Below are 243,182 nucleotides of genomic sequence, written 5' to 3' on the forward strand. Positions count from 1 at the left end.
AATCGAACCTGGGACCCATCCATCCCCAGGCCGGTCTGGGAAGAGCCCACGGGGATGTCCTGAGCTTAAAGGTTCACAGGAGTCAACGCCAGGAGCACCCTGGGGTGTGGGTCGTGTTCCTGACCCGGCATTGACAGCCAATCCAGAGAGAGAGACACAGGTATCAGGTAGATAGGGATTTAAAAAAAAAAAAAATTAAAAATGCAGCGTTGTTAGTCATTCACGCTGGGCGTCCAGGGTGTGGTTCCGTTCTCGCCGGAGACACACCCCAGGAGGGGGCACGCCGGCTCAGGCACCGACAGCACCGGCCGCCACGGCCCTCCGGGCTCACAGGCCCGCCCTAACTGGCCTGGCCCACAAACGACACAGAGGGAGCCGGGTGGCCTGGCTCAGGGGCCGAGCATCCATGTCCGAACCGGGAGGTCCCAGTTCGATTCCCGGTCAGGGCGCGTGCCCGGATTGCGGGCTGGATCCCAGAAGGGGGGGCAGGGGTGGGGGGGGCGGGCGTGCAGGAGGCAGCGGTAGAATATTCTCTCTCATCGTGGATGCTCTGTCTCTCTCCCTTCCTCTCTGAAATCAATTAAGAAAAAAAAAAAAAAGGGAAGGTAATCATTAAAAAACAAAAAAAAGGAACGAGAACGCAGGAAGATTTAAGGCACCCTGTGCAATCTTGAGCACGCAGGTCTGCCTCCCTACAATTACCCAACTTGAAAGGCCCCGAGGAAAAGGGCCGGGCGAGACAGACGCCGTTTTGATCCTCGCACCTGGCGCGCAATGACAGGGCAGGCCTGGTCTCGGAGCCGTGAGTACCAGCCGGGCCTGGGACTCCCACGGAGCTGGCTGACGGCTTTATGGGAGCAGCCAGCTCTGTCATTAGGAGAACGCTCCCGTGTGATTCCCGGGGGGCCTCTCGGGCGGAGGGGCGGCTGTCCGCGAGGAGCTGACGGCGCAGGAAACGAGGTTTCACGGCCGGCCGGCCGGCTGCACGGCTCCCGTGTCGGAGCTCGGGCCTTGGACATGCGGGGACTTGAACTCGGACCCTGTATGTGGTGACAGAGCAGCGTCTAGGAAAGGCCAGGCCTCATGGGTATTCTCTTGGACGTTGCTCCAGAAGTTCCCCCCGAGGTATAGAGTCGCGCCTGCTATTTGAACGCAGTGGGAAGCATTATGTACAGAGCTTTTGATCTGATTTAAATATTTAAATGGAGCCCGGCCAGGGAGGCACAGTGGTTGAGTGTCAACCTAGGAACCAGGAGGTGCTGGTTGCATTCCTGGTTGCGAGCTCCATCCCCAGTGAGGGGCGCACAGGAGCCAGCCCATCCATGGTTCTCTCTCATCATGGATGTTTCTCTCTCTCTCTCCTCCTCTCTCTCTTCCCATCTCTCTTTCTCCCCCTTTCTCTAGTCCTCTCTGAAATCAATTTAAAAAAAAAAAAAATTTTTAAAGAAGAAAGACAGTAAAAACATCTACGCTAATAAAAGAGTAAGAAGCCAAAGCTGGTGTGGCTCAGTGGTAGAGTGTCTGTCTGCGGACTGAAGGGTCCCGGGTTCGATTCCGGTCAAGGGCATGTACCTTGGTTACGGGCGAATCCCCAGTAGGGGGTGTGCAAGAGGCAGCTGGTAGATGTTTCTCTCTCATCGACGTTTCTAGTTCTCTATCTCTCTCCCTTTCTCTGTTAAAAATCAATAAAATATTAAAAAAAAAAAAAAGAGTAAGAAGCAAACTGACTGTACCTTCACAACACCTACCAGCCAATCAGGCATGAGTATGCAAATTAGCCCAACAAAGATGGCGGGTTTATTTGCATACGCAGGTGCTCTGAGCCTCTGGGCAGCTGGGAAGGCAGGGGAAGGAAGGCCGGTTCTTGCACGGATCTCCGGGCCCCGGGCCTCCGGTGTGGCTGTCGGACGGCATTCCTTTTCCGCTGCGGACTCACCCTCTGCCCTTGGTGTTGCCAGGGTGGAGAACATGTCCATGCGGCTGGAGGAGATGAACGAGCGGGAGGGCTTCATGAAGACGGCGCTGCAGACGGTGGACCTGCGGCTCTCGCAGCTGGAGGAGCTGTCGGGCCGCGTGGCCGGCGCCCTGGAGGCCCTGGCGGGCATCGACCGGTCCGAGCTCGCACCCGCGCGCTCCCGGGCCGCCTCCGAGTGCGAGGCCACCTTCCTGCTGCGGCAGAGCAGCGTGCACAGCGCCGACAGCGCGGGCGGTGGTGGGCCCCGCTTCCCCCTGCCCGCCGAGGAGCCGGGCTCGGGGCTCGGCACCAAGAGGGCCTGCTCCTTCCGAGGGAAGGGAGAGAAGGACCCCGGGGTGGGCCTGGCCCCGGGCAGGAGCGCCCCGGCCACGCCCGGGGGCAGCCGGCTGGCCTCAGACCTCGGCCAGGACCCCCCGGGCCGGGCGAGGGGCAGGGAGGAAACGGAGGCCCTGCCGGCGGAGCAGACGTCGGATTTGCAGGACGTGCAGCTCAGGGTCAGAGCGGCAGCAGAGACGGAGGCGGCCGCTCCGGGGCCTCCAGGAGACTCGGACAGGCCCCGCCCAGGCCCCGAGGAGGCGTTCGGTGCCTGTCACACCCTGGAGTCCACGAGCGTCCTGTACTCCCACGGCAGGAGGCTGGTCGGCGAGCCGGGGGCGTGGGGGCCGGGCGGGGGCCAGGCGTGGACCGCGGAGTGGACGTACCAGGTGCACAGGATCACGCGGTCCCGCAGCACCGACCTGCCCCCGTACGCGGTGCCGGAAGCCGCGAGGCTGGAGGAGGAGGCGGCTCGGGGTGCGGCTGCCCGAGGGGTCCCCTGGACGCCCCGCCCGTCCCTGGCCGTTGCCGAGCCCGCGGAGACGGGGAACCTGCTGACGGTGGGCGCGGGCCGGGCCCCGGGGTTCCCGTCGCTGAGGTCCAAGAGCTTGCACGGCCGCCCCGGGAGGGCTCCCGGCGCGCGGGCCCGGCTAGACCCCCCCGGGCACGCCGGCAGCGTGGGCAGCCTCCTGGCTGCGTCGAAGACGGAGGCCACACCTGCAGAAACGGAATGCTGAGGGCCCGGCTCCTCCGGCTTCTGGCGTCAGAGCCGCCGAGGACCAGCACCCTCCGGCCGGCCGTCTGATGGCCATCGGGCTCCGAAGACGCCAGCCGGCCTGGCAGGCACTCGGCGGTGTGGACGCCGGACGGACATTTCAGGCCCAGCACTGAGGGCTCCCGTGTGTGCTCCCCGAATCCCTCCGTGGGAACCCCGACCCCAGGGTGGCTGTCTCCGGAGACACGGCCGGTAGGAGGTCATCACGGACAGATGAGGCCGTACAGGGATGTGTGCCCCGAGGAGAAGAAGACGCAGAGTTCTTCTGAAGAAGAAGACCAGGGGGTGGGCATTGACCTAGGAACCAGGAGGTCCCGGGTTCGATTCCCGGACGGGGCACAGGCCTGGGTGGAGGAGGCGTGTGGGAGGCAGCCGGTCCGTGATTCTCTCTCACCATGGATGTTTCTCTCCCGCCCCCTCCCCCCTCTCCTTTCCTGTCTGAAATCGATAAACATGTATATAGAAGTGAAAATAAAGAACCACGCCCGTACGGACTGAAGCGTGTGTGTGGACAGCCATCCATCGCTTCCCAGCGTTCGGGAGCGGTCACCGCATGAGCTGAGGGCGGGTGGCGTTACGCTGACACTGGGATGGAGACGCGGGGACCCCAACAGGGGCAGTTCACACCCATCATCACGTGGACACAACGAGAGGAAGCCAAAATGGTTTTCTCCCTTGTGGCGAGAGCTCTTTGGATTTACTCTTTTAACAGCCAGCGTCCGTGTACACGGAGTGGCCCAATTATTATGATCTCTGAATGCACAATCATCTGGCCACTCAGTGTGTGTGTGTGTAGTATACAGTATATATAGTATATACCGTGTTTCCCCGAAAATAAGACATCCTCCCAAAGTAAGACCTAGCACCTGGAAAGATAAGACATCCCCTGAAAAGAAGACCTAGCGCAACTTTGGGAGAAAAAATTAATATAAGATACTGTCTTATTTTCGGGGAAACAGGGTAGTATATATTGTATATATAGTGCATAGTACAATATATATAGTATATATAGCACATATATATGGCATATAGTATATGTGTGTATAGTTTTTATACTATATATGTATATAGTATATATGTATATAGTATATAGCATATGTGTATATATTGTTTTAATTACTACTCCATAATTTTGCTACTGCTATGAATATCTAATATTACTCAATCTGGATATCCAATTAAGATCAATCTCAATATCCACTCAGCGGCCACTCCCACCTGACAGGGGCCAAGAGCGAGAAAAGAAAGGAGGCGCTGAGTCACATCTTTTCCCGCGGTATCGTTTAATACAGGAAGGGGGGGGGAGTCACAGACAGGATGGAGGGGTCTGCGTGGCCGGCCTAAGCCATCCGTCCGTGGTCCCCGAGTCCCGGGGAGTGGGGCCTCTGAGGGGCCTCCACCTGCACTGCGGCCCGGCCGCGCTGTGCTTTGGAGACGGGTCTCCTGTCCCGGGCTCACCGGTCCCCTCTCTGGGCTCACCTGTCCCCTCTCCCAGGCTGCACCTGTCCCCTCTCTGGGCTCACCTGTCCCCCCTCCCGGGCTCACCTGTCCCCTCTCCCGGGCTCACCTGTCCCCTCTCCCGGCCTCACCTGTCCCCTCTCCCAGGCTCACCTGTCCCCTCTCCCGGGCTCACCTGTCCCCCCTCCCGGACTCACCTGTCCCCTTTCCCAGAGCCCGCCCCTCCCACACTGGGCTCCACTCCCCGGCTTCCCCCACAGTGATCGCGCGAGCCGGGCGACTGCCGAGCAGCGCCCCAGGTAAGAGGGTCCCAGGAGCGGAGGGACGGACGCGACCCGACCGAGGAGGCTCCGAGCCACGGCCGTTCCCGGGCCCGCTCCCGCGGTCGCCGTAGAGTTCCCAGGGGGCCGGCAGGACCTCCGCGGGCGGCCTTTGACCCCCGCGGGCCACCGTAGCTCCCTGGGGGCCGCCGTGACCCCCGCGGGCCACCGTAGGCGCGCCCTCCCCGCGGCTGCGCGCCCAAGATGGCCGTCGCGCGCCGCTCCCCCCTGCGCCCTCGCTGAGGAGGTCCCGGCGGCGGCGGCGGCGGCGGGTGCGCGGCGACGCGGCGACAGCCCTGCGTGACGGCGGCGCGGGCGAGGCCCGGAGGCCCTGAGCGCCCGGCCGCCAGCCCCGCGCGCGCGCCGCCGCCGTCTCTCGGGGCAGGGCCACTTCCGGGGATGGGCTCGGGCGGCCGCCGTCGGCCCCGTCCCGACTCTGCCCCCCGCCCCCCGGCTCCTCCCCGCCCGTCCGCGCGCCGGGCCCGGCTGGCCACACGGGGAGCGCTCAGCCCGCGGCGGGTCCGGCTGGCGAGCGGGCCGGGGCGGGACCATGTTCTCCCTCAAGCCGCCCAGACCCACCTTCCGGTCCTACCTGCTGCCGCCGCCCCAGGTACGCGCCCCCCTCCCCGCGCGTCCCTCTCCTCCCTCCGCGCTCCGGGAGCCGCCGGCCGGCCGGCCCGTGAGCTGGGGACCCGGAGGCCACCTGTCGCCATGGCCCCTGGTCCTCGGTGCCCCCGTCCCCCCCTGTCCCCAGCCAGAGCCCCCACTCACTCGGGGAAAAGTTGTCAAACTCCGCCGGCCGCTGCCATGCTGCGCCCGGAGCTGCGAGCCCAGCGACCATATGTCTGTCCCGTCCGTCCCGTTGCCCCCAGGGCGTCCGCCCACGTGACCGGCCGGGGGATGGGGACTAGGGATGGGGTTAGGGCACCTGCCCGGCCCTTGATGTCTTAGTGTCCAGCTTCCGAGTCGCTCTTTAAGAAAACTTGGTTTAAAAAAAAAAAAAATGGGAAAGGATTGAAGGGGGACGACGGACCGGACGGGTGCAGATTGGGGTCCCCTAGGGCCACCAGGTAGAAAGCAGAACGTGGGGTTCGGTGTGTGTCTCCTGGGGGCAGCGGAGGTGTTGAATTGTGCCGTTTGCGCCCGTGTTTCAGGCGGAGGACAAGTTCGATTCGGAGCCGAAGATTAAAAAGCTGGAGCCGGTGCTGCTGCCAGGTGAGCTGCTGCCAGGGGTGCTGGCAGGTCCTTGCGGGCGGAGGAGGGACGGGTGTGGGTCTCGGCTGATGCTCTGTCCACTGAACCGAACCAGCCAGGGCCCATTGATGTTTTTTATTTCACTTTATTTTATATGTATATAATTTTTAATTGATTTTTCACAGAGAGGAAGGGAGAGGGATAGAGATCTAGAAACATCCATGAGAGAGAATCATCATCGATCAGCTGCCTCTTGCACCCCCCCCACTGGGGATGTTCCCTCAACCAAGGTCCATGCCCTTGATCGGAATCGAACCCAGGACCTTTCAGTCCGCAGGTTGACGTTCTATCCACTGAGCCACACCGGTTTCAGCTGGTATTTTTTTAGAGAGAGCACGAGGGAGGTGGACAGTTAGAGAGATAGAGAAGGAGAAACATCCCTGGGTTGCTACCCAAATTCATCCCTACAGGGCTGGCCGGGGATGGGACCTGCTGCCCAGACGCCCGCCCTCAGCTGGGAATGGAACCTGAGACCCTTCCAGGTCCGCAAGCCGGCGCTCTAACCACTGAGCCGCCAGCCGGGGCCGAGCCCGCTCTTTCCCCCAAGCGGCCTCTGATGACCGAGGCAGTGGCGTACTCTGTGTCCTGCCTGCCTGCCTGCCTGCCTGGCCGTCGCCCTAACAGCACGAAAAGCAGCGTTTATGGCAGCGTTATGGCGGCTGGGTCTCTGGAAACCAGTGACACGGCTCAGTGAACTTTGAATTCCTGACTCGGCGAGGGTTGTGTTTTGTGTTTTTCCCGGAGGTGTCAGCTGTTTCTGCGGGTGCACCTTCCCCACAGAGGCCCTTTTGCTTGACGTTTTGGGGCCCATTGTCTTGTGGGAGGGGCTGTTCTGTGCTGGGCAGGGTGTTTATCCACTGGGGGGTCCCCCTCTTCCACCGCCTCATCCAGACCACCAGCGAGTCTCCAGCGTCCCCCAAGCTGCCCCCGGCCCCACCCCCGGGGCACAGTGTCCTTCCCGGAGACTCCCGGGGTCAGAACAGAACTGCCCCTGAGGCCCCTCGTCCCCCTGGCCGGGCTTCGATCCCGCTTCCGTGTTACGATCTGACGCCCGTACGCGGTCTCGGCTGCAGATGCTGGGCTGGGCTTTTAAACGTCGCTCTCACCTCTGAGATAGGCTGATGGGGATGTTAACGTCCATAGGCTTGAAGGACTGTCCCTCGGGGGTCATCTGTTCTGTAGAATCAGCCCCAGAACGTCCCTTTCTGCCTAAAAGGCGCAGGTTTCTGGGGCGGCCGGGAGCCTCTCTGACCGTGCGAGGTCTGCTTGTCCGGGAGCCGCGGCTCAGCCCGGCCCTCCTGACCCGTGTTGGTGTTTGCGGTGGCTCTGAGCTCGCACCCGTGGTGGCCCCAGCGTTCTGTTTGCACTCAGCCTAGCCCTTCCCGAACCTCTCGCCAACCCCAAATTAGCGTGTCTGCCGCCTGCCCTCTCGTCTGTCCTTCCCACGCGCTTCCCGGTCTCTGTCCGTCTGGCCGCCCCGTCGTGGTCTCTGCTTCCTGCCTCGCCTGTCACGCCCCCTCTCCGGACACACACACACACACCCGGCACCTCGCCGCCCCTCCTCTGCTCTCAGCCTCCCCGCGATCGAGGGGACCGGTGAAGTGAGTGAGGCAGCGAGGGCCCGGCCCTCGGCCGTCAGAAGCCACGCGGAGCCGTGGCGGGTCACCCGTGGCTTCACGCGGCCCCGGGGACAAGGAGCCATTGTTCCCCGTGCGGCCTCACGTGTTCTGCTTTGGCCCGGCGCCTGGGGTTCAAGGATATCCCTGCCCCCAGCTGCCCAGAGCCTGAACCCGTAACCCAGTAAGCAGATGAGAATCAGAACACAAAATCATTGTTTGTGTACGGTTACCGGCGGCTCAGGAGGAACGTGAGCCTGAATTTAAAACGAGCCTCGTTTTATGGAGCAGAGAGAGAGAGAGAGAGAGAGACTGAGACATGGTGCGGTCAGGCTGTGGTGTGTGCTGGCGGTCTCAGCTCGCCTGCTTCGTGAAGTAAGCCGGAGACTGGGCCTCGGTCACCTTGCGGCCCGAGGGCTCGCCGCTCTGCAGGCCCCGATCCCCCGGTCCTCACTGCAGGCCCAGGAGTCGGGAGCTGGAGGAGACAGGGTCCCGCCCTGGTCAGTGCCAGCGCGCTGGGGATGTGCTCCCCTGGAGGGCGGCAGGGCACCGAGGAGGGTCCCCTGGGCCAGACCGGGGCGGGAGGCCGATCCGGGAAGGGCTCCCGCCAGGCTCGGCCCTGCTCAGGCTGCGTGTGGGCTCCGCCCTGTCCCTGGCCCCCTCGGCGGCGTTTTCGCAGTGAGCCACGCGTCCAGTGACAGTGAGCGCCCTGATTGTCAGGCTTTGTAATCGGATCCGGGGGAGCACACGGCCATGGCCGCCGTCTGGAAATGAAGGCAGCCTGGTTGGGGAGGCCTCGTGTGTCTGTACATCCCCGTGACACGCTCGCCCGTGTGTGCTGTTCTGTGTTCTGCTCGCGGCGAGCTGCTTCATGTTGAGGAAAGACCCTCTCGGAGGCGCTGTGTGCCCACGGTCCTCACTGTCGCCTGCTGATGCGTTACGGCGGGGAGGTGGCGCACACAACGATGGCTTTCCTTCTTTCTTGACAGGAGAAATCGTTGTGAACGAGGTCAGCTTCGTGAGAAAGTGCATTGCAACCGACACGAGTCAGTACGACCTGTGGGGGAAGCTGATTTGCAGCAACTTCAAAATCTCCTTCGTCACGGACGACCCGATGCCCCTGCAGGTAGGTCCTGTCCGTGCGGCCGTGCCGAGGCCCCTGACGCCGGGAGCGCCGCGGGGCTGTGGTCCCCAGGGCGCGGGCCACGGGAAGAGAGCTGACGTGAACGTGGCTTTGTGTTTCAGAAGTTCCATTACAGGAACCTTCTTCTCGGCGAGCACGATGTCCCCTTGACGTGTGTCGAGCAAATCGTCGCAGGTGCGTGCTCTTCTTTTCATACGTGTGCTGGTGGCCGAGGGCGCAGGTCCATGCACACTGGAAGGAAGCTAATTAGGAGAATTGGGGCTTCCTCCTCTCTGCTCCCGAGTCACCACAGCTTGGCAGCTCCTGCTCTGAGCATCTGCTCCCTGGTGGTCAGCGTGTGTCACGTGTGCCGGACAGCCGGACGGTCACTTAGCCTTTTATATGTAAATACATACATACTTCTATATATTTATTGATTTCAGAGAGAAAGGGAGAGGGAGAGAGAGATAGAAACATCAGTGGTGAGAGAGGATCATGGCTCGGCTGCCTCCTGCACGCCCCCTACTGTGGATGGAGCCCACAACCCAGGCGTGTGCCCTGACCGGGAATCAAACCACTGAGCTACACTGGCTGGGCCATATTATTCTCTACTCAGGCCCTTAAAGCTGATTCTACTCTGGAAGAATTGCTTGAAGATAATCAGATACTTGGGTTGGAAGTTTATTTTTGTAGGTTTTTCTCCTTTTTTTTTTGAGTCCCAGGAACATTCATTAAAGACAGAGGTAAAAAAATTAATTTAAAATGGAGGTATAAAAATGAATCGCTTTTTATAATTCCTAGTATTTGTCCTCTTTTAAATTAAAATTTTAATCATAAAATGTATCTAGATGGTGGTGGTTGGCGTGCAAACAATCATTTAAAATACATACCTTCAAAGGCAAAGTTGAAATCGATCCCCCAGCCAAGTGGATAGAGCGTCAGCCTGCGGACTGAAGGGTCCCGGGTTCGATTCCGGCCAAGGGCATGAACCTTCGTTGCGGGCACATCCCCAGTAGGAGGTGTGCAGGAGGCAGCTGATGGATGTTTCTCTCTCACGAATGTTTCTAACTATCCCTCTCCCTTCCTTTCTTAAAAAATCAATTAAGATATATTAAAAATAAGTCATTAAAGTCAATCCCCCGAAGTGCGAAGACGCACAGATAAGTGCTGGGAGGGTCCGGGAGGCGGTGCTCAGGGGTGGGTGTCCTTCCAGTCGCCATCGCTCGCGTGCGTCCGGGAGCCGCAGAGAGAGAAACAAGAACTCACTCACGTTCTCATGCTGTGCTGTCCCCCCTCTCAGTGAACGACCACAAGAGGAAGCAGAAAGTCCTGGGCCCCAACCAGAAGCTGAAGTTCAACCCAACCGAGTTAATCATTTACTGCAAAGACTTCAGGATCGTCCGCTTTCGCTTCGATGAATCCGGGCCCGAAAGTGCCAAAAAGGTAATATGGCTGGTTTTGTTCTGGTTCAGCTCATTCCGGTCCCGGATTGTGCCCGGTCCGTTTCAGTTCTCTGGGGGGAACTTTGCATTTCTCAGCGGCCCACATCCCCCCCACCCCCACCCCTTTTGTAGAGGAATTGTCGAGGCAGGAAGCGTTCTGTGGGAAGCTTTTTCATTCCGTCTTAAGCCCGAAGCTGACACACACCCACCAGTTAATAGGATTTGATCAGCCCGCCCCCACCTTCCCTGCTCGCTCACTGTCCGCGTACGTCACATGTGTCAAACACAAGGCCCGCGGGCCAAATCCAGCCCGCCAGGCCTTGCCATGTGGCCCGCACCGCGCTGTCATCACTGCACTCCGCTGTCAGTTTATGACATTGTCAGTTTATGACTGTTCAGTAAACCATTCGGCCCGCGATTTAGGCTGGATTTTAGATTTTGGCCCCTTCTCTGATTGAGTTTGACACCCCTAGCGTACGTCGTGCGGCCTTGTGCTTTTCCTGCCTCTTTCTCGGGAAGGGCTCTGCTGTCCTCTGCGTGCACTGTCTTCAGCTTCCTCCCCCTCGCTCACCCAGAGGGCTTCCTCCACCGGCCAGCCCGGGGCTCGGTCAGCGGCAGAATGAGCGGCACATTCCTGTCGGGCGCTCCCCGGAGGCCACGGGGCATCAGGGCGGGCCATTCCCGCCCGGCTGCGGCTCCGTCTCCATTTTTCAGACGCACAAGCTGAGGCTTTCTCTCTCCTAGGCGTCGGTGTGTTGCTCACCGCCTTTTGGGAGAATGCTTCTCTGGTTTTCAAGGGTCGTTTGTTTGAATGAAATTACTTTCCTGTTAAAATTCAACTCGGCAGGCCCTTGCTGCGTGCCACCTGCTCACTGAAGGCTAACAGTGTCTTGGGGGCCGTGAGTGAGCGCCTGGCCCCTGGGGGCTCGTCCACGTTCCCGGTCCAAGCGCGGCGTGGACATCAGTCCCCGCGGCCCCTGCCCCCGGCCGTGCCCACAGCCAGGCCTCCGCGTGCATCTCCCTGACCTCTGTGTTACCGTGGAATTCTAAACGCAGACTCTCTCCTAGGTGTGCCTTGCCATCGCTCACTACTCCCAGCCCACAGACCTCCAGCTCCTCTTCGCCTTTGAGTACGTCGGGAAGAAGTACCACAGCTCAGGTAAACAGAGAACGTTCCCTGTTATGACTGCCCCTTCGCGTGGTGCTCCTCAGGAGCCGCTGTGACTGCGCCGGGGGCTGGGGGGGCCGGCTCCCGCCCGAGAGAGGAGGCGCTGCCTGCAGACGGGGCTGTCTGGTCCCCGAAGGCGCGGCGGGCAGCGCGGCGAGCGGCCGGAACAGGAAGTGGCACCGTCTGCCCCGGGTCGGCCTGTGCCTGTGCCGGGGACGGTGCATTCGCCTCTCCTAACTGGAGCCGGAGTGAATCCCGTCTTCTGAGAAGCCTGGCAGGAGCCCTGGCCGGTGTGGCTCAGTGGGTAAAGCATCAGTCTGCGGACCGAAGGGTCCCAGGTTCGATTCTGGTCAGGGGCACGTGCCTGGGTTGCAGGCCAGGGCCACCATGTAGGAGGCAGCCAGTCAATGATGCCCTCTCCTCATTGATGTTTCTCTCTCCCTTCCTCTCTGAAATCAATAAAAATATATATTTTTTTAATGTATTAAAGAAAAAAAGAAACGTGGCAGGAAATGAAGAGATGTTTGAAACGCACCATCTTTCTGGCGAGGTGTGAGTTCAGAAGCTGAGGTGGTGACGCTTTTTAGTGGACTTCACAACAGAAGGAGATTGAGGGGAGGAAGAGGCTGGGCTTGTTTATTGATTCCATAGAGGAAGAGGGGGGAGAGAAACACCGATGATGAGAGAGACATACTGATTGATTGCCTCCTGCATGCACCCAGCCAGGGCCAGGGGTCGAGCCTGCAACTGAGGCACTCACCCTTGACCGGAATCGAACCCGGGACCCTTCATTCTGCAGGCCGATGCTCTATCCACTGAGCCACACAGGCTAGGGCGGGGCAGTTTTTATAAATATGCAATAGTTCTGTCCACATATCTGTGTCGGCAATGACATCACCACGGAGAACTCCAGATGGTCATGTGATTCTGTACGTTAGTTCTATATACCAACGTCATTTTAACCAACCATTTCTTAAAACCTCATAAAAGAATGGGGAGGAAACGAAGAGGTCACGTCTTACACTGGCCCCTTGTGGGCGCGTGACCGCACGACCGCCTGCCTCCCGAGGCACGTGGGCGCCCCCTCCTCGCGGGAGAAAAGTGAATCAGTTACACATTCACAGTGGAAGGTCCCTCGCCCGGCTCGGCCTGGAGGGGTCTTATAACTTATTGACCGCACCGGTCCTGACATGCTGCTGCCTCGGAACATGTGGTAGTGACCTGGGTAGTCTGCGGAGTGGGGTGACCGCAGTGTCACTAGGCTGCACCGGCATTGCGGTGGGAACGGGACCCGCATTGCGGGAGGCATGAGGCAGGCTCACTGCTCTGGAAGACACCTGGCAGGGACCTTCCCTGGAGGACACGAGGTCATGCGTGTCAGACGGCGCTTTGTCCTGGCGGCACAGTGTTGATGGAGTGTGACCGTTTTTCTCACCAAAACGTAACTCGTTGTAATCTAGACTTGAACAGCGCAGTTGACGTAAATTCACTTCTGAACGTAAAGGAACTCCTGAGTGTGCGAAAGCAGCGTAGGTCCTGACTGTCGGGCTGCCTTTGGGTCAGCCCCGAGCTGTCAGTGTGATCATCAGGGTCACGGTCAAGGGCCACGGTCAAGGACAGCAGCTAGGAGGGATGTTTCGGGGGTACGGGAGTGGCAGGACGGTCACCGGCTCCCGCTTACATTGCTTGAGGATCCGGGCCAGTTCTTGCTGATGCTGCTTATCCGGTAGAAAGGGCAGAGCCCAGCGTACGGGGCCTCAGCCTCAGGCTCAGGAGCTTCGTTCTGCGTTGGCTTGACCTGCTGCTGCTTCACTTCCTTTCGGTGTTCCTCCTCCGGTCCTGGGGGCCTCTCCGGGTTAATGAGACCTCAAGTGCTTTATTTAGCCCAGAGCCTTCCCCTGAACTCCTTGTGCGCATCAGTCAGTTCTCTGTGACTCCTTACGTGTAGCTTGTGGATAACATGACACATACTTAAAGCTCCTCTTCCTCAAGCAAGTACTTCCTAAGCGTGACCCTGGCAGTGTGCTGTGAAGGCTCCACAGCCTTTGGCGCCCTCCACGCTCTTGCAGAAGCATCAGCGGCTTCGTTAGGGTCTGACGGAGCCTGAGACCCCCACTGAGACCCCCCACTCCGCAGTCAGAGGCCGGGCCTGTGAGTGAGGGCGGCCCAGTGCCACCGGAGCCTCTGGATGGCATCTGGGCTCCGGCGGGTTAGAGTCCTTTCTGCAGGCAGGCGGGGGCAGGGCTATTGGCACAGGAAGGCCTGCGGGCGAGGTGTCCCTGCGGTGCTCTGAGGGGGGGGTTAGATGCCTGGGCTCCCCCCACGGCGGCAGTGACGGAGGAGGGGATGAGCGCAGGCGCTGGTCACCGCGGCCGGGGAACAAGGGGCCTTTGAGGGAAAGAAGCCACGAGGCTGTTCCCCGGTCAGCTGGTCCGTGGGCAGACGCTGTCCGAGAGCACAAGCTCATCCTTGTAAAGCGGTAGTGTCAGACTGTGCTCCTGAAGGAGTGCGAGCCTCAGGCGCGACCTTCGGCCTCGGCGAGCAGCGCTGGTCTGCGTGTGACGTCCTGAGACACTGGCCTCCCGCCGGACGGGCGCTTTCAGCGAGGCTCCTCTTGCTGACACGGTCTCAGGGTCACTGCCCTCGGACGCTGGGAGGAAACCTCGCACGTCTCAGGGAGGAGCCCTGAGGGTGTGGACAGGAGAGGACGGGAGCTGGAGGCGGGTGCGAGGACACCGGTGACGCTGCTCTTCCTCGCAGCCAGCACGCCCAACGGGCTCCCCGCGGGCGGCGGGGCGGGCGGCGGCCAGAAGACGCCGCTCTTCGAGACCTACTCCGACTGGGACCGCGAGGTCAAGCGGACGGGCGCCTCGGGCTGGAGAGTGAGCTCCGTGAACGAGGGCTACATGATCTCCACGTGGTGAGTCCGGGAGCCGCCGCCCGCCTCCCGCCGGGGGCGATCCGGTCCGTGTGTGTGTGTGTGTGTGTGTGTGTGTGTGTGTGCATGTGTGTGCACGCGTGTGTGTGCGTGCGTGTGTCTGCATCTTGTAAATGTCTCACGGTCCGTTGGCCGCGGGGAGGAAAGAAGGGGGTGTCTTACATGGCATGGGGCTGCCCCCGAGGAACTGCTGTCGGATGGGGCCCGGAGTTGGCCTGTCTCTGGATGGGGGGGGAGTGGGGAGGGCCCTGCAGCTTCTCGGGAGTGTGTGGGTGTGCTGGGTTTCAGGGGTCTTCGCCGGCAGGAGAACATGGTGGGCGTGCTTTTCAGTCCTGCTGGCCTGACAGTCATTGTGGACAACATGCCCACACCTCCTGTGGCTTTTCCCTGCTCCCCTAGGAGGTCTGTCCGTGGCCGCACCAGACATGCGATGTCTGGACGGTCAGTGTCCTCAGGGTCCACGGGATGGCTGCGCAATGGGGTGCACATTCGGGGGAGGAACGGGTTTGATGACCCCTGGGGTCACGGCACCCTGCCCTGCCCACAGCACGACGGGCCTGATGGCGTGGTTTGCTTTCTCCCCTCAGCCTTCCGGAATACTTCGTGGTGCCCAGCTCCCTGGCTGACCAGGACCTGAAGACCTTCTCCCACTCTTTCGTCGGAAGAAGGATGCCGGTGAGTGACAGCTGCTGGGTTTCAGAGCATGGGGGGCTCTGTCTCCCGGTCACCGAGGCCCCATCATGCCTGGTCACGCGGGGCCCCGTCATGCCTGGTCACACGGGGCCCCGTCTCCCTCCTGCTCACACGAGGCTCTCTCCGTTGCAGCTGTGGAGCTGGAGCCACCCGAACGGCAGTGCCCTGGTGCGGACGGCCCTCGTCAAGGACCTGCTGCAGCAGCGGAAGATCGACCAGAGGTGCTGACACCGGGGGGACTGCGGGCCGGCTGACACCGGGGGACTGGCTGGTCGTGTTAGTTCACCCAGAGGCCCAGGGAACACACTCAGGCCCCCTCAGCTCATCGTGTCCAAGACCGGCTCAGACACGGCCCCCGCCTCTCCCCACTGCTCTCAGAACCTGGGTCCCTCCCGATGCTTCCTCTTTCTCTCCTCCCTGTGTCCGAGCGTCGCCGCCTCCTGGCCCTGCACACACGTCCTCTCCGCTGGTCCTGCCCAGGCCCTTGGCACCAGCTGTCGTCTGCCCAGAACCCTTTCCCCAGGTCGGCGACGGCTCCTGGTCTTCTCGGGTTTGGCCACACATCAGCTCCCTGGGGCTTCTCTGACCGTGGGGCCGGACTCGCCGCGCTCCCCTGAACACACCCTCACTCGGGGCTCACCGCGGCCGCTGGTGCCTCATTCCCCCCACGCCCCCCAGAGGGAGCCCATGCAGGTGGAGGCCGGGCCTGCCCTGTTCCTCTCCGTCCCCAGCTCTCAGGGCAGCGATTGGCTCACAGGAGGTGGTCGGGAAATGTGTGTGGAATACATGGGTGACTAGTGACTGAGGGTTCTGTCTTCCTTAGGATCTGTAACGCAATAACCAAGAGCCACCCGCAGAGGAGCGACGTTCATAAGTCAGATTTGGATAAGACCCTGCCCAACATCCAAGAAATACAAGCGGCTTTTGTAAAGCTGAAACAGCTCTGTGTCAACGGTAACGTCTTTTTTTATATAAACATATATACATATATATATATCTATATATATAATATATGTATATTTATGTTTGTGTGCGCAGTGAATGGGGGAATACAGCATTGTATGAGGCATGTCAGGAAAAGTGATATTCCTTAAAATTGTAGAAACAGACTTATTTAAGTAGAGGGTTATTGAGATGTTTGTACAAATTATTACTGTATGAGAAGGTCAGGAGAATAAACTGCAAACAAATGCTTTCCATTAGGGAGGGAAAATGAGCCCAATAAATCCCCTTGAAATCATGACAGGTAGGGTGGGGTGCTTTTATGAGAAAACAACTTACACACTGAGATTTAAGCCACTTTTTAATATTAAAAATGACATACCACTTAACTCTGGTATTAATCATGTAAAAATTAAGCTTAAACCGCCTGAAAGCGTGCGTGTGTGTGTGTGTGTGTGTGTGTGTGAATATAACTGCATGCCCATATAATGATGTTATTGCAGAGCCTTTTGAAGAAACTGAAGAGAGATGGCTATCGTCGCTGGAAAGCACTCGGTGGCTAGAATACGTGAGGTTTGTACAACTACTTTCCTCTTTTTCTTTGATTTATATTTTGAAGCTAGGGGCCCAGTGCACAAATTCATGCACCTTGAAAGGAACTAGTGGTTCGGTTGTCCTGTCATTCGATCCGTTCCCTCACGGCCCCCCAGTGCTGTCTGCCGGCAGACCACTCCTGCCCCCGCCGCTCCCACACGCGGACAGCGCCAGCCCCACTGGCACCCAGTGACGGCGCCACCAGCAGGTGGGAGCGGCGGCCGGGAGTTTCCCGGGTATAAAAACCGGACTGTTGAAGATTCACATAAATACTGGTGAAACACACAAAGGTCATGGAGAAGACAAATGTGTGCAGTGGAATATTAGGTTTGCTTGATTTTAAGGTCTTTAAAGATACCTTTATCGTGGAAATGGGGTTTTTCACAGTATTTTTCTCTCCGCTCCCCAGGGCGTTCCTGAGACACTCGGCAGAGCTCGTGTACACCCTGGACAGCAGGCGGGTCTCTGTGGTCCTCCAAGGTAACTCCCTCACTGCGGTGGCCATCACAGCCAGCGTGGGCACCACGTCCACGGTCAAGTCCGTGTCTGTAACGTCAGCCGTCCCTTCCTGACAACCCTGCCGCCAGACACCCCGGGCCTTACACGTCAGAACAGAAGGGCACAGAGACTGCGCGTGGGCGGCCAGGAGGGAGGCGCACCCTCCACTCTGAGCTGGGGAGGCACTCCCAGGCCTCATGGAGCCACGCGGGGTCCGTCCTGGCCGGGCGTGCTCTCTCTAACCATGCTGTGTGCCTCGTTCATACTGATAGGGTGTGAATGCTCCTGCTCCATGTGCCTCTAAAGAAACAGGGTGGTGTCAAGAAATTGACCTACTCGGATAGCCAGTAATGTGAATTTTGTCTACTGGTTAGCAGGAATAATTGCAATATAAAAACTTACTTTTTAAAAAAATATATTTTATTTTATTTTTTTTTTTACAGAGAGGAAGGGAGAGGAATAGAGAGTTAGAAACATTGATGAGAAACATCCATCAGCTGCCTCCTGCACACCTCCCACTGGGGAATGTGCCCGCAACCAAGGTACATGCCCTTGACCAGAATCGAACCTGGATGGGACCTTTTAGTCTGCAGACTGACGCTCTGTCCACTGAGCCACACCGGTCAGGGCTGCAGTATAAAATCTTTCTGTTAGCAAAACGTACTTAAGCGTTGACTAACTCCATAGCCAATAGAATTGCTAAGCTTATGAATGCGGTTTGATAAGCCCTGAGCTTCCTGCTGATGCTCTGAAGCCACATTGCACAGGATGTGAGCACACGCGCAGCCGGAGCTCCCCGAGCATCTCTGCCGCTGTCCAGTGCCGCGGCTCCCGTAAAGATCCTCAGACGCCTCGGGGAGCAGTAGCGGTGCACGCTCCCCGGTCGCGGTTGAGCTACAGTCGGAGTGTGAGCCCGGGCATGCTCCCACGTCCTCGTTCTCTCTCCGTTCCGACAGAGGAGGAGGGCAGAGACCTGAGCTGCGTGGTTGCGTCTCTCGTGCAAGTGATGCTGGATCCCCACTTCAGGACGCTCCCTGGGTTCCAGAGCCTGGTTCAGAAGGAGTGGGTGATGGCGGGCTACCAGTTCCTGGACCGCTGCAGCCACCTCAAGCGGTCGGAGAAGGAGGTAACGCAGCAGGTGCCGCCGCCCGTCTGCGGGGCGGGGCGTGCCCCCGGGCGGGACGGGGCTTCCTATCTCTTACTTTTAATAACTTTTACTGAAGTCAGAGGGGACGGGAGAGAGAGAAACATCTATGAGGAGAGGGAATCGTGGATCGGCTGCCTCCTGCACAACCCCCACTGGGGATCGAGCCCACAAACCGGGCCTGTGCCCTGATCGGGAATCGAACCCTGACCTCCTGGTTCACAGGCCGATGCTCAGCCCCTGAGCCGCGCCGGCCGGGTGACGGGGGACTTTTAAATGCCGCACAGAACACAGCGCAGCTCACAGTCCGGGCCTGACCCGTGGATCCGAGCCCACGTGGGGGCCGTGCCGAGTCATGGCACCGCCCAGGTGACGCCTGGCAGGTGGCAGTGGGGTTCCTCCGAGTTGGAAATACTTGAGCTGCGTCCACTCTTCCACAGGGCAGATGGCCAGCACGTTAGGTTGTTGGAACACCCGCTGTGCAATGCCACATTTTTGTACGCAGGCGCCTGTTACGAGTGGGGGCTTGTCGCAGACGCACTGTGCCTGGCCCAGGGCCCAGGCGGGCTTTTCCATCGCCACAGAGCACTCCAGGGCGCCGGGACCACCCTGGCCGGTCACGGGCACTGCTGCTGCCCGGGGACGCGGTTAGAAACTGGGGAACCGGAATGGAAGCGCAGGGGGCCTGCCGGTCACCGTGGGGTCAGTGCCGCCTCGATCCCTAGCGGAGCTGTGGGCTGTTTCAGAGGAGGCACTGCCCGCGGTCTTTAGGGCGAGGCCTGTGGCCTGGGATCCAGTCATTTTCGGAAACTCTGGGACGTTTCTGGAAGCCGAGCCTGCAGGGCCAACCAGAAGCTATTTGCAGAAGCTGGGCGTGGGCGGGTGTCCTGTGGGTTTATGTGCTAACCCGTGTGTCCAGGCGAGGCTCCCGGCTTCCCGTCCCCGTCCCGCGGGCACACGGCCTGTGGGCGGTTCCCCCGCTCCCCACGCCTCCAGGAAGGCGGGCTGCGGTGCTCGTTCGAGGGGGCCCTGAGCTGCTGTGTCGCCCCCAGATCCTCAGCTCCTCTGGGCCGGGCTGCGGGCCAGGGCTCTGTCTCCGTGTCTTCCTCGCGGCAGCGATGAGCTCGAAGTGAGTGTGTGACCGGAAGACGCGGTCGGTAACCCACTTCTGGTCCCGCCCGCAGTCGCCGCTGTTCCTGCTGTTCCTGGACGCCACGTGGCAGCTGCTGGACCAGTTCCCGGCCGCCTTCGAGTTCTCCGAGACCTACCTGGCCGTGCTGGGCGACAGCACCCGCATCTCCCTGTTCGGCACCTTCCTGTTCAACTCGCCGCACCAGCGGGTGAAGCAGAGCACGGTGAGGGCTGCGGGGGCGGCGCGGGGTGGCGCTTCATCGGGAAGCCGTGCACGTCCAGTGCGTCCTTCAACCGCCCCCTCCCTGCCCCGGGCTGGTCCCGGCCCCAGGCTGTCCTGGCCCTGCGGTCCCTGGACCGGCGGCACAGGCTCTCCACTTGGAGAGACGGCAGCCGCCCCAGCCAGAGGCAGCTTTGGTTTCAGTTTTTCTTTTTTTAAAAAGATTGTATTGTTAAAAAAAAAAAAAAAAAATCTGTATTGCTGAAATATTACATAGGTCCCCCTGTTAGCCCTCCAGCCACCCTGCCCCCTGGCCCAGGCCTTCACCACACTGCTGCCTGTGTCCATGGGTGAGGCATACATGCATGTCAGCAAAGACAGTTACATACCTGACAGCTGACCGCACAAACGCATGCTCACGGGCTCACGGGTAAGGTGCTGCAGCTGTGAGACAACATGGGCGTTTGCGGCAGCACACGCGTGAGTCCTGGCTTCCTCCCGTCTCGGGACAGAGCGCTCGCTCACCAGGGCGCGGCGGGCCCTCGGCCGGGGGTGCCGCTCGGAGGGAAGACGTGCCGCCCTCGGGGGCCGCGTGGCTCCGGGCCTGGCGGCCCAACCCCGGACCAGGGGCTCCCGCGAGGAGATCCTCGGCATCTTTTCCAGAGATCCAAACGTCGTGTTTTGCAGGAGTTTGCCATCAGCAGGAACATCCAGCTGGGCGACGAGAAGGGCCTGAAGTTCCCCTCGGTGTGGGACTGGTCCCTGCAGTTCACCGCCAAGGACCGCACGCTCTTCCACAACCCCCTGTACGTCGGCAGGAGCGCGCCCTGCGTGCGCAACAGCTCCGGGAAGGCCTTCAAGCGGACCAAGGTGAGAGGGCACCCCCGAAACTCCCCCCAGAGCACCGGCCTCCCGAGTCAGCCCCTCCCGGGACAAGCCCGTCTGCAGGGCAGGCCTGCGGGATCGGACACTTTTTACCCGACGGGGCTCCCTCCTCACCACCGGAGGCCCCGGAGCCCTGGGCAGTGTCTGAGAGTCAGCAGGTCACAGCTCGGGGCCTGAGAGACCCACCCTCTGCCTGTTGTTCCTTCTAGACTCAGCCAGGCTAGGTTTGTTCCAAGCCAGAAGCTATGGGATCCCTTAACATGACCCGCGTGGTTCAGGGCCCACTCAGGGTCCGGTTTCTGGAGAAGGCCTCACGCTAAAATGGAGAGAGAGCCTGGAAAAGAGTTAATTTGGGAAAATGGAGGCCAGGCGGGAAGTCCACCTCTAGTGGGAAGACTGACCCCTCTCTGGCCTTTTACCATTCCTTTTATTGAGATTCTGAGACAAAGACATCTCTTAGGCGGGAAGTTCCAACAACAGAAAATCAACTTACATTTACATGTGATTAACAAATTAGAGTTGCCTCAACTACCACTGTCTCAACTAGATAATGAGTTAATAGCTCCGACCATTCAGAGCCGTCAAGGTTGGCCAGCTCCCTTTACATTTTATCTCCAGTGACTCAACTTAGAGTCAATGAGTTAACAGCTCTGACCATTCTGAGCCATCAAGCCTGGCTAGCTCTTTTTACGTTTTATTTCCAGTGACATGTGAGGTTTCTGGAATTTGCACTAGGAGCATTGGGAGGGCAGGAGCTCAGTCCTCTAGGCTGAAGCCCCTCCCGGCTCTCGTGGCCCCAGGGTCTGCTTGGCCTGCACCTTGGCTGTCTCTCCGAAGGGAGGCCGGCCAGCCGTGCGTGCTAACCTCTCTCTCCGCCCGCACAGAGAAACTACAGCTCCACCCTGCGGGGCGTGCCGGCCTCCCTCCGGAACGGACTCCTCGGCGACCAGGACTCGCTCCCGCGCAGGAACTCCCTGGTCCTGCAGGCGAGGCCGGAGCCGCCCCCGCACGCCGGGGGCCCGGAGCGCTGCTTCCGGGACTGGCTCTGCAGGCCGGCCGACCTGCACGGCCTGCTGCTGCCCCGCCTGTCGGGCGCGCACATAAAGCTCTGGAAACTGTGCTACTTCCGCTGGGTCCCCGAGGCCCAGATCGACCGCGGGGGCTCCATCACCGCCTTCCACCGGCTCTCGCTGCTGGCGGACGAGGTGGACGTGCTGAGCAGGACACTGCGGCAGCACCGGGCGGGCCCGCTGGAGGCCGCCTACGCCGAGCTGGACCAGAGCCGCATGTACTTCCGGGCCCGCGGCCCCCAGGACGCCTCGGGCACGCCGGCCTTCCTCTCCTCCTCCTTCCCCTTCTCCCCCGTCGGCAACCTCTGCCGGCGCAGCATCTCGGGCACGCCGCTGAGCAAGTTCCTGAGCGGCGCCAAGATCTGGCTGTCCACGGAGACGCTGGCCACCGAGGACTGAGCGGGCGTGGCCTGGGTGTCCTCCTGGGGTTACGCGGCTAGCCTGGGCGCTCGGCGCCCCGATGATCTCATACGTAAGAGTAACCGCCGAGATTTGCACTAACGCTGGGAACGTGCTGAACCGCGCTTCCCTCGCCGTTGCTAGGAGACAGGCGTCCACTCGGGTCTCGGTGTTCCTCTCCGTGTCCAGGTCCGGCTCTGCTGACCCGCAGGCAGGCATCCCCACGTACTACTGTGGCCGCGGGAGTCAGGGTGTGTCCGCAGCCAGAGCCGCAGTCAGGAGAGGACGGGGTAGTGTGTAGTGTAGCCTCTTTTCGGGGAGCGTCGCCGGCCCCCAGCAGCCGGCAGGAGGTATCGGTGTCTGTCCCTGGTGCCTTTCTGTCGTCTGTCTCTCCTTGAACTCCCCGGGGACCAAGGTCGAGCACTGGAATCTACTTCCGTCGCTCGGGACCGGAGATCACTGTGTCTTAAAACCGTGCGTGTGCCCTTACCGTCCTCGAGCCAGCCTTAAATCCATGTGCACTGTGAGCTTTGAGAAGCATTTGCTGCAGATGACGTAACGGAACGTAGAAGTGCCTTTGACGCTGAGATGAAGGTCTGAGTAGCATGGTTAAGGAGAGTTTGTCTTTGCGGTTAGGGGGTTCACATCCCGCTGCGTACTGAGACGGGCCTTTCACACTAAGTTCACGCCAACAGGCAGGAGTCCCCAGAGCAATGTCCCGTCCGTCTGGGAGGCCCCAGGGCCACAGCAGATCTGTGGGGGCCAGGCCTGGGGCGAGGGGCCAGGCCGTCCACACGGAGCCAACCCCCCACTGATGATTGAGCCCAGGCACGTGCCCTTGACTGGAATTGAACCCGGGACCCTTCAGTCCGCAGGCCAGCACTCTGTCCACTGAGCCACATCAGCCGGGGTTCAGACCAAGTTCGTAAAAGACTTAGGAGGAGAGAACAAGAGGAGAAAACAGCCACTCAGAGTCCTGCCACTTTGATAAATAGCAAGAGGCCTCCACACCCCCAGCTTTTGATCGCAGTGTGCAGAGGGGACGGGCGGGGGCGTTGTTGGTCTGAGGCTCCTTGTCTTGAAATTGTGCGTGAGAGCCAAAGCCGAGCGGCGGGCCCAGCTCACGCTGGCGGGACGTCTGCTCCAGGCCCCCAGCGCCCTCATTCCGCTGACAGGGCGAATGTCTCCAGTCTGGCTGTTACTGTGTTAAAACTGTCGTCCTGAGCTTTTATAAACGTTTTATAATACGGCGTCTAGCTCGCTGACTTCCTTTTCTAAAACAGGTTTTTTCAAAAGTATGTCTTACCTTTATACATCACAGATAGCTATTTCTATTGAATTATCTGCCTTTTATAAACTGTTAGATGATGTGTCTGAATCAAAGGGGCCGGCTTGCCTACTGAGTCTTAGGAGACCCAGTGTCCCTGCCAGCCGGCTGCCTGGAGGAAAAGGGCTTTTCTCCCCTGATCGATAGCAGTCAGTCCTTTCCGGGAGCCCGTCCTCCCATCCCCAGCCCCCCCACCCCCTTGGGACACAGCGACCGCCCTGCCACAAAGCTGCCTCCTCACGGTGACAGGGTGAGAGCTGGTGACCTCGGAAGGGTTCCGATCCTCCCTTCCCCCCTTCTTCCTCGGCACACTGCTCTCAGCGCCTTCCGTCACGTTTGATTCGCAACTTAAAAAACTAGGTACTGTCAGTGCTGTTTCAGACAGGAAAAGTGCGTGTTTTTGTATGATAATCAAATGTACAGTGTGGTTTTTCGTTGTCTCTGGCTGGACAGTTGTGTCATGATTATGGTGCCACAGCTCGCTGGGCATGATATGAAGAACAACGGTCACGGCCCAAGTCCTGGCCCCGCCTCCGCCCAGCCCCTCGGGGCACCCCAGGGGCTCCCTGCGCCCTGCCGAAGAGCGCCCCTCGGCCCGCAGCCCCGCGTGCGAGGCCCGGGCCGCACTGTCACAGCCTGGACTCCGGCAGGGACTTATAGATGTACAGTGTCTTCCTGTTGTTTTGTGATGAAACTGATTTTAAAAAAACCAAAAACATCTAAGTTTATTTAAGAGAAGTTTATTGACTGGGCTCACGGGTGGGCACCAAGGACCGCCGGTTGTGTTGTCTGCTTGGCGTCATCCACGGGGGCAGGGCAGCGGCTCCGGAAGCCAGGGCGTCTCCTTCCGGCCGGCTGTGTGCGTGTGCGTGTGGGTGTGGGTGTGGGTGTGTGCGCGCGTGTGAGGAACTGGCTCAGAATCGGTGTTCTGATTGTAAAGAAGCCAGAATGTCCACCGCCATGCCCTTCCTGGGCAGTTATAAAGTGAGGGGGAAACCTTGTGCGGCTGCTTCTATAAAAGCTGGGAGTCGTCTCCTTTGTTGGTGGATCTTTTTTTCCCTTTCGTTTTTTTTTTTGTTGTTGTTGTTGTTTCTCTGGGGGTTTTTTTTGTAACTTTGATGTCGCCAGTCCTTTTCCAAAGTTCACGGCCTGCTGTGTGGCATCCATGCGTGTATTCAAGCCAGGACCACGTTTACCACCGGGTTTATTCGTGACGGCACCAGCATCAAAACTAAACGCGACTGATGACACTCGTGCTCTCGAGGCTCTCAGACCGCGTGCGACCAGACTCCCCCCCGCCCGCAGTTCTCGGCTCAGGCTCTGCTCTTGGCGCCCACGGCCGCCACGTGGCAGACCTCGACGTCGGCCCCCAGCCTCCGCAGCTCGTCCAGCCACACCATCTGCTTGTGCGAGAGCCGGTCGTTGGGGCCCTTGACCTCCACCAGCTGGAAGAGCAGAGTTCAGGGGTTAGTCTCCCCGGAAACGGAGCGGCCGGGCCCGAGTGGTTCGCACCGGGTATTTAAATGGCTCCTCCCACTGACACCGTCTTAAGAAGAGCGTCCTGAGGGAACAAGAAAAAAAACAAGCCACAGCCCGGGGCGAAGTGTACCCGAGAAAGGGCTTGTGTGAACACAGCACACAGGACGGACGGAAGGGGGACCGGTGAGGAGAGACTGTGTGCACACGCTGCCCTGTGCACAGGCCCACGCGAGGAACGCCGGCCTCCACCGCCCGCCCCCGAGGAGCCCGGCCCTCCGCCCGGGGGCCCTCCGCCCGGGGGCCCTCCGCCCCGGGGCCCTCCCGGGATTCAGTCTCGCCAACACCCCGGCCAGAGGAGGCCAGACTGTGGCCTCGGGCGAAGCCGCTATCCGGTTACAGACCCGACCTTCCGTCTGGCCCCGCTGACCTTGACGCGATGGTCCTGGGAGCTCCACACCACCAGGTCCGGGAGGCCACCCCGGCAGTGCCTGAAGTCCTGGGCCAGGCGCCGGCACACCCCGCTGAGGACGGGGCCCCCCAGGCAGGAAGCCAGGTCCTGGACAGGGGCGCAGGGTCAGCAGCACCCCCGGTGCCCCCGGCCCCGGGAGAAGCCCCCGCAGCTCCGCAAAGCCGGCTCTCCTGTCAGTGACCACCCTCTGCCCGCGGGAAGATCCCGGGGCCGTGAGGAGGCCGTTTGGAATAGGACGGCGATGGCCTGCAGAGGCCAGCCGCCACAGGGACAGCGTCCTCACTGCCGGGGCCAAAGGTCAGACAGGGGAGCTGTCAGCCTGGGAGAAGGCGTAACCGGAGCTTGGGTGCCCTGGCACGGTCCCATGGATAGCCGTGGCATCGGGGCTGGGATGCTGTCACATACACACACGCGCACACACATACACATGCATGTGTGTGCACAGATGCATGCATGCAAGCACACATAGACACAACCGTGTGCGCGCGTGTGTGTGTGTGTGGGTGGGTGTGGGGGGGTGGCCTGCAGACCTCACCTGCGCTTGCTGCAGGGAAGCGAAGAGGTCCCAGCTGACGACGGACGCCCGGCCTTCCTGGGCCCGCCACGTGGCCGCCACCCGGCCCCGCAGGTCCTCCGCGGGGGCCTCGTGGATCAGCTGCAGCCGGGCCTCGATGGCCGCCCGCCTGCTGGCGAAGAAGCTGTCGGTGCACAGGTCCAGCGGGAACGCCTGGCGAGGACCGAGCGTCAGAGACCGGCCCAGCCGGCTGAACGGGCGCGTCCGCACAAGGCCGCTCGGCCGCAGCGCCGGGCCGGCCGGCCGGTACCTGGTAGGCGGATCTGAAGGCGTCCGCGATGCCGTCCATGAAGATGATGTCCCACAGCAGCAGGCCGAACAGCGTGACGAAGGTGGAGCCCTCCCCGTGGATGCCTGCGGAAGCCACACACACACACACACACACACACACACACACGGACCGTGTCTGCTCCGGCCAGACACCGCCACCACCCGCCTCCTCGGCTCCGGGGGACCGCAGGGCCATCAGGGGTCAGATGCCATCTCCTGCCGTTCCCAAAGATGTTACTGGTGTCGGAGCCGGAGGCCGGGAGTGCCGGCGCCAGTTACCTTGGTCGAAGCCGCCGCGTCGGTAGTGCTCCAGCGCCAGCTCCTCCACGGAGCACAGGGCCGTGGCGGGCGCGGCCGGCGCCCCGGCCTGCACCACGAACACCGACTTGCCCATGCCGAGCTGCGGGCACAGCCGGCCGGGGATGGTCACGTGCCTCACGTCCTGCACGGCGACCTCGGGCAGCCGCTGCAGGAGGGGCCGGAACCTCCGGGTGCCCGGCGACGCCCGCAGGCGCACGGCCCTCTGGTACAGCGCCAGGCGGTGCCCCGTCCGCACCGCGGGGTCGGCCAGCCCCTCCGCGATGCACTGGATGGCCTGGGAAGGACGGGGTCCCCGGAGCGGGGGAGCGGGGTCAGCGCCTGGGCCTCCGTGATGGCCTCCCTCCCAGGGCCCGCGGGCGGCAGGCAGAGAGAACTGCCGTCACCCCGTCCTGTCCCCACGCCCAGGGCCGACCTTCCTGCCCGATGTCACCCTGACTCACTCCACGTGCTGCCGGGGGAGGCGAGGGCTCCCAGGGGCACAGCCCTCCGTTCGTGGCCACGGCCAGGCTGGCACGGAGGCGGGCGGGCTCGGGCGGCCGCACAGAGGGCCACTGTGGCCACCGGGCAGGGCGCGGCTGCCTCCGCCTCCGGAGGCCCCAGGCTGCTCGGCCCAGAAGGTCCCCACCCCCACGTCCAGGGTCCCCGCCCGAGGACACCGCGCCCCGAAGCGGAGGCGGGCTGCTCAGAGGCGAAGCCCAGGGCCGCCCGGAGGCAGTTACTGACGAGGTGCCTGCATGGACTCCCGGCACCTCGAGGCCCCGTGCAGCGGAGGAACCAGCCCCGATTTCCACTGAGGGCGGAGGCATCCAGCTCTCCCGGCCCCTGGCCCCTGATTAACCCTAAACCCCAGCACAGGTCCCACCGTTGTCCTGCTCGGGTTAGCGGCCTTGTCACTTCTTTTCGGGGTGGGACAATGTGGGCAAAGGTTTAAAAAATGAATGTCTGGTGCTGGGGGCGGGCTAGAGGGGGTCAATGGAAAAGGGGGGACAAATGCAATACTTTCAACAATAAAGATTAAAAGGAAAAAAAGAATGTCCTGCCCGGCCGGTGTGATTATCAACCCATGAACCAGGAGGTCCCGGTTCGATTCCCGGTCAGGGCACAGGCCCAGGTTGTGGGCTCCATCCCCAGTGGGGGACATGCAGGAGGCAGCTGGTCCGTGATTCTCTCTCATCATGGATGTTTCTTTCTGCCCCTCTCCCTTCCTCTCTGAAATCAAAAAAAATGTTTTTAAAAACACTAATGTCCCAGTTGCATTTGGTTTCTAAGGCATTAGTTGTTGGCTACCCCGTCCAGGGACAGTACCGGTTCAAGGCGCTTCAGGTGCTGGTGGAGGTTGAGAGCCAGCCGGTCCCACCACCGGCCCCTGCTGTCGGGACAATAGACGTTCTGGGACAAAAGGCTCTCCAGTTCCTGGACGGCTTCCTGCGGCGACAACAGAGGAAGCGCATCAGACGCACTCGCACCAGAAGTAAACAAGGCCGGGGCGGATGTGCACAGAGCCCAGCTCCGTCCTGCAAGGAGGGCGAGGCCGCCCCGCAGAGGCCCGCGCTCCCCGAGGCTCCCCACTCCCAGCAGGCCCCCGGCCGCCCGTGAGCACTGCACGGCATGGCTGCACACAAGCCACCGGCTCCACACAGGGTCCGGCTCCAGGTGCGGCCCCACCCGATCCCTGGAGCCCAGCAGGTCACGCTGGCCGGACCCACAGACACACACGTGTGGGGTCCACAGACTCCCCGGAGCCCCTCCCACGGATCCGCCTGGGACTCGGGTCAGGAGCCGGCTTCGCATGGCCTCGGAGAAGCGCCTCCTCCAGCCCAGGAGGCCGCAGGCGGCAGTCCCCGTAACGGAGGACCTCCGCGTTCCGGTCAGTGACTCACTATGCCGGACGGTCCCCGACAGCCGTCCGGGAGGCCCGGCAGACGCGGGGCCCTCCGAGCTGGTCGGAGGCCTCCCCGGTGCCACCCGAGCTCGGCGTGACCCTCCGGCCGGACTGGGGCAGCTCGCCCCCTCGCCCAACCCTGGCCGCCCGGCCCCGTTCCCACGCGTCCGTGGGCAGCGCCCCCGCGCCCCCGGGCGGGCCGCGCCCTCACCTCGTACCGGTGCAGCCGCTGCAGCACCTCCACGGCGCGGGACCGGATCCGCGTGTGCACCCAGCCGGCCGTGAAGCAGCGCAGGAAGGCGGGCAGGTCCGCGTGGTGCCTGCGGGGACGCGGGTATTCAGGGGGGCCTGTCCGCGGTGCGGGGCCTGTGCCCGGCGCCCGGCTCCCCGCTCCGTCCCCAGGAGGGGCGGGCAGCGTGCCGCTCTCACATCCACGTTTCTCTCCCCTCCCCCTTCCTCGCTCTCTAAATAAGCTGACAGCACACAACCTGCTCTTGTCCACCGACCCGTCCCGGTGTCCCGGTTAATTAGCGTATTTCTCTATTTCGTATATACATAGATATATAATTATTTATTTTAGAGAAGAAGGGAGAGGGAAAAAGACAGAAACATCAACGATGAGAGAGAATCACAACCGGCTGCCTCCTGCACGCCCCCCACTGGGGATGCAGCCCGAAACCAGGCCTGTGCCCTGATGGGGAATGGAACTGGTTCATAGGTTGGTGCTCTGAGCCAGGCTGGCCCGGCTGGGCCAATCAGTTTTCTTGTTCGGAATAACCTGTTTGAATTTCCTGTGAGAGAACAGGTGTGGCAGGCGGGCTTCCCAGGACATCTGTCCGCTGGGTTCTGCGCACACCGAGTTCAGCTGAGCAGTCGTCGGGCAAGCCGACACCCCGGGACGGCCACCGACAGCCCCCTCCGCCCCCGCGGCAGGAACAGCCAGCCGGTCAGTGCGTCCCTTCAGCGGGCACTCGCGGGCACCCGCCCTCACCTCAGGGAAGGGTGGCCTCTCAGCTCCTGCCAGTCCCTCCTGGCGCCCTCACAGAGCGCGTGGGCCTCCTTCCAGTTCCCGGCGGCCATGGCGGCGGCGACGTCACTCAGCCTGTGGGCGGCGTCGGCGTACCTGCGGGGAAGGGCACGTCCTATAGGATAAAAGGCTGATGTGCACATGGTCCCCCGACCAGGAGTTCGACCAGCAGGCAGGCCGGCCGACCGCCCACGTCCCCGCCCCCTGGCCAGGCTGGCCGGACACCACCCATGCACGAATTCATGCACCGGGCCTCTAATATCGTGTTTTCCCGAAAATAAGACCTAGCGCAACTTTGGGAGAAAAAATTAATATGAGACACTGTCTTATTTTCGGGGAAACGGTATATATATACACACACGCACACACACAGACACACTGAGTGGCCAGATTACTATGTGTTCAGAGATCATAATAATCTGGCCACTCAGTGTGTGTGTGTGTGTGTATTCTATTGATTTCAACGAGGAAAAGAGAGGGAGAGAAGGACACATTGATCGGCTGCCTCCTGCACGCCCCAACCTGGGATCAAGCCCGCAACCCTGACTGGGAACCGATCCGTGACCTCCTGGCTCACAGGCTGAGCACACTGCCACGGTGCCCGCGGCGTTCGTCTCAGGGACGGACGCCCTGGGAGCCAGGCCAGCCCGCGGGGGGCGGGGGGGGGGCACCCGCGTGAGGGCGGGGCGGCCGCTCTGACCTGAGCAGGTCGTGTCTGTCCTGGAAGACGCGGGCGTGCCGGCGGACGGTGTACCGGGGGAAGGCCAGGCGGCCCAGGCTGACCAGCTGCACGGTGGAGAGCTGGCCCTGGCCCCCGCAGGCGGCCTCCTCCTCCTCCGGGCAGTCGGTCGGGGAGAAGAGCAGCAGGGCCCGGGAGAACACGGCCCGAGGGCCCCGGTTCACCCTCAGGGCCGGGCCCGCCAGGTCCTTGGCTCTGAGACAGAGGGCGACACGGCATCAGGTGGTTTTCAGATGCAACAGGGTGTGTGAGTGTGTGTGTGTGTGTGTGTGTGTGTGTGTGTGTGTGGAAGGGGGTCCTGATCGCTGTTCTCAGCCTCCAGCCAACCCACCCTCCTGCTGTGTGACCCCGGAGCCTGCCTCTGCCTCTCTGGGGCCCAGGGCCGCCCCCAGGGCCTCGGGGCGGCCTCAGCCACCCTCCCTTCCCCAGCGGTTCCAGGAGAGAGCAGGACGCGGCTGACGCTGCCGTGAACGTGTAAAACTGGCAGGAAACCGTGTGACGGTACCGCCCGTTCGACATGGGCGGCTCCCGCTTGTGACTCCCAGGACAGTTTAGGTAAGTATTGTGCTTAATGGAGAGTTTCCCCTCAAAAAAAAAAAAAAAAAAAAAAAAATTGACTGAACCGTCTACTCTTAAATCCTGCCAGATTAGTAGTTCGAACCTCATTTTTCTTGAGTAAGAAATAACCGGGCTTTACCAAGGCCTAACGCCTGTATTCCTGCCCTCCAGGCTGCCCGTGGCCTCAGACCGCGGGATGGTGTCCCAGGGATTATGAGGAACCGGCCAGGGAGGAATCCAGGCTTGCGGAATGGATGAGGGCTCCCCCTCCCCTCCCCGATTGCAATGCCAGAGAGATCAGCCACGACGGATGGAAAGCAGGCACTGCCTGTCAGAGGTCAGTGCGCGCGTCAGGGTTTCTAAATGCCGGCCAGACCTTTTCAGCATCACCGCCCCGACGCCGGGCGGGCTGCCGGCCCGGGGGCAGACGGAGGGCTGCCGGGCCAGGCGGAGCAGGGCCTCGGCCAGCGGCCGCTTCTGCCCGCCGGCGGGGCCCAGGTGAAAGGTCTTCGCGAGGGTCCTCAGCTCGGGAGCGGAGAGCAGGTCCAGCACCTCGGGGAGTTCTCGCAACTCGGACTCTGAGGCGGTTTTTCAAGAAGAGAAGTTTTTATTATTAAAGAGTCACAGCATGCTCTGGGGCAGTGGTTCTCCACCTTTCTAAAGCCTCGACTCTTGAATACAGCTCCTCATGTGGTGGTGACCCCCAACCATAAAGTTATTTTCGCTGCTACTTCATGACTGTAATTCTGCTGCTATTAATGAATCGTAATATAAATATCTGTGTTTTCCGATGGTCTTAGGCTCTACAGCAGCGGTTCTCAACCTGTGAGTCGCGAAATGTTGAGAACCGCTAGCAGAGTGTCACCTAAGAGCACAGAAGGGTTTCGGGTTCGATTCCTGGCCAAGGGCACGTCTCTGGGCTGCAGGTTGGATCCCGGGCCCCAGGTCGGGGATGTGCAGGAGGCAACTGATCGATGTGTCTCTCTCTCACGTCAATGTTTCTCTCTCCCCTCACTCCTTCCTCTAATCTCTCTAAAAACCGATGGGAAAAAAAAATATCCTTGTGTGAGGATGAGCAACAACGAGAAAGAAAACAAGGGCAGACGCTCTCTCGTTACCCAAAAGGCAAGCAAACGCAATTCCTCACGTCTGGTGTCCCGTTCCCATCGCGCACTTCCCCGGGGGGGCCTACCCGTCTGCAGAAAGCCGGCTCTCTCCAGCTCTCCCACCACAGGCGCCAGGTCCGCCGCGATCTCCTCGTATTCCAGCTTCTGCCTCTTAATCCAGCCGAACTTACGCTGGAAAAGCCTGACGTACAGCTTCTGAGCGCCGTCTGCAAGCAGGTGACAGAAAAGGGGGGGAACGTTATCTTCCTTCTCCAAAACAACGCACAGGTATCATCTGCCTTTTATTTATTTTTATTTTTTTAAATATATTTCTTTATTGATTTCAGAGAGGAAGGGAGAAGGAGAGAGAGACAGAAACATCAATGATGAGAATCATGGACTGGCTGCCTCCCACACACCCCCCACTGGGGATTGAGTCTGCAACCCAGGCATGTGCCCTGGCCGGAATCGAACCCGGGACCCTGGAGTGAGCAGGCCGACGCTCTATCCACTCTCTCTTAAAAAATAATGGGAAAAACATCCTTGGGTGAGGATTAGCGACAACAAAAGGAATTCCTTAATATTTCCGTTGTGGGACCTTAAAACAGAAACCTCGCACTTGAACGGGAGCAGGAAGGTTCCGGGTTTTAAAGAAGGCAGACCTGGCTCCCCAGCTCCAAGGTCAGCGTGGCCGCTCCCAAGCTGCTCCGCCCGGGAGGGGCCCTGGTCCCCCTCGGCCCTCAGGGTAAACAGGGCGGCCGGCACAAGGGCGGCTTTTGTGGCAGACCTGGCCTCTGGCCCGGAGCCACCGCCGGCGGCCAAGGAGCCGAGGCACAGGCTCCCGTTTGTAAACGGCCCGATTTAGCTCGGACGCGACCATTTCCTCCACGCCCAGACCCCGGGAGGCGGGCGTCCAGGAGCCTGAAATATTGCTTCAGAGTCCCGTGGTCTGCTCCCGCCTTCCGCCTTCACTCCTGAGGACAGGCTGTGCAGACACAACACAGCCTGCCCGGGCCCGAGGGGCCGCCCAGAATGCAAGGGCGCTTTGAGAAGGCGCACTGTCACTGTCACTTTTTATTTCTACTTTATTTATTTACTTTAATATATGTCTTTATTGATTTCAGAGAGTGAGGGAGAGGGAGAGCGTGAAACATCAATGATGAGAGACAATCACTGATTGGCTGCCTCCTGCACGCCCCCTACTGGGGATGTGCCCCCAGCCCACGTACATGCCCTTGACCGAAATCGAGCCTGGGACCCTTGAATCCGCAGGCCGACGCTCTATCCACTGAGCCACACCAGCTAGGGCCACTCTTATTTTTTTATCCAGAAAAGGCTGTCTGCCACCTGTCAATAACATCAGGAAGTTCTGCGACTTTAAGGGAAGAGGGTAACAAAGCCAATTTCACCGTAGAATAACTGATAAATGAGAGTTTAGTTCCTACAGCATCTCATCAGCATTACAATGGGAACACGATGAACAAAAACATTATGGGAGCCGGGCCGGTGTGGCTCAGGGGTTGAACATCATTCTATGAACCATGAGGTCATGGTTCGATCCCCAGTGTGGGGCGGGCAGGAGGCAGCCGATCCCTGATTCTCTCTCATCGTGGATGTTTCTCTCTCTCTCTCTCCCCCCCTCTCCCTTCCTCTCTGAAGTCAATATAAATATATTATTAAAACACCACACTATCGGAGGGAGGGCCTGCTGAATCCACACGAAGGCAGGATACTCCAGGCACAGACCTCACAGGGCACAGCAATCTGGCCTCTTTTCCTTCCCTGGAGGAAGCCATCGGGAGGCTGATTCTCAGAACCACACTGCCTCCTGGTGGCCACACGGGAGGCGGAGCCCAGAGCACAGGATGCCTGGCAGGTACCTGACAGCTGGTGGAACCCGGCCACCATGCCCTGCTCCTGCTGGTCGAAGAGCCTGCTGTCGTCCTCGTTCTGGAAGACGGCGCCCAGCACCAGCAGGAAGCTGCGGAGGTAGTAAGGGTGGCCGGGCGGAGGTGGTAAGGGGGACCCCGGCCCCGAGGGGACCCCGAGGGCCGCTCCATCCTCTGAGCCGCCGCCGGCACCGTCCAGGGGGAGTCTGTGCAAGTCCCTGCCCTCCGAGGTGTCCTGCGCCTCCGGACGGGACAGCTTGGTCCCTCCGACCTCCTCGCCGACACCTGCCGCCCGTGTCCCCGCACCTTCCCCGCCACCTCGTCCCGTCCCCTCCCGCTTCGCCGGGCGGTCCTCGGGCGCGGACGGAGGCCCCGGGGGCGATGACACGGGCGCGTTCTCCGGGAAGGCAGGGGCCAGGGTGGGCCTCCCTGCATCCTGGGGAGGCTTGGGGCCCTTGGCGGTGTCTTCCTCCGTGAGAGACTCCCCGGAGAGCAGGTTCTCCTTCTGGGAGCTGCTCCCCACGCCCCCGGCCTCCCCCTCCTCCGCGGCTCCCCTGGCCTGCAGGGACCGCCGGGATAGCCGGGACGCCAGGCTGCCCAAGGGGACCACCCGGACGTCCCGAGGGGTGGGCTCTGCGGGGACCACCCGGACGTCCCCCGATGTCAGCTCTGCGCCCCGGTCTGCGCCCGCGTCCCCGGCGCCTGGGAAGTAGGGGCTGGTCTGCTTCCGGCCCCGAGTGGCCGCGCCGCCCCGCTCGGGGGCTGAGTGCGCCCGGGCCGGCGGGGGCCTCCCCGGCGTCCCCCCCTCGGCGGCAGCGGCGCCTCCCGCGGGGGCCGCCGGCGGGACGCCGCCGCGGGGGGCGCACAGGTCATCCAGGTGCCGGTTGAGGTCGTAGCGGGCCACCAGCTGCCCACACGCCGGGCAGGCCAGCCTGGCGGGCGGCGCGCGGCGGAAGCACAGCTCGATGGGCCCGGACTCCTGGCTCCCGGCCCCGGTCCTGGTCCTGCCGCCGGACAGGCTGCGGCGCGGCCGCTTCCCGGCGGGCGGCGCCCCGGGCATCGCGGGGACCGGGCGGCCCGGGGAAGGGGCGTGCGGCGGTGCAGCAGCGGGGACCCGGGGGCCGGGGCCGGGGCGGCTGGACCTGCCGGGCTGCTCAGAGGGGAAGGCGGGGGCCGGGCTCCATGTCATTGGCTCCGGCAGCGCCGCTCCTGCAGGACCACGTGCGGCGCAGCGGGCGCCCAGGCTGCACCGGGCATCGCTCCGGGCCGGCCTGGCACCGCGCCTGGCACAGGCCCCCGCGCGGCCCCCGCGCCCCGCCCGGACCCGCTCGGAGCCCCGCGATGGTTCGTCTGTGCCCGAACCCCCGGCGCCGGGCGAACCCGGCGGCCCACACCTCCCAGGGGCTCTGCGCATGCGCCCAGGCACGACCAGCCGATCCCCGCGCCCCGGCGCGCACAGGCTCGCCCAGAGGAGGCCCGAGTGATCGATGATCGCTCCTCCTCCAGGATGATCAATCGCTCCCCTCCTCCAGGATGACCAATCGCTCCCCTCCTCCAGGATGATCGTTCTCTCCCCTCCTCCAGGATGATCAATCGCTCCCCTCCTCCAGGATGATCAATCGCTCCTTCCTCCAGGATGATCGATCGCTCTCCTCCTCCAGGATGATCGATCGCTCCCCTCCTCCAGGATGATCGATCGCTCCGGCCTCCAGAAAGGTGGCCCTCCGTGCAGGCAGCAGAGGGCGGAGGGGCCCGGGGGGAAGCGCCCCTTATTCCCGGGGCCCCTCTCAAGCCCCCAGCGGATGGCCGAGCCCTGCATAGCCTTTCCCACAAATGCACACGGATGGCTGAGTTTAACGTGTAAGACGCTGAGAATCGCTAATAATGAAATAGAACAATGGGCAGAAACCGGTGAATTTGAAAGTGTGGGAGGAGAGGACATCAGTGTAAAGGCAATGACATTTTTTAAAAAGTTTTTTTTTAATTGATCTCGGAGGAAGGGAAAGGGAGAGAGAGACATCAGGGGTGAGAGAGAAGCGCGGACTGGCTGCCTCCTGCACGCCCTGCATGGGGCTTTCCAAAGGCAGCCTGGGATTTCTCTTCACACCGGGAATTCTCAAACTTCTGCCGCCCGGGCCGAGCAAAGTTCTCAAAACGCTTTATTGATAAAACAGAACGATGGCTGCACATAAACTTACATCCCTATGTACACTGGTGTTTCTCTCTCCCCCTCTCCCTTCCCCTCTGAGATCCCTAGCATATTTAAAAAAAAAAATAATAATAATAATAACTTTCTCTGAAACCGGCTTGGCTCAGTGGGTAGAGCGCTGGCCTGCGGACTGAGGGGTCCCGGGTTTGATTCCGGTCAAGGGCATGTACCTTGGTTGCGGGCACATCCCCGGTGGTGGGTGTGCAGGAGGCAGCTGGTTGATGTTTCTCTCTCATCGATGTTCCTAGCTTTCTATCCCTCTCCCTTCTTCCTCTCTGTAAAAAAATCAATGAAATATTTTTTTAAAAATAAACTTTCTTAAAGCCCGGTAAGCATAATGGCAAGTGCACGTATGTGGAAATATATACAATTTTATATGTATGCCATTTTGAATAACAATCTTCAAAACTTCATGTCATATTTTCTGAAGGCGTTAACATCATAGATATTTTAACGCCTATAAGCGTCGAGTTTAATGCCAAAAAAAGGAGCACTATTAGTTCATCATTAATAACGGCATCTTTAGAGGAAAATCCCCGTTATTAGTCCATAAACCCGCTAACACCGCTTTTGGGAGGTTATGTCGCCGCCTTGTGGACACAGCTGGTATTGCATCGTTCAAACTTTTGTGTGCGTTTTTTTTACCCCCCGCAGCCATCCCCAAGCAAAACTCCAGTAAAGCGACAAGTATAGCACAGAGGCCTCTCTTCACGAGAATTCTGAAATTACCCGTGTGATACCCCGTGACCCCGCACACGTTTTAATTTCTTTTTCTCCCAAATAGCAGGGGCGATTTCCTGTAAACCAGGGACTTCTGCACAACCACCCGCTTCTGGGGTTCCCTCTGATGCGTGTCTGCCCTCCAGTCCTCTGACGGGATGGCCATGTGGCCCGTTGTCCCAGGAATGCCCTCGGCAGGCGGCCAGAGACCCCGCCGACACCCCCTTCCCGTGAGAGGCGCCCTTTGCATGGAGTCTTCGCCGCTCCCGGCCCCCCTCCTGGAACCTGTCACAGACTGGAGCGCTTTAGCGCTTTGCTGAAGTGGCGGATGCTAATGTCTGGAATCGGGGACCCTCCAGGCTGCAGAGATGCCCCCCGGGAGGCAATCAGAACAGGGCACGGAGCCGAGGCGCCCCGGACCTCCGAACCCCAAGAGATGGGGAGCTGGGGGGACCCCCCTCCGCAGGGGTGGATCAGACCCATGCAAATGCAGTGTGAGCGCAAAGTTAAGGCGGTGTTAACCCTCAGTTAACAGTTAACAGCCCGCAGCCAAGCAGTCTTTCTCTCCGGGCACAGCGATTGCACCTGGCTGCGCCCCTGCAGTGTGGCTCAGTGGTTGAGCTTCGACCTGGGAAGCGGAAGGCCTCAGAACTGATTCCTGGTTCGATGCCCCGGTTGCGGCCGCCACGCCTGGTGTGGAGGTGCAGGAGGCAGCCGCTTCTCGCCGGGGATGTGGATCCCCGTCGCTGAAACCAATGAAAAGGGGTTGTTTTCTCTCAGAGAGAAACGCGGTGGCGGCTGTGCCAGCTTGCGGGGCTGCGGGCGGGGCGGCCTGTCAGGGAGGTGGCAGCGGCAGGAGGCCGGGAGGAGGCACTCCAGGAGGCAGAGGAGGTGGTGTCTCTCTCGGGAGGACCCTGGGCTGGGGCCGCCTGACCTTGGCTGCAGGGTCGCAGGCTGGGGCTGAGGGTTGGAGAGCAGAGTCCCTCCCGAAGGACCCGCAGCTTCCAGTGCCTGGTAAGTCCGCCTCCGATTCTCAAGCAAATGTTCTTTTTGTCTCTGTTCTTTGGAGCTTTGAGTGCAGAGGAGACCGTTAACACCACGGATGCCCTCCGGCCGGTGTGGCTCAGTGGTTGGGCTACGATCTATGAACCAGGAGGTGGTTCGGTTTCATTCCTGGTCAGGGCACAAGCCAGGTGGTGGGCTCCATCCCCAGAGTGGGGTTTGCATGTAGCAGCCAATGGATGGTTTTCTCTAATCTTTCGTATGTCTCTCTCTCTCCCTCTCCCTTCCCCGCTGAGATAAATAACATATTGAAGAAAAACAATTTTCTCTTAAAGCCCGGTAAGCAAAATGGCATGTGCACATATGTGGGTATATATGCAATTTGGTCTTTATGATATTTAGAATAAACAATCTTCAAAACTTCATGTCACATTTTGAAGGCGTTAACATCATAGATATTTTAATGCCAAAAAACGTCGAGTTTAATGCCAAAAAAAGGAGCATTTGCAGGGAGTTTAGTAATACCTGCATCTATGGGGGGGAAAAATCCCCGTTATTAGTCCATATACCTGCTAACACCGCTTTTGGGATGTTATGTCGCCGTCTTGTGGACACATCTGGTATTGCATCGTTTAAACTTTTGTGTGCTTTTTTTTTTTGCCCAGCCATCCCAAAGCAAAAGGCCTCTCTTCACGAGCAATCTGAAATTACCCGTGTGATACCCCATGACCCCGCAGACGTTTTAATTTCTTTTTCTCCCAAATAGCGGGGGCGATTTCCCGTAAACCAGGGCCTTCTCCTGCACAATCATTAGCATCGGGTGTCCCCTCGGATGCGTGTCTGCCCTCCAGTCCTGTGACGGGATTGCCATGTGGCCCGTTGTCCCAGGAATGCCCTCGGCAGGCGGCCAAAGACCCCGCAGATACCCCCTTCCTGTGAGAGGCGCTCTTTGCATGGAGTCTTCGCCGCTCCCGGCCCCCCTCCTGGAACCTGTCACAGACTGGAGCTCTTTAACATTTTCTTGAACTGGCAGATACCAATGTCTGGAATTTAGGACCCTACAGGCTCCACAGACGCCCCCGAGAATCCAAACAGAATGGGAGAACGTAGCCAAAAAGCCCTGGATCTCCAAACCGCAAGAGAATTGAATCCCGGCTCCTCCTTTGCTCAGGCCTGGACGCCCAGCAGCGGGCTCTTTAAGCTGGCCTCAGCAATAAACGTTGCTTAGCGACAGGCGCAAAGCACGCTGGGAAATGTAGTAGCAGTGGACCAGGTATACGCCCGGAAGTGCGTCACGCCTCAGTCACGATGAACGCCGGGAAGTGTGGCCGCGTGGCCGCGTTGCAGGCCGGGAGGTGCGTCTTACGTTGGTCGCTCTGCATTCTGGGAAGTGCGTCATGCGTCAGATGCCAAGCACGCCGGGAAGTGTGGCAGCGTCGCCGCGTTGCATGCCGGGAGGTGCGTCTTCCGTCTGTCCTGTGGCATGCCGGGAAGTGCGCCTTGCGTCAGTCGAAAGGTACGCCGGGAAGTGTGGCAGTGCCGCTACGTTGCGTGTCAGAAGGTGCGTCTTGCGTCGGTCGCGTGGCATGCTGGGAAGTGCGTCAGGCTTTGGTTGGACCGGAAGTGTGGCTGTTTCGGAGGCGGGACAACAAGGGAGGCGCGTCTGGGTGAGCGCGGGGCACGCCGGGAAGTGTGTCTGGGCCGCAGAGGGGAGTGTGTGGCGGAAGGCCCGGGAGTCGCGGGGCCGGAGGAGGAGGCGACGGGATGGCGGAGCGGGCGGCGGAGCGGATGGAGCGGGCGGCGCGGTGCACAGCGCCGTGCGGGGCCGCGAGCCGGGCCTGCGGGGTGGGCGCGGGCAGCGGGCGGCCTCGGGGGCCCCGCGGTGGGCGGGCTGTGCCGGGCGGGTCTGGCGGGCGGGGCGCCGGGTCTCTGTCTGATCCGCTCGTGCGCTGAGCCCGGAGTCGGGGGCCGTGACCCCAGCACCGAGCGAGCGGCTGGTTCTCAGGAAACACTGTGCGCGACGGCAGCAGAGTGTGGACAGGGCACCTGCTGGTGCTTTGCTTTTTTTAGGGAGAGAGAGGGGAGTGGGGGGACAGGAAGGACGGTAGGAGAGGAACGTCAATGAGAGAGAGACATGGGTTAGTAGTGACCGCAGCAGAGGAGCCAACCCCTGACCGTTTCTTCTGTGGGTCGTCGCTCTAACCACTGAGCAGCACATGCCAAGGCCCGAGAACTTTTATTTTTATGAAATGAAGGTGTTCTTTTTCTTTTTTCTTTGGTTAATCCTCACCCAAGGTTATTGTTTCATTGATTCTTAGGAAGAATGGAAGAGAGAGGGAGAGACAGACTGAGAGAAGCCTGGGTGTGCCAGCGACCTGTGGACTGGTTGCCTCCCATACGGGGACGGAGCCTGCAACTGAGGTCCGTTACTGAGACCAGAATCGAACCCAGGACCATCCATTCTGCAGGCCCATGCTCTAGCCGCTGAGTCAAACCGGCTGGGGCTGAAATTAAGACTCTTAGGGAACGATTCCGTTCAAGGCTAACATCCACTCTCCCGGTCCTGGCCCAGGGAGATGGCCACCGTCTCTCGAGTCTGCAGTGTGGACTTGGGGTGCACCTGACCCTGGGCTGGGCTCCCGTCTTACCTTCCAGCGTCCACGCCATCATCGCCCCCGACTTAGACAAGTCAGGGAGAACCTGGAGGAATTGTTCACCCGGAGGCTCACTGTCGTGTGTGAACCTCTGACCTCCTGTGTGACCCAGGGACCTTGTGTCTGAACCCTTGACCTTCACCTCTGGGTCGCAGCCGGGGCCGTGGGCCCAGGGGAGACCCAGGACAGTATGACCGTGTCCTGACGAGTCCCAGGAAGGCAGAGGGAGCTGCTGTCCCGGCCCCCACAGGCTGGGAGCAAATCCCCTTGTCGGTTCCTGTCCTGCCTGGTGTCTAGCTGCGGCCCTGCTGAGAGCGAGCGGTCGGACACCTTGCAAACAGCCTGACCAATGTCCCCGCCCCCAGTGTCCTGGCCTCCTCGCCGTCACCATGTTCATGGCCACCGCCCTCCCATAAGTGTCATGGCAGCTGGGGCTTGGGTCTCAGTGCTAGTACCTGCAGTGTTTGGCCTGGGTGCTTGGTAAACACTTTTTTTTTTAATTGATTTTGAGACAGACGGAAATCAATGATGAGAGAGAATCATGGATCGGCTGCCTCCTGCCCTCGCCACACTGGGGATGGAGCCCACAACCTGAGCATGTGCCCTGACCAGGAATGGAACCGTGACGTCCTGGTTCCTGGGTCCATGGTCAACCACAGGCCGCACCGGCCGGGCCTAGCTAAACACGTTCTGAATGAACGGCAGCCTGGGGTCAAATGACGGGGGTGTTCTGCTGCTGGGCCTCGGGGCCTTTCAGTCCTGTCATTCCTCCGTGGGCTTTCCTCTGTCACAGGATATAAAATCCCTGTCATCGGGAATCCGGGTGCCACCTTAGACCAGTTCGATGCCATTGGTTTTCCGACAATGAAATCCGGAAGCTGGACGGCTTCCCCCTGCTGAGGAGACCGAAGAGCCTCCTGGTGAACAACAGCAGGACATGGTGAGTGTCTGCCGGGCCGGCGATCTGGTTCCCGGTGTGAACTTCAACAAGAACCCCACAGAGAAAACCGTGCAAATCTCCCCTTCGGGCCCAGTGCCCTGTTGTTCTTTCCCCGATGCTCCCTGTGACCTTGCAGGTGAAGATCGGTGGCTTGTCCGCTGCTCTGTGCTCGGGGGTTTGTGGGAACGCCCTGGAAGGCCCCGCGTGGACTTGTCTCCTTTGAACTTGACCTTGGCTCTTTGCAGTATTCTCAGGAACCCCGTGACCAACAAGAAGCACTACCGCCTGTACGTCATTTACAAGGCCCCCCAAGTGCGCGTGCTGGACTTCCAGAAGGTGAAGCTCAAGGTAAGTGCCTGATCGGGAGTCAGCATCCCCTGGGGGGGTTCAGGTTTGATATTGTTATTGGGGTTTTTAAGTATCTAATGGGTTTTGCTGTCGGCTTGTGATGCTAACGTGGGAAAGAAAACGTTAAGGTTGATGCTTAACCACTGAGCTCGACCGGCAAGGCCCCTGGGGATTGTCTATGGAAACATTGATACAGACAGTATTTCATAGCCATGGGTTGAAACCGAACGCAAGGGGACCCTGTGGACTTGGCCGCTGCGTGTACAGGATGGCATAGTAGTTGGAACACGGGGGCGAGGCCCAGGTCTTAGCCTCCCAGCTCTGCCCTCAGTGAATTTCTGAGTCCCCACTTAGCCTTGAATCCTCCTCCTCCTTAAACCTGAGGCGGTAGCAGTGCCAACCTCAAAGGCCGCTGGTGTCGTTTTGTTGTTAATCTCACCCGAGGATATTTAACCATTGATTTTTAGAGAGAGTGGAAGGGGGAGAGAGAGAGTGAGAAACATTGATGTGAGAGAGACGTGTCAATTGGTTGCCTGACCAGGGCCCGGGGTGGGGATGGGGCCTATAACTAAGATCATGCCCTTGACCGGAATTGACCCCAGGATCCTCCACTCCACAAGCTGATGCTCTAGCCACTGAGCCACACCAACCAGGCCTCCAAGGTCTGTGGGAGGACTCAGCAAGGTGCTTACTTGCAGCACTTGGCACCGGGTCTCCCTCGGCGAGTTCAGGATGAGCACGGGCGGGCTGGGCACGGGGTGTCAAGTGGAAACTCACAGTGGTGCACGCTGCCAGGTTGGCTAGCCCAGCGGTCGGCAAACTCATGAGTCCACAAGAGCCAAATGTCAACAGTACAACCATTGAAATTTCTTTTTTTTTTAATATGTTTTATTGAATTTTCACAGAGAGGAAGGGAGAGATAGTTAGAAATATTGATGAGAGAGAAACATCGACCAGCTGCCTCCTACACACCCCCCACTGGGAATGTGCCCACAACCAAGGTCCATGCCCTTTACCGGAATGGAACCCGGGACCCTTCAGTCCACAGGCTGATGCTCTATCCACTGAGCCAAACCAGTTTTGGCTGAAATTTCTTTTGAGAGCCCATTTCTTTAAAACTTAAACTTCTTCTAATACCACTTTTTAAAAATAGACTCGGCCAGGCCGTGGTATTTTGTGGAAGAGCCACACTCAAGGGGCCAAAGAGCCGCATGTGGCTTGCGAGCCGCAGTTTGCTGACCACGGGGCTAGACTGGCCGGGCCCCTAGCGAGGCTGGCAGCTGGAAGGGCCGCTGGAGCTGAAGGCGAGTGAGCCGTTCAGAGACGGTGGTTCTCACGGGGTGTCCCGGGCCCTGGGGGTCGTGAGGTCTGAACCTGGCGATACTTGCTCACGTCTCACTTAAGGAAGTCCGTCGTGAACCAGACGCCTCTGCCATCTTTTCCTTTGGGACGTGATCATCCCTTTCAGTCCCTGCCCGCGACAGCTGGTCCCTGACTGGAGACGGGGGCTGCTGGGCGGGTGCCCTGTCCTGGGCTGGCTATCCAGGGCCTCAGCCGGGCACTCATCCCGAGCAGCTCCGTCCCTGAAACCCTGCGGCCCCCCCACCCCCGGCTTTGTGTCTCCTCAGGCCCCGGCCACGACGGGGAGGAGGAGGTGGAGGAAGACGCCCACGGCTCCTGAGTGTCCGGGGCCCGGCCGCCGGGGACAAGGTCCTGCCTTGAACGTGGAATGTTGGCGTCAAGCTTCGCCGAAGGCTCCGGCGGCTGCAGTCGTTTCTAATCCACATTCTGAGCTCTCACCGCCTGGTCCTCAGAGGGAACAGACACCCACCGCCTGCCGCCCGGGCTGTGCGCCCAGTGGTGTGTGTGCGCCTTTAAGCTGGACTAGGCGTCCTTCTGTAAAATGTTTGGATGTTTAAACGTTAATAAAACTGGTGTGAACGGCAGCCGCTGTTTGCTCTCAGCTCTTCCTTTCTCCCGCACAGGCTGGGTGAGGCCCAGGCACGGAGGGAATGACGGGTTTCTCAGGTCTGAGCGCACCGTGGACACAATGCCTCTTGCCACTGACCAGAGCAAGCCCCCAGGGCCGCCCCAGATCAGAGGCCCGGAGGTGCACTCCCCCTCCTTGAGCCCACAGCCAGGGTAGGGCTGTAAAGAAGGACAAACTGGCATGGCTCAGTGGGTAGATTGCCAGCCCTTGGACTTGAAGGGGCCTGGGTTGGATTCCAGTCAAGGGCACATCCCTCAGTTGTAGGCCGATCCCAACGGAGAATTGGGGGGGTGCAGGAGGCAAGCAATTGATGTTTTTCTTTGTTTCTCCCCCTCCCTGCCTCTTTAAAATCAGTGGAGCCCTAGCCGGTTTGGCTCACTCGGTGAGACTAAGGGGTGCCCAGTTAGATTCCAGCCAAGGGCACATGCCCGGGTTGCAGGCTCCATCCCCAGTAGGGGGCGTGCAGGAGGCAGCCGGTGGATGATTCTGTCTCCCTCTCTTCCTCTCTGAAATAAAAAAGTTTAAAGAAAAAATTTAAAAACAATGGGAAGATGTCCTCGGGTGAGGATTAAACAAAAAAGAGGGGCGAACCTGGGCCAATCACAGTCTCCCGTGGGCAGTGACAGGGGTCTGGACGCTACCTTTGCCTGTTTTCGCAAACAGCCCCCGAGCAGCGTTGTTGAGCCATCACTCGCTGAAATAACTAAGGTTCTAGGCGAGCGAGGTGACGGCACGCTGGTTAAAGGGACCAGCCAGGCTAGAAAGGTAACCACAGAACTGCAACATGCTAGGAACGAGAAACCACCACCCTACGGTGACCAGACGTCCCGCTTTTGGCGGGACAGTCCCAATTTTTAACAACTTGTCCCGATTTTTGAAAATCGGGACTTTTTAAAAACGCCACAGGATGCGGGGTAAATTGTTAAAAATCGGGACATCTGGTCACCTTACACCACCCATACGCGCTGGTAACGACGTGAGCTGTATAGAGTAGAGTTGAATAAGCCATCTGTCACACTGTGCACACACGTACATGCACTGTACACTGTAGCCCACAATATAGCACTTCCAGTACTTCGTTCTTGCGGGTGTTTAAAAACACCCTGCAGCCCTAACCAGTTTGGCTCGGTGGATAGAGCGTCGGCCTGCGGACTGAAAGGTTCCAGGTTCGATTCAGGTCAAGGGCATGTGCCTTGGTTGCAGGCACATCCCAGTAGGGGTTGTGCAGGAGGGAGCTGATCAATGTTTCTCTCTCATTGATGTTTCTAACTCTCCATCCCTCTCTCTTCCTCTCTGTGAAAAATCAATAAAAATATATTTTAAAAAACACACAAAACACCCTGCAGGCATAAACCAGGGAGTCAGAAGCGCGCCCTCTGGTGGGAGGGAAAGGGTACTGCAGGGTGCGGAACAGGAAGCAGAGCTGTTTGCTGGTGTTTTTATAACCAAACACGACTCGGATGCCCAGGACATAAAAGTGAAACCCTTAGGGGGTTATTTGGGAAAGACGTTAGCCAGGTTTCCCAATGGATGAGTTAAACTTTCCTTGTGATTTTTTTTTCTTCATTATGTGGACTCTATGAATCTCACCCTCCTCAGTAAGCACCAATTTCCCCCCAGTTGCAGCCCTGCAACGATGAGCAGAATATGGGTCCCGAGGCCATAGATCCGACGTGAGGGCTTATGTGGCGCAAATGCTCGTGATTGACGGGAGTGGAAACGGGCCCACACGTGTTCCTCCCATGAGGGACTGTTACAGAGATCCCTGACAGTCAAGGCGGGAGAGTTTGGAGATTCACTTGTTTCACCGCGGTGGGCTTAGAGAAAAATGATTTCAAATTGTAAGCAAAGGTACAAGCAGAGCTTCCCTTTTCATTAAGGAGCTCTGTGCGCTGAGAGGTTATCTCGCTGCGGTCCTTGAAAACTAACACAGCCAAATGTATGGGCATACCTAGTCTTGGCCTGCAAGGTCAGACGGCTAATTTCATGATCCTCGTTTTACAAGCAGGCTAGAAGGCAAACATTTTTTCAGAATAAGAGGCCATCTAAGAAAAGCAGCAGAAAATTCCAAACAGCGGCTGTTTTTTGTTTTGTTTTGTTTTTACAAAACAGGGGTTCTCCTTCTCAGGACTAGTAAGAGCCTCCTCAGACCATCGAACGCTCACACTTCCTTCCAAACCCATTTCTCCGTTCGTTTTATTCTTGCTCCTCCCTGCACTTCCTGTGTGCAGCGTCCAGACTCCTAGGGCCTGGTGCCGGGTGTGCTTTTCCTGAAAACTCTGGAACACACACACAAGAGAAAGTCCTTTTCCACAAGCTCTTGGCCTGTTGTGTGAAGCAGAGGGATCCGGGGCTGGGACCCTGTGACAGTGTCGCCCTCTTGTGGTTCGTAGCTGTTACTGCTACCAGGAGGGCTCTTTTTGGCCCAAAGAGAGTCCCCTCCGGACCCTTTCCTTCCTGGTCCATCACAGCTGGTTTCTAATGACTGTAAGGTTTGAGGCGCAGGAAACTGACCACCAAGGAGCTTTAAAGTAAAGTTTATTCCCCAGTAATGAAGGGGACTCATTACGGAGGTAGAGAAATCAGAATTGAAGGAGTCGGGAGGGGGGATGGACCCAGCCGGGCTGCCGCCTGGACGTGGAGGATCAGCAGCACGCGACTGTCTGGGGGGTCTTTTTAAGGGGAGGAACAGGAGAGGGTTGGACCCAGGGCAGAACGGGAAGGGGTGGGCTCCAGGACACTTTGGCAGGCGCTGATTGATGGCTCAATGTCTTGGAGATGTCTCTGTGACAGGTGCCAGTAAGGTCATAACTCCGCCCACCAGTTGGGAGGAGGGAGAACCTTATAATGACCACCGTTACCAGCATGCCCCAGGGTGACATCACGGTCCCCGAATTTTGGGGACCCCGTTGGAGGCGAGGATTTGAACTGCAAACGGTCAGCTAGGATCTCGAAAGGGAGTGAGCCAGCGGCGAGGCAGGGCTAGAGGCTCGGGGGTAAGCGGCAGTCGGGATGGTCCCGGTGCCCAAATAAGGTCTGAGAGCCGTGGTTCCCGGCTCTCGGGTGGGAAATGGGTCGGTGTCCCCAGCAGACTGCCCGGGAATGTTCGGACCGGAACCCGGATCCTCTGGCCGCCGCGGTGGAAGAAGGAAGCCGCAGGCAGAAGGTGGCCCGGCCACGGTGGCGGTTTATTGAAGAGCAAGCACAGACTCCCCCGTGGGGAGAGGGAAGGGGCCCACGGAGCTCCTTTTCGCTGCGGCTTGTTCATAGCCGTCCCGGCTCACACTGCGGGTTTGGCACATCCCGGTGAACACCGCAGAGCCCGCGGTATGCACGGGCACACCTCGTAAAGGCCGCAGGGCCTTGTGCCTTGGTGTCCCCTCTGATGGGTCACCGTATCCTCCTCCGGTTGGTTACTATGGAAACTCCTGAGCCCAAAGGCCCAACCTCACACTGGACAGGTGAGGTTCTCCCCCCTCCGTCCTTATTGTTTCCCTCTTCCCCCTGGGCTTCCTCCTTCTCCTCCTGGAGGAGGGGCTCCTTCCCCGGATTTAGTAAACTCAGGCCTTTTGCCGGTCCCAGCGGCCTCATTCTATGGAAATGCATCTGTTGCAGCTGTTCAGCTCTCCCATTCTATAGAAATAGACCTTCTGCTGCTCTGCAGCCCTGTGCTTCCTCCTTGGTCCCCGTAATTTCTAAACTTCCCTAAGCCTGCCCTGTGTTTCAAGCGGAACAGCGTCAGGCAGTGTACACGGGCCGTAAGGGTCCCGGGTGCCGGTGGGGAGCATTCTGTCCCCTTGCGACGAATGCTCACGATGCAGGGGCGGCGAGGCCCTCTGCACAGAAGTTGGCGGGCGGGGCGGGGTGGCCCACGTTTTCTCTGCTGCTCTCAAAAGGCTCCCTTTCATCTGTTTGTGCTCATGTGAACTGTGGGTGGCAAGATTGTCCGCGCACATTGTTTGCCTTGCCTGTGTGCCCCCGAGAAAGACCCCAGGGCCCCCACACCTGCCTCAGGGCAAAGGGAAGGGAAGTCCCAAAGGGAACGTGCCTTTATGGCCGCTTGAGTGCACAAGTCCCATCTGGGCCTGGGAGCCAGCTGCTGCCGGACACAACGGGGCCACGGGAGGAGATGATCCCCAACCAGCAGCATCTGTTTCCTTCTCGCCGGCGCCTGGGGTTCGAGGCAGTTTCCGGGAACTGTTTCACCTACTTCAATGAGAAACAGGCATGTTTGCTGAATGGGAAACGGGAACATGGGCCCCTTCCTGTTCCCCCTGCTCCCACCCCATGGGGGTACAGTGAGGCCACCAGTGATGTGTAAGCAGGCTGTGAGGCCGTGGGAGCCTGGCCGGCTGCTTGGACTAAGAAAGGCCACGGAGAAACTGCTTCTGGGCGTGAGCCAGCATGGTCGCCGCTTGCCCCAGGACACAGCTCCTCAGTCCCCCATGGGCCCTGCCGGGCTTGTCTTCTGTCTCCTATAGAGCCTTGCCGTGGGAAGTCTGGGCTGCGGCAAAACAACGGCACTGGCACCGGCAGGCGGTCCCCGGTGCGACCCATCTGCAGGCCTTGTGGGACACGGAGGAAAACGTGGGTGCAAAGGTAAGTCCTGCTATGAACACACATGTCTCGCAGCCGGTGCTCTGGGCTCTTTGCCTGATACGTGCCACGGCCGAGTGCATTTCGTGTCTAGATGTTTAGTGACATGAAAGCAACCGCTGCAGGTAGGAGGGGGTGAGCATTCGGATTAGGTGAGGAGCTCTGGGGTCTTGGGCTGGAGGACAGGTCAGGCCCAAGCCCCCCACCCCACCCCACCCCATTTGAGCCACCTGTGCCCCCAGGGTCCAGCCAGGGGATAGGCCCCTCGACGGGTATATCGACCAGAGAGGATTTTTAACTCAGCCAAGTAAGGTAGGAAAGGGCAAGTGGGGAGAAAGCATAAGGTTGCCAGGCCTGATTGGGTGACATCTAGCTCCCCGCCAAGCACAAATCACCGGGCACCCCTCACCTGTGAACGCTGTCCCCAAGGACGGACAGGGTCACGGCTCGGGCTGCTGGTCTGTGGGCAAGGAGCCCGGCTGTTAGATCCCTAAAGGCAAAGCACAAGAACAAAAACAGGCGGAGAGAAAATGAAGACGATGAGAGCGTGTTTTCCGTGTTAGGACCCGGTTTCAGTTGTAGACTACAACCCGCCCCGGCCATGGCAGTCCCTTGAGGACTTGCAAAGCTTCGGCTTGGCGGTCAGTCCCCGCCCGGGGGCAGCTAAGTCCTCCCGGAGTGCGTGCTCGCGAGTCCCCGGAGTTCCCACGTGCCCCTGGGGCCCCGGGAAGTCCGTGGGGAGTCTGTCCCCCTCCCGGCAGCTTCCTGGAAAAAAAACAATTGCAAATGGGCCTTCTGCGGCCAGGGTCTCTCCATGCCGGCCTGGAGGTCTCTGCTGGTCGCCTTGGGCCTTGCTGGACACTTTCTCCCCGTTCAAGCCAGACACGAGACTCTCTGAGGTGAATGAGATGAATTTGGGGGTCTTAGGGGGCAGCGGTGGTCTCTCGACCCCGCCCCTGCCCCCGCCCTTCAGATGCATCTTTGTTTGACTTTTATCCCATCGGCAGTCGCTACCTTGCGGTCAGTTTTCTATAGCTCCGGAGCAAGGTAAGGGCTAAAATTTGACCTCGATGCCCGAGGCAGAGTTCCAGGAGCCCGGAGGCGATACCAGATTGCCCCCGGTTACTCTCAGTTTTCAAAAAGTGATCCAGTTTTTGGGAGATTGTACCACCAGGTATATAGGTTATGTGTGCCTCAGGGCGATTCCTGGCTGGCTGAGATGTGAGTGCCCTGGGGGACGGGGGCCAGCACCGCCGGGGTCCGCCCCGGGTGCTGCTTATCCCCAGGGCTCCCCCGACCCTGGGAGCGCCAATGGGCCGGTCCGCAGGGAGCCGCAGGAGCCCACCCGGCCGTGGGGGGCCTCCGACCTCGTGGGTCGGCCTGGTCGGTCTGCTCGCTCGTGGAAGCGCCCGAGGGCCCCGTCCAAGGAGCCGCAGAGCCCACAAGGCCGCGGGGGCCGAGTTGGGCGCCGGCCCGCGGGTCTGCCTGCTCGCTCGCTCGTGGAAGCGCCCCGAGGGACGGTCCACCGGAGCCGCAGGGGCCCACACGGCCGCGGGGGCCGAGTTGGGCGCCGGCCCGCGGGTCTGCCTGCTCGCTCGCTCGTGGAAGCGCCCCGAGGGACGGTCCACCGGAGCCGCAGGGCCCACACGGCCGCGGGGGCCGAGTTGGGCGCCGGCCCGCGGGTCTGCCTGCTCGCTCGCTCGTGGAAGCGCCCCGAGGGACGGTCCACCGGAGCCGCAGGGCCCACACGGCCGCGGGGGCCGAGTTGGGCGCCGGCCCGCGGGTCTGCCTGCTCGCTCGCTCGTGGAAGCGCCCGAGGGACGGTCCACCGGAGCCGCAGGGGCCCACACGGCCGCGGGGGCCGAGTTGGGCGCCGGCCCGCGGGTCTGCCTGCTCGCTCGCTCGTGGAAGCGCCCGAGGGACGGTCCACCGCAGCCGCAGGGCCCACAAGGCCGCGGGGGCCGAGTTGGGCGCCGGCCCGCGGGTCTGCCTGCTCGCTCGCTCGTGGAAGCGCCCGAGGGACGGTCCACCGGAGCCGCAGGAGCCCAACCGGCCGTGGGGGGCCTTCGACCTCGTGGTTCGGCCTGCTCGCTCTGCTCGCTCGTGGAAGCGCCCGAGGGCCCCGTCCACTGAGCCGCCGAGCCCTCAAGGACGTGAGGGCCGGGTTTGGCGCCCACCCGAGGGTCTGTAGCGCTATGCCCAGTGCCCTTAAGGAGCGTTTAATGATTCTTAAGGCGGCTTCATTGGTTCATTGAGATTTGGTAGCCTCAGGGCTTGTGGGGTTGTTTCGTCAAATGGAAGTCCAGACTGTTATAGCAGCGCCCCCTCGGGGGGCTCCTTGGAGAACCGGAGGGAAGGGTGCCGTGCTGCTACGAAATGGGGCCGGCGTGGAACCTGCAGGGAAGCGAGTGGAGGGCATTGGCAGGCTTGTCCACGGACACTGGGTGCCGGTCATCTGGTGAGGCTTTTCTGGGGCTTGTTACCGAGGTGGGGGCCGGCCCACGGTATACTCAGAACGCGTGTAGGACGCTGCGGTCCTGCGGAGGCGCGCTCCTCATGCAATTTCCCTGGGATCCGGGGATGGCCCGGAGGTGTAAGGGCCTTGGGGCCCCAGTGCCTGAGAGAGCCCCCGGGGCCATGGCACTATCAGGGGTCGCTGCTGGGTCTCGGTGCTTACGTGTAGTGGAAGCTTGTGCCTTACAGGGAGATGGGCCTTTGCTTTAAGCATTTCCCGACCCAAGCGTGTGTGGCTGGCCCAGGAGGGCAAACCAGGTCTTGTGGACACAGGGGTGCGGTGTGTGGTTCAGCCCTGCCAGCGGCTGCAGAGCGCGGGGTCGGGCTTTTCCGGCCTGAGGGGGAGAAGGGCGAGCTCCCTAGAGTTGATGGCAAACGAATTGGTTGGCGCTCTGGGCGCAGGGCTCGGGCTTGTACTGGTCCACCGCCTGACTGCCTCTGCCCTTGCCCCTGAGACGGCCCACGCGGGGCCTGGCATTCATTCGGGCTCCCGGGGCCCTTGTGTGCAACCTGGTGCGGCTTAGCAAGCCCCACCTGGCGGGCTCCGCTCTGCAGGTGTCTCCAACCTCTTCCCCGGGCTGCCCCCCCCACTCTCGCGAGAGAAAAGCGTTGTGAGGCTCGCGCTCCGATTTCCGCTTGCCGCGTCCCGGAAGGCTATCCGCGCAGAGGGCGGGCGCCTTTGCTGTGCAGTTGACACTCGTTCTCCGTGTTGCAGGCCGTGCGAGACGGGCTCGGAGGCTTGACAGGTTTGGGCTCCCCCTTTGCCGCCGGCTTGTTGTGCGCCCTTGGGGCCCCGTGGAGCAAAGGCGTGGGGCTGCGGCTCGCACGCGGGTGTTAGGCCAGGTGCTTCTGGTGGTCCCTTTGTTTTCCTCCCTGGGGGAGATGGAGGTAAGTGTGGCGGGGCACAGCAAGAAGGGGGCAGCAGCCACAGACGGCCGTGCTGCGAGGGGAATTGGACCCCGGGTGTTCCACGCCCGGGGAGGAGGAGGCCCACCCGGTTAGAGGTGTGTGGAAAGGCAATTTGAGGTTGTATGGGAAAGGCGACCTGGGAAGAGAGGCCGTGGAATGGTGTTTTCTCCACTTTGCTGGGGCTCATTTGTTGGGCATAGGAGACGAGTCCCCGGTGAGGCTCATAGAAGGCAGCCCTGCGGTGCTGGTGGTCGAGGGTCCCTGGCGGTTGGGTGCCAGCTTCCTCGAGGCTATGGGGGCCGGCACAAGCGGTGAAGGGGGAACCCAAGGAGTAGGGGCTGCCTCCCAGAGAGTGTTCGTTTCCACGGCAGGCTCAAATGGACCTTCCCTGGGGCTCGGCTAAGCTCTGGTTTCCGCTATCTTCATGCCCTCGAGGCCTGCCCAAGGTGGCCAGGTTAGTAGGAGAACCCTGCGCTCGGTGGCTGGCTGGCTAGCTTCGGCGTTCTGTGGGTTTGGGCCACGCCTCGGTCAAACGTGCCTCGTTGATCCCACTTTGCTCGCCCCTCCTCGGGGCTGCTTGCGGGCTCTGTTGCCCGAAGGCGGGTGAGTGCGCTGCTCACCCGTGTGAAGCTTTGCGGCTTCGTTGGCTTGGTTTATATAAGGCTGTTTCTCCCCCCTGCAAGCTGTCCCACATTTCCATCTTCCCCCTTCCCCGTTTCTCTTCCTCCGCAGCAGCAGCAGCAGCAGCAGCAGCAGCAGCAGCAGCAGCAGCAGCAGCAGGTGAGGGGAGAACGTGGGGTGGGGTGGGGTAGGGTGGGTGGCTTTCTGGGGTCGACCAGATGGCCCATCCCGAGCTGGGGGTCGACCAGATGGCCCAACGAAAATCGGGTCGACCAGATGGCCCAGTGAAATCCGGCCGGCAGAACGGGGGAAGCGTCCGGGGGTGGTGGGTGACCCAGGGCTCTCCCGAGCCCCGTTCGGGAGGAAAAAGGGCCGGCTCCGACTCGGCGTTAGATATCCCTCCGCCGCACCAGGTCTTCCAGCAGGCCCCAGTGCGGCCAACACGGCCGCTCCCAAGTGACATCTAACCGCGGAGGGATTTTTTTGTTTTGTTCCTTTTTTTCCAGAGATGACAGTCAGTCCAGGCAAAAGCGGCCCGCCAACTGCACGTACACACGCCCGGGGCTCCCCGGGGACGTCCGTCCGTGCCGTGGGCAGGTCGCAGTTGGTCACAAACGGCATTTCTGACCTCCAGGCCCGTTTCTGCATGTACGCACGCCCCAGTGGGAAGAACAGAAACGTGCCTGGAGGTCAGAAATGCCGTTTGTGACAACTGCGACCTGCCCACGGCACGGACGGACGTCCCCGGGGAGCCCCGGGCGTGTGTACGTGCAGTTGGCGGGCCGCTTTTGCCTGGACTGACCGGCATTCCCGGAAAAAGAAAACCCCCTCCGCGACTGTCAGTCACTTTGGGGCGACCGTGTTGGCCGCACTGGGGCCTGCTGGAAGACCTGGTGCGGCGGAGGGATGTCTAACCCCGGAGCCGGCCTTTTTCCCCAAAAAAACGGGGCTCGGGAGAGCTCTGGGTCACCCACCACCCCCAGACGCTTCCCCCGTCCTGGCAGCCACATTTCGCTGGGCCATCTGGTCGACTCGATTTTGTTGGGCCATCCGGTCAACCCCAGCAAGCTAGCTGCACTTTTTACAACTTTTTCCCCCCCTTTTTTCCTTTACTAGGGGCCAAATACACGACCTCGTGTATCTTGAAAGGAATTGGGGGCTGCAAGGTCACCCCAGGCCAGTCTGCTGGCAGCCCCACTCCCACCGGCACAGAGCAGAGCCATTGGGGCCACCAGCAAGCGGTGCGAGTGGCAGCTACTGCCCCAGTTGCCCCGCAGGAGCGAGCAGGAGGAGGTGGAGAAACCCTCAGGAGCACCGGGGCCAGCGGCCGGCACTGGCAGCGGGGGCAAATGACAGAGACCAGCACCCCAACCTGGGCGGGTGCCCCTGCTCGGTCCTAAGCCTTTGAGTACAAAGGTAGGTTTGGGGTGTTTTTTAGTGTGTGTTGCAAGTACTAGGCTTCTCAAACTCGCAGCCAAGGGGCCACAGGCCTTGGACAACCCTGCCTCCAAGTGGGTCAGAGATCCCCTAATGCTCTCCTTGTGCCATTTCCTATGGGGTGGGGGGGGTAAATCCTCTTGGAGGAATGTCTTTTAGTTCTTTTTGCTTTTCCCTACTTCTCTAATGCCTGCCTTCCCCAGTCTGTAAGCCTTGGGGACCCCCTTCCCCCAGCATGATTTCTTTTTAACCTATATGCTTCAAGCAATTAGTCCCAGAAAAGCGCTAGTGCCAACTTGTGGGTTACCGGCACCTGGGCAGCCTCGTTCCGGTTCCAGCCGAGCCGGGTGGAGCCTCTGCGCTGGCAGGAAGAGGCAGGTGAGCCTGCATTTCCTTTGGTCGGGACACACTGGCTCAGGCTCACAGCTCGTCCTCCATCCTCGGTACTTCCTTTCCCCTCCCCTAGGGCCCCCGACAAATCTTTCAAAAGCCGTCTCAGCCCTGGGCGAAACCCAACAGCCTGTCCCTGCTCTCTCCTTCAGTCCCCTAAAGAGACGCCCCAGCAGGCCGGGCCACGTGAGACCCACAGCTTGACATGGAAGGTGTGCTCCGTCAGGACACAGGACAGCCGCCACGCGCACACGGTGGCTGAAATGCTGCCGGGAGAGCCACTCACAAGCAAAAATCCAAGCCCAAGACATTTCTTGAAGCCCCTTCCTGGCTCCCCCATAACAAATCGCACAAGGAGAGCTTGCCCTCAGCTGAAAAGACGCTGCCAAACACCCCTGACTCTGGGACTCGCCCCCGTGCACAGTGTTTCCCCGTTAAACCTCGGACCCTGTGGGTGGCTGAGGAACCCTACCTGTCCTCCTTTCTCCTTGTGCCTTTCTACTTGGGCGTCTAATTCTTCCCGCATCTTGAGGCGTGGGGAGAGAAGAATGGGGAAGGTAAAGCACCCTGCGTGCCTCGGAAACTCTCCAGAGTCCACACGATTCCAAACACGTGGGACACCCCCCCCCCCCCATCTGTTCTGGCCGATTCCGGGGGAGGAGGCTGCCCCACGGCGCCAGAAACTCCCAGAGATGCCCATTTCTGCCACCTGCCCCCCCCCCACTCCCTCCCCAGTTGCGAATTCAGAGACACCTGGAGAGGCCCAGCCCTGACATGCGAGTGCTCTGACGGCACGCTCGGCTGTCAGTCCGCCCGGGGCCCAGGTTGACCAGAATTCCAGAACACAGCCCGGAACGATCACGTCTTCTGACACTTTGTCCTTTCTTGTTGCCCACACAGCCAACAAGCCAAGAGACTGACTGGGCGTGCAGGCCCACGGCCCACGGCCCACGGGGAAGGAGAAGGCTTAAGGAATTTCAGGACATCTGCTCCCCCTCCCCCACCTCAGTAACCATGCTGACTCCGATGCATGACCACGTGTGTTTGACGCTGCTGCTATGGAAACGGTAGCATCAGGTCTGATGGGTGAGAAGGCCACCCTTTCAGAGGCAAGGATTGTGGAAACCAATGAGCGCCTGGTGATGAATCAGAATAGAGGGAGTGGGAAGACCTAACCAACCCACACGCGGGTTTCTCCTCACTCACTCACTCACTCACTCACTCCAGGCCTGAGGTCACTCGGGGCTAATCCTCCTCCGGGAAGCACCTCTGCCCCGGGAAAACCGATCGCATGTTCGTTTGCCCCGTTCCGTTCTGGAAGCCTAAAAGTGGTTCCCGTCCCCTAACCCCCCATAAGCCGATTCCCATCCGACGCTCCTTACTCTCAACCCCAGCCTCCATTTGCCCTCGGTACTGACGATAGGTCCTCCCTTCCTGCAACTGATGGATGGCCTGTGGCGGCCGCTGAGTTTGCATGGCAATTTTTTTTTCTTTTTTCCTTCACACACACTGGTCCCGCCCACTGACCGGTGGCGTGGCTGTGGGTGGTGCTGGCAGGCCCCTCCCTGTGCAGCTCCTCCCAGTGGGCCATTCCTGCCTGAGAATTCTAACCACCCCCGTGGCCCCCGGCAAAGGAATTCCCAGGAAGCTGGCCATTTCCCTTCTCACTCTCTGATGGTTCTCAAATTGAAAACCGCCGAGGCTCTTTCTCTCCGTTCCCTCTTCACCAGCAGCTGCCTCCTCCCCAGTCCCGGAGAGCTCAAATCCGGAGAACCTGAGCTCCAAAGCAGCCTTTCCCATCTAACACGTCCTCAGCTCAGGCCCAAAGACCGCCTTCCTCATCGGCCCCTTCTATTCCCGCGTCCACCCCACCCCTGAGGGAGGCAGCAGGCGCTGAGGGCGCAGTCCGAGTCCACATCCCGTTCTCTATGTCCAGCCTCACAGACTGAGGGGCATCTCGGGTTTCTTTTTCCGCTGAACTAGATGCAGGTCCACAAACCCCTCAAAAAGACCTCGTTAGCCTGACCTCTAAGGTCTTTGATAACAGAGACGAGGAGACCCAGATCCAACAACAAGGCGAGATCAGGCCCGGGCTGAGGCCCAGCAGGAGGCCTCCCAGCTCCTAGCCACCGCTTTCAAACCCCAAAGGAAGTGCCGGTCCTCCAACCGTGGCTAACTCAGGGGCTGAGCCCCCTCTGGGCCCACGCCTCCAATGCAGCCCGGAAGGACAATGGCCAAGTCCTGCTCTGACCCGAGATCCCCGCCTGGACCCTGCCCGAGGCTCGGAAGGGAAGGCCACTGGAAATCAGACTGTCATCTGGCTCCTCCGGGTCAGGCCTCCCCTCAGCCAGTCCAGCATGGCCGCCCTCTGGATCCGGTTTGGAGCTCCCGGACCTCCTGGGACTGGCCGCCCAAGAAGCTGCCCAGGCCCTGACAGGGCCCCACAGACTTCTATCACCAGGACAGAGCCTCGGGGAACGACTGCGGTGGCAGGTAAGCCCATCTCTTTCTTCACGGACACCGGGGCCACTCATTCTGCCCCTCCTAATTTGCTGGGACCCTCGTCCACTCCTCAGTCTCTATTATGGGGGTTGACGGATCAGTCTCACAGCCATTAGCCACCTCAAATTCCCCCATTCACTCTTTTCTCATTCTACCTCGGTGCCCGGCCAGGTCTACCGTGCATCCCCTCATAAAACCCAGTTGTCCCAAACCAAAATCACCTACCTCAGTTTCCCTCTCTCAGCCCACAAGGCCGAGCCATTCCTGGGACTGTAAACGCCTCATCTCTTTATCTCCTCTATCTATAAGAAGAATGTGCCCTTTAAGACCGAAGCGGCTAAAGGAGGCCTGGCTAGCCTGGCAACAGGCTGCGGAGCCTGCTCCCCCACCCCCCTTAGAAGTTACTCTGAGCAAGAAAGTGAGGCTTCAGTCCCCGAGCCTGGCAGGACAAGGTTGCTGGACGCTCCTTAAGCTAAACCAGAATAATCAGTGTCTCTAACCTCTTATCCAACCATCCGTGTGCCTGGCTTTCACTACTCCTTTCCTTCCTTTTCCCTCCCACTTTCACTGCAGTACAATCTCAACCACTCATCTGTCACCTCTTATTGGTGGCGCCATGGTGACTACTCTCTCAGCTTGGAGTGCGGAACTAGAAAAAGGAATCCCATACCCTTTAGCCCACCTCTTCTCCTTACACCTTCCAGCTTGTCTCCGTGCTAGGGATTTTTCTTCCTCTGTCTCCCCCCATCAGCTGGACAGGAACCTGTACTCTCATCTGTCTCTCACCCAATGTAGACGTAGCCCCAATAATCAGTCTCTACCTGTCCCCGTAACCATCATATCTGACACAAAAGAGGAGTTCACATCCCTCACCTCCTAACCCTCAGCATCAAGTGGCAGTTGGAACTGCCTCAGGGAGCCTAACCACTGCTCTACCTACTCTGAAACCCTGCCTCGGGACCTACAGGAAACACGTGGATGCCCAGCAAGGGGAAAAACTGGGAAAACAAGAACCTCACCCCCAGGGTAACCTATTCTACCCTTTCATATCACTAGTGAGGCAACCGACACCCCTACTCTTTTCCCCCTAAAAATAACAGCTAGGTCTCGGTTATATTTCAGCTCCAGAAAAGCAGCAAAGCCAGACAAGTGACGCTGTGGCAGCCTCAGGAACAGCTTTAACCTCCCAAGTGACTCAACAGGACCGCTCTCGAGACGTCACCAGCCAGTCTCTTGGGGAAATCGTGCTGCTGCACCCTTCACCCAGCACGGAAAAGCTACCTGTTTTTGGCTCACTTACTCCATGGCTCCTCCCACTATCAGGCCCACTGGTATTTACACTCTTAATTTTGCTCTTTGGAAACTGCCTCACGCATTCTTTCACTAGTCTACTGCAGAACAGCATGCAGGCGCTCGCCAGCCAGAAGGTGGGAGAGATCTATCTGGCACTGAATTCAGAACCTAACACCGGAATCCTCGACACCCGGGTAGACGCCCCTAAGACGCCCCCTCACACCTGGAAGCAGTTACGGAAGATGGACCTTCGCCCCCTGACCTCGCCCGGACTCTCAATTTTTAAAAAATATTTTATTGATTTTTTTACAGAGAGGAAGAGAGAGGGATAGAGAGTTAGAAACATCTATGAGAGAGAATCATCCATCAGCTGCCTCTTGCACACCCCCTACAGGGGATGTGCCCGCAACCAAGGTACATGCCCTTGACCGGAATCGAACCCGGGACCTTTCAGTCCGCAGGCCGACGCTCTATCCACTGAGCCAAACTGGTTTCGGCCAGACTCTTAATTTTTTTATTTTTTTAAATTTTATTTATTTATTTTTTTATTACCAGAAGCCTGTAATGATAGATCCTCCCTTCCTCCAACTGATGGACGGAGAATGACTTAAACTCCACCTGCAGCCGGACATTCCTGAGCACTGAACCACCCATCAGCACCTGCCAAATACCCTGAGCCCCCCATTCCTAAGTCCCCAGGTCCCGAATCATAGGCCTTCCATGAAACCACCCATCAGCGTGTGCCGAGTGCCCTAAGCCCCATCCCCCTCTCTATCCTCCCCTTAAAGGTGCCTGAACCCCGGCCCTCGCTCTCTTTCTCCGGAAGGCAGCGGGCAGTGGTACTCTTCTCTCCAATAAAGCCTGTGTCCTGGCATCCGGGTCTCGGGCCCCGCGACTCCGTTTCATCTTTCAGGACCAGGTACTAACCGACAGCAGCTGCCGCCGGGTCCGGCCGCCTCTGCCCGGAGGCCCTCAGGCGGGCGGAGAGCTTCTGAACAGCCGCCAACAGGACGATGCAGCCGAGGGGCCAGCCACAGGCGGCCAGCAGGGAGCGCACTGCGAGCAAAACAAAACAAAACAAAACAGTTTGTGAGAAACAGAAGAGACAAACACCGCTTCCTGGGGGACAAAGAGGAGCCGGGCCGCCTCGGGCGGGCAGAGGCCTCCCACTCCCCGGCGCTCGGAGACATGGGGGGACCGTAGGGGGACCCCGAAGGCTGGGAGCCAGGGCGGGCGGGCGGGGAGGGGGCGCAGGGAGGCCTGTTGGCCCGCGCCGTGGCCCAGGGATCCCAGGGATCGCAAGGACAGGACTTGATTTCCAATAAAAAACACACAAAACAATGAATTGAAAATAAACCGCCGCCGCCGCCGCCGCCGCGGGAAGAGCGGCTCCGGGACGCAGAGGCCTCCCGGGCCCCGCCCCTCCCGGCCCGGCAGGCGCCCCGCGGGGGACCACGCACCGGCCGTGGCGGCGGCCCCCGGCTCCCCTGGGCCCCGGGGTTCGCGGGACTCACCGGTGACGCGCAGGAAGCGCAGCCCCTCCGACTCCGGAGCCGGACGCGCCGTCAGCTTCTCCCCGTCCGGCTCCGTGGCGGCCGCGGCTGCTTCCGGGTTTCCGGGGTTCGGCCCGCCCCTACGTATACTACGTGCGCTCGAGGGCGGGGCCTCGGCCTCCCCGGCCAATGGCGCCGCGGCACGGCCGCAGAGTGGCAGGAGCAGCGGGGTTGGGACGCGTGACAGTGTTGACGTTTGTAGGGACGCCGCTCGGCCCGCTCTCTCAGCCCGCGGCACCTTCTAGGCTGAGAAGGGCCCGCCGATCGCCGCGCCTCTCCTCCCGTCCGCGATCCAGTCCTCTTGGGGCGGGACGATCCGAGCGATGGCCCCCGCACGCTCGCTGTCACTGTCGCACAGTCCCAGGCAGGACAGCCCGGCTCTCTGCCCCTCACGTCCTGCACCCACTCAGAGCTGATCCGATGTGACCAATGCCACCCCATAGAGAGGAACAGATCTGCAATTTTCTACAACCCTTCTGAGTGCCCTTCTAGTTTCTGCATTCCGTGCTGCCCTATTCATGACTCCCTTAATAAAGACAATTACATTTTATTTAGAAAAAATATGTATATACTTTATTCTTTTTTTTTTATAGAGAGGAAGAGAGAGTTAGAAACATCCATCAGCTGCCTCCTGCACACGACCGCTGGGGATGTGCCTGCAATCAAAGTACATGCCCTTGACCGGAATCGGACCTGCGACCTCCTATTCATAGGTCGAAGCTCAACCACTGAGCCACACTGGATGGGCGCACCCACGTGTAATCGCTGTTCCAGGGGAAAAAAGAATCCTTGGCTGTGGGCTGTTAACTCTGTTAACTGAGGGTTAACACTGCATTTGCTCTGAGAGTGTCTTGGGTTTGATCCACCCCTGCAGATGGGGGTCGCCCTAGCTTCCCATCTCTTGCGGTTCGTAGGTCCGGGGCGCCTTGGCTCCGTGCCCTGTTCTGGATGCCTTCCGGGGGGCGTCTCTGCAGCCTGGAGGGTCCCCGATTCCAGACATTAGTATCCGCCGCTTCAGCAAAGTGTCAAAGCGCTCCAGTCTGTGACAGGTTCCAGGAGGAGGACCAGGAGGTGAAAACTCCATGCAAAGTGCGCCTCTCATGGGAAGAGGGTCTCAGCGGTGTCTCTGGCCGCCTACCAAGGGCATTCCTGGGACAATGGGGCACATTGCAATCCCGTTAGAGGACTGGAAGGGAGGCACGCATTAGTGTGAACACCCGATGCTAATGGTTGTGCAGGAAAAGGCCCTGGTTTATAGGAAATTGCCCCTGGTATTTGGGAGAAAAGAAATAACATTGGCGGGGTCACAGGCTATCACAGGGGTAGTTTCAGATTGCTCGTGAAGAGAGGCCTCTGTGCTATACTTGTCACTTTACTGTGCTTTTGCTTTGGGATGGCTGGGGGGAAAAAAAAAAAAAAAGTTTAAACGATGCAATACCAGATGTGTCCACAAGACGGCGACATAACATCCCAAAAGCGGTGTTACTACCAGATATATCAATTAATAACGGGGATTTTCCCCCACTTCCGGGAATTGCTCCTTTTTTTGGCATTAAACTCGACATTTTAATTAAAGTATCTATGATTTTAACGCGTCAGAAAATATGACATGAAGTTTTGAAGATTGTTAGTCAAAATAGCAGAGGACCGGGCTGTCCTGCCTGGGACTGTGCGACAGTGACAGCGAGCGTGCGGGGGCCATCGCTCGGATCGTCCCGCCCCAAGAGGACTGGATCGCGGACGGGAGGAGAGGCGCGGCGATCGGCGGGCCCTTCTCAGCCTAGAAGGTGCCGCGGGCTGAGAGAGCGGGCCGAGCGGCGTCCCTACAAACGTCAACACTGTCACGCGTCCCAACCCCGCTGCTCCTGCCACTCTGCGGCCGTGCCGCGGCGCCATTGGCCGGGGAGGCCGAGGCCCCGCCCTCGAGCGCACGTAGTATACGTAGGGGCGGGCCGAACCCCGGAAACCCGGAAGCAGCCGCGGCCGCCACGGAGCCGGACGGGGAGAAGCTGACGGCGCGTCCGGCTCCGGAGTCGGAGGGGCTGCGCTTCCTGCGCGTCACCGGTGAGTCCCGCGAACCCCGGGGCCCAGGGGAGCCGGGGGCCGCCGCCACGGCCGGTGCGTGGTCCCCCGCGGGGCGCCTGCCGGGCCGGGAGGGGCGGGGCCCGGGAGGCCTCTGCGTCCCGGAGCCGCTCTTCCCGCGGCGGCGGCGGCGGCGGCGGTTTATTTTCAATTCATTGTTTTGTGTGTTTTTTATTGGAAATCAAGTCCTGTCCTTGCGATCCCTGGGATCCCTGGGCCACGGCGCGGGCCAACAGGCCTCCCTGCGCCCCCTCCCCGCCCGCCCGCCCTGGCTCCCAGCCTTCGGGGTCCCCCTACGGTCCCCCCATGTCTCCGAGCGCCGGGGAGTGGGAGGCCTCTGCCCGCCCGAGGCGGCCCGGCTCCTCTTTGTCCCCCAGGAAGCGGTGTTTGTCTCTTCTGTTTCTCACAAACTGTTTTGTTTTGTTTTGTTTTGCTCGCAGTGCGCTCCCTGCTGGCCGCCTGTGGCTGGCCCCTCGGCTGCATCGTCCTGTTGGCGGCTGTTCAGAAGCTCTCCGCCCGCCTGAGGGCCTCCGGGCAGAGGCGGCCGGACCCGGCGGCAGCTGCTGTCGGTTAGTACCTGGTCCTGAAAGATGAAACGGAGTCGCGGGGCCCGAGACCCGGATGCCAGGACACAGGCTTTATTGGAGAGAAGAGTACCACTGCCCGCTGCCTTCCGGAGAAAGAGAGCGAGGGCCGGGGTTCAGGCACCTTTAAGGGGAGGATAGAGAGGGGGATGGGGCTTAGGGCACTCGGCACACGCTGATGGGTGGTTTCATGGAAGGCCTATGATTCGGGACCTGGGGACTTAGGAATGGGGGGCTCAGGGTATTTGGCAGGTGCTGATGGGTGGTTCAGTGCTCAGGAATGTCCGGCTGCAGGTGGAGTTTAAGTCATTCTCCGTCCATCAGTTGGAGGAAGGGAGGATCTATCATTACAGGCTTCTGGTAATAAAAAAATAAATAAATAAAATTTAAAAAAATAAAAAAATTAAGAGTCTGGCCGAAACCAGTTTGGCTCAGTGGATAGAGCGTCGGCCTGCGGACTGAAAGGTCCCGGGTTCGATTCCGGTCAAGGGCATGTACCTTGGTTGCGGGCACATCCCCTGTAGGGGGTGTGCAAGAGGCAGCTGATGGATGATTCTCTCTCATAGATGTTTCTAACTCTCTATCCCTCTCTCTTCCTCTCTGTAAAAAAATCAATAAAATATTTTTTAAAAATTGAGAGTCCGGGCGAGGTCAGGGGGCGAAGGTCCATCTTCCGTAACTGCTTCCAGGTGTGAGGGGGCGTCTTAGGGGCGTCTACCCGGGTGTCGAGGATTCCGGTGTTAGGTTCTGAATTCAGTGCCAGATAGATCTCTCCCACCTTCTGGCTGGCGAGCGCCTGCATGCTGTTCTGCAGTAGACTAGTGAAAGAATGCGTGAGGCAGTTTCCAAAGAGCAAAATTAAGAGTGTAAATACCAGTGGGCCTGATAGTGGGAGGAGCCATGGAGTAAGTGAGCCAAAAACAGGTAGCTTTTCCGTGCTGGGTGAAGGGTGCAGCAGCACGATTTCCCCAAGAGACTGGCTGGTGACGTCTCGAGAGCGGTCCTGTTGAGTCACTTGGGAGGTTAAAGCTGTTCCTGAGGCTGCCACAGCGTCACTTGTCTGGCTTTGCTGCTTTTCTGGAGCTGAAATATAACCGAGACCTAGCTGTTATTTTTAGGGGGAAAAGAGTAGGGGTGTCGGTTGCCTCACTAGTGATATGAAAGGGTAGAATAGGTTACCCTGGGGGTGAGGTTCTTGTTTTCCCAGTTTTTCCCCTTGCTGGGCATCCACGTGTTTCCTGTAGGTCCCGAGGCAGGGTTTCAGAGTAGGTAGAGCAGTGGTTAGGCTCCCTGAGGCAGTTCCAACTGCCACTTGATGCTGAGGGTTAGGAGGTGAGGGATGTGAACTCCTCTTTTGTGTCAGATATGATGGTTACGGGGACAGGTAGAGACTGATTATTGGGGCTACGTCTACATTGGGTGAGAGACAGATGAGAGTACAGGTTCCTGTCCAGCTGATGGGGGGAGACAGAGGAAGAAAAATCCCTAGCACGGAGACAAGCTGGAAGGTGTAAGGAGAAGAGGTGGGCTAAAGGGTATGGGATTCCTTTTTCTAGTTCCGCACTCCAAGCTGAGAGAGTAGTCACCATGGCGCCACCAATAAGAGGTGACAGATGAGTGGTTGAGATTGTACTGCAGTGAAAGTGGGAGGGAAAAGGAAGGAAAGGAGTAGTGAAAGCCAGGCACACGGATGGTTGGATAAGAGGTTAGAGACACTGATTATTCTGGTTTAGCTTAAGGAGCGTCCAGCAACCTTGTCCTGCCAGGCTCGGGGACTGAAGCCTCACTTTCTTGCTCAGAGTAACTTCTAAGGGGGGTGGGGGAGCAGGCTCCGCAGCCTGTTGCCAGGCTAGCCAGGCCTCCTTTAGCCGCTTCGGTCTTAAAGGGCACATTCTTCTTATAGATAGAGGAGATAAAGAGATGAGGCGTTTACAGTCCCAGGAATGGCTCGGCCTTGTGGGCTGAGAGAGGGAAACTGAGGTAGGTGATTTTGGTTTGGGACAACTGGGTTTTATGAGGGGATGCACGGTAGACCTGGCCGGGCACCGAGGTAGAATGAGAAAAGAGTGAATGGGGGAATTTGAGGTGGCTAATGGCTGTGAGACTGATCCGTCAACCCCCATAATAGAGACTGAGGAGTGGACGAGGGTCCCAGCAAATTAGGAGGGGCAGAATGAGTGGCCCCGGTGTCCGTGAAGAAAGAGATGGGCTTACCTGCCACCGCAGTCGTTCCCCGAGGCTCTGTCCTGGTGATAGAAGTCTGTGGGGCCCTGTCAGGGCCTGGGCAGCTTCTTGGGCGGCCAGTCCCAGGAGGTCCGGGAGCTCCAAACCGGATCCAGAGGGCGGCCATGCTGGACTGGCTGAGGGGAGGCCTGACCCGGAGGAGCCAGATGACAGTCTGATTTCCAGTGGCCTTCCCTTCCGAGCCTCGGGCAGGGTCCAGGCGGGGATCTCGGGTCAGAGCAGGACTTGGCCATTGTCCTTCCGGGCTGCATTGGAGGCGTGGGCCCAGAGGGGGCTCAGCCCCTGAGTTAGCCACGGTTGGAGGACCGGCACTTCCTTTGGGGTTTGAAAGCGGTGGCTAGGAGCTGGGAGGCCTCCTGCTGGGCCTCAGCCCGGGCCTGATCTCGCCTTGTTGTTGGATCTGGGTCTCCTCGTCTCTGTTATCAAAGACCTTAGAGGTCAGGCTAACGAGGTCTTTTTGAGGGGTTTGTGGACCTGCATCTAGTTCAGCGGAAAAAGAAACCCGAGATGCCCCTCAGTCTGTGAGGCTGGACATAGAGAACGGGATGTGGACTCGGACTGCGCCCTCAGCGCCTGCTGCCTCCCTCAGGGGTGGGGTGGACGCGGGAATAGAAGGGGCCGATGAGGAAGGCGGTCTTTGGGCCTGAGCTGAGGACGTGTTAGATGGGAAAGGCTGCTTTGGAGCTCAGGTTCTCCGGATTTGAGCTCTCCGGGACTGGGGAGGAGGCAGCTGCTGGTGAAGAGGGAACGGAGAGAAAGAGCCTCGGCGGTTTTCAATTTGAGAACCATCAGAGAGTGAGAAGGGAAATGGCCAGCTTCCTGGGAATTCCTTTGCCGGGGGCCACGGGGGTGGTTAGAATTCTCAGGCAGGAATGGCCCACTGGGAGGAGCTGCACAGGGAGGGGCCTGCCAGCACCACCCACAGCCACGCCACCGGTCAGTGGGCGGGACCAGTGTGTGTGAAGGAAAAAAGAAAAAAAAATTGCCATGCAAACTCAGCGGCCGCCACAGGCCATCCATCAGTTGCAGGAAGGGAGGACCTATCGTCAGTACCGAGGGCAAATGGAGGCTGGGGTTGAGAGTAAGGAGCGTCGGATGGGAATCGGCTTATGGGGGGTTAGGGGACGGGAACCACTTTTAGGCTTCCAGAACGGAACGGGGCAAACGAACATGCGATCGGTTTTCCCGGGGCAGAGGTGCTTCCCGGAGGAGGATTAGCCCCGAGTGACCTCAGGCCTGGAGTGAGTGAGTGAGTGAGTGAGTGAGGAGAAACCCGCGTGTGGGTTGGTTAGGTCTTCCCACTCCCTCTATTCTGATTCATCACCAGGCGCTCATTGGTTTCCACAATCCTTGCCTCTGAAAGGGTGGCCTTCTCACCCATCAGACCTGATGCTACCGTTTCCATAGCAGCAGCGTCAAACACACGTGGTCATGCATCGGAGTCAGCATGGTTACTGAGGTGGGGGAGGGGGAGCAGATGTCCTGAAATTCCTTAAGCCTTCTCCTTCCCCGTGGGCCGTGGGCCGTGGGCCTGCACGCCCAGTCAGTCTCTTGGCTTGTTGGCTGTGTGGGCAACAAGAAAGGACAAAGTGTCAGAAGACGTGATCGTTCCGGGCTGTGTTCTGGAATTCTGGTCAACCTGGGCCCCGGGCGGACTGACAGCCGAGCGTGCCGTCAGAGCACTCGCATGTCAGGGCTGGGCCTCTCCAGGTGTCTCTGAATTCGCAACTGGGGAGGGAGTGGGGGGGGGGCAGGTGGCAGAAATGGGCATCTCTGGGAGTTTCTGGCGCCGTGGGGCAGCCTCCTCCCCCGGAATCGGCCAGAACAGATGGGGGGGGGGGGTGTCCCACGTGTTTGGAATCGTGTGGACTCTGGAGAGTTTCCGAGGCACGCAGGGTGCTTTACCTTCCCCATTCTTCTCTCCCCACGCCTCAAGATGCGGGAAGAATTAGACGCCCAAGTAGAAAGGCACAAGGAGAAAGGAGGACAGGTAGGGTTCCTCAGCCACCCACAGGGTCCGAGGTTTAACGGGGAAACACTGTGCACGGGGGCGAGTCCCAGAGTCAGGGGTGTTTGGCAGCGTCTTTTCAGCTGAGGGCAAGCTCTCCTTGTGCGATTTGTTATGGGGGAGCCAGGAAGGGGCTTCAAGAAATGTCTTGGGCTTGGATTTTTGCTTGTGAGTGGCTCTCCCGGCAGCATTTCAGCCACCGTGTGCGCGTGGCGGCTGTCCTGTGTCCTGACGGAGCACACCTTCCATGTCAAGCTGTGGGTCTCACGTGGCCCGGCCTGCTGGGGCGTCTCTTTAGGGGACTGAAGGAGAGAGCAGGGACAGGCTGTTGGGTTTCGCCCAGGGCTGAGACGGCTTTTGAAAGATTTGTCGGGGGCCCTAGGGGAGGGGAAAGGAAGTACCGAGGATGGAGGACGAGCTGTGAGCCTGAGCCAGTGTGTCCCGACCAAAGGAAATGCAGGCTCACCTGCCTCTTCCTGCCAGCGCAGAGGCTCCACCCGGCTCGGCTGGAACCGGAACGAGGCTGCCCAGGTGCCGGTAACCCACAAGTTGGCACTAGCGCTTTTCTGGGACTAATTGCTTGAAGCATATAGGTTAAAAAGAAATCATGCTGGGGGAAGGGGGTCCCCAAGGCTTACAGACTGGGGAAGGCAGGCATTAGAGAAGTAGGGAAAAGCAAAAAGAACTAAAAGACATTCCTCCAAGAGGATTTACCCCCCCCACCCCATAGGAAATGGCACAAGGAGAGCATTAGGGGATCTCTGACCCACTTGGAGGCAGGGTTGTCCAAGGCCTGTGGCCCCTTGGCTGCGAGTTTGAGAAGCCTAGTACTTGCAACACACACTAAAAAACACCCCAAACCTACCTTTGTACTCAAAGGCTTAGGACCGAGCAGGGGCACCCGCCCAGGTTGGGGTGCTGGTCTCTGTCATTTGCCCCCGCTGCCAGTGCCGGCCGCTGGCCCCGGTGCTCCTGAGGGTTTCTCCACCTCCTCCTGCTCGCTCCTGCGGGGCAACTGGGGCAGTAGCTGCCACTCGCACCGCTTGCTGGTGGCCCCAATGGCTCTGCTCTGTGCCGGTGGGAGTGGGGCTGCCAGCAGACTGGCCTGGGGTGACCTTGCAGCCCCCAATTCCTTTCAAGATACACGAGGTCGTGTATTTGGCCCCTAGTAAAGGAAAAAAGGGGGGGAAAAAGTTGTAAAAAGTGCAGCTAGCTTGCTGGGGTTGACCGGATGGCCCAACAAAATCGAGTCGACCAGATGGCCCAGCGAAATGTGGCTGCCAGGACGGGGGAAGCGTCTGGGGGTGGTGGGTGACCCAGAGCTCTCCCGAGCCCCGTTTTTTTGGGGAAAAAGGCCGGCTCCGGGGTTAGACATCCCTCCGCCGCACCAGGTCTTCCAGCAGGCCCCAGTGCGGCCAACACGGTCGCCCCAAAGTGACTGACAGTCGCGGAGGGGGTTTTCTTTTTCCGGGAATGCCGGTCAGTCCAGGCAAAAGCGGCCCGCCAACTGCACGTACACACGCCCGGGGCTCCCCGGGGACGTCCGTCCGTGCCGTGGGCAGGTCGCAGTTGTCACAAACGGCATTTCTGACCTCCAGGCACGTTTCTGTTCTTCCCACTGGGGCGTGCGTACATGCAGAAACGGGCCTGGAGGTCAGAAATGCCGTTTGTGACCAACTGCGACCTGCCCACGGCACGGACGGACGTCCCCGGGGAGCCCCGGGCGTGTGTACGTGCAGTTGGCGGGCCGCTTTTGCCTGGACTGACTGTCATCTCTGGAAAAAAAGGAACAAAACAAAAAAATCCCTCCGCGGTTAGATGTCACTTGGGAGCGGCCGTGTTGGCCGCACTGGGGCCTGCTGGAAGACCTGGTGCGGCGGAGGGATATCTAACGCCGAGTCGGAGCCGGCCCTTTTTCCTCCCGAACGGGGCTCGGGAGAGCCCTGGGTCACCCACCACCCCCGGACGCTTCCCCCGTTCTGCCGGCCGGATTTCACTGGGCCATCTGGTCGACCCGATTTTCGTTGGGCCATCTGGTCGACCCCCAGCTCGGGATGGGCCATCTGGTCGACCCCCAGCTCGGGATGGGCCATCTGGTCGACCCCAGAAAGCCCCCCACCCCACCCCACGTTCTCCCCTCACCTGCTGCTGCTGCTGCTGCTGCTGCTGCTGCTGCTGCTGCTGCTGCGGAGGAAGAGAAACGGGGAAGGGGGAAGATGGAAATGTGGGACAGCTTGCAGGGGGGAGAAACAGCCTTATATAAACCAAGCCAACGAAGCCGCAAAGCTTCACACGGGTGAGCAGCGCACTCACCCGCCTTCGGGCAACAGAGCCCGCAAGCAGCCCCGAGGAGGGGCGAGCAAAGTGGGATCAACGAGGCACGTTTGACCGAGGCGTGGCCCAAACCCACAGAACGCCGAAGCTAGCCAGCCAGCCACCGAGCGCAGGGTTCTCCTACTAACCTGGCCACCTTGGGCAGGCCTCGAGGGCATGAAGATAGCGGAAACCAGAGCTTAGCTGAGCCCCAGGGAAGGTCCATTTGAGCCTGCCGTGGAAACGAACACTCTCTGGGAGGCAGCCCCTACTCCTTGGGTTCCCCCTTCACCGCTTGTGCCGGCCCCCATAGCCTCGAGGAAGCTGGCACCCAACCGCCAGGGACCCTCGACCACCAGCACCGCAGGGCTGCCTTCTATGAGCCTCACCGGGGACTCGTCTCCTATGCCCAACAAATGAGCCCCAGCAAAGTGGAGAAAACACCATTCCACGGCCTCTCTTCCCAGGTCGCCTTTCCCATACAACCTCAAATTGCCTTTCCACACACCTCTAACCGGGTGGGCCTCCTCCTCCCCGGGCGTGGAACACCCGGGGTCCAATTCCCCTCGCAGCACGGCCGTCTGTGGCTGCTGCCCCCTTCTTGCTGTGCCCCGCCACACTTACCTCCATCTCCCCCAGGGAGGAAAACAAAGGGACCACCAGAAGCACCTGGCCTAACACCCGCGTGCGAGCCGCAGCCCCACGCCTTTGCTCCACGGGGCCCCAAGGGCGCACAACAAGCCGGCGGCAAAGGGGGAGCCCAAACCTGTCAAGCCTCCGAGCCCGTCTCGCACGGCCTGCAACACGGAGAACGAGTGTCAACTGCACAGCAAAGGCGCCCGCCCTCTGCGCGGATAGCCTTCCGGGACGCGGCAAGCGGAAATCGGAGCGCGAGCCTCACAACGCTTTTCTCTCGCGAGAGTGGGGGGGGCAGCCCGGGGAAGAGGTTGGAGACACCTGCAGAGCGGAGCCCGCCAGGTGGGGCTTGCTAAGCCGCACCAGGTTGCACACAAGGGCCCCGGGAGCCCGAATGAATGCCAGGCCCCGCGTGGGCCGTCTCAGGGGCAAGGGCAGAGGCAGTCAGGCGGTGGACCAGTACAAGCCCGAGCCCTGCGCCCAGAGCGCCAACCAATTCGTTTGCCATCAACTCTAGGGAGCTCGCCCTTCTCCCCCTCAGGCCGGAAAAGCCCGACCCCGCGCTCTGCAGCCGCTGGCAGGGCTGAACCACACACCGCACCCCTGTGTCCACAAGACTTGGTTTGCCCTCCTGGGCCAGCCACACACGCTTGGGTCGGGAAATGCTTAAAGCAAAGGCCCATCTCCCTGTAAGGCACAAGCTTCCACTACACGTAAGCACCGAGACCCAGCAGCGACCCCTGATAGTGCCATGGCCCCGGGGGCTCTCTCAGGCACTGGGGCCCCAAGGCCCTTACACCTCCGGGCCATCCCCGGATCCCAGGGAAATTGCATGAGGAGCGCGCCTCCGCAGGACCGCAGCGTCCTACACGCGTTCTGAGTATACCGTGGGCCGGCCCCCACCTCGGTAACAAGCCCCAGAAAAGCCTCACCAGATGACCGGCACCCAGTGTCCGTGGACAAGCCTGCCAATGCCCTCCACTCGCTTCCCTGCAGGTTCCACGCCGGCCCCATTTCGTAGCAGCACGGCACCCTTCCCTCCGGTTCTCCAAGGAGCCCCCCGAGGGGGCGCTGCTATAACAGTCCGGACTTCCATTTGACGAAACAACCCCACAAGCCCTGAGGCTACCAAATCTCAATGAACCAATGAAGCCGCCTTAAGAATCATTAAACGCTCCTTAAGGGCACTGGGCATAGCGCTACAGACCCTCGGGTGGGCGCCAAACCCGGCCCTCACGTCCTTGAGGGCTCGGCGGCTCAGTGGACGGGGCCCTCGGGCGCTTCCACGAGCGAGCAGAGCGAGCAGGCCGAACCACGAGGTCGAAAACCCCCCACGGCCGGTTGGGCTCCTGCGGCTCCGGTGGACCGTCCCTCGGGCGCTTCCACGAGCGAGCGAGCAGGCAGACCCGCGGGCCGGCGCCCAACTCGGCCCCCGCGGCCGTGTGGGCCCTGCGGCTCCGGTGGACCGTCCCTCGGGCGCTTCCACGAGCGAGCGAGCAGGCAGACCCGCGGGCCGGCGCCCAACTCGGCCCCCGCGGCCGTGTGGGCCCCTGCGGCTCCGGTGGACCGTCCCTCGGGGCGCTTCCACGAGCGAGCGCGCAGGCAGACCCGCGGGCCGGCGCCCAACTCGGCCCCCGCGGCCGTGTGGGCCCCTGCGGCTCCGGTGGACCGTCCCTCGGGCGCTTCCACGAGCGAGCGAGCAGGCAGACCCGCGGGCCGGCGCCCAACTCGGCCCCCGCGGCCTTGTGGGCCCTGCGGCTCCGGTGGACCGTCCCTCGGGCGCTTCCACGAGCGAGCGAGCAGGCAGACCCGCGGGCCGGCGCCCAACTCGGCCCCCGCGGCCGTGTGGGCCCCTGCGGCTCCGGTGGACCGTCCCTCGGGCGCTTCCACGAGCGAGCGAGCAGGCAGACCCGCGGGCCGGCGCCCAACTCGGCCAACGCGGCCTTGTGGGCCCTGCGGCTCCGGTGGACCGTCCCTCGGGCGCTTCCACGAGCGAGCGAGCAGGCAGACCCGCGGGCCGGCGCCCAACTCGGCCCCCGCGGCCGTGTGGGCCCCTGCGGCTCCGGTGGACCGTCCCTCGGGCGCTTCCACGAGCGAGCGAGCAGGCAGACCCGCGGGCCGGCGCCCAACTCGGCCCCCGCGGCCTTGTGGGCCCTGCGGCTCCGGTGGACCGTCCCTCGGGCGCTTCCACGAGCGAGCGAGCAGGCAGACCCGCGGGCCGGCGCCCAACTCGGCCCCCGCGGCCGTGTGGGCCCTGCGGCTCCGGTGGACCGTCCCTCGGGCGCTTCCACGAGCAAGCAGGCAGACCCGCGGGCCGGCGCCCAACTCGGCCCCCGCGGCCTTGTGGGCTCTGCGGCTCCTTGGACGGGGCCCTCGGGCGCTTCCACGAGCGAGCAGACCGACCAGGCCGACCCACGAGGTCGGAGGCCCCCCACGGCCGGGTGGGCTCCTGCGGCTCCCTGCGGACCGGCCCATTGGCGCTCCCAGGGTCCGGGGAGCCCTGGGGATAAGCAGCACCCGGGGCGGACCCCGGCGGTGCTGGCCCCCGGCCCCCAGGGCACTCACATCTCAGCCAGCCAGGAATCGCCCTGAGGCACACATAACCTATATACCTGGTGGTACAATCTCCCAAAAACTGGATCACTTTTTGAAAACTGAGAGTAACCGGGGGCAATCTGGTATCGCCTCCGGGCTCCTGGAACTCTGCCTCGGGCATCGAGGTCAAATTTTAGCCCTTACCTTGCTCCGGAGCTATAGAAAACTGACCGCAAGGTAGCGACTGCCGATGGGATAAAAGTCAAGCAAAGATGCATCTGAAGGGCGGGGGCAGGGGCGGGGTCGAGAGACCACCGCTGCCCCCTAAGACCCCCAAATTCATCTCATTCACCTCAGAGCGTCTCGTGTCTGGCTTGAACGGGGAGAAAGTGTTCAGCAAGGCCCAAGGCGACCAGCAGAGACCTCCAGGCCGGCATGGAGAGACCCTGGCCGCAGAAGGCCCATTTGCAATTGTTTTTTTTCCAGGAAGCTGCCGGGAGGGGGACAGACTCCCCACGGACTTCCCGGGGCCCCAGGGGCACGTGGGAACTCCAGGGACTCGCGAGTACGCACTCCGGGAGGACTTAGCTGCCCCCGGGCGGGGACTGACCGCCAAGCCGAAGCTTTGCAAGTCCTCAAGGGACTGCCATGGCCGGGGCGGGTTGTAGTCTACAACTGAAACCGGGTCCTAACACGGAAAACACGCTCTCATCGTCTTCATTTTCTCTCCGCCTGTTTTTGTTCTTGTGCTTTGCCTTTAGGGATCTAACAGCCGGGCTCCTTGCCCACAGACCAGCAGCCCGAGCCGTGACCCTGTCCGTCCTTGGGGACAGCGTTCACAGGTGAGGGGTGCCCGGTGATTTGTGCTTGGCGGGGAGCTAGATGTCACCCAATCAGACCTGGCAACCTTATGCTTTCTCCCCACTTGCCCTTTCCTACCTTACTTGGCTGAGTTAAAAATCCTCTCTGGTCGATATACCCGTCGAGGGGCCTATCCCCTGGCTGGACCCTGGGGGCACAGGTGGCTCAAATGGGGTGGGGTGGGGTGGGGGGCTTGGGCCTGACCTGTCCTCCAGCCCAAGACCCCAGAGCTCCTCACCTAATCCGAATGCTCACCCCCTCCTACCTGCAGCGGTTGCTTTCATGTCACTAAACATCTAGACACGAAATGCACTCGGCCGTGGCACGTATCAGGCAAAGAGCCCAGAGCACCGGCTGCGAGACATGTGTGTTCATAGCAGGACTTACCTTTGCACCCACGTTTTCCTCCGTGTCCCACAAGGCCTGCAGATGGGTCGCACCGGGGACCGCCTGCCGGTGCCAGTGCCGTTGTTTTGCCGCAGCCCAGACTTCCCACGGCAAGGCTCTATAGGAGACAGAAGACAAGCCCGGCAGGGCCCATGGGGGACTGAGGAGCTGTGTCCTGGGGCAAGCGGCGACCATGCTGGCTCACGCCCAGAAGCAGTTTCTCCGTGGCCTTTCTTAGTCCAAGCAGCCGGCCAGGCTCCCACGGCCTCACAGCCTGCTTACACATCACTGGTGGCCTCACTGTACCCCCATGGGGTGGGAGCAGGGGGAACAGGAAGGGGCCCATGTTCCCGTTTCCCATTCAGCAAACATGCCTGTTTCTCATTGAAGTAGGTGAAACAGTTCCCGGAAACTGCCTCGAACCCCAGGCGCCGGCGAGAAGGAAACAGATGCTGCTGGTTGGGGATCATCTCCTCCCGTGGCCCCGTTGTGTCCGGCAGCAGCTGGCTCCCAGGCCCAGATGGGACTTGTGCACTCAAGCGGCCATAAAGGCACGTTCCCTTTGGGACTTCCCTTCCCTTTGCCCTGAGGCAGGTGTGGGGGCCCTGGGGTCTTTCTCGGGGGCACACAGGCAAGGCAAACAATGTGCGCGGACAATCTTGCCACCCACAGTTCACATGAGCACAAACAGATGAAAGGGAGCCTTTTGAGAGCAGCAGAGAAAACGTGGGCCACCCCGCCCCGCCCGCCAACTTCTGTGCAGAGGGCCTCGCCGCCCCTGCATCGTGAGCATTCGTCGCAAGGGGACAGAATGCTCCCCACCGGCACCCGGGACCCTTACGGCCCGTGTACACTGCCTGACGCTGTTCCGCTTGAAACACAGGGCAGGCTTAGGGAAGTTTAGAAATTACGGGGACCAAGGAGGAAGCACAGGGCTGCAGAGCAGCAGAAGGTCTATTTCTATAGAATGGGAGAGCTGAACAGCTGCAACAGATGCATTTCCATAGAATGAGGCCGCTGGGACCGGCAAAAGGCCTGAGTTTACTAAATCCGGGGAAGGAGCCCCTCCTCCAGGAGGAGAAGGAGGAAGCCCAGGGGGAAGAGGGAAACAATAAGGACGGAGGGGGGAGAACCTCACCTGTCCCGTGTGAGGTTGGGCCTTTGGGCTCAGGAGTTTCCATAGTAACCAACCGGAGGAGGATACGGTGACCCATCAGAGGGGACACCAAGGCACAAGGCCCTGCGGCCTTTACGAGGTGTGCCCGTGCATACCGCGGGCTCTGCGGTGTTCACCGGGATGTGCCAAACCCGCAGTGTGAGCCGGGACGGCTATGAACAAGCCGCAGGGAAAAGGAGCTCCGTGGGCCCCTTCCCTCTCCCCACGGGGGAGTCTGTGCTTGCTCTTCAATAAACCGCCACCGTGGCCGGGCCACCTTCTGCCTGCGGCTTCCTTCTTCCACCGCGGCGGCCAGAGGATCCGGGTTCCGGTCCGAACATTCCCGGGCAGTCTGCTGGGGACACCGACCCATTTCCCACCCGAGAGCCGGGAACCACGGCTCTCAGACCTTATTTGGGCACCGGGACCATCCCGACTGCCGCTTACCCCCGAGCCTCTAGCCCTGCCTCGCCGCTGGCTCACTCCCTTTCGAGATCCTAGCTGACCGTTTGCAGTTCAAATCCTCGCCTCCAACGGGGTCCCCAAAATTCGGGGACCGTGATGTCACCCTGGGGCATGCTGGTAACGGTGGTCATTATAAGGTTCTCCCTCCTCCCAACTGGTGGGCGGAGTTATGACCTTACTGGCACCTGTCACAGAGACATCTCCAAGACATTGAGCCATCAATCAGCGCCTGCCAAAGTGTCCTGGAGCCCACCCCTTCCCGTTCTGCCCTGGGTCCAACCCTCTCCTGTTCCTCCCCTTAAAAAGACCCCCCAGACCAGTCGCGTGCTGCTGATCCTCCACGTCCAGGCGGCAGCCCGGCTGGGTCCATCCCCCCTCCCGACTCCTTCAATTCTGATTTCTCTACCTCCGTAATGAGTCCCCTTCATTACTGGGGAATAAACTTTACTTTAAAGCTCCTTGGTGGTCAGTTTCCTGCGCCTCAAACCTTACAGTCATTAGAAACCAGCTGTGATGGACCAGGAAGGAAAGGGTCCGGAGGGGACTCTCTTTGGGCCAAAAAGAGCCCTCCTGGTAGCAGTAACAGCTACGAACCACAAGAGGGCGACACTGTCACAGGGTCCCAGCCCCGGATCCCTCTGCTTCACACAACAGGCCAAGAGCTTGTGGAAAAGGACTTTCTCTTGTGTGTGTGTTCCAGAGTTTTCAGGAAAAGCACACCCGGCACCAGGCCCTAGGAGTCTGGACGCTGCACACAGGAAGTGCAGGGAGGAGCAAGAATAAAACGAACGGAGAAATGGGTTTGGAAGGAAGTGTGAGCGTTCGATGGTCTGAGGAGGCTCTTACTAGTCCTGAGAAGGAGAACCCCTGTTTTGTAAAAACAAAACAAAACAAAAAACAGCCGCTGTTTGGAATTTTCTGCTGCTTTTCTTAGATGGCCTCTTATTCTGAAAAAATGTTTGCCTTCTAGCCTGCTTGTAAAACGAGGATCATGAAATTAGCCGTCTGACCTTGCAGGCCAAGACTAGGTATGCCCATACATTTGGCTGTGTTAGTTTTCAAGGACCGCAGCGAGATAACCTCTCAGCGCACAGAGCTCCTTAATGAAAAGGGAAGCTCTGCTTGTACCTTTGCTTACAATTTGAAATCATTTTTCTCTAAGCCCACCGCGGTGAAACAAGTGAATCTCCAAACTCTCCCGCCTTGACTGTCAGGGATCTCTGTAACAGTCCCTCATGGGAGGAACACGTGTGGGCCCGTTTCCACTCCCGTCAATCACGAGCATTTGCGCCACATAAGCCCTCACGTCGGATCTATGGCCTCGGGACCCATATTCTGCTCATCGTTGCAGGGCTGCAACTGGGGGGAAATTGGTGCTTACTGAGGAGGGTGAGATTCATAGAGTCCACATAATGAAGAAAAAAAAATCACAAGGAAAGTTTAACTCATCCATTGGGAAACCTGGCTAACGTCTTTCCCAAATAACCCCCTAAGGGTTTCACTTTTATGTCCTGGGCATCCGAGTCGTGTTTGGTTATAAAAACACCAGCAAACAGCTCTGCTTCCTGTTCCGCACCCTGCAGTACCCTTTCCCTCCCACCAGAGGGCGCGCTTCTGACTCCCTGGTTTATGCCTGCAGGGTGTTTTGTGTGTTTTTTAAAATATATTTTTATTGATTTTTCACAGAGAGGAAGAGAGAGGGATGGAGAGTTAGAAACATCAATGAGAGAGAAACATTGATCAGCTCCCTCCTGCACAACCCCTACTGGGATGTGCCTGCAACCAAGGCACATGCCCTTGACCTGAATCGAACCTGGAACCTTTCAGTCCGCAGGCCGACGCTCTATCCACCGAGCCAAACTGGTTAGGGCTGCAGGGTGTTTTTAAACACCCGCAAGAACGAAGTACTGGAAGTGCTATATTGTGGGCTACAGTGTACAGTGCATGTACGTGTGTGCACAGTGTGACAGATGGCTTATTCAACTCTACTCTATACAGCTCACGTCGTTACCAGCGCGTATGGGTGGTGTAAGGTGACCAGATGTCCCGATTTTTAACAATTTACCCCGCATCCTGTGGCGTTTTTAAAAAGTCCCGATTTTCAAAAATCGGGACAAGTTGTTAAAAATTGGGACTGTCCCGCCAAAAGCGGGACGTCTGGTCACCGTAGGGTGGTGGTTTCTCGTTCCTAGCATGTTGCAGTTCTGTGGTTACCTTTCTAGCCTGGCTGGTCCCTTTAACCAGCGTGCCGTCACCTCGCTCGCCTAGAACCTTAGTTATTTCAGCGAGTGATGGCTCAACAACGCTGCTCGGGGGCTGTTTGCGAAAACAGGCAAAGGTAGCGTCCAGACCCCTGTCACTGCCCACGGGAGACTGTGATTGGCCCAGGTTCGCCCCTCTTTTTTGTTTAATCCTCACCCGAGGACATCTTCCCATTGTTTTTAAATTTTTTCTTTAAACTTTTTTATTTCAGAGAGGAAGAGAGGGAGACAGAATCATCCACCGGCTGCCTCCTGCACGCCCCCTACTGGGGATGGAGCCTGCAACCCGGGCATGTGCCCTTGGCTGGAATCTAACTGGGCACCCCTTAGTCTCACCGAGTGAGCCAAACCGGCTAGGGCTCCACTGATTTTAAAGAGGCAGGGAGGGGGAGAAACAAAGAAAAACATCAATTGCTTGCCTCCTGCACCCCCCCAATTCTCCGTTGGGATCGGCCTACAACTGAGGGATGTGCCCTTGACTGGAATCCAACCCAGGCCCCTTCAAGTCCAAGGGCTGGCAATCTACCCACTGAGCCATGCCAGTTTGTCCTTCTTTACAGCCCTACCCTGGCTGTGGGCTCAAGGAGGGGGAGTGCACCTCCGGGCCTCTGATCTGGGGCGGCCCTGGGGGCTTGCTCTGGTCAGTGGCAAGAGGCATTGTGTCCACGGTGCGCTCAGACCTGAGAAACCCGTCATTCCCTCCGTGCCTGGGCCTCACCCAGCCTGTGCGGGAGAAAGGAAGAGCTGAGAGCAAACAGCGGCTGCCGTTCACACCAGTTTTATTAACGTTTAAACATCCAAACATTTTACAGAAGGACGCCTAGTCCAGCTTAAAGGCGCACACACACCACTGGGCGCACAGCCCGGGCGGCAGGCGGTGGGTGTCTGTTCCCTCTGAGGACCAGGCGGTGAGAGCTCAGAATGTGGATTAGAAACGACTGCAGCCGCCGGAGCCTTCGGCGAAGCTTGACGCCAACATTCCACGTTCAAGGCAGGACCTTGTCCCCGGCGGCCGGGCCCCGGACACTCAGGAGCCGTGGGCGTCTTCCTCCACCTCCTCCTCCCCGTCGTGGCCGGGGCCTGAGGAGACACAAAGCCGGGGGTGGGGGGGCCGCAGGGTTTCAGGGACGGAGCTGCTCGGGATGAGTGCCCGGCTGAGGCCCTGGATAGCCAGCCCAGGACAGGGCACCCGCCCAGCAGCCCCCGTCTCCAGTCAGGGACCAGCTGTCGCGGGCAGGGACTGAAAGGGATGATCACGTCCCAAAGGAAAAGATGGCAGAGGCGTCTGGTTCACGACGGACTTCCTTAAGTGAGACGTGAGCAAGTATCGCCAGGTTCAGACCTCACGACCCCCAGGGCCCGGGACACCCCGTGAGAACCACCGTCTCTGAACGGCTCACTCGCCTTCAGCTCCAGCGGCCCTTCCAGCTGCCAGCCTCGCTAGGGGCCCGGCCAGTCTAGCCCCGTGGTCAGCAAACTGCGGCTCGCAAGCCACATGTGGCTCTTTGGCCCCTTGAGTGTGGCTCTTCCACAAAATACCACGGCCTGGCCGAGTCTATTTTTAAAAAGTGGTATTAGAAGAAGTTTAAGTTTTAAAGAAATGGGCTCTCAAAAGAAATTTCAGCCAAAACTGGTTTGGCTCAGTGGATAGAGCATCAGCCTGTGGACTGAAGGGTCCCGGGTTCCATTCCGGTAAAGGGCATGGACCTTGGTTGTGGGCACATTCCCAGTGGGGGGTGTGTAGGAGGCAGCTGGTCGATGTTTCTCTCTCATCAATATTTCTAACTATCTCTCCCTTCCTCTCTGTGAAAATTCAATAAAACATATTAAAAAAAAAAGAAATTTCAATGGTTGTACTGTTGACATTTGGCTCTTGTGGACTCATGAGTTTGCCGACCGCTGGGCTAGCCAACCTGGCAGCGTGCACCACTGTGAGTTTCCACTTGACACCCCGTGCCCAGCCCGCCCGTGCTCATCCTGAACTCGCCGAGGGAGACCCGGTGCCAAGTGCTGCAAGTAAGCACCTTGCTGAGTCCTCCCACAGACCTTGGAGGCCTGGTTGGTGTGGCTCAGTGGCTAGAGCATCAGCTTGTGGAGTGGAGGATCCTGGGGTCAATTCCGGTCAAGGGCATGATCTTAGTTATAGGCCCCATCCCCACCCCGGGCCCTGGTCAGGCAACCAATTGACACGTCTCTCTCACATCAATGTTTCTCACTCTCTCTCTCCCCCTTCCACTCTCTCTAAAAATCAATGGTTAAATATCCTCGGGTGAGATTAACAACAAAACGACACCAGCGGCCTTTGAGGTTGGCACTGCTACCGCCTCAGGTTTAAGGAGGAGGAGGATTCAAGGCTAAGTGGGGACTCAGAAATTCACTGAGGGCAGAGCTGGGAGGCTAAGACCTGGGCCTCGCCCCCGTGTTCCAACTACTATGCCATCCTGTACACGCAGCGGCCAAGTCCACAGGGTCCCCTTGCGTTCGGTTTCAACCCATGGCTATGAAATACTGTCTGTATCAATGTTTCCATAGACAATCCCCAGGGGCCTTGCCGGTCGAGCTCAGTGGTTAAGCATCAACCTTAACGTTTTCTTTCCCACGTTAGCATCACAAGCCGACAGCAAAACCCATTAGACACTTAAAAACCCCAATAACAATATCAAACCTGAACCCCCCCAGGGGATGCTGACTCCCGATCAGGCACTTACCTTGAGCTTCACCTTCTGGAAGTCCAGCTCGCGCACTTGGGGGGCCTTGTAAATGCCGTACAGACGGTAGTGCTTCTTGTTGGTCACGGGGTTCCTGAGAATACTGCAAAGAGCCAAGGTCAAGTTCAAAAGGAGACAAGTCCACGCGGGGCCTTCCAGGGCGTTCCCACAAACCCCCGAGCACAGAGCAGCGGACAAGCCACCGATCTTCACCTGCAAGGTCACAGGGAGCATCGGGGACAGAACAACAGGGCACTGGGCCCGAAGGGGAGATTTGCACGGTTTTCTCTGTGGGGTTCTTGTTGAAGTTCACACCGGGAACCAGATCGCCGGCCCGGCAGACACTCACCATGTCCTGCTGTTGTTCAACAGGAGGCTCTTCGTCTCCTCAGCAGGGGGAAGCCGTCCAGCTTCCGGATTTCATTGTCGGAAAACCAATGGCATCGAACTGGTCTAAGGTGGCACCCGGATTCCCGATGACAGGGATTTTATATCCTGTGACAGAGGGAAGCCCACGGGAGGAATGACAGGACTGAAAGGTGCAGCCCGCACACCGCGGGGCCCCCGAGGCCGCCCGCTGCCCGCGCTCACCCCGCAGGCCCGGCTCGCGGCCCCGCACGGCGCTGAGCACCGCGCCGCCCGCTCCATCCGCTCCGCCATCCCGCCGCCTCCTCCTCCGGCCTCGGCGCCCGGGGTTCCCGCCACGCAGTCCCCTAAGCGGGCACAGACACACTTCCCGGCGTGCCCCGCGCTCACCAGGACGCACCTCCCTTCTAGTCCCGCCTCCCAAACAGCCACACTTCCGGTAGTACCTCTTCACCAAAGCCTGAAGCACTTCCCAGCATGCCACGCGACCGACGCAAGACGCACCTCCAGGCATGCTACGTATCGACGCTACCACACTTCCCGGCGTGCTTCGCGACTGACGCATGACGCACTTCCCAGAATGCAGAGCGACAGCCGAGAGACGCACCTCCCGGCATGCAACGCGGTCGCGCGGCCACATTACCCGGCGTGCCCCGCGTTCACCCAGACGCACCTCCCTTTTAGTCCCGCCTCCCAAACAGCCACATTTCCGGTAGTACCTTGACCCCAAAGCTTGACGCACTTCCCAGCATGCCACGCGACCGACGCAAGACACACCTTCTGACACGCAACGTGGCGACGCTGCCACACTTCCCAGCGTACCATTCGACTGACGCAAGACGCACTTCCCGGCATGCCACGGGTCCGACGCAAGACACACCTCCCGGCATGCTACGCAGCGACGCTGCCACACTTCCTGGCGTTCTTCGCGACTGACCAGTGACGTACTTCCGGTTGTATGCCGGGTCCACTGCGACTACACTTCCCAGCGTGCGTTGGGCCTATCGCTAAGCAACGTTTATTGCTGAGGCCAGCTTAAAGAGCCCGCTCTTGGGCGTCCAAGCCAGAGCAAAGGAGGAGCCGGGATCCAATTCTCCTGCGGTTTGGAGATCCAGGGCTTTTTGGCTACGTTCTCCCGTTCTGCTTGGATTCTCGGGGGCATCTGTGGAGCCTGTAGGGTCCTAAATTCCAGACATCAGTATCTGCCAGTTCAAGAAAGTGTTAAAGCGCTCCAGTCTGTAAAAGGTTCCTGGAGGGGGTCCGGGAGAGGTGAAGACTCCACGCAAAGAGCGCCTCTGGAGGGAAGGGGGTATCTGCGGGCTCTCTGGCCGCCTGTCGAGGGCATTCCTGGGACAACCGTCCACAGGGCAATCCCGTCACAGGACTGGAAGGCAGACACGCATCCGAGGGAACACCCGATGCTAATGATTGTGCAGGAGAAGGCCCTGGTTTACGGGAAATCGCCCCTGCTATTTGGGAGAAAAAGAAATTAAAACGTGTGCGGGGTCACAGAGTATCACACGGGTAATGTCAGATTGCTCGTGAAGAGAGGCCTCTGTGCTATACTTGTCACTTTACTGTAGTTTTGCTTTGGTATGGCTGGGCAAAAAAAAAAAAAAAAAAAAAAAAAAAGTTTAAGTGGTGCAATACCAGATGTGTCCACAGGAGGGAGACATAACATCCCAAAAGCGGTGTTGCCAGGTATATGGACTAATAATGGGGATTTTTCCCCCCATCAATGCAGGTATTACTGATGAACTAAAACTCCCTGCAAATGCTCCTTTTTTGGCATTGAACTCGACGTTTCTAGGTGTTAAAATACCTATGATGTTAATGCCTTCAGAAAATATGACATGAAGTTTTGAAGATTGTTTATTCTAAATAGCATAAGTATCAAATTGCATATATATCCACATATGTGCACATGCCATTTTGCTTACCGGGCTTTAAGAAAAAAATGTTTTTCTTCAATATGTTATGTATCTCAGAGGGGAAGGGAGAGGGAGAGAGAGAGACACATACGAAAGATTAGAGAAAACCATCCATTGGCTGCTACATGCAAACCCCACTCTGGGGATAGAGCCCACAACCTGGCTTGTGCCCTGACCAGGAATGGAAATGCACCACCTCCTGGTTCATAGATGGAAACTCAACCACTGAGCAACAGGGGCCTGATGGAGGGCACGCGGTGGCTATAATGGTCTATTCTGCAGTCATAGCTCCAAAGAACACAGACAAAAGGTACTTTTGCTTGAAAGTCAGAGGTGCACTTACCAGGCATTCCAGGCTCTGGGGCCTCCGGGAGGGACTCTGCTCTCAAACCCTCACCCCAAGCCTGTGACCCTGCAGACACGGTCAGGTGGCCCCAGGACAGGGTCCTCCCGAGAGAGACACCACTTTCTCTGCCTCCTGAAGTGCCTCCTCCCAGGCCTCCTGCCGCTGTCACCTCCCGCAGCCCCACAAGCTGGCACAGCCGCCACCGCGTTTCTCTCTGAGAGAAAACAACCCCTTTTCATTGGTTTCAACGACAGGGACACACATCCATGGCGAGAATCTGCTGCCTCCTGCACCTCCACACCAGGCGTGGCGGCCGCAACCGGGGCATCGAACCAGGAATCAGATCTGAGGCCTTCCGCTTCCCAGGTCGAAGCTCAACCACTGAGCCACACTGCAGGGGCGCAGCCAGGTGCAATCGCTGTGCCCGGGAGAGAAAGACTGCTTGGCTGCGGGCTGTTAACTCAGGGTGAACACCGCCTTAACTTTGCGCTCACACTGCATTTGCATGGGTCTGATCCACCCCTGCGGAGGGGGTCCCCCTTGCTCCCCATCTCTTGGGGTTCGGAGGTCCGGGGCGCCTCGGCTCCGTGCCCTGTTCTGGTGGCCTCCCGGGGGGCGTCTCTGCAGCCTGGAGGGTCCCTGATTCCAGACATTAGCATCCGCCACTTCAGCAAAGCGCTAAAGCGCTCCAGTCTGTGACAGGTTCCAGGAGGGGGGCCGGGAGCGGCGAAGACTCCATGCAAAGTGCGCCTCTCAGGGGAAGGGGGTGTCGGCGGGCTCTCTGGCCGCCTGCCGAGGGCATTCCTGGACAACGGGCCACATTGCGATCCCCTCAGAGGACTGGAGGGCAGACACGCATCAGAGGGAACCCCAGATGCGGGTGGTTGTGCAGAAGTCCCTGGTTTACAGGAAATCGCCCCTGCTATTTGGGAGAAAAAGAAATTAAAACGTGTGCGGGGTCACGGGGTATCACACGGGTAATTTCAGATTGCTCGGGAAGAGAGGCCTCTGTGCTTTACTTGTCACTTTACTGTACTTTTGCTTTGGGATGGCTGCGGGGGGGAAAAAAAAACGCACACAAAAGTTTGAACGATGCAATACCAGCTGTGTCCACAAGACGGCGACATAACCTCCCAAAAGCGGTGTTAGCAGGTATATGGACTAATAACGGGGATTTTCCCCTAAAGATGCAGTTATTAAGGATGAACTAAAACTCCCTGCAAGTGCTCCTTTTTTTTGGCATTAAACTCGACGCTTATAGGCGTAAAAATATCTATGATGTTAACGTCTTCAGAAAATATGACATGAAGCTTTGAAGACAGTTATTCGAAATAGCATCTGTATCAAATCGCATATATATATCAATCCACATATGTGCACTTGCCATGATGCTTACCGGGACTTAAGAAAGTCTATATTTTATTTTTTAGAAAATATATTTTATTGATTTTTTACAGGGAGGAAGAGGGGTACAAAGCTAAGAACATGGATGAGAGAGAAACATGGACCAGCCGCCTCCTGCACACCCCCACTGGGGATGTCCCCGCAACCAATGTACATGCCCTTGATCGGAATCGGACCCGGGACCCCTCAGTCCGCAGGCCCAGGGTCTTTCCACTGAACCAAACCGGCTGCGGCGAATTTTTTTTTTTTTTTTTAATACGTTAGGGATCTCCGAGGGAAAAGGAGAGAGAGACAGAGAGAAACAGCAATGATTAGAGAAAACCTTCCATCGGCTGCCTCCCGCACGCCCACTCTGGGGATGGAGCCCACAGCCTGGCATGTGCTCTGCCCGGGAACCGAACCGCACGACCTCCTGCTTCATAGATGGAAGCTCAACCACTGAGCCACACCAGCCAGACGGCATGGGTGGTGTTAACGGTCTCCTCTGCACTCAAAGCTCCAAAGAACAGAGACAAGAAGAACATTTGCTTGAGAATCGGAGGCGGACTTACCAGGCACTGGAAGCTGCGGGTCCTTCGGGAGGGACTCTGCTGTCCAAACCTCACCTCCAGCCTGCGACCCTGCAGCCAAGGTCAGGCGGCCCCAGCACAGGGTCCTCCCGAGAGAGACACCACCTCCTCTGCCTCCTGGAGTGCCTCCTCCCGGCCTCCTGCCGCTGCCACCTCCCTGACAGGCCGCCCCGCCCGCAGCCCCGCAAGCTGGCACAGCCGCCACCGCGTTTCTCTCTGAGAGAAAATAACCCCTTTTCATTGGTTTCAGCAACAGGGACACACATCCACGGCGAGAATCGGCTGCCTCCTGCACCTCCACACCAGGCGTGGCGGCCGCAACCGGGGCATCGAACCAGGAATCAGTTCTGAGGCCTTCCGCTTCCCAGGTCGAAGCTCAACCACTGAGCCACACTGCAGGGGCGCAGCCAGGTGCAATCGCTGTGCCCGGGAGAGAAAGACTGCTTGGCTGCGGGCTGTTAACTGTTAACTGAGGGTTAACACCGCCTTAACTTTGCGCTCACACTGCATTTGCATGGGTCTGATCCACCCCTAAGGAGGGGGGTCCCCCAGCTCCCCATCTCTTGGGGTTCGGAGGTCCGGGGCGCCTCGGCTCCGTGCCCTGTTCTGGTTGCCTTCCGGGGGCGTCTCTGCAGCCTGGAGGGTCCCCGATTCCAGACATTAGTATCCGCCACTTCAGCAAAGCGTTAAAGCGCTCCAGTCTGTGACAGGTTCCAGGAGGAGGGCCGGGAGCGGCGAAGACTCCATGCAAAGGGCGCCTCTCACGGGAAGGGGGTGTCAGCGGGGTCTCTGGCCGCCTGCCGAGGGCATTCCTGGACAACGGGCCACATGGCCATCCCGTCAGAGGACTGGAGGGCAGACACGCATCAGATGGAACCCCAAATGCGGGTGGTTGTGCAGGAGAAGGCCCTGGATTACGGGAAATCGCCCCTGCTATTTGGGAGAAAAAGAAATTAAAACGTGTGCGGGGTCACGGGGTATCACACGGGTAATTTCAGATTGCTCGTGAAGAGAGTTCTCTGTGCTGTACATGTCGCTTTACTGTACTTTTGCTTTGGGATGGCTGAGGGGGGAAAAAAAAAAAAAAATTAATGGTGCAATACCGGATGTGTCCACAAGACGGCGACATAACACCACAAAAGTGGTGTTTGCAGGTATATGAATAAAGGGAATTTTCCCCCCATAGATGCAGTTATTACTCAACGTTTTTAGGCGTTTAATATCTACGATGTTAATGTCCTCAGAAAATATGACATGAAGTTGTTTAATTTTATTTTATTGATTTTTTACAGAGAGGAAGAGATAGGGATACAGAGTTGGAAACATCGATGAAAGAGAATCAGCGGTCAGCTGCCTGTTGCACACCCCATACTGGGTATTTGGCTGAAACCAAAGTATGTGCCCTTGACTGGAATCAAACCTGGGATCTTTCCTCCTGCCACTGCCACCTCACCTGACAGGCCGTCCCCACCCATAGCCCTGCAAGCTGGCACAGCCGCCAGTGTGTTTCTTTGTGAAAGAAAAACAACGTATTTTTATTGATTTCAGCGACAGGGATACACATCCACGGTGAGAATTCGCTGCCTTCTGCTCCCCCACACCAGGGATGGAGGTCCTGCAGGCGGGGTGGCATTGGCCGCATCGGATCAGCTCTGAGCAGGTGCCCAGCTCAGTCGGGAATTCAGCTGCCCCAGCAAGGCTGTCGGCGGGGGGAAAAAAAATGGCAATTATAAAACCATTACGTATTTATTGATTTGGGAGAGAAAGAGACAGCAATGATGAGAATCATGGATCACTGCCTCCTGCAGGTCCCCTACTGGATGGGGATGGGCATCTCCTTGGGAGACAGATGCCAGGCGGATGGAACCCATCACAGGCTGCTTCCCAGAGTCAGACGAAGGCGGAGGAGAGGGATGGGGGGGACGGGGGAAAGAGGGGAGAGGGAGCGGGAGGCACTGCCCGGACCTCCCCAACTTCTGCAGGATGTGGAGCCTCCCGCCGCCTGGGCACCCGCCCCATGGGCTCACCATGGTGAGGACGAGCTCCGTGAGGCAGGGCAGGGCCTGGTCCAGCGCCTCGCTGACGGGGCTGCAACACAGCAGAAGCCGAGTCAGCGACGGGGAAGCCGCGGACAGTGTGACCCCGTCCTGCTCGGAGGAGTTCAGACTCCAAGTGGCCAGAGCCTGGGAGGCCGCTCTGCCGAACCCGAGCGACAGGCACAAAGGCAGACCCTGGTCCGAGGCCCCAGGGCGAGCGAGAGCGGGATGGTGCTGGGACCCACACTTCCCGGAGGCTGTCGTGGGCTCTCCCGGCTCACACACTGAGGACACCAAGAAGAGGAGGAACCCCAGGTGGCCGGTGTGGCTCAGTGTTTGAGCATCCACCTAGGAACCAGGAGGTCACGGTTCCATTCCCAGTCAGGGCACCTATCCGGGTTGTGGGCTCCATCCCCAGTGGTGGGCGTGCAGGAGGCAGCCGATCCAGGATTCTCTCTCATCAGTGACGCATCTCTTTCTCTCTGTTTCTCTCTCCATTCTCTCTGAAATCAGTAAGAGTCTATTTTTGGGGTCAGAATCCATGTGCTGCAGAACTTGATTGATGACATGGGGTGGGCCATGAGATGAGAGGAAAAAGGCTGGAAACTGCTGGGCCAGCCCAGGACAATTCAGCTCTCACCTGCGAGAGAAGTTTCCTCATTACACCGGGAACCAGATCGCCGGCCCAGCAGACACCATGTCCTGTTGTTCACCAGGAGGCTCTTCGGTCTCCTCAGCAGGGGGAAGCCGTCCAGTTTCCGGATTTCATTGTCAGAAAACCAATGGCATCGAACTGGTCCAAGGTCGCACCCAGATTCTCCTTGACAGGGATTTTATGTCCTGTGAGAGGAAAGCCCACGGGAGGAATGACAGGACTGAAAGGCACCGAGGCCCATCAGCAGAACTGCCCCGTCATTTGACTCCAGGCTGGCATTCATTCATTCATTCACTCAGCAAGTGTTGACCTAGGCCCGGCCAGTACTGCTCAATGGTTGAGCATCCACCTGTTAACCAGGAGGTCATGGCTCAACTCCTGGTCAGGGCACAGGCCCGGGTTCTGGGCTCCATCCCCAGTGTGGGGCGGGCAGGAGGCAGCCAATTCATGATTCTCTCTCATTATTGCGGCCCCCCCCCCCCCCCCCTAAAAACCAAAGCACCAGCACGTGCCCTGTCCACACTCTGCCGCCATCGCGCACCGTGTTTCCTGAGAACCAGCCGCTCGCTCGGTGCTGGGGTCACGGCCCCCGAGTCCGGGCTCGGCGCCGGAGCGGATCAGACGGAGACCCGGCGCCCCGAGGCCGAACCGCACACGGGCCCACGGGTCCAGGCCGGGAGCGACCCCAGCCCCGTCCCCAAGCCGCCGGCCGGGCCAGGAGCCCGCGGGATGGTCCCTCCGCCCCGCCCGCCAGACACGCCCGGGACGTCCCGGCGCAGCCCGCCCACCGAGGGGCCCCCGAGGCCGCCTGCTGCCCGCGCTCACCCAGCAGCCCCGGCTCGCGGCCCCGCACGGCGCTGAGCACCGCGCCGCCTGCTCCATCCGCTCCGCCATCCCGCCGCGGCCGGGCGTTCCGCCACACAGTCCCCTCTGCGGCCCAGACACACTTCCCGGCGTGCCCCGCGCTCACCCAGACGCGCCTCCCTTCTTGTCCCGCCTCCCAAACAGCCACACTTCCGGTAGTACCTCTCCACCGGGACTGACTCACTTCCCAGCATGCCACGCAACGTGGCACGCAACGTGGCAACGCTGCCACACTTCCCGGCGTAACTTTCGACTGACGCAAGACGCACTTTCCGACATGCCACAGGACCGACGCAAGACGCACCTCCCGGCGTGCAACGCGGCGACGCTGCCACACTTCCCGGCGTGCTTCGCGTCTGACGCATGACGCATTTCCCAGAATGCAGAGCACCGACGCAAGACGCACCTCCCTGGATGCAACGTGGCTACGCGGCCACACTTCCCGGCGTTCGTCGCGACTAACGCGTGACGCACTTCCGGGCGTACACCGGGTCCACTGCTACTACATTTCCCAGCGTGCTTTGCGCCTGTCGCCAACCAACGTTTATTGCTGAGGCCAGCTTAAAGAGCCCGCTCTTGGGCGTCCAGGCCAGAGCAAAGGAGGAGCCGGGATCCAATTCTCTTGCGGTTTGGAGATCCAGGGCCCTTTGGCTACGTTCTCCATTCTGTTTGGATTCTCGGGGGCGTCTGTGGAGCCTGTAGGGTCCTAAATTCCAGACATTAGTATCCGCCAGTTCAAGAAAATGTTAAAGCGCTCCGGTCTGTGACAGGTTCCAGGAGGGGGTCCGGGAGAGGCGAAGACTCCATGCAAAGTGCGCCTCTCACGGGAAGGGGGTGTCGGCGGGCTCTCTGGCCGCCTGCCGAGGGCATTCCTGGACAACGGGCCACATTGCGATCCCCTCAGAGGACTGGAGGGCAGACACGCATCAGAGGGAACACTCGATGCTGATGGTTGTGCGGGAGAAGGCCCTGGTTTACGGGAAATCGCCCCTGCTATTTGGGAGAAAAAGAAATTAAAACGTGTACGGGGTCATGGGTATCACACGGGTAATTTCAGATTGCTCGTGAAGAGAAGCCTCTGTGCTATACTTGTCACTTTACTGTAGTTTTGCTTTGGGATGGCTATGGGGGAAAAAAAAAAAAAAAAAAAAAAAAGTTTAGACGATGCAATACCAGATGTGTCCACAAGACGGCGACATAACATCCCAAAAGCGGTGTTGCCAGGTATATGGACTAATAACGGGGATTTGCCCCCATAGATGCAGGTATTACTGATGAACTAAAACTCCATGCAAATGCTCCCTTTTTTGGCATTAAACTCGACGTTTTTAGGCCTTAAAATATCTATGATGTTAACGCCTTCAGAAAATATGACGAAGTTTTGAAGATGGTTTATTCTAAATAGCATAAGTAGTAAATTGCATAAATATCCACATATGTGCACATGCCATTTTGCTTACCGGGCTTTAAGAAAAATATGTTTTTCTTCAATATGTTATGTATCTCAGAGGGGAAGGGAGAGGGAGTGAGAGACATACTAAAGATTAGAAAAACCATTCATTGCCTGCTACATGCCAACCCCACTCTGGGGATGGAGCCCACAGCCTGGCATGTGCCCTGCCCAGGAATGGAACCGCACCACTTCCCGGTTCATAGATGGAAGCTCAACCACTGAGCCACACTGCAGGGGCGCAGCCAGGTGCAATCGCTGTGCCCGGGAGAGAAAGACTGCTTGGCTGCGGGCTGCTGTTAACTCAGCGTGAACACCGCCTTAACTTAGCGCCCACACTGCATTTCATGGGTCTGATCCACCCCTGTGGAGGGGGGTCCCTCTAGCTCCCCATCTCTTGGGGTTCGGAGGTGCAGGTCTCAGTTGCGATCCAGGGCTCGTCTCTGCAGCCTGGAGGGTCCCCGATTCCACACATTAGTATCCGCCGCTTCAGCAAAGCGTTAAAGGGCTTCAGTCTGTGACAGGTTCCGGGAGGGGGACCGGGAGAGGCGAAGACTCCATGCAAAGGGCGCCTCTCACGGGAAGGGGGTGTCGGCGGGCTCTCTGGCCGCCTGCCGAGGGCATTCCTGGGACAACGGGCCACAATGCGATCCCCTCAGAGGACTGGAGGGCAGACACGCATCAGAGTGAACCCCAGAAGCGGGTGGTTGTGCAGGAGAAGGCCCTGGTTTACAGGAAATCGCCCCTGCTACTTGGGAGAAAATTAAAACGCTTGCGGGGTCACGGGGTATCACACGGGTAATTTCAGATTGCTCCTGAAGAGAGGTCTCTGTGCTATACCTGTCACTTTTGGAAGGCTGGGGGGGAAAAAAAAAAAGAAAAAAAAAAAAGTTTAAACGGTGCAATACCAGATGTGTCCACAAGACGGCGACATAACATCACAAAAGCGGTGTTACCCGGTATATGGACTAATAACGGGGATTTCCCCCCCATAGATGCCACTATTAATGATGAACTAAAACTCCCTGGAAATGCTCCTTTTTTTTGACATTAAACTCGACGTTTTTAGGCGTTATAATATGTATGATGTTAACGCCTTCAGAAAATATGACGTGAAGTTGTTTTTAATATATTTTTTATTAAATTATTACTTTTGTACATATACCAATGCCCCTCCCCGTACATACCCTCCCTCCCCAGAGTTTTGTGTCCGTTGGTTGTACTTATATGACATGAAGTTTTGAAGATTGTTATTCAAAATAGCATCCTTATCAAATCGCATATATATCCTTCCACATATGTGCACTTGCCATTATGCTTACCGGGCTTAAGAAAGTTTATTTTTTTGCCAAAACCGGTTTGGCTTAGTGGATAGAGCGTCTGTCTGGGGACTGAATGGTCCCAGGTTCGATTCCCGTTAAGGGCACGTGCATTGGTTGCGGGCACACCCCCTGTAGGGGGTGTGCTGGAGGCAGCTGGTTGATGTTTCTCTCTCATCAATGTTTCTAGCTCTCTATCTCTCTCCCTTCCTCTCTGTGAAAAAATAATAAAATGTATTTTTAAAAAAAGAAAGTTTATTTTTTTAAGTTTTAAAAAAATATATCATTGATTTTTTACAGAGAGGAAGGGAGAGGGATAGAAAAGTAGGACTGGCTGCCTTCTGCTTTCCAAAGGCAGTCTGGGATTTCTCTTTACACCGGGAATTCTCAAACATCTGCTGCCCGGGCCGAGCAAAGTTCTCAAAAGGCTTTATTGATAAAACAGAACGATGACTGCACATAAACTTACACCCCTATGTACGTGAGAGTCCAGATATATCACAGCTTCAGTTTGTGGACAGAAAGGTCCTGTCCTTTCTTCTTTTTCTTCTCTGTCTTCTTTGCGTCGCTGATTTGCATTTTCACTTGATCTTGTAACTTTGAAAAGAAGGCTTGAGAGGACTTCAAGGCTTTGTCTTTGCCTTCATCCTGCAATTACAGACAACACATGCTCACGTACAAATGTGCTCACGGCGAAGGACCCCAATGACGGCCACCTCCTGCCAAAGCACAAACGCATCCCTGGCTGGTGTTGCACGGTGGTTAGTGTCAGCCCCGCACTGAAGGGTCCGGAATAACTTCCCAAAGGCCTGTGCCTGGGTGGCAGGTTTGATCCCCAGGCCCCATGGGAGGCAACCAATCGACGAACGTCTCTCACATCGATGTTCCTCTCCCTTTTCCTCTCTCTCCCTCTCCCTCACTCTCTCCCTCTCCCTCCCTCCCACTCTAAAAATCAATGGAAAAAATCCTCGGGTGAGGATAAAAATATATATAGAAATTGAAAAAGGAGTAGGCGAACTTGTGAAACATTCATCAGGTCAGCACAGAGAGTCTGTGCGTCCGCCGCTGCTCAGTGCTCCTGAAGCCGGAGGGCAGCGGGAGTGGGGAGGAATGCATGAGGAGGGGGTGAGGCTGTGGGCGGTGAGGCCGGCTGTGCCCCGCCGGCCCGGCGCCCTGGCTCACCTGCAGCAGCGCGGCCCTGCCGGCCTTGGCCAGCCGCCGGAGCCGCTCGGAGGCCGCGGCCGCGCTGAGCCTGCCCGCCCCGTCGGCGCCGTCCGCGCGGCTCCGCTCCTGCAGCCGCCGCCGCCGCTCCTTCTCCCGGATCCGCAGGTGCTTCCTGAGCTTCCGCTTCCTCCGCTCCCGCTTCTTGTCCGTGGCCGTCTTCTCGGCGGCGGATTTTACGTCTCCGGCTTTGTTCTTCTCCTTGTAAAGGAACCGCCAGCGTGTCAGTCAGTCGGCCGACAGCACGGGGACCCCAGCCGGGGCCCGGACCTGCCCAGGGGCCCCGGCGGCCGGCGGCCGATGCCAGCCCCGGGCCGGCTGCGGGTCTGACAGGAGGTCCTCGGGGGCGCCCGGCCGCCCGGCTCTCCTCCGCTGCCAGCCCGGCCATCGGGGCTGCGGCCGGCAGAGTCTGGAGGGGGTGAGGGGGCAGCGCAGCCAGCGAGGGGCAGGGCCGTGCGGCGGGGCCAGCGGGTGGCAGATGTCACTGTGCCAGGACAGCGACTGCCTGCGCCTGGCCTGGCCAACCCCTACCGACACGCAAGGCTCCTGTCCTAGCCCCGACCCATCCCCGACGAGCATTCGACGGGGGAAACGGGGAAATGCTGACATTAGGAGATTGCTAGTACACACTGAGCATACACCAACATTATAATGACCTCTGAACGCATAAAGATCTGGCCACTCGTGTGTGTGTGTGTGTGTGTGTGTGTGTTAGAGGCCTGGTGCATGAGTTTGTACGTGGGTGGGGTCCGGCCAGCTTGGCCAGCGGGAGGGGACGTGGGTGGTTAGGGGGCCTGCCTGCTGGTCAAACTCCTGGTCGAGGGGACAATTGGCACGTCAGCCTTTTATTCTATAGGACACACACTGCGGGGCCGGATTACTGTGCGTTCAGAGATCACCATCTGGCCGCTCAGTGTTTATGCAATATGTGCCATCTGTTTGAAACCGAGCCCTGCTAGTATCAGAACAAGGTACTGACACTGGCTACTCACCACAGCTTTTGTAGTGAGTCTCATACATGTAAACCGTAATAACAGCCATCATGGGAGTCTGGCATTTGAACATTAAGTACCATTATAGCATTATGATTAACTTGGTTATCCTTAGGAACGGCTGACGTACGTTAGGATAAGAGTTATCCTTAGGAACGGCTGACGTACGTTAGGTAAGAACCACACGCTCCAGGAGAATGACGGCACACGGCGGTCGGCTGCGAACAGCGCGCACCAGCCGCCTGCACGCTCCCCGCTCCTTACCTTCACCTCCTCCGGGGCCAGGAGGGCTGCGTCGCTGACGCTCACGGGGGCCACCTCCTCCATGGCGATGGCCGGCAGGTTGGACACGACTTTAATCTCGGGGACAGGCTGGAAGAGAGGGTTAGGAGTGAGGCACAGCCCGCACCTGAGGAAACCCAGTAACTTAAAAGTCGAATCCATGACGTGCTTTCGGGAGGCTATTTAAACGTGAGCTGTGAGAGCGGGAGTCACGCCAGCCGGGCAGCACTCAGGCTGCCCGAGGACTCGAGGGTCTCGTCTCAGCGCTGCCCCCGGGGCCCCCGTCCTGCCCTTCTATGGGACCCTCTGCCGGACTCCCACACCGGCTCTCTCATCGGTCTTACCTGCTGTGTAACAGGACCTTTGATTTCTGTAAATAGCACCTTCCCCTGGGTTGGGGCACGGGAAGGGGGGAGCTCACGGTAAGAAATATATGGAGCCCAGCAGCCGGTGTGTGTGGGAGTTGACCCATGACCCAGAGGGTCACGGTTCGATTCCCGGTCAGGGCACAGGCCCGGGATACGGGCTCGATCCCCAGTAGGGGGCGTGCAGGAGGCAGCCGATCCGTGATTCTCTCTCATCATTGTTGTTTCTGTCTCTCCTTCCCTCTCCTTTCCTCTCTTTGAAATCAATTAAAAAATGTATGAAATAAAAAAAATATATATATATGGAAAAATATAGAAAGGGAAAATGTTCACTGGAACAAATGAGTCAAAATAAACTACTTAATACGTATTCTCCTTTTCCAGCTCCTAAAAGCCAGACTCTAATAAAGAGGCCGGCTGAAGCTCAGCCAGGGGCCGTGACCACACCGCTCCACGGACACGAAGGGACGAGCGCTCACCGGTTTGGGGATGAAGTGGAAGTTGGAGAGGGCGTCCAGCTTCAGGAAGAGGGAATCCATCATCTTCTGGATCTCCACATGCTCCGGGTTTTCTTCCTCTTCCGTCTTTTGCTGAGAAAAGAAGACGGACACCATCAGACTCGGCGGCCGAAGGGGCGCCACCGGACAATACCCCAGGGTCCCTGCCCAGGCTGCAGGTTCGATCCCCGTGGTCCCTGCCCAGGCTGCAGGTTCGATCCCCAGCGCAGGGCGTGCAGGAGGCGGCCGATCCATGATTCTCTCACCATGGCTGTTTCTCTCTCCTCCTCCCCTCCTCTCCAAAGTCAGTAGAACACACAGCTTTTACTTGTGTCACCGCGGTAACACGGCTGGAGAATGATCACCAGCGGGGAAGTGCCAGGTGACCCCTGTGAACAAGACCGCGCCCCCGCCCTCAGTGGGACGTGGTGACCCACCGCCCCGAGCTTGCTCGGCCTCACCCTGAGACCAGGGCCCCGGGCGCTCCCGGATTCCGTTCCATGGATCTCGGCCCCCACAGAGCCGGCCCCCCACGCTCTCCCCACCGCCCTGCCTCCGCGGCGCTCACCTGGCTGAGTCTGACGAACTCCTGCTCGTAGATCTCCGCGAGGCTGAGCTTGCTCTTCTCGTGGTCCAGCGTCAGCCGCTTCTTGTATTCGAACGCCTCCTCCTTGGGCCTCTCCTTCCGGACGACGTCATCCCAGGCCTGGGACGGGCGGGGAGGACACACGCACTCACAGGGTCTCCTTCCCCCGGGCTCGCTCCCCGCCCGCCCCCGTCCTACCCCCGCCACCCCGACAGCAGCCTGTCCCCAAAGGAGGGAACTGCCCCCGCAGGGACCGCTCTCCCTCTCCCCCTCTCTCTGAAATCAGTATTTCTCACGCCACAGACTTAGGGCCTTTCCATGAGCAACCGACACAGAATTCCCGGGAAAACGGGGCGCCATTCCTACGCCCACAGCCCGCGGGCCGTTCCCGGAATGCCGCCCGCGTCCGAGGACGGACCTGGTCGAGGATCCGCTGCTTGATGAGGTCTTCCAGCTGCAGGGTGGTCTCCTCGGTGATCACGGGCGCTGGGAGGGACACGGGCCGTCAGGGAGCTGTCACCGGGCCCGGGGGTCTCAGAGGGCGGCCCGGCCGGTGGCACCCACACCGGGAGCCGTTGGGGACGGGAGTTTGGGGGGCCCACGCCCCCCGGACCAGGCGGGCGCGCACCCATGCGGACGGCGTGGTCGAAGTGCAGGGTCTCCTCCAGCAGGCTGTTCTCCGGGCGCTTTTGCGCCGTCACCTCCCCCTGCAGCTGCCACGGCTTCTTCTCCAGCAGCTCCTTCTCCAGCGCCGCGATCTTCTCATCCATCTGAGAGAGAGAGGGGGTGGAGAGAGAGAGAGAGAGAGAGAGAGAGAGAGAGAGAGAGGGAGAGAGAGAGAGAGAGGGAGGGAGAACGAGAGGGAGGGAGAGAGAGAGAGAGGGGGAGAGAGAGAGAGAGAGAGAGAGAGAGGGAAAGAGACAGAGAGAGACAGAGAGAGAGACAGAGAGAGACAGAGAGAGAGAGAGAGAGAGAGAGACAGAGAGAGAGAGACAGACAGAGAGAGAGAGAGACAGAGAGAGAGAGAGACAGAGAGAGGCCGGGTTACCCCACACTCAGGGAACAAAACTGCACGCATACTTGAGTAAAAGAACTGCTATTTTTTGCCGAAACCGGTTTGGCTCAGTGGATAGAGCCTCGGCCTGCGGACTCAAGGGTCCCGGGTTCGATTCCGGTCGGGGGCATGTGCCTTGGTTGCGGGCACTTCCCCAGTGGGGGGTGGGGGGTGTGTGTGTGCAAAAGGTGGCTGATCGATGACTCTCTCTCATCGATGTTTCTGACTATCTCTCTCCCTTTCTCTCTGTAAAAAAAATCAATAAAATATATTTTTAAAAAAACAAAGAGAACTGCAGTTTTTAAGTGGGAAAGAAAGGCGTGGCTCCTGACAGCGGGACGTCCCGTCCCTGTCCTGTGGGGGGTGGGGAGCTGCCGTAACTACCCCGCCCCCCGATTTTCCTCGCTGAACTGAGACGCCAAGTCCGTGACACTCCAAACCCCCAGAAGCAGCTGGGGTATCTCTGGGCTCTGTAGTCACAGCCTCCATCTAATTCATGAGCCACTGATGACGTCCGTGATCAGAGCGTTCCAAGAGGAAGTCACGTTTCCATGGCAACCCCGGTGCCTGGCGGAGCCGGACCCTCGGACCCTGCACCGCCACCCAAGCCATCGCTGACTTCCAGAGGACGGCGGTGGGACCGAGCCCGCTAAGGGGAGCCCGGCTCCTTCCCTCCCGGGGGCGGCTGATCTCCTGGAGCCAGGGGGCCTGGGCGTCCATTCCACCGGCGTTGGAAGGTGTGTGTGAGATGGCATTCAGTACAGCTGCCCCCAGGGCTCTCAGAGCAGCAGGAGAGCCAGAGACGAGAGAGCAGCTGAGCCCCAGGAGGGGTTCGGATGCCACGGGCTTTATGGCGGCGCCTCCACTGGGCCAGGGGAGTCAGCCATTCTCACCAGTTCCCTGCTGTGCACGTGGCGTCTCTATGGGGTGGGCTCCACAGAGGAGCGAGATGTGCTTTGTTTTGTTTTTAAAGGATAACCCAGCATTCCACCCAGAAGCACAGTAGATCGGTCAGCATCCTGCAAGTTCGATTCAGGAAAGCACCCGACAAATCCCTCCCGTCCCCACCGATTACCTTTTCCTGTCTTTTTTCAAAGGAGGACTTCACCTCCGCCGGACCCTCCTGTGCGCTGAAGACACGTGTGTCTGCGGTGGCCGCCTCGTCTCCAGACGCCTCGGCGTCGGGCAGGGCGAAGGTCACTCTCTTCGAGGTTCCTCTCCGCGGTTTATCGTCTTCCACCTCCTCCAGGTCATCCTCTTCGTCCCTGCGGAACCCAAACACGTATCGGAGGAAAAACACGTTTTCTGACGATGCAAGTTCTCTTCTACATCCCACCGAACGCGACTAAACATCCAGACCTTCTAAAAGCATTCCGCTGCTAAGGAAGGACAGAAGGAATTACTCCGGTGAAATAGGACAAAAAGTGTCCAACACAAAGAGGATAAATTACCGCCCTAGCTCAGTGGTTAGAGCGCCGGCCCGAGGGTTCCACCTCTGATCCAGATGGGAGTGCAGGTGGGAGGCAGCCAATCAATGGTTCTCTCTCTTTCCCCTCCTTCCTTCCCTCCTTCACATTCTCTCTAAAAAACTCAAAAACTCAACAGGAAAAATCTCCTCAGGTGAGGATTAACCGGGGGGGGGGGGGAGAAAAAAATTACACATCGATCTATCATTGGTAACTCGCACAAATAACAACAGTTTACCTTCATTGGCACATAAACCAACTCAAAGCTCCTTGCGCTAAAGGTTTCACGGACCCTCATTAGGTGAATTTTAACACCCTCGCCCTTTTTATTTTTAAATATGGTTTGATTGATTTCAGAGAGGAAGGGAGGGAGAGAAAGAGACAGAAACATCAATGATGAGAGAGAATCATTGATCGGCTGCCTCCTGCACAGCCCATACCGGGGACCGAGCCTGTAACCTGGGCATGTGGCCTGACCTGGAATGGAACTGTGACCTCCTGGTTCATAGGTCAATGCTCAACCGCGGAGCTACGCCGGCAGGGCCCCAACGCCCCGTTAGGTGGTGGCCTGCCTCCGGCTCCCTGGAGGCTGAGCGATCTCCGAGAACCTAGCTCAGGGGTCCTCAAACTTTTTAAAGTGGGGGCCAGATCCCGGTCCCTCAGAGAGCTGGAGGGCCGGATTATATGAACTACTAATCCCTACTGTAACACCTCGGCTGCGCTCACTGCCCAAAAAACCTGGCGGGCAGGATCAGACTCCTCTGCGGGCCGCATGTGGCCCGCGGGCCGTAGTTTGAAGACCCCTGACCTAGCCCCTCAGGCCCGTGAGGCCCCGAGCATGCGCACGCCTGGCCTCGCCCCGCCTGCGGGAAAGGGTCCCGGAGCTCACTCACGTGTCCGAGAGGCTCTCCTCGCCTCCCAGGCCGGCGGGCCCACCCTCGTCCGCCTCGGAGTCCGGGCCCTCGTCGGGGCCGCCCGCCGTGTCTCCGTCGCTGTCCACCGGGTCAAAGAAGTCTTTGTACTTCAGGTTTCTGGAACTCTTACCCGACTGAAACAGAGACAGTGTCCACGAAGGACAGGGAGAGCATTACACCGCGCTCATGTGAGTATATCAAGAAACGTCTACGGAAAACTGGCCAGCTAGCAACACCACCAAGAAACCCTAAGAACCGCTAGCCCAGTGGTTGGCAAACTCATGAGTCAACAGAGGCAAATAACAACAGGACAACGATTGACATTTCTTTGGAGAGCCACATTTTTGAACTTAAACTTCTTCTAACGCCACTTCTTCAACACAGACTCGCCCAGGCCATGGTGCTTTGTGGAAGAGCCGCACTAAGGGGCCAGAGAGCCGCCTGTGGCTCTCGAGCTGCAGTTTGCTGACCACGGTAACTAGCCCATAGCAAACTAAAAGGAGGAATCCTTTACGCAATATTCCTCTCTCTTCATCTTCTAACTGCTATTATTACGCTAACCGGTGCCCTTGTGGCCTGTGATAAGGCAGCGGTGGCTCTGCTTTAACTTTTCCTCAGTTTCCTGGAGCCGATCTAGAGGCATCGCATCTGAGGAGGTAGAAGGTACCCTCTCTCTCCTCTCCCAGCACGTCCGTTACCTTAGGCTTCTGACTTCCAAACAGCCCCCCTTCATCTCCGTCGGAATCGATGTCTTCGAACAGGTCAACCTCGTCATCCTCGTCGCCCTCCTTTCGCCCCTCTTCTTTTTCCATGGCTTCCAGAAAGCTCTCCATCTCAGAGAGCTTGAAGAACTTGTCATCCACTATGGACGTCTCCCTGGACTTCCCGGGCACCTTCCTGCTCTGCAGCTTGCTCTGCCGTTCCAGCTTGCCGATGTCAAAGTCGAGGTCGGAATCCTCGTCGCTGAACTCGGGGCTCTGCCTCCCGTCGCCTCTGCAGGGGTGTTTGGTTGTCTCCTCTCCTTTGGGATCATCGCCGCTCAGTTCTGACCCCTCCTCCTCCTCCTCCTCCTCCTCCTCCACATCTTGCTCTAGGCACTCCTGGCCCTCGGCCTCCATCTCTGAGCCATCCTCTTCGCCCTCCTGCTCTTCCTCCTCCGGGAGGAGGCTGAGGTCCTCGTCTTCAATGGCCTCGCTGACCGCGTCCTCAAAGTATCGCAACGCCGGCTCATTCTGCAGCTCCAGCTGCTGCCAAATCTGCTCGTCGTCAAAACTCTTTATCACCAGTTTCTGCAAAGGGCTTCCGCGGACCCTGCCGCCCTCTAGGGTTTTGTGAAAGTCATAAAGAACTTTCGTTAAGGAAGTGAAGCTCGACGCCAATTGTTCTTGAATCCTAGCAAGGGAGCAGGGGAAGAATTTAAGGTCTTTCAAGACATTTACCTTTATCGTTTAAAGTATTACAGACGTCGTCACCTTTCCCCCCTCTGCAGTGACCCGCTCCACCTCGCATCCGCCCCCCGCCCCTTCCCCGTTAATATTGTCTCTGTCCGTGGCATACCCATACATACACATAAGGTCTTTGGTTAATCTCTTCCCACCCCCCACACCTCCTGACTTCGCTCTGAGATTCGTCAGTCTGGTAATAATTACTCTTAAAGGGGGAACTAAGGCCCCGGTCACGTGCAAAATCAGATTTGAAGGAAATGTCCATTTTTAGTATAGATTCCGGTCCCCAAGCATCTGGACAATCGTGCTGATGAGACACCTTAATACATAAAAGTGCACACGACTGAAATGTTGATAGGCTGAGGGGGCGGAAACGGCCTGAAGTTTGGGGGAAAGAGACCTACGCTCGCTTCCCGTTAGCTCCCCTCTGTTGCAGAAGTTGACAGGGGCCTGCAGCCCGCGCCCCCCGGAGACCTGGGCCCAACCCCGAGCCCGGGCCCCGCGCACTCACGTGAGGAAGCTCTCCGGCCGGCTGGTGTTTTTGCCGAGCTCGTCCAGACACCGCTTCAGGGTCTGCTGGCGCCAGACCGGCGGGGCCATGGCTGTTTAAAAACTCAGCTCGCCGCGCCGCATGCCCAGGAAGTGGGGTGCCCGGAAACGCGCCACAGCGATGCGCCCTCCCCCGCGCAACCTGGAGCGCGGAGGAAAAAGGTTCCGCCGCACACAACTTCCGGACCCGCCCCTAGCCCGAGCCAATGGCCGCTTGCGCAGGGGAGGTGCAGGGAACGGAAACAAGCCATTGGTGGGCTCCAGCGCCTTTGAACGCCTCCAAAAAAAATCTGTTTTTTGCATTCCTGAGCGCCCCTCAGTGCGTGACGCCTTCTCCTTTTCAGTGTCCGCTTCGCAGCCCATTGTATTGTAAAGAAGAGCGGGTCCGAACCCAGCACCCCGCAGCGATTCGGCAACGCTCGCCACGCCCCCTAGCGCCGTAGGCCCGCCCTCGGCACCTTGCCCCGCCCCTCCTCTAACATGTAGCCCCGCCCCCTAAGCGGCAGCCCCTCCCCTGGCATGTAGCCCCGCCCCTTAAGCGCCAGCTCCTCCTCCTCTGGCCACATAGCCCCGCCCCCTTAGGCGTCTAGCTCCTCCGCTGGCCACGTGGCCCCGCCCCTCGGCCGCGCCTCCGCCGCCGCCCCGTCTGACGCACGTCGCCGCGTACGTAGCCCGTCGCTTCCCAAGATGGCGCAGGTGCTGAGGGCAGCTGTGGCGGCGGCGTGCGCAGGAGGTGACTGCCCCGCGCCGTCGGGGTTCGCCGTGGTACGGGGCTCCGGGGGCGGGAGGCCTGGGGGCGCGGCGCGCGGCCGCCGTCCGTCCGCACCCCGAGGCCGAAGGTGGCTTCCGGAAGCGCCTCAGGTTAGCGGAGCGGGTGGGCGCCTCCTCCCGGGGGCGCAGGTGACCCCGAGAGACGCGGGACGGAAGTCCACGGCGGAGGGACCGGGAGTGTGTTTGAGGGCGCACCGTAGAGAAGAGAGACGCCCAAAGGAAGGGCAGGTCCTGATCCAACACACACACACACACACACACACACACACACACACGTGAGTGAGCCGGCCGGCGGGCTCAGTGGTTAGCGCGGCTCCGGAAAGCGTTTGGGAAACCCATCCATGAGTCTCTCCCGCCTCCCCCCCTTCCACTCCTATATAAACAAATACACACACACACACACACACACACACACACGCCCTCAAGTGAGGATTAACCACGTAAAAAAAAAAAAAAAACCCGTGAGCCGGCCCCCCAGCACCTCCGCCTTCCGGGAGCCCTGAGGATCAGCCGTGGACAGCGGCCCGCGTCCCCCCTGCTCCTGGGTAATTCTGTGAATAAGCAGAAGGAGGGACGAGGGCGCCATGCCAGCAGGTGCCTTGGTTCTCTGCATCTCCATTAAAAAAAAAGCTGCCCCGCCCTGACCGGTGTGGCTCAGTGGATAGAGCATCAGCCTATCAGCCTGCAGTCTGAAGGGTCCCAGGTTCGATTCCGGTCAAGGGCATGTACCTTGGTTGCGGCACATCCCCAGTGGGAGGTGTGCAGGAGGCGGCTCATCTATGTTTCTCTCTCATCGATGTTTCTGAGTCTATCCCTCTCCCTTCCTTTCGGTGGAAAATCAATAAAATATATTTAAAAAGAAAAAAATTAAAACGAATCTCTGATGAGCAGGAGATAGGCAAGTTTTGCCCCTGACACACCCTTCCAGGACCTCCTTCCTCTCCCCGGTAAAAGTACAAGTTAGCATCTCACTGCACACACCATTGCAAGCTGCCCTCCCCGACAAAAAACACACACACACACAAAACAACAACACACACACATACCAAACTCATAAAAGAGTCATCTCCTTGTCTCTCAGAAAGCCATCGCTTAGCAAGTCGATAGGGCTCCTGGAGCATACACTGAAGATACTAAAAACCGAGGATCAGAAAGCAGGATGGAAGCATGGACCTTGAAGTATGTCAGACAGACTCGGACTCGAGTTAACCAGGGACATTTGTAAGTCCGTGTCTTTGCATCAAAATGCAAAAAGAAGACGAGGCTTGGGATACCACCAGGGTGCCCGTCGTCAGTAAATACCGGAAACCCTACCAAGCACATCCTGCAGTCAGAGCCCGGGAACCTTTTCCAGAGCGAAAGGGGCGTACTGGTCGGACAATGGAGTAAGCGGTGGATTCGTAGAATGGTGCAGCACCCACAGCACCGGGTGCGCCAAAGCATGGCCAAGAGCGAGCAGTCTTTAGTTGTGGAGTGAGATTTTTGGGGTTCAATTCCGGTCAAGGGCATGTATAAATAATATATTTTACTATTTATATATATATATATAAATAATAAATTTAAAAATATATATATATAATATATATAAATAATATATTTTAAAGAAATAAAGTAAGATCAACCGAAGGACTTGTATGCAGGGATATAAGCAAAACCAATGGAGGAAAAACTCCGGGGGGCGGGGGGAGGGCAAGTACGGGCGTGGGTGGGGCAATGGAAAGATATGTACACATTTAATACCTTAATAAAAAAATAATAAAAATAAAGTAAAAAAATAAATATATATTTTATTGATTTTTCACAGAGAGGAAGGGAGAGGGATAGAGAGTTAGAAACATCGATGAGAGAGAATCATCGATCAGCTGCCTCTTGCACATCCTCTATTGGGGATGTGCCCGCAACCAAGGTACATGCCTTTGACCGGAATCCAACCTGGAGCCTTCCAGTCCGCAGGCCGACACTCTATCCACAGAGCCACACCCGTTAGGGCTCCATTGATTTTCTTAAGAGTGGAAGAGAGAGACAGGAGAGAGAGAGAGAGAGAGAGAGAGAGAGAGAGAGAGAACAAAAAACAAAACAAACATCGATGGGAGAGAGACGCCTGCCAAACTCCTCCAGCTGCCCCTTCTCTTGCAGAAATAACTTTGCTGCTCCCCCCTACCCCCCCAAATGAGGTATTTTGGCTGGCCCACAGCCATTCAAATAAAAGGCACATTAAAAAGTACTGTATGGCCAGGGTTTTCATGAACCTGTTACAGACGGTAAACACCAAACACCGGTTAGAGATCGGGAGCAGAACGGTTCTCACCGGGAAGTGTCTTCTCGCACGGTCACAGCCGAGCTGATCCGTGTGGAGTGCCGAGAATAGTGAACATAAGCTGTTATGGAAGAGACCGTTCTTTGCTCCGAGTCTAAAATAAAAGCGGTCAGCGTTCACTTCTAAATTTCAGGCGGCTGTTGCGGAAGGCAGTGAGTGTGTTAGGAAGCAGCTCTGTCAGTGCGCGAACGTCGGAGGGAGGGTGTCAGCGGCCGTTCCGTGTTTTTCAGGGCTGCTCTCACGGCTTCAGGCCCCTCCCGCCTCCCGGGCCTCCCGGGGCGTGGCGGGGGCCGCGTGGGCCCTGGGGCGACTCAACCACGTGGCCATCGCCGTGCCGGACCTGGAGAAGGCCCGGGCCTTTTACCGGGACGTCCTGGGGGCCCGGGTGAGCGAGGTCTCCCCGCTCCCCGAGCACGGCGTGTCCGTCGTGTTCGTGGACCTCGGCAACACCAAGATGGAGCTGCTGCACCCACTGGGGAGCGACAGTCCGATCGCGGGCTTTCTGCAGAAGAACAAGGCCGGCGGGATGCACCACGTCTGCATCGAGGTACCCGTTTCCCTAAGGCGTGGCGCTCACCTGTCTCTCTCACAAAATGTCCTCGTGTCTTTTGCTTTTGAGACTGATATGGTCACTGTCATCAGAAATTTTGTATGCAGTTCTTTTTCTTTTTTTTCCTTTTTTTTAATCACCTGCAGATATTCTCCCATTGATTTTTATAGAGAGTTGAAAGGAGGGGAAAAGAGGAGAGAGAGAGAGAGAGAGAGAGAAACATTAGTGTGAGAGAGAGACACATCGATTGGTTGCCTCCCACACTCTTGACCTGGGCTGGGGATGGAGCCCACAACCGAGGCACATGCCCTTGACCAGAATCGAATCTGGGGCCCTTCAGTCCTCAGGCTGAAGCTCTAGCCACTGAGCCAAACTGGCTAGGGCATGAAGTTCTTCAAAGGGGAAGAGAAGGATCCATAGGTAATTTTCTTTCCCTTTAGAAAACTGCAAATAATAATAGAGTTTATCAAATCTACAGAAGTCGCTGAAGCCTGGCCAGTGTGGCTCAGTGGTTGAGCATCGACCTTTGAATCAGAAGGTCCCGGTTTGCTTTCTAGTCAGGGTACCTGCCGGGTTGTGGGCTGAATCCCCAGTGGGTGGCGTGCAGGAGGCAGCCATTGGATGATTCTCTCTCATCAGGGATGTTTCTCTCTCTCTCCTTTTGCCCCCCTCCCTCTCTGAAATAAATAAAAACATTTTTTTAAAAGTCACCGAAGTTGGCCAAAGCAGATCTGAGTTCCCACCCTGTGATTCATTGACCACATATGGCCTCCGACATAACGGGAGTGCAGCTGCTTTCAGTCCCACAAAGCCATCAGGAGCAGCGGTGGAAAGACCTGACGGAGGGAGAAGGCCCGCATTCATGCTGAGCATTTACCCCGGGATCCTTTCCTGTCCCGAAGCTTCTGCCGGCTTCCCCCTCTTCACAAAAGCAGCACATTTGCAGTGACCGACTGCGGTTGTGCCAGATCCCCTCACTGTGTCTGCTAACAATTCCCGAAGGAAACATGGCGTGTTAGACTAGACGCAGGGGTCCTCAAACTTTTTAAAGTGGGGGCCAGATCACGGTCCCTCAGAGAGCTGGAGGGCCGGACTATATGAACTACTAATTCCTACTGTAACACCTCGGCTGCGCTCACTGCCCAAAAAACCTGGCGGGCCGGATCAGACGCCTCTGCGGGCCGCATGTGGCCCGCGGGCCGTAGTTTGAAGACCCCTGGGAGCTTCCTCCTGGGAGCCCTCAGCGGTGCAGGCTCCTCCTGCTCAGGGGACTGCCTTTGTGGAATATCAGCAATAGCAACTACACTCCCCTTGAATGTCCTCCGACAGGCGGCATGTCACCGTTAGGCCTCTCCTGGTTCCAGGGGTTGACTGAGTGCATACTGCAGACACTAGTGTTTGGGAACCTTCTGTGCTCTCCCTAAGCCCGTGCAGGCAGCGAGGGTCTTGATGAAAAGGGTGAAGATCCTCAGCGTCGTGGTTGCTCACCAGGAGGATTCCGAGCTGTTTGGGGGGGTTTCCCAGGTTCTGCTCCGGCGGGGGAGAGCTGTGCGCGGCTCCTCGTCTCGGCCCCCGTGATGGTGTCACCGCGGTCTCCCATGGGCTCTGTCTCCCTCCAGGTGGACGACATAAAGGCGGCCGTGAGGGACCTGAAGGACAAGAAGATCCGCAGCCTGAGCGACGAGGCCAAGATCGGGGCGCACGGGAAGCCCGTCATCTTCCTGCACCCCAAGGACTGCGGGGGCGTGCTGGTGGAGCTGGAGCAGGCCTGACGCGTGTAAGAGGCTGCGTGAGGACCTCGGAGGGCCCGTGGGCTTGGAATCCCTCACTCCTTCCATCCCTTCAAAGCCAAAATCCAGATTACAGGAGGAGATTCAAAAAATTACATGTGTGTGTGCATACCAGTATACACGGTGTGTGTCCCCCAAAAACGTATACACCCTGCGAATACTTACGAATTCCAATGGGTTAAATCTGAAAAGAAAGACACATCAACTGAGCTATCAGCTAAGTGCATATACGTTTTTTTGGGGGGGGACACACACTGTGTGTGTGTGTGTGTGTGTGTGTGTGTGTGAATCACTTTGGGCTCTGTTTGGGGAAAATGTTGATTAAAATCACATTCATAGAAATAAATTCTTCCTGTTCTAAAATGGGGTCATTTCGGACAGTACACTGGCTGTGTGAAAGGGTGTGTGTGTGTGTGTGTGAGAGAGAGAGAGAGAGAGAGGGAGAGAGAGAGAGAGGGAGAGAGGGAGGAGGCGGGATGGACATACAGAGGAGGTATGGCCTCCGATGTTTGGCTTTTCTGGAACAACTCTTGTTCACGAGCCCCTCGGGCCGGTGTTTGGGGCGCTCAGTCCTGCACGTACGGGCAGGAAGGCTAGTGGAGATCGGGGGTGAGCCAGAACGGCGGTGAGTTCTGTGCCCGCAACCTGGCACGCACGTCCCCTATGCCTTTTGTGTACAGAAAGCCGCTTCTCAGCTTTACTTCACATCTTGGTTGTCGGGGAGCCAAAAGGCATCCTCACCTTTGTAAACGGACAGGCTGGCCTGTGCGAGGGGAAGGCTGCCCGGACGCCCCTCCCGAGAGCGTGGAGACAAGGCGCTGGGGCTGAGCCCCGGGGTGGGGGTCAGGTGCAACGGGCGGACGTCCCCAGCCCCCAGAGGTGATGGGATAGGGATTCGAGCTCTGAGGAGAAGGGCTCGGGACTCATTTGCTAGTGGAAAGTGTGACAGTTTGCAACAAGGCTATGGAACATAACGGCGATTGGGCACCGAGGCGGGGAGGCCCCGGGAGCGGAGGTTGGCAAACCTGGTCCCCATTGCCGGTGTGTACCCCCCACCCCCAGCTATGGTGCTGGCCCGGGGCTGGCTGAGCATGAATCTGACTCCTGTTGTCATTCCCGTTCCCCCAGCATGGAAGGCCCAGCCTGTCTAGGGGCAAGAAGCTAATGGTTGTCACGGCAACAGTGGAACACACACTTGAACTCCTCCTCATCTTTCTTCAAGTTGTACAAACCAGAGGCTGAAGTTGAATTCTGGCACGGCCTCGCCTCCAACAATTGTACATACACACACACACACACACACACACACACACACGCAGCCTCACAAAGACCTCTTTCTTTAGCCTTGCAAATAGCTCGGGTCCATCTGCTGCTCCCCACCCCCCTTCATCTGGGCTCCCTGCCCCCACTCCCATCCCCCCAGACCCTTTCTTGGCAGCCAGAACCGGTGTGTGTGTGTGTGTGTGTGTGTGTGTGTGTGCGCATTTAAGATATCATCACCGTGTTTTCTGACACCTGCAGTCAGGTCAGCGGCCACTGCACACTCAGACGAACCTCGGCCTCACACAGCACGGCGGGTGGGTGGGGAGGGGGTAACTTCAGTCAAATGCTCACGCACACAAAGGCCTGCCAGCCACACTGCCGGTGCAGAAGGAAAAGGCATGGCAGCCCGGGAGGCCTTCCCGGGAGCGGACCAGGCTGCCAGGGCCACGCTGGAGCCCGTGCCCCCGGGACACAGGGCTCGGTGCCAGAGCGGCCTGCACAGAAGCTGCCTGAGAAAGCAGCCCTGCCACCCAGAAACAAAGCTCCCGTCCGTCTCAGACACCGGGAGGCGGCTTTCCGGCCGCTGCCTCCCGAGTGCAGGGTTCTAGGCATCCTTCCAAGACGGCAGGCGGGCCAGGACGGGAGCCAGGAGCCCACAGGGATGGTGGGAGCTCAGGGTGGGGGCGGGGGCGGGGCAGGTGCAAGGCAGCCCCGGGAGCAGAGGGTCCCGAATGCCCTCCCTGTACCCTCCTCCTCACAGGGCACCACTTACCGTCTCCTCGTCCCTAAGGCGGGCCCGCCCTGTCCTGCCCTTGGCGGGAGCTCTGTGCTGCAGCGGAGAGGGGCTGGGACGGCCCCACACAGTGCTGGGCCGGCAGTTGGCACTTGTGTGTGTGTGTGTGTGCGCCACAGGACCCAGAGTCAAGTCCCCAAAATCATTAGAGACCCAGACCCAGCTGGCCCCTCCCACATTTGGCTAGATCCAGACATGGCAGGTACCACCCTTGTCAAGACCTGCCGGGCGAGGGGCACGCCCTGAGGTCCCCCGGCCTACTGGGGGTGCGGCCTGAGGTCCCCCAACGCTGTTTCCCTTTCAGGAAGGACCCTGGCTCCCGCGGTTCCCGGCGGCGTGGCTGTGTCTTCTGAGCACAGCACCGGGCCTTGGAGAGACCTGCTGGAGGGTGAGCCGCGCAGTGAACCCTTCCCGAAGGTAAGGGAAGCAGAGGCCACTGTGGGGTGGCTCAGATCCCGTTTCTTTCCATGCATCCTGCACCTTGGGGATTTTAAAATACACACACACACACACACACTCTAGAGGCCCGGTGCACAAAACCTGTGCCCTGGGAGGGGGCATTCCTCAGCCCGGCCTTCGCCCTCTCGCAGTCCGGGTGCAGCCTAAGCCGTCCTCACCACCTGTATGGCAGAGCACTTATCTGCCCTGTGGAAGGAAGGAGGCACGCATTCTTTTTAAAAACTAACCTACGGTGTGTGCAGAGGCATTGACAAGTTTTTGGAAAGGCCTGGCCTGGAACCCCTTTGAGCCAGAGGGTATTGGCGCCAAGTCTGCAATTCTCGTGCGTGGCCACTAGATGGCGGCAGGTAGCGCAGCCTTGGGGTTCAGCCCACAGAGCCAGGGGGGTCCCCTGTGGCTGCAGGTCAGAGGGCCTGTTTTTTTTTTCTCTCTGGGGGGGAGAGGTGACAGGTTTCAGAGGCCTGCTCCTCTCCAGAGCGTTAAGAACCAGGGTGAGGAGTGGCTGTTGAACAGTTTTGCTCTGGGGCGGGTAATGGTGTTTGGGATGATGGCAGCACACGGGCACGTGTCCGCTCACACCTTCTCCTCTGTGGTTTACACCCGTGTGGCACACGGCACACGCCTTCTCTTCGTTCTCTCAGGAGCAGTGCGTCTTCTGGGACGTTCCCCGTTGATGCGTCGCGTGGTCCCTCTGTGTATGAGGGAAGTGAACTAACTGCCGGGGATGTGAGGCGCACACTGAGTCTCCTGCCTGGTTTGTTGGTGACTTTGCCGTGGTGGCGGCTGGAAGTCAAGCTTGGGGATCTTGTACGTTACGGCTTTCTAGTTTGGTGGAATACCGAGAAAGGCTGGCACCGCGACCCCATTCCTTTTTTTTAAAATGTGTACATCTTATCGATTTTTTACAGAGAGAGAGGGAGAGGGAGAGTTCGAAACATCGATGAGAGAGAAACATCAATCAGCTGCCTCCTGCACACCTCCCGCTGGGGATGTGCCCGCAACCAAGGTCCATGCCCTACACTGGAATCGAACCTGGGACCCTTCGGTCTGCAGGCCGACACTCTATCCACTGAGCCACACCGGTTAGGGCAGGGGTCTTCAAACTACGGCCCGCGGGCCACATGCGGCCCGCAGAGGAATCTGATCCTGCCCGCCAGGTTTTTTGGGCAGTGAGCGCAGCCGAGGTGTTACAGTAGGAATTAGTAGTTCATATAGTCCGGCCCTCCAGCTCTCTGAGGGACCGTGATCTGGCCCCCACTTTAAAAAGTTTGAGGACCCCTGGGTTAGGGGTTAGGGTTCTCTCCCTTCAGGGCAGAAGGAGAGGCCTGGGGGAGGCCGTGCGGCGGGGAGGCCGCAGTCCAGGCGCAGACAGCGCGGAGGGGCCAGAAGCGGGGTGATGGGCGGTGACCAGAGACCCGGAATGTGGCTCGCGCCCAGCGGATCTGCGCGGGACCAGCCCTCCCCAGCTCCCCATGCGCCTCCCGGAGCTGCAACCCCCGAGGGCTCCTCGCTGGACGCCCGCCGCCCCCCGCCCCCAGCTCCGAGCTCCGAGCAGGGCGCGGCCGCAGGAAGACGCTCCGGGACCGCCAGGGGGCAGCACGGCGGCGCGGGGCGGGTGCGGGCGGCGCGGAGGCTCCATCGCCCGCTCTGCGCCGGAGGGAGGACCAGAGCCCGGGCTCCCTCCCGCTCCCGCAGGTCCGGGGCGCGCCGGGATCTGCGATCTGCGTGCTCCCCGGGCCCGGACGCGCGGGGCGCAGCTGCTTCCAGAGCCCGGGCTGCGGCCGGGGTCCCCGCGATCGGCCCCGCAGGACCGGCCCCAGGTGCGCCGCCTGTCCCCGCGCGGCCCGGGGGAGGGGCTGGGCACGGCCGCATCTTTGTCCTCCTTCCTTCCTTCCCGCCGCGCGCGCTGGGGGTAGGGGGGCCGCCGGCGTCCTCCGAGCCTCGTCCCGGGCGGGCGGGGGTGCGGGGCCGGGGGGGGGAGGGGGGGGGGACTCCGGTGCGGGGCGCGCGGCAGAGGCGGCCCTGCGTGCTCACGCCGCGTCCGGGGCGCGCCCGCCGCCATCCAGCTTCCCGGGCGGCGCGGCGCGGCTCACAAAGACCTGCGGCGGCGGCGGGGTGGCCGGGGGCGCGCAGCCCCGGCCCCAGCCGGTAAGTGGGGGCCCCGGCTGCAGCCTGGGGCGCGGGCCGGCGAGGGGGCTGGTGAGGGGCGCGGTGGCCGGGGCCCCAGCTCTGTCCCTCGGACCCGGCGGGCGGCCGGGCGTCCAGGCGGGTGGGGGTGCTGATCGGCGCCGCCTGGACCCGCGGAGCCGAGCGGCCTCTCGCGCATCCTGGGCGGGCGACTCCGTGGCGAGGGGCAAGGGGCGAGCGGCGCGGAGGAGGGGCGCTGGCCGGCGGGGCCTGGTGCTCGGGCTCCGCAGGGCTGGCTGGGGTCTCTGCGTCTGGCCGCCCCGCTGGGCGCTGGCACTCAGTCCCTGCTCCGGGCGGCAACTCCCTCCGAGTTTGGGGGCGCCTGGGCTTCCTCCCTGGCTCCCGTAACCCCCTCCTCCTTTTATAATGAGACCATATGCGGGAGACCGCCCTCAATTAAAATTCCGCACAACCTGGGCCCCTGGACTGGGCAGGGGCTGGGGCGGAGCGAGCGGGTCCAGTCAGGGTGACCAGGCTCCTTCCGGCCGCTGCTGGGAGGTGGGAGCACTGGCTGGCGGTCACGGCCCACCCTGACACCCCCCCCCCCCCCCCCCCCCCCCGCGCGGACACTGAGCCCCCCGCGCCCCAAGCTGGGCTTTGCGCCTGGGCCTGTGTGCCAAGGCTGGGCTGGGGACCAGCTGCCCAGGGCCCCGTGCCCAGGCTTTCCAGAGGGGCCCCGCGGGGGGCACCCTGCCCCAGTTTCACGGAGAATGGACCCTGCCCGTCTGAACTCAGCCTTCACTTGCACAAGGAAGACGGCATTTTCCCACATCTGTCCGCATTGGGCCGCCTGGGGGCCAGACACAGCTGTGGCCGAGCTTCTCACCGCTGGCTTTGCAGAGGGTGCGGTGCCCGGTGCTGGGTCTCACTCCAGGGCTTGTCCTGTGGGCTGAGCCCGTATTTCGCCTCTGCCCCCTCTGGAGTCCCCCCCCTTTCTCCGATAAAGAAGGGTTGTTTCAGAAAGCGTGACCGAAGGTTCCCGGATGAGGGGACAGCTTTCCCGAGGGCACGGGGGCCGGAGCTGGGGGCGGCCAGCGGCTCAGGCCTCCGGGTGAGCGGTCCTGCTGGGGAGGTGAGGGTGCAGGGGGGCCTCTCCTCTCCCGGGCAGTCCCCCACGGGCTGGTGTCCTCCAGAGCGGCGAGGGCTCCCTGCCCATGTCCTCACTCCCGGGGGCTTGTGGGGTCCGCTTGCTGAGCCGGCCCCCTCTGGTGGGGCCACCAGCACTGGACGGGAGCCCCTGGGGTGGCCTCCGGAGCTGGGGGAACGGGGCACCCCGACAGTCTTCGGTGGCCTGTCTGCAGACCTGGGGGCATTTGTTCCGGAGCATAGCTGGGCACCTCCCCCCTTCCCATCTCCAGGGTCCAGGCTTCTGTGCCCGGGAGGGGTGTGTGTGTGTGTGTGTGTGTGTGTGTGGCGAGGTGGGTACTGGCAGGAGGGCCCAGTAGGTGACAGTCAATCCCTGCTCCCTTCCACCTCTGCCCGCTTTCTCGGACACCCCGGCCCTGACACCTGCTCACGTGTCTGCATAGCTGCCCTTGAGCGCTTCACCCCCTTTCTTAAAGAAGGAAACCAGTTTCACAGGAGTGGCTGGTGGGGAGGGTTGTGAGGCGGAGGCACAGACATGAGCCGCTGAGCCGGGGCCTCGGAGCTGATGTCAGACTCCCGTCACCCCTGTGTGCTGAGCGTCCGCGGGCTCAGACCCCGGGCGGCTCCGGGCACCGTGGCAGCTGGGGAGCCGGCGCTGAGGCCCGCTGGACGGTCCGGTCCGGAGCTTTGCCTGCTCGCCTGGCGGCTCCGCAGGTGCGGGCTCCGGTGGCATCGCGGCCCGAAGCGGGGAGAAGCCTCTCTGTCCAGGCGAGGGCCTGCGGGCAGGCGGGCACGGAGGCCCCAGGGCCTTCCGGAACAAGGGGCCGCTGGTCTCAGAGCAGGTGGGGAGCCTTCTTCTCTGCCCGGGCCGTCGGGTGTTTATAGCACCGTTGGTGCGCCACACAGAATCGCCATTTGAAACCTGCCGCTCTGCGTGGCCAGATGGCCAAGTAACTCGCCCTCACGCCTCGGCAGGGCCGGGCCGGATGAGTTCTCCAGCCTCACGTTCCCCACCCTGCCTCAGAGACACTCGGGAGAGCCCTGCCCTTGCCGGGCGGCCGTGAGGCACGGGGCCCCGGGAGGCCGGTGGGGGCCGGTGGGCAGCGGCGTGGCCACGCAACTCGGTCCCCACGGGGGTCACGTGTGCGGTGACGGCTCACCCAGAGGTGGCCCAGGTGGCCGGGCCACGTGCCCATGGGCAGGGCTTCTGGCTCCGGCCCCCTCCCCGAGGCCCCCGCCCACCGCCTGGGCTGGGTCCAGCTGGTGTCTCAGCCGCCTGCTGGCACAGGCTGAGTCAGCCTCCGTGGGCGCGTCTCCGCTCCTCTCCTGAGCCCGTCCCCGGCTCCCACCGTCCTCTCCCCAGGCACAGGGAGCCGGGGACGGGGACCTCAAGGTCACACAGCTCGTGGGGTTCCAGACTCCCCATGGGCCCGGGAGGCCCACACGGCGGTGGGGTGCTATTGCTGCGTGGGGTGGGGTTTCCGTACCGGCCGCGGGGCTGTCCCTCGGCGGGTTCGGCCCCGCCGGGCCCGGGTCCCTCGCTCCAGCCCTCAGTGGCCCTCCAGTGCCACTCCCCTCCCAGATCCCAAGCCTGACCTTCCCCAGCTCCCTCCCTCTCTCCCAGCCGGGCCCTCCAAGCCGTCCAGGTTGTCCCCACCCCGTCCCCCTTGACACGGGACCCGCACGCCCTCCTCGGAGGCCCCAGCCGACTGGGACCCTTTCCCGCATCTCCCCGGTTCTCAGAGGGCCAGGCTCACGCTGACCTCGGGCCTTCGCACCTGTGCTCCTCCCCCGCATGCGCTGCTCCCTCACGGACCGGAGTCTGTTCCTGTGGCAGCTTCCCGGCCAGCCTGCCTCGTCAGCAGCCCCCCCTTTCTCACGAACCCCCCTCTGCGTTTCTCCGAGCACCCGACACGCGTGTGCGAGTGACGCGCGGTGCTGGTTTGGCTCGTGTCTGTCTCTTCCCACGCCAGCGTGCACACGTGGCTCACCTCCGTGTCCCGGCCGCGGGGCAGCGCCCGGCCCTCCGGCCCTCTGGGCTGCTTGCCGGGTGGACGAGCGATGAAGGCCCGGGGCGCGGTTCTTCGTGCAGCACGCGCGTGGCTCCCTGCCTCCTCTCCGCACTGGGGCTGGGCTCGAGCCGTGTTCCGTCAGGATCCTCCGGAGCCGAGCGCTCGGGCGGACAGCGCAGAGCCTGGCAGCTGCGGCTGCGGCCAGGAGACAGCCGGGCTGGGCGGGAGGTGGCCGCCCCAAAGAGGGGCATTCTGATCCTTCAGAGAAATCCCCTCTGGGACGTTTGGACGGCTGGCAGTCGGCTGTCCCCGCTGTCAGAGCCGTCTCCGCGTCACCCCTGCAGGCACCTGGGAGCCCGGAGCGCTGAACGCGGTCCCTGCTCACCCAGGTTTCCTCCTCCGCTATCTGGACGTTTCCTGTGCCTTACGGCAGGCCCGCGTCCCCAGGCTCCCGGCCGCTCTGCCCGCCTGCGGGCCAGCCCTCCCCTCCAGAGCCTCCCCGCCCGCCTCTCCCTGCCCGGGCCCTGGCCTGGCCAGAGGACATGGTGTGTTTACAGGAAGGACATACCAGGGAAGGGGGGCGGCATTCGAACCCGGCTCTGCCACCCTGCCCTGTCCCGGGGCCGTGGGTGAGCCCAGGCGCTGGCTCTGGAGAGTCTTCCTCGCATCTGCCCTCACCCGTCGTCCCTCCTGCACAGACACGCAGGATCAGCCTCCGGGAGACGCTCTGGCGGCCGGGACGGGCGTCCTGCAGGGCCTCCCCTGTCTTGTGCAGTTTGACGGGTCCGTTAGCTGATTTCAGCCACAGCCCAGGCAGAGACTGTGGCACCGTCGGTGCTTCATAAGCTCAGCTCGATCCCGTGTCTGAGAGATGGAAACGGAGAAGGAGAGCGCGTGGCGGGGTCCCGGGGTGTGTGTGCGGGGCTGCGGAAATGCTCGCATCCCGCGAGTGTCCCGCCTCCACCCTGGGAGACACTGCTGACCAGGGGGCCTCGCGCCCTGTCCCCTGGCCTGTGCTGGCGCCGCGGGCTCAGCCATCGCCACAGGCTCACGGCAGCACCGCTCCTTCAGGGGGCGCTGGAGAAACTCGTTCTGCACAGCGGAGAGACCGTGGCCGCGCCTCTGGGGCGCAGAGGGTTGTTGATAGGAGCGGAGGCGCTGAGGGTTCATGGGGACGCTGCTGTTTGCGTTCGGCTTGGCCGTGGGAACACGTAATTTAAAATGAGCAGTAATTTAAGATTGCAATTTTCGTCTTAATTGCACGTACTTGGAGGAAGTCATCGCAGAGCGGTGTTTTGGGAAGTGATATGAAGATGCACAGCCGTTGGAGTGGAGGAATGTCCTGGGGTGAACCTCAGGCCCGTGGGAGGGCGTCTAGGAGAGCAGGTGCCCGCCCCGCCCCCTGATCTGGGTCACCGGGCACCGTCCGAGCTGGTGCGGCCTCTGTGGGCAGCGCGGGGAGCAGCTGAGGGGCAGGGCGGAAACACAAAGGAGCGTGGACAGCGTGTGCCCACACCGGACGGTGTGGAGGAAACAGGTAAATTCCTAGAGAAACATAGTCTCCCAGAACCGAATCGGGGGAATCAGAAAACCCAAACAGACTGATGACAACTGGTCAGACAGCAGTAATAGAAAGGAGCTCCCGGCAAACACTAGTCCCGGTCCGGACAGCTCCACGGGGGAGTTCTACAGCCCCCCTGTCCTCCTCCAGCTTTCCAGAACTCCCCGGAGGAGCACACGCTCCAGGCTCTTTATGAGGCCAGTGTTGTCCCGATTCCAAAACCAGGGAGAGAGACTGCAAAGGAGGAGAGCGAGAGGCCGGTGCCCCTGATGGACGCGGATGCCGAGATCCTCAACAAAACATTAGCGTGCGCCCCGATCGGGGGCGGGGAGCGCACCGGCAGCACAGGCACGTGCCCTGGACCAGAACCGAACCCGGGACCCTTCGGTCCCCAGGCGTCGCTCTGTCCACTGAGCCACACCGGCCAGGGCTTCTCCGGGGTTTCTGATGAAGCAGAACTCACGCCGTTGGCTCAGACTCCACCCCATCACACCACTGCCTGCCAGCATCTGCACGCACATCCTTCCCGGCTTACTGAGAAGAGAAGCCACGCCTCCTCTCACAGACAGCCTCCTCCATTCAGCACCACGTGCCCCTGGCACGGCATTCGGCCCCAGCACCGAGTCCTGCTCTCTTTTCCTGCACAGTCACAGGCACGCTGTCCTCCGTCTGAAAAAAGAGAAGCAAGTCCCTACCCCCATCTCCTTTGCCACTCTCCTCTTTTCTTTCATCATCATCATCATCATCATCATCATTTTTTTTGCCCTGTTTGCTGGGCAAATCCTGTCCCTACTGGCTTCCTCCAGTCCCTCCCCTCCTGTCCTCTCTTCCACCTGCTCAGTCACACTTCTGCCCCCTCTGCTGACACGCCCACCATCCAGCTCCCTACGTACTGCCAAGACCTCCGATCCAGTGGTCACCTCTTTTTTTTTAATTTTTATTTTTTTATGTTTTGTTGATTTCAAAGAGGAAGGGAGAGAGAAAGAAACATCAGTGATGAGAGAGAATGACGGATCGGCTGCCTCCTGCACACCTCCCTGCTGGGGATCGAGCCTGGAAACCCGGGCGTGTGCCCTGACCAGGAATCGAACCGTGACCTCCTGGTTCCACAGGTCAACAGAAAATTCCAAGCTTCTGAACATGCCTTGCACTTCCTGGTGACCCAGTCCCCACCCTGGAGCCCAGACAGAATCCCCTCAGTGGGGCACACGAGAAATGACCAGGGTTTCAAGAGCTCTGTCTGGGACCAGGCCGAAGACCCTACACCAGAGCATAGATGCACCAAGTGCTCTCACCCCGGGGACGTTGTACGGGTTTCAGGCACTCTGTGCCGGGCACGGGGCAGAGACCAACATGTACTTTCTTTCTTTTTAAATATATATTTTATTGTGTTTTTTTTTTTTTTTTACAGAGAGGAAGGGAGAGGGAGATTTAGAAACATCAATGAGAGAAAAACATCCATCAGCTGCCTCCTGCATGCCCCCTACTGGGGATGTGCCTGTAACCAAGGTACATACATGCCCTTGACCGGAATCAAACCTGGGACCTTTCAGTCCACAGGCCGATGCTCTGTCCGCTGAGCCAAACCGGTTAGGGCCCAACACGTATTTCCATCGCTTCACAGCAGCCACTTGGATTAAGATAAAAGCTTAATTGATATCATTGATCATCTCCCAGCCTAGATTTCAAAGGGCTCTTGATAGCTCGTAGTGATCACAAGTACGGGGAGAAAATGCAAATGGGTTCTTTTATGGTCTCCAGTGGGAAGTTATGATCCCAAACGCAAAGCAACGTAAGAAAAGACTGATGAGCTCAGTTCCATTAGGGGGAATAACACCTTCCTGTTAGGAGGGTCACGAGGGGGACCCCGTAAGAAGGGCGAAAGACCAAATGATAAACCAGGAACAATACCAGTAAGAGCAGCCTGAATGACAGACAAAGCTCATTTCCTTAAAACGTAAGAGTTAAAAATGAAAATGGCCTGGCTGGCGTGGCTCAGTAGCTGAGCAACAGCCCATGAACCAGGAGGTCACTGGTTCGATTCCCCGTCAGGGCACATGCCCAGGTTTCAGGCTTGATCCCCAGCAGGGGGTAGCTGATCCATGATTTTCTTTCATTGATGTTTCTATCTCTTCCTCTCTGAAATCAATAATTTTTCTTTTTTTTTTTTTTAATAAATTAAGAGGAGAAGACCAACACCCAGAAGGAAATGGCTAAAAGTTCTTAACTGCCACTTGGGACTGCAAACCGGAGTGTTAACCTAACACAAGCTTTCGGATTAAATTCTTATAAAATATTCACCACACCAAAAAGTAAGAAAAGAATGTGCAGCCACAACCTGCCTAAGATAGAGACTATTATCATACGGGTTCTCTATTTCTATGCAACCAATGACAGCCAAAACTTAGTGGTGCAAAACAGCCAACATTTGTGATCTTGGGCATAGAAATGGTGAGAGGGGAGCCTGGGAGCAGCTCAGGGGCGAGATGAGCGCCAGGGAGGCCGTCAGCCGAAGGCTTGACTGGGGCTGGGGGAGCCACGTGGGAAAGGACTCACAGGGCTGTGGGCAGGAGGCCTCGGTGTGGCCCAGGGGAGCTCTCCGTGGTGCTGACAGCACCCACGCGCCTGGTCCAGGAGGGCCTCTCAGTGCCTAGCAAGGGGTCCCACAGCATCTGGTCTATTTGAGGAGCTGTCCGTGGTGCTGATTTTTGGTGCACGACCTGGCCCGCAGGGGGCTCTCCATGGTGCTGACCAGATGTGCGGACATCTGGTCAGAGCTTGGGGAGCTCTCCGTGGTGCCGATTTCCTCAACACGGCAGCTGCTTCCTCCGGGGGCGGAAAGAGGATGGGGCCTGTGCTGGGCAGAAGGAGGTACGGCCAGGCCCTCGTGGCCGAGAAAAGCCCAGCGCCCAGTCCTGCGTGCTTCCATGTGTTCATCCGGCTGCAGACGGAGCAGACTCTCCCAGCCGTGCCTGGCTGGGTGCTGGACTCAGAGCCAGCTGGGAGGCGACAGCGGGCCCTCGGGGCCTGCCCAGGTCTCTGTGTCCATGGCCCGTCTTCACGGTGGACTGTCCATGCAGAGGGCCAGGTCATGAGAACAACACGCCCCTGCTTTAGCCATTGCACGCGAGGGGGTGGGGAGAGGCACTGCAGCCGAGCAGAGGAAACGCATCCTTTTCTTTGGAGAAAGCGGAGAGTGGTGCTGGGCCCGGTGGTGACCTTGGCCTGCAGTTAGCCTGCCGCCGGGGAGATGGGGCAGACAGGCGGGGGAAGAATGCTAATGAGTCGTGGTGGACGGGAGCCCAGGCCCGGTGCCTCCCCGGCCGCCAGGGTGCTGCGTGCTGTCTATAAATAAACACCCCAGAACCCGCTCTCAATCAGGTCCTGGTGCGGGCCTGGCTCTGCAGGGGAAGAGCGTGTTATGTAAGCACTGCTCTGATGTCCTTCCAAAGCTGGCTGAGGACTCGGGCTTTGCGGGGGAGCTAAGGCTGCCATCAATGAGGCCTACAAGCTAAGGGCCAGCAGAGGCAAAGCCGGCCCCTCCCTCCAGGTGTGGGCAACCCCGGTGGCCGCGGGCAGGCTCCACCAGGGCAGGGAAGCCCGGCCCAGCCCACAGGCCGCTCCGAGTTTCTGGAGGGAGAGGGAGAGGCTGGGTTCCTGGGCACATGGCCATCTTGTAGGCCACGGTGTCCGGGCAGGCGCTGCTCAGGGGTTGGCATCGACCTATGAACCAGGAAGCTAGGGTTCAGTTCCCAGTCAGGGCACATGCCCGGGATGTGGGCTCGATTCCCAGTAGGGCCATGCAGAAGGCAGCCCGTCCATGTTTCACTCTCGCGTTGATGTTTCTCTGGCTTTCTTTTCCTTTAAAGACCAGAAAACGTATTTTTTGATAAAGGCAAATAAGTCCCTCCGAAACTGGTGTGGTTCAGTGGATAGAGCGTCGGCCTGCGGACTGAAGGGTCCCAGGTTCGATTCCGGTCAAGGGCCTGTACCTTGGTTGCGGGCACATCCCCAAGTAGGGGGCGTGCAGGAGGCAGCTGATGGATGTTTCTCTCTCATCGATGTTTCTAGCTTTCTATCCCTCTCCCTTCCTCTCTGTAAAAATCAATTTTATATATATATATATATATATATATATATATATATATATATATGTATTAAGACGAATAAGTCCCCCCCCCTTCTTGTGCAAATCCAGGCTTCCTGCTCATCTGCTTCCCCACCCCCACGGAATCCCGCCCAGGCCCTGGCCTCCCAGCCCTTCCATCTGAGGGCCTCCCCATGGTCTGTACTTGTAAAGCTCTCTGAGAGCAGCTGAGGCCCACAGCCTCTTTTCTCTTTGACCCAGGGGCAGGGTGGGCTGTGAACCTGGGCAGGGCGGATGAGAGGGGCCTGCCTCCCCCTCTCCTCTCACCCCCACCCACCCCGCCCCCGCCCCCACGGGCACGCCCTCTTGGCCCCACCGTGTCCCCCTATAAACGTGTCCCCCTATACGGTTCTGTTGTGAATCCTCAGCGTCCAGCTCTGTGGTGGGGAAATGCATATTCATGGGGCGTGAGGCGCCTCATTTGAATGCGGGCCGTCCCTCCTCCCTGAGTGAACACCAGCCATCCCTGTGTTTGTGTTCTTCAGGCAGCGATCAAGGGCTGAAGCGACTTTTTTTTTTTTTTTTTAACTTTGTTTCCGGTCGTTTCTGACCCTCTCCGTGGAGCGATCGCAGCACACACCAACCACGCTGTTCGCTCGCTCACCCCCGTTTCTGCCCGCGAAGGAGCGCACTGCGCGCACCGGGCGTTTCCGAAGTCAGAGTCATTCCCTCTTTATTCTGTTTTGTTCCAGAAAGATCTCCCCGCCCGGAGGGTCCCCCCGGCCTCGCCAGCCCTCTCCTTTCCGGTAAGAGAGGGGGCCCCGCGTGGAGCGAGGTCTCGTTCCGCCGTGGGGGGGTGGCTGTGCTGGAGGGAGGCCCCTCAGGGACGGACGTGGGGGCTCCCGGCTGGGGAGGTTGTGAGGACGAGCCACGTCCTGGGGGGGGGGGGTGCGCCTCGCACTCAGTGGCTCCCCAGGTGCCTGCCTCCTGCCGTGGAGGAAGACGAGAAGGGACGGGGGACCGGCCGTTAGGATTTGCTTCTAGATGTGCCGCGTGCATTTCCGAAGACGCGACAGGTTCCCGCTCTGACACCCAGCTTTCCCCCCCTCTTTCAAGCTGCACGTCGGGAGAGAGAAAAACCCACTGACACTTTTTCCCCAAAGATGAAGAGATGCTAAGAAATGTCATTCGTGTGATTAAGTCGAGGGAAGCGAGTCCTCTCTGGATGTAGTTTTTCATTAACGACGCCCCGGTCTAATTAACGGCGCCTCGTCCTCATTAACCACACGAGCGTGCCGGCCCGCTGGTGTTCTCGGGGAGCCCCGCGGAGCCCCGAGAGGCCCCGAGGAGACAGCGGGGGGCCCCTGTCTGTCCGTCCGCGTCCCCAAGCGAGCGCGGTGCCGTCTGACCGCCGTGCCGTCTGGGGCGGGGGGGCGCGCTGTGTGGACAGATGTGCGTCCGGGGCTGCGGGAAGTGCCTTGTGAGGTGCTGACTGCCCTCTCCCTCCTCCCGCAGCGGCGGCCTCCGGGGCGATGGCGGCGTGAGCCCCCCATGGCCCACCGCGCGCGCCTGAGCTCAGCGGGCGGCATGCTGGACCACCGGGCCCGGCCGGGCCCCGCGCCCCCCGGCCCGGAGCCCGAGGGCCAGGGCGCCGAGCTGCCCCCGGAGGGGTTCGCGGCCCCCGGCCTGGTGCGGCCCGAGAGCCCCCCGCCCGCCGAGCGGGGCTGCCCCGACCACAGCCCCGACCACAGCCCCGACGGGGACTCCAGCTCCGACTACGTGAACAACACGTCGGAGGAGGAGGACTACGACGAGGGCCTGCCGGAGGAGGAGGGCGTCACCTACTACATCCGCTACTGCCCCGAGGACGACAGCTACCTGGAGGGCGGGGCCCGCGGCGAGGGCTGCTGCCACGGCGCCCCCCTCCTGGAGACGGACGAGTGCCAGGAGGCCGTGGAGGACTGGACGGACCCGGCCGGCCCCGGGGACGAGGCGTCCGCGCGGGAGGCCCCGGGCCGGGAGGAGGGCCGGCACTGCTGCCCCGGCGACGGCGACGAGGAGGAGGAGGAGGAGGAGGAGGAGAGCTACCGGGACTACTGCCCCCCGGAGGCCAACGGGAACGCGGGCGGCGCGGCCCCCTACCGCCCCCGGCGCCGGGCGGGGGACCTGGAGGACCAGGAGGAGGACATCGACCAGATCGTGGCCGAGATCAAGATGAGCCTGAGCATGACCAGCATCGCCAGCGCCGGCGAGACCAGCCCCGAGCGCACGCCCGAGCGGGGGCCCGAGCCGGGGCTGGGCGGCCCCTCGGAGGCTGGCCTGCCCGGCGAGGCCGGCCGCGGCCCCAGCAGACACGAGGGCCGGCCCACGTCGCTCAGCCTCCCTCTCCAGGCCAGGCTCCCCGGAGACCCCCCGAGAGGCCTCAAGACCAAGGGCAGGACCCCCGAGGAGAGGCCCACGTGGCCCCAGGAGCAGGTAGGCCTCGGCTTCCCGGGACGGGACGTGGGACCCCAGGGGTCTGTGGTCCATTCAGAACACGGGCTTCCTTCTGCGTTCACCTGTCACTCACCTGTCACTCACACTCACCTGTCACTCACCTGTCACTCACGCTCACTCACCTGTCACTCACGCTCACCTGTCACTCACACTCACCTGTCACTCACGCTCACCTGTCACTCTCCTGTCACTCACACTCACCTGTCACTCACACTCACCTGTCACTCACCTGTCACTCACACTCACCTGTCACTCACGCTCACCTCACTCACCTGTCACTCACACTCACCTGTCACTCACCTGTCACTCACACTCACCTGTCAACTCACGCTCACCTCTCACTCACGCTCACCTGTCACACTCACCTGTCACTCACGCTCACCTGTCACTCACCTGTCACTCACACTCACCTGTCACTCACGCTCACCTGTCACTCACACTCACCTGTCACTCACGCTCACCTGTCACTCACTCTCACCTGTCACTCACACTCACCTGTCACTCACGCTCACCTGTCACTCACTCTCACCTGTCACTCACACTCACCTGTCACTCACGCTCACCTGTCACTCACCTGTCACTCACGCTCACCTGTCACTCACGCTCACCTGTCACACTCACCTGTCACTCACGCTCACCTGTCACTCACCTGTCACTCACACTCACCTGTCACTCACGCTCACCTGTCACTCACGCTCACCTGTCACACTCACCTGTCGCTCACCTGTCACTCACACTCACCTGTCAACTCATGCTCACCTCTCACTCACTTGTCACTCACACTCACCTGTCACTCATGCTCATCTCTCATTCACACTCACCTGTCACCTGTCACTCACGCTCACCTCTCACTCACCTGTCACTCACACTCACCTGTCACACTCACCTGTCAACTCACGCTCACCTCTCACTCACGCTCACCTCTCACTCACATTCACCTCTCACCCCTCAAGGGCATTAGGAAGTGCTGATGGGCAGCCTGTGCTCTCCAGAGACACCTGCCCACCGCAGAGAGGGGTCCCCCTGCCGGTCCTGGCCCTGTGCCGTTGGCACCTGGCACTTCCTGTGTTGCACGCGCCGTTTGCGCTGGGGGTGGCTGATGCGGGCCCGGCTGAAGTTGCTGATGTTGGGAGGGCGTGGCCCTGCCCGCCCTGCAGGGGAAGGGGTTCCCTGCAGGGACCAGAGGACCCCTGGCCAGCCTCTGACTTATATATCTTTTAAACGTGTGTGTGTGTGTGTGTGTGTGTGTGTGTGTGTTTTGTTGATTCCAGAGAGAGGGAGAGAGAGAAACATCTATGATGAGTCATGGATCAGCTGCCCCCAGCACGCCCCCTATTGGGCATTGAGCCCGCACCCCAGGCAGGTGCATTGACGGGGAATTGAACCCTGACCCGGTGCAGGGGGTGCTGCTCAGCCTGCTGTCGAGGTGCCTGGCTGCTGTGTCCGAGGCGCCAGCAGCCCTGGGCCCACCACGTCCGCTCTGCCCAGCCCCCTCCCCGAGGTGGAAACTGGAGAGCAGATGGCACCTCCTGAGAAGCAGCGCAAGCCCACCCGGCAGCCTCTTTGCAAACAGCCCTGGTTCCTGGGTAGCAGCTGTGGTTGTCATGGTGACAAGTGGCCGGGAGGAAGTTGGAGAAAGCGCGGACTCAGAGGGAGAGTTACGGGACCCGTACTGCCCTGGAGGGGGCGCCCCTCCCGTTTGCCACGGGCCCAGCACCGGGCGGCAGCAGGCCCGGGCCTCTCTCCTGGGTCCTGTCCCCGGAGGTTCTCGCTCTGCATCCCCGGTGCTCCCTCCCCCGGGACAGGCGGACTGCAGCCCGAGCCGACGCTCCCAGGAGGGCGGGCTCTTCGTCAGAGCGGCAGCTGACAAACCACAGCGTGCAGGTCACTCCTGGGCACGGGTCCGTGAGGACCGGTGTGCACATGGCTGCTGCCCCGTGTCCTTGTGTGGAAGGCTCCGAGCCACTCTGAGGGGCACCGTCCCCGCAGGGCCCCGCCTCACCTCTGGCCCTGACCGTCTGGCCAAGCCCTAACTCTTGCCACCATCATCTTGAAGGTTGCCACGTATGTCATTAACCGCACACCAAACCGCCATCACTAACCACACACCGCAGTTTATATGCACACGTGCTACACACACACATGAAGTTTGTGTGTGCATATACTGCATATGCTTGTAGTTCACACGCACACATGCTGTGTACATGTGCAGCTTGTGTGCATACATTTTACATATAAGCGTAGTTTATGTATGCACACATCACACACCTTTGCTGTTGGTATTCACACTACACACACGTTTATACACACACACACTACAAACACCTGCCGTTTACACGCACACGTGCTACATGCACTTGCTGTTTGCACGCCTGTGCCAAGCTGCACCTGCAGCTCCGGCTCCCTCCTCCCTCCCGTCTCCAGGTGAGCAACGGCCTGGAGCCGCGGAAGCAGCAGCGCTCCGATCTCAACGGGCCCGTGGACAACAACAACGTCCCGGAGGTGAGGCCGAGCCCGCAGGCCCGCCCCCCCTCCACAGGGCCCCGGCCACCGGAGCCTCCGGGGGAGGGAGGGCGGGAAGGAGGGAGCCGGCCACACAGCCGCTGGCTCACAGCTGCCCGTCGTGGCTCGTCCGAGCACAGAGGGTCATGTGGCCTCCAGGCTCCCTTCCCGCAGCGGCCTGCTCCCCTGCTGTCCCCGTCCTTCCTCTCCCAGGTCGACATGCAGCAGCGTTTCCCTCGGGAGTCCATGACACGCCTCCCGCCATCAGGGTGCCCGCCGCCCTGGAGCCGCCGCCGCCTCAGGGCCGGGCCGGGGCCGGCCTCTCGGGAGCCTGGGTTTGGGCGCCGCTCACACTGTCACTGTCTCTTCCCCGCAGACAAAGAAGGCGGCCTCCTTCCCCAGCTTCGTGGCCGGTAAGGGACCGAGTCTCCGGGGGGTGCAGACAGCGCGGGCCGTCCCGGCGGGGCGCTCCGTGACGGGGGTGGCCGCACCCCCGAGGGCTGACGGGGCCCTTCAGTTCCAGGGCCCTGCGAGCCCGAGGACCTCATCGACGGCATCATCTTCGCGGCCAACTTCCTGGGCTCCACCCAGCTGCTGTCCGAGCGGAGCCCGTCCAAGAGCATCCGCATGATGCAGGCCCAGGAGGCCGTCAGCCGCGTCAAGGTGGGGGAGGGCGGGCACGGGGCCCGGCCGCCGGGGCAGCTCCCCCCACACACACCCCTGCCCCCCTGGGGCGGAGCTGCCTGTGCCAGTGGCGGGGACGCTGGCCTCGGAGGGAGGGGCTGGCCGGCACCGGCCACGGCCCAGAGGCCACGGGGACGGGAGCCGCTGTTCAGCTCCTGCCAGGGCTCCTCCGAGATGGAGAACCATTGCCTGTGGGAGGGGAGCAGGCCGCCCGTCTAATCCCCCGCGTGGCCTCACAGCCCTGCAAGAAGGCTGCCTGGCTGACCGCCGGGCGCTGGGCAGGCCGAGGCCAGGCCCCTGCCCTCCAGCCCCGGGGTCAGGACCCTGCGGCCCTGGGCCTGTGCCCCCCGAGGGTGGGGGCGGCCCCGCGTCCCCTGGGCAGGAGGCCGCGCGTGGGGTGTGGACCCGCCGCGGGAGTGACGCCGCCGCCCTCTCTCTCCCTCCCACACGCGGCAGAGGATGCAGAAAGCGGCTAAGATTAAGAAGAAGGCGGTGGGTAGCCACGGGGGCGCTGTGTGTGCGGAGCGGGGGGGCGGGGGGCGGGGGTCCCCCCGGACACACAGATGACACACAAATGGCTCTTCCTCGGGAGATACCGATTGTGCTGCCCCCGAGGGGAGCATCGAACCCGGCCTCTCAGTCTGAGGTCGGGGTGCTGGGCCTCACGCAGGCGTGTTCAGGGGGACATTGGAGCGGCCACGTGACGTGGCTCACGCGGGCCTCCTGGGAGAATTAATTAAACCGTCCCGATAGTTAAAGACTCATTAGGCTTAATTTCCCAGCCGGTAATGGAAGTTCCCGCGCCCCCGAGAGACCGAGACAACGCCTCCGCGCAGGCTCTCTGGGGCGTGACCGGCGCGGCGGCAGCGGCTCTGTTCTTTGTTTGCAAGCCCGGCCGCTCAGTACGTGCCCGCCCTTCGCCCGGCTCCGGCCACGGACGGCCCGGGCCGGTGCCCAGGGCTCCTTCCCGCCGGGGGCCGCTTTAGAACGTTTTTTTAAAGACTGATTTCAGAGAGATGGAGAGGGAGCGGGAGGGGGAGAGATCGAAGCATCCATGATGAGAGAGAATCATCCATCAGCTGCCTCCTGCTCCCCCCAACTGGGGATCGAGCCCGCAGCCCGCGCCTGTGTCCTGACCAGGATCGAACCTGGGACGCTGCAGCCCACAGGCCAGCGCTCTGTCCGCGGAGCCTCTTTTTTTTTTTAAGCAAAAACCCTAGGGCAGGAGCTTGGAAGGCACCTGGATGGGAAGGGGCCGTGCTACGGACGGGAGAGCACGCCTCCCGATGTCAGGGCCTGAAGACGGAGCCGGGTGAGCGGACCGAGCGGTCTCCCCTGCGCTCAGCCTCCCCGAGCTGCCGCCTCCGCCGCCGCGCGCCCGCCGGCTCGCTCGGCAGAGCTCACCGGGCAGCTCCTGCTCGGGCTCCGCCGGCTCCAGCCGGGCGGGCGGCGGCCACCCTGGGCGTCCCCTGGGCCGGGCGCCCCCTGGGCCGGGGACAGGCGGCTCCGCCCGGGCTCCGGCCCTAACGGAGCCGCCGCCCGCAGCACTCCGAGGGGGACGCGCAGACGCTGACCGAGGTGGACCTCTTCATCTCCACCCAGAGGATCAAGGTGCTCAATGCGGACACGCAGGTGAGGGCGCGGGGGCGCGGGGCGGGCGCAGGCGGGGCCGGGAGGCCGGCCGGGCCGGCCTGCGAGCTGGGGCCTGGCTGCCCGGGGCGTCTGGGGTGACGGGTCTGGGTGTGGGCGGCCGCGGGGTTCCAGGCGCTGGTGAGGGCGACCGGAGGGAAGTTGGTCCGACCGAGAGACGGGAAGTGCCGGCCGGGGCTGGAGAGGAGCAGCCGGGAGGGCTGGGACGGGGGAGCGGACGTGGACGGTCGGCAGGAGGGGCTGGCCGCTCTGCCGCTGCTGAGCTGGGAGGTGGGGGGACCACGTCTCTGACTCCGTGTCCCTCCCGGAAGCGTGGCCCCGTGGTTACACCCCACCCCGCCGGGGGGCGCACACCGCTGGGAGGAGATGCGTGCTGGCAGGAGGGGAGGCTGGGAAACGGCTTTCTTTTGTGGAGAGAGGACAAAGGGCCTCCTGGGTGACGGGCCCTCCTGGGGCCGAGGGGCCCATCCCGGGGTCAGGGTGCTGCTGTGTCCCTGACGCGGCCCAGGCGGCGTGGGCTCCCTCCGTGGCCTCCAGGCTTCCTTCCCCTCCACGTGGCGGGGCCGGGGCCGGGCACGCGCTCTGCCCTGCGGGGGCACCGTCTCAGGCCAGGGGGCCGGGCTCCCCCGGGATGAGCGCCCCCGCGCCTGCTCCCAGTGTCCCTTGGGGTGAGTAAGGCAGGGTGGCCGTTGCTCTCCCGCTGTCATCCAGCGCTGCGGTTCGCCATGGTGGGGGCAGGGAGGGAGGAGGGGAGCTGGGGGGCTCTGTCCCCCAGGGGGCACTTAGCCTGTGCAGGTGGGTGCGCTGGCTGCCAGGGGGCACGCCCAGGGGGGTGGCCAACGGGGGTCTGGCCCTGGCAGCACGTGTGTTGGGGAACCTCAAACTGGAGTGTCTTTTTTTTTTCCTTAAACAAAACCCACTTATTTTTTAAACATATTTTTATTGATTTCAGAGAGGAAGGGAGAGGGAATGATAGAAACACCAGTGATGAGAGAGAATCATGGATCGGCTGCCTCCTGCACACCCCCTCATGGGAACTCAGTCCACAGGCCAGTGTCTACCCACCGAGCCGCACTGGCCGGGGCTGGGTCCGAGCGTCCTGCCGCCCTCCCGCAGGAAGCCATGATGGACCACGCGCTGCGCACCATCTCCTACATCGCGGACATCGGGAACATCGTGGTGCTCATGGCCCGGCGGCGCATGCCCCGCGCGGCCTCGCAGGACTGCATCGAGACCACGCCGGGCGCCCCCGAGGGCAAGAAGCAGTACAAGATGATCTGCCACGTGTTCGAGTCTGAGGACGTGAGTGCCGGCCGGCCGGGCGGCCCCCAGCTCCGGGCCTGGCGCCGCGGAGGTCCGGCCGCTTCCTGTCGAGGACGGGTGGGGCGGTCACAGGCTTCCTGCAGAAGCCGGCGTCCCGGGAAGTGGGGTGGCCGCCGTCTCCGGGAGACACCGGACGTGGCCTCCGTGCACCCGCCTTCCACCCCCGGGCCTGGACGTCCTGGGGCCCCGGGAGGAGAGGCCCCGGGCAGGGGCTGAGGGCAGGGGCTCCTCCTGAGGGAGGGAGGTGAGTGAGCCGTGAGTGCCCTTGTCCTGGGAGTGAGGCCTCCTCGGTGGGGGTGAGGGAGGACCCAGAGGGGGGCCCACCCATGGCCGCTAGGGGAGGCACCCAGAGAGGAGCCCGGAGACCCTGAGGCGGCACGGGGACCCCACTGGCTCTTTGAGCCTCGGTGCCCAAGCAGCTGCCCTCCCGGCTCCAGAGGGCCAGGAGAGGGGAGGGAGCCCGCAGCACAGATGCAGGTGGCCTCGGGGGGGCTAGCTGTCCTGTAGGGGTGCAGGGCGCAGGTGGAGACCCCATGAGGTGGGCAGGTCCTGGCTTCCGAAGGCTGGGCAGCCCTGGGGTCCCTGGGACCCTCGGCCCCCGGCTCTGAGCCAGGGGAAGAGGCGGGGACACGCCCGAGTGGGGGACGGGAGGAGCAGTGGTCACGGTGGTCGTGAGCAGGAGCCGGTCAGCTTTGCCCTTTCCTGACGCTGCGCCTGCCCTGTCCGTCCGGCGGGGGCTCCGGCAGCAGGAAGGGCCCAGGCGGCCGCGGAGGGTCCCCGTGCCCCTCCGGCTCCGCGCCCAGCGCCGCGGCCCTCCCCGCAGGCCCAGCTCATCGCGCAGTCCATCGGCCAGGCCTTCAGCGTGGCCTACCAGGAGTTCCTGCGCGCCAACGGCATCAACCCCGAGGACCTGAGCCAGAAGGAGTACAGCGACCTCGTCAGCTCGCAGGAGATGTACAACGACGACCTGGTCCACTTCTCCAACTCGGAGAACCGCAAGGAGGTGAGGCCGCCCCGCCGCCGCCGCCCGGAGCCCGGCTCCCGCCCCGAGGGCCGGGCGCCGCAAGGAGGGCTGGGAGCGGAGGCCCACGTCTGTCCCAAGGACCGTGGGGGCCCTCCCTGCCTGCCTCCCCCGCCCGAGGGCTCTGAGCGGGGAGGGCTCTGCCGGGGAGTCCGGAGGACGAGAGGTGGAGACGAGGCTCCGTGGCAGGAGCCGGGACCCGGGGCCGGGGGTGGAGGCCGTGAGGAGAGGAGGCAGGCAGCTCCCACAGAGGCCTGGGAAGCGAGAAGAAAAGCACTTTTCAGGCAGAAGCAGACCAGGCTCGGGGTCGACTCCGGCGGTTGGGAGGCCGGGGTGGGGTGGGGGTGGCAGCCCCGTACATCCGCTCCCCCCGCAGCTGCAGCTGGAGAAGCACAAGGGCGAGATCCTGGGCGTGGTGGTGGTGGAGTCGGGCTGGGGCTCCATCCTGCCCACCGTGATCCTGGCCAACATGATGAACGGCGGCCCCGCCGCCCGCTCGGGGAAGCTGAGCATCGGGGACCAGATCATGTCCATCGACGGCACCAGCCTGGTGGGGCTGCCGCTCGCCACCTGCCAGGGCATCATCAAGGTAGGCGCTCGGCCTGGGCTCCGGGCGTGGGCTCCAGGGACCCCCGGGCTGGGCCCCGCTCGTGGGGCCGTCCCGTAGCCCAGGCTGCCCCCGCCGTAGGGTGACCGGCCCTGGTCACCTGGTTTGCCTGGTCACCAGGAGGCAGGTCTCGGGTGAGAGAAGGGGGCTGCCACTTGCAGCTGGAGGCCCACAGGGGTCAGGCGGATGGGGCTCTCAGGGACCCTGGGCTGCAGCCCTGCCGCCATGACCTGTCCGGTCTGTCCCCGCCCACCGTGGTGGTGGTGCAGGTCACTCTCCCCCCATTAGCCTGACCCCAGGGGCCGGCCCAGCAGTGTCCACCTGTGGGGACCTCGCAGACAGACGGGGACATGCCTCAGGCAGCGGTGCCCGCGGCCTGGGGCTGGCTGTGCAGTGCCCCGAGCCTGGCATCTGGCTCTGCCCGGCGCAGAGGCAGTGCGGGGCACAGGCTGCATGCACACCCTGCACCGGGGTCCCTGCCCACGGCTCGGCGGGTGCCGCCTCTACCCCCAGAGGCACCCAGGCCTCCTGCTCGGCCTGCTCACCTGCCCCGCCCCGCCCCGCAGGGCCTGAAGAACCAGACGCAAGTGAAGCTCAACATCGTCAGCTGCCCGCCCGTCACCACGGTCCTCATCAAGCGGCCGGACCTCAAGTACCAGCTGGGCTTCAGCGTGCAGAACGGCATTGTGAGTCCGCGTCCTCGGCCGCACGTCTGGGCCGTCGGGGTCTGTCTGCAGCGGGGCCCCCGGCCTCAGGAGCGGCCGCAGGCGTGCACGGAGGCCCTGAGGCCGGCCGGCACTCCTCTCGCTGGGACACGGTGCCAGGCAGCCAGGTGGCCTGGGACAGTTTGCCGACAGCGGAGCTACCTTGCTCGAGTGCCTTCTCCCTTGTCAGCTTCACTGGCCCAAAGCACAGGGCGCCGCGGGCAGACAGGCCCCGACGACCCCTCCCCTTACCACACCACCACCACTCGACAGTCTGGGGCAGCCTGCCCCTGTCTCCAGCTGGGGTCCCTGCCTTAGGTGTGAGGACCCCTGCAAAGACATAACCCCGGAGCCCTCTCCCGTCCTGGGGCGGGCGGGCGGGCCGGTGCTGATGGCCGTCTGTCAGATCTGCAGCCTCATGCGGGGCGGCATCGCCGAGCGAGGGGGCGTCCGCGTGGGCCACCGCATCATCGAGATCAACGGGCAGAGCGTGGTGGCCACGGCCCACGAGAAGATCGTGCAGGCCCTGTCCAACTCGGTGGGGGAGGTGAGTCCCCGTCCGTCCGCCCCGCCGCTCGGCCTGCGGGGGGCAGCCCCGGCCGGAGCCTCAGCCGCTCTCGTTGGCAGATCCACATGAAGACCATGCCGGCCGCCATGTTCCGGCTGCTCACGGGCCAGGAGACCCCGCTGTACATCTAGGAGCCGAGGCCGGACCCACGCTCCCGACGAGGCCTGTCTTCCTCCGAGAGCCGCCACGCGCGGCGGAAAGGTGTGTGTGCTGTGCTGTGCGTCTGTCCTCCGCGCGCGAGCCAGCCGGCGACAGCGAGCTCCGGGCGGCAGGGAGGGTCCCGGGAGGCCCCTCAGGTCGTCCCGTACCCGACGCCGGGGCACACGATGGACCAACTCCGAGGAGGAGGCGCCGCTGAGGTAAAGGAAGGACGGGGCCACAACGTCAGATCCGCCCGTAGAAGCCCCGCTGCCTCCGCCCCCGGCCCTCAGACCGGAGGCCTGGGACCCGCCGGCCCGTCCCCACTGTCCCCGCTCCTCCGGGACGCGGCCCGTCCCCACTGTCCCCGCTCCTCCGGGACGCGGCCCGTCCCCACTGTCCCCGCTCCTCCGGGACACGGCCCGTCCCCACTGTCCCCGCTCCTCCGGGGGCGCGGCCCATCCCCACTGTCCCCGCTCCTCCGGGGACGCGGCCCGTCCCCACTGTCCCCGCTCCTCCGGGACACGGCCCGTCCCCACTGTCCCCGCTCCTCCGGGGGACCCGCCGGCCCGTCCCCACTGTCCCCGCTCCTCCGGGGACACGGCCCGTCCCCACTGTCCCCGCTCCTCCGGGGGACCCGCCGGCCCGTCCCCACTGTCCCCGCTCCTCCGGGGGACCCGCCGGCCCGTCCCCACTGTCCCCGCTCCTCCGGGGGCGCGGCCCGTCCCCACTGTCCCCGCTCCTCCGGGGGCGCGGCCCGTCCCCACTGTCCCCGCTCCTCCGGGACACGGCCCATCCCCACTGTCCCCGCTCCTCCGGGGGACACGGCCCGTCCCCACTGTCCCCGCTCCTCCGGGGGACCCGCCGGCCCGTCCCCACTGTCCCCGCTCCTCCGGGACGCGGCCCATCCCCACTGTCCCCGCTCCTCCGGGACACGGCCCGTCCCCACTGTCCCCGCTCCTCCGGGGGCGCGGCCCGTCCCCACTGTCCCCGCTCCTCCGGGACACGGCCCGTCCCCACTGTCCCCGCTCCTCCGGGGGCGCGGCCCGTCCCCACTGTCCCCGCTCCTCCGGGACACGGCCCGTCCCCACTGTCCCCGCTCCTCCGGGGACACGGCCCGTCCCCACTGTCCCCGCTCCTCCGGGGACACGGCCCGTCCCCACTGTCCCCGCTCCTCCGGGGGCGCGGCCCGTCCCCACTGTCCCCGCTCCTCCGGGACACGGCCCGTCCCCACTGTCCCCGCTCCTCCGGGACACGGCCCGTCCCCACTGTCCCCGCTCCTCCGGGGACACGGCCCGTCCCCACTGTCCCCGCTCCTCCGGGACACGGCCCGTCCCCACTGTCCCCGCTCCTCCGGGACACGGCCCGTCCCCACTGTCCCCGCTCCTCCGGGACACGGCCCGTCCCCACTGTCCACGCTCCTCCGGGGGCGCGGCCCGTCCCCACTGTCCACGCTCCTCCGGGGGCGCGGCCCGTCCCCACTGTCCCCGCTCCTCCGGGGGACACGGCGGGCGGCCTGGGCACCAGCCCCTGTACAGTCCCCACCCCCACACACACACACACGTGCTTCCCACACACACACACACACACACACACACACACACACGTGCTTCCCACACACACACACACACACACACACACACACACGGAAACCTCGCCCGCCCCTCGGGGGCCCGGCGCTCCCGGCGAGCGTCCCAGCGGGCGGGCGGAGGTGACCGGCCTGGCCTGTCCGGGGGATACACTGTGACAAGAAGCCTTACCCGCTACCACCGCGCTCGGTCCCCTGCACGGCGTGCCGTGTGTGCATGCGCCGCCGAGGAGCCCGCTGACCCAATAAACACGCCGTCCTCCGTGTGGCTGTTTGTGAGCCGAGGCGCCCGACCGCACTCACCTCTGCGCGCCGCCCCGGGGCCCCGGAGCGGGACCGGTGCCACTCGGGTGCCTCCTGGCCTGACCCTCTTCCCAGTGGGGCAAGGCTGCCGACCACGAGAGGCCCCCTGGGGTCCCCGGGGCCGACCCCCGGTCTCCTCACCTGGGTCTCCTGCAGCCTGTCGGCTCTCCCCGGCTGCTCTCCGGGGCCACGGTCCGGGTCACCTGTCAGCCTGGGGACCCGCCTCGGCCATGAGGGGCGGCGGAGCCCACACCCTGGGGGGAGGAGGAGAGCCTGCAGGGGGAGCTGGAGGGAAGGGGCCCTCCCCGGGGTGCCCGGGACGGCTGAACGGCACCGGGGGGACCCACGGCTAACAGTGAGGTGCGGGGGGTAAGGGGGCACCAAATGACACACAAAACATCCAAATTCAAGGGCACATCCAGCCTGGAGGCCCTCCCTCCCCCCTACCCCCCGACAGGAGCCTGAGCTCCGCCCAGGACGGGGCAGGGCTGTCCTCACTCCCTGGTCTCACAGCTGCAGACAGCCCCCCGGGCCTGGCCCAGGGACGCGGTAAAGGCCCCTCCTGAGGCCAGACGGGGGGCTGCGGAAAGTCCTCACAGGAACGTGGCGGGGGGACTCTCAAACCCTCAGCTGAGAAAACCACACGCAAACGAATGAAACAGGGTCACAGTGTCCCCACATACACACATCAACACGGCACAGATCCAAGACCTGCACGTAAGACCCAGACCGCAGAAGGAAACGGGCACCGACCTCGGGGACCGGCCACAGGGAGCCTCTGACGAGCCTGAGCCCGAGGCCAGGGGAGCAAAGGCAGAGACGAGCGAGTGGGACCCCTCAGAACAGCTGCCCAGCGAGGGAGGGACAGAGGCAAACAGCTCCGCCAAAGGGCTGGCTTCCAAGCCAGACACGCCTCGTCCGACACCAAACTCCCGTCAGAAAGGGGCCGAGGACGGCACCCTCTCCGACAGACGGCCGCAGAGCTGCCCCACCTCCCCTGCCAGAGGCGCATCCCTGCAGGGCAGCAGCCCGTGTCCCTGCTGGTGGGAACAGGATGGGGCGGCCACCAGGGCAAGCGGCCTGGCGGTTCCCAGGAAACTGAGAACAGAGCTCCCCACGACCAGCAACCCCTCCCTTGGGCGTGCGCCCCCGAACTCCTGTGTCCACAGAGACACCCCCTGTGCTACAGGGCATTCCCGGCGGCCGGCACAGGGAAGCCACCTGAGCCCTGAGGGAGGGCACCTCACTGAGCGGGGGAAAGGCGCCGGGGCAGCACCGCGCACGGCGACCCGAGGACACGGTGCTGAGCAGATGCACAAGCCCGCTGTGGTGGCTGCCAGAGGCCCGGGCTGGGGTGGGGGTCCTAACAGATGGTGACGGAGAAGGTGTGACCTGGGGTGCTGGCGCACGGTGCCGTAGACGGACCCGTGTGGTCCTACTTGTTGGGGCTTCGGGGCGACAGCCCTTCACGGCCACGTGTAAGCTCCTGCCACAGGAAGTGCCTGGGGCACCAGGGTCGCACAGGGCCTGGAAACTCCTAGAACGCCTGAGCACTTACCTGCTTCCGGCCGCACGCCAGGCCACCAGCTCGCGCTGACCCACTGGGACAGGCTTCCCGCATGGCCTTCCGTCCGCACGTCCCCTCCCCAGCCCCTTCCCGTTGATACATCTGAGACGGCCGGTGAGCCTGTGCACACACCATGTCCCTGACCGGCCCTGTGGACCCACGCCAGCCACCCCCCGTTTAGTTAGAGGAGAGAGCCTAGCGGTTCCCCTGTGCCGTCTGCCCGTGTGCTCGCCCCTCACCTGCCGTGTCCGCGGAGGCGGGGCTGGAACCTCGGCTCGGTGGCGGGACGAAGCGGCCGGTCCATCCCGGTGCACAGCTGACCGTCACATGGCTCCTTCCCCGGCCTGTTCCCGGGCTGGACACCAGGCTCCCCTTCTCACGTCAGCGCCGTGACCACAGAGCAGAGGGGGCGCCCCCGAGCAGCCGCGGGGGCCTGTCCTCTCGGCCTCGTCCAGCGCAGGGCCGTTCAGGGGCTGGTGGCTGCAGAGGTGCCCCCGCTGCTGCCTGGCTGCTCCCGCAGCCCCACCGGGGGTGCTGGGCACACGGTGCCATCGATGGGCCTTGTAGTAAAGAAATGGCTGACAGCCTGGGCCTCCCCTTTAGCCGAGGGCACAGTGGCCCGGATAGGAGAAACAGCCTCCTCCTGGCCACTCTGTCCACGTCCGGGAACCAAACCGGGAGACTCCTCAGCTGGAGACACTCTGCGTCTTCATTCCTCGACAGTCGCCGGCCCCGGCTTCTTATGCCCCGGCCAGTCGGAGCCCCGCCCCGTGCCTGACGAGACCAGGGTTCCCAGGACACCAGACGGACGGTCCTCCTCGGTGCGGCTGGGCTGGGCTGGGCGGGACCTGTGTCCCCGGATACGATGGGCTGGCTCCTCCCGGGAGAGGGGCTCCCGCCGGCCCCCGCCGCCAGCCTGTCCGTGTCCACCGCGCGGGGCGGCTCACACCTGGTCCAGCACGGCCCCCTCTGCGGGGCGCTCTGCGGGGGAGAGGGGGCAGCTGGAGCGCCCCAGGAACTTAGCCACCAGGCCCCCGGGGCCCGCGCGGGCCGCGCTGTCCACGACGGAGCGCGGCCGCTGTTTGGCAACCGATGGCGAGGCCTCGGGCTCCGGGCGCCGCTGCGGCTCCCGGGTGTCAGGGTGCCCGGGTGGGGAGGGCGGGTGTCTGTGGGCGCAGGCAGCCGCGGCGGAGCGAGACCGGGAGACTGAAAGCCAAGGGCAAAGAGGACGTGTGAGAACAACCCCAACCGAACCAAGCCGAACCGAAGGCGCCGCCCGCCCTCTCGGGAGAGCGGACACACGCGGGGACCACGTTCTGCCGGGAGCTCCGGGTCCCAGGCTGGCGACCGGTCATGTCCCCGCTTCCTGGCCCCTCTGGCCCCTCAGCTCTGAGCTAGGGCGGCACTGACTGGCAGGCTGCAGCCTCCCGGGCCGAGGGGCTGTGGACGGCACAAGCAAAGCGGCCGGGGACAAGGGCCGTCCCCCCGGTCAGAATCGGCGCTCGGCCGGTGTGGCGGGCAGGCCCGGGAGGGGCGGACAGAGGCCGAATCTGTGCGACAAGATCCCGGGGCGCTGGGGGGTGCACAGCCCGGGCCAGTCCGGGTGGAGCCCGAAAGGTCACGGTCAAAGCCTGGCGCTCAGCACTTGGAGCTGGTGTGCAGCCTGGAGGCCGACCCACTGGTGGCTCTCGTCACCCCAGACTTCCGCCTCCTGTCCCGGGCAGAGCAGCGGGGCCTCAGACTGTCCACTCCCTGGGGGACCCGGCATCAGACCACGTGTCCTGTGGCCCGGGCAGGGCTCCCAGGACGCCGAGGACCAGGGCCGAGGCGCTGGGAGCACACATGCGGGGCCAAGGCGGGCGGGCACCCGTACCTGCTCCCCCCGACGAGCACACGGCGGGGTCGCTGGCGGAGCGGGCCAGGCGGCCGGGGCCCGGAGGTGTCCGTGAGCCCCGGCGGGGGCCCCCGGGGGCGGCGAGGCCGGGGGGCCGGGCTGGCGGCGGGGCGCCCGCGGGGCCATCGGGGGCCGGGTGGCTGGGACCGGGCGCGGTGCCACCCTGGGAGCCGGGGCGGCTGGTGCTCTCTGAAACCAGGGAAAACACGTTTAAATAAAAGAGGACAGACACCTCATTCCCCATCCGATGGCGAGGTTACCTTGGGCGCAGAGGCCGGCAGAGGCGTCCCCGTCCCGGGAGCTGGTCTGGGCCCCCTGCTGGGCTGTGCTCAGGACCTGCGGCCGGACACAGGCAGCGAGGCCGGTCAGGAGGGCGACCGGAGCCCGCCTTCTCGAGGGCACTGAGATCCCGTCCCCCAAAAGCCCCGGGGAGTGAGGCCCTTTCTCTGTGAGTTCTGACGTTTCTATCTCTCTCTCCCTCTCCCTTCCTCTCTGAATCAATAAAAAATATATATTTAAAAAAAAAATTTTTTTTTAAATGTATTTTTTTTTAATAATATATTTTATTGATTTTTAACAGAGAGGAAGGGAGAGAGATAGAGAGAGCTAGAAATGTCGATGAGAGAGAAACATCGACCAGCTGCCTCTTGCACACCCCCTACCGGGGATGTGCCCGCAACCAAGGTACATGCCCTTGACCGGAATCGAACCTGGGACCTTTCAGTCCACAGACCGACGCTCTACCACTGAGCCAAACTGGCTTCGGCTAAAAAAAATATTTCTAAAGATATCTAAAGGCGCCCTAGCCGGTTTGGCTCAGTGGATAGAGCATCAGCCTGTGGACTGAAGGGTCCAGGGTTCCATTCCCGGTCAGGGTACATGCCAGAGTTTGGACTCCATCCCCAGTGTGGGGCGTGCAGGAGGCAGCCGATCCATGATTCTCTCTCATCATTGATGTTTCTTCCTCTCTCTTTCTCTCTCCCCCTCTCCCTTCCTCTCTCTAAAATCAATAGAGATTTATAAATTTATATAAAGGCAGTAGAAGTTGGGGAGAAAAGTACATTTGTTAGGCTCACGCCTGAGGGGGGCCGAAGGGAAGAGGCACAAATGCTGGGGTTCTGCCCTCTGGGCCTGCTGCCTGCTCCCCACCATGGGCGAGTGACACACACACACACACACACACACACACACACACACCCCGTCCCACCGATGGTCTCACCTGGCTGGGCGGGGCCGGGCCCACCACGGCCTCGTAGGGTGGGGGCAGCTCGGCGGGGTAGAGCAGGCCGGGGCTGTTGATGGCCACGTGGTACAAGGTGCCGAACGGGGCGGGAGCCAAGTCCAGGTGGAGGCCCCTGCGGAGGGAACAGCCTGTCACCGGGAGGAGCCCCCCAGGCTGACAGCTCCCTGTCAGCTCCCCTGGCCGGGCACTCATCGCGCTGTGAAGTGAAAGCCTAATTCGCTCGGCAGTGTCAGCTTTTGTTCTCTGGAGGGAGAACACCACTGCCAATACGCTCAACGCCTCTGTCCATTAAAGCGGAAGCCCGCCGGCGTGGCTCAGCGGCTGAGCACCCACCTAGGAACCAGGAGGCCACAGTGAGGATTCTGGGTCAAGGGCACAGGCCCGGGTTGCGGGCTCGATCCCCAGCAGGGGGCGTGCAGGAGGCAGCCGATCCACGATTCTCTCCATCACTGATGATCCGCTCTCTCCCTCTCTTTTCCTCTCTCTCTCTGCAGAAGTATTTTAAAAAATTAAAATTAAAATGATCCCACAGTTGACTCCATGTTTCACCACAACCCCATGTCCTGTCGATGGCAGCTGTCACAGTGGCTCGGTTTCCTGGGTTTGGGTCTGTGTCCCGGAGAACCCTCTCGCTCTGTCCTGACCAACCTGCTCTCACGGCCTGCGTCCCGCCCCGCCCCCCAGCTTCTCCGCTGAAGATGGGCGCGCTCTGCCCGGGGATCTGCCTGACGGCCCCCCACCCCCTGCGTCAGCCGGTCCCCGAGGCCTGGGCGGCCGCACCCACCTGTGGGCCTCGGCCGTGGGCGTGCGGGAGTACTCGGGGGGGTAGTAGGGGGGAGGCGGCAGTGGGGGGACGAACTCATCGAAGTCCAGCGTCTGGTGGAGGATGGTGCCATGTGGGGTCACGCAGGCAGGGCTGGTGGAATGCGCCCGGTGCGGGAGGAACTGGAGAACAGAGGGTCGCGGTGACGGGACAGCTGGCGGCCTGGGTCTAGGGGAGCTATCTACATGAGCTTTGGTTTGGGCCTTACATCATTTGAACGGTTGGGCCTTGCCGGCTAAACACACATTCTACTTATTTATTTTTTTGAAATTGATTTTTAGAGAGAGAGAGAGAGAGAGGAAGGGAGGGAAAAGGTGAGCCGAATCAACTGGTTGCCTCCCACACACATACTCACCGGGACAGGAACGAACCCGCCACCCTTGGGTGTGTGGGCCGGTGCTCTAACCACTGAGCCCACCAGCAGGGCTGTAACCAGCTTTTCACTCGTCAGAGGCCCACCCGTCCTGGTCTGTCAGGTAGGTATGCAGCACCTGCCACCCGGACGCTTTTCTGTTGAACCCAGGCCTCATGAAGGTCCCGGTGGGTCCCAGGAGCGCCGGCCACAGTGGTGGCTGCCCAGGCCGGGTGAACGGGGGAGGGAAGATGCTGGAGGCCCTGAGGGGGGCTGGGCTGCCGGGAGTGGTGTTGCATCTCCCCCCTGACCCCTTCCTGGCACTGAGACCGGGCACAGCGGCCCTAGTTACACAGCGCTGCCTGCAAGGGTGCTACTATGCAAAGCATCTGACCAGAGCCCGCTGGTGTGGCCCCGTGGCCGAGCATCGACCTAGGAACCAGGAAGTCACCATTCCCGGTCAGAGCACAGGCCCGGGCTGTGGGCTCCAGCCCCAGGGGGTGTGCAGGAGGAGCCCAGGCCATGATTCTCTCTCCTCACTGACATTCCCCTCTCTCTCTCCCTCCCTCTCTCTCTCTCTGAAATCAATGGAAACATATATATTTTAAGTCTGAAGAGCACAGGTGAGCAGGTTCTTATCTGAGAAGAAGGCCCCGCTGAGCAGCTCTGCTCCAGGGAGCGCGGCCTGAGGCGCCGCCGTGCCGGGGGGGCGGGCCCAGGGCAGGTCTGGGCTGGAGGCTGTGGCTCCACAGGAGCACCCCGGGGGGCAGGGCTCCGTCCGCCAGAAGCCCAACCGCAAACACGCCGACGGCACCGCGGGACAGTCCTTTCTCGCCCTGACCGCGGACCCACACGCCCCAGGATGTCAGGGCACGCCGCCCCCGGGGCTTCTGGCTGGAAGCTAGGATTGTCCCTCTCCCACGTCCGTCCGCCCGTCCGTCCGTCGGGGTGTGGAGGAGGAGGGGCCGGGCCGCTCACCAGGTGCAGGATGTCGGCGGACACCATCTGCATGCAGCACATGGCGGTGGCCAGGGCGCACACGATGGTGGAGAGGACGTTGAGGGCGCAGACGCTGAACAGCAGGTCCTGCGGGGAGACGCGGAGGTCAGGGCCCTGCAGCCCGGGCAGGTCCTGAGCAGCAGCCTCCGGCCCGGGACCGGCCCGCCCTCCGCCTCCCTCCGCCTCCGCCTCCGCCTCCCGGACGCCTCGCACTGAGATATCTATGTCCACGGTCAGCACTGGCCCTGCCTGGCTGGTGCTGCTTATCGCTGAGCATCGATCTAGGAACCAGGAGGTTATGGTTCGATTCCCGGTCAGGGCACAGGCCTGGGCTGGGGGGCCGGATCCCCAGTGTGGGGGCGTGCAGGAGGCAGCCGTCCACGATTCTCTCTCCTCATGGATGTTTCTCTCTCTCTCTCTCTCTCCCCCTTTCTCTCTGACATCAATAAAAAAAAATTTTTTTTAAAGGAAAGCCAGCAGCCATCTGTTCCCTGATGGTGGGACAGCGGGCGAGCTGGAGGCTGCAATTCGTCAAGGCCTTCCGTCCACTCCCACCCGCTTCGCGCGTCCGCCCAGGGCAGGGAAGGGAGGAGGTGAGAACGGGACGAGGAGAAAGGAGACCTGTGACCCTCGGACGGGAGTCCCCGAGAGAGAGAGAGCCCCTCTGGGTCTAACCGACCACGGAGAGCACGCCCGCCGGCTGGGCCCGCCCGTGTGCGCGGGCGGGGGGCCGGCTCCGGGTCACCTTGAGGGTCAGCCGCACGGCGCTGCAGTCCTCCCGCAGTGGGTTCAGCTTCAGCGTCTCCCCGAGGTTGCTGCAGCCGGCCGCCTGGTGCTGCGTCTCACAGCAGATGCACACCTCCACGCTGTCAAACTTGATCTGCACGGACACGGGCACAGCTCGCCACGGCTCGCGGCCTGGCCTGGCCTGGCGGGCGCCCCGCAGACGCAGGCAGACGCGCGCGCGTGCGCGCACACACACACACACACACACACACACACACACGGACCAGCACACGCCTTGGTTCGAAGCACCTGGTTTATGCCCAGCACACTAAGACACACCAGCCCAGGCAGTGGGTGGAGCTATTTTTTTTTTTAAATATGTTTTTGTTGATCTCAGAGAAGAAGGGAGAGGGAGAGAGAGAGAGAGCAGAAGCATCAGTGGAGAGAGGGAATTACTGATAAGCTACCCCCACACGTACAATACACACACTGGGGATGGAGCCAGCAACCTGGGCACATGCCCCCACCAGGAATCAAACTGTGACCTCCCAGTTCACAGGTCAACGCTCAACCACTGAGCCACACGGCCAGGCCAAACACTTTTTTTTTTTTTTTAAAGCTACGCCGCTTGGTAATCCCGGGGGCTGCGGAGGAGACCAGACAATGACAGAGCCGCCTCGGAGGCGGCCGCGGACTCTCGGCCACGGTTTCCTGCATCTCCCAGGCCCCGCTCTTCCGAACCTGCCGCCTCCGGCCTCGGGCACATCCTCTCGTAATTTATGCTCCATCAGGGTTGCCCTGGTTACTGTGGGGCTCTTCTGAGGGCTGTGGCTACATAATGGGTGTTGCCTTGGTTACTGGGCACTTTCCATTTTGAGGCTGGAGCGCTGGCATACACACAGCCACGAGCCTCAGCCTTGGACCGAGGAGGTGGCCCCAGCCTCCACGTGGGCGTGCCCACCGCCTTCCCACGATGGCCAGACCGAGGGGCGCAGAGGGCCGTCCTGTCTGCAGACCCGGGGTGGCCACAGCGGGGTGAATCTCCATGAGTCACACCGAGTCCGGGAAGCCAATCCCACAGGCTTACGCGATGTGTACGCTCACGGAACACTTCGAGAAGACGAGACTTTAAAATACATTTCAAAATACAGCACCTCAAGATCATAAACATGGTAAATTCTTTTCTTTTTCTTTTTTTTTTAAAGAATGAAAAGGGAGCCCACTTTCCGGGAGGATATATCTGCCAAGGATAAGAGGCTAATTCCCAGAATATATAATAAAGAACTCCTACTGCCTAACAAAAGGAAGACAAACGATCCAATTTAAAAAACGGGCCAAGGACCTAATTAGACCCCTCTCCGAAGGGGACACACACACACAGCCCAGATGAAAAAACGCTCCCAGCCACGCAGCATCAGAGAGAGGCTGAGACGAGGAGGTGCCACCTCACACCTGTCCAAGTGGCTGCCATCGCCAATCGCCAATCGACAGGCGCTGGGGAGGGTGTGGGGAAAGGGACCCTCGTGCACTGCTGGTGGGAATGCAGACGGGTGCGGCCACCGTGGAGAACAGTGTGAACTTCCTTAAAATGCTAACAGTGGTGCTGCTGTCTGAGCCAGCAAGCCTAATTCTAGGAATATGTCCTAAAAAACCAGAAACACAAACACCCTGTGTTCATCGCGGCGCTATTTCAATGACCAATATCTGGAAAGAGCCCACTGCCTACTGGAAAACGAGTGGATAAAAACGTTGTGGGACGCCCTAGCCAGTGTGGCTCAGTGGATAGAGCGCCAACCTGCAGACTCGAGGGTATCGGGTTCGATTCTGGTCGAGGGCCCAGGTCGCTGGCTCCATCCCCAGTGTGGGGCGTGCAGGAGGCAGCCAGTCCACGACTCTCTCTCATCATGGATGTTTCTCTCTCTCTCTCTCCCTCTCCTCTCTGAAATCAATAAAAAAAAACTTCTTCTAACACCACTTCCCCAACACAGACTCGCCCAGGCCATGGTATTTTGTGGAAGAGCCACACTCCAGGGGCCAAAGAGCCGCCTGTGGCTGGAGAGCTGAGGTTTGCCGACCACGGGGCTGGACAGCCGTGAAGGGCCCGAGGACAGGCAGGCGCTGACAGCTGTCTCACACGGACCCCTGCGGCCACCCCTCGGGACGGGACGGCGGGCGTGTCCCTGCTCACCAGCTGGCAGGCTCCCAGGGCGCGGACGAGCTGGGCGTTCTGGCAGGAGAGGATGGAGCCGGCCAAGTTGAGCATCACGCACACGGCGGACAGCAGCATGAAGAAGGTGACCTGCAAGAGACCCAGAGCTGGGGACTCACCTGGAGATCGGGCTGCAGGACGGCTCTCCGAGGCCCACGCGTCACACGCATGGCGAGCTTTAAAGGAAGTCTTGTTTCTCAGAATTGCAAGCGCGGCTTCCCGTACATCAGACAGAAAAAGTTGCTCTGAAAGGCCACTGGCCGTGCCATGACTTTATCGGAAATACCTGCTACAGCGTTCAGGAGGCTAACCCTGAAGATACTATACAACAGATGGTCTCAAATAGCTTTCCAGTCAAGGGCATGTGCCTTGGTTGCCGGCACATCCCAGTAGGGGGCGTGCAAGAGGCAGCTGGCCGATGATTCTCTCTCATCGATGTTTCTAACTCTCTATCCCTCTCTCTTCCTCTCTGTAAAAAATCAATAAAATATATTAAAAATAATAATAAAAATAAAACTGAAATCACCTGGCAACTCGCTGACAGTAAACTGTTCTCATCTTTCTGAGAAAAAGGGGAGGAGGGGGGGAAGTGCCTCAGATAGAACTGACAATGCCCTGGGTTATGACGGTTTTCACCAGGAGGAGGAAAATGCAGAATGAGCACACACCCGAGGGGAAGGTACTGGGCCAGGCGGCAGGATGCTTTGCTGGAAATAAGATGCAAACCAGGAGGAACATCTGCAAGGGCCAGCTATATTCCACTGATGAAATCAATGCGAATTCCTTCGGCAGAAGGAAACCCAGGACCCTACCCCATTCCTCCACGCCACCACCTGCCCACCAGACTCTCGTAGATACTTCCAGGTGTTGATCCAGCTCCCTTTTTTAACTGTTTACCCCGTTTCATGATTAATGTGCAGTTTCTTCCCCCAAAACAATTCTCCTATCCACCCCCTGGAAGTTCCTTGCTAGGCATCTCTAAGCAGCATTTTGCAGAAGCTATGGCGGGACAGTGGAGACCACGAGCTCTTTTCTTCAGGTTCATTTAATCCACACAAGAAACTATAGCCCTGGCTGGTGTGGCTCAGTGGATAGAACACCAGCCTGTGGAGTGAAGGGTCCCGGGTTCGATTCCAGCTAAGGGCCTGTACTTTGGTTGCAGCAGTTGCAGGCTTGATCCCCGGCCCCGGTCGGGATGTGTGTGAACCAATCCATGTCTCTCTCACATCGATGTTTCTCCCACTCTCCCCCCCTTTCACTCTCTCTAAAAATCAGTGGGAAAATAGCCGCAGGTGAGGACTAGGGGGGAAAAAACCTATAATTATAGTTACTATTTCCCCCTTTTTGCAGATACATTGAGACTCAGAGAGTTGAAAACCTACCCCAAACCACCACGCTGACATAACATGAGCCGTAATTCAGTCAGTTTGGCCGCCTCAGAACCTGTACCCCTTTCCCTACCCTACAACAGCCAGGGGCGATCTAACATCTAGTTCCCCTGCTTTTACTATTTTATATGGGCTCTACTCACCAAGAATTATGTTTTTTCATAAAACCACAGTCAGACTAGAAAATTGCCATAACTTTTGAACGAGTGACTCGAATTCTAGGAATGATTTCGAGCAAGATAATGAAAGGGAACCTTACAAATAATTTTTTAACTGCTCATGTTTTTTAAAATTGTGAGGAACAAAGTACTAAACCCCAGGCGTGGTGCCAAGGACTTTACAGACACTTCCACATCTAAGTGTCACATTACCGCCGCTATCGGAGCAGCAGCCCATCTGTGGGCGCGTTAGGAAAGCTGCCTAACTAACTACGTGCTCAGGCGGAGCCGGAGTCTGAAGCCGGGTGTCTGCTCCCCAAGCAGGTGCGGTTCATCTCTGAAGGGTTTACTGACAGTTTGTGGCCTGTCACAGTGAGAGAAATGTATTTCACATCATGATGCCGTCTGCACATGCACATCTGGACATAAAGCAACTTCTACAAAACACTCCTAACTGTAATATGTAGCAAAAACTGTCTTTTAAAAAAATGTGGGTTCTTAGACTTACGATTTAAAAAATGCACAATGCTTACCTGCTTTCAAAGATATAGTATTTATTATAATGAGGGTAGGAAAAAAGCTAAATGGTTAGCTACAGAGCTAAATAATAATCATGAATGTAAAAAAGTTGCCGAGAAAATACAATTTTCTTATACGCAGAAAACATAAAAGAGCTGTGCTGAGGCAAAAAAGAGGATATAGGCAATTCTACTTTTAATTTATAAAGGCTTTTATTTTTCCTTACAAACTGGGGCAGTTTGGAGGCCATATAACAGCCACTTATACTGACTTGGCACCAATACAAATGACTGATGTTCTTTGTTCCAATCAGTACAAAGTTTTCCAATTACTTTTATAAAGCTAGCCAAATTTATACACACACACACACACACACACACAAAATACAGGCACTAAAACAAAATAAATCCTCTCCTCATATTTTTATAAATGAAAACTTGAAACCAAATACTTTATAATAGTAAAATAACAAAAGTTTGCAAACACATCCTACAGCTACACACATTTCAGCTTTACAGAAATATGTCCCCTGCCCCACTGACACCCCTCAGGCCTGTGCCTTTGACCCTCGCCCCCAGGCGTCCCCCGGAACCTATGGCTTCAAGAGGAGGGGGCTGGGGCGCTGGTCTGAGGCCGGGCGCTGGTCTGGGATGGGGCTCTGGTCTGAGATCGGGCGCTGGTCTGGGACGCCCCGCTGGTCTGCGATGGGGCGCTGGTCTGCGGTCGGGCCCTGTCCTCCTCCTCCGCCAGGGCCTCGCAGTACTGGGCCGGCCAGTCCTTGGGGTCCTGATTGTGGACTTTGGCCACAAACTTGAGGACCTTCATCTTGCTGGTTTCCAGGCGGGTTCGCGGGCCCCACTGCAGCTCATAGTCCACGGGGTCCGTGTGCGGGATCCGCCGGTACTCCAGGTAGCGCTGCCGCACGAAGTCCTCGGTGATGAGCTTCTTCGGGTCGCCGAAGATCAGATGCTTCTTGGCGGGGTACACCCCGAGGCGACGCAGGAAGTCCCAGACCTCCGTCTCCTTGACGGTGTTGCCCTTCATGAAGATGAGCCCCAGGACGATCATGAGCAGGCCGGTGGTGGGCGTGCCCTGGTCGCCCCGCAGCTCGGCGTCCTCCTCCACGGGCTCCAGGCTGTTGATGAGGATGTAGGTGTTGCTCTTGGGCTCCAGTTCCACCAGCCGGTACCCGAACACGTACTGCAGGCGCTCGGCGGCGCGGCGCAGGAGGTCGGGGAATATGTCCTTGTAGTCGCCCAGGACGTGCTTCACGATGTCGGTGCGCTTGATGGGGATCTTCTTCTGGTCTTTGATCAGCAGGAACTGCACCAGCTCGGCCACCTTCAGCTCCAGCTGCTTCTGGGACCGCGGCCCCGCGGCCAGGGGGGCGTCGGGCCGGCGGCCGCCCTGCGACGAGGAGCGGCGGGGGTCCTGCGAGCCGCCGCCCCCGCGGGAGGTGCTCGGGGCCTCCTCGGCGGCGGCGCTTCTCGGCGCCCGGCCGTCTCCGCCGCGGCCCCAGTCCCTGTCGGCCTGGGAGCTGGGGCGGCCCCGGCTCCGCGGCCTCGGCAGCATGGCCCCGGCGGCGGGAGCCCGCTCCGGCGGGAACTCGGCGGTGCGGGGGCTGCGGGAGGCGGACGGGAGAGCCGCGCGCGCAGTGGGAATTGTGGGTAAGTCGGCGCGCCGGGCATCTGGGCGGGGCCGGGGGCGTGCGTATTGCGTCACAGACACTGCGCCGTGCGTCGGTGGAGGCCGCGCCCGTTGCGTCACAAAAGCGACGCAATGCGTGAGTCCTGAGCCGGCGGCGGGCGTGCGGGTTGCCGCGCTGGTGACTGGTCAGGACGGGAAGGGTCGTCCTTACCAAGCCCTGCAAGGGGCGCCCCGGAGCCCCAGCTCCTCAGCGAGTGTGCGGCTCGGTTCTGGCCCGGGACAGCGATACCGAAAGTCGGTGTCAAGCCCGTGGTTGAGCCTTGTCCCGAGAAGCAAGAGGTCGCGGGTTCGATTCCCGATCAGGGCACAATCCTGGGCTGCGGGCTCGACCCCTGGTGAGGGGTGTGCAGGAGGCAGCCAGTCGATGTTCTCTCTCATCGATATTTCTCTCTTTTCCCTGCCCCTTTCTCTAAAAAGGAAACCAATAGCCCTGACCAGTGTGGGTCAGTAGTTAGCGCATCTGCCGGCGCCCCTGAGGTTCGCGGGTGTGATTCCCCGTCAAAGGGAAAATACCTGGGGTCGCAGGTTTACTCCCTGCACCCAGTGGGGTCCGTGCGGGAGGCAACCAATCCATGTCGCGCTCTCACATCTCCCCCGCCCCATCTCTAAAAATCATTGGGAAAAATATCCTCCCGTGAGGATTAACAAATCCTCCCGTTTGCTTTGCCTTCGCCACCCATCCCCTTGCTGGAGCTTAAGGCCTCCTAACCATTTCCCACTTGTCACCTTCTCCAGGGCCCCTGAGAGTCTGTTAAAAAGGAAGGCGTGGTCAGGGCGGGCTTGTCTCATCCTTGCACTGTGCCAGCATTGATATTTTTGCATCAAACTCCACCAGTTAGACAACGACGACCACACCACCCCATAAAGCACGTTTCGTTTCTATGAAGTGTTTTTGCTTGGGCAAGCAAGTTCATCTTTGGAAAGCCCCTGGTCACGTAAACAACCACAATCTTAGCAGAAATGAGTAAGAAGCGCGCTACAAACAAACGCGCACTCTCAAGAGATTACCATTTAATTTTGGGCATCACTAATCAAGAATTGGGATAATGTGAATCTCTTAAATTTAAATTCTTTCTATATCAGCCTGAGGGTTTGATGAGAAAGAACAGAGATCCCAGGGTATCATCTCTCGGTCTATGGTGTGTACACTCTGTGTATATATATTTAAATGTGCAACTCTAATAGCCACCAGGAGCCATTTCATTAACTCGGTCTATCTGTAATCTTCCGCCATTACTTCTATGGATCTTAGCAAATGTGCTCCTTTTCTATTTATTGGCTTGCAAAGAAGAAACTGCCTCCTGTACCCTCCCTATTAGGGACTGAGCCCACAATCTGGGCATGTGCCCTGACGGGGAACAGAACCCTGACCTCCTGGTTCATAGATCCACGCTCAACCACTGAGCCACACCAGCTGGGTGAATTTACCTGTTGGTTTGTATGTTTTTTTTAAAAAAGCTACCCAGGAAATGGGTAAACTCTTTAAAGAACCAAATCAAACTCAGTTCCTCTTTAGTGCAAATATATTCAAAGGAAAGCAATTTCAAAACACATTATTGGGAGAATAGCATCAAAACACCATCATTATTAATATTACAAATATCATTAGGTGTTAGTGGCGTAAAATTTTTGTTTGTAATTCAGCATGAAAATGCAATCTGATAATGGTGCTAGAACTGCAATATTAAACGCAAAATGATGTTCCCTGTTCTGATGCATGTTTGCCAGCTGAAACCGGGTAAACTCTGAGTAATGACTTTTCGTGCCACACAAGATCTAACGAAACACCCTCCAGCATCAATCCTGCTGACGGAAGCCTACTAAGAAAAGCAAATACATCATCGAGGCGTTCATTTTGTTTTCACAATGAGAAAGTCCACCTGCTTCTGTGTCCTTGCAAATTAAAGTTAGGTCTCAAGTGCCAAAGAAACCTCCTGCAGCTGAGAATTCTTGGAAAAACTCCCCCAGACAGATCAGCTGTACCCCGAGTTAAGTACTCAGCAACCCAGAGACAGAGAAATGGGAAATAAGATGAAAGCCACTGCCAACAACTGAGCTGATATTTCAGCGGGGATTTTTTTTTTGTGTGTGTGTTTTTTTTTCTTGCTAAGTTGTTCACTTAAATTACCAATTGGCACGGCAGGTTAAGCTGCCCGCTGCGACTGTGAAAATCACCAGTGTCCATCAATGGCATCTTTACCCAGGCAGCAGGTTGTCCTACTCAAACGGGTGAGAAAAGATAACAGGGTTTTGTGTTTGTTTTTGGTTAATCCTCACTGGAGGTATTTTTTCCATTGATTTTTAAAAAAAATATATTTTATTGATTTTTTTACAGAGAGGAAGGGAGAGAGAGAGAGAGAGAGAGAGAGAGAGAGAGAGAGAGAGAGAGAGAGCCAGAAACGTCAATGAGAGAAAAACATCGACCAGCTGCCTCTTGCACACCCCCCACCAGGGATGTGCCCGCAGCCAACGTACATGCCCCTGACTGGAATCGAACCTGGGACCTTTCAGTCCGCAGACCGACGCTCTACCACTGAGCCAAACTGGCTTCGGCCATTGATTTTTTTTTTTTTTTAAGAGAGTAGAAGGGAGGGGCAGAGAGGAGAGAGAGACAAACAGATGTGAGAGAGCCACATCAATTGGTTGCCTCCCATACAATTGATGTGGCTCTCTCTGCCAGAAACACCAGGGAACACAGAGGAGAACCCAGTAGACAGTAAAGATGAGAGCCCCTGGGCAGGCATTGCAGTCAAGGAGATGAAATAAGCAAGTGATTAGTGAGAGCCATGGAAATAGGGAGGGGTAGTTGGCATTTCTCTGTTCCATACATTGGAACTCTTAGCTGGTTTAATGTTTGCCTCAGATAATTTTTAATTTTTTTCTATTGGGTCTAGTAATAAAAGTATCCAGGTCATTAACAAAGTATTTGAAAATGTTTTTCTTTTCATTTTTTATCAATTTGTCTTTATTACTTCCCGTGCTGAACAAAAAAGCCACAAATGTCATATTCAGATCACACTGAATTTCCTGAAAATTTGCATGTGGGTAACTGCTATGGCAGGCTGTACCTCTGATGTTAAAATTGACGGAAATATACTTTTCTTTCATCTCCTGAAGCAAGAAAATAAACATTGAAGTTCATTAAAAAAATATACAATATATATATTTTATTGATTTTTTTACAGAGAGGAAGGGAGAGAGATAGAGATCTGGAAAAGATGAGAAACACCGACCAGCTGCCTCCTGAACACCCCCTACAGGGGATGTGCCCGCAACGAAGGTACATGCCCTTGACCGGAATCGAACCCGGGACCCTTCAGTCCCCAGACTGACGCTCTATCCACTGAGCCAAACCGGATTCGGCTTGAAGTTCATTTTTAAAAGAAACTCGGGCACGTGCCCTGACCAGGAATCGAACCCGTGACCTTTTGGTTCACCAGGCGCAGCAAACCCCCCACGTGCCTCCTAAGAAGTGCCGTGGTTTGAAGGACGGAGACAGCCAGATTCCAGAACAGATGGCTACTATGGAGCGGAACTGAGGGAGGAGGCATAAATAGAGCGCATGACACAAACATGACAGCAGAAGGAGGGGAGGACAGCACAACAAAATTCTTCCAGAGCAGAAGCATGCCTCTTTCCTCTTCATTTAAAGTGTTCACAGAGCACGGGCCCTGCTGAAAAGCAAATACTATTTTTGGAGGCTCGGCGGGAAGCTGTGTCACACAATGCACGACCGAAAGTCCATGAAATAAAAGCCACGAGGGAAGAATCAGCATACTAGGGCAGAAGCAGGAGGCTGAGGATGTAAATGGTACAAGCTGGGGAGGAAACAAAACATCTGACAGAGAACAAGCAAAGAAACCATTTCAGAGAGAGCGAAACTCAGCCCTGGCCCGGTGGATCAGTTGGTTAAGAGCACCATCTCGATACGCCAAGGTTGCAGGTTCGATTCCTGGTTAGGGTCGATGCTCAACCACTAAGCCACCGGGCTGGGGCTACTGAGCATTTAAAGAAGTAACTCTGGCCTCAATTAATGCCTGCAGGAAAGAATAAAAGGGATGATTCCCCCTTTTATTATGAAGAAGACCTAACTTTAACAAGGACAATTTCCAAACGAGGATGCAATAAAAAATCCTGAGGCACAGACAAACCAAACCGAGACGCAGCACGAGAAAGGTGAGTTGAATCTGGGAGAGCAAGTTGGCTGAACATTCAAGGTCAATGGAGGCAATGCACCATATTAACGGGATAAAGGCCATCTCTCCCACAACCATCTCACAACAGAAAGGAAGATCCTAAGAGAAAATTCACTGTCAATCCGTGACTGTCAAAAACCCTAACAAGCCAGGCCTGTGTGGCTCAGTGGTTGAGTGTCAACCCATGAACCAGGGGGGTCATGGTTCAATTCCTGGTACATGCGGGCTCGATTCCCATTGCAGGGCATGCAAAGGCAGCTGATTATTCTCTCTCGTTGTTGATGTTTCTCCCTCTCCCTCTCTAAAATCAATAAGAACATATTCTAAAAAAAAAAAAAAAAAAAAATTAAAAACCAATGGAAACAATATCCTCTGGTGGAAAAAAAAAAGCGAATCTATCAAAGGAGTGGAAGGCAAGGGGCCATCTTCAGCTCCTGCACCAACTCGAGATGCTGAGCGGACAGGCGCCATCCCAAGCCGATGCTCTCTCTCCCACTGTGCCATTTGGAACCAACGCTGTGTAATTACTTGGAGAATAACCGATATGTAAGCAAATAAACATAAAAACAGGGAGCAATCCAAGGTAGAATGTTCCAGAACTGACAACGCTCACAAACGGCTCAAATATTCCAGAACCTGTCTTTCTGGTGAGAAAAGCTCTATTTGCACCAACCCGCCCCCACCAACCGCCTCCCTCCCCGCCAGTCGTTCTCTGCGATGGCGCTGAAATGGTTGGCAGGGAAAATGAGGTGGACTTATTTCTGGCAAGCAGGAGGTTATAAATATGCCCATTCCAAGGCGACTGTGAGAGCTCTTCATTAACTTCTCATTCGTTTGAGAATCTAATAGAAAGGAGTCTGGCTATTCAATGGGCTTTGGCTTTACCAGCTTCCAGGAGAATTCTCATTTTTTCCTTCAGTGTGTCTGAACTGCATATGTCTATTTTCTTAATCATCGCTTGTGGATACGTTTTTACTGCCTTTAGAGAGTGTGGGAGGGAGAGGGAGAGGGAGAGAGACACATCGATTGATTGCTGCCCACACGCTCTCCGACTGAGGCTGGGAATTGAACCTGCAACTGAGGTAGGTAGGTGCCTTTGATTGGGAATTGAGCCCAAGACCCTTCAGTCTGTGTGCTGATCCTCTAACCACTTAGCAACACTGGCCAAAGAGAAAGATGATCTTTTCAAAAAAAATGGTGCTGCTTTGGCTCAGGGGATACAGCATCGGCCTGCAGCCGTAAGGGTCCCACATTTGATTCCAGTCAAGGACACATGCCCGGGTTGTGGGCTCCATCCCCAGTAGGGGGTGTGCCGATGCATGATTCTCTCTCATCATTGATGTTTCTAGCTCTCTATCACTCTCCCTTCCTCTCTGAAATCAATAAAAATATATATTTTTAAGTGGCGCTGGAAAAATTCAAGGTATCAACCTCAAGGTACACAATACATCATATGCAAAATCTAACTCAAAATGGCGCATAGACGTAGTAAATGTAATATAGAAGAAAAAAAAACCCTCCCCTGCGAGGGCAGGAAGCCGGAGTCAGGGTGACCAGGCAGACCTTCAAGACCGGGCGGGCAGCCCTGGGGACGGAGGGCAGGAATGGAACGTGCTGGATTCCGCAAATACGGACCAAGGTGCAAGCCTGCTCCCCTGCGTCTTAAAGGACAGCCATGATCCTGGGTGGCTGGCAGATTTAAGAAACCAAGAGAGTTACATTTACAGAGAAGAGGTACCACCTTCTTAAGGAAAAAGCTAAATATAACACGTTCGGAATATCACGTGACGTCTTGGTTTTAATTAACTCAGAATTCAGCACATTTCTAAAAAAACTGATCACACTGAGCCCATTTTTTATACTTGACTCATATTTTTTTTTCCCACAAGAGCAAGTTATATCAGGGGATCTAGGACCTACAGAAAAAAATTTGCCAGCCTCTTTTTATTTTTAAGTTCATTTACCAAGAACCCAACTGTTCAAAGCAGTCACTAAATGGGACATTGCATTCCCAATGTGTGTCTCTATTCAAACCATGTAGGACTTCTTTTATACAGAAAATACAGGGTGATTACCTGGTCAGGTGGAATGAAAATGTGAACAGCTGCCATTTAAATGCTGATCCTATTATTTTTAAAATAGATTTTTGTTGATTTCAGAGAGGAAAGGAGGGGGAGAGAGGAATAGAAGCATCCATGATGAGAGAGAATCACTGATCGCTGCCTCCTGCACGTCCCCTACTAGGGACCGAGCCTGCAACCTGGGTATGTGCCCTGGCCAGGAATCAAACCATGACCTCCTGGTTCATAGGTCCATGCTCAACCCCTGAGCCACGCTGGCGGGGCCGTAAGTTATATTTAGTTTACTTAGACAAAACTCAAAGGCAAAGTGCAGGGCCTTCGCAAGGGCCCAGGCTGCCTGGACTCCCGTGCTTTGCTGGGGTGGGGGGTGGGGGGGAAATTGGTGGAACAAGGCTGGCAGGTGGCATCGTCTCCAACAGGGAATGGCAAGCTGGCTGAAGGTCGTCAGGGAGGAGTGACAGGGACACACACCACAGACAGCGTCACGTGTGAGCGCGACAGCGCGCGGCAGGGAGTATGGGCAAACGTGCCACCCCCCGGGCAAGCAGGGAAACAAACGGGACCACCGGGACCACGGAAACAGAGCCTGACAACAGGGAAGCACACGGGCACTCCCCCAGCACCTCACGCACCCGGGGACCCTCACACCAATACACCCCCCCCCCGTCCCGGCAGCGCTGGAGGCGATGATCGGAGAGATGCCCATCACAAGAGACTGGAGACAGAAGCGAGGAATCCAATTACAACGTGAGAATTAAACCCTCACGGTGGCACCGCTAACACATGATCGGGAAACAGCAGGGAGCAGAGAAGACAGGAGTGGAAATGCACCCTCAGGGGAAGGCCTGTGATCGCCGCAGGAACTCTCCGGAAGGGGAGAGGGGGAGAAATCGCAGTCAGGCAGATGTGGAGGGGAGGGCCGGTGGCAGGTTTCTCCTTAACCCTGGGAACCACTGCGTCTGAGCACGAGAGAGCAGCAAACTGAAGTCTGGACTTGAGTCCCCTTTCTCTTGGGTGCTGTTGCGTGGATCTCAAATACAAACAGTCCTTTAAACGTACACTGTGTAGCTCGTGTCTTTTAGCATCGCCTGCATTGAGAGATTTCTGAATTTACGGCCACATCATGTGGAAAACGGCTCATTTATTTTTTTAATATGTTTTCTTGACTTTCAGAGAGAGAGAGAGGAAGGGAGGGGGAGAAAGATAAGACACATCAGGGATGAAAGAGAAACACGGATTGGCTGCCGCCTCCTGCACGCCCCCTCCTGGGGATGGAGCTCACGCCCCAGGCCTGTGCCCTGCCTGGGAATCGAACCGTGACCTCCGGGTTCCTAGGTCGATGCTCAGGCACGGAGCCACGCCGGCCAGGGCAGGCTGTTTTCCATGGGTTGGTTTTAGGGCCTGAGCTGCCAACTGGTCATTATTAGGTGGAAACCAACGTCTGCCAAACTCAAAGTGCATGGCACCAGAAATGCCGATCCTGTTGTTTTTTTTTAACTGCAGAGTAAGAACACCTTGCTTCTGCCTCTGCCCACATACTCCTCAGCTGTTCCGGAGCCAGTGCGGGAGGCCCTGCCCCCGTGTTACGGAGACGCTGGGGCCCAGGAGCACAGCCGCCTTGTTCCTCGGACCCTCGATCCTCCGTGGCAGAGGCCTGGAAACAGTAGATTGTGTGGGTTTTTCCACACCGACACAATCAGCATACAAAAGGCACGCTCAGCATTCCGGACACTGGCATGGTTTTAGAGACTCTGTGCCAGGGACCCAGGGGAAAAAAAAATAAAGGAAAAAAAAAGAACAAAAGCATCTATTTGTTACACTGTCTTCCAAATTGTATCCACTCTCGCTTTCCTAGGTTTTCTCACTAGGGACCTGGGGGGGCGGGGGGGGGGGGTGAGAGAGGCCCAAGCCAGACCACTCCGCAAAGCCCCAGCCAGCTATCTGGGACAAGAAGCTCAGCCAGCCCTGCTCTCTTCTGCGGCAGCACAGGATGTTTAGACCAAATGAGCTATCAGATCACGGATGGAGTCTGGCCCGCGGGCTCAGGGGTTGAATGCAGACCCAGGAACCAGGAAGTCACGGTTCGATTTTTGGTGCTTATAAATTGCATTTAAAATTTTTGTTGTTGTTAATCCTCACGAGGATATTTTTCCCATTGATTTTTAGAGAGTGGGAGGGAGGGGGAGAGGGAGGGGAGGAGGACGGGGGGAGGGGGAGGGAGAGGGAGAGGGAGAGGGGGGAGCGGGAGAGGGGGGAGAGGGAGAGGGAGAGGGAGGGGGTGAGCAGGAGAGGGAGAGGGGGAGGGAGACATCGATGTGAGAGAGACATATTGATTGGTTGCCTCCCACATGTGCCTTGATCGGGGCTGGGGATCAAGCCTGCAACCCAGGTAGATGCCTTTGACTGGAATTGAACTTGGGACCCTTCAGTCCGCAGTCCAATGCTCTATCCACTAAGCCAAACCTGCCAGGGAGCATTTAAATTTTTTAAATTGGTTTGAGAGAGAAAGGGGGGAGGAGAGAGAGAGGGAGAGAGAGAAACACATAGTTCTTTTGTCCCACTTATTTCCGCTCTCACTGGTTGACTCCTTGGCAGACAGGGACAGTGTTGCAGCAACCACTGGAGAGACCTCATCTGCAAGTCCCGGTTCTGGGTATGCAGGCTCTCTGCGCCCGCTGTCTGCGCTGCCTGCCTTTCCGCCCGGCCCCTCTCTGTCATCCGTCCGATGGGGACCGTCGGCTCATTCATCACCTGACAGATTTACTAACTCACTCATCATTCTGCCCGTCCTTCCCACTCATCCTCCACAGCCCAGCTGCCGCTCATGCTGACGTGCCAGCTGCCTGCCCAGCTCTGCCAGCCCGCCCGACGCTCCCCTCGGAGGGCCGCTGTCATTATCTCATTTGTCGGGACGTTTCAGTCCTTTTTCCTTATTAACTTGCCTTTGGGTATTTCCTAGGCTTTTTTCTTTCCATTTTTTGTTCCCCCAGGCCAATCATTTGGTTCATTTGTTTATTATCACACGATATTATCCATCCCTTGTCATTTGACAGCTTTTCAGATTCCATTAACCAAGAGGCATAAGCATTTAAATTCTCTCCCTTGTTCCCATTAGATGAAACCCATCCAGGTTTTGCCCTGTGTTCAGCCGACTTAGAATTTGCAGGAGAATGACATTTAAATGAGCATGTATTGCCCGGCCAGCCTGGCTCAGTGGCTGAGCGTCAATCTATGAGCCAGAAGGTCACGGTTTGATTTCTGGTAAAGGCATATGCCCGGGGTTTCAGGCTCGGTCCCCAGGAGGCAGCCGATAAATGATTCTCTTTCATCATTGATGTTTTTCTCCCCCTCTCCCTTCCTCTCTAAAATCAGTAAAAAAAATATATTTTTTAAAAGCCCCTTTGTTAACAATATCACATATATTATACGAAAGGCAGACCGTTTCTTTCTCCCTCCTGAAGTCAGCGTGCAAATAGTGTAACTGATTTTTAAAAATTATCTTCGTAAAAAAATAAGAAAAAAAAATTTCTCTTCATCTTTAGATCATATTGCCTACATATCACTATTCTTAAATCAATTTCAATCCATTTTTTCTATCTTCCGGGGAATCAAAGCAAACATAGCAAAACAAATTTGATCCTTTGAGCCTTCTTTTCATTCCCAATCAGCATTGTTGTGTTTTGATAAAAATGCAACAATTTGATTTAATACCCATACAATCAGGGTGAAATATGGATGTTCCAAAATTACCATTACTTATGGTAACACATGAAACTATTCGGAGATGAGAGATAAGGTCCTTGAGTAATACTCTTCATTAAGAGAGGTTGGACATTTGGAAGAAAATCTGGTAACTAATAGCCTCTAAGTTACAATTTTTTAAAAGCCAGGTAAGTACAGACAGTCCCCTCAGAACAGCATATTAAATTCACTTTCAAATTAGTATAGTTCAGCATTTCAGCCTTATGATTTGTACGCTTGGTAATACTTTTAAAATTAACTGTGGCGCGGACGGACACAGCACACACTTTCTCAGCCATAATAATTTTTCCAAGGCTGTATCTTTATAACAGTAATTGCCTTCTTAGTGAAAGAAGACGCATTTTCAATCGAGGGACACCTCGTTTATTACTTTTCTTATATGAGAGCTACCTCAGCGTCTGAGGTTTTATTTTTTTCTTAACGACTTTTTTCTATGGGGAGAATGTGAAGGCTCCAGGGCGAAGCAAGCCCATTAGAAGGGAGGCATTCAGGAGGAGGCAGGGCTTTCCAACATGGACACAAGACAGTTCTTGTCAAGAATGGACGATGCAGCCCGGCCCGTGTGGCTCAGTGGTTGAGCATTCACCTAGGAACCAGGAGGTCACAGTTCAATTCCCAGTCAAGGCCCATGCCCGGGTTGTGAGCTGGATCCCAAGTAGGGGGCGTGCAGGAGGCAGCTGACAGGGAATCGAACTGGCGATCTCCTGGTTCAAAGGTCGATGCTCAACCACTGAGCCACATTAGCTGGGTGGTCCATGTTCCTTTCTATCTCCGTTACTGCCGGTCCATGTCATTATCTCCAAGTCTAATCACTTAAAGAAGAGATGTAAATAATTCATTACTGCAAAAAAAGAAAAAAGCCATGCCGTCTTTTCCATTATCCACCAGAACCGGGAAAACCTCCTGTCCTAGCACCGACATGGGCACATACATACATTCATGTGTATGCGGAGAAGAACATGCCGCTAGACCAACAGACACAGATTCGCTTGGGGTGCTTTAGAGATGGAGAAACCAGCATCCTCTTTCCATGTCTCCCCAGGACCATCCCAAAGCAGCGTGAGAAACCATTCACTTACATACGTATACAAAAAAGGATGTACTGATTTTTAGAGGGAGAAGGAGAGGGAGAGAGAAACATCAACAGGCTGCCTCTTGCACGCCTCCTACTGGGGATCCAGCCCATAACCCAGGCATGTGCTCTGACCAGGAATCGAACTGGTGACCTTTCGGTGCACGGGATGACATCCACACGGGCCAGGATGAGCAATGCTCATTTCTTCACTCTTCTACTCCAATAAACATCCCTTCACAGAGGTGCAGTCTCCAAAAGACACACAGAGCTGACAGTCCTTGCACTCCGCTACAACACATCCTATCTGTGTGGTCATACATGAGCATACCTATATGCATGCGCGTGTCCGTGTCTCCCCCCCCGCCTCTAGACAAAATGCATCTACACTTATTAGATCGTCTTGGTTCACGGCATGTCCTCGTAGGAGGGGCCGGAAGGGAGCAAACTGAGAGAGGAAGGCACCTGAGCATCTCAGGCAAACATCTGAACCGCACTCCCGGAAGCAGAGCAGCCACATGCACTTGGTTATCACTCCCGGCGCTCTCAGCGAGGTCTGCTTTCCCCTTTGGGTGAAAAAGCCAGCACTCTGCGCCAGGCGCCCCGACTGCGCTCACACCACCCAGGCCTCAGCCCTGTCCCCCGGCCACGATGGAGAGCAGGTGCGACTTACCACCAGGGAGAGAGGCCTTTTCCAGGAGACAACACCAATGAGTCCTGACAGCAGCACCTGGAGAGACAAAGGGCGCAGGAAGGTGAGATGCTTCGGGACCTTTAACGCACAATCGAAACAGTGTGGACAGCTGCAACCTGAAGGATCACTTCTAGGACATGTGCACACACACACACACACACACACACACACACGTTATGCTCCAGCACAGAGCCCCAGGTCTCCCTCCCCAGCTCCTGTCCAAAAATGCACCTGCACTCCCTCTCCCCAACCCAGTCTTCCGCTTGGCACCCCTCCTCCTGATCACTCAAATCCTGGGGACAATCCCCTCTCCCTCACCCCAACTCCCAACAGGCACAGGGAAGAGAGCAGGTGGCTCCCCCTTCCTCAGGGCCCTGTTCCAGAGGCCCCGTTGTAAGGAGGTCCTAGTGTTTTCCCACAAGATCTCCATGATGAGTCACCCAGGCAGTCAAGGCCCAAGCAGGAGAGGGCTTCAGATTTAAGACAAAAATGCAGCCCTGCTGGCTGGCGTGGCTCAGTGACTGAGCATCAAACTGAGAACCAGGAGGTCACGGTTCGATTCCCAGTCAGAGTACATGCCCATGTTATGGGCTCCATCCCCAGTAGGGGGCGTGCAGGAGGCAGCAGGCCCATGATTCTCTCTCATCATTGATGTTTCTCTCCCTCTCCCTTCCTCTCTGAAATCCATTTAAAAAAACAACACACACCTATTTTGAAAAAAAGACATAAATACAAGTTTCAAAGTGAAATCCAACCAGCCCCTCAAGGGGGCGGCTCTGGAGCCCACGTGGGAAAGGAACAGGAAGTGGACAGGTGTAGCGCCCGCCTGGGGAGCAAGTTACGTAAACCCTTTGCAAGTCGTTTTGATCCTCTCCTTTAGAAGTGTCCTCTTTGCGCAATAAAAACAATGTATTTGTTGGTACAGTACATTAATTCCATTAAAATCACATTAAGTGTAATGAAAAGCTCTCAGAGTCTAATTATGCCTCGAACTCACAGACCCGCATCAACTTTTAAACCCAGTGCAATTACAGCAGGAGGCGAACCTGTCTGGTAGACAAATGGTTGCTCCATTTCCAAATGATTATGACTAAAGGCCCACTGTCCCACTGCTATAAACCATATGCTACGTACATATGCAGACTCCAAAATCTGTGCCTTACAGGGCCCCGGCTGAGGTTTTCCAGGAGCCGGCCTGTTCTCAGGGCCAGCCAGACCCACACTGTGCTCATTCCCCTCTGAACAATGGCCCTGGACAGCAGTGACCGCCCCAGCAGCTCAGTTGCTGGGTGTCATGCCATGCACTGAAAGGTCACAGGTTCGATTCCCTGTCAGGGCACATGCCCGGGTTGTAGGCTCGATCCCCAGTTGGGAGGCAGCCGATCCATGATCCTCTCGCATCATTGATGTTTCTCTCTCTCTCTCTCCCTCTCTCTTCCTGTCTCTTTAAAAAGAAATTAAAACTTTAAAAAAAAAAAAATCCATACTGAAGGAAGGCAGTTTTAAGTCTCCAGGCCTATGCACAATAATGAGTTAAAAAAGAAAAGGGAACTTTCATGTGAGTAACATATGAGTAGTGTATATTATCTTGCAAATATAATTCAAATACATTTTTCCATATAAGTCACCTCAAATCAAGATCTGATTTCTCTAATAGCTCTAGTCTGAAAAGAAGTTAGGAACAGGAGTGAAGAGGCACACACGTCCACAGCTTCTTTAATTGCATTTTCTGCAAAACCCTGCAGTTCTATTTTTAATATTTGATTACACCATCCACAGAGCTATACTCCACAAAAGCAATTACATTTTGCACAGCGGAAAAATCAGAATGGAATAATATGCGGCACGCTACCAACGGGAAGAAGAAGAAGAAGAAGCAATTTAGAACATTTTAGGATAATGACTGAGATCACGGATTCGGAAGTTACAGCAAACACACTTTACAGACATCTCTTCACAGAGTTGACCGCAAGTTTAAGTTATGCATGACGCAGATGGGGGGGGTGAGGGGTACCGCTGAGGGAGCCCAGCATTTTATCAAAACACTGGCGGAGGCCCTCTGAGCACCTAAGCTGTACCTTACCACACACTCCTCGCCAGCTCTCTCCAAGTCCAGAAGCAGCACTTACTAACCGGCAGTGCTTCCCTCGTCTTCAGGGCTTTCGCCTGAATGTCCCTCCAGCGCTAACAGAGCAGATGTTGTTCCCCGCTGTGTTCATGCTCATTTACAGTATTTTATTGTCTTTTGTGTTCCTATTATTCCCGTGTTTGCTATTTTGGTCAACTTTTCCATTGGTTTTTGTTGTTTCTCTTTTTGAGGCGTTTGGAAATTATATATCTCTTTTCTATGCAATTTTTAAACACCTATTTGAAATTATAGATCCAACACATGAATAGCGATAACACACATGCCTACAGGTTTTGTAGGTAGCTGTGTTTTCTACCACAGATGTTTTGAGCAACCACACTGGTATCAACCGTTCAGACTTAGCTTCACATTTCCTTGTTTTAATTGCTCACTGCTGCAGTGTTTAAGCCAGCTCTTTTCATCCCTTGACTTACTTGTTATTAATAATATTCTGCATTTGGCTTATGCACGTCCATTCTTTTTTTTTTTTTCTTTTCAGAAATGAAATGCAGAGGCATTTAGTTATTTTTCTGAAGACATCTATTGTTTGCTCATTTATATGAACGAGCTTAGAAATCTCACCTACAGAAAGCCTAGAGAAATTTGCTCAACAACCTTTCTCCTTCTAAAATAAATACAGGCTGCTGCGTTATCTGCTAGCATTTCGCTTTGAGGACATTCTCTAAGACCTCTTCACCTTGAACGTGCAAAACTGACACAGAGGTGAACAAATCCATCACCACCTGAGCAGGATGCTCCCTGGCCCTTTCTGGCGAAGGAATACTGTGATGCACACCTAACCTCCTTACTTAATATACAAATTACCTTTCAAACGGAATGGCAAGTGAGAAAACAGACATGTTTAAGAGTCCGTGGGGTAAAATAATGATCAAAGCACAAACTGGGCCGGGATGTTCCTAGAATCACTGGAAGTCTGAAATTGATTTGAGAACAGCCCTGTGGTTAGCCTTATGCATTCCTAATCAATTCTCTCATGGGAAGCTTTTGGACAGCTACTCTCTCACACACTCAAAAATATGTATTTCCATTTTTAAAAGCACCACTTTTCCATTTTTCGAAAACTGTCATACCAAAAGGAAAAAGTAAATTTTCTGAATTGTTTAAATATGCATGGCTAGGACACAGGATATAAAATGGGCAGTGTCCTCAGTTCATGCTCACAGTGCCACATGCATCACTATATTGTAAAGAGCACCCAGAACTGACAGGTTTGATAACGTGGGGGTTTTCCTGCGCTGCCATTCACCAGCTCATATCAAAGTTAGTAGAATGAAAATGTCAAGAAACAGCGTCACATTTGGAAACCACAAAATACAAAGATGGAGCTGTCAGTCACCCCTGATGCTTGCCAAATGAAAAGTTTAAATATAGTCATGGGTGAGCAGAACTGCTGGCAGCCTCATAAGCTCACCAGGCAAGACCTGGTCCTTTTTGTCTCACACTATATAACCCCAGCTCCAAACACAGGACCAGGCACACAGCAGGCACTCAGTTCTTTATGCACAAATGGTAGGTGACTGGGTGGGTGGATGGATGGAAGGGTAGGTGGGTAGGATGGATCGATGAATGAACTGACAGATGAATGCATGGGTGACTGGGTGGGTGGGTAGGTGGATGGATGAAGAAATGGGTAGAAGAATAAATAGATGAGTTGATGGGTGAGTGGGTGGATAGATGGATGGGTAGGTGGGTAGAAAGATGGGTGAATGGATGGGGTGAGTCGGTAGGTGGGTGGATAGAGGGAGGATGGATGGATGGATGGGACGATGAATGAACGGACAGATGAATGGAGGGGAGATTGGGTGGGTGGGTGGATGTATGAAGAAATGAGTAGAAGCATAAATAGGTGAATGGATGGGTGAGTGGGTGGGTAGATGGATGGGTAGGTGGGTAGAGAGATGGGTGGGTGGGTGAATGGATGGATGAGTAAGTAGATTAAAGGATGGAGAGTGGATGGATGGAACAGTGAATGGAAGAGGGAGAGAGGGAGGGAGGTGGAAGAATAACCCTGCACAACCACCTCTGATCTGACCTATCTTTAATGGTCCTGGAGACCAACACCTCCCCGAAGAGCCAGGAATCCAACCACTCTGAGTCTTGGGTGGGCTGACAAAGGACAGCAGGGACAACAAAATGGAACCGCGCTACAGGTCTGTCTCCCGCTGTCCCTCCCGCCCACTCTCTGAAAGCAAGGGGGAAATACTGTTGGGTGAGGGTTAACAACAAAGCCAAGGTGAGTAGCTCCACATGTAGGTTTCATTGCCGTCGCTGGTTTTAGTCTCTAGACCCTTTGAAGTAGGACACGTGAGTCGCCAGGCATAAAGGTTGCACTGTCCTCATTCCCTCCCGTGGGTATGAGAGCGGTCACCCCTACACGCTCACGCACACTGAGAGCCTATATAAGAGGCTCTTTACTAGCTTGGGGGACCTTCCCCGTCTTCCCCCCTCCCACACACACACACACACACACAGAAAGAAAGGAGCTTTGTTCATTTGCATCTTCTAAGTCCAGCACTTTTCCGGGGACTTGCCTTTGGTATCTCTTCAGCGACGTGCCCAGTGACTCGACCAGAGTCTGCTGCATACGCCGCCGCGGGACGTTAATGCCGCCCTATTGATTTGTGGCTGCTTTTAGTGTAATAGGGATGGACGGGGAGGGAGACAGTGCTTGTCCCCACTCACCAGTTCCGGGGGTGGGGGTTTGACACACACGGGCTGCTAATGGAGTTGTGGTCCATTTTATCAGTCTTCCCCCTTATTAGGCCTTCCACTGCCCGTGGGGTGTCTCAGTCCTTCAGCCGGGGATCTAACCATCTGGGGGGGCATTCCCTTTGCCTCATTTCCTTGATTGAAAATGGAAGATACAGAGAATGACTTTGCAGCTGCCCCCCTTATCCACAGGGGATATGTTCCAAGACCCCCATGGATGCTGAAACCTACTACCAAACCCTATAGATACTGTATTTTTTTTTTTCCTATTCATACATACCTATCCAGGTAAATTTAAGTTCAATTTATATATTAGGAACAGTGAGAGATAAACAAAAATAACTAATAAAGTATAATTATAGCAATACACTATAATAAAAGTTATAAGGATATGCCATTGATTTTTAGAGAGAGTGGCAGGGAGGGGGCGAGAGAGAGAAACATTGATGTGAGAGAGAAACATCAACTGGTTGCTTCCTAGACACTCTACACTGGGGATGGAGCCCACAACCCGGGCGTGTGCCCTGACCAGGAATGGAACAGTGACTTCCCGGTTCAGAGGTTGACGCTCAACCACTAAGCCACGCCAGCTGGCTGTAACAGTTCCTTTAAAAAAATTTTTTTTCCTTAAAGATTGTTTACTCATTTTGAGAGAGAGAGGAAGGGAGAGAGAGAGAGAAATATTGATCGGCTCTCTTGCATGCCCTCTACCGGGATTGAGCGGGAAACCTGGGCATGTGCCCTGACCAAGAATCAAACCAGCGACCTTTAGGTTCCACGAGACAACGCCCAACCACCTGAGCCACACTGGCCAGGGCTATCCCAGTGCTTAAAGGACTATGATCAACTCGGGTCGAGTCATTACCATATTTTGAGAATTTGAGCGATTACAAACGGATTGTCAGGAATCTTAATCTAAGCTAATGACTAAATGCTACCTGGGAGACTAACGAGTGTGGGCCTGCCTGATCACCACCCAAGAAACATACACCCACGTTGGCATCCCTTGTTTTCCAATTCATATGGCGAATAATCATAGAAGCCATTCTCCTGTCACTTCTAAAGCTCGCCAGCGTTCCCGCTATCTTCCAGCCGCTTTCTAGTTTTCATTTAATGGAAAACTTGTCAAGTCAGCACTGTCTTATGTGCCTCGCTGCAGAGCATGTCCCCACAAACGAGGTTTTCTCAAGACAATAACGATCCTGACAACAGGCGTCTGAGAACAAGATGGGGTCGGTGACAAAAAAAAGGAGAAATGGTAAGAAATCTATTTTTACCTATTTTCATGGAAGCTGGGCATGCCTGACACTGTCCTGTTTTGTAATGTATTGCCTTGTTCCCTGTGATCTTCATGATGAATATGTTGTCACAGACCTGGCCGACTAGCTTTCCTCTTCATTTTATACATGCCGAGTACACTTAACCCTACTGTCACTTCTGTTTGTCAAACAAATACAATAGTCAAGACGGTATAATAGCCTGGGCAGTGTGGCCCAGTGGTTGGGCATCATCCCATGAACAAGAAGGTCACATTCAATTCCCAGTCAGGGCACATACCCAGGTTGCGGGCTCCATCCCCAATAGGGGGCATGGAGGAGGCAGCCGATCCATGATTCTCTCTCATCATTGATGTTTCTCTCTCTCTTTCTATCCCTTCCTCTCTCTGAAATCAAGAAAAATGTATTTTTTAAAATAAGGACTATCTGTTTCCCCCCCCCCCCCAAAAAAAAAGGAATAAAAGCAACCAAGCCTGGCTGACTGGGAAGTGGTGTCCCTGGGGTAGGGGTGCATAAACACAGGGCAGAGCCCGGACAGCTGCCTGCATTATCAGCCACTTGATGCTCTGACTTTAACTTTGTTATACACGAGATGGATTTTTAAATATTCATTTTAAAACATAATGGGAGTCCTGGAGATGAAAAGAAAAGCCGGTGGAAAGCCAACAATATAGATTTTTTTTAAAAGCCAGTGGAGGAGCCGCACATCAATAAGCCCAGTGCCAATCACGGCCAGTTTCAGATCGCGGGGAGGGGATTATCTGAGCAGAAGGCTGGCGAGCACCCAGGAAGGAAGTGGCAGGCCATCTCGTCTCCTTTTAATAAGGTTATGACACTGGCATATTGGAGGAATGCTGAGCAGACGAGGGCCTTTATTTCCGCAAGATGTTAACACAGCGGGCGGGTGGCCTGGGACAGACGTGGATGGGGTTCCGGCCACAGAGGCATGGCCTGTTCTAAGGTCGGGAACGTGTTTAAAAACAGGGGGGTTATAACCTGGGGCCTGCGCCCTCCCAAGCCAGACACCAAATCGAGAGGAGATCATCGCACGAGGCTGGAACGCTAACTTAAAAAAGCAAGCAGGTGAATTCATCGCTGTTACAAGTGTTCTGCATGTTGGCACAGAAATTCATCAAAATGACCACATGTGGACCACCAAAACAGCCACACGAGGACCACCAAAATGGCCACAAGAGGACCACCAAGGGCCATCAAGGAGCAACCAGAACCCTCACACAGCGCCGAAGGGAGAGGCCATTGAGACAACACTTTGGGAAACTACCAGCAACCAGGACGGGTGACCGCATGCCCAGAGATTCCACTCCCATGCACACGCCATCCAAACGGGGGCACCTGTTCCCCCAAGTCCACACACAAGCATATGCATGGGGCAGCGCCGACCCTAACAGCCCCACGTGGAAGCCCCCCAGATGCCCACCAACAGCAGACTGATAAGCCAATCTGACATCTTCACCCAATGGCAATGGACACCAGTGAACCGCAGCTGCACTCAGCGGTATGGACGGCTTTTCACAAACATGCTGCTTCGTGTAAGAAATCCAATACTAAATAATGCATACTCTGTGTTCCCGTTTATGTAAATGTCAAGATCAAGCAAAAATTAATATAGGCTCAGGAGACGGGTTGGGGTGCTGGTTACAGGAAGGGGGCACCAGGGCCTCTTGGGATGCAGGGAGGCTCTGCTTCTTGATCTGGGCGCTGCCTCGGCAGAGATGTTCACTTTGCAAAAAAAAACACACACAGAAAAACACAGAGCTGACAGAGTACCCGACAATTTGTGCAATTCTCTGTGTGTATGTTAGACTCCAACAAAAAGTTCAAAAAAAGAAGAAAAGGGCTGGGAGAGAATCGGTTGCTAGGAGACCAAGAAGCCAGGATTCTGGCTTTGGTTATTAGCCCTGAGAGCTCGGAGAGCGGATACACACTGATGTCTATGAAATGTCTCAGGGATTTTTTTTTAATACCAGAAAAACACCACGTCTGGCAAATAACGGCCTCCGATTACCGACACCTGCCCATCGCCAACATGAGGGCACAGGATGTGGCTGTGAAAGACACCTGGCAGGGACACCTGCTCGTCTCAGATGGGGCAGGGACGGGGGTTCAGAGAGACTCACGCAGATTCCTGAGGACATGCCCACACCCAGAGCTGGGAGACCCAAGGGGCACCCTCTTGGGGAGGGGGTGGGTGCACTTCATGCAGGTACAGACGTTCCTTTTTCCTTTTTCTTTTTTTTTAAATCTCTCTCCTCTCTCTCTCTCTCATCAATGAAAAACATATCTTTGGGTGAGAATTAAAACAACAACAACATGAAGGCCAGCAGGCAGTGGAATGAGATTTTTTTAATTGCTAAAAGAAAGAAGTGTCAACAAAAACTTGTATATCCTATACAACTATCCTTCAAAAAATAAAGGAGAAATTAAGAACCACATCGCAACCTGGCCCGTGTGGCTCAGTGGTTGAGCATCTACCTATGAACCAGGAGGGCACAGTTCGATTCCCAGTCAGGGCACTTGCCTGGGTTGCGGGATCTATCCCCAGTAGGGAGTGTTCAGGAGGCAGCCAATCCATGATTCTTTCTCATCATTGATGTTTCTATCCCTCTCTCCCTGTCCCTTCCTCTCTGAAATCAATAAATATATATATATATATATATATATATATATATATATTTTTTTTTTTTAAAGATCCATTTTATGTTATGTGAATTTCATGTCAAAAAAATAAGAACTGAAATTAACAATAAACTCTGGCTTCTGGAAACTGACAGAAGCAGTAGAGGCAGCATCTTCCTTGGTTACCTGTCTGGCCCCGTAAGCATCCATGAGAGGGAAACCCAGTTTAGGAAAATAGGCTAATTGGGTGTTTTTAGAAACACCACAAAGCAAAACAATATAAATTACACTTCCTGGCGCCAAGAACAGTCAAGGATAATTAGTGGAAGTCTTTTGTTTTTTGGGTTTTTGTGGGGTTTTTTTTTTTTTTTGTGTGTGTGTGTGTGGAAACTTTACAATAATCTTAAATATGCTGAAATAAACTTTTCTAGATTAATAGAAGGTGAGTGGGGGAGGGCCCCATTTAAAGAGCTGCAAAATTCTACCTCTTGATAAAAGCTATGGCAAAACTGCAAAAAAACGGTCAGAAACAACTGGTTAGGGACTCTAAAAAGTATCAAAAGGTGTTCAGCAACACAGGGAGGGTTTGTTCACCAAAAGCGACTGAACCTCAGTGAGAACACTGGGCTTTGTGGTCCTTCCACTCCCGTTCCAGCCCTCACTCCCCAGCGGTGGCCTTGTCGGGAGCAGCCCACAGTCATAACATCAGAGGGAACAGAAAGGAGCTCTTTCACTAGAAAATGCCATTGTTTCTTTTGACAATGCCTGGTGGCTCCCTGGAACACCAGATCAAAAGGCTTATTTTAGTTCCTTTGACTGGGAACCCTCCCACAGCTAAAGCTCCTACCCAGGGATGTTTTGGTCAAAACATTTCCAGGTAAACATTTTAATCTCTGCTTCCCGGGGTAATGCTAACAGTTTGGGCAAACAATACACTGCGGTAACTAGAAAGTAACCTGGGCACGTGCCTTGACCAGGAATCGAACCAGTGACCTCCTGGTTCATGGGTCAGTGCTCAACCACTGAACCACACTGGCCGGTCTGTCTGGCTGATTATTAAAGATGTGCCCCAACACGCACTCGGAGCAAATACAGGGAGACTTTTGTGGATCCAGGTATTTAAGAAAACTTCCAGCTAATCATCCGCAAACCATAGGCTAATGAAGCAGAGACCTCAGTGACCACACACACTAAGAAATGCAGGCTTCACAAAATTCCTTCAGAGACATTACAAAACCAATGGGAGGGGAGAATATGATTTACTGAGTTATGGCACGACAACGTGAAACATGTGCACTCTTCGAGGAAAATATAGGAGGCATGGAAAGAAACAAGTTTGGTCCAACACACAAGAAAAGGCAATAAATAAAGAATAAACTGCCTATGAGAAAGTACAGATGCTGGACTTACTAGACAATTACCTTTAAATAAGCTTTTTTAAATGTTCAAGAACTAAAGGAAACCATAACTAATCAAGGAAAGTGGTAGAACAATATCTCACCTCAAGGATAATATAAGTACAGAAATTCTGGAAGTGAAATGTACACTAATGTTCATAGTAGCATTATTCAGACTAGTCAAAAAAAATGGAGGCAACCCAATGTCCACCAACTGCGAGGTGGTTAAACAAAATGTGGTATATCCATATAATGGAATATCATTTGCCATTAAAAGGAAGTATTGTTTCTTTCTACAACATCGATGAACTTTGAAAACATTATGCTAAGTAATAAGCTAGACACAGAAGGTGCACATTTATATGAAATGTTTAGACCGGGAAAAACCATAGGGATAGAAAGCAGGGAAAGGAGATGAACAATTTGGAATTTTAATGACATTAAGGTGCCCATTCCAGGAATCCTACTTCTAGGTATGGGCTCTGCTGGTCTGGTCCTCCATCACAGCACAGCCTTCAGGCCCATGAACCCATGACCTGTTTTGGATCCAACCAATATGGAGCATCTAATAGGTCTGTGCTTACTGCGTTAAAAGAGAGAGTAATGGAAACATTTTCAACGTAGGCGAGTACAAAAGCAAGCCTAGGTAATCACAGGTAAGAACACCAGTATTCTCCCTCTGCCTTTCATAACTATCGCCCATGCTGCTCTGGACTGAATTGTGTCTCTCCCCCCCTACACACACACACCTCCAATAATATACATATGTTGAAGCTCCTAGTCCTCAAGGTGATGGTATTAGAGTAGGGGTGTCGAACTCAATCAGAGAAGGGGCCAAAATCTAAAATCCAGCCTAAATCACGGGCCGAATGGTTTACTGAACAGTCATAAACTGACAATGTCATAAACTGACAGCGGAGTGCAGTGATGACAGCGCGGTGCGGGCCACATTGCAAGGCCTGGCGGGCTGGATTTGGCCCGCGGGCCTTGTGTTTGACACATGTGTATTAGAGGGTGGTTGGGGTTAGATAAGGTCATAAGGGTGGGGCCCCGTGTTGGGATTAGTGCCCTTATCAGAAAAAGAAGAGAGCAGATCTCTTTCTCTCCCTCTGTTCCCCCCCACCATCACGTGGCCATATGCAAGCCAGGAAGAGAGCTCTCACCAGGAACTGGTGGCTGGCACCCTTAACTTGGACTGCCTGCCCCCCAGGGCAGTGAGAGATAAACATGTATTGCTTAAGACCCCCAGTTTGTGGTACTTTGTATGGTCACCCAAGCTCTGCAATGTCTGTACCCTCCATGGGTGAACTCTCGGCTCTTTAAGCCACTGCCAATCTCCGTGGTGCTGAAATTTCACACATACTAGTAAATAGTGAGCCCCGGTGTTTCCTAAAAGCTGTAGGAAATAATCACTCAAGGATTCTCTTTTCTCTGAAATCTGAAGTCAGGTTCTTTCAGAAGCCGGCCTCTTTTCATGTGCAGCGAGATTTTCTTTTCAAATCCCTCTTTAAACATTTCCTTCTGGGGGATGTCTTAGCCTTAAGTACTGAACCTTAAAGAAAAGCTGTTTTCCATTCGCTGCCTGGTTTCAGATCTGATCTCTCCCTGACCTTTGAAAAGGGCAAAAGAAAGACTCGGGGGCCACCTGCTTTGAACTACGCAGCAGTACAGGGGCCGACTGACAGACCCGGATAGAAGACACGACCCCCAGGGCCCTGCAGGCAAATTTTTCTGCCGAGCTCGGGCTGAACATCAAAACATCCAGCCACGAACACTGAAGAGCTCCGTTTAAAAGGGACAGCGCCTGGCCCTTGTGGCTCAGTGGTAGAGCGCCGGTCCACCTATGAACCAGGAGGTCAGGGTTCAATTCCTGGTCAGAGCACATGCGCCCTGGTTGTGGGCTCCATCCCCAGTGGGAGGCGTGCAGGAGCAACCGATCCATGATTCTCTCTCATGGATGTTTCTCTCTCTCTCTCCTCTTCCTTCCTTTCTGATATATATATATATATATATATATATATATATATATATATATATATATATATATATATATATATATATATTTTTTTTTTTTTTAAAGGCAGCTCTGGTTATGCCCTTTGGGAGTCCCAAAGTCATGGCTACAGGCACAATGGGGAAAGAGGGTATTCGGAGAGGGGTGATGAAGGGAAACTAAAGTTACCAGTCTGCCACCTGTAGGCGGGTGCCAGCACACGCCAACCTCAGCCAGCGCCCACCAGTCAGCCGATACGAAAACAGTGCATATTAAATAACATAAAAAAAAGCCCTGAGCAACAGATGTGCAGAGACTATATATGGTGAGTGGCCCATCTGAATCACAGCTCCTGGATCCCTGCCTCCAGCCTCCTCCCTGCTGGGACCTCAGGTGAAAAGCCACGCAGAGGAATCGGACAGCAGAGGACACCAGCCCACAAGGCAGGGCAGAAACATTGAAAATGCAAAACTCAAGAACACACACCACACATCCATCCATCCATCCCCAAGGCTTGCTCCTGGATTTCCCCGAGGTGGAATCAAGAACATACTGCATGGCCCTGGCTGGTGTGGCTCAGTGGCTAGAGCGTCAGCCTGCAGACTGAAGGGTCCCGGGTTCGATTCCAGTCAAGGGCACGTACCCGGGTTGTGGGCTAGATCCCCCGTGGGGGGCATGCAGGAGGCAACTGATCCATGATGCTCTCTCATCATGGATTTTCTCTCTCTCTCTTTTTCTCTCTCTCTCCTCCTTCCTCTCTTAAATCAACAAAAATATTTTAAAACACACACACACACACACACACACACACACAATAAAACATACACTGAGCGGATCCTTATGCCTAAACCCCAAGGCGGCCACAGATGGCAAGAGTTCTCAGAAGTGCCTGCCTCTCTTTACAAATAAATATATAGGGGCTGCGTAGATTTGTCCTGTTTCCATGGGCCCACTCTTTTTTTAAAAAAATATATATATATAATTGCAGAGAGGAAGGGAGAGGGAGAGAGAGAAACATCAATGATGAGAGAGAATCACGGATCAGCTGCCTCCTGCACGCCCCCTACTGGGGATGGAGCCCGCAACCTGGGCACGTACCCTGATCTCCTGGGTCCTAAGTCAATGCTCATCCACTGAGCCCTGCCAGCGGGGTGGCCCACTGTCTTTTTTAAATTTGGGGCTGGTGATGAGGATGAGGATGGGGCTGGGGGGAGGGGGCAGAGGAGAAGGAGGAGCAACTTTCACCATAAGGCTTTAAAATGGCCAAACCACCACACTCTTGGAGACAAGCCCTGGAGAGCGATGTCCTGGTGGCTTTCCCGTACGGAGGCTTCGTTTATGGGGGAATCACAGCGTCTCAGAAGACGGGGCCCCGGACGCCAGGCTGCGGGGCGGCTGCGGACGCGGGAAACGCCGGGTCCCCGCGCCCCGAGCCTCCCTGACCCGGCTGAACCCTCAGCCCCACGCCCAGCCCCGCCCCGGCCCGCGGCAGCCGCTTGGCTGGCGGATGGGGGAGCGGGTCGGGGTCGGGGTGGGGGTCAGGGGAGAGGCGGGGGCCGGTCCGGGCGCACAGGCCGGCTCCTCTCCGGAAAGTAGCGGGGCTCCGCGGCGGGGAAGGGCGCTCGGACGGGGGCGGGAGGCGGGTGCGGGGCGGGAGGGTCCCCGGAGTTGCGCGCCCGGAGTTGGGAAGTCCGTCCCCCGCCCGCCCGCGCGCGCCGGGCCGCGGACACTCACCGAGAAGCCGGCCCAGAACGGGCACGAGTGGCGGACGCGGGCCGACGTGGTGAGCGCCAGCGCGGCGAAGCTCACGGCCACGATGAGGCAGCCGAGCGCCATCTGCGTGGCCCCGAGCGCCAGCACCACGCGCGAGCGGCCGGGGCACGGGCGCAGGCGGGACAGGCTGCGGGGCAGCGCGCGGGCACCGCCGGCCGGAGGAGGCATCGCGCCGCCGCCGCGCCTCGCCTCACCGCGGGTCTGAGGCGGCAAGTTGCGCCGGGCGCGGGGGCGGCCTGGCTGCGGGCCGCGGGGGGTGCGGCGGCCGCGGGCGGGGAGCCGGGCGCCCGCAACCCCAGCCGGTGCCCGCGTCCATGCCGCCGCCGCCGCCGCCGCCCCGCACAGCGCCGCCCGGCGCGCCGCGCTGCGCCCTCTCCCGCCGCCTCCCGCGCGCTCCCCGCGCGCGTGCGCGTGCGCTCCCCGGCCCGAGCGCGTGCGCGTGCGCGTGCGCGAGCCGGTCTGTCCTGGGAGCCGCGCGCGCCGGGGCCGGGAGCGCGCAGGCGCAGGTGCGGCCGCGGGAGCTTTCGGGTCGCCAGGATGGAAGTGGGCACCGCAGGCGGCGCGTCAAGGGCGAGGGCAGCCGCCTCCCGGGGTTGGGGCGCGCGGGCAGAGCCCGGGTGCGCGCCTTTGGGGGTGCGGGTCGGGTTAGGGGAGCCCTTAGAGACCGCCGGGCCGGTGGGGAGCGCAGGTGTGATCAGTATTTCCAAACGCTCTGTCCCAGGCGTTGGCGGCTGCGAGCAGCCTCCCCGAGCGCAATGGCGAGATCCCAGGCGCCGCTTTGCCTTTGCCGCAGTGGCAGAGGGTCCCCGGCCAGCCCCCGCGGACCCGGCCCGGAAGGCATTGCGTGGAAAACACCCCCAGCCCCGCAATAACGGAGGTCTGAAACCCACCTCTCATTTGCAAGGCTCTGGATCCAAGTGGAAAGTTTGGGTGTAACAGGAACCGCATAAAACGAATTTAAGGACCTATCAAGCGCGGCTGGTGTGGCTCAATGGTTGAGCGTCGACCTAGGAACCAGGTTGGATTCCTGGTCAGGGCACATGCGGAGGTTGCAGGGTCGATCCCCAGTAGGGGGCGTGCAGGAGGCAGCCGATCCATGATTGTCTCTCATCATGGATGTTTCTCTCTCCCTCTCCCTCTCTGAAATCAATGAAAAAATACATTTTTTTTTTTAAAAAAAAGGACCTATTAAATCATCTCCACTCCCTTCTGCCAGGTTAAGGTTGTAAATATACTTGATTATCGCCGCCTTCCTTGGAATACCGAGAAAGTTGGCAAGTTTTGATGGTCCTATTTCGCCTTGTGACCGGGTGGGGTGACCATTTAGACCACCCTGCGTGGGAAAAGGGTGTGTTGATATGTTACGAGACCCGGGCGTGTTAAGAAGTCTGAAGAGAGGAGGCATAAAAAGGCAACGTGCATAGCATGTGCTAATGGGAAATGGTGGGTTACGCCCCCACAGCCTGCGGGAGATCGGAGAGAGACCCCCAGCTGGATAAGAAAACGCGGTGCAGGGCCTCCCGGATGCTTGAAATTTCACCATTAAGAGATATCGATTCCTTTGGGGCTCGCTGAGCCTCTATTAAAATGCAAATTCCCCTGGAAGGGGCCATAGCTCAAGCCTTTATCAGCCAACACCTTAGCAGGGATGGGATCCATTTTCCAATTTAATGGGATGGCCAAGGGGACGCACAGGGGGTGGGGAACACCGCCGATAAAGTGGCTGACCTCAAAACGCTGGCCTGCCGCCAGTGCTGCTTTCTCCTCTGGTTCTTATCTCTCGCAGGACGGAGCCCCTTCAGGCATCCTTTAGAGTGCTGGCGTATAAAGTCACGTCTCCTGGAGACGTTCTCTAGAAAGTCGCAGAGCTTGGAACAGTGCCAGAGCAAGGTCCCCCCGGCTGCCAGGAAATTTCCGTCTCCCGTAGTCACCTTATTCATTCATTTATTCACACCTCCAACCAAAGGCTCTCTAAGCACCAATGGAAAACAATACGGTGTTTCCAAAAGAAAGACACATAGAATTACCATATGATCCTTACGGATCCAGGAATTCCACTCTTGTGTCTATGTCCCCAAGGTCTGGAAACAGGGACTCGGGGGTACCTGCACTCCAGTGGGTAAAGCCGAGTAGCACACAATAGCCAATCGGTGGGAATAAGCCACCGGTCCATCCACGGATGAGTGGAGAAGCAAAATGTGGTGTCGTAAAAAGGCAGGAAATGCGGACCCGTGCCGAGGGAGATAAGCCGGTGACAGAAGGTCAGATCCTAGAGGAGTCCACTTAGGTGAGGTGCCTATAGTAGTCCCGTTCATAGACACAGAGAGTACAAGAGGCCACAGGGAGGGAGGTGGGGCGGGGAGGGGGGTAACTGTTTGAAGGGGGCAGTCTCAGTTAGGGAAGATGAGGGTTCTGTGGATGGACGGTGCTGAGGATGGCGGCACGACCATGAGAATGAGCTCAATGTCACCCAATTGCACCCGACATTTGGCTCCAACGGTAATTTTTATCCTATATATAGTTTACCACAATAACTATACAATGACATACCTCTTGACTAGTACATCCACTCAAGATATATTCAAACCTACTACTAGCCCTAGCCTGTTTGGTTCAGTGGGTAGAGCGTCCGCCTGCAGATTGAAGGATCCCAGGTTCGATTCCCGGTCAGGGCACATGCATACATAGGTTGTGGGCTCAATCTCCAGTGTGTGTGTGTGGGGGGGGGTGCAGGAGGCAGCGGATTCACGATTCGCTCATCATTGATGTGTCTCTCTCTCTGAAATCAGTAAAAAGATAGTAAAAAGCAAACACCTGTGAATGACAAGTGAAGGCATGGATGTAGAGAAATCAGACCCCTATTCATTGCTGGCGGGAATGGAAAAGGAGGCAGATGGAAAACCACCTGGCTGCTCCTCAAAACGAAATACAGAATTACTGCCCGGCTGGTGTGGCTCAGTGGTTGAGCGTGGACCCATGAATCAGGTCACCAGTTCCAGTTCCATTTGTTCAGGGCACACGCCAGGGTTGTGGGTTCAGTTCCTGCTCCGGGCACATAACTGGGTGGCAGGTCCTATCCTGAGTCAAGGCACATATGGGAAACCACCAATCCATGTTCTCTTACCAATGAACATAAAAATAAGATTGCAAATAGATAAACGTATTTTGCAACGATGAAGACACTCTACAGATGCTGGGTGACAGTCTCCGGTTAATAAGCACTCTGTAATACGCCTGACAAGTCCTTAGCAGGTAGTGGTCAACCACTATCCATTCATTTGAATTCTATATCCTAAGCTCCATGTGAAAACTGAAGTTCCTGAAACTTCTGAGCTACCGATGAGAATTCTGTGGGGAGCCCCTGAGGAACAATAACAGATGAGGCTGAGAAGGAAGTCCCACTTAAAAGAAACTGGCATTACTATGAAATCGGGTTAAAAGCAACTTACAGCGCCACAATTTCATTAGACTAAGCGATTCTTCACGTTCACACACACTGACTCAGACATAATTATACATGGGGGGTTAAAGTTATGCCTTTGGGGAAAACGAATCAAAATTGTGAGTCAAGGCACACGGGAGTTGGTAATTCTCATCCATCAACGGAACAGAAAATAATGGAGCAAAATTCATCATTTGGTTTTGAAGGATGAGGGTCACCTTGAACCGGAAGTCCTTGAATAGTTTCTTTAAAGAAGGGACAACATGCCAGGTCGGGGTGGCTCAGTCATGGAGGCTCAACCCATAAACCAGGTCAAGGCTGTATTCCTGGTCTCCAGTCCAGGGCTGTGGGCTCCATTCCCAGGACGGGGCCTGCAGAAGGCTCTAGGGAGCACAGACACACACCCACACACGCATGTACACTGATAGACACGTGGGACGCTCTCGGGGTCACATGTTTCTCCTCTTGCTCCGTCTCCACAGGACCCTCTGGGCACAGGGACACGCGCCACACCCACCCACCAGGCCTCCTGTGGATTTAAAAGGACTTACAAAGCTGCACGAATCCACAAACAGTGAGCCAATAGATCAAGCCAGCACTTTATTTTAAAAGTTTTATTCTGCAGATTTAGAAATTTGAGACTTTTTTTTTTTTAATAACCGCAAAAGAAATCCAGTCACACCTAATGGTTAACAGAATGTAGTGGTGTATTATCCAAACGGAAGTCGGGCTGATGTGCCGTAATAAATCGTCTATTAGTACAAAAATACACTTTAGGGCACAGCAGTGTATCACAAATTACAGGAGGGGGATTTTGCAAGAGTTTAATCAAACTAGAGAATTCTGAGTAACTGTATCTTTTAAATGCAGCACTTAAAAATGTAACAACTCTGTGCATTTCTCTTTAAAAAATGACCTTGTGTGTGTCATAAAAATGCTGCTTTATTGCTGCAGAGGTCAAAGTTCAAGGCTCAAGAGGTACAGGAGAGAATACAAAGGTAGCCTTAAGAAACTTGGTTTTGTTTATGTATAAAAAAGGGAAAGTTTATAAAAGTTAATGTACAAACCAAGAACAAAAGTGGTATGCACGCGTTATGTACAAGCATCCTTAAAACAGCAAAATTTTTGAATGCATAGCCAAAAAGAAAAGACAAAAAAACAAAGCAAGCTACCACTGCCCCTTGCCCCCCCAAACCCCCAAATCACACCATCATTCCCTTCTGGGTGACAGCACGCTCCTGCAACCACCCCCTACAATCTGCCCCGCCCGCGTCATGATTCAGTGTCGGGACGCACCCGGAAGCCATGGAGACCTAGCCTACACAGAGACGACCGAGGATTAGGTACAGGAGGTAAGGCATTCCTGCTGGTTAGTGTGCCGGTGACGTGGTGAATTCGAGATCGAGGCCCGGCACAGGCACGTGCTGTGGTGCCCTTCCCCAAGAAGCATGTTTTCATGGACAGTCAGTCAGCGTCTTTGCGGGACCTCCGCCCCAAGGCGACCAATCCGCTGGCTGTCCATCTGTTCAGTCCCAGGTGCATCTAGATGTGTGCCTGCTACCCCATGCATAACAACATAACGTGTGCACCAGGCCAGGGCCACCGTCAAGTGGGAAACCGTGTACTTTGAAAAGAACAGAACTCAGATGCACCCCTCTCCTGGCTGGAATTTTAACGGAAATCAGTGTGTGAAGTGAAGCAGTGACCACAGGAAGTACAGTTGTCATTACGAAGCCAACGTCTGTGAACCCCTCGCGAGGCCACGTTCTTCCGGCACAGCCCGCAGTTGGCGGTGTCTTCTGCCCACGGCGCAGGAGGGCGCTCTCGAGGCGTCGGTTCAGACAGCGCGCTCCGCAGGGCCCACGCGCAGACTCGGGGCGTGTAATACTGGGGAGAGTGGTTCTGCTCAGAGAGGAAGGCCAGCCCGGGCTCCGAGACCACAGCCTGGTCCGGTCCGGAGTCAGAAGTGGTCGATCAGGACGGACACGCAGTTGGCCCCCACCAGGTAGTTGGGGTCTCCAGGAAGACACTTGTTTTGCCAGGTCTTAGGGTCACCTGTGAGGGAAGCAAGCTCACGTCATCCGCAGTCACTAGCCACAGCGCTTTGCAACCACAGGCCAACACACACACATGTTCACATACAGTTTCCTTCTTTGTCCTTATCATGCTGCATTTATACCCAAACTAGAGGACGACCCGAGCCAGTGGCGTGAACACATGGTAAGGTATAGAAATGCTGACCCGCTAGATTATAACCTGAAACTATGACAATTAACACACTGTGGACAGACAGATCATGAGAATTCTTGCTTCGTATTACAGTGTATTACAAAGCATCATACTTTAAAAAGATATTAGCTTGTAGGAACATGTAATAAGTAATTTCAAAATGCAATGGGTATTTAATTTTAAAGAGTGCCTTTAACATTTATGTAAAACATTTTTTACTCGTTCATTGGAAACTTATCTGGCCACTGGGTAAAGGTAGCAATGAAACTACTTTAATATGATACTGCATAATACTCACCAGGTTTACCAAAAATTCAGAAGCAGGACTATACATTCTTATTTTTCTAAATCAGGATCAAGTAAAGTGACCAAACCCCAAATACACAAAGTTCCAACTGGTAACTGACCAGTCGCCCAAGGAAGTGAGAAACGTGAGTATAAATGGGAGCTTTGCAATTAGGACCCTAACACAAATCCACAAAAGTAGTGTGGAAGGTGGTCTTTCAGGTTCCTGTTACACATGCGTTGAGGATTGAAAAACTAAAGAACAGTGACCCAAAATAGAAATCATATAAAAGGAGTCAAATCATTTTAGTAAGAAGGTGAAAATGCCTGCATATGTAGGATAACATCAATTCTCCCACTGCACCTTAAAAAAGTTACTTACTTAGTTATGTATGTATGTATGTATTTTTTAGAGAGAGAGGAATGGGGAAGAGGGAGAGAAAGTGATAGTGAGAGAGAGAGAGAGAGAGAGAGAGAGAGAGAGAGATTGGTTGTCCCACTTAATCAAGCTTTATTGGTTGATTCTTGCATGTGCCCTGACTGGGGATCAAACCTGCAACCTTCATTACAGGAGGACACTCCACCAGCTGAGCAGCCCAGCCAGGCCTCCCATCTTGACATTTCTGGCAGAAGACATCATTTTGCTGCCATCAAGAAAGTCCCCCTTTGGCCAATCATCAATGGCTGAAAGGCAGACACCTCTCTGCCTTCCCTGCTCATTCAGCCGATACAGCACAAAGGTTTGCCCTCAGCCCAAGGTTAATCAACGACAGTCCCAAAGCCCCAAAGGACAGAGTGAAGGAGCGTACCCGACGAGGAGTCGGATGATTTTAGAGCAAAAGACCAACCGTCAGGAGTCATGGACGCACAGTGTGGCAGGCGCAGCTCCACGGGCTTCAGGAACTTGAGGCCATGGGGCCCACACATCACCAGCGGGCTCAGCAGGGTCTCACCTGGAGGGGGAGAGGGTAGGTGGTGTCTTCCTCCGCACCCCGCTCCTCCTCACCTTCTGATAGTATTAACGACAAGCTCACTGCTTAGCTCTCTACAGCAGCGCTAAGGAAACGGAGCGGGAGCCACACAGGTAGTTCTACGTGTTCTAGCAGCGACTTAACCCAGTGTATCCCCAAATCATGTCGCCACGTCACCCATCCACTAACTGTGGGAAACCCACGTGAGCACTCCCAGCACATTTCACTCCAAGCAGCCCGTTTCCAGGGATGAGCAGCCAGAGCTGCTGGCTCCTGCGGGCGGGCACAGGTTCTTCCGTGTAGGGGACACGCGCACGTCCGTCCTGAGTTTCCAAAGCCACAGACTGGTGTGGGGCTCAGGCAGGGCCACCACGCGTTAGCACTGTGGCCAGATGCTGGGAAGTGAGGGACAGGAAGGCGAGCCCGGCAGGGAGCTCTGCTCAAAGGCTCTAGAGGAGCCGTGTCTGACCATCCCGGCACCCTGACAAACGCGGGAAGACAGGACAGCAGCACCCGATTCCTGAAGGAGCCCCAATGCGGGCTGTCACGCCGGACAGGGCACTCCCTCCCTGCTGTCTGCTGGTGCTGGGCCCGGTGGGAGGCAGAGCCGTCTCACAAGGCTGTTCTCCCAGCAGGCGACAGGCACCGAGCAGCGCCTGGCTGTGTGGGTGCTCCCTCCCGTCTCTAGAGATGGCGGAGGGAGGGAATGACTCGAAGGCAGACGTGGAGACCGCCCGGCAGACAGGAGGAGCATGCTGAGGGGAGGCCAGACCGGGGCCTCGCCGCGGGACCCGCGTGCCCGGACAGCAGCCGGGCCCCTGACGGAGCAGCAGCTCTGCCTGGCCAGCGGGCAGGAGGGCCCAGCGCCTCCCTGAGTGGGAAGCGTCACCTTTCTCCTTGTCGAGCGGCGGGAGCATGCTGTTATCGCGGCAGACCCTGAAGTAGATCTCCTGCTCCACGCCCTCGGGGACGGCTCCCTGGGGGATGATGATGCTGACGCCCGTCTCGATGGAGCTCAGCACCCCGCCGTTGCTGCTGAACACGCCCCGGGCCGTGGCCACCACCGTGTGGCCGTCCTCGTCGTTGTCCTCCTCCACGGCCGACGGGCTGAGATCAGAAACACGCGTGAGTCCACTCCCGCCTACACGGGCTGCACCGTTCCCCGTCCCCGCCACCAGGGAGCGCCCTACCTGAACAGCTAACGTTTTTAGGGCCGATGTGACTCCCAGGGCTAAGGATCGAGCCAGCAACAAAGGTGCATGTGCCCTTGACTGGAATCAAACCCGGGACCCTTCAGTCCACGGACTGATGTTCTATCCACTGAGCCAAACTGGCCAGGGCCACCTTTGTTTCTTTTAACATCATTGCTGAGGGAACAGTGGCTGAGGAACATGGATGCCGCTGGTTCTGGGGTCACAGGAAGCCATGGCTGGTAAGAGAATAGCTGGATCTGCAGCTGTACCCACACCGCAGCTATACAACCGGGGCGCACACAAGTAATGTCACTCGACTCAGTCCCAGGTAAAAGTGGGCTAAGGAAAAGGCCTACTGGCCACAGGGGACCATCAGCTTCATGATTTCTTGTGCCTCTTGCATGCTAGCGTTCATGGCAACGTTTTGGTCAACAGTGCTGAGGCTCTACCTGGTGTGGCTCAGTGGATAGAGCATCAGCCTGTGGACTGGAAGGGTCCCAGGTTTGAGTCTGGTCCAGGCCATATGCCCAGGTTGCAGGCTTGATATCCAGTGGGAGGCCTGCAGGAGGCAGCCAATCAATGATTCCCTCATCGTTCATGTTTCTAACTCTCTTTCCCTGTTGCTTCCCCTCTGAAATTAATAGAATTATATTAAAAAACAAAAACAAAACAGTACCCAGGATCAAGTTTGAGCCAAAACGATCCTGTGAAGTCCCAAATCAGCTAAGCCACCGCCAATCCTGCCTGACAGGTCACGGCCGGAGGAGGGCGCTCACCTCCCGGGAACGGCTCTGGGCCCGGCGCTGACGCTGTTCACGTGGTACCGGGGCTTCTCGGCGTGAATGGAGAAGGTCTCCACTCCGCTGTCAAACTCGGGAGGCTGGGCCTTCACCAGGGTCTTGGGAGAAGCCGGGACTTTCGAAGACACGTCAGGCTTGTGAGCAGTTTCACTCGGCAGAAGGTTGTGGCTGAACTTCGGGCTTTCAAACTTGCGCTCAAATGGCCGCGCGGAGCTGGTGTAGGGCTTGGGGGTGAAGCGGTTGTAGGCCGGGGCCACCGTTTTCTGAGGCTGTTCGGTGCCGTTCACGGGCGCCTTGTCCTGGAAGCTTTTCTGGGGGTAGAAGGCAGGCTGAGCAGGGTCCTCGCGGCTCATCGTTCGGAAAGCGACTGGCTTGTTCTGAGATGGAGGAGGTTCTGGTTTGGACACTAAAGAATTCTGAAAATCCAATGACACCGAGTTACCTGGAAAAAAACACACAGCTATTTTTAAAACTTTAAAAAAATTTTATGTTATTGATTTCAGAGAGGAAGGGAGAGAAAGAGATAGAAGCATCCATGATGAGAGAGAATCACAGATCGGCTGCCTCCTGCAAGTCCCACACTGGAGATGGAGCCCGCAACCCAGGCGTGTGCCCTGACCGGGAATCGAGCCATGACCTCCTGGTTCCTAGGTCGACGCTCAACCAGAGCCACACCGGCTGGGCTATGTATTTCTTACAAGAAAAATGACGTGCTTCGAAGCGAGATTTAGTTTTATGAGAATTAATAGGGGTGCTGCCATCTTCTGGGCGTCCTACCTTCCCCGTGGGCTCCTTTAGCGTGGGCGTGGAGCATGGAGCTGGGCTGCGGAGGCTGGGAGTACTGGGCGGGCAGCGGGGGTGGGGGTGGCGTGGGCTGGACGGGGTCATAGCGTCTGTCGCCGAAGGCATCAGTGTCAACAGACTTGCTCCTGGGAAGAGACGAAGAAATGCCAACCCTGAACACGGACAAACACATTCTCCTCCACGCATCGCTCAGCTTTTTTATCTAGAGATTCCACAATGTGCTCTTAGGAGTATGGCAGCTCCTCCAGCAGAATAGGCAAACAGATCCCCCCGCTCAGCAGCACACGGGATGCAGACACACAGGCACTGCAGGGAAACACCCAGGCGATGGCAACCAGAGGCAAACGGGATTGTGGGTACACGTGGACTAGCTCACTCTGCTGTTTGCGATTTAAACGTGTCTTGCAAATGTTTTTAAAAATATTCACAGGCCAAGACCTTCCTTAGGCTCATTTCTGATTTCATATCCGAGAGCCAAGGCTACTCCGGTGTGCCCCGAAACGGCGCACGCATGGAGCCAGCCCCTCCTTCAGAGGGCGGCAGTGAGTGCTTTTGGCTTTGGGCATCGGTCTCGGGGACAACTCCGCAAACTCGGCCTGTTGAGGGCAGAGGCACCAGGTCAGCGAGCAAGTGTGGCCGCTCCAGGGCAGGAGGGAACGGCACCGTTCACTTTAAATGTGGCCCTCGACCTCCCAGATCCACCTGTGCTGACAGCGAGGGGATCAGATCCTGCTCCTTTAGGCTCCCTGAAGTCAGACTGTGCTGCGCACGCGTACTTGCTCCGGCTGCCATTGTTCACGGGGACACAGAGAACGCACACAGAAGAACCCTGCCAGACCCATCGCGGGCACACCGCCATCCACACCTTCGCGGAGCCGGCTGCCTGGCATTATGTGCACCCCCAACAGACATGTCGAGGGACTCTGACTCCCGCGGGACCTCAGCTTTAAAGCTGAGCCGCTAGCCTGCTTTCCGCACTGACACGAGCGTTTGAGGATGCGTTCGAATCTGGGAGTGCACATAACGCCAAGGACGGGGAGGCACACCTGATGGAACAGCCTCACGTGGACGCCAGGCTTACCACTTGACGCTCCTTCTCAAGTAGTCATAGCTAGGGTAAGAGCCAAGAAATCTAGGGATGGCCAAGCAAGCGCAACAGAAAAACGAAAGAAAATGGTCAATCTAACTCAGCAATCCGCAGCAAATGGAACTCAAATGTCATTTAAAAACATCCACCAGGGCGCTCTCCCTCCCAGCGCCAGCCTTCCCCTCCCTCCCCGACCCGGGCACGCTGCCACTGGCTCCTCACTCCCACGGCCCTTCCTCCATACCGTGTTCCCCAAGCTCATTTCCCCTGGGCGTTACTTCTTCCACCTCAGTGATTGCACCAGATAAAGGTTCTCTTACAAAAAAAGTTGAGTGTCGATCTAGGAACCAGGAGGTTCGATTCCCAGTCAGGGCACAGGCCCGAGTTGCAGGCTCCATCCCCAGTGTGGGGCGTACAGGAGGCAGCCGATCCATGACTCTCTCATCATTGATGTTTCTCTCTCTCTCCCTCTCCCTTCCTCTCTGAAACTCCTATGGTCCAGCCATCCTTTCTTACCTTTGATGTTAACACCTCTCCTAATGCAAACACTTCCTGCTTCTGCTCTGAGAGTTAAAGGACAGAGGCAAACGCAGTGCCTGCAGCTAGAAAGCGTGCCCGTGCTGGCCCCCGGAGGCTGCTGAGAGAGTGTACCACACACTCCGCCATCGCCTTCCGGAGGCACAGAGCTTCCCAAGATGGCTCCGCTACTCAACCGAGCCTTCTGTGGCCCCTCCCTCTCCAAAGGTAAGTGTCGGGCCAGACGACTTACTTCGCGGAATAACCAGAAAGGCCTGGCGGGTGCTGGGGGTGAGCGGGCTTGGCCGGCTCTGGGAGGTGGCCGGTGGGAATGTGTGCCGAAGGCTTGTTGTCAAAACTCCTCCGGTCGAAGTAGGAGAGCTGCTTCCGGTAGTACTCTTCGTCCTCCTCGGGGTCGTAGTGGTTGGACCGGACAATGTCTTCCGGGGGCTTCGGCTGAGGCTTCTGTGGTTCCGGGATCCTGACAATGAACGGCAAATGGACAACCTTGTAGGTGGTGATGTCACCAGGACATGGGGCCTGGAAATGGCTGACCGTGACCTTCGGTGACTGCTGAGCAGCCCAGTCGACATGGATGTTTTCCCTCCCACAGCTTCACACACGAGGCTCAAAAGGCAGCCGCTTCCGGCCCATGGGTTCAATACCATCTACTAAGCTTGACAATGATCTGATCAGAGGCCTCACAGCAGGTTAAAAACAGATTATTTAGAGGAAAGGAAATGGAACCAACCAAGATCTTTCCTTTCTGCCCGGGGCCACCGTTTCAGTGAGACAGGGTGCAGTCCATTCCAGGACAGACAGACGGTCTCCCTCCTCCTCTCCCCACACTAAGGCCGGCTCCCGCCAAAGAGGGCCCACTGCCGGGCCAGCTCCACTCCCCCCGCACGGGCCCCACCTGTACAGGGTCTTGTCGTGTTCGCTGAACTGACTCTGAAGAGTGGCTTTAGGTCCGACGACGGGAGCCCCTGGTGGTTTGGACGCTGCCTCTGGAGGCTGCAAAAATGAGACAAACACGCCCGAACAGATGACGACACAGCAGGCTGCGGAGGGGGTTGGGGGGATGGGGGTAGACAGCCCCGTCTTTACCTTGAAGCCGGTGTGGTTCTCGTCCTTCCTGTTGTCCAAGGACGCAGACCTCTTGTTCTCAAACATCTTCACCCTGGTGAGCACGGACTGGGGCTTCATGGCCGGGTCCTCCTCCTCGGCGGGGGCCGGGGGCGGCGGCACGTCCGGCTTGTGCTGCGAGGCGGGTGCGAGCGGAGGCACCAGCGCAGCGCCGTGGAGAGGCTCGTAGCGGCCTGCCTTGGAGGTAAAGCCTTGTGCGGGGACGTGCTCGTAGCTCCGCGGGTACTGCTCGTAACCCTGCTTGGGCTCCGGGGCCTGGGGGCCCGCGGGGGGCGGTGCCTCGGGCCGGTACCGGCCGTGCGCCTCATACCCGGGAGCCGCGGGCTCCTCGTGCCGCAGGGTGGAGGTCCGGGGCGGCTGGTCGTAGCGGGGTCTGCCGTCGTAGGGCAGAGGGGCTGGCTCCTCGAACCGCGGGAAGTAGCCCCGCTCCGAGGGCTCCTCGGGGTGCTGCCTGGGGTCCAGGTCCCGGGGGTGCTGCGTGTCAGCGGGCCGCGGCTGGTAGGGCTGCTTGTCCTCGTAGTAGGACCAGTGCTCCTCGTAGGCGGGGATGCGCTCCTCGTAGCGCAGGCGGTGGTCCCCGTGCCGCGAGAACTGGTCTGTGTAGCCCGCGGAGTCGTATCTGTACGCGGGCTGCTCCAGGTCCCTGCTGGCTTGCTTCTCCACGTACGGGGCATGGGGCTCGTAGCTGGGTTTGGGGTCCCTGTCGGGCCTCAGCGCGGGGTGCCCCCCAGCTGGCTGCTTCACCACGTGATTCTGCCGGATCACGTCCTCGGGGTAGGGGTCCTTCCGGTACACCTGCACACAAGAGCCGGGGTAAGGGCACAGGCCTGTCTCTCCTCATCGCTTTAACTGTAGCTCCGTAAGCGGCCTGCCCACTGGTTACGACCAGGGAGAGAGATTAGGGGAGAAGCCAGTTTCCGAGAGAGCTCAACAGGTGCAGTGCAGGGGGCTTTCCCTGCCCGCCTGAGCTAATAAACCAACACTGCATTAATTATTCCGATTAGCAGAAAGGTAAGCAGCGCCCCGAACCATTCATTCCCCTTGATTGGACACTGAAAATAAAAATCACAAAGAAAATCGGCACACACCATGATTTATAAAACAGAAAAATGCCTAGGAGGGGGCTCCGTTGTATAGTAAGGAATTCTGGAAGACACGGAAAACCCCAAAATAAGAATAAAAAAAATATAAAGCAAAAAATGGCAATGACAGGCCTATCCCGCAATGAGCCACGTGCCACCGGAAGCCATGCACACCGGACGGAAGGCTGCTGCTGCCGGAAGCGCCCTGTGTGGCCGGGACGAAGCAGAGGGACCGGGGAGGAGCAGGCGTGGGCACGGGCCCGGTACCTGTGGTGGGTCTACATGCGACGGCAGTGCGGCTCCGTGGTCCCTGAGCAGGGTGTGGGCGGCCTCGGCCCTGGGTGTTGGCCAAGAGTCAGCTGGTGGGGAGTGAGAGGCGGGAGGGGTGGGCGCCTCCGTTCTGACATGAGTGAACTTGACACTGTGACTGACAGCAGAGGTAGGCGGTGCTGGGTTTGGTTCGGGCGAAAGGGAAGGGTCTGGAGATGAGGCGTCTGCTGTCTGTGAAGGTTTGAGATACTTTAATAGTGCTGCTGGTCGCTGCCAGCTTCCTACCTCGGTGCAGCGTGGCTGAAGACACACATCGCTAACGTGCACAGTAACAAAGCTAAGACGCTAAGACGAAGCTCAGTATACTGCTGTGTGAGACGAGCACACACAGTTAGAATTAAGTCCTTGGTATTCTCAACTTGAAGTTAAAAATTACTTCTTAATTTGGAAAAATATGTTTCTATTGATCTCAGAGAGGAAGGGAGAAGGAGAGAGAGAGAAACATCAATGATGAGAGAGAATCATGGATCGGCTGCCTCCTGCACGCCACCTACTGGGGATGGAGCCCACAACCCAGGCATGAGCCCTGGCCGGGAATCGAACCGTGACCTCCTGGTTCATAGGTTGACACTCAAACCCTGAGCCACGCCAGCCAGGAGAGAATGTATCTTCAACTCAGCCACCATCCTCATATCCAACAACGCACCCTATCTGCGCACCGTGGGTGCGTGCCGCTTACCTGTTGAGAGGCTGTTTGAAATCCGGGGGAGTCTATTCTATGGACGGGCTGAGGCTGCGCTTGTGGTGAGTAGGGAGGAAATGCCTGGTTCTCGTGGTGCATGCCGGAGGAGTCCTCTCTTACGGGCTCAGAGGACCGGGTAATGGCGGACTCTGGGGGGGTCCCCACCTCGTCATTAAGAGTCTCATCTAGTTCTTGATCAGTGTAGGCCCCGCCTTCTGTGTCTGTGTCTTCATAGTCAGAAGTGTGTCTACTGTCCGTGCTATACATTGAGTACTCGCTACCTGGGGCTGACAGGTAGGACAGGCGATCGTCATGCAAGTCAAGGTCGTCACTGGTAGCACCATCCGCCTGGGTCAAATGAAAGTAAATTACAAGTTTTACTCAGTATCCTGGAGGGAGGGAGGCTGGAAGGGATCGGGCTTTGAAGAAATCACACCGAGCTCTCGACACTTCCGCTGCGGACAGGCCAAGAAGACTGCACAGGCGCACATGCAGACACACAGCACCGGAGACCTGAGGGCCTGGATAAGGGAATGTCGCTGGCCAATCAGGATGGAGCTGGCCTCTGGGGCCCAGCCCGGAAGACAAGGAAGGGATCCTGGCACCACTCGGGTTCTTAAGCCCCGTCAGTCACCAGCACGTCAGCCCAAAGCAAGGGGGGAGAGGAGGGTGCTGCCAGACCACGTTCACACAGGGACACACCGACAGGACAGCGCGTGAGAACAGCCATGAAAATCAACTGAGTGGAGGAAGAGCTTAAGCCTCTTCTATTATGTTTTAAAGATGTCTACTGATTTCAGAGAGGAACGGAGAGGAACAGATAGAAGTGACAGAGAGGAGAATCACTGATTGGCTGCCTCTTACACACCCCCTACTGGGGATCGAGCCCACAACCCAGGCATGTGCCCTGACCAGGAATTGAACCCTGACCTCCTGATTCATAAGTTGATGCTCAACCACTGGGCCACACCAGCCAGGCAGAGCTTAAGCTTCTATACAACACAAGGGAAAGCATCACTAAGGACTGGCTGGCCCTACACGTTTTTCTTTATGGTTCAAAGTGGAGCACCCAGCGGATGGCACGGGAGGAACGCAGCTAGACTCTCTTCAACAAGTAACCAAGATCGAGGGCGCTGTCGTCTGAGAGAGGAGGAGAGGTGCCTGAGGAAGGAGGTGAGAGCGGCACCGACAGGCTGGACGGGACCAGACCTCAGCCTTGGACTGACTACACGGAAGCGTCTTCTTGCCTGGACGCAGTGCACAGTTAGCATGAGCGCCGAAGGGTGTGGAACCCATAAGTCAGACCATCTTTTGTCCACGCCCAGGACAAACGTGCGGCGGAGCCACCTGCTAAAGAAGAGCCGGGCCTGCACTGCCTTCTGGTGGGGCGACGAGGGTGCTGGGTTCCAGGAGGCTCCAGACAGGAGTCATGTCCAGGCAGGGTCTGCCCCCCCGAACCTCATGGCTCCCTCACTCTCTGTGCTGCTGAAGAAGAGCAGTCTCCCTGCCCTCTGCAGTGCCCTTGACCTTGCAGGGCTGAGGACTGCAACCCAGCACCAGCTGGGGGAGAGGGAAGGCCGGGGGAGGGGCAACTGGGACTCAATCACAAGCACACAGGCAGGAAGTGCCCAGAGAGCCCGGTGCAGGGCGTGCTGCAGGGTCGTTCCGATAAAACACACAGGGATGGGAAATGGAAGGGGTGGATAAATCAAACTTGATCTAAGTTGTAACCACTCTGATTTACCGAACGCAGCAATCCATCCTGATAACAAAGAGCCTCCTTTCCTCACATAAGAGGTTGGGGGGGTGGGAGTTAGACCTTTTCTCTGAAATCCAAGCAAAGAAAGGAAACGAAGAGGAAGGACAGAAGTGAAAGGGAGTTGAGGATTTAACCTCTCAGGTAGAGAGACAATGCGCTCTGCATTGCCAAGCTAATCCCATCAGAGAACCACCAGTGCAGTCTGGCCGACAGAGGGCGCTAGCAGGGTGTGCTGTCCCAGAGAGCGGGCAGAGGAGGTTAGTGAAGTGGGGCTGCCAGGTGGTGGCCAGGGGTCCCAGCTGCGAGTTAGTTCTTCCCGGTATGACCTGGCCCCAGCGAGCGGTGCTGAGGGGGGGGGTCCTGACAGGCTCTCCGCAGTGGGCAGTGGGGGCAGCAGTGCCGGCCCCTCGGGAGTGTTAGCCTCTGCACTGCGGGCTGGGTGTCCTGGGGGGGGGGCCAGGCCAGGCCTGGAGCATGCAGCATGCATGGCCAAGCATCTGCATCACAGCCAGGCGGGAGGGGCCATGCAGGGGCAGGCACAACACAGCCCAAGCTGATGGAGAATATGGAGAACAAAATAAAAAACAGACGTTCACAACCTCCCCTAGCAACCAGAACAGATGGTTCGGGTGGCATTCGTCTGGAGGTAGAAGACACTGAAATCACAAAGTTCCCTGCACTGTCCACTGTGAACAAACACCAGCTCTCCCAACAGAACAACAGACCTCTCCCACAGGTGAAAGACGGCCACACCAGGAAGAGTGACAGCAGGAACAGGCGTGGACTGGGCAGCGCACCTGTCCGTCTAGCAGGCCCTGGAGACCGTGCCCTCCCGCCCCTAGCCCTCAGAGGGTCCTCTGTCCTCTCAGGAGTCCTCAATGTCCTGTGCTGAGGACAGCGTGTGGGGGGCGCTCTTGGCCCACCCGGCCCCCTCTTTCACAGGAGGAAACTGAAGCCAGGTTCAAAGTCCTTCCCCAGCGAGACAGGGACAGAGACAGGACCCAGCCGTGCCCATCAGTTATATTTAAGAGGGCTTTCGAGGAAACACCACTGAAGTGGCAATAGTTGGGAGAATTTCAGAATATCTTGCCACCAAAAACAACTCGCATAAGCCCTCCACACAAAAGATAGAACCAGAGCCATAGAAAACAGAGTAACTCGAAGGCATCTCTGGTAGTTACGTCAGGTAGAGAGCGGGCTAAAAGAGAGACGACAGGAAACTCTTACCTTTCCCTCCGAGACCCAAACCAGCTGGTTCTGCTGCTGCTGAATGGCTTCCTTCAGCGCCCCGTACCAGCCGTCGTTCATTGAATTTAAGTTAATTGTGGCTGGAAAATAAGTGGATGATGTTAGTTTACAGCTCGGCAACTGCCCACAGTCGGAGTCGCTGGACCTGCCAGCCTTACGCACCATCGCTGAGCCATTGGAAGATGGGTTTGAGGACAGACCCCTGCCCCGTGGTCTTTTTCTCCCCATGTGCCTGCACCGCCCAGGGCAGCCTCACAGGCCACGGTGACAGAGGTCTCAGCGTTGAGATGACACAGCGCTCTGGCCCACATGCTGCTGCCCCGACACGAAAGAGGCCTTGGGACACTCACTGGTGAAAAGATGGTGGTTGTTTTTCCGCAGTTTATGAGACCGCTCGTAGAGCTTCCGGGCACTTTTCCGAGATTCTGGGCATAAGCGCATCCTCATGGTCTTCACGCCTTGCTTAGAGTCAGGGTTAAGGAAGACCACGATCGGGTACCACTGGGCGTAGTTCAGGCGATCGACTGCATTGGGTGTGACATCTAATAAAGCATGTTTGTCCTGGAAACACACAAAACACGAGTGAGGACACGAGACGGAACCAGAATCAGCACAGAAAAGGGCGCCGCCTGACTCTCCAATCGTGATGGACCTCGCCTGTGCTCCGACGTCTCAGGAGACTGTCATTAAAATTAATTCAATACAACTTCTAGCCCGATCTAACAACAAAAAATAACTTTAAGCAGCTCACTTTCAACAGGCCCCAATGTTTGCAAGCTGATGATTCTGCCTGTTTGGTTATATTAGCAATTTTTAACCTTTCTTCATCTCACAGCACATGAACTAAGTACTGAAATCACCAAAAAACGTACTGTAATTTTTTGCTGTTGTGGAAAAACAAAAACAAAAACAAAAGGTATAATTTTGATTCATTCACACCGGATGGTTATTGCTGTGTTGGTCATTTTTTTTCATTTGACAGTCTAAATGGGAAAAGGTCAGTATCCTGACTAAATAATCCGGTATTGCATGTTTTAGGAATTCTTGAGGCACACCGGCTGAAAACCACAGGGCTAGAGTGATTATACGTAAGACAACTTCATGCTCCTGACAGGGCATGCGGAGTAAGAGCAGACGCCCTGCCATGAGGATCACAGGTAAACTAGAGCCGTGTAAGGCAATGTGAACGGTCTGGTGATGTGTTTGACTGTTTGTGTGGCAATCAAAACCGTCTCTAGGTGCATGTTGCGCTATTCCCGTGAAAGGGACCATTACTACGCCTTTCGGCACGGTGCACCGGCAGTAACTGTAGAAAAACGATTTCTGCTTTCAGATGAACCGAACCGCGTCCCGCTCAGAACCACGACGCTGGCCGCCGAGCGTGGAGCCGGCGGCGCTCACCTGGTCTATTATCTGCTTTATCGTGTGCAGGCGGATGATGCCGGAGCTGCGCTGGTCAGTGCCTGCGTCCCGAGGTTCGCTTTCTGTTCGTGGAGTCAGGACAAGACAAAACATCAAATTGCCGCCGGTTAGATGAGAACGCCTCAGCCGCCAGCACTGCTGACGCACCGGACACGGGACCCACAGCTGGTGTCCTGTGCCACGGCCTCCGTCCCCAAAGCCAGGAGCACTCCATCTCCCTCGCTCCCATTATGACAACGGAAATGGAGGATCTGCCCTGAATGGGAACCGCTGGGTCAGACAGTGCTTCCCGCGAGGCTGGGCTTCGGAGAGGCCTCCTTGCCTCGGGTGCGAGGTTTAATGGGGCACCCCCAACCATGTATGAGGCAGTACTGGGTACAGTATGTTCAAAACATCCAAACTCACACTCTACAGCAAACAACACACCGTTTCCCAGAGAATCAGGAAATAGAACTTGAGCGAAAATTAAGATTGTCACTTGCCCAAGAGAAATTGTCAAATATGGCAATTCTCTCAATTCAGCCCGGCCGGCATGGCTCAGGGCCCGAGTGTCAACCTGTACACCAGGAAGTCATGGATGGATTCCCAGTTGGGGCACCTGCCCAGGTTGGGGGCTCGATCCCCAGTCGGGGGTGCAGGAGGCAGTCGGTCAGTGAGTCTCTCTAATCACTGATGTTTCTGTCTCTCTTTCTCTCTCTCTCTCTCCTCTTCCTCTCTGAGATCAGTAAAAATATATTTTGAAAAAAACAGCAAATTGTTGCTTCTCTTAGGTGAAGGAATCAGCCCAGCCTTCGAGGGGCACCGAGTGAACGACCCCTTCAGCCACCCCCCACCTCCCACCCCCGACGAGTGTGGAGGCGACCTACTTGCGATCTGGTAAACATCCGGTTCCTCTCTCGCCAGCTTCTCTCTGGCCACGTCGGCGATTGGTCCGAAGATGGTGACTGGCCGCAGGAACCCGGCTGCAGAGAAATCCAGGACGAGTGGCATAGTTAATACCTGTCTTCTGTAATCACGTGGACACCAGGGACGGGCCAATGTGGGAGGAGAAACTACCTTCCCGGAGGACCACTCGCTCGTAGGCTGGGAACTTGGTCTGCACCGGCTGGGCCGACAAGTCCTCCCGGCTCTTGCGGAGATTCCTCTTGGAGCTGCGGAGGCCCCGGAACCTCCAGAAGTCGGCGCGGTCCCCTCCTGCTGTCTTAGGGAGCGTGTACTGCACACTGGCCAACTGCTCAGCCCTGCGCGAGAGGAGACACCCATCAAATACAGGTGGTTTAAGACCACAAAAGGGAAGAAGACCCCCACGGAGTGAACTGTCAAAATTCTGGACAGAATCGGACATGCAGCTCACATCTTACTGGTTACACTAAAATCAAGGGGGTGGTACCACTGGGTCCATTACAGACACGATGAGACAATGAAGATGAATCTTCACATCCCAGCATTCCTAGGGGACTGAACTCTGACCTCGCTACTGACTTGGTTGAGAAGCAGCCGAACAGTCTTACCTGTTCTTATTGGGGATGATGCCTCGCTCCACCTCCTTGTGATTTTTGCCAATTCGAATAGCGAGCCAGGAGCCCAGTTTCCCGTTGTACAAGGTATCCACGACCCGGAACACCTCTCCTTTGTTAAAACTGAGTCCATACGGAGACTCCTTCTCGTATTCAAAGTGGGTTCTGATATAGAAAGAATCTCCCACATCTGACTCTACGATGCGGCGGTAAACTAAAAAGAATCAAGACAAAAACACCATCAGTGGCTAGTGGGATAAGAAATGAAGCTGATGAGAATTACGATGCAAAGAGGCTATCGATAATACTAACAACAAAATAATAGTGTCAACAGATGCTGACCCTGACCGGCACTTGGCCACGTGTACGTCACCACCACCTCACGGGATGGGGACGCCAGCACCTCCACTTTGCAGGTGAGGTGAGGGAAGGAGGGTGTGGGTGCTACTGGCACTAGTGGGTAGGGCCCAGGGATGCTCCCTAATGCCCACAAGGCACAGAACAGCCCCCACCACAGAGAAGGCCTGAGTCACCCATGTCGGGTGCCGAGGCTGGGAGCGCTGTCCTCCATGGACAGAGAGAACCAGGCATTCCGGGGTGTGGACCCTAACGAACACCAGAGCACTGCCTAGACGCCGCCCCGAATGCGGAAGCTGCCCTTAGTGCTTCTGCAGCTAACGCCCGAAGGGGTTTCCTGGGCCTTGCCTGGTTGGTCGGCATCCTCCTTAAGCTAGAACGCCCTGAGGCTGGGTGGTCCTAACACGGCGCTGTGTGATGAGCCCATCCATTCACCCCTGCCTCTGAGCCCTTAAAGGGAAATGAACTCCCATCTCAGCCCTCAGTGCCCACAGCCCGGCCCGGCCCCGCCTCCCGCCGCTCACCGTCCTTCTTCTGCTGCGCCAGGATGGTCACCTCCTCCCCCCGGGGCAGGTCCAGCAGGAAGAGCACGGCCTCCTCTCGGATGATGTTGGTGAAGTCGACGTTGTTGACCTGTCAATAGGCCGTTCACGAGTTACTTATGGCCGTGAGGGTCACAGAGCGCTTATCTACACAGGAAGCAACTCCTCTCAGTTTACCTAACCTAAAACCATCACATCTGTCAGATGGAGACACTGACTTTGGAGAAAGAATATAATTTAAAACAAGCATAAGCCCAGTAAAGTGAGTGAAGGTGTACATTCATTCAGAGAGCAGTGACACCCCTGCCGGTTTGGCTCAGTAGATAGAGCATCAGCCTGCAGAGTAAAGGGACCCAGGTTCGATTCCGGGCAAGGGCCCATGCCTGGGTCACGGGCTCAGTCCCCTGTGTGGGGCATGCAAGAGATAGCCAATCAACAATTCTCTCTCATCATTAATGTTTCCATCTCTCTCTCCCTCTCCCTTCCTCTCTGAAATCAATAAAAATATAAAGACAACTTCTAATTCCAAATATCTATTATTGCTGAACAATCTCTGGCTTTATTTTAAATTACAAGTTCTGTAAATGTGCAAAGAGCCCTATTTTACTAGGCTCTGCAGAAAACGAGATGGAAAAGCAACAGCGGCTGCACCGAGGCCTCGCTGTGAGAACATCGGTGGGACTGGTGAATGCTCAGCGGCTGCCAGGCAACGGTTACTTGCATGAGCTGCTCCTAAGGACCAGCAGGGCCTCGTCCAGATGTCAGTGTGACTGCACTGGGTGACAAAAACAGCGACACGCACTACTTGTACAACCAAACAGAAAGACACTTTTGAGAGTTCAAATTGGGTGTACCCCTAAATTTAGGAGAGTCACTGAGGAAGGCAGGAAAGGCGCAGCCACGCTCAGAGGGCAGAGGACAGTGCTGCAGAGCCCAAGAGTGTGTTCACGAAGGACAGCGGGAGCACAGAGCACAGTGGGGACGTCAAGGAGAACGCAGGCTGCAGGGGCCATGACGCCTCTCCAAGTTCTATGTGCTTCAACCCCGCGTGCGTGAGCGCACAGACGTACCCTGAGAATCTGATCGCCCTCTTCCAGGCCTTCTTTGGCTGCAGGGCTATCTTCTAGAACGCCAGCGACAAATATTCCAACATCATTGCCACCAGCCAGTCGCAAACCCACGCTGTCTCCTTTTCTGAATTTTACCAGTTTCATGCTGGGCCTGTTGAAAGGAAGATCTTGTTTGAAACGGGGAAGAGATGCTTGAGAAGTTACAGCAAGCTGCTACCATGAAACCACATTCAGAATGCACTAAAGGACCATCGTGTCTGAAATGTGGCCCATACCACACCACTGCCGCGGACAGCCTTCAGTCAGCTCACAGTACCGTGTCACGGCACCACAGAGACAGCAGGACACTAACTCCATCATCAAGATGGCGGGAACCGGGTTATAAAATGTACATCTCAATCCCATCCACAGTGATAAAAGGTGCAGGATATAAAAACTTAGAGACACTAACATCCAGAGCAGGTTCCCAACCAGGGGTGCTCTGGAACCATTTCTGGGTGGCACACCTGGGGGGGAGAGCAGGGATGTGTACTGTCAGCTAGTGGCCAGTGATGCTACTAAGCAGGCCACTAAGAAACAGAGATGTGGCCTAAGGGGCAATAATGCCGAAATGGAGAAACACTGATTTTTAAAAAATGCTAGGGCGTTAGGAAGTTTGTCAAACATCTAGTATCTAAATAAAAAACAATTTTTTAATTCATGACCTAAAAACTAGGTAGGAGACGACGACAAGAAAAAAAGCACACATCCAGAAAGTTCTTTTGTTGTTCTCTAGTCTCTGATTCTACCATAGCTTTTAAACCCAATCACAGCATTAATGGCATGCAGAGTTTTAAATACACGCCATGTGGTGGGAAACTGATCTCGCACGTTCAATGGCGCTCAGCAGCGGACAGAGGACAGCACATGGCAAAGCCGCGTACCGAAGGATGCCGTCTTCAGGCGTGGAATTGGGCAGGACCCCATCCGACGGGCTGACGGGCAAATCCACATCCGGCTGTCCCACCTGAGCATACACAGGCTTTGGCTCTAAGAGAGAACATTCACATGGTGCAGGAATCACTGATTAAAAAACAGAATAATAATGGAAGAAGCCAGGCTGCATAACATAAGATCAGAGCACCTGCTGAGGCCCGTGTATTACATGTGGAGAGAGTGGGTCTGTAACAAACTCTAACGTCTTTGTAGCGGGCGTGTTGGGACAGGATCGCCGTGCCTGCCACGGACCGGCGGGGAGGGCCTGGACATCCAGGCGTAGGGAGCGCCACAGAAGACGGAGAAGAGAGCACCTACATTTCTGCTGTGGCCACCCAGCAGCCTCCGTCTTCCCTGCGGAAGTTATTTTTAATCACCCACACTGTCACCACTCAACGAGCGGAGCCACGATCTGAGAAAAGGAGCTAAGCAACATAGAACCGGAATCTCAGGCCTTTCAAGCAGGCCGATCTCGAAATCCTGCAGATTCCTCTGTCTGACCTCACAGCTCTCCAGCGCACACTCACTAGTGTTTGTGAAAGCACTTTCATAAGCAGTGACGTGCACTGTGCTCCTTCAGCCGCTCTAATGGAGAACAGCCTTCCTGTTAACCATGAGGAATTCCATCCCAGAAACACCATCCATGCATGCCTACTGACCCATGCCACCCTCCACCGTAGAGAAAATGCTGCAAGTTACAGACAGATTCAACGCAGGAAGCAGTAGCTGTTTTAACAACAATATGAGCACCACCTTTGAAGCCCCCTGAAGCCTGACAGACCTGCAGCCGGAGGGCATGTCCTCCAGACGCGGTGCCTGAGGCTCACCTGGAAGAGCGGCTGCTGCCTTCTCATTCCTCTCCACCGCGACCTCTTCCACTGCCTTCGGGGCGCGATCGTCCGCATGCTTCACAGGCGGCGAGACCGTCCCCGGTTTGGCTGCTCTCTCCTCCTCCCTGCTCCGGTGACTGCACAAGGACCAAACGAGAAGTCAGCAAAGTGAGGAAGGCTGCGAACGTCCTTTGTGAGAGAAGAACTTTACACGATGCCAGAACCTCCTCTAACAGCTCTCACACTCTTACAAGAAGCCAGCAGGTGCCTGCCTGGTGTGCCCACCTATGAACCAGTAGGTAATGATTCGATTCCCAGTCAGGGCACATGCCTGGGTTGCTGGCTCCATCCCCAGTATGCGGGGTGCAGGAGGCAGCCATGAAAATACTGTATTATGAGTATAGTACAATTATTACATAATACAATTATTATGATTTCAATAACATTTCAGATGGGAATCACATAATTCCATTGCATTTTTCTTCATATTTGAAAATTAATGCTCTCTTTAGTGCATTTCTGTTATCTACCAAGAGAGGGAGACATTATTCAATAATACAAGCAGACCTAGAGCTGTTGAACGTATTCTGGACTTCACATTAAAGCCTGGTGTTTTCACACAGGCACAAGTCTAGGCCCAGAGTGAGCTCTGAAACAAGACTGAATAAACACAAAACAAACGGAGCTGAAGAACACCAGTGTAATCCTTCTCTCTACCCATATATTGTTTTTTAACATTCTAGTCCAGGGATTGGCTAACTTTTTCTGCTATGGCCATGCAGCCTCTGTTGCAACCTCCTAATTATGTCATTGCAGAAAGGGTTGTAATAAAACTTTATTTGCACAACTAGGCAGCAGGCTGGCTTTGGCCTGCAGGTTGCACTCTGAAACCCGTGATCTCTACAACAGGCTAATAGAGGACTCCTACTCTGGTGACCTTCCCTGAGCTGTGGATTACATAAGCTTGCAGGCCTCAGCAAAGTGCAGCTGTGGGCCAACTGTCTTTATAAATAAAGTTTTATTGGAATACAGCCAGGCCTATTCATTTACATATTGTCTACGGTTCCTTCTGTGATACAAAGACAGCTAAGTAGTGACAAGAGATGCATGGTTCGCATGCATAAAATATTGTACTATTTAGCCCTTTAAGAAGTTTGACTTCTGATTTTCTAGATAAGAAATACCTAAATTGACTAAGAAAAATAGATTTATCTGTAAGTAATGCTATAAACACAGGCCTAGCAAACGTAACTATTCTATTTTGGACAAGAGTGTGATTACCGCCTGGCCAGTATGGTTCAGTGGTTGAGTGTTGAGTTATGAACCAGGTCACAGTTCAATTCCCAGTCACAGTACATGTCCGGGTTGCAGGCTTGATCCCCAGTCGGGGCGTGCAGGAGGCAGCTGATCCATAATTCTCTCTCAACACTGATGTTTCTCCCTTTCTCTTTCTCTCTCTCTCCCTCTCTCTGTCCCCCCTTCCTTTCTGAAATCAATAAAAATATATATTTTTTAAAAACACTGTGATTACCTGCCGCTGCTGGGCTGCGGTGGCGAATGTCTGGAATGGTCAGAAGGCTCTGACCGCTGGTCAGGAGATCGCGACCGGCTGTGGCGGGGAGCCTTGTCATGAGACCGGCCAGAATGGTCCGATGCCAGCGAATGAATTTCTGAAATGTCTGTTAAATAAAAGGGGCCATTTAGTTTCCCATGAAATGAAAAGATTTTGTTTTCCCTAAAATATAAGATGCTCCAATGATAATGGTGAGCAGCACTAAATCTAATTCATGAAAAATGGCAGATTTAAGCAGTGACTTCAGCGGCCACTGGTGAGCAGGGGTGTGCTGTCCACAGGAAAACAAACAGAGTGGCAGCATGGAGGGCCTGGAAGACATGCTAAGTGGTAAGTCAGACAAGGACAAACACTGCATGGCCTCCCTTGCATGTGGACGCTTCAAAACAAAACAGCCAACCCCAGCATCACGTGGCAATCAGTTCAGCATGCATGCAATCAAATCGTCACGCTTAGACCTTAAGCTTATACATACACTGGTGCACGTTCATTACTTTTCTGTAACGCTGGGGAAAGTAAAATGAACCATGCATATACATTTGTAATTCTTAGATCTGAAGGTGGCTGGCTTGTAGGAGGTTATCTCGCTCAAACACATCAAGTGTCCCTGGCTCTTTAAGAACGGGTCCCTTATGGGACCCGGACGAGGCCCATACTCACCATCCTGCTCCGAGGCGTTGGCCGAGTGGATGCTGTCCGAGAGGTCGGGCACGTTCAGCAGCGTGGCCCGCTCGTCCCTCTGCACCACCATCTTCAGCTTGCCCTTGGACCGCTCGATCAGCGTCTTGGCGTCTGTCAGGGACATGTTCTCCGTCACGGTCCCATTGATCTGCAATGGAAAAGCAGCCGTGGGCGGGAGGCTAATGACACAAATACAGACAGTCACTCCCGTCCACTAGGAACAGAAACCGCTACCGGGCTCCCAGGCTCCCTGTACGACCCAGACATTCTTCACCCTTTGCCGTGGTCCCAAGTCCTCCTCCTTCCCGGAACAGTAACATCTTGATTACACTGGTACCATGACAGAGAACCCACATTCCCTGGCCCCTCTCCATTGCAGCCACTGTCTATTACTTACACAGCAAATTAACAGAATACACATCTCAGTAACATCCAGAGCAGGTGTCAAGACCACTTGTGGCATAAAAAGGAACATAGCTTCCTACACCGTGACCCTACTGGTGAGCGATACAAACTCAGAGCGGTGAATTCTCCCAGGAGGACTCTATGCCTAACGTAGGGCATCGGTGCTGACAGATAAACAAGACAGCGGCAAAGTAGCCAGCCCCCAAACCCTGAATTTCAATTCTTTTGGGAAAACTGCTTCAAACGTGGGCAGAAGCCACGTGGTCCCACCAGAACTCGCTTTCTGATTCCGTTCACTACAACGTAAGAGTGTACCTTTAAGACAACATCGCCTTCTTGAATATTGCCATCTCTCGCTGCCAAGCTATCTTGTGAAATTTCCTTCACAAATATGTGGCTGGCCAGTCGGAGACCATATTCTGAAATAACATATTGAAATGTCTTTAGTGCAAAATCCTAAACACTTAAACGAAGTTTAAAAGTATCAGACTACCAATCACTGTATAAGGAGTTTTAAAATAGCCCGGCTGGTGTGGCACAGTGGTTGAATGTCAACCAAGAACCAGGAGGTCACAGTTCAATTCCTGGTCAGGGCACACGCCCTGGCTGTCCCAGTATGGGGTGTGCAGGAGACGGCCGATCAATGATTCTCATCGTTGATGTTCCTCTCTCTCTCTCTCTCCCTTCCTCTCAGAAATCAATAAAAAATCTATGTATTTTTTAAAGTTTTAAAACAGAATCAGTACCAATAACTCATTCTTGGCCCCTCTGTAAGACAGCGTCTCCTTTCTCCCTCAGGAGCCCGCACTCTGCGCCAGCAGGGGCAAGTGCGTGGTGCACACACAGGATGGCAAGCACACCGCGCTCCCGTTTTCCGAAGGGCCCCGTCCCGCGGAGAAAACCCTTCTCTCTGGCCCTGGGCGTGGCACACTAGCTTCCCACGCTCTAGGGAATACAATTCCGAGAAGCACCGGGGTGGGGCAGAGAACTCTGGGAAGGGACAGTTCCAGGGATGGCCTGCCTTACCACGCATGTTCTGTTTCTGTTTTCCCAAGTTTCTAGAGCAAAAGTCTTTCTATCTGCTCCTGCGTGCCTGTGGCCCTGGAGAGCTGTGCCCCTGGGCACCATTAGCACACACTCCTGGTGTCAGTGCAGACAAAGGCTGACAGCCAGCCAGGTGGGGCTGGGCTGGAGACAGACAGCCACTCCTGTGCTTTTCCCACCACCACGCAGCCAGGAATGAGGCAACGGTAACTGCCTCCATGGGCGAGGAGTCGGTCAGAGTTGAGGAAACCACCAGCCGAGTCCAGAGGTCTGCAAAGCTGTGCATCCTGTTTTTCACTAGAACAAGGATGACAGCACAGTGCCGACGGAAGGGCTGCTGCTAGTGCTACTGGGAGGGAAAGGACTCTTAGTGTCACTACATTGAAGAAAGAAGAACCACGATGGGAAGTAGAGAAGCTTTTAATAGCAGGGAAGTTAACAGAACTGCTACTCGAACTTGTAAAAGCTACATCGGTTACAGTTTAACTTAAGGCAAACATACAGAGTGCCCACAACTGGAACAGACTCGGGTAGAAAAGGAAAATGACTCCCGAGGGCAGCGGTCGCCAACCTTTGGGACCTCATGGACCACCGGGGGTCCATGGACCACCTGCTGGCGCCCGCTGTTCCAGGGGATCTAGGCCATCTACGATGTGGTTCAAAAACGGTAGTTGTGTCACAGAGGAATATGGGAAAACTGTCCACATTCAAGATTTAAAAGTAACAAATGACCAGAGCAGAGATGACTCCAAAATATTCCTTGTACTAATTTATTCATTTACTTCCAGGGCGTGCAAGAGGCAGCTGATCAACGGTTCTCTCTCGTCACTGATGTTTCTCTCTCCCCCTCCCTTCCTCTCTAAAATCAATAAAAATATATTTTAAAAGAAAACGGGTAATGTCTGAAGCTGTCCTAGCGGGTGGATACCTTCATTTTTCCGAGACTTGACCAGCGTGACTTTGGTGGGCCGGGCAGGCTGGCTGGAGGCCACCGATCGCCTGTCGGACCGTGGGGACAGACTCCTCTCCCGGCTGGCGCTCCTGTCCCGCGCCCAGCTCTTCTCACTCCGCCTGCTGGCCGTGCCCCCACGGCCCCCTCTGTGGTCAGGCACGTCCTCGTCGTAACTGTCCGCCTCGTTCTCGGACACGGGCTCCGGGTCGGGACGACTCACAGGAATCTGGACTTTCTTCTTCCTGCGAATGGTCTGCAGAGAGAGAGAGGCTGTCGAGTGAGTGAGTGCTTTCCAGCATGGAGGCTTCTGTTCCTGAGAGAGGAAAATTACACCACTCTGGTGCCACGTTAATTAAGTTAATTATGAGTCAGAGAGATATAAGGAATAATGATAACACGTTACCAAGGAATACATTCCCATAATGGTTGGGTTTTCTGCTCTCCTGATAAAGAGATCTGCTTAAGAACCAAATTTGGGAGTGTGGGCCTCAGAAAGTCCTTGCTTTAATTCAGAAAGACCTTCTGGGTGCAATCATCACAAGCCTAAAGGAAAACTAATGATTATTGGTGGTTTGAATAAATAAATAGTGCATTCTCCTCCAATAACAAATGTACTATAGGCCCGGCGGCGTGGCTCAGTGGCTGAGCATCAACCTATGAACCAGGAGGTCACGGTTCGATTGGCTTTCAGGCTTGGTCCCCAACAGGGAGTGTGCAGGAGGCAGTCAATCAATGATTCTCTCTCATCACTGATGCTTCTTTCCCTCTCTCCCTCTCCCTTCCTCTCTGAAATCAATAAAAATGTATTTTTAAAATGTTACTGTAGTTGCTACCAAACCATAGCAAACTTGCAAGCCCTACTTGACTCCTTAAGAACTTCAGACCGTCAGTATCAAGGCCCGTGATGGTCCTGCTGGACCTCAGGAGAGAAACTTATTCCACCAACACAGTGACGTTCAGCTCAGCGTCACAGCTCAGACGCAGCTCCCCGTCCCCAGCACTCTCTGCCTGCCGTCTGTCTCCCTGGATGTAAATTCTGGTCTGTGGGAGTTATTGTACTTCTCCAGTTCCCTTTCCTCAATGACTGGTCACTGGTCCGACTTCCCGGTCCCACTGACTTCCTTCGCTCCCTGGAGGTCAAGGTCTACAATGTAGACTCTACATGCACTGCTTCCTGGTCAGGTGGCCTCTGAGGCCCGGTCTGCCCTGGGCCTCACCTGGTACTCACTAGGTCTCATCAGAGGGCTGCAGCATCTTGGGACCACGCCCTGTCTTTCACTTCTGATGCCTTTTCCATATCTACCTTACTTGCGATTCTCCTCCATCCTCTCCTGTTCTCCAAGCCCATCAGCTCTCCCACGTTTGCATGAGAGATCATGTGCGATATTTAGATGACTTCCTCTTGGCCCTCAATCATCTGCCATGACAACTCCAGCCCCGCATTATCTTCCCCTCAGCTGGCGGCAGGGCCACGCTTTGCTGATGCGGGCTCCACCATTCACTTTACTGGACAGAAATGTTTTGCTTCTTCGGCAATGCTTCCGTCCGCCTCTTCCCTCCCCGTGGAATCGCTAACACATCGACAGAGATCAGTGCCACCTCCCTCCCCTACTCCTCGGTATTCCCCAGATTTCACCGTCTTAAAGAGGAAGGACACAGTCAAACACCAGAAATGCTGTCGACAATAAAGCTGGTATCTTTGCTCGATTAAAGGTAGAAGGGACTCACAATTTTTGCATTCTTCCCGCTTTTCCTTAGCTGCTGAACAGCAAAAGCATGTTCAACATTATCCATCGACACTCCATTAACCATCGCAACACGGTCATTTTCCCTAAGAGAAAAGCCACCAAAACAGCACGTTAGAGAAAAACATACAGGTAGGTTTGTGAAGGTACTTTCAAGATGAGTACTTCTAAAAAGTACTGTAATTATGGACTAGGTAATCTATTTGTCTTCAGATCAGTGATGAAATGTCAAACTATTTACTTTCAGATCTCTCACAAACATGCTTAGTAGCAAGTACCCACAGGTCATTCATTTTTTTTAAACCCATTAACACATGGCCCAGCCGGTGTGACTCGGTTGTTTAGCATCGACCTCTGAACCAGGTCACAGTTCCATTCCCAGGCACAGGCCCAGGTTGCAGGATTGATCCCCAGTGGGGGCGTGCAGGAGGCAGCCGATCCACAATTCTCTCTCATCATGGATGTTTCTATCTCTCTTTCTCTCCCTCTCCCTTCCTCTCTGAAATCAATAAAAATATATTAAAAAAACAAAAACAAAACAAAGCCATTAACATGTTTCCTGAAGGACTGAGCAGGTACCACAAGACAGTAATTCCGCTGGTACAAGTACAGGGTATATATGATATTATTTATACAGCCGGGAAAAGTTCTCCCTTTAAAAAAATAAATACTCCTTCTCTTTTGATTTTCTTTTAATCCTTCTGATTAAACACTTGTTTTTTTGCTAGTTTCCTTTGGCCTCTTTCTCTTGATTATCTTATTGAACAAAACAGCAAGGCTCAGGGTGAGAGGCTCCTAAGGGCTAGGTCCTACCCAAACCTGAGTAAGGGCTGTTTGTTCCACTATTTTCACAGCGACCTTCTATTCAAGGCTCATATACTTACTTTCCATTTAGGACCCAGATAAGGACTCACTCAGAGAACTTGCCGGAGGTCAGGGGGACACACTTACTGCAGCTGCCCTTCGGCGGGCCCTCCCTTCAGCACGTCCGAGATGACAATGGAGGTCTCCCCGCTCTGAAAGTGGGGGTTGTCTCTCCCTCCGGAGATGGCAATTCCGAACCCGAACCCCGGAGCCTACGGTAACAATCACAGGAAAATGTCACTCATTAAGAAAAATGGCTGCTCATTCTGTCGCACTCTACAAACTAAAAACATTGAAATGCAAAAATGACAGTAATCTTTCATCGGTGGTGCCCACTCCCTCACCGGGATGGTTACTCACAGGATGATCCGGCCTGGGATGGGCATGCGCTCTGGTGCATTAAATGGCATCAGAGAATAGAGAGAACTGCCAACTACTTGATGTTCTGTAAGAGCTAAGATAACCTCAGAGAATGCACACCATCGCTCTTCTGAGAGGAAGGGAAACACGCGGAGCGGGTAGGAAACCTGCTCTCCGAGGGCCCGGGACCGTAAGCCAGAGCAGCGTCTTCCCGCAGGTTTCCACAGCCTCTGCCAGGCAACCACGGGACCATGTCCCCCGGGGGCTGGTGTACGTCACGACCCTCACTCCCACCCAAAGCCGACTCGAGCGGCAAAAAGGAAAAAACTCTCCTTAAGAAAGAATAAACCACCTGCAACTTCACGCTCAGGCCCGAGAACAATGAAAGCACCTTCCTGCACGAAGTCATACCCATGTGCTCCTAACGGCAGCTTTCACTATCGCCACCGAAGGAAACAGCCCAAAGGCCCACCAACCGGTGAACCGACAAGTAAAAGGTGGGTCATGCTTACAATGACTCTTGTTTGCTCTAAAAAGAAACGAAGCACTAGTACAGGCTATGAAATAGATGAGCCACCTTGGAAACATCATGCCGAGTGAAGAAGCCAATCAGAAAAGACCATCTAGAGTATAATTCAATTCATGGGAAATGTGCAGAAAAGACAAATGTACGGACACAGGAAGTAGAATGAAACTGCCCACTCTCTTACACCACACACAAATTAGCTCCAAGGGGATTAAAGACTTGAAACCGTAGAGCACATAGAACACATGGGCGCTAAGCTACCGGGGAGGAAAGCCACAGGTGTCTGACACACCCAAGACCTGAGAACCCCAAACAACAACAGGCATTCGCTGGGAAGAAGGGCAACACAACATGGGAACAGCAGCTGACACGGGAGGGACTGCCTCCTCCGACCGCAGGAGGGCCAGGATCTGCCTGGAGCCGGAGCCCCGGCGCTGTGTCACCCCGGGCTCTGCACACGGGGCCCCGCACAGGAGGCGCTGCTGGCAGGAAAGCGGCCACGAGCGGGACAGGAACAGCAGAGACAAAGCAGAGAACGGCCACGGCAGCGTGTCCAATGGGCGCAGAGATAAGACGTAAGTGTCAGAAAGCAGCAGGGATGTTCTGTAGCACATACACCTCTCTCTCCAAGAAACTAAGCCGATTTCTAAAATCTCAAAGAAATTAATTTCACATTAAAAAAAGCAAAAAGAGTGTCGGGATGGAATCCCTTACAACATCACGATGAAGATAAGGAGCGGCAGAGTCACTTCCCTACAGACCACGAAAGCATGAACTGAGCAGACAGAATTCCAGAGCTGACTGGAAGCTTTAGAAAAAGCTCATAACTTACAAAGAAAGGAAACTTAGATTATCATCACGTTTGGACAGCAACGTGATGTGCCAAAGATACTCCAAGAAACAGTGAACCCGAGAGTTCCATCCAGTAAAACCGACCTCCAGGGAGCCAGGGCACCGAGCAGCTGGCGGACGTGCAAGGAGACGGGGTGCTGCCTCCACGCGGGCTAACCGAGGGTGACACCCTGACACTCGGCGCGGACTGGCGACAGCACCGAACACACACGAGGATGAGGGGAGGGAGTGCACTGGCAGCAGCGGCAGGGACATGGGAAAGCCGTTTGTTTACACGGGAAGAGGAACAGCACATGGCAAAACATGTTAATCCTGTTCCCAGTCATCAACACTGTAGCTTTTGAATGGAAGGAAAAGCATCCAAGAATTTTTCTCTCACCACAGTTCATCCTTTTGAGACCATGAGCAGCCATGAGTGGCAATAGCTTTTGTGTTCAAACCTCTGCCTGGTAGGGAAACTAAATGTATGATAAACAAGAGACATGTAGCCACTGAGTGCTGGAGATGTGGCTAGTCTGACCAGAGCTGTGCTGAAATTGGAAAATGAACACTGGTTTTGTAAGACTCTATGGAATAACAAAAATAAAGCACATCCATTTTTAAATATTGCTCACATGTTGAAAATGGTATTATCTTTGATATACCGAGCTAAATAAATAAGATCTACTATAAAATTAATTTCACCAGCGTCTTACTCTTTACTAAGAAGGCTAGACAATCCTAAATTATGCATGTCTTCCCATTACATACATGAGGCTGCTGTACGGACCTCCTGAGAGTGACTTTGTTGACAGGGTGGTCTCCTAGGAAATTAACTTTTATGGGGCTTTTAACTAAGTGCCGAGCTCTATGGGGATATAAACCGACCAACACTCCCTCCCCTTCAGGAGCTTACGGTGCACAGGACACGGGCGACAGCTACCTGAGGACCGTCTCCAGTCACTCAGGGCCAGCGGGCAGAGCAGAGCCCAAGGCCAGGCGTCGGCCTGCGTGGTTCTCCGCCATCATTCCGGGTGTGACCGTGCGGGGCACACAGCCTCCAGAGAGAACAGGACGTTCTGTTCTCTGGGCCTCAGAGTACCTAACACTCGCAGGTGAAGAAGTCTCTCCGGGAATGCCAATAGCGGCAGGGGCAATGCAGGAGCACATGGTACATTGTTCCTGACAGCTAACAGCAGGAACTGCTGTGTTTTCTACAGAATTTTCATTCTTTTAACAGACAAAGTTACTTCTGTTTACATGTGCTTGACCATCAGGTGTCAAAGAGCACTATTTGTCCTTCCTTGGCCACACATGGCCAGCGCCAAAATGACAGCGTCCAATCACCTTCACTTACTGCGCTTCTCGTTCCTCTGGCAGTGATTCTCAGAAATGGCAGCCGGAAGCCGTGGCCCCATTTCAACGGGAGCGTGTAGGAAGAGGCAGACAAAGGGACTAAATCCCACAGCTGGGATGGCCCAGTGGACTCTCTTCACAATGAGAAAACGGAAGTCGCTGCTCCCTGCCAGTGGTCAGACACCCTGGCCTGCAGGCCAGAGCTGGGAAGCTGCCCGGGGTTGTAAATAAAGTTTTATGGAACCCAGCCACCCCCACTTGTCCATCTACTATTTATGGCTGCTCTGCAATGCCCGCGCAGAGGTGAGTCGTCGTGAGAGATTTACGGCCTGCAAAGCCTAAAATATCCCGGCTCCTGACAGGAAAGGCTGCCGCCAATATTCCCGCAGAGCCAGATCTTACTCTGGCCCGACCGAACACCAGGGACGGCTCCCTGGCCGAGCCGAGTGCAGTGTGGCTGCCTCTTCCCCTCCCAGGGCAGAGAGAGGACGCTGAGCCCGAGGAGGAGCCGCAGAGAAACGGCCCCATCTTCTGGGCGGCGCCCTCAGACGTGCCGAGTGCGGGTGACACTCAGCTCATTCAGAAAAGCGGTTCCTGACTTCTCAACGCTCAAGAGCTGTTCCTGCTTTCCCTCAGCTAATGACCTGCAGTAAATACCGTGTTCCCACACGTGCATTCCCAACAAAACGAGGCAAAATAGTAGGAAGGAGAAACATATTTTAGCTAATGGGTCTTATTTCATTTTGTTTATTTAAAAACTAAAAGGTACCAGGGAAAAACAAATGGAATGTGATAATGCCAAATTACACTTACGGCCTCAAAAGAACGATGTAGCTTCTATCTTAAGAACTTATTAAGAGAACAACTTAAACCTAATATAAGCTGAAAAAAAGGAGATATAAAAATAAGAGCAGGGGGAAAAAAGCAGAAATCAATCAAATAAAAAAACAAAACAAAATGTATCAATGAAAACAAAAACTGGTGTTTTGAAAAGATCAATCAAAATTGCTAAACCTCTAGCCAGCCAGACCAAGAAATAAAAGAAGACACAAATTACCAATATCAAAAAGAACAGGGCCTCATTACAGACTCTATGGCAATAGAATAAGAGACCACTGTTAACAATTTTATGTTCATACATTAGATGAAAGGGACAAATACTCTGAAAGATGCAGATTACCAAAGCTGCCCAAAAAGAAGCGCTAACAAAGAAGAGATACATAACTGGACAGTCCTACACGTCACAGAGCTGAATCCATAGTTAAAAGCCTTCCCACAAAGCAGCCTCCGGGGCCAGATGGCTGGCTGCCCAGATGAATCCTACCGAACACTGAAGGAAGAAGTAGCATCGACTGTTCAGAGGTTGTTCTGAGGCGACACCAAAACCAGGTAAGCACAATCCACACACAAGTTCTGACCAGTATTTTATGAACACAGAAACACATATCTTCAAAAAATATGAGCAATATAGAAAATGGATGCTGTATTACAAACAAGTGAAATTTATCTTGAGAATCCAATACTGTTCAACATTCCAAAAGCAAGAGTTGACCACACCAACAGACTAGGAAGAAAACTGTTTTTTAAAGCTGTGACAGTCACACAGAAGTAACTGCAGGAAGACAGACACTTTGATCAACAGAAGAGACCAAGGAAAGACCACACAAATGGTCACTGGTTTTTACAAAGACAGAAAGAAATTAAACTTGTATCCTGAATATAGAAAGAACTCTCAAAACTCAGTAACAACTTTTGTGCACCAAGGGACACACTCAACAGAATGGAAAGAAAACCCATAGAATAGGAAAAAATATTTGCAAGTCATATATCTGATAAGGGGTTAATATCTAAAATAGGTAAAGAATTCCTACAACTCAACAATTAAAAGACAAATAAGCCAATTAAAAAATGGGCAAAGGGCTTGAAAGATGGTAAATTTTGTTTGGTGTATTTTACCACATTATAAGAAAGCACTCAATAATGAGAAAATAACCCAATTAAAAATGGGCAAGAGATGTGAACACATTTTATCAAAGACGATATGTGGACAAGTTAGCACATAAGCAGATACTCAACATCATTTGTCTTAAGAGAACTCAGAAACGAAAACCACAACCACATACCACTATACACCTATCTGTGTGGCTAAAATTAAGAAAACAGAAAACCCCAAACAATCCTGATGACATCACGTGTTGGTGAAGATACACAGCAACTGGGGCTCGTACATACAGGCAGCAAGGATGCAAAATAGGACAAACAGTTTGGCAGCATCTTATAAGACTAATATTCGGGGGGGAGGGGGGGAAGCAGCAATGGTAAGATATGTACACATATAATACCTTAATAAATTTAAAAAAGATTAATATTCATTTACCATAAGACACACAGCAACTCCATCCTAAGTACCCAAGAGAAATGAAAAGTTAGGTTCACACAAAAACCTGTATACTAGAGCAGACTGACTCATAATCACCCAAACCTGAAAACAGACCAAATGTATCAAAACTGGAGAATGAGTAAGTAAATCTCTCTGCATTCACATGCTGTAATATTACTGGGCAGTAAGAAGAAACTAACAACAAAAGAAAACAAAATGAAGAATTACTGATACAAGAAATTTCAAATACGTTAGAAGAAACCAGTCTCAAAAGGCTACACATATGTAGTGTGAGCTCACTGACATGCATTCTGGAAGAGGCTAGACATTTCTGTGTAAGAACAGAACACACATCAGCGGTTGCTATGTGCTGGGGTGAGGGGCAGAGCTGACTATAAATGGGCACAAGTTTCAGGGTGATGAATGCTCTGTATTTTTACTGTAGTGGTGGTTACATGACTACATACATTTGTCAATGTATGTAGTCACGTAACCATGACTGTACACTAAGCTGTACACTTGAATTTTACTGTGCACATGAATTTTACTGTATGCCAGTCACACCAATGAAAATAATAAAGGTATTCAGAAAATAAATGTAATGTGATAAAAATAATACCAGCTAATTAAATAATTTTAAGGTACGAAGTTATTTTATATGTTTAATCTGGTTGAAATATTTTACCTACCAGTACAAACAGAAGTCATATTTTAGCCTTATATAAATTAACAGTTAACGTTAGTATTATCTAGTGATTTCTTTTATCACCCTTTAGGGAGGCATAAGAAAAATCCACTGCATCGTATCTGAAAGCGAGGTCTTTAACAATTAATTCACCACCATCTATCATGTGCAGGGTAAACACTCCTGAGAGAACCAGGGCCGAGTTCGGAACACGCTTTCCCGCCCCCTCTCCTGGTGGGGACCGGCGGGGGCTGCCCAGTATGTCCTCCAATCTCTTCCTGCTCGCGCTACAGGGCAGGGCAATGGTCAGCTCTCTGCAGGGGGTCGTGGGAGAGACGTACTGCATGTCAGCACACATGGGTGCCATCAGCCCAACCTAAACCTGCGGAGCCTGGCCGGGAAGCTCAGTAGGTTAGAGCATCGCCCCGATACACCAAGGTGGCAGGTCTGATCCCGGTCAGTGCACATACAAGCAGCAACCGATGAATGCAAAAGTGGGTGGAACAAATCAATGTCTGTCTGTCTGTCTGTCTCTCTCTCTCTCTCTGTCTCTCTCTCTGTCTCTGTCTCTCGTAAGTTTAAAAAAAAAAACACCACCTGTGGAGACCACAGCTTTAGAAGGGGAGGGGACCGCCTGCCCGTTTCCAAAGGGGAAGAGGCAGCGCAGGATGCCAGCGCAGGGCAGACGGGCTCTTACTCGGACCAGCTTCCTGCTGCTTGCTCTGTGCCCATCTGCAACTGCTTATGCGATGGCTTGGGGTCTACGTGTGTCAAATGCACAAGCATCCTGTAAGATTTTACTGCCCACAGCGCCTGGCTACCGTAACCCCGAGCCTCCAGCACGTGCATCTGTCCTGGGAAACGCTGAGGCAGTTCACCATGCGTACAGGGCGCAGCGTCTCTTATCGGCTCCCTCCACACTGACAGGCAGGGATCCCTTCCGTCAGAGTGAAGCGGCGAGCGCACAGCTGCCCGCGGACAGGATGTTTGGCGAGCAGGGGTCCGTGCTGACCTTGGGAGAGCGCATGCGATTCTAATCTGAGCAGGGCAGAGGAAAGCGGGCCCTTCCCTCGGCTTCCGGACATCTGCTCTCCCCATTGTGTCCCGGGCGGCCAGCATCCTGAGCTGCGCCGTGATCCACGCTGCAGAACTCACTCACCCTGTGAAGCGTCACCGTGTGCTGCTCCCAGATGGCCGTCTCCTCCATGGCTGTGCTCTGGGGAGAGAGAGAAACGAGGCGTTTGTCTCTGAGAGAACGTCTTCCACCACGTGAGCGGGACCCCTCGCAAACCGCTTAGCGCATCAGGAGTCATACTTTAATATGAGCAGCTCCGAAGAGAGCTCATGGCTATGGGAGCTTTTTGTTTGCTTTTGTTGGAAGGGACAGGAAACGACCCACAGGAACTTCCTGTGTTCTTAACTTAATTTGGACAGAGGCCCTTCTCTGTTCGTTTTCTCGCCAGCTCCAGCTCACGCTGCAACTTTATACTTAGCGTGAGTGAGGTGGGGGAGAACCAAAGTTGGAGTGGGTTGTTGTAAAATATCTACTGACACATGCGACAGTTAAAGCATTCCGTATGCTCTGCAGAGAAAAGAGGAGTCAAACACCTCTGGGCTCCAGGATCACAACCGCTCCGGCTCCAGGAAATGAGATGCGACCATGACAGGTCTGCTCAGCGGTTATTTTACTGTCACCGTGAACACTCTGCCCCACCTAGCTAAGATTTTGCTACAGATTTGTCTTCTGGGCTTTGTTTCTATGGGAAAAAAGCGGCTTTTCTAGGGTACCATTGCACACACACACATCCACACACACAATGAAGAAAAGCTCCCAACACACCTCCCCAAGAATCATCACAAAATTAGGGCGGTGCCGGCTCCATAAAGGCACTACTCAGACCACTGTGCACTGAGGGTCACTACTACAAAGAAACGCTTACGAGGGAGGGAAATGCATTACCATCCACCGGTGAGCACTAAAGAATTCAAAATAAATGTCCTTTAAATTGGGTTAATGGCTCTTGGAAGCTTAAAGTGATTCCGTCTTTTACTGTAACCACTTTTGAAATTAGGGTTCCTGAATATAATACACCTATAAACAAAGCTTGGTGGTTTTTCTGTCAATCCTCACCCGAGCATATTTTTCCATTCGTTTTTAGAGAGTGGAAGGGAAAGGCAGAGAGAGACACATCAATGTGAGAGAGATACATCGATCGGCTGCCTCCTGCACAGGCTGGGAATGGAGATTGCAACGGAGGTGTTCACACCGGCGAGGACTACAGACAGGTTTTGTCCAGCCTCTGCAGAGTTACCCCAGGGGGCGGAGGGGAGAATGCTGAGCACGGCATTCTCAGTGTCACATGTAAGTCTGTTTTCCACTTACTGCACCGCTGTCACTGCCATCACTACTGTCACAGGAGATGCCCAGCGAGGGGAGAGGCCCTGCGAGGTGCCCGGGGCCCCTTTCTCCTTCTCCACAGCAACTCCGAGGGAAGACTGATGCTACTTTAGAAAAGGAATCCGTATGAAGCCTGCTTCCCTAAATTCACAGCAACTGGGCTCGCCCTCCTGCGGATGAATGGGAGGAGAGAAAGGCCCTCTGTTCGCTCCCACAGATACAGCCGCCGCCTTCCCAGCGTTTGTTCCAATCTTCCCATCGAGTGCAGCCAAACCGCCCTTTAATGAGACGTCTGCTGCAAACAGATCTGTTTTGTGGTTTTAACAAAAATTGACCAGGATTTAATGTACTAAAAGAAAACCCCTCCACCCATGTGAAGCAATGATGGTATCAGTAATTCTGCTAAGCATTAAGAATTATACTCAAATAGCCCTGGCAGATTTGGCTCAGTGGACAGAGCATCGGCCTGCGGACCGAAGGGTCCCAGGTTCGATTCCGGTCAAGGGCATGTACCTTGGTTGCAGGCACATACCCAGTAGGGGGTATGCAGGAGGCAGCTGATCAATGTTTCTCTCTCATCGATGTTTCTAACTCTCTATCCCTCTCCCTTCCTCTCTGTAAAGGATCAACAAAATATATCTTTAAAAAAGAGTTCTACTAAAATATACATGATCAAGATGCTGCAGTCGGTTCCGGGTTGCCTCATCCTGGCTGACGTGCAAAGTGAGAACTGCCTGCATAGCTCGAGCTCAGCTCCTGCTGACCACTCCGCTCCCAGGGGCCTGGCACTGGCCTCCTCAGTCCCTTCCCCATCGTGCCAACGACAGTGACCTGGTCCACAATGCCTGGGGAAGGTCTCTGGGACGGAAGGGGTTATTGTCCTCCGTGCGGCTGTGATGACCACACAGTTTTCCATTCTGTGAGAGAATGTTAATCCAATGGAAGTGCATTTACTGTTAACTATGAAGCAGCTTGCACTGTCAGCCTCATCTGTTAAACATGAGCAGGAAGAGGGGCTGCAAGGACAGACAGTGCTGACATGGCTCCTCTTCAAGTGAAGGAATTACGGGATTATTTTAGCTTTTGCCTTTCCTTTCTCCATTCCCAGCGTCTCTTAAACCACATTTACCAAATCCCATTTGAAACTTCAAATACCTGTTTTTCACTTAGCTTTGAGGAAAACCAAATAATATTTAAGAAGATTATTGTTTCATTATTAACTAAGAAAGGTATTTACTCTACTGTCATTAAGGAACTTATATTTTATTTGTGTAAGATAAGGGGGGAGATAAAAATACTAAAACAATTCTCAGCATTCTGATCCAAGTATGTTTCTTCTTTGGAGGAAAGACCTTCTCATTCCCAAAGCATTCAGGTTTGTGGGAAGCCATGGACAAGGTGCTGCTCCTATGGCATGATCTCAGCCCCGTCTGTCACTCCTTAGTAATTAAAAAAATGCTGTTAAACAGAAAACGGAATAGAGCAGAAGCAGCGAGATCAGTGTCACCCAGACAGGTGGCCTTAGCTGTCCTCCCAAAGTTAGGGGATGGGATGAGATCTGCTCAAGTAAAAAGTCCTTCCTAGCCCCCAATGCCGTCAGGCTGTAATTCCAGTTTCCAATAGCATTCCAGTTCCAAGCGGGCGGCAAGTTCAGATTCAATGCCGCACTGCAGCAGGGGCTGCCCCGCATGGCTGCTGGATTCTGAGTTCTCCTCTCACTTCTAAGTCAGCATCGCTGACCAGAATCGCAATTTCTGAGGAAGCAAAGAGCTGCATTTCAGAGTCCACCAAGAGTCTGTTTGGTTTCTTTGTTCTGCGCTCCAGCTGGCAAAGACACCGCTCAGATCACCAACTCTGAAGGGCTTCCGGCCAAACTCAGCTCCCCGTCTAGGAGGGTTCACGTCCTCCAGGGCTGACGACAAAGAACGGGGAAGGCCGGAGGACAGAACTGAAAGCACAGGCGAACCTGTCACTGGAAGGAGGCCCAGTGCAAAACAACAACTACAGCAAGAGCTCTCCAATAAAGAAAACCTCCCCTCCTTAACAGCACTATGGATACGAGGACAGACAGCCAGGTCAGTGTCACCACCCTGTGCTAGTTAGTAAGAGGTTCATTCATTCGCTCATTCATTCATTCGACAAACACCGACCAGGTACACTCAGCGCTGTGGAGGCTAATGAGGTCCCTCCACTTCCCTAGGGCTCCGGGGAAGGCTGGCCACACTGCAGGAATGGTGTGCACGAGAGGTGACCACGGAGGGGGCGAGGACCCTGCCTGCTACGAGACAGACCGGATCTCTGAGAAAGCACCTGAGCTTGAGCTAGAAGGATGGCCAGGAAAAGGGGGGTTTGTATGGGGGACAGAAACAGCATGTCGGCAAGGCTTCTGACGCTGTGATGAAGCTGCACACGAAGCTGGCTTTGATGTGGCCGGGAAGTGCAATGTGTGGAGTGGAAGGAGTGAAGAGAGAAGCTGCAAGCACCATGGCAACAGGTCTCATAAAGCTACCATCATAAGCTCCAGGGGAACACAGGGCGTTTAGGAAATCAAATGACAGTCGAGCTCTTTCTGAAGGCTGCTGTGTGGGAGATGGGTTGGAGGGCGGGAGACCAATTAGAAAGCTAAAGTGAAAAGGGGAGGAGTCAGGGATGACAGTTTTCTGAATTGGGAGAGTGAGTGAAAAAGCAGGAAGAGTATAACTATTAGTTTAAAACCTCAATTTAAGGTGTCTGTGGAACGATCGGCAGAGATACGGACAGTGGGCAGTTCGTCTGAAGGTCAAGACCGAGATCTGGAGGAGATAAGAGCTCAGGAGTAATCAGCAAAGTAGTACTAAACCCGAGAGAACAGATCCAGTTACCTAGGGACCAAGATGACCCTGGGGACTACTAATGTTTTAGAAGAAAAAAGGAAGAACGGAACCACCTTGAGGAGAAGCCAGGGAGGACACAGGCAAAGCAAACAGCCAGCAGTCAGTGGGCACAGCTGCCGGAAGTCTCTAAGGGGGAGGTACGGAGGTAAGGCAGAGTGCTAGCCTCCGTTCTGGTTCAGGGCAGTTCCAGAGGAAAGGAACTGGACAGGTGAGAGGTGACGGAGGGATGGGGGTGACGGAGGGGTGGGGGTGATGGAGGGATGGAGGTGGGAAGTTTTCTAGGTAGAGAAAACAGCTCATGCAAGAGCCCTAGGGTAGGAGCATGCTTCTCTCATTCATCCAAACAATCTTTGAGAGTATTATATGCCAGGCACTGTCACACAATCAGCATGACCTTTGATCTCATGGGGCATACAGTCTAGTGGGAGAACTAGATGACCAAAAAAATCCCACGATAAAAAGTAATCAGAGGCGTATATAAATACAAAAAAAGAAGAAGAGGAAAGCAGTGCCACGAGTAGACTCCAGAGGAACCTGGCAGGGCGCGCAGACCTGTAGGAAGGAGAGGGGCCGGCATAGTTTGAGATCCGTGAGCAGAGGAGAAAGATGCAGATGAGGCTGGAGGCGGAGGCAGGGCCAAGAGATCCCGTGGGAGCCAATGACCATCGGATGGAGTTGAAACTGGGATTTTGAAAAGATCCTTTTAGAAAATGATTGGGGGGGGGGGGGGAGAGTGATACTGCTTAGGAGGCTATCACAGGAAACCTCCCAGCTGAGCCCGGGCCCTGGTTTGGGAGGTCCTTCCTCTCCATCCCCAAACCCATCCCACTAAAGACTGCATCTCTTCTTTCATGGGACTGCGATTTTTAAAAGTATCTCAGGAGCTCAAGAGTCACTTTTTTAAAACCACAGCACATATTGCTGGGCCGGGGCTCCTAACCTTCAGGCTGACATTTGTCCATTATCCAATATATAACTACACACACACATTAAATGTCGATACAAGTGTATGCATAGACGTGACTCCTAGGTGCCTCTCCTCGGGCACTAAGATGGGCTTCACTCGGATGTTTCTAAACTAACCTTGGGGCTCAGAGTGCTGGGCCCTGTGCTGAGGGAGCCCACAGTCACCCTGAGCGGATGCTGGTATTAAACCCGCTGCATTTCACCGATAAGCAATCAACTCCTTCCTAAGGGGCAGACCCAGGACTCAGAGTCCAGGGCCCAGAGCCATAAAGCCATAAAGTCTTAGGGTGATTGTCCCCGAGTCCTCTCTGCAAGATCATGCCTGGTGACAGGTCCCTCCCTGGAAACGCCTCCCTGGCTGGCCTTTCTCTAAGCCACTCCCTCAGCCACATCCAAATTAAGAACTTCCGGTCACCAAGAGACACAGTCACATGTTCATGGAAGCATGATTCTTAGCAGCCAAAGTCAGGAGATAACTAGATGTCCATCAATCATGGTCTAGTTCATACAACAGAATCCTGGACAGCTGTCAATCATGGTCTAGTTCATACAATAGAATCCTGGACAGCTGTCAGTCAATCGTGGTCTAGGCATACGACAGAATCCTGGACTGCAGTGAAGATGAATGGGTGGTAAAGCGAGGTGAGCAGTGGCTGCCCTAGGGGAGGAGGGTGGGACAGGAAGGCCACCACATATGGAGCTTGCGGTGGGGACAGTGTGACCTTACGTTTCATAGGGTGCCGTCACCAGGAAGAGGCCAGCAGTGGGTGGGGCGTCTGAGCAGCTGGCACTATTCCAGTCTTTGATCTGGATGGTGTTTCCGTGGGGTTACTACACAATAATTTTTATATGGGTAATGCATTTCAGAGTGAAGAGAGAAGAGAACGCCATGAGCTGGCAGCACCTGCGGGTAAGTCACACAAACACCTGGCTTACCGCCGGGTTAGAAACTGGAAGAGCTGGCCTGGCTCCTGTGCCAGCCTCCAGCTGGAGTTGGGCAACAGCCACTTCCCGCAGCCCAGCCTGCGCTCTCTGACCCCACACTCTCCCCGGCCGTGACTCACCCAGCGCCACCCCGGCAGCTCCAGACACTCCGCCTGAGCGAGAACCTCTAGCATCTGCGCGCAGGATCACAAAGCATACACCCAGGGTGCGATCAGCTCCCTGAGTCTCACCATGAATACAAACAGTTCCTACCAGTGAAATGTGCACACAGACACTGAGCTCAGCATAGGCCATGGCCGCTGCCTTCTGACTGCAGAGGCCGCAGCATCCAAATGGGGCTGGAATATGTTTGTCTGTCTCAATATCCCAACACCTATCACTGCGAAAGACAAAAGCCACCAGGAAATAAGTCTCCCAGAGTGCCTCTAGGTGCCACGTGGGCAAATTCCCTACAAGCATGCTCTGAGAAGTAGACTTGTTTTTAGTTGTTTCTGCCCAAAACACATTTTGCCTGATTCTGGCTTTTACTGGTCTGATCCGAGTTAAATAAATGGGGATCTATAAAAATGTACTTTAAGATGATGGATTTTAAGACTGTAGCCATAAAATGCCCTCAAAACGGAAACTAGCTTTTTTATTTTTTCAATATATCTTTAGCGATTTCAGAGAGAGAGAAGGAGAGAGAAACATCAATGATGTGAGTCACTGATCAGCTGCCCCTCCACGCCTCACACTGGAAATGAGTCCACAACCCGGGCGGGCGTGTGTCCTGATGGGAATCGGCCCGTGGCCTCCTGGTGCAGAGGCGGAAGCGCACTGAGCCCCCTCGGCGGCTGACACTGGCTTTCAGGGTGAACACCGAGAGCAGCTGGCTCTCACTCCCGTCGTGTCCGCACTCCGGTGACTAGTGAGCACACTCACCTAACTCCTGCCCCCGACAGAGGTGCACATCACTTTTCTCCAAGTAATCGCCCAAGTCTAACTCAAAGTCTTTTTTCCCAGCCAATCTGGCAGCGAGCCCTCACATGACGGGTTTACTAGGAATTTCATGCGTGAATACAATGAGAACTAATGAACTACAGTTACCCACAACATCCATCATCTGACACAATGCTGAGCAGCAGCAGCCACACACGACAGACTGCACAAAGCTCACAGGCAAAACTCCAGTGTGCCCGGCATCCATGATTAAGCGGCGAAATTATAAAGAAAAGCCACAGGGACAGCATCACCACAGCATTTCACCTCTGCTCTCTGCCCACACCTGAAAACGCTGCCTGGGTGCGAACAATCCTGGGACCCGGCTCTGGCTCCATCTGAAACAGCGCCTGGGCCTTGCCAGGTCTGCAATGTCTGTTGAAAAAAATCCAAACTGTCACATATTTCCCAGCTTGTCCGACCCTAAGTAAGCACTGCAGCCAGCAGCACCCTGTAGTTTCCCACAGCAGTATGTGCAAGGAGTCATAAGAAAGTAAACTCGATTACTTTCTAGTTCTTAACCTTTTCCCCTAGGGAAATACTTTTACTAAACACATGGATGTATCCAGATTTAATTAAAGCTTTTTAAAAAAACAAAGAATGAAAAAAAAGGAAAAAAAAAACCGTTTCAGCAAGCCCCAAGTTTAGATTTAATTGTATCCCTTTCCCCCACCAAAAAAGTACACCAGAATGCTGTTATTATAAGATGACCACAATTGTGCTCACACGTATTTTTCATGAGTAAGCAATGTGTACTCTTTGGATTTTAAAAATGAGTTATGCATTTCACAACTGATTATTACAGTAGACAGTTGAAAACCATAAGCTTCTCAAGAACAGAGATCCAAAACAAAATGTGCTCAGTTAATGTTTGGCGAACTAGGCAAAAAACTCAGTCCTTACCGGTGCCCTCCTGGGTTTGATCATCAGGTCCTGCACGGAGAGCGCTGATCCTAAGGTAAGGGCCATCTGAGGTTCAATGGCTAACTCTGCATGCACATGGTCAAGGTTTGTTCTTCAACCGCAAATACTATGTTCCAGGGTATGAATTCTGGCAACATTGGTTTTCTGTTTACTTTGGTGTGTTTTTCTCACCTGAGAATATTTTTATTTTTTTCCATTGGTTTTTAGAGAGCGGAAGGGAGGGAGGGAAGGAGAGAGGGAGGAGGGGGAGGGGAGAGAAACGGATGTGAGACAGACACACGGACTGATCGCTTCCCACACAGTGCCTGGGGGACCAAAACCTGCAACCCTGTACTTGCCCTTGACCGGGAATCGGGAGACCCTCAGGGCCAAAACTCTATCCACTGAGCAACCGGCCGGGGCGGTTTTCGGACGCCTCACAGCAGTGCCTCTGTGGGCTGGCTGATCAGGCAGTTATTGGCATCCGTTCCTCGGTGTAAAATGGAACTCCCTGCGCTGTGCTCGGCACACACGCTGTGGTTAAGAATGCACCTGCTTGAGGAGGAGTGGAACAAAGCGCTGGTGCCCCATAAAGGAGGAACCTGAAGCCGCCCTTCTCCCATAAATAAGTCAGGAGGCGCTCTGGGTCGGAGACAGCGCGAGGCCTATTTTTACTGCCACCTTACCCTGAAAACCCTGCTCTGGACCGCACAGGCCAATTTTAAATTCCACTTAAAACCCTCTCTCCCTAAAAGATTGTCTTTCAAAACTCAGAGATGCAAAGCAAGTTCCAGTCAAGTATTTCAGAAGCATCCTCTTAGACATCAACTCTCTTTTCATCGTATTGAACACCTGATTTTGAAGAATAACTCTAGTGAGAAAAAAGAGCTTTGCTCAGCCCACTAACTTGTCTTCAGCCACTGCCATGCGCACCAGCACCCCATACTGAGGGGTGACGAGAGCCGGGCATGGGTGGCAGGCACTACCCTTGAACTTACGGCCAGATTCGGGGTCTCTCGGTAGAAAAGGAATTTTCATCACGGTAGGGTCACACCCAGAAACAATTACATTTCCAAAATTTTCACCAAAATTATTCTCTGTAAAGCCACTTTCCTTAGCAGCACAGTGACCTGACTGTCTTATTTACACTCCGTCTTATTCTTAGCACTGTCGTGAGTTTACATTTGGTCTCTAAATAGACAAGAGATGAAAGAGCAAGTAAAAGTCGGGGCCAGTACATTGTTTCCAGGACTGAAAACGCGGAGTGGAACTGCTGTAATCTTTTCCTCCAAACCAAACAGGAAGCGGAGCCCTCACTCACACTGGGCTCAGCCCCGGTTATCTGCTGGGGTGGAGGGCTGACTCCTCTTATCGCTGCTGACAGCAGGAGAGCCTTGCTTGAATATGAATCAAAAGTCTGCAAGCCCCTAACATGAAAACATCAGCCTCTGAGAGAGAGATCTTTCCTAACAGTGCAGGATAATTTGTGCTATTACACCACCTGGGAGAAAGGGCAGTGTATTATCTGAAAAGTAGCTAACTGAGCCCTAGCCAATTTGGTTCAGTGCATAGAGCGTTGGCCTGCGGACTGAAGGGTCCCGGGTTCAATTTCCCTCAGGAGCACATACCTCAGTCAGGCTCCTCCCCAGCCCCGGGCCTTGGTCTGGGCGCGTGCGGAAGGCAACCGATCGATGTGTTTCTCTGATATCATGTTTCTCTCTCTCTCTCTCTCTCTCATCCACTTTCTCTGAAAATCAATGGAAATATATCCTCGGGTAAAGATTTTTTTTTTTTTTTTAAGGTCGCTAACAGAGCTGTCCTAAAACAAATATCAGAGTTGCAACTGTAGTCAGGATTATCCGCTAAGTACATAGATTAAAGTTTGACCAGGAATGTCTACAATGCCAAACACGCCAACATAAAAAATTAAAAGCCTTTTGCCTTAAATACTATCAAAATGTTTCTAGGGAGTAACGATTATTGAATAAACTTAACAGGTCCAGGGAAATTTACTACACAACCCAGTGAATCCTCAGAAAGGACAGTGACTTTTTAGTTTACCTTTAAAGCAATCTGAAACAAACACGCATTGATCAGTATCAACATTAGAACTAATAGTAACAGCCACTCCGGATACAATTATAACAGCCACTGATCAGTAAGTATCAATAATAGAACTACATTGTAACAGCCAGCCACTCCCGACACAATTCCTGTCTGCAGAGGCTAATTTTCAATTGTTTGGTTCACTAACTTGGCTAATTTCTACAGTTCCTAACCTAACTTCCAAGCGTTCGTCAATTAAGGAAAGTCCCCTGTGCCCCACTTGATACAATGGTTCCTAAGAAGAGGTGTACATAATTTCCATGCCAAACCACACTACACTTTCAGAGATAACCAGGGGAAAATGTGCAAGCAGGAAGGTCTAACAAGCACATCTATCACAGCACAATTTTAAATGTTATAGCTTCTCAAAGTGACACAGCTTGAAAATGCAGAAGCCACTCCAACTTCCGTGATACAACCAATGGGCATGATTCTAATAATTATTCATACCACTTCCTTGCATGATTAAGAATGCTTTGGTGAGACGGAGAGCCACCCTCCAATTCCTGATTCCAACATCTGAGTCATTTTGTATCAGATACACTAGCAATTGTGTTCTCAAATCCAGGTATGTATCACACCTATCAAAACCTTTTCCTTTATTACTTCTAAAGTCAATATTAGTACAGAGAAGCCCTTGTAACTCAGGTATGTATTTTTTACAAGTATCCTACACTTTCTTCTAATGTTCTATGATTTGCTTTATTTGCTCTTTTGTGAAAAAAATAAAACAAACCAAAAAAAAAACTTTTTTTTTTCTGCCTATGGACTGAGGAAGAAAACTCAAGACTTAAATGAAAAGAAAAAAAGAAAATTAACCAACAGTCCCGGCACTATTTACTGAATAATCCATCCTCTCTCCAATAATCTACAACGTTATTTTAATCACATGTTCTAATTTTCCGTCTTGCTGCCAATTTACCAATAATTATTATATGTATTCCTTGGTACAATCTTTTTATAGAAAAATTACTGGTATTTATCAGAAATTTAAGTGCACATACACTTTGATCCAAACATTATATTTTTAAAAATTCGACATATGGTAATACTACATAAGTACATAAATATAAAAATATAACACTGCTTACTACAATAGCAAAATCCTGGGAACAAGTTAGGCAATGGTGATCCATAGCAGGTTTCTGGGACAGAAAACCGTTCAACCATTACAAAGAACATCAAATCAAAGGTATTAGATTAGAGTTCTACAAACTATTATGCTAAAAATAAAAAAGCAAGCTGCCAAATTAATGTCTTCATTTCCTTTTTAAACTGAGGGTGGGGGGGGACACAGGAGTATGATATGAAAGAGATTGCGTACGGAGCCTACCTTTTAGTAAGCACTTCAATCCCCTTGAGAAATAAAGGTGACTTGAAAACAGATGGCTGAGTATTATTTCATTTCGGAATACAGCATTTTTAATAAAATAAGTTTTCAGCCCTCTGTCCGCCTGCAGAACAAAGGGTCCTGGGTTCGATTCCGGTCAAGGGCACATACTTCGGTTACAGGCACCGAGGCCGGGCCCTGGTCAGGGCGTGTGCGGGAGGCAATGAATCATTGTGTTTCTCTCACATCGATGTTTCTCTCCAGTCTTTCCCTCTCTCTCTAAAAATCAACGGGAAAATATCCTCGGGTGAGGATTAAACACACACACACACACACACACACACACACACACACAAGCTATCAACTCACATTCTACTCATAAGAATGTGAGAATGCATACATCCCTACAGTGCAGTATGTAACGTGTGATGCTTTCCATTACGGAGTAAAACCTTAATGCCGTAATTCAGGGGGGAAAGAATGACGCCTTCTAAACCGTCTTACGGGGCGGAAAACTTCCCTTCTCCCGCCTCCAGAGCCTTCGAGAAGCGTGCGGGAGCGAGCACACTCGGGAAACAAAGTGGCGCTCTCTGTAATCTGGGAGCAAAGCCTTCCTCCCGGGGAAGCCAGCCCCGCCGACGGCACATGCTGTGCATTTATTTTAAAGTCAAAGCAAAGAAAAAAATGAAAAATAAATCCTTTTTTTTTAAGTCATCATCAGATCAAATCTTATCTTTAGTTGTTCTTCTTCCCTATCAAGTCAAAAGAACCCGATTAAAGTCGTCCTTTTTTTCTTCTTTTTTTTTCTTTTTTTTGATTTAAGTCTTCTTAAAGAAAGACTACTACATTCCTTAGAAAGAATTACCTAGGACTAAAGGTAACCAACCACTGTCTCGGGGCCTTATTGTTGTCCCTGCTCCCAGATACTCTGAATAAACATCTCAAATAGAAAAAGAAAAACACAAAAACCTAACCCCACAAGCTGCCAAGTACTCCCATCCTCTTTCCAGCGGTGAACTTTTCTAAGGGGGCGACGTTTTATACTCTTCACACCTCTGTATTCCTGAACAAGGAACTTCTTTCTGGTGGAAGAGATCACAGTGTACAAAGGAGGATTTTTTTCTTTCTCTTATTCTTCGAAACAAGGTTTCGAAGCGCTCAGAAAACAGCATAAGACTTCAAAACGCATAGAAGCAGAAGAAGAAGAAAAATGGAGAAAGAACAGTGTTCTTTTTCTTTTGCTGAGACTCACAGATCTTTGTTTTCACTTAAAAAAAAAAAAAAAAAAGTTTCATCTCCTTGTCCATTCGGTAGGAGGGCGTTTGGTGTTAACTTTTTTCGAAAGTTTTCAATTCAAACGAAACTATTAAAAAGTGGTGTTTTTTTATTATTATTTTTAAAATTTTCTTTATTAAGCTATCACCTATTTGTCCTCCTTGCTTTGTTTTGTTTTAATTTTCAATGTTGCCTTCGATAAATAATACTGGACGGGAAGAAGAGGGAAAGGAAAAAATAAAAAATAAAAAGACTACCTCCTGCCCAGCTGAGTGTTTTACAGCCTCAGTGCCTTATCGCCGGGGCGCGCATTCCACCGCGGGTGACATCAGATCGAAACTGCACGGTTTCGCCGGCACCGAACCTCCCGTCCCTCCGATCGCACGGCTACCGGGCTCGCTGGCGGGGGAACCCCCAACCCTCCAACCCCCCAACCCCTGGCCTCGGTCCCCCCGCAGGAGGCCCGCACCCCCTTCCCGCCCCCCCCCCCCCCCGCCCGACGCCCTGTGGTTCCCGGGCGCCGGACCTGTTGCGCGTCCCCGCCCCGCCCGCCGCGAGCTCCGCGGAGCCTGGCACCGGCGCCCGCGGCGATGCACCTGCCCGCCGGGGCCCCGCGCCCGCCGCCCCCGCCCCGCCCGGAGCGCCCGCCGCCGCCGCCCGCGGGGAAGAGGAGGAGGAGGAGGAGGGGGAGGGCGGGGCGCCGGACGGACCCCCGGCGGCCCCGGAGGCGCTCGCTCACCTTGGCGGCCGCGGCCCTGGCCGACATCTTGTCTCCCTCCGGCGCCGCGCGACGCTCCCCGGACCCGAAACTCCGCGCCAGCGGCCCGCCGGCTCCTCACGCCGCGGCGGCCCAGATAAACATCTCCCGGGAGCGAGCGAGCGGGCGAGCGGGGCTGGAGCGGGGGAGTGCGGGGGGCGGGGGCCGGGGACAGGCCCGCGAGGCCCGGCCCACGGGGAGGGACTCAACTCGGACAAAAGTCCGGGGAACGCCCGCCTCCGGCCCGCCCCGCCCGCCCGGTCCTCTCTCCGCGGGGCGCGCCCGGCCGGCGCCTCCCTCCCGCCGAGTGCGGCCGCGCCGCGCGGGCCTCCCCCAGCTCGGGCTGCCCGGCCCGCCGCGTCCGCCCCGCAGCCTCCGGGGACCCGCTGCCGGCCCCGCGGACCGCCCGGAGGGAGGCTCCTCGGGAAAACCGGCCGCGGCGCAACTTCGCGGGGACGACGCACGCGCAGCGTCGGCGGACAGAGCCGGCGCCGGCAACTGCGGGCGGCCACGCAAACCTGCCGGCGCGGCGCGGCCCACTGAGCATGCTCAGCTGGGAGGGGGCGGGGCCACGCTGGGGGGCAGGGGCGCGTCGGGGCGTGGTTTCTGTGGGGGCGGGGCGTGGTGGGCGGGGCCAGCGCCCCCCAGCCCCCGCCCGCCCGCTTCCTGCTGCAGGACGCCCCCCCTGTCGCGGAAGGAAAAGGCCAGTTTCCTGAAGTCCCAGGGAGTAACTGGGAGGCCTGGTTTCCGCTGGCCCCGGGAGTCTTCCTGTTTGTTTGTTTTTTACTGAGGGTCCGCCGGAAATCGCCCCCAAGCAACAAGCCCCTGAGCCCAATCCTTAAAAAAAAAACTTCTAAAGATGCTTATGCATTTTGTCCTCAATCAGCCACAGCCCCTGCACCCCCTACCTGTGCATCCTTCCTTCACCTGGGAAGTAACGGTGCTCACAGTTGCACCACGTGTTGGGGGCCTGCTGATCCATGGGAGGCTACATGCCTGTGGTGTGCAGTGTGTGTGTGTGTGTGTGTGTGTGTGTGTTTCTTTCTGTAAAGTGCACCCTGGCCCTCATCTCGGAGGAACTCCTAACAAGGTCAGAATAATTACACTTAATTCTCGACAACCCGAACTGACCTGAGTAAAACTGGTAATGAGGTCACGGGCATTCCCGGCAAGCAGGCTGGTTCACTCACATTAGGCCCTCGAGGTCTATCCAAAGTCTTTTTCTCCAAGTGCAACGAGCCAGGTCTTAAAAACATACAGGCTGCCCTCAGAAAATGCTGGAATTCTTGCCCGGCCAGCATGGCTCCGTGGTTGCACTCCCAGTGAGGGCACATGCCCCCCTCCACCCCCCACTCCCCGCTGCAGGAGGGATCCCCAGTGTGGGGTGTGCAGGAGGCAGCTGATCTATGATTCTTTCTCATCATGGATGTTCCTCTCCCTCTCCCTCTCTGAAAACAATACATTATATATATATATATGTATGTATGTATGTATTTTATGCTGAAATTCTTAGTAGTGAGTGGAGAGGGGTCTCTGGCTGCCTTGCAATTCTAAATCCAGTTCTTCCAGCTCAGCCAGTGCAAAGACATGCCGTCCACAGTCCAGTTTACTGGGCCATTACTCAAACTGCCCACCGTGCTTGTTGGCGGGCGGCCTTGATAAACACCAAGGAACATACATGCAAAGAAGCGTTCCCTACACTCTGTAAAATGCACAGCCAGGAATTCTTAGTAACCTTAAATGATAACGTCCTTAAGGAACCCAGGATACAGCCACTAAAGGTACACGAGAGCTGGATAAAAAGCATACACATCAAGTTCCATAGGATGGCTTTCTCTTTTGAACTCAGTGGTAGGAAAAGATCACACTTATCTTAACCAAGAAGTATCTGTATGTCACACATGAACAATTAAGATTTTTCACTATAAAGTACCACATATTCTGAAACCTGAAGCTGCCTGAACCAGGATAAATGGCATTCTTCCAATCAAAAGCCTTATCACCCCTCTAAGCCCCCTTGCCTAGAAATGGTTAAAGTCACTTTTTTAAAAGGTCATGTGTGTATTTTTATTTGTTTTTAGACAAACTGTTATTTCTACTTATAAGAACTGTAATTAATATGTCCTTATGAGCCAATGTTGTGGGGGTTTTTTTTAATTGATTTTTTACAGAGAGGAGGAGAGAGGGATAAAGAGCTAGAAACGGCCGAAACCGGTTTGGCTCAGTGGGTAGAGCGTCGGCCTGCAGACTGAAGAGCCCCGGGTTCGATCCCAGTCATAGGTCACAGAGTATCTCCGAGGCAGGCTGGATCCCCGGCCCCAACGGGGCCCATTGGGGAAGCAACCAGTCAGTGTGTCTCTCTCTCACATCGATGTTTCTCTCTGTGTCTCTCCCCTTCCCTCCACTCTCTCTGAAAATCAATGGAAAAACATCCTCGGACGAGGATTAATAAAAAATAGTAATAATGGTCAAACACTGTGGTCAGGAACTAACAATACTGCCCCATCGCTTTGGTTTGTTTTGGGGGAGATGCTTCCACTAAGACGTGGAAAGCAGAATTCAGCTGCCCCTTTAGCAACGGAGAGTTTACCCACGAAACACCAAGACAGTGTGGACATTCTACCACAGCGTGAAGGCTGAGGTAGGAGAGTGGTTAGAGCTCCTCCAGGCTTCCAGTTGGGAAGAAATACGTGCACGCCTGAGCTTCTCCCCCAAAGTCACACTTCCCCCAAAACCTCCTTCGGTTCCACGGCTTTATCTCACGTCTGATCACCGCATGCACACTGAACAGGAAGCGAAACAACCACAACACTTACAGAGACAACTTCCTGTGGGATTTTTGGTGTCTGCGGCTCAGAATGAAGAAGAAGAAAAAAATCACACACACACAGCGTGTGCAAAATCTCCGTGAGCCTTAGAATGAGCCACATAGCAAAACAGCACACACACATGTTACAGGTTTATGTTTTCTATGTATGTATTTCCGTTACAAAATATATATATATCCTTAGAAAGAAATATTTACATTATTTCGGGCCTGAGCTAGGAGTGTGTGTAGGAAATGCAAAGGGGAAGTACCAGAACACGGTGACAGAACAGGCGGTTCTCGATTATGTCCCAGGAGAGAATCTACGACATACATGGGATCCCCGAATTGCATGCACCAGGCCTCTAGTTTATAAGAACGATCTTTGAAAACAAGCAAGATATAGAAAAGTTAGTGCAACCCCACTTAAAAAGAAGCAAATACATTTTTTATATTTCAAATAACTTTTAAAAGGAAGTAAAACATCTACATTTATTTGCAAAAGTGACAGTGGAAGATCAACTTAGAACAAATCACTGGAGAGGAAGAGGATATTGATAATATAGACTTTTTTCCTTTTTTAAATAGATTTTTATTGATTTCAGAGAGAAGGAAAAAGAAAGCAACACGAACATCTGAGGGAAAGCCACCCGGTACATCCACACTAAATCAACGTTCTCTTTGGCTGACAGGGGGTGGACACCGATGGTGACAACATGGAAAACAGCATGAGGGCGTGGCTCACGCTCGAGTGGGCTCCACCCCCAGCGTGGGGTGTGCAGGAGGCAGCCAGTCTGTTATTCTCTCTCCTCCTCATCAATGTTCCTCTCTCTCTCCCTCTCCCTTCCTCTCAAATCAATTAAAAAAAGATTTTTAAGAAGAGCATGAGTTGGATAACCTGGGAAAAGGTCTTCTGGTGCAAAAGTGGTCTTATGGAGCCCTAACCGGTGTGGCTCAGTGGGTAGAGCGTCGGCCTGCGGACTGAAGGGTCCCAGGTTCAATTCCAGTCAAGGGCATGTACCTTGGTTTGCAGGCACATCCGCAATAGGGGGTGTGCAGGAGGCAGCTGGTCAATGTCTTTCTCTCACCAACGTTTCTAACTCTCTATTCCTTTCCCTTCCTCTCTGTGAAAAGTCAATAAGTTATATTTTAAATAAAAAGTGGTCTTGTGGGCACAACAGAAGTGGGGGCCCACAGGGGGCTGGTGGGTATGCGTTGTGGGGGGGCCGAGGCAGACTCACCCTAAGGGCCTTGCTAGCCATAACTCTCGGGGCTCTGAAGAGTCACTGGCCGAAGCTCTTGTCCCTCCCTGACACGACCAGGCCAGCGTGGGCTGTGGCTCCTTGTGGATCGAACCCACAGCAGAAAGATAACATGTTATCACGCTCCATACTCTGTCTCCGGGACAAGCTCTAATTTTAAACGTGATTAATACTTCCCTTGGCGAGCGCCTAGTCCATGGAAATGAAAAGCTATATGAGAGCTGGGTGCATTCAAAAACAACACACACACACACACTCACACGCACACCAGGCTGGGCTTCAACGTGTGTGCGTGTGTGCGTGGTGTGAGTGAGAGAGCGAGAGCAAGGGCTGTGTTTTGAAAGGGTGTGGTTTCCTGACTCCTGGGGTTGAGTGGAAACATTCTTGAGCCAAATGCATTTCTCCGCGATCCCGAAGGCAGGAGGAAACAGGCACCTAAAATAGCATAAAACCCTCCTTGCACGCACGTATAATCAATGCAAGTCAGCTAAGACGTGTGGGCAGCACCCCACAGTTCTCCGAATTCCTTTCTCAGAGAGAGTCCAGGCGGTTGGACTGGAACATTGAGCAACGCAGCCTGCTTTCCACTCACTCGTTCATTCATTTTCCGCTGTTCAGCACGTTCTTTATATCGTCTCCTCGCCCGAGGGCATGCTTTGATTGATTTTAGAGAGAGAGAGAGAGAGAGAGAGGGAGAGAAGGAGAGGGAGGCACACGCATCTTCTCTCCCCCGCCTCACCCTCCATCCCTAACCTCTGGCCACCACAAATCCACTCTCCGTCTCTATAATTATATTCCTTCAAGAATATGACATCACTGGAATCACACAGTGTGTGTGACCTTTTTTTAATTGGTTTTCTCAACTCAGCACCATTTCTTGGAGGTTTATACACGTTGTTGCATGTAAGACAGGTCGCTTCCTTTTTTTAAAAAAAAAAATGTATTTATTGATGTCAGAGAGGAAGAAAGAGGGAGAGGGAGAGAGAGAGACACCCATGATGAGAATCGTGGATAGCCCCTTATGGGGATTCAGCCCACAACCTGGGTATGTGCCCTGACTGGGAATCGAACCGTGACCTCCTGGTTCATAGTCTGACGCTCAACCAATGAGCCACACGGACCGGGCAGTTCCTTCCTTTTTATTGCTCAGTAGTATTCCGCTGTGTGGGATGTTCTGACGGCCCCATTACCCATTGGAAGACGCCTGAGTAGGTTCCAGCTGTTGGCTCTCGGGACTAAACCTTCTAGGAGTATTTGTTTTTGTTTGCTTGTTCTTATACATATACTGCGGGCCTGGTGCATGCAGATTCCTGCAAAAATAGCCTGCCTTCCCCTGGCTTCCATCCAGGCTGCGCAGGAACCTGCAGGCCTCGCTCACAACCAGAGCACCACTCCTGTAGCTCCCTTCGCCCACCCCTCCCCCTCATAGCAGGCATCCTAGGATGCCTGGCCACTCCGAGCCTGCTTATGCAAATTAACCCGCCATCTTTGTTGGGTTAATTTGTATACTCGCTCCCGATTAGGTGGTGGTTTTAGGTGGAGGTATGGTCAATTTGCATATTTCTCTTTTATTAATGTAGATTTTGTTTATTTTTATTTATTATTATTATTTTTTTTAGTGTAGATTTTATTGATTTTTACAGAGGAAGGGAGAGGGATAAAGAGTTAGAAACATCAGTCAGCTGCTTCTGGCACACACCCCACTGGGGATGTGCCTGAAACCAAGGTACATACCCCCGACCGGCCGGAATCGAACCCAGGACCTTTCAGTCCGCAGCAGGCTGATGCTCCATCCATGGAGCCACACTGGCCAGGGCCTTCTATGAATATTTGTGTGCGAATCCTGGCATGCCAAGAGTTCCTCACTTCTCTGGGATACGTGCCCGAGAATTCAAACGCTCAGTCCTATCGTAAATCCATTTTTAGTTTCAGAAGGAACTGCCAAGCTCCCTTCTGGACCGGCCGTGCCACCCCACACTCCTCCTCGCGGCGCACGCGGACTCCGGTTTCCCCACGCCCCGGCCGCCGGCGCTGTGTCTGGTTTTAGCCGCCCCGACAGGTGTGTGATGCTCTCTCTCGGCTTCGTTTTGCATCTCTCTAACGGCTGGGATGTGAAACAGCATTTTCCCTGCTTATCTGCCGCCTGCACATCCCTTTCCATGTCAATGTCTTTTGTCTATTCTTTAAATATATTTTTATTGATGTCAGGGAGGAAGGGAGAGGGGGAGATATATATATAAAAACAGCAATGATGTGAGAGAATCATGGGTCAGCTGCCTCCTGCACGCCCCCTACTGGGGATGGAGCCCACAATCCGGGCATGTGCCCTGATGGGGAATCGAACCCTGACCTTCTGGTTCAGGGATAAATGCTCAGCCACTGAGCCACATTGGCTGAGCAGGACTTTTATATATATATAATTTTATTAATCTCAGAGAGGAAGGGAGAGGGAGAGAGAGAAAGAAACGTCAATGATGAGAGAGAATCACAGATTGGCTGCCTCCTGTACGTCCCCTACTGGGGATGGAGCCTGAAACCTGGGCACGTGCCCTGACCGGGAATCGAACCGTGACCTCCTGGTTCCTAGGTTAATGCTCAACCACTGAGCCACTCTGGCCGGGTGAACATCCTGACTGTAACTTTTTGACAGCTCTGGACCATCAGCCTGCAGACCAAGGGGTCCCAGGTTCGATTCTGGTCAAGGGCATGTACCTTGGTTGCGGGCTCATCCCCAGTGGGGGGTGTGCAGGAGGCAGCTGATGGATGTTTCTCTCTCATCCATGTTTCTAACTCTCTAAAACAAAAAACAAAAAACTGGAGATGTTACTGGTCCTGCTCCCTCTGGCTGCAAAACCAAGAGACATATCAGTCCTGGACAGCTTATCCTCGACATAACACCCCTCGGGCAGACTCCGGAGCGCAGAGCAAGTCGGAATTAGCCACAAAGTGAAATTACAGCATCCAGGGGCTTGCCAGCGTTTCAGATGCTGCTGACCCGGGAACGCCAATTACAGGGTAGCCGAGGGCTGCGGAGCAGACGGCCCCGAAGGGTGGGTCTCTCCTTTAATGAGTAGCTGGGAGCCGTGTTCCTTCGCACACAGACATCCATTATTGTCCGTGGGCTCGATATCTGGGCTGCAAAGGCCCCCTTCCTCTCCCCTCCCGCCCTTCTGCTCGGTCAGCTTTCTGCCCAGACTCGATCTCCACCCGGTGCAGACCACATTGGCAGTGGGCTTGGCGCATGGCGGCCACAGTGAAGGTCAGGCCCTCCAGGCACGTGGGGAGGGGTCGGGCTTGTACCGCTCCCGGTCAACTTTTCCCCCTTTGTGGGCCCTTCTCCTCCTCCTCCTCCTCCTCCTCCTCCTCCTCCTCCTCCTCCTCCTCCTCCTCCTCTTCCTCCTCCTCCTTCTTCTTCTTCTTCCATGTTTTTTGGCTCAGTGGATAGAGCACCAGCCTGTGCACTGAAGGGTCCTGGGTTCGATTCCGGTCAAGGGCATGGGCCTTGGTTGTGGGTACATCCCCAGTAGGGGGTGTGCAGGAGGCAGCTGATGGATGTTTCTCTCTCATCCATGTTTTTAACTCTCTATCCCTCTCCCTTCCTCTCTGAAAAAAAAAAAAAAATCAGTAAAATATATATTTTAAAAAATAAAAATAAAAGTTTTCATTGGGGATCAAGTCCGTAACCCGGGAATCAAACCGGTGATCTCCTGGTTCCTAGGTTGATGTTCAACCAGTGAACCATGCGCGCAAGGCTCTTCCTTGTACCTTTTTGATACTTACCTGTTATTTTTTTGTTTCTGTGTTTGTTTGTTTTTAGTATGTTTTTATTGATTTCAGAGAAAGGAAGGGAGAGGAAGAGAGAGAGAGAAACGTCAATGATGAGACAGAATCATCCATCGTCTGCCTCCTGCAGGCCCTTTACTGAGGGTCTGGCCACCACTCGGGAATCAAACCGGTGACCTCCTGGTTCATAGGTTGGCGACACTCAACCACTAAGCCACACCAGCCAGGCACAAACATTTGTAATTATTATAAGAATTTATAAAGGTTAGATAAAGAGAAATATACCCTTCAGAGGGGCTCTATTCCCTCACACACACACACACACACACACACACACACACACCAGCTCCACATGGAACACAATGGCTGTGCCATAAAAGCTGAATCAGAGGAACCGACCCCCCCATGGTGACTTACCCACATAGCGAAAGGAAAATAAACACCAGTACCACTAAAAAGAAGAAAATAATAACACAGCTCAAACAAAGCCCTATAAAATGTACATTCACAACGGAACCGAAGGCGCTTATCTTCAGGAACACGAAAGGTATTTCCGTAGACCCACACCCAGATCTGCCGGGAGCGGGGCAGCCTGTGAGAGCGAGTTACACCAGGCTACCCTGCGGTCCAGGATGAGGTGGCCCGGGCCGGTGTGTCTCAGTGGATAGTGTCAACCTGCGGACTGCAGGGCCCCGGCTTCAATTCCTAGTCAGGGCACAGGCCTGGGTGGCGGGCTTGATCCCCGGTGTAGGCGTGCGGGAGGCAGCTGATCCGTGATTCTCTCTCATCATGGATGTTTCTCTCCCTCTCCCTCTCCCTTCCTCTCTGAAATCAATAAAGCTATATTTAACACACACACACACACACACACACACACACACCCGCACACGGTGTGTTTCTCACAAGAGAGACCCACCACACGTGGGAGGAGCCACACGTACCTGCCTGTCCAGCAGATGGTCGCCGGGCACGCACCACACCACCACCCGGAGCCCATGAATCATGTATGAGGCACCTGATCTGTCCCGGCTTCTAACACGTGGGGAAATGACCAGACTGCTGGGCGGCACTGCTTCCTTAGAATAGACACAGTTTGCCAAACGCTAAATCCATGTGCAACATGTGATGCTTTTGCCCTGGCCAGTGTGGCTCAGTGGAGAGAGCATCGGCCTGCGGACTAGGTGGGGGGGGGTCCCAGGTTCGATTCCGGTCAAGGGCATGTGCCTTGGTTGCAGGCACATCCCCAGTGGGAGGTGTGCAGAAGGCAACTGGTTGATGATTCTCTCTCATCGATGTTTCTGGCTCTCAGTCCCTCTCCCTTCCTCCCTGTAAAAAATCAATAATATATATATATATATATATATATATATATATATATATATATATAGGTTTTTTTTTAAAGGTATGGAATAAAATAAATAAAAGGAGCTTTCTGCCCAGGATGGGTCAGCAGACAGCATGCTCCCACCCTTGGCGATAGGAAGAGCGGAACTACAGAACCGCCAGAGTCCTGGATGTCAACGCAGCTTTAAGCTTTCTTTTCCTTTTGCTTTTCCTCTCGGTGATCAGTCACCTTCTCCCTTTCAAAGAGAGCAGCGGAGGAATCCTCGGCCAGAGCTTCCCATGGAGACTTGCATGAAGGTCTGGCAGGATCGACCCCCATGTTCCTGAGTATACACACACACACACACACACACACACACACGCACGCACGCTCACGCCTGCTCCTCCTGATGACCCCCCCTAAACACCAACACCCTTCCCCTCTCCGCTTTCGCATGGGCTTACGTCACGGACTATATTGAGAGCTCGCTCCCACCTTCGGAGACAGAGAAAGGCTGCCGGGACGGGTGTGTTTTATTGATGAAGAAAAAGCGTCTGCTGTGTCTGCACCAGCGGTTCCCAGCGTGGGGCACACGCCCACGGGGGAAGCGGGGGGCAGTTTGATGTGTAAGGGAGGCGATTCGAGAAGGTGTTATTCACGCTGAATGTTTTGCATTCTTACGGTCCGAGGGGCCTCTCGGACAGCCTATACATATATGCCGTGATATATTTATGCATCTCAGTTCTCTATGATGCGTTTTGAAACTTTTTGCTATTTTTTCATAGCCCTTCATATTATTATTATTATTTTCTTTAACAATTTCATAGTGATTTCTTCCTCAATACATCCACTGTCCTTTCATGCTTTTGTTTCTCTCACGGACTCCATGTTCTTGGGAAGCTTGCTTAGACCAAGTTCATGGCCTCTGAGGCTTCCTCCATGGGAACGGAGTTCACTTTTTATATATATATATATATATATATATATATATATATATATACTTTTTTATTGGTTTTTTTACAGAGAGGAAGGGAGAGAGATACAGAGTTAGGAACATCGATGAGAATCATGGATCAGCTGCCTCCTGCACACCCCCTCCTGGGGATGTGCCCACAACCAAGGTACATGCCCTTGACCGGAATCGAACCTGGGACCTTTCAGTCCGCAGGCCGACGCTCTATCCACTGAGCCAAACCAGTTTCGGCAGGAGTTCACTTTTTGAATAATGAGAATGCTATGTCATGGGGGTGGGCTGGTCAGGATGTTAGCAATGCTTAGGTGGGTGTGGCCAAAAAAGGTTGGGAACCACTGGTCTAAACACATCATTTCTGTATAATTTTTAAAACTGATTTCAGAGAAGAAGGGGGAGAGAGAGAGAGAAGGAGAGAGAGAGAAACACATCAATGACGAGAGAGAATCATGGATCGGCTGCCTCCTGCAGGCCCCACACTGAGGTCGAGTGTGCCCTTGACCTCCTGGTTCATAGGTCGATGCTTGACCTCTGAGCCAGCTGGCCGGGCCGTTTCTGTACTTGAACGTGGCTCTGGGCGGGTGGGGGTGGGGGGACGCAGGGTGCGCACTCCACTCCGGTTCCCAAACACAGGGGCGGCATTCTTCGCCTCACAATGTGCACTCCCCACGCAGCGTGTCCGCGGAATGCGTGTGGGAGGTCATCTACTGCAGGACAGAGCCATCCTGAGGTCGGTACATGTTATTCACAGGCAAAAAAACACACAAAAATAGCCAAGACAACACAGGCTGCCTTCACAGAACTCAAAGGTCAGGTCGGAAATCTGGACGGGGGAAGGTGCATGGGGCCTGGTCTGTTGAAAAAGAGAACTCGCCTTTTGGGAAAACAAGTGAAGGGTAAGGTGGGTTTAATGAAAACAGGGAAGCCCTGCCCTAGCTGGTTTCGCTCAGTGGTTAGAGCACTGGGCTGCAGGGTTGCCGGTTCGAATCCCAGTCAAGGGCCCATATCTGGGTGGCAGGCTCCATCCCCGGCCCAGGTCAGGGCGTGTGTGGGAGGCAGCCCATTGATGTGTCTCTCTCACATTGATGTTTCTCTCTCTCTCTCTCTCTCTCTCTCTCTCTCTCTCTCTCTCTGTCTCTCTTCCACTCTCTCTAAAAAATCACTGAGAGAAAAAAACATCCTGGGTGAGGGTTAATAAAAACAAAAACAGCCGAAACCGGTGTGGCTCCGTGGATAGAGCGTCGGCGGCCTGCGGACTGAAGGGTCCCGGGTTCGATTCCAGTTAAGGGCATGGACCTTGGTTGCGGGTTCCATCCCCAGTGTGGGGGCGTGGAGGAGGCAGCCCATCCATGATTCCCTCTCATCAATGAAGTTTCTCTCTCTCTCTTTCTCTCTCCCTCTCTCCCTTCCTCTCTGAAATCAACACAAACATATTCTTTAAAAAATTAGATGCACTTCATAAAATTTTTTAAAAAAACAACCCACGCACCAGGTTTGACTTCCGGATCCCCGTGCACACGGCTGGGCAGGGCCTGGCGTGGCCGGGGCGGGGCGCCCGTGGGAGATGCCCGGGGTCTGGGGGCACCGGCGGTGTTCATGCCTCCCCATTCTCCGGCCCAAGAAGAATGTGCCCTGTAAACACCCGCCCAGGTCAAGGTCGCCAAAGGAGGGAAGGAGCAGGGCCCTCAGCATGGAATCAGGTTCAGCCCGCCTCCCATGGACTCTGCTCGGGCCATGCCCCCGCTCCCCCTCGCTGTCACACCAGCTGGGCACCACCGGGCAGACATGGCACCATTAATAAGCATGGGGGAGGGGGAGAGAGAGAGAGAGAGAGAGAGAGAGAGAGAGAGAGAGAGAGAAACAGAGAATAATCTTCCGCCCCCCGCCAAGGGAGGGGGAGAGAGAGAGAGTGAGAGGGAGAGAGAAACATCAATGTGCAAGAGACACCTCGACTGGTTGCCTCCTGCACGCATCCAGGCCCGGGAATTGAGCCTGCAACCCAGGGACACGCCCTTAGACCGGAACGGAACGCAGAACCCGTTGGTCCTCGGGGCCGAGGCTCTATCCCCTGAGCCGAAGGAGCCGGGGCGAGAGAACTCTCCAGAACGGAGGGCCAGAGCGCAGGGAAGGCTGAGGAAGCACGGGCAGCCCATACGACCAGCACGTCTCCTGGCCGATCAGCCTGCAGACAAAGGGAGGAAGCCCGGGCCGTGTGGGCCCGATAACCCGGCCAAGGTCGCGAGGAAGGGCCTCCTGGGCTTTCCCCCCGCCCCCCGGCTCCTGGGCCCCCCTCCCAGGCCGGCTGGGACCCGGGCTCTGAGTGCCCACAGCGTTCCCACAGCACAGACAGGAGCCAAGACCCTCCTCTCGGGAGGCACGGAGCACGGAGCCCAAGTGGGGGGCTGGTGGCCCGAGGGCCCGCCCGCCAGCTAGGGGGCGGCTCCACACACACACACACACACACACACACACACACAGCGCTCAGCAAGTGTGCAAAACAGGAAATGAGGTCAGAGCGAGATCCCTCTCAGACGCAGCTGGAGTCACGGGGGCCTGAGGAGCAAGGTTTCCATGTTTTCACTGGTTTCAGAAAGAAAGGGAGAGAGAGAGAGAGAGAGAGAGAGAGAGAGAGAGAGAGAGAGAGAGAGAGAGAGGGGCACGTCAATGATGAGCCTGGCCGGTGTGGCTCCGCGGTGGAGCGTGGGCCTACGAACCAGGAGGTCCCAGGTTCAAGTCCCAGTCAGGGCTGGAGCCCCAGTAGGGGGCGTGCAGGAGGCAGCCGATTCATGATTCTCTCTCCTCATGGATGTGTCTATCTCTTTCTCCTTCTCTCTTCCTCTCCGAAATCAATAATTATATATTGATTTCAGAGAGGAAGGGAGAGGGAGAGAGGTAAAAACATCCATGAGGAGAGGGAATCATGGATCAGCTGCCTCCTGAGAATCAAGCTTGCAACTAGGGCACATGCCCTTGACTGGAATTGAACCTGGGACCCTTTTAGTCCACAGGCCGACATTCTATCCACTGAGCCAAACCAGCTAGGGCAAGACATATTGAAAATAAATAAATAAATAAATAAATGAATGAAACACCAGGGATGACAGAGAGTGATTATCAGCTGCCTCCTGCACACTCCCCCTGGGGATGGAGCCTGCAACCCGGGCCCGTGCCATTGGCTGGGCCTCGAACCGTGACCTCCTGGTTCAGAGGTTGACGGTCAATTCGAACGCTCCGGGGGGGAGGCGGGAGAGGGCGTCACACGGTGAGCACGCGTGTGGAACGGCGGGTGCTGTCCCTCGATTTTACCACATCCTCTCGCGTGCCTCCCGTGCTCCGGATTGAAGTCCTTTCCCTGGAGAGGTGAGTCTCAGGGCATTTCCGCCCAGGAGGACTCTGCGGGGCCTTGTGAAGTGCAAATTCAAGTGCAGAATGGAAAACAAAGATGAAAGCGCAGGCTGGAACAGAAAGTAAAAAAAAATAAAAATAAAAAAAAAATAACAAAACCAACAACACACTGAACCCAATTCCAAGAGACTTGAACAAAAACAGACTTGGAGACGCGGGAGAGGGCGGGTCCTCGGAGGTGAGGCGGTCAGGTCGCCTCCGGCTGCCTCGCCCCAAACATGCCGAGGGGGACCCCCGCCAGGACCACAAAGGGGCTTGGAGGCTCAGGGCTGCACTTGGACGTGGCCTCCTCGCAGGGGGGGTGGGATTGCACAGAACAGCCCCCCCCCCCAGGGCAGGGCGGGCCCCCTGACAGCTTGGGATGTTCCAGCAGCTCTGAGCTCTCTTTCTTTTCTGAAAATATTTTTTTTATTGATGTCAGAGAGGAAGAGAGAGGTAGAGACCTCCACGATGAGAGAGAATCATGGACCGGCTGCCTCCTGCACACCCCACACTGAGGATCGAGCCTGCCACCCGGGGCCTGTGCCCTGACGGGGAATCGAACCCTGACCTCCTGGCTCAGAGATCGGCAGCCAACCACTGAGCGACCCTGGCCAGGCTGGGGGGGGGGAGGGGGCAGGCCCTTCTGACCCTCCCATTCCTAGGACGCGTAGAAGGAAGGAGGACAGAGATGCCCAGAGCGCTCCGGTTCCTTCCGTTGGCTGCTTGAAAGCACTGGTCTCCTTCCTGTGAGAACAAAAAACGTGCCCCCACCCGCGTGTCAGGACCCCCGCTCTGGCCAGAGAGGAACGCCCAGCCAACAGCCTTTTCCGCTCTCACAGGGAGGCCTCGGCCCGGCCCTGGGCAGCGCGGCCCCTGGAGATCTGTGTGTCTCCTCCCGCTGCGGGCAGCGAGATCCAACTCGGAATCTAACAGAGAGAGAGATTTCTCCCAAGCTCTCTGCTGGCCTTGGGACGTAGAGCCAGCCTGGGCCGCCGTCCTGGCAGGGGAGCCGGGGGAAGTGGGGGCGGTGTGTAGGGAGGGTGCACGGGAGGGACCTGGGGGACCGTCGGGTGCAGAGAGCTCAGGGAATTCACGGAATGCAGGCGAATCCCCACCCGAGGACATTTACTCTTAATATTCTTTTATTGAAGTCAGAGAGGCAGGGAGGGGGGAGAGAGAGCGAAGCATCCGCGATGAGAGAGAATCACGGATCGGCTGCCTCCTGCACGCCCCCCACTGGGGATCGAGCCCGTGACCCGGGCCTGTGCCCTTGACGGGGAATCGAACCCGGGGATCCTTCAGTCTGCAGGCCGACGCTCTATCCACTGAGCCAGACCAGCGAGGGCTCCGTTGATTTTTAGAGAGAGAGAGAGAGAAGGAGGAGGAAGGAGGGGAGAGAGAGGGCTGTGGGTTCCTCTCGGCTAAAGGGCACATCTCCATCTCTCTCTTGCAGGCTCGGCCCCAGCCCGAGTTAGTGGCTATTCAGAGGCAACCAATTGATGTGTCTCTCTCACACAGGTGTGTGTGTGTGTCTCTCTCTCTCTCTCTCTCTCTCTCTCTCTCTCTCTCTCTCTCCCCCTTCCTCCCCGTCAGAGCAATTTCTAGAACGATCCAGCTTCGTGCTCTACCAAGGGCTGGGATATCTGCATGGAAATGAGAAAACACGGGGAGAGGGGGCGTGCTGCATGTTTATTTGTACGAGGGAAGAAAAGAAAAAACAAAACAAAATCTGGAGAACCATTTGAAGTGACACTCGCCGCCCCGGGTCTGAGTCGATATCCAACACCCGCTTTCCTGGAGGAACCACGGGAGGGGGCCCAGAGCCGTCCCTCCGGAGCCGCGGGCGAAGCCGCAGACACCCGAGAAGGCAGCACCGCGGGGCGAGGGTTCTGTGCCCGCCCCTCGCTCCGTGGCATCCAAGCCCGCTCTGGGTGGAAAGCCCGGTGTGACCCCACTGCTGACCCCACTGCTGACCCCGCCCACGTTCAAGGCTACGGTCCCCCCGTCTTTGCCAAAGTGCTGGCCCCTCGCTGGGAAGTCCTAACCACAGCCCCGTGTGCGTGCGTGCATGCGTGCGTGCGTGCGTGTGTTTAGTTTTGTTGTGTGGGTTTTTTTAAAATATATCTTTATTGATTTCAGAGAGGAAGGGAGAGGGATAGAGAGTTAGAAACATCGATGAGAGAGAAACATCCATCAGCTGCCTCCTGCACACTCCCTACTGGGGATGTGCCCGCAACCAAGGTCCATGCCCTTGACCGGAATCAAACCCGGGACCCTTCAGTCTGCAGGCCGATGCTCTATCCACTGAGCCAAACAGGTCAGGGCAGTTTTGTTTTGTTTTAAAGTATATATTTTTTATTGGTTTCAGAGAGGAAAGGAGAGGGAGAGAGAGAGAAAACATCCATGATGAGAGAGCATCATGGATCACCTGCCTCCTGCACACCCCCTACTGGGGATCGAGCCCACAACCCGGGCCTGTGCCCTGACCGGGAATGGAACCGTGACCTCCTGGTTCACAGGTCGATGTTCAACCACCAAGCCACGCCGGCCGGGCCACAGCCCTGTTTTTGAACACTTTCCATCCCTCCCTTAACCTTTCCACCTGTAAAATATTTTCTGATATCATATTTACATGCTGTTTGTGGAAAGAGGAGTTTTAGCTGGGGTTTTTTGTGGGTATATTGTTGTTAATCCTCACCCGAGGATATTTTTCCATTGATTTTTTTTTTTTAAGAGAGAGTGGCAGGGAGGGGGCAGGGAAAGAGACTGAGAGAGAGAGAAACATCCATGTGAGAGAGACACACTGCGTGGCTCTCCCCTGTCCCTGCCCCCATCCCCACCAGGGCCAGGGATGGAGCCTGCTACCGAGGTGCATGCCCTGGACGGGAATCGAACCCGTGACCTTTCAGCCTGAAGGCTGACTCTCTATCCACTGAGGGACACGGGGCCAGGGTGAGAGAAAGGGGGGATGTAAAGATGACCACAATGAAGATGCTGGTTGGCACCGAGGGAGGCGGGGAAGGAGAGAGGAACACAGAGGGTCTCATTCCTCTAAAATATCAAAATAAATGATTTCACTTCAAAGCGCCGAGGGCCCCGCCCTCCCGGCCACGCTGCCACGCTCAGCTGGAGGGCGTCTCTGTGCAGGAGCCAAAGGGTTTCTGGCGAAGGCGGGGATAAGCTGGGCCCCCCTTCCCCCCACTTTGCGAGGAAAAATAGGGAGCAGATGAGAAAACAATCTTCAAAGCCCTTCCCAGACGCCGGCTCCACACCCAGGCCGGCTTCCCACACGCTCCGTGCCTTGGGGGCCTCGGGGGAGGGCCCGCCCCAGCGGGTCACACGGGGGCGATGGATGCCCGTAACGGGGGGGGGGGGGGGGGGGGGGGGAGCGAGCTCCGAGGGCGGTGGGAGAGTGTACATTGCTTTTACTTTATTTTTTAATTTTTTTTATTGATTTCAGAGAGGAAGGGAGAGGGAGATAGAAACATCAATGAGAGCTGAAACCGTTGTGGCTCCGTGGATAGAGCGTCGGCCTGTGGACTGAAGGGTCCCAGGTTCGATTCCGGTCAAGGGCATGGACCTTGGTTGCGGGCACATCGCCAGAGGGGGGCGTGCAGGAGGCAGCTGATGGATGTTCCTCTCTCGTCGATGTTTCTAAGTCTCTCTCCCTCTCCCTTCCTCTCTGTAAAAAAATCAATAAAGTATATTAAAAAAGAAAGAAAGAAAGAAAGAAAGAAAGAAAGAAAGAAAGAAGCCTGCCATTGAGACCATGAGATGCACCTGGCTCCCTCGGCCCCGCGGCCCTCGAACCCCAGCCCCCAGGCCCCGGAGCCCGGAGGTATCTGCGGAATGTGGCTGGGTGCAGGCCTCCCCGCCCCGCCCCCAGGGCGGCCCTGGCTCCTGACTGGGGCTGAAATTCCACCGTCCAGTTCCTCGGAGCTCCCTCCGCTGGAATGCAGAGGCAGACACCTCCCCACTCACCCCAGAGGGCAGCCCTAATCCCCGGGGACACGGCCGGGCCCGCGGCTCCCGGAGCACCGGTGCAACCTGCTCCGACCGCAGCTCCGCGGGTGACCAGCGCTGGCAGGCCGCACGCACACAGGGAGTGAGGGCCAGGCCGGCGGATGTGTCACCGCTGTCCGGAGCGTGATGCCTGGGCGTGGCTGCGGCCGTCACCGTTTCCTGCGGGTGGAGGGGCTGGGGCTGGTTCCCCCACCCACCCCGCCCAGGGCGTGCCGCAGGCCCTCCTCATTCCAGGGCTGCACATCAGCCTGGGCCTGGTCCCTGGAAGCGGAGCTGGCCCCACACCAGGGCCCTGGCCGGGGTGGCTCAGCAGATGGCGTGTCGGCCTGAGAACTGAAGGGTCCCGGGTTCAAGTCCTGTCAAAGGGCATGCGCCTCGGTCCAGGTCCAGGTCCAGGTCGGGGCGTGTGTGGGAGGCAACCAATGGATGTGTCTCTCTCCCTTCAATGTTTCTCTCTTCCTCTCTCTCCCTTTCTCCCTTCCTCCCTCCCTCTTCCCTCACTTCCGCTCTCTCTAGAAATCAATGGGGGAAAATATCCTCAGGTGAGAATTTTTTTAAAAAAATATTTTCTATCGAGTTTTTACAGAGAAGAAGGGAAAGGGAGGGAGAGTGAGAAGCATCGATGAGCGAGAAACATCGATCAGCCGCCTCCTGCACAACCCCACTGGGGATGTGCCCGCAGCCAAGGTCCATGCCCTTGACAGGAACCGAACCCGGGACCCTTCAGTCCGCAGGCCCACGCTCTATCCACTGAGCCAAACACGTTAGGATGAGAAATTTTTTTTAATGGCATTTATAAACAAAAGATGCCAATCAGTCGACTGCTGTGGACATACTTCAAAGCTCTAAACATAGCACGTATGACCCAAGAGCCCAGGAAAGCATTCCTAGACACACACACATGCACACACGCACACGCACACGCACACACATGCACACACTCTTCTCCTTGGGAGCGACGTCATGTACTCGGATGGACGCTGTGGGCAGGTCGGCGTCCTGCACGTTCCCCTCTGACTCTCCCGGCGGGTGGCTCTCCCTCTTTTATCACTTTATTGAGGTCGGGTTCCCAGCCATAAACCTGACGCGTGTAAAGGGTGCGGACCAGAGGTTTCTGGGACGGACAGGCAGCCCTCAAACAGCCCGGGGAAGAAGGTCAAACCGAAGAGCAGCAGTCCCTGTTCTCCCGGCACCTTTCTCCCCGCCTCCTCCTCTGCTGTGTTTCCTTGGGGACCCCACCATCCCAGGGCCGCCGCCCTCAGCGCCTCATCGGCACCTCCTGGTGGCCGGGCGGGGGCCGTACACCAGCACCAGGGACTTCCCTCACGGCACCGTGACCCAAAATGCTCCCCGAGAAACAAGCTCTAGGGATAGAATCCATGATCTCTTTTTAAAAAATATATATTTTGTGGATTTTTTACAGAGAGGAAGGGAGAGGGAGAGAGAGAGAAACATCCATGATGAGAGAGAATCATGGATCGGCTGCCTCCTGCTCGCCCGCTCCCCCCCCCCCCCACTGGGGATGGAGCCCACAACCCCGCCATGTGCCCTTGACCGGAATCGAACCCGGGACTGGTCTTCAGTCCGCAGGCCAGCGCTCTCTCCACGGAGCCACACCAGCCAGGGCCGAAAGCCTTTGACATGGAATGAACGTCAAGGAGACCCTGGGACTCAGCACCCTGCTGCAGGCAGAGGGAGGAAGAGGCCTGTGAGCTCCCTGCAGCCGGAATGCCGGGGTGTGTGCCAGAGAGCACACGGGAGAGACAGCCGGGGAATGAGGAAGGAGGGCGGC

General features: G+C 56.5%; 9 protein-coding genes and 6 long non-coding RNA genes across 31 annotated transcripts in view; 6 read left to right on the forward strand and 9 right to left on the reverse strand.

The window, feature by feature from the left end:
* The window catches only part of LOC311614294 (transient receptor potential cation channel subfamily M member 1-like), a gene marked incomplete at its 5' end in the record, with an annotated part of 20,404 nt that extends 16,556 nt beyond the window's left edge, over nt 1-3,848 (forward strand). Inside the window, one exon of the mRNA XM_084868980.1 lies at nt 1,959-3,848. Within this exon, the coding sequence (XP_084725106.1) occupies nt 1,959-3,027 (1,069 nt within the window). The 3' untranslated portion in view covers nt 3,028-3,848. The remainder of the gene's footprint in view (nt 1-1,958) is intronic.
* A 1,170-nt stretch (nt 3,849-5,018) lies between these two features.
* On the forward strand, nt 5,019-24,002 carry MTMR10 (myotubularin related protein 10). 2 transcript variants are annotated; one of them, XM_084869346.1, is made up of 16 exons: nt 5,251-5,453; nt 5,998-6,058; nt 8,703-8,839; nt 8,959-9,031; nt 10,137-10,279; nt 11,347-11,437; nt 14,207-14,366; nt 14,972-15,059; nt 15,210-15,298; nt 15,901-16,031; nt 16,523-16,592; nt 17,023-17,093; nt 18,068-18,237; nt 19,440-19,610; nt 20,294-20,476; nt 21,376-24,002. In XM_084869346.1, the coding sequence occupies exons 1-16, from the start codon at nt 5,394-5,396 to the stop codon at nt 21,958-21,960; spliced, it is 2,283 nt and encodes a 760-aa protein (XP_084725472.1). In that variant the 5' UTR covers nt 5,251-5,393; the 3' UTR covers nt 21,961-24,002. The 2 variants fall into 2 exon arrangements, with proteins under 2 accessions (XP_084725473.1, XP_084725472.1); XM_084869347.1 differs by lacking the exon at nt 5,998-6,058 and having other exon boundaries at nt 5,019-5,453.
* A 9-nt stretch (nt 24,003-24,011) lies between these two features.
* On the reverse strand, nt 24,012-35,247 carry FAN1 (FANCD2 and FANCI associated nuclease 1). Of its 3 annotated transcripts, XM_084869345.1 has the most exons (13): nt 35,230-35,247; nt 33,593-34,669; nt 31,799-31,939; nt 30,983-31,184; nt 30,010-30,243; nt 29,274-29,405; nt 28,494-28,602; nt 27,706-27,825; nt 26,359-26,674; nt 26,060-26,163; nt 25,771-25,962; nt 25,194-25,322; nt 24,012-24,732 (listed from the first exon to the last, which is right to left on the reverse strand). In XM_084869345.1, the coding sequence occupies exons 2-13, from the start codon at nt 34,659-34,661 to the stop codon at nt 24,601-24,603; spliced, it is 2,880 nt and encodes a 959-aa protein (XP_084725471.1). In that variant the 5' UTR covers nt 34,662-34,669; nt 35,230-35,247; the 3' UTR covers nt 24,012-24,600. The 3 variants fall into 3 exon arrangements, with proteins under 3 accessions (XP_084725471.1, XP_084725469.1, XP_084725470.1); XM_084869343.1 differs by lacking the exon at nt 35,230-35,247 and having other exon boundaries at nt 33,593-35,089; XM_084869344.1 differs by lacking the exons at nt 25,194-25,322; nt 35,230-35,247 and having other exon boundaries at nt 33,593-35,093.
* Nucleotides 35,248-39,255: 4,008 nt separating this feature from the next.
* Nucleotides 39,256-43,420, forward strand: LOC311614473. Its single transcript, XR_014793648.1, has 4 exons — nt 39,256-39,377; nt 40,980-41,126; nt 41,372-41,474; nt 43,103-43,420. It is a non-coding gene; the product is annotated as an uncharacterized lncRNA (long non-coding RNA).
* Nucleotides 43,421-45,985: 2,565 nt separating this feature from the next.
* On the reverse strand, nt 45,986-49,561 carry LOC311614485. Its single transcript, XR_014793671.1, has 2 exons — nt 48,470-49,561; nt 45,986-47,673 (listed from the first exon to the last, which is right to left on the reverse strand). It is a non-coding gene; the product is annotated as an uncharacterized lncRNA (long non-coding RNA).
* Nucleotides 49,562-50,006: 445 nt separating this feature from the next.
* Nucleotides 50,007-57,670, forward strand: LOC311614481. 2 transcript variants are annotated; one of them, XR_014793666.1, is made up of 4 exons: nt 50,007-51,462; nt 53,221-53,520; nt 54,832-56,424; nt 57,556-57,670. It is a non-coding gene; the product is annotated as an uncharacterized lncRNA (long non-coding RNA). The 2 variants fall into 2 exon arrangements; XR_014793667.1 differs by having other exon boundaries at nt 50,008-51,320.
* A 5,231-nt stretch (nt 57,671-62,901) lies between these two features.
* LOC311614480 lies at nt 62,902-75,435 on the reverse strand. 2 transcript variants are annotated; one of them, XR_014793664.1, is made up of 4 exons: nt 72,930-75,435; nt 67,063-67,362; nt 64,160-65,752; nt 62,902-63,028 (listed from the first exon to the last, which is right to left on the reverse strand). It is a non-coding gene; the product is annotated as an uncharacterized lncRNA (long non-coding RNA). The 2 variants fall into 2 exon arrangements; XR_014793665.1 differs by lacking the exon at nt 72,930-75,435 and adding an exon at nt 69,277-70,459.
* A 2,138-nt stretch (nt 75,436-77,573) lies between these two features.
* LOC311614476 lies at nt 77,574-80,258 on the reverse strand. 4 transcript variants are annotated; one of them, XR_014793652.1, is made up of 4 exons: nt 80,111-80,258; nt 79,869-80,014; nt 79,520-79,613; nt 77,574-77,891 (listed from the first exon to the last, which is right to left on the reverse strand). It is a non-coding gene; the product is annotated as an uncharacterized lncRNA (long non-coding RNA). The 4 variants fall into 4 exon arrangements; XR_014793653.1 differs by having other exon boundaries at nt 79,520-79,622; XR_014793654.1 differs by having other exon boundaries at nt 79,733-80,014.
* Nucleotides 80,259-85,395: 5,137 nt separating this feature from the next.
* LOC311614477 lies at nt 85,396-87,784 on the reverse strand. Of its 3 annotated transcripts, none has more exons than XR_014793656.1 (4): nt 87,652-87,784; nt 86,812-87,011; nt 86,163-86,223; nt 85,396-85,834 (listed from the first exon to the last, which is right to left on the reverse strand). It is a non-coding gene; the product is annotated as an uncharacterized lncRNA (long non-coding RNA). The 3 variants fall into 3 exon arrangements; XR_014793657.1 differs by having other exon boundaries at nt 86,010-86,223; XR_014793658.1 differs by lacking the exon at nt 87,652-87,784 and adding an exon at nt 87,137-87,642 and having other exon boundaries at nt 86,010-86,223.
* Nucleotides 87,785-90,727: 2,943 nt separating this feature from the next.
* Nucleotides 90,728-99,976, reverse strand: MPHOSPH10 (M-phase phosphoprotein 10). The gene is made up of 11 exons (XM_084869119.1): nt 99,793-99,976; nt 98,535-99,228; nt 97,816-97,970; nt 96,532-96,721; nt 95,031-95,172; nt 94,821-94,888; nt 94,385-94,522; nt 93,799-93,909; nt 92,937-93,044; nt 91,642-91,881; nt 90,728-91,107 (listed from the first exon to the last, which is right to left on the reverse strand). The coding sequence occupies exons 1-11, from the start codon at nt 99,879-99,881 to the stop codon at nt 90,958-90,960; spliced, it is 2,085 nt and encodes a 694-aa protein (XP_084725245.1). The 5' UTR covers nt 99,882-99,976; the 3' UTR covers nt 90,728-90,957.
* A 461-nt stretch (nt 99,977-100,437) lies between these two features.
* Nucleotides 100,438-105,541, forward strand: MCEE (methylmalonyl-CoA epimerase). Its single transcript, XM_084869321.1, has 3 exons — nt 100,438-100,563; nt 103,149-103,465; nt 105,088-105,541. Exons 1-3 carry the CDS (start codon nt 100,518-100,520, stop codon nt 105,238-105,240), a joined length of 516 nt encoding a protein of 171 aa, XP_084725447.1. The 5' UTR covers nt 100,438-100,517; the 3' UTR covers nt 105,241-105,541.
* Nucleotides 105,542-107,605: 2,064 nt separating this feature from the next.
* Nucleotides 107,606-130,454, forward strand: APBA2 (amyloid beta precursor protein binding family A member 2). 2 transcript variants are annotated; one of them, XM_084869109.1, is made up of 14 exons: nt 107,606-107,731; nt 119,459-119,512; nt 120,222-121,181; nt 123,627-123,704; nt 124,081-124,117; nt 124,222-124,367; nt 124,845-124,880; nt 125,934-126,020; nt 127,155-127,340; nt 128,185-128,364; nt 128,759-128,971; nt 129,556-129,675; nt 130,100-130,240; nt 130,321-130,454. In XM_084869109.1, the coding sequence occupies exons 3-14, from the start codon at nt 120,258-120,260 to the stop codon at nt 130,390-130,392; spliced, it is 2,220 nt and encodes a 739-aa protein (XP_084725235.1). In that variant the 5' UTR covers nt 107,606-107,731; nt 119,459-119,512; nt 120,222-120,257; the 3' UTR covers nt 130,393-130,454. The 2 variants fall into 2 exon arrangements, with proteins under 2 accessions (XP_084725235.1, XP_084725236.1); XM_084869110.1 differs by lacking the exon at nt 124,845-124,880.
* Nucleotides 130,455-130,506: 52 nt separating this feature from the next.
* On the reverse strand, nt 130,507-171,987 carry ENTREP2 (endosomal transmembrane epsin interactor 2). Its single transcript, XM_084869210.1, has 11 exons — nt 171,577-171,987; nt 157,660-157,716; nt 142,083-142,193; nt 139,914-140,048; nt 139,148-139,255; nt 137,779-137,939; nt 136,971-137,106; nt 136,012-136,087; nt 135,731-135,940; nt 134,097-135,063; nt 130,507-130,615 (listed from the first exon to the last, which is right to left on the reverse strand). Exons 1-10 carry the CDS (start codon nt 171,781-171,783, stop codon nt 134,801-134,803), a joined length of 1,464 nt encoding a protein of 487 aa, XP_084725336.1. The 5' UTR covers nt 171,784-171,987; the 3' UTR covers nt 130,507-130,615; nt 134,097-134,800.
* On the reverse strand, nt 144,362-145,853 carry NSMCE3 (NSE3 homolog, SMC5-SMC6 complex component). The gene has a single exon (XM_084868990.1). The coding sequence runs from the start codon at nt 145,738-145,740 to the stop codon at nt 144,769-144,771; it is 972 nt and encodes a 323-aa protein (XP_084725116.1). The 5' UTR covers nt 145,741-145,853; the 3' UTR covers nt 144,362-144,768.
* A 3,669-nt stretch (nt 171,988-175,656) lies between the features above and the next one.
* TJP1 (tight junction protein 1) lies at nt 175,657-224,381 on the reverse strand. Of its 6 annotated transcripts, none has more exons than XM_084869010.1 (28): nt 223,818-224,381; nt 210,464-210,520; nt 203,254-203,378; nt 202,286-202,388; nt 200,534-200,810; nt 198,877-198,980; nt 198,136-198,304; nt 197,434-197,581; nt 195,900-196,039; nt 195,021-195,126; nt 194,098-194,248; nt 193,010-193,118; nt 192,123-192,342; nt 191,668-191,852; nt 191,478-191,573; nt 190,591-190,673; nt 189,540-189,750; nt 189,169-189,269; nt 186,180-186,530; nt 185,438-185,671; nt 184,050-184,883; nt 183,859-183,956; nt 183,196-183,423; nt 181,313-181,464; nt 180,512-180,977; nt 179,432-179,649; nt 178,441-178,524; nt 175,657-177,112 (listed from the first exon to the last, which is right to left on the reverse strand). In XM_084869010.1, exons 1-28 carry the CDS (start codon nt 223,842-223,844, stop codon nt 177,018-177,020), a joined length of 5,172 nt encoding a protein of 1,723 aa, XP_084725136.1. In that variant the 5' UTR covers nt 223,845-224,381; the 3' UTR covers nt 175,657-177,017. The 6 variants fall into 6 exon arrangements, with proteins under 6 accessions (XP_084725136.1, XP_084725135.1, XP_084725134.1 ...); XM_084869009.1 differs by having other exon boundaries at nt 178,420-178,524; XM_084869008.1 differs by having other exon boundaries at nt 178,381-178,524.
* Between the last annotated feature and the right edge of the window lie 18,801 nt (nt 224,382-243,182).

This window comes from Pipistrellus hanaki (assembly GCF_964339955.1).
Source record: "Pipistrellus hanaki genome assembly, chromosome: 21".
Classification (NCBI taxonomy): domain Eukaryota; kingdom Metazoa; phylum Chordata; class Mammalia; order Chiroptera; family Vespertilionidae; genus Pipistrellus; species Pipistrellus hanaki.

Coding starts and splice junctions, on each gene's coding strand:
- MPHOSPH10 (XM_084869119.1), bottom strand. CDS start 99,881: ATGGCCCCGCCGGTCTGGCGCCAGCAGACCCTGAAGCGGTGTCTGGAC. Junction 97,971..98,534: donor TTGGAAGTCAGAAGCCTAAG/GTAACGGACGTG, acceptor TCTCTGTTTCAG/TCGGGTAAGAGTTCCAGAAA. Junction 93,045..93,798: donor TCCACTTCATCCCCAAACCG/GTGAGCGCTCGT, acceptor CCTCTCTTCCAG/CCTGTCCCCGAGATTAAAGT.
- MCEE (XM_084869321.1), top strand. CDS start 100,518: ATGGCGCAGGTGCTGAGGGCAGCTGTGGCGGCGGCGTGCGCAGGAG. Junction 100,564..103,148: donor GGCGGCGGCGTGCGCAGGAG/GTGACTGCCCCG, acceptor CGTGTTTTTCAG/GGCTGCTCTCACGGCTTCAG. Junction 103,466..105,087: donor TGCACCACGTCTGCATCGAG/GTACCCGTTTCC, acceptor GTCTCCCTCCAG/GTGGACGACATAAAGGCGGC.
- ENTREP2 (XM_084869210.1), bottom strand. CDS start 171,783: ATGCCTCCTCCGGCCGGCGGTGCCCGCGCGCTGCCCCGCAGCCTGTCC. Junction 142,194..157,659: donor AAAGGCCTCTCTCCCTGGTG/GTAAGTCGCACC, acceptor GGTCTCTTGCAG/GTCACCTTCTTCATGCTGCT. Junction 135,941..136,011: donor TGCCGGCCTCTGCGCCCAAG/GTAACCTCGCCA, acceptor CCCTGGTTTCAG/AGAGCACCAGCCGCCCCGGC.
- NSMCE3 (XM_084868990.1), bottom strand. CDS start 145,740: ATGCTGCCGAGGCCGCGGAGCCGGGGCCGCCCCAGCTCCCAGGCCGAC.
- APBA2 (XM_084869109.1), top strand. CDS start 120,258: ATGGCCCACCGCGCGCGCCTGAGCTCAGCGGGCGGCATGCTGGACCAC. Junction 123,705..124,080: donor ACAACAACAACGTCCCGGAG/GTGAGGCCGAGC, acceptor TCTTCCCCGCAG/ACAAAGAAGGCGGCCTCCTT. Junction 124,881..125,933: donor CTAAGATTAAGAAGAAGGCG/GTGGGTAGCCAC, acceptor CGCCGCCCGCAG/CACTCCGAGGGGGACGCGCA.
- FAN1 (XM_084869343.1), bottom strand. CDS start 35,015: ATGCGCAGAGCCCCTGGGAGGTGTGGGCCGCCGGGTTCGCCCGGCGCC. Junction 26,164..26,358: donor ACGCGGCGGCTTCGACCAAG/GTAACTGGCGCC, acceptor TGGCTTCCGCAG/GCATCCACGGGGAGGGCTCC. Junction 25,963..26,059: donor CCTTCAGATCCGCCTACCAG/GTACCGGCCGGC, acceptor GGTCCTCGCCAG/GCGTTCCCGCTGGACCTGTG.
- MTMR10 (XM_084869347.1), top strand. CDS start 5,243: ATGGGCTCGGGCGGCCGCCGTCGGCCCCGTCCCGACTCTGCCCCCCGC. Junction 9,032..10,136: donor TGTCGAGCAAATCGTCGCAG/GTGCGTGCTCTT, acceptor CCCCCCTCTCAG/TGAACGACCACAAGAGGAAG. Junction 17,094..18,067: donor GGTCTCTGTGGTCCTCCAAG/GTAACTCCCTCA, acceptor CCGTTCCGACAG/AGGAGGAGGGCAGAGACCTG.
- TJP1 (XM_084869008.1), bottom strand. CDS start 223,844: ATGTCGGCCAGGGCCGCGGCCGCCAAG. Junction 195,127..195,899: donor GGCAGCAGCCGCTCTTCCAG/GTGAGCCTCAGG, acceptor GTTCTCTCTTAG/AGCCAAAGCCTGTGTATGCT. Junction 180,978..181,312: donor TAAAGGAGCCCACGGGGAAG/GTAGGACGCCCA, acceptor GTTTTTTTCCAG/GTAACTCGGTGTCATTGGAT.